The sequence below is a fragment of the Aethalodelphis obliquidens genome, unplaced genomic scaffold (assembly GCF_003676395.1).
Source record: "Aethalodelphis obliquidens isolate GAN/ISIS:26980383/991018 unplaced genomic scaffold, ASM367639v1 scaffold63, whole genome shotgun sequence".
NCBI classification, from domain to species: Eukaryota; Metazoa; Chordata; class Mammalia; order Artiodactyla; family Delphinidae; genus Aethalodelphis; species Aethalodelphis obliquidens.
In genome coordinates this window covers 5,185,143-5,473,500 of record NW_020838007.1, presented here as the reverse complement: position 1 = coordinate 5,473,500, position 288,358 = coordinate 5,185,143, and the positions used below count along the sequence as shown (strand labels likewise).

The 288,358-nt window shown below is 40.0% G+C and overlaps 4 protein-coding genes, 1 long non-coding RNA gene and 2 pseudogenes across 19 annotated transcripts in view; 5 read left to right on the top strand and 2 right to left on the bottom strand.

The window, feature by feature from the left end:
* Positions 1-45,855: 45,855 nt before the first annotated feature.
* LOC113610419 (40S ribosomal protein SA pseudogene) lies at positions 45,856-46,686 on the bottom strand (annotated as a pseudogene).
* A 3,061-nt stretch (positions 46,687-49,747) lies between these two features.
* On the top strand, positions 49,748-51,864 carry LOC113610436 (BCL2/adenovirus E1B 19 kDa protein-interacting protein 3 pseudogene; annotated as a pseudogene).
* Positions 51,865-65,134: 13,270 nt separating this feature from the next.
* On the top strand, positions 65,135-91,278 carry NDUFV2 (NADH:ubiquinone oxidoreductase core subunit V2). Its single transcript, XM_027088812.1, has 8 exons — positions 65,135-65,288; positions 73,508-73,573; positions 75,450-75,512; positions 75,588-75,704; positions 77,984-78,152; positions 79,881-79,990; positions 84,586-84,662; positions 91,125-91,278. The coding sequence occupies exons 1-8, from the start codon at positions 65,235-65,237 to the stop codon at positions 91,216-91,218; spliced, it is 750 nt and encodes a 249-aa protein (XP_026944613.1). The 5' UTR covers positions 65,135-65,234; the 3' UTR covers positions 91,219-91,278.
* Positions 91,279-96,060: 4,782 nt separating this feature from the next.
* ANKRD12 (ankyrin repeat domain 12) lies at positions 96,061-210,624 on the top strand. Of its 10 annotated transcripts, none has more exons than XM_027088601.1 (13): positions 96,078-96,354; positions 127,418-127,555; positions 138,768-138,915; positions 146,454-146,522; positions 150,736-150,882; positions 154,382-154,582; positions 155,928-156,070; positions 164,976-165,123; positions 187,834-192,548; positions 199,731-199,829; positions 205,068-205,211; positions 207,000-207,095; positions 207,748-210,624. In XM_027088601.1, exons 2-13 carry the CDS (start codon positions 127,469-127,471, stop codon positions 207,931-207,933), a joined length of 6,183 nt encoding a protein of 2,060 aa, XP_026944402.1. In that variant the 5' UTR covers positions 96,078-96,354; positions 127,418-127,468; the 3' UTR covers positions 207,934-210,624. The 10 variants fall into 10 exon arrangements, with proteins under 10 accessions (XP_026944405.1, XP_026944404.1, XP_026944402.1 ...); XM_027088602.1 differs by having other exon boundaries at positions 96,080-96,227; XM_027088604.1 differs by lacking the exon at positions 146,454-146,522 and having other exon boundaries at positions 96,061-96,227.
* An 8,150-nt stretch (positions 210,625-218,774) lies between these two features.
* TWSG1 (twisted gastrulation BMP signaling modulator 1) lies at positions 218,775-261,889 on the top strand. 4 transcript variants are annotated; one of them, XM_027088394.1, is made up of 9 exons: positions 218,775-218,930; positions 220,461-220,617; positions 240,214-240,313; positions 248,654-248,920; positions 250,401-252,616; positions 253,087-253,733; positions 254,252-254,418; positions 256,857-257,770; positions 257,868-261,889. In XM_027088394.1, the coding sequence occupies exons 2-5, from the start codon at positions 220,495-220,497 to the stop codon at positions 250,580-250,582; spliced, it is 672 nt and encodes a 223-aa protein (XP_026944195.1). In that variant the 5' UTR covers positions 218,775-218,930; positions 220,461-220,494; the 3' UTR covers positions 250,583-252,616; positions 253,087-253,733; positions 254,252-254,418; positions 256,857-257,770; positions 257,868-261,889. The 4 variants fall into 4 exon arrangements, with proteins under 4 accessions (XP_026944195.1, XP_026944193.1, XP_026944194.1 ...); XM_027088392.1 differs by having other exon boundaries at positions 250,401-253,733; positions 256,857-256,971; positions 257,286-257,770; XM_027088393.1 differs by having other exon boundaries at positions 250,401-253,237.
* LOC113610363 (uncharacterized) lies at positions 244,493-250,394 on the bottom strand. Its single transcript, XR_003429058.1, has 3 exons — positions 249,500-250,394; positions 249,223-249,407; positions 244,493-246,449 (listed from the first exon to the last, which is right to left on the bottom strand). It is a non-coding gene; the product is annotated as an uncharacterized LOC113610363 (long non-coding RNA).
* A 17,804-nt stretch (positions 261,890-279,693) lies between the features above and the next one.
* The window catches only part of RALBP1 (ralA binding protein 1), a 45,652-nt gene continuing 36,987 nt past the window's right edge, over positions 279,694-288,358 (top strand). The window contains exon 1 of one of the 3 annotated variants that reach the window (XM_027088547.1): positions 279,694-279,812. The gene's annotated coding sequence lies outside the window, so the exon portion shown is untranslated. Of the gene's footprint in view, positions 279,813-280,162; positions 280,278-280,652; positions 280,748-288,358 lie in introns of those variants that run through there. The other 2 variants (XM_027088546.1, XM_027088548.1) reach the window with 2 other exon arrangements.

Genomic DNA, 288,358 nt, shown 5'->3' with positions numbered 1-288,358 from the left:
GGTGTGCAGTATTGGTGACAGCTATATTAGATATGATTGAAGGATAAATTTGTCTTGCATAAATGAAAATCCCTAAAATACCTGCTATAGACACTAGATTTTAAAGCACTTCTCTATTAATCATTCAACCGTGTAAGTCCTCAGTGCTCTAAGTACATTGAAATACTTTGGAAAAGTGGAGACTTTGGAGCAATGGACCTGTTATCTTTGTCCCCCACCTTCAGGATAGCGAAAGAGAATTGTCAACTGTGAAGCAGGACAAAAAGTAAGAGTAGGTATGAACTCCTCAGATTAGTGGGAAAAAATAGTAGTGAAAATTTACCTGCTGGTCTTCATGATGAATCACAGGAAACTCGAACTGAAAGAGGCATATCAGGCAAGTAGTAGGGATAGGGAATGATAGGGACCACTTGGCACCTTGGCAGTTGATTCTCATGTACAGATGAGTCTGATGGTGACTGAACCTGAGAAGTGGATGGAGACAGAAGAAGATGGAAGTGTCCAGCTGTATTCCTCATGATAGCCCATCACCAGAGAGTTTGGGCAGAGTTTGGATTACCTGGTGTGAGTCCACAGGTGACCTGGACAGTATTCTTGTGTTCCTCACCTCTATTTCTTTAATAAGCAATAGTCACTGAATTGGAAACCACTTTGAGTTTCCACTCTCACTGAAAGTGAGTTTCCATAGTGAAATTGGAGACCTGACAACTTGACACAAACATGGTACTCTTTGACTCTTCCCTGTAGTTTTGTCATGAATTCTGAGGGAGATAAGCCTTGTCAAAAAGAAGGCATCATAGAGAGGCATCGGGAGTATTTATTTAATCATAATACAGAAAAAGAATGAAGAAACGAGGAGACAAAATATTGACCTCAAATGTATGAAAACAAGTTGATTTTTTAGTGATGTTCTACAGTATACTTTAACAAGATTTATTGGAAGACAATGCACAGTACTATAGACACTGCCATTGGCCAGTACAACACTGGCATTTTAAGTATCCCAAAATTCCAAGAAGTTAAAACAGTTTAATATAGATGTACTTTGAGAAAGAAGTTCAAGAAGACTGTTATGTGGCTATCATCAAAAAGTCGACAAATAACAAATGTCAGTGAGACTGGAGAAAAGGGAACCCTCATCGGTAGTAATGTAAATTGGTGCAGCCACTATGGAAAACAGTATGGAGATTCCTCAAAAAACTAAAAATAGAACTATCATATGACCCAGGATTCCACTCCTGGATATATATCTGAAGAAAATGAAAACACTAATTCAAAAAGATACATGTACCCCAGTGATTGCAGCAGCATTACTTACAATTGCCAAGTTATGGAAGCAGTCTAAGTGCCCATCAACAGATGAATGAATAAAGAAGAATATGGTGGGGCTTCCCTGGTGGCGCAGCGGTTGAGAGTCTGCCTGCCGCTGCAGGGGACACGGGTTTGTGCCTCGGTCCGGGAGGATCCCACATGCCGTGGAGCAGCTGGGCCTGTGAGCCATGGCCGCTGAGCCTGCGTGTCCAGAGCCTGTGCTCCACAATGGGAGAGGCCACAACAGTGAGAGGCCCGCGTACCGCAAAAAAAAAAGATATGGTATATATGTACAATGGAATATTACTCAGCCATAAAAGAGAGTGAAATTTTGCCATTTGCAACAATATCTATGGACCTAGAGGGTATTATATTAAATGAAATAAATCAGAAACAAATACAGTATACTATCACTTATATGTGTAACCTAAAAAAAGACGAATGAATATAACAAAACAGAAATAGACTCACAGATATAGAGAACAAATTAGTGGTTGCCAGTGGGGAGAGGGAAGAGGGGAGGCAATATAGAGGTAGGTGATTAAGAGGTACAAATTACTATGTGTAAAATAAATAGGCTATAAGGATATATTGTATAGAACAAGGAATACAGCCAAAATTTTATACAATAAAACATTTTATCCAATAAAAACTATAAATGGAGTATAATCTCCCATAATTGTAAACCACTGTGTTATACACCTGAAACTTTTGTCAACTATACCTCAATAAAAAGTTTTTTTAAGAAAACCAGAATGTTGATTTACACCAAATGTTGCAATATGATTTACAATGTGCACATTTGGAAATATACACTAAATCATATGCTAAATATACTTGAATATATGGTTACCACTAGAATATTTAAATGGGAATGTGACCAAAAATAAGCAAACTCAAGTTTTTTGGAATTAAGTGCGGGTTATTAAATTAGAGATAAATTTAATTTTTGGAAAAATAAAACTTAACTGGGACCACAAAAAAATGAATTTCCTAATCTAGCTCATAACTCTTTTAACAATCTAATACATCTACATTTTGCTGGGGAAGGGTCTGGGAAATACAGTCCCACCATCATTAAGCAGAGGACTAAGTATTTCAGAGAGGTCTGTTTTTCCCATCTTTGTAACCTAACAGAGACATAAACTCTGGAATTCTGCCTTTGTTTCTCTGGCTTGCTTGGTCTGTTTTCTATTCAGTCTCAAGAAAAGACCCCTAGGTCGGGATACAGGTTTTATTTTACTAAACAAATTTATAGAAATTTATTTTATTAGGAAAATTGTCTTTGGAACACAAAGGCAGCTATGATTCTGTTTTGAGGCATAAGCTGTTATGCCTCGAAAATGTGAGGAATACGGTAAAAACTGAAAGCTTTCTCTCAAAGATTAGGAACAAGGTAAGGATACCTGCTTTTGCGACTTCTATTCAATAGTGTATTGGAAATTTTAGCCAGCATAATTACGCAAAGAAAAAGAAATAAAAGGTATCCAGGGAGAGACCTTCAAGATGGCGGAAGAGTAAGACGTGGAGATCACCTTCCTCCCCACAAATACATCAGAAATATATCTACATGTGGAACAACTCCTGCAGAACACCTGCTGACCATTGGCAGAAGACCTCAGACTTCCCAAAAGGCAAGAAACTCCTCACGTACCTGGGCAAAAACAAAAAGAAAAAGCAGAGACAAAAGAATAGGTACAGAACCTGCACCTCTGGGAGGGAGCTGTGAAGGAGGAAAGGTTTCCACACACTAGGAAGCCCCTTCACTGGCCGAGGCGGGTGGTGGCAGGGGGGAAGCTTCAGAGCCATGGAGGAGACCACAGCAATAGGGGTGCAGAGGGCAAAGCAGAGATATTCCCGCACAGAGGATCAGTGCTGACCAGCACTCACCAGCCTGAGAGGCTTGTCTGCTCACCCACTGAGGCAGGTGGGGGCTTGGAGCTGAGGCTCCGGCTTCGGAGGACAGATCCCAGGGAGAGGACTGGGGTTGGCTGTGTGAACACAGCCTGAAGAGGGCTAGTGCACCACAGCTAGCCGGGAGGGAGTCTGGAGAAAAGTCTGGAACTGCCTAAGAGGCAAGAGACCATTGTTTCGGGGTGCACAAGGAGAGGGGATTCAGAGCACCGCCTAAACGAGCTCCAGAGATGGGCACGAGCCGCAGCTATCAGTGCAGACACCAGAGACGGGCATGAAATGCTAAGGCTGCTGCAGCAGCCACCAAGAAGCCTGTGTGCAAGCACAGGTCACTATCAACACCTCCTCTCCTGAGAGCTTGAGTAGCCGGCCACTGCCAGGGTCCCATGACCCAGGGACAACTTCCCTGGGAGAACACAAGGCGCACCTCAGCCTGTTGCAGTGTCACGTTGGCCTCTGCTGCTGCAGGCTCGCCCCGCATTCCGAACCCCTCCCTCCCCCGGCCTAAGTGAGCCAGAGCACCCTAATCAGCTGCTACTTTAACCCCATCCTATCTGAGCGAAGTACAGATGCCCTCAGGCGACCTACACGCAGAGGCAGGGCCAAATCCAAAGCTGAACCCCAGGAGCTGTGTGAACAAAGAAGAGAAAGGGAAATCTCTCCCAGCAGTCTCAGGAGCAGCGGATTAAATCTCCACAACCCATTTGATGTACCCTGCATCTCTGGAATACCTGAATAGACAACGAATCATCCCAAAATTGAGGTGGTGGACTTTGGGAGCAGCTGTAGATACGGGGTTTGTTTTCTGCATCTAATTTGTTTCTGGTTTTACGTTTATCTTAGTTTAGTAGTTAGAGTTTATTATAATTGGTAGATTTGTTTATTGATCTCGTTGCTCTCTTCCTTTTGTTATATATATAGAATTTTTTCATTTTTCTCTTTTTGTGAGTGTGTATGTGTATGCTTGTTTGTGTGATTTTTGTATAGCTTTGTTTTCACCATTTGTCCTAGGATTGTGTCTGTCCATTTCTTTCTTTTTTTTTTTTTTCAGTATAGTTTTTAGCGCTTGTTATCATTGGTGGATTTGTTTTTTGGTTTGGTTGCTCTCTTTTTTTTCCTTTTTATTTTATTTCTTTTTTATTTAATTTTATTTATTTTTTTCCTATTTATTTTTTTAATTTTTAATAATTTTTTAAATTTTTTATTTTAATAATTTTCTTTTTCTTTTTTTTTTTTCATTCTTCTGTCTCCCTTTTCTTCTGAGCAGTGTAGCTGACAGGGTCTTGGTGCTCCAGCTGGGTGTCAGGCCTGTGCCTCTGAGGTGGGAGAGCCGAGTTCAGAACATTGGTCCACCAGAGACCTGGCTATGCATAATATCAAATGGCGAAAGCTGTCCCAGAGATCTCCATCTCAATGCTAAGACCCAGCTCCACTCAACGACCAGCAAGCTACAGTGGTGGACACCCCATGTCAAACAACTAGCAAGACAGGAACACAACCCCCACCCATAAGCAGAGAGGCTGCCTAAAATCATAATAAGGTCACAGACACCCCAAAACACACCACAAGATGCGGTCCTGCCCACCAGAAAGACAAGATCCAGCCTCATCCACCAGAACACGAGCATCAGTCCCCTCCACCAGTAAGCCTACACAACCCACTGAACCAACCTTAGCTACTGGGGACAGACACCAAAAACAACGGGAACTACGAACCTTCAGCCTGCGAAAAGGAGACCCCAAACACAGTAAGTTAATTAAAATGAGAAGACAAACACACAGCAGATGAAGGAATGAGGTAAAAACGCACCACACCAAACAAATGAAGAGGAAATAGGCAGTCTACCTGAAAAAGAATTCAGAGTAATGATAGTAAAGATGATCCAAAATGTTGGAAATAGAATGGAGAAAATACAAGAAACGTTTAACAAGGACCTAGAAGAACTAAAGAGCAAACAAACAATGATGAACAGCACAATAAATGAAATTAAAAATTTTCTAGAAGGAATCAATAGCAGCATAACTGAGGCAGAAGAACGGATAAGTGACGCAGAAGATAAACTAGCAGAAATAACTACCACAGAGCAGAATAAAGAAAAAAGTATGAAAAGAATTGACGACAGTCTCAGAGACCTCTGGGACAACATTAAATGCAACAATATTCGAATTATAGGGGTCCCAGAAGAAGAGAAAAAGAAAGGGCCTGAGAAAATATTTGAAGAGATGATAGTTGAAAATTTCCCTAATATGGGAAAGGAAATAGTCAAGTCTAGGAAGCATAGAGAGTCCCATATAGGTTAAATCCAAGGAGAAACACGCTAAGACACACTGTTAATCAAACTATCAAAAATTAAATACAAAGAAAAATTATTAAAAGCAGCAAGGGAAAAACAACAAGTACCATACAAGGGAATCCCCATAAGGTTAACAGCTGATCTTTCAGCAGAAACTCTGCAAGCCAGAAGGGAGTGGCAGGACATATTTTAAATGATGAAAGGGAAAAATCTACAACCAGAATTACTCTACCCAGCAAGTATCTCATTCAGATTCGATGGAGAAATTAAAAGCTTTACAGACAAGCAAAAGCTAAGAGAATTGAGCACCACCAAAGCAGCTTTACAACAAATGCTGAAGGAACTTCTCTAGGCAAGAAACACAAGGGAAGGAAAACACCTACAGTAACAAACCCAAAACAATTAAGAAAATGGTAATAAGAACATACATATAGATAACTACCTTAAATGTAAATGGATTAAATGCTCCAAACAAAAGACACAAGCTCACTGAATGGATACAAAAACAAGACCCATATATATGCTGTCTACAAGAGACCCACTTCAGAACTAAGGACACATACAGACTGAAAATGAGGGGATGGAAAAAGATATTCCATGCAAATGGAAATCAAAAAAAAGCTAGAGTAGCAATTCTCACATCAGACAAAGTAGACTTTAAAATAAAGACTATTACAAGTGAGAAAGAAGAACACTACGTAATGACCAAGGGATCGATCCAAGAAGAAGGTATAACAATTGTAAATATTTAAATACAAACAATTGTAAAATGGTTATTTAAAAATAACAATTGTAAATACATAAGGCAAATGCTAACAACCATAAAAGGGGAAGTCGACAGTAACACAATCATAGTAGGAGACTTTAACACCCCACTTTCACCAATGGACAGATCATCCAAAATGGAAATAAATAAGGAAGCACAAGCGTTAAATGATACATTAAACAAGATGGACTTAATTGATATTTATAGGACATTCCATCCCAAAACAACAGAATACACTTTCTTCTCAAGTGCTCATGGGACATTCTCCAGGATAGATCATGTCTTGGGTCACACATCAAGCCTTGGTTAATTTAAGAAAATTGAAATCGTATCAAGTATCTTTTCCGACCACAACACTATGAGACTAGATATCAATTACAGGAAAAAAATTTGTAAAAAATACAAACACATCGAGGCTAAACAGTACACTGCTAAATAACCAAGAGATCATTGAAGAAATCAAAGAGGAAATCAAAAAATACCTAGAAACAAATGACAATGAAAAAATGACTATCCAGAGCCTATGGGATGCAGCAAAAGCAGTTCTAAGAGGGAAGTTTATAGCAATACAATCCTACCTCAAGAAACAAGAATCATCTCAAATAAACAGCCTAACCTTACACCTAAACCAATTAGAGAAAGAACAAAAAACCCCAAAGTTAGCAGAAGGAAAGAAATCATAAAGATCAGATCATAAATAAATGAAAAAGAAATGAAGGAAACAATAGCAAAGATCAATAAAACTGAAAGCTGGTTCTTTGAGAAGATAAACAAAACAGATAAACCATTAGCCAGACTCATCAAGAAAAAAGGGAGAAGACTCAAATCAATAGAATTGGAAATGAGAAAAGAGAAGTAACAACTGACACTGCAGAAATACAAAGGATCATGAGAGATTACGACAAGCAACTATATGCCAATAAAATGGACAACCTGGAAGAACTGGACACATTCTTAGGAAAGCACAACCTTCTGAGACAACCAGGAAGAAATAGGAAATATTAACAGACCAGTCACAAGCACTGAAATTGAAACTGGTTAAAAATCTTCCAACAAACAAAAGCCCAGGACCAGATGGCTTCACAGGTGAATTCTATCAAACGTTTAGAGAAGAGCTAACACCTATCCTTCTCAAACTCTTCCAAAATATAGTAGAGGGAGGAACGCTCCCAAACTCATTTTACGAGGCCACCATCACCCTGATACCAAAACCAAAGGTGCCACAAAAAAAGAAAACTACAGGCCAATATCGCTGATGAACAGAGATGCAAAAGTCCTGAACGAAATACCAGCAAACAGAATCCAACAGCACATTAAAAGGATCATACACCATGATCAAGAGGGGTTTATCCCAGGAATGCAAGGATTCTTCAATATATGCAAATCAATCAGTGTGATAAACCATATTAACAAATTGAAAGAGAAAAACCATATGATCATCTCAATAGATGTAGGAAAAGCTTTTGACAAAATTCAACACCCATTTATGATAGAAACCCTCCAGAAAGTAGGCATAGAGGAAACTTACCTCAACATAATAAAGGCCATATATGACAAACCCACAGCCAACATTGTTCTCAAAGGTGAAAAACTGAAACCATTTCCTCTAAGATCAGGAACAAGACAAGGTTGTGCACTCTCACCACTGCTATTCAACATAGTTTCAGAAGTTTTAGCCACAGCAATCAGAGAAGAAAAATAAAAGGAATCCAAATCGGAAAAGAAGGAGTAAAGCTGTCGCTGTTTGCAGAATGACATGATACTATACATAGAGAATCCTAAAGATGCTACCAGAAAACGCCTAGAGCTAATCAATGAATTGGGTAGAATAGCAAGATACAAAATTAATGCACAGAAATCTCTGGCATTCCTATACACTAATGATGAAAAATCTGAAAGAGAAATTAAGGAAACACTCCCATTTACCATTGCAACAAAAAGAATAAAATACTTAGGAATAAACCTACCTAAGGAGACAAAAGACCTGTATGCAGAAAACTATAAGACACTGATGAAAGAAATTAAAGATGATGCAAACAGGTGAAGAGATATGCCATGTTTCTGGATTGGAAGAATCAACATTGTGAAAATGACTGCACTACCCAAAGCAATTCAGTGCAATCCCTATCAAACTACCAATGGCATTTTTCACAGAACTAGGAACAAAAAATTTCACAATTTGTATGGAAACATAAAAGACCCCGAATAACCAAAGCAATCTTGAGAAAGAAAAATGGAGCTGGAGGAATCAGGCTCCCGGACTTTAGACTATATCACAAAGCTACAGTAATCAGGACAGTTTGGTACAGGCACAAAAACAGAAATATAGATCAATGGAACAAGATAGAAAGCCCAAAGATAAATCCACACACATATGATCACCTTATTTTTGATAAAGGAGGCAAGAATATACAATGGAAAAAAGACAGTTTCTTCTAATAAGTGGTGCTGGGAAAACTGGACAGCTACATGTAAAAGAATGAAATTAGAATACTCCTTAACACCATACACAAAACTAAACTCATAATGAATTGAAGACCTAAAAGTAAGGCCAGACACTATAAAACTCTTAGAGGAAAACATAGGCAGAACACTCTAGGACATAAATCACAGCAAGATCCTTTTTAACCCACCTCCTAGAGAAATGGAAATAAAAGTAAACAAATGGGACCTAATGAAACTTAAAAGCTTTTGTACAGCAAAGGAAAACATCAACAAGATGAAAAGACAACCCTCAGAATGGGAGAAAATATTTGCGAACGAAGCAACCGACAAAGGATTAATCTCCAAGATATACAAGCAGCTCATGCAGCTGAATATCAAAAAAAAAACAAATTCAAAAATGGGCAGAAGACCTAAATAGACATTTCTCCAAAGAAGATATACAGATTGCCAACAAACACATGAAAGGATGTTTAACATCACTAATCATTAGAGAAATGCAAATCAAAACTACAATGAGGCATCACCTCACACCAGTCAGAATGGCCATCATCAAAAAATCTACAAACAAATGCTGGAGCGGGTGTGGAGAAAAGGGAACCCTCTTACACTGTTGGTGGGAATGTAAATTGATACAGGCACTATGGAGAACAGTATGGCGGTTCCTTAAAAAAACTAAAAATAGAACTACCATACGACTCAGCAATCTCACTAGTGGGCATATACCCTGAGAAAACCATAATTCGAAAAGAGTTCTGTACCACAGTGTTCATTGCAGCTCTGTTTACAATAGCCAGTTGGAAGCAACCTAAGTGTCCATCGACAGATGAATGGAGAAAGAAGATATGGCACATATATACAATGGAATATTACTCAGCCATAAAAAGAAACGAAATTGAGTTATTTTTAGTGAGGTGGATAGACCTAGAGTCTGTCATACAGAGTGAAGTAAGTCAGAAAGAGAAAAACAAATACCGTATGCTAACACATATATATGGAATCTAAAAAAAAAAAAAAAGTTCTGATGAACCTAGGGGCAGGACAGGAATAAAGACACAGACGTAGAGAATGGACTTGAGGATATGAGGAGGGGGAAGGGTAAGCTGGGACGAAGTGAGAGTGACATAGACATACATACACTACCAAATGTAAAATCAATAGCTAGTGGGAAGCAGCCACATAGTACAGGGGGATCAGCTTGGTGCTTTGTGACCACCTAGAGGAGTGGGATAGGGAGGGTGGAAGGGAGACCTAAGAGGGAGGAGATATGGGCATAGATGTGTATGTATAGCTGTTTCACTTTGTTATAAAGTAGAAACTAACACACCATTGTAAAGCAGTTATACCCCAATAAAGATGTTTAAAAAAAATCCAGATTAGTAAGAAAGTAAAATTATTTCTATTTGGAGATGACATGATCTTATATAGAGAAAATCCTATAGAGTAAAAAAAAAAAATCACTGTTAGACCTAATAAATTCAGCAAAGTTTAGGATACAATATAAAATTACTAAAATCAGTTGTATTTGTATACAACTAGTAACAAACATTTGCAAAGGAAATTAACAATTCTATTTACAGTGGTATTAAGTAGTCAGGTATAAATTCAACCAAGAGATATAATACTTGTATTCTGAAAACAACAGATATCATTATATTCAACATAAGTATATTGCTTGAAGAAATTAAAGAAGACCTAAGCTAATGTAAAGACATCCTGTGTTTATGAATAAGAAGACTTAATATTATTAAGATGGTAATACTCCATAAGGCAATCTGCATATTCAGTGCAATTCCTATCAAAATTCCTCTTGCCTTTCTTTGCAGAAATGGAAAAGCTGGTTCTAAATTCATATGTAATTACAGGGCATCCAGAACGGGCAAAACAGTCTTGAAAAACAAGGTGAAGTACTCACAGTTCTCAATTTCAAAACTTACTACAAAGCTACAGCAATCAACTCCATTGGTACTGACCCAAGGATAGACATACAGACCAATTAACTGTAATCAAGAGTGCAGAAATAAACCTACATACTTAATGACCAATCTATTTTCAACAAGGGTATCAAGATCACTGAATGTGGAAATAATAGTCATTTGAACACAAGGTTCTAGAACAACTGGATAACCACATGCAAAAGAGTGAAGCTGGACACTTACCTCACACCATCTAGAAAAATTAACTCAGCATGGGTCAAAGGCATAAATACAGGAGCTAAGACTATAAAACTCTTAGAAGAAAACAGGAGCAAATTTTCATGACCTTGAATTTGGCAATGGATTCTTAGATATGACACCAAAATCATGAACAACAAAAGAAAAACTAGATACATTGAATTTCATTGAAATTTAAAACTTTTGTGTATCAAAAGGCACTATCAAGAAAGTGAAAGTATGGCTCACAGAATGGGAGAAAAATTTGCTATTCATATACATGATAAGGATCTAGTATCTAGAATATGTAAAGAACTCCTATAACTTGAGAACAGAAAGACAAGCAATCGAACTATAAGACAAGCAAGGGATGAATAGATGTTTCTGCAAAGAAGATATACAAATGATGAATAAGCACATGAAAAGACGTCATCAGGGAAATGCAAATCAAAACCACAATGAGTTGCCATTTCATACCCACTAGGAAGGCTAGAATCAAAAAAACCCAGAAAACATCAAGTGTTGGTGAGCATATGGAGAAATTGAAACCCTTAGACATTGCTGGTGGGAATGTAAGATGGTGCAGTCACTATGGAAAACAGTTTGTCAGTTCCTCAAGAAATTAAATGTAGAATTACCATATGATCCAGCAATTCCATTTCTAGGTGTATTCCCAAAAGAATTGAAACATAAGTTCGCATAAAATTTTGTACACAAAATGTTCATAGCAGCACTATTCATTATAGTCAAAAAGTGGAAACAGCTCAAATGTCCTTCAGCTGATGAATGGATAAGCAATTTGGTACATCAGCACAATGAAATGAAGCCATGAAAGCAAATGAAGTGCTGTACATGGTACAACAATGAACCTTGAAAACAGTATATTAAATGAAAGAAACCAGACGCAAAAGGTCACATATTGTATGATTCTGTTCGTATGAAATATACAGAAGAGGGCAATCCGTAGAGACAGAAAGCAGCTTAGTGGTTGCCAGAGGCTGGGGGAAAGGGGAGTGGAGAATGACTGCTTAATGGATATGGGGTTTCTTTTGGTGGTGGTGTGAGGGAAATGTTCTGGTGCCAGTTAGTGGTGATGGTTTCACAACACTGTGAATGTACTAAAACGCACTAAATTGTACACTTAAATGGTAAATTTTATGCTATGTGAATCTTACCTTAATTTTTTAAAATGTGAAGAAGCCTGAAAAACTAATTGGGGCGTATACCAAGTTTTAGACCTAATAGTCACAAATAATTCTTCTGATTTTTGGTTTGAGTGGTTTTGTTTCAAAATTGTTCAGTGTTTTTGTTTCTTTTAAAACGGCATGGGCTTCCCTGGTGGCGCAGTGGTTGAGAATCTGCCTGCTAATACAGGGGACACGGGTTCGAGCTCTGGTCTGGGAGGATCCCACATGCTGCAGAGCAACTAGGCCCGTGAGCCACAACTACTGAGCCTGCACGTCTGGAGCCTGTGCTCCGCAACAAGAGAGGCCGCGATAGTGAGAGGCCCATGCACCGCGATGAAGAGTGGCCCCCACTCGCCGCAACTAGAGAAAGCCCTCGCACAGAAACAAAGACCCAACACAGCAAAAATAAATAAAATTAATAAACTTCTACCCCCAACATCATCTTTAAAAAAAAAAAGAAAAAGGCACAACACTGCTACAAGTTATTACTCACATTTTATACCAAGTGGTAAACCCTGAAGTTGTCTCTTTATATTTGTGTAATTAAAAAATTAAAAACATGAACAGTGAAAAGAATTTCTTCTGTTTAAGACAGTGTGAGGCAAACTACAGTTTGCTGCCTGTTTTTGTACAACCGACCAAAAAGAAATGTTTTTTACATTTTTTAATACTGGTAAAAACAGCAGAAGAATAAATAATATTTCTTGACATATAAAAATTACATGAAACTCAGATTTCAGTGTCCATAAGTACAGTTTTATTAGAATATAGTCCGTTCGTTTGGTTATGGGTTGTCGGTGACTGTTTTCCTGCTACGTCAGCACAGTTGAAGAGTTGCAGCAAAGACTATGAAACAGCAAGTAAAACATTGACTAGCTTAAACTGGTTTTGCCTCCTTAAATAGGTTATTGATTAATCAAATTGAAACAGCACTAGCTTAAACTGGTTTTGCTTCATTAAATAGGTTGTTGATTAATCAAACCCTGAATCATTTTACAGAGACAGCACTACACATATGCAAGAGGGAACCCGTGTCTCCAGGATAACCCCAGAACCAACAATCTTCAGTCCACGGAACTTGGAGAATAAAATTGTTACCCCGGAGCCCTTTACAAAACAAGGATTCCTTCAATGAAGAAAATCTGGCTTCCAGCAGCAGGAGTAGTTTCTATGGACTAATTTAAGACTAGCCAGTCAGCTTCCGGGTTTGAAATTCCCCTATCCCCTTAATTTTTGCCTCAAACCCTGGATCTATGAAACAGGTTTGAGAACCTTGCCTCCTGTCTCCTTGCCGGTCAACCTGGCAATAAAGGTCTTTCTCTTCTCAAAAGCAGGTGCCTGAGTTTTGGCTTCTACAAGCATCGGGTAGTGAACTCGGTAACTACCATGCAGGATGTTCTTATCACTTTACACTGCTGCTCAGCACGCTACAAATTGCAGTGACATTTACAGCAACAGCATTTTGAGTGCCATGCGTATTGCAAGACTGACTGTTTTATTACCAGTCTATCCCCATTATGTCAAAACAAGAAAAGAAGAAAAGAACAGACTTTGTTGTCCTTTCAAAGCACAGTGGAATGTGGATTATTTTATTTTGAATTAGATGCAAAGCACTGTTTATTATACAGTGACCCTACAGGCATACCTTGTTTTATTGTGCTTTGAAGATGCTGTGTTTTTTACAGACTGAAGGTTTGTGCCAACCCTGCCCACATAAGACGGCAAACCTAGTCAATAAGTGTTGTGTGTTCTGACTGCCCCACCAACAGGCCGTTCATCTCTCTCCCTCTCCTCGGGCCTTCCTATTCCCTGAGACATATCAGTGTTGAAATTAGGCCAATTACTAACCGACAGTGGCCTCTAAATGTTCAAGTGAAAGGAAGAGACTAAATTCTTCGTTGTCGTGTTTTAAGGAATTGCCATGGCCACCCTACCCTTCAGCAGCCACCACCCTGACCAGCCAACAAGTATCAACATCCAGGCAAGACCCTCCACCAGCAAAAAGATTGCTCTTTTTTGAAGGCTCAGATGATGGTTAACATTTTTCATCAATAAAATATATATATATATATATATATATATATATATATATATATATAATTTTTTTTTTTTTTTTTTTTTTTTGTGGTACGTGGGCCTCTCACTGCCGTGGCCTCTCCCGTCGCGGAGCACAGGCTCCGGACGTGCAGGCTCAGCAGCTATGGCTCACGGGCCCAGCCGTTTCACAGCATGCGGGATCCTCCCGGACCGGGGCACGAACCTGTGTCCCCTGCATCGGCAGGCAGACCCTCAACCACTGCGCCACCAGGGAAGCCCTAAAATATTTTCAAATTAAGGTATGTACATTGTTTTTTTAGACATAATGCTATTGCACACTTAATAGACTATGGTACAGTATAAACATAACTTTTGTATGCACTGAGAAAACAAAAAATTCATGTGACTTGCTTTATTGTGATACTCACTTTATTGCTGTGGTCTGGAACTGAATCCCTGATGTCTCTGAAGTAGGTCTGTATAGCTTTTGCTAAAAAAAAATACAATATACATCAACATTACCAAAGACTCATCATAATAGTCCCACCTCACAGGAGAGCAACAGTCAGAAAAATTACACCACTTAAAGTGGAATATCTCATCACAGATGAATTTTTTCACAAAAAGAAACATAAAAATGAGTCTGTGACCAAAGTAAGTTTCTGAATGGTTCATTTGTTAGTCAGGCAAGGAAAGCCATTTACTGATGGTGAGTTAGTTGAATCATCTTTGATTGTAGCAGCCAACAAAATGAGTACAGAGAAAATAAACTTAAGATTGTAATCCTTTTGATGAGAACATTTGCTTGGAGAGTAGAGGATGTTGGGAGCAACATCAGTGGTCAGTTTTTCTTTTAAAAAGAAAATGATCGGGCTTCCCTGGTGGCGCAGTGGTTGAGAATCTGCCTGCCAATGCAGGGGACACAGGTTTGATCCCTGGTCTGGGAAGATCCCACATGCCGCGGAGCAACTAGGCCCGTGAGCCACAACTACTGAGCCTGCACGCCTGGAGCCTGTGCTCCGCAACAAGAGAGGCCGCAACAGTGAGAGGCCCGCGCACCACGATGAAGAGTGGCCCCCGCCTGCCGCAACTAGAGAAAGCCCTCACACAGAAACGACCCAACACAGCCAAAAATAAATTAATTTTAAAAAAATGATCAAGAGGCTTTCCTTAACTCTTGATGAATTGACAGATGTGACAAATGCTCAGTTTTTGTTATTTGAAGAGTCAATGCCACGTATGAAGTAACTGAAGAATTAGCCTCTGAATAGCCTGCATGAAACAACTACCAGCAAAAATATTTTCAAAGTTGAGAAGACCCTAATTAGTACAACATGAAACAGCAGATGCTAAAATGTGTTGCAACTAAGGCAGTAAAAATATGTCTGCAGCAGAGAGGCTTAGTTGTACAACTTTTAAAAGCTTGTGAAAGTGTAAGGTGTTTAAATCCCATGGTTATTCTATTCATCAGCAGGTATTTTGCAAAAAATATTTTAACCTACCATGTATTATTGAACTAGTAACATCAATAGTGAACTTCATTTGCTCTTATTAATTTAACTATCATCAGTTCGAAAAAAAATTTTTCCAGAAATAGATTAATATCCTGAATTGCACTACTTTACAGCAGTTTGATGACTTAGTGGTAAAAATGTAACTGTGATTTTTTTGAGCTCAGGACACAGATTGAAATTTTTCTAAATACAAAGAACCACTATTGACCACTGAATGGCTTTAGAAAGTAGCTTTGGCTGCAGATTTTTTCACATTGTGGAAATGTGTTTTCTGTTTTGTCATGTAAGTACTACATAATCTCAATTTTTCCTCTTGGCCTGCAAAGTCTAAAATATTTACTATCTAGCCCTTTACAGAAAATCTCCTGATCCCTAGTTTAAGACATTAGAATCAGAGAATTCCATGCATTTTTACTGAGCAGTAATTTTTCACTTAATTACAAGTGTTTCAATGATTTTTTTTTTTTTATGTGACATTCAGGAAAAGGCAAAACTATGGAGACAGTAAAACGATGAGGTTGGTAAGGGCTGCAGTGATGGGGGTTAGGGAAGGAGATGGGTAGGAGGAGCACAGAGGATTTTTAGAGCAGGGAAAATGCCCTATAGTGATGGGTACATGTCATGTATTTGTTCAAACCCATAGAGTGTACAATACCAAGAGTAAATCCTAATGTAAACAAAGAACTTCGGATAATGTGGTGTGTCAGTGTAGGTTCATCAAGTGTAACAAACGTACCACTCTGGTGGAAGATGCTGGAGAGGGGGAAGGTGTGAATTGGGGTGGGGGTACTATGGGAAATCTGCGTACCTAACTCTTAATTTTGCTGTGAACCTAAAACTACTCTAAAAAAAGTATTTCAAAAAATGAATAAAATTTAAGATGTAATAATTTTTTAAAAAAAGAAAACTATGCTCTTGTATAGCAGATCGAGAATTATGCTGTTTATGTCTTCTTTTAGAGGTTGTGTTAGTCTGCTTAGGCTGCCATAACAGAATACCACAGACTGGGTGGCTTAAACCGTGGAAATTCATTTTCTCACAGATTTGGAGGCATGAAGTTCAAGATCAAGGTGTTGTCAGTGTTGGTTTCTGGTGAGGGTCTCTCGGCTTTCAGAAGGCACCTTTTGTGTGTCCTCACGTGGCCCTCCCTTTGAGCGCACGCACAGAGAAAGAGAGTACCAGCAAAGGCACTACATCTGCCAAATTTGCATCTGCAGCATGTGGACTTAACACCTGTCTCGTAAAGTTAACTGGAGAATTATGTATGAAAGTGCTTGGCAAAGTACCTGGGACAGAATAAGTCATCAATAAATGGACATTATAACTATTATCAATGTTATCCCCTACAAGGAAACTCTTAAAAACATCTTTGTATGAATCTGCCTACCCGAACAAGAACTAGATATCAATAGTATTGATTTATAATCATTTCAGTTTCTTCCACTTTGTGATTTGAAATTACTTATTTAAGCAAAATAGTTAACAAAAAAGTCATATATATAAAATTTGCTATGATGGAGAATAAGATGTAACACTTTAGTAAACAAATTAGTTTCTTTTGATTGAAGTGCAAAAAGAAATCCAATTCTACGTTATCTAGGTAGCTAAGGAGCTCTTCAATATTTGTGACACAGTCTTGCTCACCTAATTGTTTGGGCACAGCTACATAAAACCTTTTAAAAATTCTATGCAAATGACAAGTTTAAAAGTATTGGTTTTATCTATGCAGAAAGGATAAAAGAGGAAAAGGACTTTGCTTTACTACATACCAAAACATGCTACCAAACCTGAATATTTTACTTCAAAATACTAAAGAAAAAAAAAGAATGAAAGTCAGAGGAGTGTTTTTTACTTGTAGTCTGCAGTAAAGGGCTACTACTGCTGCCATAGCAACCGGCTTGCTAGGTGGCTTTGCAAAGGAAGCGTCTCTCCAGACCAGCTGCCAACCTCATTTGCATCTTTCTCAGTAAAGTTGCTTCACAAATGTTTCTAGAACATTGATCTCAATGTCATGAAACCTCAGTTATGACCTGCTCTCTGTTCCTCTCTATCCCACAACCAACTCCCTTACTCCACAAAATTCAAACTTAGCTCTCCCCCTCCCCTCCTGCCCTGATAGAAGATAGTGATTTATCATGTGATGATCAAAGACTGCCAATGAACTAGGAGTCACCCCTCTCGCATCTTAAAATAGAATCCTCAGCAGAGACCCATTCAGGATTTTAGTTTCGAGACACTGCTCCCAATTACTGAAACTAAGGCTGGTCCTTAGAGAATGGAAGTAGGAAAGAATAGTGGTTGGGGGCTTAGGCTCTGCAGTTAGATACACCTGATGCCAAAGGTCAGGTTCTCCCTGCCCCACCTCCTCTCACACCCACCCTCCCTCTCCCTACCCCTCATGGAAAAGGCTCTGAGGCAGAGATTTTTATGCAGGAGTTTATTGGAGAGAGAGCACCACCCGTAAAGGAAAGGGAAGCAGGACCGGGCAGAGGGAGAAGTTCAACTGCAATTCATTTGCAATAGAGGCTTGGCTGACCCTGCAGGGTGCTCTGGAGGTGCTACAGCCCTTCAGGGTTGGCCTCCCTTTGCCAGAAATTTGAATTGGCAAAATCAGTCGTCACAGAGACTTGCAGCTCAAGGTCATTAGGACTAGGAGCTCAGAGGTCCCACAGGTCTGCTAGCACCTGTAGAACAAACCTTCACCTGGCGGTGCAGACAGTTCTGGGCTATGTGAGTGTGCAGGGAGGAGGAGAACTGTGCATCTCAGACGAGGCCAGGTGTGCAGTATAACGAGGACACCTGTTCTTGCATGTAGCTCCAGAAATAACTCCAGACTTTTGTTGAGCACTTCAGAGTTTGATGCTGAAGTTGTAAAGAATTACTCAAAGGTGGTGTTCTAGAGAGGGAACCCCTAGGGCCTGGGTCTCTCTCTGCCTACTTCCTGATCAGGAATTCCAATTAATAATTGATAAAGGTGTGATTTTTGTGTGCCATTCACATTGGTCTTTTTAACAGTGCTTTGAGCTTACTGTTGAGCTTATCATATTGGGATTTTTATTTTGCAAAATGAGTGTAATTGTCCCTAAATTCATGTATGTGAAAATAAGGGAAGTTGCTTGTGGGCTGACTCAAATTATTCTACATAAAAATACTGTTAAAGATACAGCAAAGTTATTCTAGTGCCTTAGTTTTATTTTTGGTTTTTGTGGGGGTTTTTTTGTTTGTTTGTTTGTTTTTTGTTTTTTGCGGTACGTGGGCCTCTCACTGCTTTGGCCTCTCCCGTTGCGGAGCACAGGCTCCGGACGTGCAGGCCCAGCGGCCACGGCTCACGGGCCCAGCCGCTCCGCGGCATGTGGGATCTTCCCAGACTGGATCACAAACCCGTGTCCCCTGCATCGGCAGGCGGACTCTCAACCACTGCGCCACCAGGGAAGCCCTTGTGTTTGTTTTTGAAACTTTAGGCCAAGTCCTTTATGAAGAGCATAATAGTGAAAAATGGTATGCTTTTTAAAAAAGAATCACTGTATATAAAATGTTTGAAAATTTTATTTCACATATGCAGACACAAAGGTTGGACAAATACAGCAATGTGAACTAAATTTTGTAAATACTCCACTTCTTTACACTGTTGAGCTGCCAGTGCATATTGTACAAAAGAAAATGGTTTCATAAATTAATTGATTCAAAAGCAGGTGCCAGTGTTTTACATTTTTTATTTAAAAAATTAATTTTCTATAATGAATTTTTTTTAAAGGTTGCTGGGCAGCTTCTGATGCATCAAGTTAGATCAAGCCTCACTTGAAGGCTGCTAATTATTGGGTTAATTTTCCACTGCTGCTGAACAAATTCCCACAAACTCAGGGCTTAAAACAGCATCCATGTATTAGTTCACTGTTCTGCAGATCAGAAGGTTGGACAAGCTTGGCTGGGTCCTCTGCTTGAGTTCACCTCTGAACTCTTATCTGGTTTGCTCAGTTGTAGGCCTGAGGTTCCTGCTTCCTTGCTGGCTGTTGGCCAGGGGTCACTCAGTCCCAGAGGCCAGTCTCCAGTCTCTGTACATTGTCTTCTCCATCTTCAAGGCCAGCAAATGGTGTCGAATCTTCTCCTGCCTCTTCTCTTTCTGATGTCCTCTTCTGCTACCAGCTGATGAAAACCTGTTACTTGTAAAGGGCTCTTGTTAGGTTAGGTCCACCCAGATAATCTCCCTATGTTAAGTTCAGTTGATTGTCAACCTTAATTACATCTGCAGGATCTCCTTTGCCATGTAACATAAGGTAATTGGAGTAAAACCAGGGGTGGGAAGGTCATGGGACCATCTTAGGACTCTGCCCTTCACAGTTCCTGTAAAGGACCCAGCAGAATGCCGAAGTGATATATACTGTCTCCAACCCACTGGCTTCCTTTTTGGTGCCTGGGGACCAAATAGCAACTTTTCCTTGATCCCTGGAGGGACTGATCATCGTGAATCTACCCACAGAGTCCTAAGAAAGATTTCTTGGTGAGCAGACCCCTGCATTTTGTGGGGGTTATCAGATACTCCTGCAGACAGAGGTGTGGTGATATGGCAGTCAGGGCCTTTGAGACTGAGACTCCCCACCTGTCAACCCACAGGACATCATCTGTTGAGTGAACACTTTGGACATCAGTGGGTAGGGGCACTTGTACCAAATGCTGACCCGCTCATTGGTGCCAAGTGGCAGGGAAATTTGCCTCACCAGCACTTCTTCCCCAATGCTCTTCCAGAGCAGGAGGGTCCCCTATGTCACTTATGGGATGGGGAAGTACAAGCATACAGCACATCAATTCCTCCTAGACATTCAAATATAGATGCAACTGTAGTACATTGACTTGGTTCAAACGCCCTGTGGACAAGTTTATGTTAGCTTCTTTTTCCCTGCGAGATCCCTGCCCAAACCCCATCAAGTGAGCTTCTCCCTAAAGGGCCAGGTATGATGGTCATGAGGGCCTGTATTCAAAAGAGCCATAAAAGTTTTGAGGTGCTGCCACCAAAGTTCCCCAGCATACTTAGATGGGTATGTTTGAGGACAGGGAGACCTTTGTCCCACCTGTAATCATTTTTTTTCCTTAAAGCATCTGAGGGCCAGGAGGAGGGATATGGAGGGATCAGAGGAGAGAGCTGCTCTGGGCCAGTAAGCAAGCACATTAACTTTCAGTTTCAAGTGGCTGCCTGTTCAGATTCAACCAAGCTGTTTTTGATTTTGGGTCACCCAAAACTCTGTGTCCTCACTGTTGGCACCATTTATTTTAGCTCTGGGGACCCTTTGACTCAGCAGCCAAGCCACATTGCCTTCTGGCTGGGTTTACAGGGCATGATAACCTCCCTTCCTCCTCCTGCCTGGAGGAACCTCCTTTCCTTCTCCTGCCTGGAGGAGAGTGGGCAATAGCCAGTGCACCATTTGGAAGGCTTCTTCAATTCTTGCCACTCAGCCTCTAAATATTCATTAAGAGCTAAGGCAGTGAGAGACCCTTACTCCCCACCCATCACTACTTGGCAAGAGTATTCACTTCCCAATCCCAGGAAGTCTTCCTGTCCCAGCCCTTGGAACTTTTTGTTCCTCTTCCAGAAAGCCATGACTCTATCAGAATCCTATCCTCTTACCAAAACTGTCAAGAACTGGGGAGTGTCTGAGGTTTTACCCTGATTACAAGCCAACAAGTTAGCCCGTTACTGCTTTGAGAGATCTGCTGTACAACATTGTACTTATAGCTGACACTACTGTATTGTACACTTAAAAATTAAGAGCGTAGATCTCATGTTAAGTGCTCTTGCCACAATAAAATAAAATAAAAATTGTAAAGAACCAAAAGAAAAAGAGGAGGAGAAGAGGAAAAAAAAACCTTTCCCAAGGTCTTTATACTCTTCTTTTTTATCAGGGAAATAGAGGCATGATGGTTATGAAGCTAGGCTCTAAAGGCACACCTCCTAGATTTGAATCCTAGGTTTTCCATCTTGTTAGCTGTGTGACCTTGGACAAATTACATAACAGCTCTTTGACTCCATTTCCCCAGCTGTAAAATGGGGATAATAGTATCTATTATAAGGGTGCTATGAGGATTAAAGATGTCAATCCATGTAAAGACACTTAGGCCCTGGCACTCAATAAATGTTACTACTGCATGAGATGCTAAATAAATATTTTAAACAATGACTCGTACGGAACATATAAACCAATTAAATCTTTGTTCCTAAAGGAACAGAACATTCATATAAGTATAGTTCTGTCATTTATTTTCATCTACTGGCCAAGCAACAATAATGGTGGATGTACATGTATGGTTTCTTAACAGGAAGGAATAGGGCTCAGGTTGATTGAGTGCCTACTGTTTGCTCAGCACAGTGTAGATAGTTTTACCTAGATTGATTGTTTTACTTTATTCTCACAACAAGCCTGCAAATTGGGCATTTTACCCCCATTTTTCCTTAGGATGAAACTTGCCCAAGGTTAGTAATTTGTTCCAAATCACAGCACCTAGCAGGTCTGGATGTGAATTCAGGTCTGACTACAGCATACAGGTGTCCACAGGTGTCCACAGATGCTCTGGATGCTGCCACCTAATTTCCTGGGTCCACCAGAAAGAGGACAAATGGAAATCATTATAGTTGAAGGAGTTCAGTGCCAGTAAGAGCCAAGTTATTCATCGGCTATACCAGACTTCATGGTTTTCTGTTTTCATATTTAAACAGGGTGTTGGTCTAGGTATAATACTCCGGGTGACCAAATCTTTGCTTTGATTGTTAATTTACTATCCTATGAGAAAGTAAATTAGAAAAAAATGTGTTGGGACTTGAAGGATAAATTAATATAGATGCCTCAGAAAAGATGGGATGGGGCGAGTGGGGTGGTCATGCCAGGACATGTAATGACCAAAAATGCACTGTCACTAGGGTCGAATTTTTTTTTTTTTTCTTTTTTTTTTTTTGCGGTACGCGGGCCTCTCACTGCTGTGGCCTCTCCAGTTGCGGAGCACAGGCTCCGGACGCGCAGTTCTCAGCGGCCATGGTTCACGGGCTCATCCGCTCCGCGGCACGTGGGATCTTCCCGGACCGGGGCACAAACCCATGTCCCCTATATCGGCAGGCGGACTCTCAACCACTGTGCCACCAGGGAAGCCCGACTAGGGCCGAATTTTATCTTTATTCAAATGTTGGATAAGCTACCATTTAGTGAAACCTACGTATTCTCTATCTTTTGGGAAGTATCATGGAGTTTTTTTTGGAGGCACTGTTTTAAATGTTCAGAAACAGAAGCAACCATCCAGGGTTAGAAAAGTAAATCAAAGAAACAAATGTCTTCTTTTGCCGTAGAAGCATCTGTATCAAATTACTAATGTTGAACTAAAGGGACTCGAAATATATTTCGTTTATTTGCTTATGTAACTTTTACTCACTATTTTCATTTTGTGGTGAGTAAAGGAAAAACGGAATAAGAACAAGATGACCTTTCCATTTTGTCCTAAAATAGAAAACAGGAAGAATGAGCACCGCCCTCTTTGGGTTACACAATATAATAATCTTAACACTGAACAGCTGGCAGAATTTGTTAGTCATCACCAAATGAGCAGAGACACTTACTTACCTGGCCTGAGTCAAGTTTTAGACTGTGTCCTCATAATATCTTTCTTCTGCAAAGTAATCACAAGGGTTCCAAACTCTTTGTCTTTTAATTGTAGACAGAGAAAGTGTAGGTGGGTTGTTTAGATTCTCTTGCAGATGGCTGACAGTTCTAATCGTATTTAATCATTCTAAAGCATTCAGAGTGGACAAAAACAGAGGAGACATGGAGAACTTTTTGTTTAATCATTACACCCAATTTCACAATTGCCCCAGGGGCCAAGAACTTGAGGGAGAGGCTAGATTCCCTTAGACAAGAAACGCTGTGCAGGGGCTACCGGGTCCACACTGCAGGGTTTCGTCTGCACCAAGTGAGGGAGGAAGAATAGGAGGTCTGGGCTCGGAATCAGCACATTCCAGGAATGTCCTATGCTCTAAGGAAACACTGTGCTGCGTTAGAAGGAAGCCTTGAGAAGTTTTCCTGCGGGGTCCTGCCTGGGGCTGGCCTCTCCTCTGCATTAGCTGCAGGGAAACCATAGTCACTGTTGGGACGTGACACATGTCTCATTAACGGTGGACCTGAAGAAAAGACTCAAGTGTGTAGGTGGAGGGTATATATCTTATTTTTAAATTGAAGTATAGCATAGTTGATTTACAATGTTGTGTTAGTTTCAGGTGTACAGCAAAGTGATTCAGTTATATATGTGTGTGTGTGTGTGTGTGTGTGTGTGTGTGTGTGTGTGTGTGTATATATTTAGATTCTTTTCCGCTATGGTTTATTACAAGATACTGAATAGAGTTCCCTGTGCTATACAGTAGGATCTTGTTGTTTATCTATTTTATATATAGTAGTGTGTATATGTGAGTCCCAAACTCCTAATTTATCCCTCTCCCCTCTTCCCACTTTGGTAACCATAAGTTTGTTTTCTATGTCTGTGAGTCTCTTTCTGTTTTGTAAATAAGTTCATTTGTATCATTTTTTTAGATTCCACATACAAGTGATTTCATATGATATTTTTCTTTGTCTGACTTACTTCACTTAGGTCCATCCATGTAGCTGCAAATGGCATTATTTCATCTTTTTTTATGGCTGAGTAATATTCCATTTTGTGTGTTTGTGTGTGTGTGTATGTATCTATATATAGAGATATATAGATATACACCACATCTTCTTTATCCATTCATCTGTTGATGGGCATTTAGGTTGTTTCCATGTCTTGGCTATTGTAAATAGTGCTGCTGTGAACATTGGGGTGCATGTATCTTTTCAATTTAGAGTTTTCATCTTTTCCAGATATATATCCAGGAGTGGGATGGCAGGATCATATAGTAACTCTGTTTTTAGTTTTTTAAGGAACCTCCGTACTGTTCTCCATAGTGGCTGCATGAATTTCCATTCCCACCAACAGTGTAGGAGTGTTCCCTTTGCTCCACACCCTCTCCAGAATTTGCTATTTGTAGGCTTTTTAATGACGGCCATTCTGACCAGTGTGAGATGATAAGTAGAGGGTATATATCTTTAAGAGGAAACTTGTGAATATGAAGAAGAGAGACATTTAGAAAGGAAATATAATCCCTTCAGATCGTGTGTGGATCCAGAGAGGGAGAAATCAAAGTAAACCTTTTAAAAAGTTCATCCGGGTGGCAGAAGATAGAACATAAAACCCAAATTAGGACTTTAGGATAAAAAGGGACATGGAAACTTCTGTTGATTCACCAACTCTGCTGCAGGAGATCTGAATCAAAGACTACTTGCAATTAATATATTTTTTGTTGTATGACATGATAGCAAGAGGATGGAAAGAATTAGAACCTCATTTGGCTGTCAGTGATCTGGATTTCAGGTTGGGACATCATGCCTATCCTTCAATATAAACACCTGGAACAGTGAATAAAAGGGATAAATAAAAATGTTTGTAAGTTGAAATGCGGTAGGCTGTTGTGTATGGGAGAAAATAAGACATTTTTTTCATTCAGCCGACACGCAATGTAAAACAAAAGTACCCCATTGTGTAGAAGTCAGAGCTTCCTACTTCTTGTCAATGTGGCTGCTGGCATCTCCAAATTTCATCATGTTTCCATTTTCTCATCTATTTGGGATGGCAGCATGGTTCAGAGGTATAAAGATAAGCACTGGATTTAAGTATTTCCTACTTTCTTAGGGGGAAGTAACTCGAGCCCAGAGTACCTAGATCACCATCGACTTATTTATGTTTCATTTGTCACATGCGCCATTCTGGCCCTCTGCTACATCCCTCTAAGAACAGATTTTGACCAGCAGGAAGGGCTGTAGAAATTAGCAGGGGACCCTGGCTAAACCACTGAGGAAATCCCTGTGGGGCAATGACGTTTCACCTCACTCACACACCTGTTGCCGTGATATCGATTCATCCGTGTGCTCTTTGTGTTGACAGTTCCAGAAGTACCATCATGCTTCCCTTCCCTTTTTACCATTGAGATCAACTTAAAAAGATGAGCTCCGATAGGAGGAAGAGGGATTGCACTGCACATAGCATAAAGCTTAGAGTTGCAATTCTGCAGGAATTTAGTGCAGTTTTAAATTGGTACTGTGCATTTTTGGAAGGTTGACACCTACTGAAAGGGTGCCCCTTCCTGTGTTCCCTTAGACAGTCAGTACCTCTGCCAGGGCCCTGTGCTCCCCCAGCACCTGTTGCAGGTGTCTGCTGGCTGGTCCCTCTGAGCAACAGATCCACAGAGGAGGGAGGAGGACTTCTGAGTCAGTGGGGGAAGGTTCAGCACTCCAGCAGCCTAGCCGGTCTTAAATTTCTTAAAAATAAGTGCAAATGGATTTTCTTCGTAAAAATAAAGGTCTAGCATTTTTTGTGGCCTGGCATCCTGTGCATCCCGAGATAAAACTGAACTAGGATTGCCTTGGTTTTCAGCAGCCTTTTTCTGCTACCTTTATGTTGAAAATGATCTTTCCACCTGTCCCATCCTTTACTCAATCCCAAGGGACTGTAGTGAGGCCTCACATTTACACTACAAGGTGAGGAAAGGAGTATAAACAAATTGAACATGAGCCCAAGCCTGTCAGCTCCATGTGATCAGTTTTCTTCATTTTGCCCCGTCAAGTCCTTCATTCAGAAGAAAGGTCCCCACGAGGAATTACAGTCCTTCCCGGCTGGGCTTGAGCATCTGCCCTGATGCCTTTCGTGTTTGACCCCACGCTACCCATCCACCCAGAGCGGGGCTTCTGACAACCCCTCTGAGAGAGATGAGGTCTGTGCACAAGTGTGAAGGGTCTGAAACTTTACCCAACTTAGACTCTGACACGTCCTGTTCCTCTTTCGGGAATGCTGGCAGAAGACACAAGACTCTGAGGTCAGAGACCAAGGACTTTACTACTCACAGCCCAGAAGACAACATCTGCTCTTTGTATTAGTTCCCTTTGCCCCCGCGTAGCACTGAGATCATGTGATGGTCCCAAATGACACCAGCACATGCAGGAGAGGGACCAGGGTCAAGTGCCCAGCACATGATCAGGCAGCAAACAAGCCCTGACCTACTTAAATGTCAGGGGAAGGGTCAGCCTAACCATCAGGCGCTGTCGGCACGAGCTTGCCAGGATGTTCAGGGCCCATGGAGGGCTGCCTCTCCCAGCAGGGCCCACATACAGTTTATCATTCTAGCTTCCCTTCGGAGAGACCTTAGTCCAAAAGCCCACAGCACCGAGTGCTGATAGCCCTGGGCTGGCTGCTGAAGACCCACCGAATGTTGATTTATTGCTGGAGGAAAATGGGGTGGTGGGATGTCCATGTGTCTCCTTATGTTTAAACAAAAACACCCCACACACGGCCCCCCCAACCCTTTCCTGGTTTCAGTTCCTGCTGGATTGTTACATACACTCTCAGTTCCTGTTTGATGGTAGTACTGAAAAAGAAACAGCACCTACTCTCCAACTTGGATAGAAAATTCAACATGAAAAAGGAAGATATGTGTAATAAACTCAAACTCAGTATGTCCAAAACCAGACTTCTGGTTGCGTCCACAGCCACAGAGAAGGCAGCACATCCTCCCTCAGCCTCCTTCTGCGCCGGAGCGCCCGGCGGGCCGTCCACCGCCTGACCCACCGGTTCCTCCTGCTGTAGTCCCATCACCTCTTGGCAGGATGATTCCATCACCCGCTAGATGCTTGGTGGCTTCAGTGTTTACCGTCTCACGCTGGTTCTCAGTCCAGCAGCCGGAGGGGTCCTTTCATCATGAAAAGCCAGATCCTATCACTTTTCTGCTCAGAACCTCCCACTGACTCCCAGTGCATTCCGAAAGAAAGGACCTGCCTGGCCCCACACAATCTGCAACCCAGCCTGCCTCTCTGATCTGACCTCTGAGCCCCCTCCTCACTGCTTCCATTCCCATCACTCCACCTGCTCTGGGACTCACTGGACTCACCAAGCCCACCTGGCTCAGGGCCCTTGCACTGCTGCTGCCTCTGCCTGGTCCTCCCCTGACCCACAGATGCCAAAGGGCCTACCTCTGCTCCCCTTCAGGCCACCCCGACCCCTACATCCCTGCATTATGTTTATCCATGGCACTTACCACCATTTGACACACGGCAGACATTTATTTCCTTGTTATCTGTTTCCTCTCTGGTCCAGGGTTCTGCTCACAGGTACCCTCCCTGCTGTATTCCCAGTGCCGAGAACACTGCCGGCCACACACCGGCTCCCAATGAATGCTTGCTGGAGTTATTAATTCAACAGGTATTTGTCATCTACCTTTTCAGTTTGCAGTCCAAGGGGAAGAGACAAAAATCAAAAAGAACTTGTAATACAGTGGGTTTAGTGCCACATTGGAGAAGTGTAGGGTATCACAGGGCCACACAGGAGGTCTACACTGCGGGGAGCCAGATGGGAGTTTATTTTTAAATGCAGACCCTCGGAGAAGTCCCTGTGACATCCAATTTGGCATTCCCAGCATCCTACCCCACCCAAGGAGTTCTCGAGTTTTTGTTCTAATTGTGATTATAAATATATCAGTCATTGCCTTTATAGGTAATACCAAAATGAGGGAACATTTACCTGTCAAAAGTGATAGCCCATGGGCTTCCCTGGTGGCGCAGTGGTTGAGAGTCCGCCTGCCGATGCAGGGGACACAGGTTCGTGCCCCGGTCCAGGAAAGATCCCACATGCCGTGGAGCGGCTGGGCCCGTGAGCCATGGCCGCTGAGCCTGCGCGTCCGGAGCCTGTGCTCCGCAACGGGAGAGGCCACAACAGTGAGAGGCCCGCGTACAGAAAAAAAAAAAAAAAGTGATAGCCCAGGGCTTCCCTGGTGACACAGTGGTTGAGAATCCGCCTGCCATTGCAGGGGACACGGGTTTGAGCCCTGGTCTGGGAAGATCTCACATGCCGCGGAGCAGCTAAGCCCGTGTGCCACAACTACTGAGCCTGTTCTCTGGAGCCCATGAGCTACAACTGCTGAGCCCACGTGCTGCAACTGCTGAGGCCCATGTGCCTGGAGCCCATGCTCCGAAACAAGAGAAGCCACCACAGTGAGAAGCCTGCGCACCACAACGAAGAGTAGCCCCTGCTCGCCGCAACTAGAGAAAGCCCGCTCACAGCAATGAAGATGCAACGCAGCCAAAAATAAATGGATAAAATAAATAAATTTTTTAAAAAATGATAGCCCAGGAATGAACTAAAACAATGCTAAATCAGCTAAAACTATTTTAAAATAACTTTGAGTTATTTTGCAGTGCTTTGTATACTTTTTATATTGCATTTACGTACCTTTAAAACTTTACTGAATATCTTCTAGTTAACTAAATTCTCTTCTACTTATTATCAATGGGAACATGTTTCACAAAACTGTAGTGGTATGTACCTACATACCTTTTTAAAAACTGTACCTTTTCATGGAATATCACTTCATTTGCACACACTTCTCCTTGCCCCTTCTGCATGACTTTCTCACCCTCCTTTGTTTGCCCTGTTTTTCTGCTCTTTCTGGTGATTTGTCATCCTTCAAACAGCAGTGGTTCAAATAAGCCATCAGATGGACGCTTTCCCTGCAGACTCGGGTTACAACGTCTGCTTTCTCATCATCTTCCCCTCAGTATCGTTTAGGACTCCCTCTGCTCCTCTTGACTTCAGTTCCTAGAGTGTGTTTTTGTTGGGTTTGAGTTTGGGGGTGGGGGGTTGGACAGGGAATATAGGTGACATGGGTGGCTTACGATTCTTTTCTGAAAGGCCACAGAGCTCTGCTCATGTGCCTCTTCCACTGTCACCGTCACTCCGGCCAACCTTCCTCTTCCCCCAGACAATGGGAGGCAGGAATCTTACAACAGAAGTCCCCTCAGGTTTACAGAAAACAAGAGCTAACAGCAGATGTGCATTAAGTACTGACCACGTGGCAAACTTTGTGCACACTCGTGTGGCTTGTCTCAGCCGCACACCACAGGCTTGGCCCCAAGGCCACCTCAGGCCAGGCAGGGTGAGCACCTTGTCTGAGGGACTTGAGTATTGGGTGGAGGAACAATTTTTTTTTCGTTTTGAGAGTAAAAATTTTATTTTTGAGGAACTTCATATGCACATTTTAAAGAGAGTCCCATAAGAAATCAAAAATATTACCTTCCCCTCATCCCAGAAATAAATTGAAAAGGCATAAAATTTCTTTTTAAAATCATGACACTTGGAAGTTTAGCACTACATCCAAAATTTAAGAAAGGGAAGAAAAGCATTTACATACTATATGTTTTAGATTTCTTTGGTTGGGGTTCTCCCCACGGGCTAATGATATTTCATCTTTCAACTCATATTACTAAAACAGGAAAAAAACGGGGAAAAAAATAATACCTAGTGGTTGCTGAAACTGGAGAGGTCCTTCCTGTCCTCCTTTCAGGCATCCCGGGATCTCAGCTTGCTGGAAAGTTGACTGACATTTTCCTTTTGTAGTTGTTCCGTAAAGAATAATCGTAAATGTTCTCATGTCAATGTCTTGGACAGTTAATCTTCCACTTCACTGTTTGGGTGTTTCCTTGACATTGATGAGGTCCCGGTCTGCTCTATGCTTTGTTTTATTTTTTGAACGGTCATTAAATTCTTTAGGTCACCTGCTGATGGTGGAGATGCCCAGGGGCCTGGGGATACTAAACCCAGCTCTAACCACCATGCAAAGCTGACAGGTCAGGGAAGCTGACGGGTGACAGAGCTGCAGGCAAAACGGCAGCTGCCTGAGAAACCCTGTGTAGAAGACTGGCAGTGTTTGGTCCTTGTCTCTGAGGGACGGTGATGGGTTACTCTTAGAATGGCTCCTTTCCTAGTTGCCGTGGATTTGCTCTGGGGTGAGCCCCACCCCATCTGGTTGGGTAGAACGCTGGGAAAGCTCCTCAGGTTTAGTCCTAGGAAGATCAGGTCAGCCTCACTGATGAACCTAGGAGTGAGATTCTCAGCAACTGTAGGACCTGCCTCCCTTCCCCTGCTGGCTCATCCCAGCACCAAGCCTTCTATTGTCTCACCAGCCACCTGGGGACAGCAGACCTACAGGATTCTGCCCTGGTCTCTGGGCTTTCTACCTGAGAAAGGCCCCAAAGGCTCCTCTCCTGGAATTCAAGCTAACCTGGGCCTGAATCAAGGGGGATGTGTCCTCTTTCCCTCAACCAACCCCTCCTGGGAAGGGGCTCCTGGAAATCCAGAAGCTGCCTTGCCTGCTCCCTCTACCCCTTTCAGTTTGTCCAAAATATTCATCACTGGGTCATTCTGTTTGGTTTGCACTTTATTGAGTCTCGGCTTCTCTTTGCCACACTGTTCTGTTAGCATCTGGGGCCATGAGGGCCTGGTGACCGCAGTGGCAGGTGCCACCACTGGGGAACCCACCTGCCTTGCATGGGAGCGCCAACAGCAGCTGCTACATCCTATGTGAAAGCTCGGGTCCCGGGTAGACACACCACCAAGTCAGAGTTTCCAGCCAGGGGACTTTTCTAGTTGTCAGCTCATCTGCACAACAAAGATGACACTAAACCAGGGGTGGGGGGGGGTGCCTGGACCCCTCCTAGCCCAGGTGACAGGCTCTCCTGCCCCGGCTCTCTGTGACGATTCATCTGTGGGTCACACACCGGCCCCACAGGAGGACTGTCCTCCAGAAGAGACTCCACCAGGAGAGTCTCACAGTGTTAGACAGAGTTTCACACCCCAGTCTTTCATACACTGTAGTCACAATTTTGTCAGTGTTGAGCACCTCCTATACTATTAATTGTTTTTCTTTGAATCAAGTCAGCTTTTCACTTTAAATTTAATTTACTTCTCTGTTGTCCTAAACACTATCATTTCCAAGATTAATGATCTGAGGTACTAGTTATGTATTTTCAAAAACACATAATTATGAGAACTGGAGTCTGTGTCAACATAACACAATTCTTCATTCCAGGAAGTTCTTGCCCAAGAAGATAAGGCTGTACACCAATGAAGTACTTTACTGTTTGCTTCAGAAAATTCCTACAAATGACTTTATTCAGGTGAACAGTTTGCTTACCTGAGCAAACTGTCCTCAGACAGCAGTTCAGTCCCCCAGACCCTCACCTCCAATCCTGAACCATCACATCACAAACTGTACCCAACCTGATCCAGTCTCTGCCTTGAAAGACCCACCTTCAACCCCTTGAGCCCAGACCTCAAACCCCTATAGATGTTCTTCCTTGAACTTTTCCTTCTGACACACAACTAAAACTGTCAAAATGGTGGTCTCCCTTTTGGCAGTAAGTCTAAAAACAGCATTGCTTACTCAGCGGCTTCTTCTGATGTTCTTTTGGGAGCTGACAGTCAGCAACTAGGCAAGTTTAAAATGTTCAGCTGTGCACCCCTGAGACCATCACACACTATGTGTAGACAAGACCCACTTCAAGAACAAGCAATGAGAGGACAGGGGTCCTCCCCTTCATCCTTGCATTCTCTTCACGTATCCTCCCCACCAAGGCCCTTTTTGTACCTAACTTCTGCCTGCTTCTACAACTCTGACTGCAGGACACAAGCTAAGGGGGCAGGCAATTACCGGGGGATGAGCAGGTCATATTGTAGTGAGAGTTGTAAAGTAATGAGCAGTCTCTGTGGCTTGAAAAGATTGTAGTTAACAATCTTTTGTTAGAATTGGTCCACAGAATAATGGTCCACAGAATAATGGACCATTCCTGGAGTCATACACTACATTGGCCACTCTGTCGCCAAATTTCAAGCAAATGCTGAAATTCACAGCTCCGATACAGAGCAGTATCATGCCCAGGTAGTTGCTTACATGATATGATTTGAGAGTATCAAGAAGTCTTCTCTGCCCCAAATTTCTTGCTTTTTCTCCCATTTTCCCACAAGGCACAGGTTTTATAGGGTATAAAACTTTAACTTAAGGAAAACATTAACTCCTTAGCTTTTTAAGGACCACCGTTATGGTCCTTTGAAGACACAAAATCTGGGGAGATAACATAATAACAACCATTGTCTTTATTGGTCATTGTCTTAGTCTGTTCCAAATGTTATAACAAAAGTATCACTGGGGGTTGTTGAAGACTGGCGGTTTAAGCAACAAACATTTATTCTCGCAGATCTGGAGGCTAGAATTCCAAGAGCAGGGTGCTGGCAGATCTGTGTCTGGTGAGGGTCCTCTTCCTGGTTTGCAGACGGCCGTCTTCTGCTTGTGTCCCCACATGGGGGGGGGGAGAGAGAGAGAGATCTGTGTCTCTTCTTATTAGGGCACTAATCCCATTCATGGGGGCCCCACCCTCATGACATAGTCAACTATCAAAGGCCCCACCTCCAAATACCATCACACCAGGGATTAGGCTTCAGTTTGTGAATTTTGGGGGGGACATAAACATTCAGTCCATAGTAACCACTTACTGTGGCTGGGATCTGTTTTGACATGTCTACATGCATTATGTGTTTAATTCTTAAAGCTCCCTGTGAATGGGAGATACTACTTTCCACAATTTAGATATGAGGAAACTGAGGCTTCACGTGGTTTGCCAAGGTCGCCCCGCTGGTAAGTGGCAGACCGAGGGAGCCCAGGTTAGCAGACCTTACTGCATTGCTAACATTTCTGAGATGGATTCAGAACGTGAAAACAACACTGGACACTGGTGTGACCCCACTGTTCTTACAGCTTTCTCCTTCTTTTCTCACTTCCTCATCAGGACCCCCCCCCCCACCTCAGGAGGTAAGACAGGTACTATTTTTAGCAACAGTTTGTCTGTTCAGGTTCCCCTGGGGTGAGGCTGAGCCGGTTGGAGGAGCAAAGAGGAGGGAGCAGAGGGGTTGAAGAGAGACCCCGGCTGAAGGAAGAGGATGTAAAATGTGGCTGGATGCACAGATTCAGAGAGCGGCCTCGTGGTGCCCAGAGGCAGGGTGGATGGGCAAAATGGGAGAAGGGCGTTGAAGGCGCAGACTTCCAGTTATAACGTAAATGAGTCCTGAGGATGGAAAGTACAGCATGGTGACCACAGCTAACAATACTGTGCTGTATATTTGAAAGTTACCGAGAGAGTAGATCTTAAAAGTTCTCATCACAAGAAAAAAAATGTGTAACTACCTGTGGTGATGGATGTTAACTAGACTTACTGTGGCCATGTTTCACAATATTTACAACTATGGAATCACCATGGTGCACACCTGAAACTAATGTAATGTTATATTTCAATTACCCCTCAATTTGAAACAAATGGAGCTGGGTCCTCATCTTCTCCCCAGGCCTGCTCTGCTCACAGGAAACGCCCTCGTTCCGTTTGGGTGGTCAGCACCCCCACGATGGTATCCCACTTTAAGAAGAAAAACCACAAGAGACCCCTGCTCTTTGTAAAATAAAGAAGGCACTGCAGAAACAAGGAAAACACTTTCACTGAGATTTATAATAAACGCAGCCATAAACAGAATCAGAGAATGCAGAGTTCAGGCTCTCGCTGGACCACCCTGAAGAACCAATCGTTATAGGGATTCAAGCTTTAAATTCTTTTAGGGATATTTGCAATTTTAAGCTATAGAAATCTAGGGCGATGAGGTAGACAAGAACTACATGAAGTGATGTCAGTGCAACTCTGGCTCCTTGCATATGATGGGCACACCGTCTGTATCATCCACGTGTTTCTCATGACAACTCCACACAGTAATAATGAACAGCTTCATGTTCAGATTAGGACGCTGAGACCAGAGAGGCTGACATACAGTGAGAAGTGTCTGCATCGGAATTCAAAACCAGGATTGTCCTGCTCCAAAGGTTGTGCCCCATCACAGGAGGATTCCAGATCTGTCCGACGTTATCCTCACGTCGAAGGCAAAGAATATACTGGGCCGGGGCTTCCCTGGTGGCGCAGTGGTTAAGGATCTGCCTGCCAATGCAGGGGACATGGGTTCGAGCCCTGGTCCGGGAAGGTCCCACATGCTGCGGAGCAACTAAGCCCGTGCGCCGCAACCACTGAGCCCACGTGCTACAACTACTGAAGTCCACACGCCTAGAGCCCGTGCTCCGCAACACGAGAAGCCACCGCAATGAGAAGCCGCAAGGAAGAGTAGCCCCCGCTCACTGCAACTAGAGAAAGCCTGCACACAGCGACGAAGACCCAATGCAGCCAACAATAAATTAATTGATTTTAAAAATGCTAAGTGCATAATACGGTGTTGTTAGTTACAGACCCAATGTTGTTCAGTTCTCCAGAACTTACCTCGTGTAACTGAAACTTGACCCCCACTTCTCACCCCACCCCCCAGCCCATGGCAACCACCACTCCCCTCCTGTTTCTGGGAGTCTGACTATTTTGGATTACTTCTCATGTAAGTGGGATCGTGCAGTGGAAAACAGTGTGTAGACTCCTCAAAAAATGAAAAATGGATATTTTATTTTTTAATCCTGGACACGCCCCCTATACTGATGTCAGGATCCACTCATGTGACGCTACCACAGTTTGAATTGCATTGCAAGGGGATCTGAATTGTTTTTTGCTTTAGAACAGTCAAGTCGTTGAAGCTGGTATCAAAGACTTGTGAAGTAGGCAGGAAGAGCTAGGGGGGAGGAGGACAAAAAGAGAGATTTAAAAAATTAATTATTAATGGCAACTCAGTGGAAATATTAACACCCTTATGTATTTTTAATTCTTGAAAAGAGGAAGAGATGCTGCTTATAAATGCCGCTTATTTTTTTCCTACAGGCTAATAAAAGATGATGAAATACCAGATTTGCTTCATTAAGCAGACGTTTTAAAGTCCAAACCCAAATTAAAACTCAAAGGGTAATTCATCTTCGGTGTCCCAAACAATATTTATCAGCTCCTTACCTAACTGGGGCGAGCAAGCCTCTCTCTGAAGCCAGTGCACCAGAGCATGGATGCCATTGTCCACTAGGTGGAGATATAGAACAGGAGTAGCCCTTTCTTAATCTTACACATAAGATGCCAAAGAATTTAGAAACCCAGGGTTGTCCAATAATTCACATGAATTCAGCCTGAAAGTTTTCTCAGTGCTCCGGGCATGCTTCTCCCTTTTCTTGGAACATCCCTGGATTTCAGCTCCATTCTTGCTGACAGCCTGGCCTTTAAAATTAGTAATCTCTTGGCTATTTCCTGTGGCAATACAGATGTATCATAATGTCTGTATTTATTAACAATCTGCAAAATTAGCATGTGCCATGAATCTTTATTTCATGCCCCTTCCATATAACATTTAAGAAATACCGTGGGTCCTTGTGTCATTTCCCTGTGCTAACAATTTCTATATCTCTTAGTTGTTCTACATATTGTAAAGTTATTGAAACATCTGGTGGGTATTTTAGTTCTTATTTTTCAATTGAAAAGAATGATCTTCTCAAATACACATGGACAAAAAGAACTAATGGCTGATAAATTAGAGATGTCTCATAAACAACAATATATGCTTTTGCAATGTGGAAACCGTCTTTTGAAATAATCCCATGTATTAGAGATTTTAAAATTCTCATCAAGTGATGCCTGTTTTAAGACATATTTATAATTACTTGCAAGTCTTACTTATTTTTACAGTATTTTTTTGATGTTGGTAAAGAGAAGATATTGATGAATAATTTTCTCTTGCTACTTATTATATTTGTATATCCTTTGAATTTTTATGAATACACATTACTTTTACAAACAGGAAAATAAAGTTGTTTTTGTTATGAAAATAGTGTGTAACTATGAGGAAAAACATTTTACTATGGCATAAACTGAAAGTTATTACTTATAGGTCAGTTGAACGCTCACACAATTTAAGTGCTATGTAGGGTAATCTTAGTCATGAATTACTGCTTTAGGAAGTAATATTTCTAAATTTAGGTCATTTCTACCGTGTTCCTATCTATAATTAAACATCCTCCTTAAAGTGGGAAGAATATCAAGTTGTTCATTATTCTCATGGTAATGTAATTATTGAGACAACTGGTATTAGCATCTTTCATTGTTAAAAACAGCAAAATCAGTATAACATTTCACTATTCTTCAAGCTGCACATAAACTACTTCTATGTGGTGGTCGTAGGTTTATGGTATAAGAAGCACCTTCACTTATATTAGCTCATTTTGTCCTCCTAGTAGCTGTGCGGCATAGGCAGGGCACATGAAGATTCTAAGCCATAAAATCATGCACGGAAGGTCCTAATCGAATGGGCTGCAGAACCAGGGGAGGACCGACCATGTGATTCTGAGTTCAGGCCCTTTGCCTTCGTTTCTGTAAGCTTTTTGCAGACTGTGCCCCAAAGCTCCCTGGGTGCAGATGAGGAGGAGGGAGTCTTCCCAGCAAGTGTTTTAAGTATCAGCTGCTCTTCCTTGCTTTTTCTTCATCTGCATGTAAGCGGGAGTGAGGGGTAAGGGGAGGGACAGGAATGACTCAGAACGGGCTACATGTGCCTGTTGTGCTCACACCCGAGGTGGTAAGGGCTGTGCAGTAGGCTACACGGGTCCTAATGATGCTGAGCCCAGATGCCATGTTGATTTGTGACTTTGTCCCTCACCTTTCAAACTGCATCTCCCTGAGGCATAGTCGAACGTTACTCAACAAGTAAGTGCATAAACTGACCCCCTCCTGCATGCTGGGAACTCCTGTCAGGGGCCGCATCCCTGGACACGGGGTGGATCACAGCAGACCCCCCTCCACAGCAGGCCCACACAGAGTCTGAAGTCTAGCGGGAGAGGCAGACAACTATCATCACTAATTCTACTGTAAGACGAAAGTACAGGCTTTATGAGAGACAGTAACAGTGAGACATAGTTTAGATGGCGGGAGGGGTGTGTCAGGAAGTTTCTCTCAAAAAGCCTTATTTAAGCTCAGACCTAAACAATGAGTAGGGATTTACCAGGAAGGATGGTTGGAAACATTCCAGGAGGGATGCCCCATACACAGGACCTGGGGTAAGAAGATGCTTCTCTTGTTGGAGGAACAGAGACTCATGTGGCCCCAGTAGAGGCAGAAAAGGTAGGCGGCAGGCAGGGGCCCCATCCCGGGGGCCTTGTGGTCCATATTAAGAATGTTGTATTTTGTCCTAACCACAGAGACAAGCCATTGATGAGTTTTGAGTAGAGAAGAGATATGATCAGATTTATGTTTTTAAAAGATGCATTGGCAGCTTGAATTAGACTAGAGTGGGGTGAGTCTCCATGGGAGACAGGCTGGGAGGCGCCTGGTGATCCAGGACAGATGATGGCCATGGTAGGGCGGTGGTGGGGAGGTGACAGAGAAACCCTGGTGGTGGCTGAACAGAGTGTGAAGGGGTGTGCAAGGAGTTCAGATTCAGACTTACAGGGATGGGACTCTGAGAGACGGTCCAGTGGGTGTTAAAGAAGCATCTGGACATAAGAGTCCATTGTTGAAAGGATGCTGAGACCGGAGCTATCACTTTGGGAGATGTCATCCTAGAGATGGTGCTAAAATCCAGGAAAACCGTGGAGAACACCTTGGGGGGAAGAGGGCACGGAAAAGACAGGAAGGCCCAGAACCCAGCCCAAAGAAACCTCTACATTAAAAGTAGGCACAGGAGAAGGAGTCAGTAATGGAGCTTGAGAAGGGCCACCAGAGAGATGGGAGAAAATCCAGGAGAGCGTGGTGTCTCCCAAGGCAGAGAAGAAGATGCTTCCTGCAGATGCAGATACTGTGAAGATGAGGATGGTACCCTGTGTCTTGGGAAAGAACATGACACAAGTTCAAGGGGGAGAGCACTGCATATTAGAAATGCAGTTTCAACCAGAAGCAGCATTGTTCTTCTCTCCTTTCAAGAAGGACCTTTTACCTACATGGCTACAAAACTGGCCTGACTGGAATGTTTTATTTCAGAGCACTCAGATTTCATGGCTTTCCATAGCCGCCAGATTGATACTAGCTGTGAGTACCACTTCTTTCCCTAATATTTAACTATGAAAACTTTCAACCATACAGAAAAGTTGAAGGAATTTTACAATGAACACTCGTGTATCTGTCTCCTAGATTCTACTATTAACATTTTGCTTTACCTGCTTTATCACATGTGTATCCATCTAACAATCCCTCTGTCTACGCACCAATCCATCTTATTTTTCAGATACATTTCAAGGTAAGTTTCAGACACTGAATCAGTAATTTAAAAACTCCCAACAAACAAAAGTCCAGAACCAGATGGCTTCATGGTGAATTCTGCCAAACACTTAGAGAAGAGTTAACACCTATCCTTCTGAAACTATTCAAAAAATTGCAGAGGAAGGAACAATTCTAAACTCACTCTATGAGGCCAGCATCATCTTGACACCAAAACCAGACAAAGATATCACACAAAAAAGAAAATTACAGGCCAATATCACTGATGAACATAGACGCAGAAATCCTCAACAAAATATTATCAAACCCAATCAATCCAACAATACATTAAAAGGAGTATGCACGATGATTAAGTGGGATTTATCCCCAGGATGCAAGAATTTTTCAATATCTGCAAATCAATGTGATACACCACATTAACAAATTGGAGAATAAAAACCATATGTCATCTCAATAGATGCAGAAAAAGCTTCTGACAAAATTCAACACCCATTTATGATAAAAACTCTCCAGAAAGTGGGCATAGAGGGAACCTACCTCAACATAAGAAAGGCCATATATGATAAGCCCACAACTAACATCATACTCAATGGTGAACAGCTGAAAGTATTTCCTCTGAGATCAGGAACAAGGCAAGTATGGCCACTCTCACCACTTTTATTCAACATAGTTTTGGAAGTCCTAGCCACAGCAATTATAAGAAAAAGAAATAAATCCAAATTTGAAAGGAAGAAGTAAAACTGTCACTGTTTGCAGACGACATGATACTATACATAGAAAATCCTAAAGATGCTACCAGAAAACTACTAGAGCTCATCAATGAATTTGGTAAAGTTGTAGGATACAAAATTAAAGCACAAAAATCTCTTACATTCCTATATACTAACAATGAAAGATCAGAAAGAGAAATTAAGGAGACAATCCCATTTACCATCACATCAAAAAGAATAAAATACTCAGGAATTCCCTGGCAGTGCAGTGGTTAGGACTTGGTGCTCTCACTGCCAGAGGCCTGGCTTTGACCCCTGGTCAGGGAACTAAGATCCCACAAGCCACTTGGTGCAGCCAAAAAAAAAAAAAAAAGAATAAAATACTTAGGAATAAACCTACCTAAGGAGGTAAAAGACCTATATTCAGAAAACTACAAGGCACTGATGAAAGAAATCAAAGATGACACAAACAGATGGAAGGATATACCATGTTCTTGGATTGGAAGAATTAATATTGTTAAAATGACCATACTATCCAAGGCAATCTACAGATTCAATGCAGTCCCTATCAAAATACCAATGGCATTTTGCACAGAACTAGAACAAATCATTCAAAAATTTCTATGGAAAACAAAAGATCTCGAACAGCCACAACAATCTTGAGAAAGAAGAACAGAGGTGGAGGAATCACACTTCCTGATTTCAGACTATACTACAAAGCTACAGTAATCAAAACAGTGGTTAGGAATCCACCTGCCAATGCAGGGGACATGGGTTCAAGCCCTGGTCTGGGAAGATCCCACATGCTGCAGAGCAACTAAGCCCGTGTGCCACAACTACTAAGACCACGTGCCACAACTACTGAAGCCCGCGCACCACAACTACTGAAGCCCACACACCTAGAGCCCATGCTCCACAACAAGAGAAGCCAGCACAATGAGAAGCCTGTGCACCCCAGGGAAGAGTAGCCCCCACGTGCAGCAACGAAGACCCAATGCAACCAAAAATAAATAATAAATAAATTTATATTTAAAAATCAAGACAAAACAAAACAGTATGGTATTGGCATAAAAACAGACACACAGATCACTGGGACAGAATAGAGAGCCCAGAAATAAACCCATGCACTTATGGTCCATTAATCTACGACAAAGGAGGCAAGAATATACAATAGATAAAAGACAGTCTCTTCAGTAAGTGGTGCTAGGAAAACTGGAAAGCTATATGTGAAAGAATGAAATTAGAATATTCTGTAACACTGTATACAAAAATAAACTTAAAATGTATTAAAAACCTAAATGTAAGACCAGAAACCATAAAACTCCTAGAGGAAAACATAGGCAGAACACTCTTTGACATAAATCACAGCAATACTTTTTTGGATCTGTCTCCTAAAGCAAAGGAAATAAAAGCAAAAATAAACAAACAACCTAATGAAACTTAAAAGCTTTTGCACAGCAAAGAAAATCATTGACAAAATGAAAAGACAGCCTACAGAATGGGAGAAAATATTTGCAAATGATAAGGGGTTAATATCCAAAATATGTAAACAACTCATACAACTCAACATCAAAAAAGCAAACAACCCAATTAAGAAACGGGCAGATGACCTGAATAGACATTTTCCCAAAGAGATACATGAAAAGACACTCAACATCACTAATCATCAGCAAAATGCAAATCAAAACCACAATGATATATCACCTCATACCTGACAGAATGGCTATCACCAAAAAGAATACAAATAACAAATGTTGGCAAGCATGTGGAGAAAAGGGAACCCTCATACCCTGTTGGTGCGGATGTAAATTGGTGCAGCCACTGTGGAAAACAGTATGGAGGTTCCTCAAAAAAGTAAAAATAGAACTACCGTATGACCCAGCAATTCCACTCCTGGGTATATATCCAAAAGAAACCAAAACACTAATTTGAAAAGATACGTATGCCACAATGTCCATAGTAACATTATTTACAATTGCGAAGGTATGGAAGCAACCTAAGTGTCCATCAACAGATGAATGGATAAAGATGTGGTATACATATATATATGTATGTATATACAATGGAATACTACTCAGCCATAAAAAACAATGAAATTTTGCCATTTGCAGCAACATGGATAGACTTGGAGGGTATTATATTAAGTGAAATAAGTCAGAAAAAGACAAATACTGTATATCACTTATATGTGGAATCTAAAGAAAATACAACAAACTAGTGAATATAAGAAAAAAGAAGCATGCCCACAGATACAGAAAACAAATTAATTAGTGATTACCAGTGAGGAACGGGAAGCAGGGAGGGGCAGTACAGGGGTAGGGGATTAAGAGGTACTAACTATTATGTATAAAATAAGCTACAAGCATATATTGTACAACACAGGGAATATAGCCAATATTCTATAATAACTATAAATGGAGTATAATCTTTAAAACTGTGAATCACTCTGTTGTACATCTGTAACATATAATATTGTACATCAACTATAGTTCAATTTTTTTAATTAAAAAAAAAAACCAAAGTAAGCTTTGGACATAAGAACATTTCACAGCTAAACACTCTAGCATCTATATCATTGACCAGAGTTCAGTATGGTTCTACTTCTTTTGAGGTAAAATTTTGAAAGAATGAAAAGCCCAAATCTTAAATGGACCAGTTGTTGCCTTTTGACAAATGCACAGCCTGTGTGGCCGTCGTATTAAGTTATAGAACATTACATCACCCCAGGAAGTCCGTTGCTGCTGCTTTATCTCTCAGAAAGCGCAGATGATGTAGGTAAGGAACCTAGTCCTGGGCTCTGGTAGGAACACAGCAAGTGTAAATTCCCTTCTCCCTCTGCCAGGGGACTCTGCCACCGCTCATATACATTCACCCACATTCTCACCAAGATAGAAATAGACATTGAACTCTTCCTAAAAGTGCTTTTGTAAACATTTCACAATACACCCTTTGTAGAGAAGGACAATGGTGTCCAGTGAACCAAGCCCACCCCAAGGAATCATAATTCCTCACCCAGAATCCTGCTCTGCTGGTGCTGAGCAAGCTGAAGCCTCAGCCCTCTCATTTGTCAAACAGGAACAGTGACCATCTCTGTCTACAAGTATAAACTCACCTTGCTGTTTTCATATACGAACTAATAGAGCCCTGGGGGGAAAGGTGAAAAGACTCCACCACAAGGCTGTGACCATTTTGACTAAGCTACTGTATTGTCCCAGGTTGCCCCCCGAGCCCCATCCTCGCCTCACTGCTTAGGGTGAGGCCTCTGGGCACAGGTATGAGTCAGGGACGTTCCATGTGGAGGGCTCAGGTTCAGCACCAGGTCAGGACTGGAGCTGCTTAGTAGGTCTTCAAAATCTATTGTTAACAACCCCTGGAAGAGGCTGTGGGCTTAGTTTATTTGTTTATCTTCTTGCTTTTGTCTTCTTTGTCACTCTGGGCCTTAGGAAGAGCCCACATGAGCTGATTTGTTGGAATGAAGAGAGGGTTTCTCAATCCTCACCCTACGCTGGATTTAAGGAACCCAGAGACGTAAGTTGAAGTGCCAGCGACTTCTCAGATTTAATGAAAATTTGTTTGAGCCTCTTCTTCCCAAGTCAGTGAGAGGTCTAACGATTGCCCCAGATTTACTTATTAATTCTTGAGGTTTTATAGACTGGTATTCACTTTCAGTTACGAAATCCTGCTCTGACTGAGCTCACATCTCTCTTGGGGCCCACTTCCACTGTCGGCATCTTTTTTCTGCTTTGGACCAACCCAGACCTGGAATTCAGCCTCTTTTCTTTGCTTTCCCCCCAGACAACTTTCCCAAGCAAAGCGTTGCAGAATCCTACCTCCCTCTTCAACCTCTTTCCCTTCTACTCTCTTGACTCCCAGATTCCTCTAGATGTTTAGATTCAGATTTGTTTAGCTATGACTTTACTTCCTTTCCACCCACAAGTGGATAATCAAGGTATTTTTCTAAGCAAAGATAGTTGTCAAGAGGAACTCTGCTGCAAATTCTTTGAAATATATATACGTATATATATTTGTACACATCTACACATACATACACACATGTATATACACACATACATAATACATATGTGCTTATATATGTCCTACATGTATACATAGTACACAACACATAGAACTATAGAAATAATTACATGAATGTGTGTATAATTACATACATAACACATACTATCTGTACATACACACACACGTACATACCCTATGACACACGTCTACACAGATCTAAACCACCATCGCTAAGGAATTGGTGAACTCCAGCTCCTGCCTCATCTTGTTGGAGTCTTGTTCTCATCTTTTTATTTCTGCATTGCACGGATCCTGCTCTGTAATTGAAACAGATCCCATCCAGCTTGCACTGTTTAGTTTACAAAACAGGGGACTGGAAATATCTGCTCAGTCACTCATTTATTCAATCTCACATTCACTCAACAGACAATAATCCAGCACCTACGACAGCCCCAGGTTGGATCCTATAGAGAAGATATGGAAATGAGGGAGAGACCCACGTCTTTAGAAACTTGAAATCCAGCTGCATGTGCAACCCTTAGCACACCCAAAACAAAACGTCCTCACACGCACAATTCTCATCAGAGGAACAGCAAATTCGAGCAGAAAGTAGAGACTTGCAGTGTACAGCAGCGCTGCTGTTTCAGCAGAATGAGCAGGAGGAAAAAACCACTGTGGTCAAAAGAAACTGCTGGCTGCTGGATTTTTGTTTAATTATAATTTGTGCTCTTCTAACAGCGTTCGTTCTGCTTAGATGGCAGAGTGGCTTTCATGAAAGTATGAGCTCAGCCTTGCCTTACGCCTGTTGAAAAAAAGAGGTCAGGTAAAACGACTGTAGTGACAGCACCAAGCTAGTTGAAAACCACACTTTCAAATGAGACAAAAAAACAAAACAAAAAAAAAAACCCGCACGCTGGAAATTTTTTGCCCACTAAAAACCCCTTGAAGTCATCTCAGAAACACATATAGAGACAATTTTCTCTTTTCTCCTTAGCAGTGTCCTCAAGGAAAACAGCTTTCCAGATCTGAGTGGGTGGACCAGTGATGCAGTCTAGCAGCCTGGGTTCATTCCGAATTCAGCTCCATGGCTACATTCGGGATGAGGGACTTAATCCTTATGTAGCTCTTCCAAATCTCTTCATATAGTTCTGCAATTTTTAACTGAACTCTGCACTGAATATTCTAGTCATTTAAAACGTTTTCACACCACTTTGGCACAGAAATTAGTAACGACCGGATACATTTGCAAATATCCATGCTTTGTATATTGTAAAACGTCTACATAAAGGCTAACTCTCATCCCGCATGCTGATAAACGTGATCTATATATGGGTTTGATAATTTTTTTTTTTTTTTTTTTTTGCGGTACGCGGGCCTCTCACCGATGCGGCCTCTCCCGCTGCGGAGCACAGGCTCTGGACGCGCAGGCTCAGCGGCCATGGCTCACGGGCCCATCCGCTCCGCGGCATGCGGGATCCTCCCGGACCTGGGCACGAATCCGCGTCCCCCGCATCGGCAGGCAGACCCCCAACCACTGCGCCACCAGGGAAGCCCGATAATTTTTTAAATTCAAATATCAAATGTATTTTTAATGTACCCACAGAGGAATTTACATATGAGTTCATGAAGAACAGCAAGTGATATTCGTGTATGCAGAGGAAAGATGATGGCCTGTTTCTTGATGGTAATGAAATTTGATAAATGACTTCTTTCCACAGAATCTCCGAAATAGAGTGATGCAGGTACTCACATTTTATCAAATTAGAGCTTTTCTAGGAACTGGCTCTGTTTTTACTTACGTACTTCTGTGACAAAATTAAAGGTAAGTTATTTGTTAGAGGCACTATCAATTGTCTTAATTGGAAAACATTTAGCAAGATGAACCTAGCATGCTGGATGTGAGACTAGGAGAACTTGTGCTCTGGTTTCAAAAACCGGCAGTTCTTAGTGCTATACTTTCCCAAACCATAGGGAAGTGGCTTTTCCTGGGAAACCCTAACTTCTCACACGATGCTCCTTTTTATTCTTTTTACTTATTTACATTGCTTAATGAAATGAGGCAATCACATGATGTACTCTAACTTGAAAATCCTGTAAGCTGATACTTCAAATTCTATAAATTATATCCAGATCTAGTATTTTTGTTTGTTTTTTGTTTTTAGAAACCGTTTACTTTCCGTCAGCTTATTTCCATTTTAAGAGTTTGTGGTCCAGGGCTTCCCTGGTGGTGCAGTGGTTGAGAGTCCGCCTGCCGATGCAGGGGACACGGGTTCGTGCCCGGTCCGGGAGGATCCCACATGCCGCGGAGCGGCTGGGCCCGTGCGCCATGGCCGCTGAGGCTGCGCGTCGGAGCCTGTGCTCCGCAACGGGAGAGACCACAACAGTGAGAGGCCTGCGTACCGCAAAAAAAAAAAAAAGAGCTTGTGGAAGAACAGCTTAAGACCACCCAGTGGTTGTTCCTACCCACTCAGTGGCCTGAGCAGTGGGAGGTGCAGACCAGCCTTCAGTGGGGCACAGAGGGCACCTGCACACCTTCGGACCAGTCCGCCACCTCAGGCTGAGGAGCAGTGAACTCAGGAGGTGGGGCGGTCCATTCACCCTGAAATTCCTCCTTGGTCACAGCCTTCTCAGCTGCCGCCTGCTGTTCCTTTTCAGTCTCTTCAGGATCTCTGTAGAAGTAGACATCAGGCATGACCGCCCATGGGTGTTCACGGGAGATGGTGCCACGCATGCGCAGAACTTCCCGGGCAAGCATCCACCACATCAGACCCACTGAGTGAGCTCCCTTGTTGTTGCATGGGATGGCAATGTCCACATAATGCAGAGGAGAGTCTGTGTTACACAGAGCAATGGTAGGCAGGTTAACATAAGAGGCCTCTGTGAGAGGCTGGTGGGCAGCCCTGGGATCAGTAACCACCGGAAGTCTTGGCTCTGGACGGCTGCCTGGCTTTGGTTAGTGAAGGTTCCAGGAGTGAAGTGGCCAGCAATAGGAGTGGCTCCAGTGGCAGCAGCGCGCTGGCCAGTATTCCTGGAGGATATGACACTGACATCAGCTGGGTTTTCAATGGCAACAATGGCATGAGCTGCCAACAGAAGCTTCTCCCAGGTTCTCTTCAGATTTACTAGGTAGATGCCATCACCTTTCCTTTTGTAGATGTACTGTTCCATTTGGAAGTCTAGGTTGGTGCCACCTAAGTGGGTTCCTGCTGCAAGAAATTTGAGGACATCCTCCTCCTTCTTTTGCAGGACATAAAGGGCTCCAGACATTGTGAAAGTTTCCTTTTAAGTTATGATGGGAATCCAGAACAATGCCATATGGACCCTTGTCTGACTGACGCAGAAAGAAAGCTAGTATTCTGTTTTTAAAAAAATTTTTTAAATATAATTTTAAAGGTTACATTCCATTTACAGTAAATACAAAATATTGGCTATATTCCCTGTGTTGTACAATACATCCCTGAGCCTATCTTTTTTTTTAAACATCTTTATTGGAGTATAATTGCTTTACAATATTGTGTTAGTTTCTGCTGTATAACAAAGTGAATCAGCTATACATATACATATGTCCCCATATCTCCTCCCTCTTGTGTCTCCCTCCCTATCCCACCCCTCTAGGTGGTCACAAAGCACCGAGCTGATCTCCCTGTGCTATGTGGCTGCTTCCCACTAGCTATCTACCTTACGTTTGGTAGTGTATATATGTCCATGCCACTCTCTGACTTTGTCCCAGTTTACCCTTCCCTCTCCCCGTGTCCTCAAGTCCATTCTCTATGTCTGCGTCTTCATTCCTGTCCTGCCCCTAGGTTCTTCAGAACGCTTTTTTTTTTAGATTCCATATATATGTGTTAGCATACGGTATTTGTTTTTCTCTTTCTGACTTACTTCACTCTGTATGACAGACTCTAGGTCCATCCACCTCACTACAAATAACTCAATTTCGTTTCCTTTTATGGCTGAGTAATATTCCATTGTATATATGTGCCACATCTTCTTTATCCATTCATCTGTTGATGGACACTTAGGTTGCTTTCATGTCCTGGCTATTGTAAATAGTGCTGCAATGAACATTGCAGTACATGACTCTTTTTTTTTTTTGAATTTTATTTTATTTTTTTATACAGCAGGTTCTTATTACTCATCAATTTTATACATATCAGTGTATACATGTCAATCCCAATCTCCCAGTTCATCACACCACCATCCCCACACTCCCGCGGCTTTCCCCCCTTGGTGTCCCTACGTTGGTTCTCTGCATCTGTGTCTCAACTTCTGCCCTGCCAACCAGTTCGTCTGAACCATTTTTCTAGGTTCCACATACATGCGTTAACATACCATACTTGTTTTTCTCTTTCTGACTTACTTCACTCTGTATGACAGTCTCTAGATCCATCCAAGTCTCAACAAATGACCCAATTTCATTCCTTTTTATGGCTGAGTAATATTCCATTGTATATATGTACCACAACTTCTTTATCCATCAGTCTGTTGATGGGCATTTAGGTTGCTTTCATGACATGGCTATTGTGAATAGTGCTGCAATGAACATTGGGGTGCATGCGTCTCTTTGAACTATGGTTTTCTCTGGATATATGCCCAGTAGTGGGATTGCTGGATCATATGGTAATTCTAGTTTTAGTTTTTTAAGGAACCTCCATACTGTTCTCCATAGTGGCTGTATCAATTTACGTTCCCACCAACAGTGCAAGAGGGTTCCCTTTTCTCCACACCCTCTCCAGCATTTGTTGTTTGTAGATTTTCTGATGATACCCATTCTAACTAGTGTGAGGTGATACCTCATTGTAGTTTTGGTTTGCATTTCTCTTGAGCCTATCTTACACCGAACAGTCTGTACCTCCCACTCCCCCACCCTGGTATTGCCCCTCCCCCTCCCCGCTGGTCACCACTAGTTTGTTCTCTGTATCTGTGGGCCTGCTTCTTTTTTGTGATATTCACTAGTTTATTGTATTTTTTAGATTACACATATAAGTGATATTCTACAGTATTTGTCTTTTTCTGTCTGACCTATTTCACTTAGCATAATGCCCTCCAGGTCCATCCAGGTTGCTGCAAATGGCAAAATTTCATTGTTTTTTTATGGCTGAGTAGTATTCCATTTATATGTATTCCATTTATATATATGCCATAACCTCTTTATCCATTCATCTGTTGATGTACACTTAGGTTGTTTCCATATCTTGGCAATTGTAAATAATGCTGCTATGAACACTGGGTACATGTATCTTTTTGAATTAGTGTTTTGGTTTTTTTCAGCTTTATACCCAGGAGTGGAATTGCTGGGTCGTATGGTAGTTTTATTTTTAGTTTTTTGAGAAACCTCCATACTGTTTTCCACAGTAGCTACACCAGAGAGCGTTCTCTTTTCTCCACATTCTCGCCAACATTTGTTATTTGTGGTCTTCCTGTTGATGGTCATTCTGACAGGTGTGAGGTGATATCTCATTGTGGTTTTGATTTGCATTTCCCTGATGAGTAGTGATGCTCTAGTATTAATTCTTTAAGTTTACTTGAATGCTAGAAAAGTCCCCTCCCTGTGTGACAGCTGCAGGATCATAATCAAGGGGGGAAGAGGGGACTATTGACAAATGATATTGAAAATATCAGTGGTGACTCTCTTGGGGCAGTAGGATTTCAGGTGACTTTTAATGTCTTTCTTCGTATGTTAAATGATTAGTTGAATTTTAACAGTGAGCCTGAATTGTTTGCACAATCAGAAAGTTATCTGTAAATAAATAAAATTAGAACCTTATTGAACACTCTTTTCACAGATAAGTTCCAGAAAGAATAAAGACCAAAATATGTGAAGCACAACTTTTATATGATTAGAAGGAAATGTACAGATTATCTTCATGACGTTGAGTTAAGCAGAATTTCTTAAGCCAGAAAGTATGAATCGTAAAGGAAAAGACTTAGAAATTTGCATGTAATTTTTCAGTGATGCCAAAATTAAAGTTTAGCTTAAAGATTTGATTGAAAAAACAAGCCACAAACTAGGAGAAGATATTTGTAACATGTATTGCAAAGTATCTAAGAAACACAAGGAAATAAAAAGCAGCAAAACAAAACCCCCAGTTTTTAAGAATGGACAAAAAATATGAAGAGGAAGGAGAAAAGGCAAACAAAATCACCAAAATTCACAAAATGTCCTCCTCCTCACTAAGAGAAACACAAATTAAATTAGATGCCACATTATATCCTTCTGATTGTCTACAAAACGTCAAACCGGACAATATGAGACGTTGGAAAGGAAGTGGAGAAGAGGAACTTGCATATTCTACTAATGGGAGTGAAAATGAATACAATTGTTTTGATGTCAAATTACCAATATCCAGTAAAGCTGAAAATTTACATCCCTTGTGACCTAGAAAGTCCTCCTCTAGAGAAACTTGCAGGTAAGTGCTAAGAGACAGCTACCAAAAGAACAATCTAAAACCCATCAGAGAGAAATAAAAAATAAAGTTTATATGCCCAAGAACATTAAAATAGCAATTTAAAAAATGAACTAGGTCTCTATGTGTTAACCTTATAAACATAGGTCACTAAAACATACCACTGAGAAGGAAAAAGAAACAGATTGTAGAAAATTTAAACAATATGATACAAATTATTTAAAATTTAAAAACCGCTATATATTGCCAATGGATACATATACGCTTAGAGCGGTGTACTGGAGGACACTCCATGGGGTTGTCTCTGGGGAAAAAAGTGAAAGAAGGCAAAGGAGGAGGGAAGCAAATTGGACTTGAATTTTATTTCAATATTATATTACCTTTATTTTTATTTATTTATTTATTTATTTATTTATTTATTTTTATTTATTTTTTCTGTACGTGGACCTCTCACTGTTGTGGCCTCTCCCGTTGCGGAGCACAGACTCCGGATGCGCGGGCTCAGCGGCCATGGCTCACGGGCCCAGCAGCTCCGCGGCATGTGGGATCTTCCCGGACCGGGGCACAAACCCATGTCCCCTGCATCGGCAGGCGGACTCTCAACTCACTGTGCCACCAGGGAAGCCCTATATTACCTTTATTAAAAATACTTATAAAGTATATTGCAAAAGATAAAAGTAATGAACTCAAAGTCTCATTCCTGCTTGTCACAGAGCCTGACCAGCTCACCAGAGTCTCAGGTATCCCGGGGTTCCAGGAAGAGAACCTGCAGGGCCCTTGGGTGAAGCTGCACCTCAGTAATGGGAACGGAGCACAGCTCCAGCCTCAATTTCTTGTTTTTTTTTAATTTTAGTTTTTAAAGTTTTTTTGGTATTGAAATATAGATGATTTACAGTGTTTCAGGTGCACAGCAAAGTGATTCAGTTATACAAGTATATATATTCTTCTTCATATTCTTTTCTATTATAGGTTATTATAGTTCACTGTGCTATACAGTAGGTCCTTATTGTTTATCTATTTTATGTATAGTACAATAGTTTGTATCTGTTAATCCCAAACTCCTAATTTATCCCTCTCCCCTCTTCCCACTTTGGTAACCATAAGTTTGTTTTCTATGTCTGTGAGTCTCTTTCTGTTTTGTAAATAAGTTCATTTGTATCATTTTTTTAGATTCCACATATAAGTGATATCATGTGATATTTGCCTTTCTCTGTCTGACTTACTTCACTTAGTATGATAATCTCTAGGTCCATCCATGTTGCTGCAAATGGCATTATTTCATTCTTTCTTCTGGCTGAGTAATATTCCATTGTACATATGTACCACATCTTCTTTATCCATTCATCTGTTGATGGACACTTAGGTTGCTTCCATGTCTTGGCTATTGTAAACAGTGCTGCTGTGAACACTGGGGTGCATTTATCTTTTTGAATTAGAGTTTTCACATTTTCTGGGTATATGCCCAGGCAGCCTCAATTTCTGTTTGCACTTATGATGTGGATCAAATTCTACTGGACGCCCAGCATGAACCTAGATGATGTCACCCCCAGTGTCCACTGTGATGACCCACAAGATACTAGTAGTTTCTGAACTAGACACCCACAGTGTTGGAGGAAAAACAGCCCTCAGCCCGAAGATTATATCAAGAGAAGAAATTGAAAGCCTTTTGAAGAAAAACTCAGATTGGACAGTGGATTGGACAAGTCGGTCTGAAAACATCCCCCCCACCCCCGCCTCCAAAAAACTGCCTTTAAACATCTTTAAACACCAAACAAAGCACACAGCCTCTCTCGGCAGGAGGAGCGTGTGTCTTAGGAAGAAAGGGGGCATTTTCTCAGCAGAATTTCTAAGTGTTTTCCTTCCATCTCTGCTGCTCTCACATCACTGGCCAGTGGCTTGGGGATCGTATTGGAAAGCATCTGGCCACCAGTGTCTTTTGATGGAGACTTGGACTCTGGCTGTTGCACACGGTGGAGATTGTCTACTAAAGGCTACACCGAACTCTGCTATTTATTCTTTGCGAAGCAGGAACTAGAAAACCAAGGTACAAATCAAACTCCACAGTAGAGTTTAGATGCCAAAATGTGTTTGCTTTCACAGTGTAATGGCTTCAACTTCCAACGGATGGGCGACAGGGACGTGTCAGCATTCTGTCAGAGACACCTGCTCAATCTGTTTCAGGCCCCTCATCAGTTAACCTCGTCCTTTGTGCTGAGCTTTTGGGGGCTCTGAGAATCAATGTTAATCTAAGCAAATCTGTGTCTACATTTAAAAAACTAGAAATTGAAGAAAATAAATAAATCTTTGCCAAATCCGTCAGAGATTACTGTATTTGCATGTGGTTTAAAATCAAACCTTATAAAAGCTTTTTGATTAAGCCAGAAAAAAGTAATTTATTTAAAAATAAATATTTGTACTCCCGCCGTGTTACTGGGGACCTTTCAGTCTTGGTTTGGGTGATAATGCCTGGAGTCAGCTGCAGCAGTGGAAGTGACCCTATTTGGGGCTTTTGCTGTTGGAGAGCTGGGAGAGCTCAGGAGGTCAAGAGGCCAAAACAAGAGCATACCCACCCCTCCTGGGACCTTGCTTGGGGCACAGGTGGGGCTTGGTTGGGTGACTGAAATCTCCCAGCTTTGCTGAAGGAAACTAGGTTCTGTGTTGATTCATAGGTGTTAGCAACTGTTTTATTTGTCAATATTCTAAAAATTTATTGAGAACTCTAAATCATTTTTAAAAAATCATCTCTCAACTCAAAGATAAGGCAAAGGTGTATGTAAGAAAAATACAGCTTGTATTTTTCCTCTCTAGATGTCTAGGTCAGTTTAAGTATGTTCAAGTCAAGCATCATAAGTGTTGTGATTAAATAGCTACCTTTCTCAGAAGATTCCTCTGGTTTTTGTAACCTCCCCTCCTGTCTAACAGGCTTAATACAAATTTAGCTTGATAAGTGTGTCTTGGAAATGGAACATTCCACAAGTCCTATGTATTAATCATTACCTGAAGCACCCACAGTTATGTACTTACGAAGTCCTTTGACAGATCCCGGGACACAGGGCTGATAATTAGCAGGCACTGACATCCACTCTGCACACTGGCCATGGTCCACCTTGATCATTTAGTACCTGAACCTCACTGTGTACCTGAGTTCAACACTGTGCCTTGAAGGTCATTATGGCCCCTGATCACGGGTCTTGGCAGATTTACTGTCTCAGTGCTGAAATCTGGTAGAGCCCTTCCAAGTCCACTGTTTCTCCAGCCCTCTTCTCCCCATTGCTGGAGCAATCTGGTCCTTGTCGCCAGCCTTGACCTCAGCCAGTCTCCAGGACAAATCCGACTTTAGGCAGGAAGCATCTAGACCTCGATCCTCATCACCCTGCCTTCAGTGCTGAACCTCTAGTGGGGATACACGAGCTGACACCCTGCCAACCTCTGCGGCTCCCCTTCCCCACCGCCTCTCTCTGCCCCACCTGTCTGGTGCATGCACACACGCGCACACCTGTTCTCAGGTGTGCCGGCCTGCTGAACATCCCAGTCATGACTTCAGCCCTGCTGCTTCCTCCCTCCTCTGCCTGGGATGCATCATTTCAGCAGAAGCAGTTGGCTGGTACAAGGAAGCAGCGTGGCTAAGAAAGGATGGGATGGGGTTCCTTGACCATCCATGTTTCTGAGAACACCCTTACCTTCTTTCTGTGTTCAAAGCAAGTTCTGTTTCCAGGGGGGCTGCGTGGCCTCTCCAGGCTGCCCCAGCTTACTCAGGCGGAGAAAGAACACACTTACCTCGTGCTCCCACTTCACATTTTATTGCTAAAACCCTTCCACAACTTCGTGAGGGAGGAACCGTTATCGTCATTCTACTGATGAGGAAACTGAGCTCAGAAAAGCTGAACAAGTCACCCTTCTGGAAAGCTGGGACCTGGCTCCAAACCAGAGAGTCTCTGGTTCCAGAGCCCTTTGTCACTGTCCCCAAGGCCCTGGTCTTAGACTCACTTCTATTTTGTTCTGTAGCCTGAGTTCATGTGTTATTTCATGGTCAGCACCACACTCTCTCTAGGACTGGGGCTGCTTTGTTCCGCAGCTCCTCCTCGGAGAAGGGAAGCCCCCTGCCCTGGACCCTGACTCAATGCCGGAGTCCAGCTCTCCCGACAATGTTCCCCATCACTGCTGGCTGCCTAGACGTCCAAACACCACTTGAACTCACCATCACTGTGCTCTCCTGTCTGATAGGGGACCGGACTCCTGCAGGCAGTCTCTGCAGCCAGCTGCTGACATAAAATGCAGTGTCCTGTTTCCACACCCTTTGGCTACAGCCCTGGAGCCCAATTTTCTCTCAGCACCAGCAGCTGGATCTGAGCCCTCCTGTTCATCCCACCCACCCCATGGAGCAAGTCAGCTTAGAAGTCGTGCACACCCCCACCCAGCATTCTTCACTGGATCCTTCTTCAAGTTATGTCTAGTTCTTGAGCAAGACAGCTTCAGCGGGACTAATGCAACTAGACTCTGACTTTTGTCTCCAGTCTTTATTTGTTTACTAGGGTCTTCAGTTGGGTTTCCCCAGAAGCCAACTTTGAGATGAAAATTTGAGACCAAGTAGTTGATTTGAGGGGTGACCCAAGGAAGTGTTATTGAGTGGTTACCCCTGGGTGGCCCCAGGGTTCAGTGCCGCTGGGGAGCTGTGGATGAGAGTGTAGAACACAGCTCAGAGTCCTCCCACCGAAGGAGGGTGAGGACACTTGGGGATTCCTCCCGGTCACACGGTCATGGGCTGAGGGCTGCACTGCACTTCTGGCTGCAGCCCTCACAGGGAGAGCCGTGGGTGCTTGCACTAAGGTTGTTCTAAAACATACTGTGAGGGGTCTTTCCTGGTGGCGCAGTGGTTAAGAATCCGCCTGCCAATGCAGGGGACACGAGTTCGAGCCCTGGTCCGGGAAGATCCCACATGCCGTGGAGCAACTAAGCCTGCATGCCACAGCTACTGAGCCTGCGCTCTAGAGCCCACGAGCCACGACTACTGAAACCCGTGCGCCTAGAGCCCGTGCTCCTCAACAAGAGAAGCCAACGCAGTGAGAAGCCCATGCACTGCAACGAAGAGTAGCCCCCGCTCGCCGCAACTAGAGAAAGCCCGCGTGCAGCAATGAAGACCCAACACAGCCAAAAATAAATAAATAAAATTTAAAAAGATAAATAATATACTGTGATGGTGCGTACCCAGGGGGTATAAGCAGAACACAGGCGGCATCCACTACAGTCAGTTAAAATAACTCTCAGAGCTGCCGTTTTAGTGATTCTGGAAAGCTTCTGGAGGAAGTATGCAGTGTCACACTAAGTATTACCTGCGGAAGTCTTCCAAGGTTTCTTATGTTTGGCTTATGAACTGTCATCATAGTCCTGTACAGGACTGCTCTGGCAGCTCCCCACCTCCACCCTATCTCCAGTACATGCACCAGGTCATTCAGGGAATTCAAAGGTCTTTCATGTGTTTTTCGCTCTTTTACTAACTATGAATGTCATTCCTATTTTGCGAGCCCTCCCCTCATACAAAACGGCAGGAACTAGATGCTTAAAAGAGCGCTAAGTGTAAAACACTCTTCCTACCTTCAAGGAACACGCCATCAAGTTGGGCAATTCCAATATGTACCATTATTCTTCTTTTCAGGTGGGATACAGGGTAAGAACCAAAGGGATGGGGTTGCTTATGAGCCTTTCCAGCTGAAAAATCTATAAGAACAGAAATCAAGTTAGCCTGAGACTAGAATTGAAATACCAGAATCACAGAATTGAGTCCCTGATTTCATCCTCTGCCAAGTTACTAAAGATGGTACTTCTTTTCACATTGTGCTATGGTTACTGTTCTGTCTGACTCCATGTATCCTACCAACTCTTAAGAACAGGGATAGTTTCCATATTACACATCTATTGCTGCATAACAAATTACGCTAAAACTTACCAGCTTACAAGATGTATGTATTATGTCACAGTTTCTATGAGTCAGGAATCTGGACACAGCCTTCCCAGGTCCTCTTTCTCAGGGTCCTTCACAAGCTGAAATCAAGATGTCATCCAAGGCTTGAGTCTCATCTGAAGGCTTGACTGGGCAAGGATCTGCTTCCAAGTTCACATGGTTGTTGGCAGCATTAAGTTCCTCATGGACTGGTAAACTGAGGGTCTCAGTTCTGAGATGGCTGTTGGCTGGAGGCCACCCTCAGATCCTTGCCAGGTGGGCCTCTCCAATACGGCAGTTTGCATCACCAAAGCATGGAAACCAAAAAGGCAACAGAGAGAGAAGCCATAGTCTTTCCTAACCTAATCGTAGAAGTGACATCCATCACCTTTGCCATATTCTATAGGTTAGGAGCAAGTCACTAGATACAGACCACACTTAAGAGGAGGAGATTATTTAAGGCCATGAATACAAGGAAATGGGGATAATTGGGGGCCTGTCATGGTGTCCTTACCACCTGGTTATACTAGGTGCTCAATAACGTCTGTTGTTTTGCATGTTTATTATTCCTAAAACAACAGGACAAGTTGCAAAACTGCATCACAGCAAAAGAACATTAGATTTTAAAGGGGGCTGACCATGTAGTAGGAGAGTTTGGTGACGTACATTCCATTCTATTCAGTGGACAAATCCACCTAAGAACCCAGTCATGTACTAGTAGCTGGAATGTGAGCTCCCTGAAGGCAGGACTGTGTCCTTAATCTCGACATCGTCAACACCTATCGCCCCTTCCTTGACTCACGAGAGGAAGTTGGCAAACACTGAATGGATTGAGGAATGGTGTAGTGTGGACCAGTACCAGTCTGGGGCCTGTTAGGAACCGGGCCGCACAGCAGGAGGTGAGCGGCGGGTGAGCACGCGAAGCCTCATCTGCAGCTCCCCATCCCTCCCCATCGCTTGCATTACCGCCTGAACCCTCCCCCGCACCCTCCCCACCCCCACTCCCCACCCCGCCTCCTGTCCGAGGAAAGATTGCCTTCCATGAAACCAGTCCCTGGTGCTAAAAATGTTGGGGAACCACTGGTTTACTGAATAACAAATCCTGTCCCTCTTAGGACTTTTTCCACATGGGTTACAGAGTTAACAAAATATTATGCCAATTTAGAAAGTAGTCATGGAAAGAGGAAGTTTATTATTGTAGCAACCTAAACAAATACTTGATTGAATGAATGTCAGCCAGGCGATCCCCACATTGGCTCTGGTGTATTCATTACTCAATACCTTTCAAAATGCTAATCTGAGAAAACCTATAACGTGGACAAACAGAAAGGGTATCCAGTAAAATCTGCACTTGCTGTTACCATCAGCTTGATCTTTATAGCACAGTCATTGGGCAAATAGAATTTAGAATCTAGGTTTATCTAGAGAGGGTCACTGGCATGTACTCTGAGGTGTGGCATGTCACAGAGATTTTGAGTTGGAGTTTAGCGGAAGAATGAATCCATGTGGAAATTATTGCAAACCCTTTTCTACACAATGCAAGCTATACATTTTTGTAAGCCCTTGGAAGTCTAGGGTTGCAGTGGGTTTTAAGAATGTGCCTTTGTTTACCTCAGATGAAATGCTGGTTAGAAAAGAAGGTTCTCTTATTCAGAGAAATTAATCCTTGGCCTGATACACCTTCTCCCATTTCTCTCTGTCTCCCCACCCCCACCCCCCTTTCTCTCTGTCTTCATTTCTATCATTTCCTCTATCTCAGAGAAGAGTGGTTTCCTGACTCTTTCCTGAAGTGGGGATGCGTCTCCTCCAACCTTTTTTATTAGCAGGATCAGTTTAGGAGGTTAGTTATTTGCCACCTGGATCTTTTAGCTGCTCTGTAACAACACTTATCTTTCACCTCTTTCAGGTGAAAACTTGTCCCCAAGAAACCCTATTTAAGGCAAACCCCTACAAATACATCAGAGATTTGTGGAAAGTCACACACATTACTGGACAATTCAGCCCTCTTATTCTGTTTTGGGTGATTTACACCATGCGTAGCGATACTCGCATTCCTAGATGCTGACAGGTGAGGAAGAATCAGACTGTGTGCTTCGTAAGAACGACAGGGGATTCCCAAGAGCTACAAATTCTGCAAAACAAATCCCTTAAGTAAATAATGGAAAATGATAATTCATTTTAAGTTCTTTGAAAAGTTGAAAAGTGATGCAAAAGGAAAGGGCTCATCTGTTCTTAGTCAGCTTTTGACCTTTGACTATATAAACACAAGAATCGCATTGGGCTCCAGCTAGGAAACAGCATTACCACTCTGCTCCCCAGATGAACAAAATGAGTCTTTTCGTTAAGTTTTACAGAGTGTACTAGAGCACCATTTCACAGAACATTACATTTAATAATTTATTCTTAAAGAATAGGGCAGTTGTTAAGAGCTTGGCCATCTCAGTAATTTTTCTTTTTTTAAAGTGAGGAGATTGGACCAGATCTTTTCTAGTCTTTCCCGCTCTGAAATGCTGATGCCAGGACTCATCAAATCAGCTGTCTCCGAATCTGTACTACCATTCCTGTCCTTCCACCGCCCTGGAACCACAGCTCCTTGTCTTGACATTAACACACACAAGTGGCACACAGTGTGCAAGTCGTGCCAAAAGCACCCCCCTTCCATGAAGGACCATGAAGGCCCAGCACGGGGATCAAGTGCCTTTGTTACTGTGCCCTGGTATTACCCAGTAGGAAGTGGGCCCCAGAGGAGGTGGGGATACGTCTCCTCTAACCTTTTTTTTAGCAGAATCAGTTTAGGAGGTTAGTTATTTGCCACCTGGACCTTTTAGCTGCTCTCTAACAACAATTACCTTTCACCTCTTTCAGGTGAAAACTTGTCCCCAAGAAACCCTATTTAAGGCAAACCCCTACAAAGCCTTCAAGTGTCGGTGGACATGAACTCCCCCAGGTAAGACTTGGCACCCTCCCTCTAAGTTCCCATTCATCCTGCACATACACTTTATTTTATAATCATTTCCCTGCAGTGTGTAAGGTCTTCCCAAGAAGGGACTACGATCTTCCGCATCTCCATCTTCAGGGCCCTGGAGCCTAGCCCATTAATAGGGGCTGAAAATACATTTGTACAGCACATGAATGAATGAAAGCCTTTCCTGACCCATTTCACTCTGCTCTGACCACTCTTTCACTATGCAGCTTAGGCTATTTATACCAACCACACAAGAATATGAAGCAAATGAAGTAAAGAGATGCAAGATCATTTTTCTTAGTCAAGGAATATTTTATATAAGCAAGGAGCATTGGCTGTTTAAACAGATTTTCTATGAATACTTTTGTAACTGGTCAAGGAAGACATGAATTCAGATACGCACAGCGATTTTAAGGAGTCTAGAGCTGCTGCTTCTGCCTAGAATTAAAACTCCCCAAAGAGCCTAAGAAATGGTCCATCTCCCTCTTCTCAGCCCTAAATGAAGACCTGAACAAAAATCAGTAACAGGTAAAGAAGAAGTTCTGAAGGTTTTCATCCACTAAAAAGAAGTGAGTATAAAAGAAAACTATTTTAAAAAAAAAGAAAATTATTCATTTTTAACTTTTTTTCTTAATTAGACTGTTTCTCAAAATGAACACAGCTTTATTTTTCATGTAATGAAAATAACACGTTAATTGAAATAAATTCAGACAGTACAAAAGGTATAAAGAAAAAAATGAAAATTATCTTTAATCCCATCACCCAGAGAGATTTAACATTTTGATATGTACCTTTCTGCATTTTTTTCCATGCACATACAAAAAGTGTGATCATGTTATACATAACACTCTGTGAAATTTTTAAAATTAAACTTAATCTATCATGGGCATTTTTCCTTTATGATAAATACCGATCTTTATTATTATTTTTAAATCTGTAGCCATTGTATGGCTGCACTGTAATTTGTTTAATCAGTTCTCTATTGATGACGATCATTTACATGGCTGCTAGGATTTCAGTATTATGAATAATACTGTGAGGTACATACAACTTCATAGACTTTTCCAGTTATTTCCTTAGAATAAATTAACAGAGGTAAAATTGCTGGGTAAAAGATTTGCATATTAAGAAACTGAGTACAGTGGACTTCCCTGACAGTCCAGTGGTTGGGACTTTGCCTTCCAATGCGGCCGGCGGGGATCAGGGGTGTGGTTGGGGGTTGGTGCGGGTTCGATCCCTGGTCGGGGAGCTGGGGTCCCGCGTGCCTCGCGGCCAAAAGGCCAAGATGTAGAACAGAGGCAATACTGTAACAAATTCAATGAAGTCTTTAAAAATGTCCACGTCAAAAAAATCTTTTAAAATAAAAAGAAACTGAGTACATATTGCCAAATTACTCTCTGGAGAGGCTGGTCTTATTTACATTGCTACCACCGCAGGATGAGAGGTTGTTGCTCCACACATTACCCATACCAGCAATTAGCAGTCTTAAAGTTTTGCCAATCTGTTAGGCAAATATTGTATTCATTGTTTTTATTTTTCTTTTTTTTTTTTTGCAGTACGCGGGCCTCTCACTGTTGTGGCCTCTCCCGTTGCGAAGCACAGGTTCCGGACGCGCAGGCTCAGCGGCCATGGCTCACGGGCCCAGCCGCTCCGCGGCATGTGGGATCTTCCTGGACCGGGGCACGAACCCGTGTCCGCTGCATCGGCAGGCGGACTCTCAACCACTGCGCCACCAGGGAAGCCCTGTATTCATTGTTGTTTAATTACTTTGATTACTTGACCAGGAAGCACTGATCAAATTCTGAGAAAAAATTTCACTTAAGCAATGGAAGCCACTAGGTTCAGTCTCACATTAGGGAAGTAACAAGTCACCTGAATATGTTAATGGCTTAGGTGACATTCTGCTTACTATTTTTTCTATTTCTATTTTTATTTTTAATTAATTAATTTTATTCTTGGCTGCACTGGGTCTTAGGTGCGGCACGTGGGATCTTAATCGTGGCATCCGGGAACTTTCATTGCTGCCCGCGGGCTTCTCTCTAGTTGTGGCATACACGTTTTCTCTCTCTAGTTGTGGTGCGCAGGCCCCAGGGCACGTGGGCTCTGTAATCTGCGGCACGTGGGATCTTCCCAGACCAGGGCTCGAACCCGCATCCCCTGCGTTGGAAGGCGGATTCTTTACCCCTGGACCACCAGGGAAGTCCCGGCTTATTATTTTTTTTAAACAGTCTGCTCTTGAAGTCCTTGTCTTTAAGTTACTGGCTGTTCTGATTTTCATTCCTGTTTGGTCCTACACATCCACAGTTAACTCGAGGAGAAGTTGGAAGGACCATGAAGAAATGATTCACTGCCCTTATCCCCCCTCACCCAGGTGTAAAACAGCATGAAACAGCTGAGCACTTCAGTGTACCACTGTGACCAGTGACTCTTCTTTGCATCTTCAAATTTCCTGCTTGAAGAACCCCCCCAACCCTGCCTCCTAAAACTCTCTTACTCACCCAGCAGTAACCTCATCCCTTTTTTTCCTTCCTTTGAGTTTTGACTTCATAACAACTGGCTGTCAGTTGCTCCTCTTCCCTTAAAGCGGGACTGGGCCTGCATTTCACATTATTCATTAGAAAACCAGGCGAGGCAGGCCGGTTGGCATTATTAGCTGGCAGCGTACACAGTGATCTGCCAGAGGCTGCCTTAGTAAGTAGGATGTGACCTAGGAGATCTTTGCAATTTAGAATTTCTGACTAAAAAGTTCCATGGATGAGGCGAACCACCTGTTAGATACTAGAAAGAACTTTTTGCCAGGAACCACCTTAATCATTTTCCATAAACTGAATGGTTTAATGTTCCAATTATACTTTCAGAAATTGAGGACAAAACCTTCACAGAATCTAGTAAGTGATGAGGTCAGAATTCAAATCCAAGTCCCTCTGATGACAAAGCTCATGGTTTCCATGATCCATGTCCTCAGTAGCCCCAATTTGTGATGCTTCAAATGGAGAAGTCATAGGGTTTGCAGAGCCAAAGTGCCCACATTTGGTCATTCCCCCCAACTTTATTCTAGCTCCCCTGGTGCCCAATGCCCCATCTCCCACCCCCCAAATACATGCATTCTTTTTTTTTTAATGTTTTATTTATTTATTTATTTATTTATTTAGGCTGTGCCGGGTCTTAGTTGCAGCACGCAGAATCTTTTAGTTGCAGCACGTGGACTTCTTAGTTGCGGCATGCGGGATCTAGTTCCCCGACCAGGGATCAAACCCAGGCCCCCTGCTTTGGGAGCGCAGAGTCTTACCCATTGGACAACCAGGGAAGTCCCAAACACATGCATTCTTTAATGAAAGGGTTGGCCACTATAGTTAGGGCCAACTTCCCTGGGCTTATGGCAATAGCACTAACTTAGAATAGTGGAATATAGCCTAACCAGGCAGCCATAATGTCCATTACATGTATGTAATCAAGCCAGCTTCAATCAAGCCTACAGGGTTAGGTCACTAACATTTGAAATCACTGATGTCCGTGTGGGTCTGTGCTCAGAACCAATGACTTTGAAAGTGGGAGGGGGACACCCTTGGTGGTCCAGTGGTTAAGACTTTGCCTTCCAATGCAGGAGGTATGGGTTCGATCCCTGGTTGGGGAGCTAAGATCCCACATGCCTCCCGGCCCAAAAACCAAAACATAAAACAGAAGCAACATTGTAACAAATTCAATAAAGACTTTAAAAATGGTCCACATCAAAAAAAAAAAAAAAAAGAAAGAAAAAAAGCGGGAGGAAGAGCAGGGATTTTTCAAAGAGTCTCCACAATTCTAAACTAAGGACTTTGGGAAGAATAGTTGATTGTGCAGTGGGATGGCTCTAGAAATGAACTCACATTACTGGGTGTAAGAGATATTAATCCTGACATTTGCACTTGAGAATTATTTGGGTTAACGATAAGTCAGAGTCACCCTGGGCATTAACAAATCTTTTGGACTGCTGAACAGAGTGGTGTCACACTTACTGGCAGTTGAATGTTGAACTAAAAGCATTTTACTTTCTGTATCATTGTTGAAAAAGTTTTAACAGGCTAGACAGTCCCTTAACCCTGATCCTTAATATTTTAAGCATGACTCTTTGCACTCTTTGGTTTTACTCCTAAGTAACAGAAATTAGGGACACCTGCTAAATCCTTGCTTACTGTTAGACACCAATGAAATATACACGTTCTCTACAGATTGTCACCTCCAAAGAGACTGCTCTACCGTGGAAGACCCCATGCTAACACCTATTCTAAGCTAGGTACTTTTTTTTTTTTTTTTTTTGCGGTACGCGGGTCTCTCACTGCTGGGGCCCCTCCCGCTGCAGAGCACAGGCTCTGGACGCGCAGGCCCAGGGGCCACGGCTCACGGGCCCAGCCGCTCCGCGACATGTGGGATCCTCCCGGACCAGGGCACGAACCCGTGTCCTCTGCACCGGCAGGTGGACTCTCAACCACTGCGCCACCAGGGAAGCCCCTAAGCTAGGTACTTTTAAAAGCATTTCATAGGTACTTCATGTCATTTTTACAGGTGTTTCATAATGTCTGCTGGAGGAACATCTGGGACCCTTCCTTAAAAGGTAAGACCTTTTTCTCCTAGGAGTGTTGTCATCTGCATACAGTCCTTGGAACTGCTGCAGCCATCTTGTAACAATCATAGGAGTCCTAGCTGAGGATGGAGGAGTAAAAGATGGAAGGCACTCAAGTTTTTAAGGACATCCTTGAGTAACTGAATTATCTAATATTGGAACTTCTCTACCTCTGGAATTCTTTTCATGGGAGATCATGAACCCAGTACTGTTTAATCTACTTCAGTTAGGTTTCCTGTTACTTGTATGGAAAAGCACTCTCACTGATACACATGCATGTAAGTCTAAATCCATGCGGACATACGGCCCTTTCAGAGAGGTCAAATATATTTGCACTGTGGTTAAGATTTTCATGGTCAAGAAATATTGAATTCCTCCCACATGCCAGGCACAGTACAGGTTGTTGAACCAAATGGGTTGGGGAGGGCAGGATTCTGCACCTTTGGTGGAGAATGTGGTAAATGTGGTAATGAAAGTGGAGCCAGGTGTACTTAGGGAAGGTATCATGAAGACTAGGCCTGGAGGCTAGAGAAGGCCCTAACAGAGTCCAGTAAAAGCATGCGTTCCAGATTTAAAGACCCATGCCATATCAATCAACATTTCTAAGTTTCTATGTATTTGTGATATGTTTTGGTTTTAGTTATGTAAGAACTGTAAGAATAGTGTTAGGTGTATCTATATTTGTGTATAGTGTTATGTGTATCTATATATGTGTATCTATAATATGTGTTAGGTGTGTCTATATTTAGGTAATGTTATAATAAAATAGCTTAAATCAACACTGAGGCCCAGAATGTTTTTCCCTTTTAAAAGGAACTACTGAAGCCAATTTAGAGGAAGCACACTAATTCAAAAGATGAAGCAAAGGAATGGGAACCAAGGCATTTGGTGTCTATTCCTAGCTACTGGCTGGCAGCCCTCTGTGACTCCAATTCCCTAATTTGTAAAATATGACTCATAAGGAGTTGCAACTGAATATTTTAGAGTTTTTAAATTAATGAGGGATAAGTTTTTAAAAACTCCCTGTACTGATATGAAAGTTCCAGAAATCATTCACAAGTTTATTATAGCAAAGAAAATGGGCCTAAAAGGAAGTGAGTGAGTTCAGGACGTACAAGGAAAGGCAGTCAAGGGAGAAATCAAGAGGGAAGTGCGTGGTCAACTCCCCACAACAGGAAGTGGCGCTCTGCAGATCAGAGCTATTACCGAATAAATACTTGCTGGAATTTCCAGAGATTACCAAACAAACATCAAGAAGGAAGTGGCTTTTTTCTCTTTGGAAAGTTTTATTATGGAAAATTTCTAACACGAAGAGCCGAGAATAGTAACGAGCACTACCCCGCAGCTTCAGGCAGTCGTCACTCACGGCCCGTTACTCTGGAGCAAATTCCAGACATCATGTTATTTCGTCCCTAAATACGTAGGCACGCACCTCTAAAGCAAAACAACGGGAACCAAGGCATTTGGTGTCTATGCCCAGCTCACTGGGGGGCAGCCCCTGCCTGTATCTTCAATACTGCAATTCGTAACATACGATTTATAGGGGAACGGAACGGAAATTTTTTTTAGGCAACCACAATCAAAAAGGAGGCGGTTAAATGCTCCTAAGGCTCCAGGAGGGAGGCTCACCCCAAAAACCTGGGTCGGCAGAGCTCAAGGCGCTGCCCGCGGACACCTCCTTTCAAGGCGAGGCCCCGGGCGCAGCCCGCGGAACCCGCCTTCTAGGGCGCCGGCAGGCCCTGGCACCGCCCCTGCCCCGGAAGTCTCTGCCCATTGGCCCCAGCCGCCCCCGCACGCCCCTGCCGCCCTGGGCGCGCGGGGTGGGCTCGGGGGCGCGCACGCTCTGCGTGCCGGGCGCTCGGGACTGTACCTGGCGCGGCCCAAAGGCCCGCAGTTAGGCCTGCCATGTTCCTCTCCGCGGCGCTTCGGGCCCGTGCGGCCGGCTTCGCCGCCCAGTGGGTAAGGAGGCTCGAATGAGCGCGGGCGCCGCCGCCGCCCTCCCCCTCTCTCCGCGCCTCCTGTTGCAGCGGGCACGCGGGAGCCCAGGGCCCCGGACGGGACCCCGGGCGGCGGCAAGGACACCGCGGCCTTCGCACTCCTCAGGGAGGCCGCGTCGCCGTGGAGCGAGGGGGTCGGCGGTGCGGCTGCGGCGGGCGCGAGGCCTCCTTCCGGACGGGAGGCGGGAGGGCGGTGCCGGGACCCCCGCCCGCCTAGCAGGCCGAGTCTCTGCGCGGGGCGGCCCCAGGGTCCCCTAGCAGCACTGCCCTTGGCAGGTGGGGAAGTTGGCCGAGTGATGGCGTCACCGCGTCCAGCACCCGGAGGACGTCGGGGCCGCTCGCGCTCCTGACATCCAAGCCCGTCTCTAGAAAGGACGTTTACAATCGGGGTGAAACACCCGTTCGCACTAACTTAACAGAGCGTGTTCCAGAAATGACGAGGATGACGGCGGGGCATTTACCGGAAGGAAAGCAGCCTTTCCCCCAGCAGTAACATAGAAAGGTTGAATCAGTTCTCGGTAGAAGGGAGGGCGGTGGCGCGCAGTAGCGGAGGATGAGCTCAGGGCCTTGCAGGGAGACCTGAGTTTGGATGGTGGGTGCACCGTCTTTCCACTTTTGGGCTCTTATTGTTCTCACCTGGTGTCCTCGGCTGTCAAGTGGGAGTATTCCAATTTGCAGAGTTTGGTCTTCAATAAACGCTTGAGGTTCTACTGTTACCTGCTGGGCTCCAGGTAACAATGTGGATAATAATAATGACAGGTGACATTCCGTGACTGCCCTTCTAACCAGGCCCTTCTAGCCTTTTACAAATAGTGGGATATCAGAATGATCTAGCAAAAGTCAGGAAAGATGTGAGTAAAGTGGTCTCACCAATAAAGTTCCTTTCCTAAAAGAGAAACCTTTGAGGAAATCATTTACATTTTCAAAGAAATTGCTTATTTTGTTATAATTGCTGCTTTATTAGCCAGCTGCCAGTTTCTTCAGCCACAGGATTTTATTCAGCTCGTCATTGCTTTAAAAATATCCAGAATTTAGTACTGTGTCTAGGGGAAGACACTAATTGTGTGACCTTGAGCCATATTTCTTAATCTCCTTGAGCTCTATTTTTTTTCCTGTAAAGTGCAGTAATACCTTATTGACCGATTGTCAAGAATTGCCTAAAAATTATGAAATATGGAGCAATAGCTACTCAAAATAAGTTTATTTCCATCTTTCCTTTAGTAATTGCCCAAAGTTTTCTGTAATGTTGACACCATTTTACAACTCATCATGCCTCTCTCCCAAGCCACTAATTAGTTTCGTAGGGGTGAGAGAGTTGTGGTGGCATTTTCAAGGGTTGTGTTTTCAGTTTTAGAATTTTAATTTGGTTCCTTTTTTATAGTTTCTATTTCTATCTTTTCACTTATTGAAGATTTTTTTCTTTCTGTCCTTAAGCACTGTTGTAGCAGTTTTGAAATTATTGTTTGGTAATCTCCATTGTCTTTTTTCTTGAAAATGGGTTGTTTTCCTTTTTTATTGTTTTATGTTGAGTGATTCTGGATTGTATCCTGGACATTGTGAATGATGTCATAGAGGCTCTAGATTTTTTAAATTCCTCCAAAGAGTATTTTGTTGTAGTTGTTGCAGGCAGGCAATTAACTTGAACTGCAGTCTGGCTCCGTTGTGGACAGCGGCTCAAATATTGGTTCAGTTCTTTTAGCTGGGCTGTTTGGAGTCTGCCCTGTGTGCATGCATGTTTGGAGTTAGCCACAGAATTGGGGGCTTCTCCACTCTGGCTTTTCCTTTTCTGGGATTTCGCACTTGCCTATGCCTCTCCTGTGGTACTTCAAGACATTAGGGCTGCAGGTTTTCTCTTGGAGTTTTAGCTGCCCAGCATGGGATAGACTGGGGCCTGCCTTCACAGTAAAAGATGTAAAGAAAAAAAAAAAACCCTTATTGGCTTCTTCTAAGTCTAGACTCCCTTCATATGTCTGCCTGCATTTGGTTGTTCTTCAGTGCCTTCAGAAAGATTTTTGGTTTTTAATTTTTTAAAAAATATTTTGTCCAGAGTTTATAGTTGTTACCCAGTGGTTTGGCCTGATAATAATCTACTCAGCCGTACTAGAAGTAGAATGTTCTTTGGTGGCATTTTTCTTCCTAAATTTTAAGGTTTGTAGAATGAAATGTTTTCCCATTCCATTAGAGATTCCATTTATTTTGCAGTATCTACATTTTGGCTCTAGGACATTAACCCAGTTCTTTAGAAAGAAAGGGAGGAAGGAAGGGAGGGAGGGAGGAGGAAAAGTGAGATTAGAGGGCATTTATATTAGTTTTTTATTGCTCCTGTAACAAGTTACCACAAATTTGGTGACATACACCAATTTATTATCTTATGATTGTGTAGGTTAAAAGTCTGACATGGGTCTTACTCGGCTAAAACCAGGGTGTTGGTAGAGCTACCTTCCTTTCTGGAGATTCTAGGGGAGAACCTGTTTCCTTGGCTTTTCTAGCTTCTAGAAGGTGCCCTTCTTTGTTGGTCCATAGCCCCCTTCCATCTTCAAAGCCAGCAAGGGCAGGTCAAGCTCTCACATACCATTCTGACCCTGCTCTAACTTTGCTCACTCCTCTGCTGTTTTAAGAGCCCTTGGGCCCACCCTGATAATCCAGAAAATCTCCCTATTTTTGGATCAACTGATTAGCAACGTTAATTCCATCTGCAACTGTAGTCCTCTTTTGCTGTGTATACTAACATATTCACAGCTTCCCAGGATCAGGATGTGGGTATCTTTGGGGCACCATTATTCTTGCCTGCCACAGCCGTAAACAGTTTAGGGGAAAGAGAAAATGAACACATTTTAAGTTTAAACACGGAGGTTCAGTAGGTCACTATTGCACACTACAAACTCAGATCTTTATATTGGAGATGTGAACTCAGTCTCCAGTGTAAGGATAAAAATAGTATGCTAGGGCTTCCCTGGTGGCGCAGTGGTTGAGAGTCCGCCTGCCGATGCAGGGGACACGGGTTCGTGCCCCGGTCCGGGAAGATCCCACATGCCGTGGAGCGGCTGGGCCCGTGAGCCATGGCCGCTGGGCCTGCGCGCCGGAGCCTGTGCTCCGCAACAGGAGAGGCCACAACAGTGAGAGGTGCTGAGAAGCAGAGCAGCCTCCCTAAGGTTATAGTAATTGGTGAAGGTGAGACTGACTGAAATGATGTTTGGACATTTCATTTCTATGAAGTATTCTTCTTAGGACGTTGGAGAGTTATTGGTATCCATACTGGATTTTAGATATGTAAAGAATGCTTTGTTTAATTTATGGGCAAGATGGCTGAAAGTAATCACGAATATTGTGACCATTAATATGGTTATCTTAATCTGTAATGCTCCTTTAATACCTGAGTTGTTCATTTTAGCTTTTCTATAATATAAAATTTGGCCAAATTTTACTTGATAATTCTCTCACAATGCTAGTAAAATCACTTATATTTCTTTAATCCAAATTAACATTTTTAGTTAAACTATTGATGCAAGTTTATTTGGAGAACATTTGTAAAATTCTCCTATGTATATTTGAAAATATTACAAAACTTAGGTTTAGTGGTTTAGTGGTTTAGTTTAGACGGCATGTCCTCAAGTCAGAAAAACCTGTGTTTGACTTTTCATGGATTTAGCTGTGTGATCTAGTGATAGTTCTTTTCTTTCCTTCTTTGAGCCTTAGTTTCCATATCTGTAAAACAAGGGATGATGATAATACCTATGTGGGGATTTTGTGAGCCAAGGGAGGCAGGCCTTTTCATTTCTAATCTGTCTCCCTATATATGCTATGTGTTTTTTTTTTAAAAACAGTAAATGCAGCTCTTCTGTTCTTACGGAAAACCTAAATATATATACATTAACACAGAATTTTAGCAACTTAATGTCAAAGGTGATTTCTTCAAAATAGTAGAGAAAGGGCTCAATTTGTTTATAAAACAAAAGCAAGCAAAATAATGAAGGTAAACTGATAAATATTAGCCCTCATTTGTTTTTCAACTGGGCATACACTATTATTCATAGCAAGTTATCACGTGGCCGTTTTCAAAGCTGCCCTGTTTTTTGATATCTTTAGGAACTTCACCTATTTTACTACATTCATTATAATATCCACATCAGGCATTTTCAATAAAGGAATAAATAAGATATTAAAAGTTTGAATTATAGAGGGGAGGGGCAAGATGGAGGTAGGGGATTAAGAGTTACAACTACTATATATAAAATAAATAGGCTGCAAGGATATATTATTGTACAGCATAGGGAATATAGCCAATATTTTATAACTTTAAAAATATAGGGATTCCCTGGTGGCGCAGTGATTGAGAGTCCGCCTGCCGATGCAGGGGACACGGGTTCGTGCCCTGGTCCGGAGGATCCCCCGTGAGCCATGGCCGCTGAGCCTGCACGTCCGGAGCCTGTGCTTCGCAACGGGAGAAGCCACAACAGTGAGAGGCCCGCGTACCACACCACACACACACACACACACACACACACACACACTACATTTATATATATATATATATATATATATATATATGGCTTCCCTGGTGGCGCAGTGGTTGAGAGTCCGCCTGCCGATGTATGGGACACGGGTTTGTGCCCCGGTCCAGGAAGATCCCACATGCCGCGGAGCGGCTAGGCCTGTGAACCATGGCCGCTGAGCCTGCACATCCGGAGCCTGTGCATCCGGAGCCTGTGCTCCGCAACGGGAGACGCCACGACAGTGAGAGGCCCGCGTACCGAAAAAAATATATATATATGTGTGTGTACATATATATATATAGTGAATCACTATGTTGTGCACCTGAAACATAATATTGTAAATCAACTAGACTTAAATTTTAAAAACATTTGAATTATAAGTAGTCTTTTCCCTACTTAATGGGCCATTTGAATTCAGTTTCACTTTTAGAAGAAAGAAGCATTCTAGGACGAAATCGTCTTAGAACTGGAAAAGAACAACTTAATTAGGCGGGACTGATTTGAAGAGTAAGCTGAATTTTCCCCCCTCCTTAGACTAGAGTCTAGGCTTTTCACTAGACTGGAGTCTATAGTTTCTCATTAGACTCTAAAAATGTCTATACTTCAGTGAATTCCAGTTGAATTCACTGAACTCCAAATGAAAATTCAAGAAACTTTTTTTTCATAAACAAGAATATAATTTGATAGTGAAGAATTAATAGTGGGTTTCAATTCTAGCTTTTTCAGGGTTTAAGAAGGAAGGGAGAAGACTTACAGCAGGCAAGTAGTGACAGTGACTCAGTTAGCTAACACAGCACAGTTCTCAAAATGCAGTTTAAATCGTCCATTGTTCAGCTATTAAATGTTTTATCCCCATATCAGCTAGGCAGATGTAGTAACGCTTTAACAGGTTTATAGTATCTTCAGAGATAAGGTTATATAGTACCTGACTATTTGAACCTCAAAATACTTGAATAAGTATATATCCCTGTTTTTACAGATACAGAAATTGACACAAAAAAATTAAGTGGTGCTTCCCTGGTGGCGCAGTGATTGAGAATCTGCCTGCTAATGCAGGGGACACGGGTTCGAGCCCTGGTGTGGGAGGATCCCACATGCCGCTGAGCAACTAGGCCCGTGAGCCACAACTACTGAGCCTGCGTGTCTGGAGCCTGTGCTCCACAACAGGAGAGGCCGCGATAGTGAGAGGCCTGCGCACCGCGATGAAGAGTGGCCCCCGGTTGCCACAACTAGAGAAAGCCCTCGCACAGAAGCGAAGACCCAACACAGCAAAAATAAATTAATTAATTAATGAACTCCTACCCCCAACATCTTTTTAAAATTTAAGTGACTTGTGGAAGGTTACACGTTAGCAAGTGGCAGCATGGTGATCTAAACCCAAATCTTCCATTAAAAAAAATCGTCATCATCATCTGAAACTCCAGCTTTTCTTTCTGTAACTTAACTACTTGTTCCTGACTGTTCTCAATCAGTATGTAGTCTGTCTTCAAGGATTTGGACTTTAAAACACTCTATTTTGGGGAGAGAGAGAGAATATGTGTGTGTGTAAATTCACGTGCATATGCAGAGTTACAGGTCAGCCAGAGAGTGCCTCAAAATAGATTTTCCAGTATGCAGCTACATAGGCCTCAAGACCAATTTTCAAGATTATCTGTATATTTTTAAGTAAGGTATGTGACATATCCTGGAATAATGAGGAAAGGATCAAAACTGAAGCTGTTCTAACTTAGAGATTGGTGGTGTTTATTTTGATATACTGGGAAATTGGAAAGAGATTTAACAGTAGATGTTTCATTTTGTACTTGATGAACGTTTTGTTTTAAATAAGAATTTTTTTTTCAATTTGTCAATTCATGCTAAAAGAAACCTAGAATATAGAGAAAAATATAAGAAAAAATATAAAATAAGAATCCCTTGTAATCTTGTTATCATAATAACAGATAAGCACTTTTAATTGTTAAGGCCATCTAGTATTTTCATTAATGTCTATATTGAATATATTGGGATGGTAGTTTATGCTTTTCTGTTTGTTTTGTTTAACCTTGATATTTTCCAGTTATGATTGTGCCACAAACACCTCTTTCTATGTCTTTTTTTTTTTTTTTTTTTTTTTTTGCGGTACACGGGCCTCTCACTGTTGTGGCCTCTCCCGTTGCGGAACACAGGCTCTGGACGCGCAGGCTCAGCAGCCATGGCTCACGGGCCTAGCCACTCCGCGGCATGTGGGATCTTCCTGGACTGGGGCACGAACCCGTGTCCTCTGCATCGGCAGGCGGACTTTCAACCACTGCGCCACCAGGGAAGCCCTATGTCATTATTTTTAAGAAATATTTTTCTTATCTACATAATATGTATAATATGTATGTGTTGTGTGTGTTGCATTTATTGTAAAGGAAATTTTTATCATATATCTCAGACACCAAAAAGCAAAAAGAATATAATAAACATTGTGCATCCATCCACTTGCTGCCTAAGAAAGAAAGCAAAGCCAACACAGTTGAAGCCCCTTTGTGTACCACAGCTGATCAGATTCTCCCCTCCTCCCCCCATTATCCTGAATATATTTATCACTCCCATATTTTATACCTATGTTTCACATTCTGTACCTGGGTCTTTTCTTGTTAATTAAAGCAAGTGTTCTGTGTAAACTTATTTCTTGAACTGAAATATTATTTGGATCTAGGGAAGAGTTAAATCTGTGATTGTGTTATGTCACTGCTTTTGCTTCCTTGTCTGTTATGTTTGCCTTTGAATTGTCCAGCTCTTTGCCGGTTCCATGCTTTGTTTAATCCAGTGTTCTACCAACTGTGGTTAGTAGAACTCAGAAGTTGGAGGATTTCTGAACAACTGTAGAATTGCTTTTCAGGGAGAGGGTAGAGAAGGTAGAAGTGGGGGAGAAGCAATAAGGCAAAGAGAAATGAAATGCAACATAGAGAGTAATCAAATGGATTCCTTCCAAAGCAATTGAGTATGGTCAATCTGCATAGCGTTATAAGAAGCTTTCTGAAACTACTTTTATGGCTGGAGTTTCTAAACTAATGTAGTAAAGAATTGAAAAGGGGGTGTACATTCAACTCATTTTTACAGAATGAAAACATGTTTATGAAATGAAAGCTATCCAACTTGATTCAGACAAAAGTGAAAGGCAGTAAGTTAATGGTACATTAACTCTGCAATTGCATGCCAAAAGAATGTAGGAGAAAGGATATGCGACTCAGGAGATTAGGTTGTCATTCTGGTTCTTCCACTGACTCGCGTGTTACCTCAGGCAAGTTAGTAACCTTATAGTTTTTTTTGTTTTGTTTTGTTTTTGCGGTACGCGGGCCTCTCACTGCTGCGGCCCCTTCCGTTGCGGAGCCCAGGCTCCGGACGCGCAGACTCAGCGGCCACGGCCCACGGGCCCAGCCGCTCTGCGGCACGTGGGATCCTCCCGGACCGGGGCACGAACCCGTATCCCCTGCATCGGCAGGCGGACGCTCAACCACTGCACCACCAGGGAAGCCCAGTAACCTTACCTTTGAATCTCCATTTCCTTATATCTCTCCTGAAATAGAGGTGGGCATGGTGTAGTGTGGTAGGCCATATCTCTTAAGATATTCTACTTCTATCAGTTGATTCTATTATTTTAAATTATGGCTCTTAAAATTTCATAAGGCTTTTGATTTACTAAACTCTCTTAAAATTTTAGGGAAGACATGTAAGGAATTTGCATAAGACAGCTGTGCAGAATGGAGCTGGAGGAGCCTTATTTGTGGTAAGTAATTACTTAGATTTCTTCAGAATGGAAGGAGTTGGAAATTTGGGTGGATACAACACAACGTATCTTTGGTATTTGCTGGCCATTGTGGGAATTTAAACATAGCTAATTGAATTCACTACATTTCAAGAGGTGTAGTTCCAGCCAAACCTCTCAAATTTAAATTGATACCAGCGCAACTCTGGGAATAAGAATTTAGATTATTCCTTGGTGAAATAACTGTGAACCTAACCTGATTTCTTGTCACACTTTAGGTTCTTAAAAATCATTCATGTTGGCTAGTGAAGATTCTGAGGCTGCAACTTGGGGAATCCCAAAATGGCACTAGCTTGAAACTCATAGATTTTAGTAATACGGCGAACACATTGGCAGTTGGCCTTTATGTTTTTCATGTCCAGGGTTTCACTACAGGTAGAGGTCGATGAATTCCCTAGCTTGGTTGCACAATTCAGAAAGGCTAAGATATGTATCCCCTTTCTGTGACAAGGTACATTTTTTAGGAATCAATCTAGTGTTTAAAGGCAATTTAGTGGACTTGTATGTTGATTTAGAGTTAGTGGTATCATTTTGGAAAATGAATTATTTTTAGGCTGACTCTTAATAAATGAGTTAGCTATACTATTAATAAGTAGAGTCCTGCTTTGTATTTTGTCATCTTTGTCTAAAAACATTAGAGATCATTGTCCAAAGTTTCCGCTTTTTTTCTCTTCTATGTCCTTGAAAAAACAGAACTCTGAGAGTTAACTTACTAAGGGATTCAGTTCTGTGTTCACCATACATACAAAACATTAATTGATGTAAGTGTTAATCTCAGTGTGACTCATTTGATTTCCTGTTGACATGCCATTTCTTGTCAGTGTTTGAAGAGGGCCTGCTCTTTTGGAGAAGAAATAAAGCTTGCTGTTGGCTAGTTTCTGTTACAGAAAACTAGCTGTTGGCTAGTTTCTGTTACAGAAAACTAACTGTTGGCTAGTTTCTGTTGTGTGGGGAAGAAATGGTGCTTTTGTTGTAGGAGGTAGGTCCCTTTGACAATCTGGTACACTCTCTTTTGGAAAAATGCACATATTTTCACACTCAGTATTTTGTGTCTTAGGGACTTCCGTTGTGGTCCAGTGGCTAAGACTCTGCACTCCCAGTGCAGGGGGCCCGGGTTCCATCCCTGGTCTGGGAACTAGATCCCACATGCTGCAAGTAAGAGTTTGCATGCTGCAACTAAAGATCCCACATGCCGGGACTTCCCTGGTGGCTCAGTGGTTAAGCCTCCACACTCCCAGTACAGGGGGCCCAGGTTCGATCCCTGGTCCAGGCACTAGATCCCACGTGCATGCCACAACTAAGGAGCCCACCTGCTGCAACTAAGGAGCCCGCCTTTCTCAATGGACCCGATGCAACCAAATAAATAAATAAATAATAATTAAAAAAAAAAAAAGTCCCACATGCCACAACGAAGATCCCACATGCACAGCCAAATAAATAAATTAAAAAAAAATTTTTATGTCTTAATTTCATTAGGCTTCCAATAATTGGTAATTTTTTGTAATTAGATTACATTAGAAGATCCTGTTCTCTAATCAAGTTGGATAATGCTTTTTTTGGGTTTTGATCCTAAAGCTACTTCTCATAACCTATAAAGGATGATTTTGAAAACTTCTAAATTTTTGAATTCTGCTAATATTTTGGTAATCATACTCATCAGATCTATATTTCATAATTAGTTTAGCCATTCTTCTTGATGCAAGGATAGGTTGATGTATAGATCATGTTCGAATTAAAGCAAAGAGGTTACATGAACAGTAGTAGTAAAGTACAGAGTTATTCACACTTTTGAGGCAATTTTGATAATTTTGGAAAACATTTTTTTTCCTTTGTGTAGCACAGAGATACTCCTGAGAATAACCCAGATACTCCATTTGATTTCACACCGGAAAACTATAAGGTATGACTTAATTAATTTACAAATTATTTAGTATCTTCCAGATGTATAAAAACAAGTGCTTTTTCTTTGATACAGAGGATAGAGGCAATTGTAAAAAACTACCCAGAAGGGCATAAAGCAGCAGCTGTGCTTCCAGTCCTGGATTTAGCCCAAAGACAGAATGGATGGCTGCCCATCTCTGCTATGAACAAGGTACTTCATTTTTGTGTTAGTTCAAAAAGAGGAGAGATTGTATATAGTAACTTCCTTATGTAGAAATTTCTCTGACATTCATTGATATTAGTCCAGGAGTTGGAAGCCCTTTAATCATTTATATGTTTCATAACTCAAATTACATTTATGTTTTTGTTGGTTCCCTTAATAATGCAGAGAACTGAAAGGGTAGAGCTTTTTATCCTTGCAAGAAGTAGTAAAGGCATTATAGTGAAAGAGGCTTTCTTTTTTTCTGTCTTTGAGAGAAATGGCAATAATAATAAAAGATCCCAAATGTGTATAATTTGCTGTCAAGATATTCTGAAAATGAATATACTGCTTAAACACTAGAATTGCAGAGAAAAGGATCTGCTCACAGCTAATGTGAATCTTTTTAATATTTTGCATCTTTGGCTATAGGCGTTAACAAAAATACATATAATACATGGTATCTACGACACTTGATTATGGCACCTTGGAATCCACAACCTACAGAAATCTTATAGGTGACCCATTTAAATATGGTTAATATATTCATGCATGTTTTAGGATTCATTTTTTCCTAATAGTGTTTTCAGCAGTAATCCAGATTTCAAGTTTATTCATATCCTATTAATACAACTACATTTGTATGGTATTATGTTACAGTAAAGTGCCATATAAAACCTTACATTATTATTTGATTCTTGTGAGAATCACATGACTAATAAGCCAATGTGATATAATGGAAAACATATTTTACTTTGAACTAAGAGATCTGATTTTTCTCTGGATTTCCTCATCTGCAGTGATGATTTTGAACTAGGTAGAGCTCTTCCAATTATTATATTATGATTTCTAAGTGATAGAGCTGGGACTGAATCATTTATAATTCTATGCCTTTTTTACTTGGCTGAATATTGCAGAGATTCTCCTATACTTCATTCTCCTTTTCACTTTCTAAGGTCTAACTATTAGGTTAGACTATTATCGTCTTTCTTGGAGTATAGGAATGTCCTCAGTTTATCTAATGGAATCCCGGATGCAAATTTTAGATATAGCTCATTGATCTCTTATTTACTTTGTACAGTACTCTAACACTGTTGTGGACCTTTAGTTTTTTGTTTTCTTACTATGAAAAATGTTATAAAGCAAGTTTGGTTGGTACTATACTTAGTAAACATAAGTGCTTATTTTTCTTTTTTTTCCAGTAAATCACATATATGTTTGGGGGTTTTCTAAATTCCTTACATTATTTTTATAATAGCCAACTTCCTCAATAATGATTTAGATACGTTTCTAATCATAAATACTTTTTTTTTTAATTTATGTTTTTAATAATGGTAAGCTTGTTGGAAGTCTTGCTGAGTGTCAAGCTTAGCAGAGCAAAATAAAATAAATGAGAGGGCTTCCCTGGTGGCGCAGTGGTTGAGAGTCCACCTAACGATGCAGGGGACACGGGTTCGTGCCCCGGTCCAGGAGGATCCCACATGCCGCAGAGCGGCTAGGCCCGTGAGCCATGGCCGCTGAGCCTGCGCGTCCGGAGCCTGTGCTCCGCAACGGGAGAGGCCGCAACAGTGAGAGGCCCGCGTACCGTAAAAAAAAAAAAAAAAAAAAGAGAAACTAATGTGAGAACATTTCAAAAATATTGTCCTGTTCTATTTAGAATTGGTTGTATATGTGTGAGAGGCAAGAAATAGCATATAGAGAATAGAATCAAGATTCTTTCCACTTGGAGATTTTTAATGTTACTGTCCCCCTCCCCCCCCAAAGAAAGCCCAACCTTACAACAAAAACAAAATCCAGAAGCACATGCATCATTTCCTTAACCATCACTAAGGCGTAGGGAGGTGCACAGCAGCAACTTGGGGGAGCTTTTTCAATTAAACACCAGGGCCTTACAATTCCATTGGTCAGGCCCCAGTGTGTGTATTTTGAGAGAAATATTCAGACGTATAAGCCTGGTTTAGTATCACTAAATTAAATTTAGCATGCCTACTTTAATCTTGCACAAGTGAGCCGGGATTAGACGTCTTTTGAGAATAAATTTCTTTTAGAATCCCTGATAAGAGAAAGTTTAATATATTTGTCATTTGAAATACCATTTAATGAGTTCCTTTTTCACGTCAAAACCTGGATATATGTATAATTTTTAAGTGTCAAAATTGAAGGACTTAGCCTCGCAGATATCAGATACAGATATAGTTTCTGCTTTTGAAGAACTTTTTTGGTTTTTACCAAATTGAAGTAATATGCTCAATTAATAAATATTGTAATCATATTATTTTTAAATATTTTAGGTTGCAGAAGTTTTACAAGTACCTCCAATGAGGGTATATGAAGTAGCAACTTTTTATACAATGTATAATCGAAAGCCAGTTGGAAAGTATCATGTTCAAGTCTGCACTACTACGCCTTGCATGCTTCGTAACTCCGACAGCATACTGGAGGCCATTCAGAAAAAGCTTGGTATGGGACACAGTATATTTATAAATTTTATGAAAAAATAGAGTTGTATTTCGAGATTTGACCTATTTCTTACCTTTATTTTCAAACTTTTACCATCTTACTGGATCTGTACTTCACGAGTAAATTTTTGTCTTACTGTGTTTGCCCACCATTATTGCTTCCTATTTTGTATTCTTTAGTTCTCCTCCTCAAAGCTGAGTTTTCATGTTTTCTTCCTTAACCATTGAGTATGTTTTAAAAGCTGCTCAAAGTTTTAAAGTTTTCATTGTTTAGAAAATTAAGTTTCACTTGTTGTGTGATAGCATGTGGCACATAAAGAAGTGACTATATCATCCTTGTATCCTTCCAAACAAGACTTGGAACAAATAAGATATGAGAATAGGACTTCCCTGGTGGCGCATTGGTTAAGAATCTGCCTGCCAGCGCAGGGGACAAGGTTCGAGTCCTGGTCTGGGAAGATCCCACATGCCGCAGAGCAACTAAGGCCATGCACCACAACTACTGAGCCTGTGCTTAAGAGCCTGTAAGCCACAACTGCTGAAGCCTGAGTGCCACAACTACTGGAGCCCGCGTGCCTAGAGCCTGTGCTCCACAGCAAGAGAAGCCACCGCAATGAGAAGCCTGAGCACCACAACGAAGAGTAGCCCCGACTCACGGCAACTAGAGAAAGCCCGCATGCAGCAACGAAGACCAATGCAGCCAAAAATAAATAAATAAATTTATTTTAAAAACAAAAATGATACTAGAATAGGAAGAATGCTCCAGGAAGGGAAATTTGGAATAAGATGTTATTACAATTATACTCCAATAAAGATGTTTAAAAAAGAAAGATGTTATTACAGTAGCATTCACAGAATTAAAAGGGCATTTTACTATAAAAAACTGCCATTGCTGCATTTGTCACTCTACATATCAAATGAAGTAAAAGGAGGTGTCTCTTAATTTTGTTGTTACTTGTATGTTGTAAAAATAGTTGGAGGGTATAGAAGTATGTAAGACAGAAGTGTGAAGTCTGCTCAAAATCCTACCCACCCCCATCTCCGAGGTACAAATTCTGATAACAGGTATATTAGTTTTAGATTTTAATTGTTGTTTTAATTATTTTCATTATTAAATACATAAATGTAATATGTCTGTTTGCTTTTTGCACTTGATTTTGGCTATAATAATATGTGTGCCTCATTTTTCTATTATAAGTTAAATTATTCTGCAGTTACTTTCATGTGTACAACATGTCTTTGCATACTTGTCCAATTATACACGAAGGTTGTTTACAAGAAGTAGAATTGCTGGGTCAGATTTTACTATATTTTGCTAAAATGCCTTCCCTAAAGATATGAGAGTACCTATATTCCTTACATTCTTAATCTTTGACATTAGCTGTTTTCTGAGTCTTTACCCGTCTTATAGTATGACTGATTTTAGTAGGTTAATTATCATGATCAAAATGAAGATAATAGGGTCTGATGCACTGTTATGTAACAACAAACACTGGAGATGAGTCCTCTGAAATTTGTTTTTAAAGGAACAAGTCCACTTAAATCCTTTAATGTTCTATAATAACTATACAGAGTTTAATTTAAGAAATTTAATGCTCTTGAATACTTTTTATATGCCTCTGTAAATACTTCATATATATATGCTTTTTATGTTGGTTTTTTTTGGTTCTTAAACTATATTGCAATTAAAATATAACCTGGTCCTTACCAGTGCTTATTTATATTTTAGGAATAAAGGTTGGAGAGACTACACCTGACAAACTTTTCACTCTTATAGAAGTGGAATGTTTAGGGGCCTGTGTAAATGCACCAATGGTTCAAATAAATGACAACTACTATGTGAGTATTTACTTAATATAAAGTTGTATGATGTTATATTTAAAATATTTTAAACATTTGGTTTCTTGTCATGTGGATGTTGGTTTCTGAATTATTCATTTAGAAGAAACTGTTGGCATAAATATCTAGAAGGTTTCTTTTTTCCTGGTTTCCAAACTTTATTAAAAATCAAAGAATAGAAAAACTTTACATAAAATATGTCAGTTTTAGCTTCCACATTGTTGTCCACCAGAATGTTTTAAAAAAATTATTATCATTAGGGCTTCCCTGGTGGAGCAGTGGTTAAGAATCTGCCTGCCAGTGCAGGGGACACAGGTTCAAGCCCTGGTCTGGGAAGATCCCACGTGTCATGGAGCAACTAAGCCTGTGCACCACAACTGCTGAGGCTGTGAGCCACAACTACTGAAGCCCGCGCGCCTAGAGCCCGTGCTTCACAACAAGAGAGGCCACTGCAGTGAGAAGCCCGCGCATCGCGACGAAGAGTAGACCCTGCTCACCACAACTAGAGAAAGCCTGCACACAGCAAGAAAGACCCAACATGGCCAAAAGTAAATAAATAAATTTTTTTAAATCTTTTAAATAATGAAAAATTTAATAATTTACATATAAATACAAAAAATAACCACCAAGGCTTAATAGATAATAATATTTTGCCACACTTGCTTTAGGTATTATAGTTTTTATCATTATTATACGCAGAAATCAACTATAGGTGAGGGTAAACCTCCCCCACCCCCATTCAAAATCCTGTTCTTTTCCTTTCATTCCCAGAGATAACCACTATCATAAATTTAGTGTGTTTTTCCTGTACATGTTTTTTAAACTTTCAAAATATATGTATCTAGGCTTGCTAATAATACTATATTGTGTTTTAAAAATTTGACAGAGATTGTATCATACCTCTAAGAACTGCTTTAGCCAGATCTCAGAAGTTTTTTTTTTTTAAAGGAAGTTATTTTGTTTGTTTATTTATTTATGGGTACGTTGGGTCTTCGTTGCTGTGCGGGCTTTCTCTAGTTTTGTTGAGTAGGGGCTACTCTTTGTTGCGGTGTGTGGGCTTCTCATTGCGGTGGTTTCTCTTGTCGTGGAGCACGGGCTCTATGTGCACGGGCTCAGTAGTTGTGGCTCGTGGGCTCTAGAGCACAGGCTCATAGTTGTGGCGCATGGGCCTAGTTGCTCCGCGGCATGTGGGATCTTCCCAGACCAGGGCTCGAACCTGTGTCTCTTGCATTGGCAGGCGGCTTCTTAACCACTGAGCCACCAGGGAAGCCCCTCACAAGTTCTTTTTTTTTTTTTTTAAATATTTATTTATTTGTTTATTTTTGGCTGTGTTGGGTCTTGGTTATGGCCTGTGGGATCTTTTGTTGTGTGTGGGCTTCTCTCTAGTTGTGGCGCACAGGCTCCAGAGCTAGTGGGCTCAGTAGTTGCAGCGCATGGGCTCTCTAGTGGCATGGGCTCCAGAGCGTGTGGGCTCTGTAGTTGTGGCGCACAGGCTTAGTTGCCTTGCACCATGTGAGATCTTAGTTCCCCAACCAGGGATCGAACCTGTGTCCCCCACATTGGAAGGTGTATTCTTAACCACTGGACCACCAGGGAAGTCCCATTACAAGTTTTGGTAAGTAATATTTTTATCATTTAGTTCTAAATATTTTTAAATTTGCATTTTGATTTCTTCTTTGACCTGTGTTTTTGAGAAGTGTTCTTAATATCCAAGTGTATGGAGTTTTCTAGTTATCTTTTTTTAATTGCTTGCTACCCTAATTATATCATGGCTGTCATTCATAATATCTTGTTAGTTCATAATTCTTAGAAGTTTGTTTATGGAAATTCTTTTAAGACCTGTGTCGAAGGTCGATACTTCAAGAAGGGATTGACTTTGCTTCTCTCTTGCTCTTGGAAATACTGCTGGCCCAAAAGAAATCCCCTCTTCTTAAATCCTCCTCTCTTCTTCCCCTAAAGTGTAAGGTTCCAGAGTAGCAGGGTTGTTTTGGGGGACAGTTTTAATTTCTAGTTTTCCCTTATATTGAGGGTAGAGTTTTTGGGGGGGTCTCAGCTTTATGTGGTTTGGATGATCTCCTGTGTCCTGGAGATTTGTCCCTTGCCCCTCTAGGCTATGAAACTCTGAAGCCACGGTTTTTTGCTGTTCCACTGTCTCCCTAAGTTTTCATTGAGTTTTTGGCCTCTGGGTATTTTTTTCTTGTCAGTGCCTTGATATTGATAAAATTTTAAAGTTTTAAAAAAAATTTTATCCAGCATTGTTAGTTGTTACAATAGGACATTCAGTCAGGACGGCTGGACTGCCGTAATGGAAATCTACAATTTTTTTTTTTTTAATGAAGATGAAATTGGACTTCTTTGGCATTTTACATTTCTAGGATGTTTTTATTACCTATAGGGGTTTTCTTCATTTTAATGATGGTGATTCAAATTTCTTACCTTCTCTTTCTCATACTTAAAAAAAAAAATTCCTTTAAAAATATGGCAATAACTTACCCTTTTTCCACACTTCTGCAATTTACTCATAATCATGAGGATCTTAATTTAATCAGGAAGTAGACAGTCAAGGCTTTATATGAAGCACTGTAAGTCTAAATATAGTAGACTGTGGATTTATGCAAGAGATTCAGTGAGTAGTGGTATGGTCTTTGGTGAGGCAGTTAACTGTTTTATTATTATTTATTTATTTTTGGCTGCATTGGGTCTTCGTTGCTGCACGCGGGCTTTCCTTAGTTGCATCGAGTGGGGACTACTCTTCGTTGCGGTGTGTGGGCTTCTCACTGCGGTAGCTTCTCTTGTGGAGCATGGGCTCTAGGCGTGTGGGCTTCGGTAGTTGTGGCACATGGGCTCTAGAGCACGGGCTCAGTAGTTGTGGCCCACGGGGTTAGTTGCTCTGTGGCATGTGGCATGTTCCCGGACCAGGGCTCGAACTGGTGTTCCCTGCCAATCTTGGCAGGCGGATTCTTAACCACTGCGCCACCTGGGAAGCCTGAGGCAGTTAACTTCTATGGATCTCAGCTGACCAGTGGATAAAATGAAATAGTCACATAAACTGTGATTGGATACCGATTAGAGAGAAATATTAAATACATTTTGAGGATGGTTGGGTAGCTTTGAATATGGTCTTGACATTTGATTTTATTAAGGAATTATTGTTAGTTAATTGGGTGTGGTAATGACATTGTGTTACTTAAGAACATTTAAAAATGTTCTGGGAGTTCCCTGGCGGTCCAGTGGTCAGGACTCTGGGCTTTTACTGCTGTGGCCTGGGTACAGTCCCTGGTCAGGGAACTAAGATCCCACAAGCTGTGCAGTGAGGCCAAAAAAAAAAAAAGTTCTTAGGAGATGCCCGCCCGCTGTGGTTATTAGGGGTGAAGTGTCATGATGTCTGCAACTTGCTTTTAAATGTACAGCCAAAAAAAACACACAAACAAAACAAAACCAAAAGGCATATGTGTACATAATTCAGATATGGTAAGGAATATGGTTATTCATGTATACTTTTCAAATTTTCATAATAAAGAGTTGGGGGAGATAAAATCATTAGGTGAGTTTAAAGATTCCTTCTAGTTTTGAGGTTCTGAGCATCTGTTGCACCCTAAGCAGTTCTTATTTTTATAAATGTTTATTCTATATTAAAGGGCTTCTATGAGGCCAGGCATTGAATATACAGTACTGAATCATGATTTCTCTAGCATAGTACCAGGGTCCTAAAAACATTTTCTTAAGTACGTAACAGTTTGGGAGGGGTAGAGGGGATATAATGTAGATTAGGCACTTTTATTAGTTTAATCTTGCCCCATTCTGTTTTGACTGTCTTTTGACTAAACCTAGGGTGCAGCCAGGGGTAGGAGTGTGTCTATGTGTTTTAATTGTATTTGTTATTTTAAATAACAGAACCCTTGAGGTAAGAATTTTACACAGGTGCATAGTGTACAAAATACAAAGCTGTTCTGGTTGAAACGGGGATTGGAGGGTCAGGATTTATTAAAATAAATGTGTCCAAAATAAGTTTTTTACTTTTCCCTTTGAAAATTAAGTGAAGTTTGCAACAGGATGAATTTCACCTGGGAAATAAAGAAGATCTCACTAGGGTACTAGATCATTAGCTTAGGGACAGATATTAGGCATCTACTTTTTATGACTGCTGGTGCTAATTACTATTTGCATCTCACTGATTCTTCAAGGACATAGCATTTGTTGAGCATCTGCATGGCAGTGTTCTATTTTATTTATTTTCTCTTTTAATCCTCAAAACGCTCTGAAGTCAGTTTATGAATGAAGAAACAAATTTGGGGAAGCCGAGTAATTTCTCTCAGATTGCTGGCTAGTAAGTGTTGGGACTTCAGCTCAAATGCAGAACTATCTCCCTTCAAAGCGCTGCTCTGTGCTGCCTCTTCAGCTGCAGCTCCTATTGCTATTGCATTTAGCAGGACAGACTATGTATAGGAGTTACTCAGTTGTTGCTGCCTTGGTAACTAACTTGTGAGCTGAGACAGACAGTAAACTGTTATTAGGGATTTACACTGATTTTGAGGTAGGATGTAATTTTAATATTTGACTATTTTACTTTTTTTTTTTTTTACTTTTTTTTCTAGGAGGATCTGACACCTAAGGATATTGAAGAAATTATTGATGAACTCAAGGCTGGCAAAATCCCAAAACCTGGGCCAAGGTATCCTTTTATTTCTTTTTAATAAATTTTAATGGCTTAACCTACATTAGTCTTTCATGTAGACTTAATTTAAAAATTTTAAACCCTAAGTCCACAGGAGTTTTCAGGAGCCTTGAATACTATCTAAATCAACTTGTCATTTAAAGCAATGATTTTTCCCCCATCTAAAACCCTATACCCTATCAGATAATCATCTAAAACCCTATCAGATAATCATCCATCTACTTGGATGTTATAAAGAAGGGAAATGTACTGCAAATAGAAATCTATTTCATTGTTTAAAAGTTCATACTGCCAGGATTTGACCCAAAGTCTGTCTTCCCTCTGATTTCCACCTAAAGGTCCAAAGGTTCTGTCCTTTGAACAAACACAAGATAATTTTTATATCTCTTCCAAATGCCAGCTCTTTAGTTACTTGAAATAGCTATCTCATCTTCCCCATATCTTTTCTCAGATTTAATATTCACAGTTGTTTCATTGTTTTTCCTTATATGACATAGTTTTGGTCTCCCTCCTTGGCAGGTCTTCTGGTTGGAAATGAGTTTCTTAATGTGACACTTAAACTAATCACAGTATTTGAGATATGTACTTAGCATGTGGGGCATTGTGGGACTGTCTTCTTTATTCCAGACATCATGCTTATAATAATGCAGCCTAATTACATCAATTCTTACTTCAGATACATTACACCATTAAATTGTACTTACAGTCAGTTAGAATGCCTAGATCTTTTTTCAACTTAAACATTGTTTTATCCAGGCTACTCCGATCCTGCAGTTGTTACTAACTGCAGTAATTAATAACTACTAATTACTCCTCATTCAGTTATGAACCTGAACTTTTGCTGCTAAACAAACCCCTATTCCTTATCTAAGTGTTCACATTACTTAAAATTCTCTCTTAATACTAGCAATGTTTGCATGGTTTTATACAGTTATAGTCCCTTTGTATTTTTTCTGCTTATGTTATATAAAATTTTCCTTGTCTCAATATATATATAGGTTTTAAAGGCCATATAGTATTCTAATGTATTGTGAGAACTATGATGTGCTCTTTATTACCCTGTTTTAAAATATATTTTCCTTCTTTTTGTTACAAACGATTCCCTGAGGTTGAATTACTAGGTCAAGAGGGTATGCACGGTTCTGTAGTCTGCAAGAAGTACTGAGAATTACTCCCTCATTGTTCTGGCCGACTAATAACCCTACCTAATAAGAAAAAGAGGTCAGTTCAGGATAACTTAAGTTTAGTAAAGGCAAGTTGGTCCCTAAAAAACATACAATTCTTTCAACACTTGAATTTGCTTAAAGAGGTTTGGCATTCTCTTCCTAGTTCCTCACTTACTTGGGCTACACTGAAAACATTTTTTAGGAATAAAACACTTCCACTGTGAAGAATTAGTCTCCTTTATGGAGGCTACGGAAGTGAAACCTTTTGTCATTTAACATTACAATATTTCTCTTAGCCACTGGTCCTGTCCCTTACTTATCCTTGCTTCAACTGTAGCCGCCCCTTGCCCAGAAACAAAAGTTCATAATATTTTTCACAAACTTTAGCTTGTTTTTAGGACTCAGATGTTTTAAAATAAGTTCGTGCTACTCTTTTGTTTGTACTTAAACCCATAATACTTCTTTCAACTTTGGGGTACTTTGTTTTAATATCTCAGGTGCCCATTTCCTTGTGAAATCCACTTGGTTTCTTTAAATGTCTCCTTTTTTTCTCATTAGGTATTGTTTGTAATTCTGTAGTCATACTTTTGGAGCTTTAGACCCTCCTCCGTCCTTTCTTGTGAACTTTGTGATCTATCGATGACAACATTAATCCAGCATTAAATCTCCTGCCACACAGACAGACAGATAGTTGCTTTGTCTACTTTATTGTATTCCCTCAGCATTCATTTGTTTCACAAATGTTTCTGGATGTGTGCTGTGTGCCAGTCACTGTTTTAGGTTGTGCATACAAATTATGAACAAGGTAAAGTCGTCATATATTTTATATTCTAGTGATGGAGAGAGACAACTAGTGTAATACCTGTATAATAAATGCTAGGAGGAAAATAAACAGGTTAGGGGATGGAGGATGACTGGAGGTAAATTTAGTCAGGTGAGGCCTTTCTGAGGTGGTGAATTAATGACCTGAATGATAAGCCCAAAGGAACCATGTAAAGAGCTGGAGGAACAGTGTTGCAGAGGGAGAGGAAAGAGGAGGTATTAAGTTCCTGGAGGAAAAGTAAGATGACAGTATGGTTGAAGTGAGTGATCAAGGAGGAAAGTGGTGAAGAGGTCGGAGAGGTAGGTAGAGGCCCAGGTAAGCAATTTGGGTTGAATCCTAAGTATAAAAAGCTGTTGGAGTGTTTTCAGTAGGGAATGATATGCGTGATCTTGTTAAAATTATTGTCATAGTTGCTGTGGAAAGAATAGTTTAAAATTTAGTGGATGTTGTAGGACAGAGGAATTACGAATGATTTCTAGCTTTTTAGTCTGAGCACGTCAGTGATTCCTTTAACTAAAATGAAGAAGATTTGGGGTAGGGCAAGTTTGGGGAAGAAAAGTCACTTTGTTTTGGACATGCTACTTAGCATGTTTGAGATGCCTACTTAGACATCCATGGTAGAGTGCTGGAAGTTTAGATACGAGCTTGGGATTTAGGGAATACATTAGGGCTGGAAATATGAATTGGGGATTCATTAGTTATTATAGATGGTATTTAAAGCCATGTCTGGATGAGATTACCAGGGGTGAAATTAAGAGTTTGTTGTTGTTTTCAGTACAGGAGATACTATAACATTGTATTTTAACATTAATAAACAGGAACTAAGTACCACAGTAAAGCACTTTCGACATCTAATAATAATAGGGATGGTGCTTTATCAGTAACTGTAAATAGTTCTTCAATGTGATTTTTTTGACGGTGTTCTAGATTTGAGCCAAAGACTTTAAGAATTACTGGTTTCTCGGGGCTTCCCTGGTGGTGCAGTGGTTGAGAGTCCGCCTGCCGATGCAGGGGACACGGGTTCGTGCCCCGGTGCAGGAAGAGCCCACGTGCCTTGGAGTGGCTGGGCCCGTGAGCCATGGCTGCTGAGCCTGCGCGTGCTGAGCATGCGCGTCCGGAGCCTGTGCTCCGCAACGGGAGAGGCCCCAACAGTGAGAGGCCCGCGTACCGCAAAAAAAAAAAAAAAAAAGAATTACTGGTTTCTCAACCTATTTTTATTTCCTACGTATCACCTCTTACTTAAAAAGCTAATATAGGGAATTCCCTGGTAGTTCAGTGGTTAGGACTCTGCGCTTCCACTGCATGGGGCACAGGTGGTCAGGGGACTAAGATCCTGCTTGCCATGCGGTGCAGCCAAAAAGAAATTTTTTTTAATAAATAAATAGCCGAGATAAATCTATTTAGTTTTCAGTAATTGCAGAGCATCCATCAGTGGTATATGTAAAGAGTGTATCTGGACATGGTAATTCAGAATGTCTTCCCAGCATATGAAAATAAGAACTTCCCCAAGTTAATTTCTTGGCTATTGAGAGATACTGTGATGACAGCAGTAACCAAAATAGTTGTAGCTGTTCTTTAAATTAACCAAAGCTGGCTACTGCTTTTTTATTAGTATTTTTATAATAAAGCCCTCTGCTTATTTGAAAGAGGTGCTAGTTGTGAGTCTTTGAGTAATTAGAGAAATTAAACTGGTTCAGTGGTAACTGATTTGAGTACCACTATCAGGTGTACTCTGGCCAAAATTGGTAAAGATTTCTCTTTGTGGTTCAAAACTGCTTTATTATTTTGGTAAATGATGGCTAGAAAGAAAAAAACAGATGGTAAGACAACATTCTTTCTTTTGACATTTATAAATATTTGTGTGCTAGAGATTCTTTTTTTTTTTAAATTTATTTTTGGCTGCGTGGGGTCTTCGTTGCTATGTGTGGGCTTTCTCTAGTTGCGCAAGCTGGGGCTGCTCTTCGTAGCTGGGGCTGCTCTTCATTGCGGCGCACGGGCTTCTCATTGCCGTGGCTTCTCTTGTTGCAGAGCACGGGCTCTAGGGCACGTGGGCTCTAGAGCGCAGGCTCAGTAGGTGTGGCTCACGGACCTAGTTGCTCCGCGGCATGTGGGATCTTCCCAGACCAGGGCTCGAACCCATGTCCCCTGCATTGGCAGGCAGATTCTCAACTACTGCGCCACCAGGGAAGTCCAAGAAGTACTTTTTTTTTTTTTTTTTTTCTTCAGTACGCGGGCCTCTCACTGTTGTGGCCTCTCCGGTTGTGGAGCACAGGCTCCGGCTGCGCAGGCTCAGCGGCCATGGCTCACGGGCCCAGCCGCTCCGCGGCATGTGGGATCTTCCCGGACCGGGGCACGAAGGCATGTCCCCTGCATCGGCAGGCGGACTGTTAACCACTGCGCCACCAGGGAAGCCCAGAAGTACTTTTTTTAAGCCATAAAAAATGTACAGAAAGGCCAAGTTTTCTAGAATGCAAATGAGTTAAAATGATTACTGTGCAAGTAGTGTTGGAATGGCTAAAAAACCAGATTTACCTTTTGAATTGTAATGAAGAGAACAAAGTAATTAATAGATGGTATTTTAAGCATATCGGGGAAATCATTTTTTGTTTTTTATTACGAGAAAATCTGGGTGTAAATTGTGGCTGTCGGGTGAATGGGTGGGGCTAGATCATGGCCTCTCTAGGGTTCTGAAGCATGTTTATAGATAAAGTGAGGGGGAAAGTTACATGATTAGTAGATTAAACCAAGTTTGTAGGCTTTACTGGAGTATTTTACAGCCTTTGTAGTATTTTAATGTGCATTTTGTGAATGGTGGGGGCAGGGGAAAGTTTGCAGGCAGGCATAACAGAGGACTGGAACCCCTTTTTTTCCCCTAAAGTATGTTATGGGATGGTAATTTCGTGGAACAAACTTTAGGAAACCGGACCAGATTATTCTTAAAGTTCCTTTCTCATATGAAATTCCATAATCTGCATGTGAAGAGCTCATGCAGTATACATGATTAATTCTATTTACTGTTCCAGAAACTTCAGTTTTTTAATCTTCCTAAGTTGATCCTTTGTGTTGATAAAGAGGGTAGCTGAGCTTAAACCACAAGAGTAAAGGAGAAGAAAGAAAGGTCCTCCAAAATTGATCAATTTCATTATTTCAGTGGTAGTCAAAGAGCAGCAAGGGTACCTGTGCTGCCAGTTGACATAAAAAAAAATTACAAAGCGAAATACTGTTTATTAAAGCTAAATATCATTTTGCTACTTACCCTAAAACTTTAATTTTAGGCTGTAACAGTACAGTAACTGCTTTTTTACCTGGTTTTCATAGTGAACCTATAATGCAAATATATTAACTAATTTCTGACTTTGTAGGTATTCTTTATTATAATACACTACTTAGTTACTTGGATTTTGTAATGTAATAGCTTAAAAGATCTTACAACTGACTATGTGGTGTCATTTTCCTGTCCCCTCAACGAATGATTTTCTAGGGCTCTAAAAATAGACTTATAAGATTGATGACAGAATGTGAAGGGCAAAGCCAGAGGGAATAAAATGATTTAATTGAATAAATTCTTCAGCTGAAATCTGTGGCAGGAACAAGGTAAATGAGCAAAGCCAGGGAATAGAAGGGTGAAACAGGAGTAGGTGCTGAGCTAGGTTCTAGCAACAGAGGTCAGACAGGGCAGAGGTTGAGCCTGAACGATTACCTGGGAAGTATGTGTGGTGGTGAAAAGACAGGTTCATTTACCTCTGCACTGCCTCCCTTCATAGAACTATAGGAGGACCTGTTCATGTTTTCTCTGTGGCTATGGTAGCCACCCTGATCTGGAACCTGTTTTTGAAAAATTAATATGAATAATTTAGCCTTTAAAAACAAAAATACAAACGGATTTTGTCTTTACTGCTTCTAAGGGACATCCTCCCAAATCTTCAGATCTCTCAAGGAATCCAGTTTTTGTTTCCAAATACAGTGTGTAACTGTGTATTCCCTGCGACAGTGGATCTCAGTCAAAATAAAATTCAAATATAAAAAGAATAAATGTAGTGCTCTAGTTTATTAAAACATGCTTTTTAAAAATGTCCTCTGGGGCTAGGTTATTTTGCTGTAGTTCTTAGCTATGATCTTTGGGCAGATGCTGCATCATCCCAAGCCTTGGTTTCTGTATCTGTAAAATATTTTGGCCAGTGTCCCTTGTCTCATGGTATTGTTGTAAAGATTTAATGAGCCAGTGATGTATGTACACTGCTCAGTAAGTGGGAACTAGTATTAGTATTATATTTATATTTTTCATATTTCATATTTTGTCAGTTTTTATATTTAAACTTAGGAAGAGAAAATCTTGCGGCAGTTGTAATGTTTGGATTAAATAATCCATGCTAGTTTTCTGAGGAGAAATAGTTACTTAACTGAGCTCTTGTGAGGTAAGTTATAAATGGTAATCATTAGCAGTCAATTTAATGTTACTTTTCCTTTCAGGAGTGGACGCTTCTCATGTGAGCCAGCTGGAGGTCTTACCTCTTTGACTGAACCACCTAACGGACCTGGCTTTGGTGTGCAAGCAGGCCTTTAATTTATATTCAACTGTAAATATGTCACTGGAGAAATAAAATATGAATCTCCTGTCTATCTACATAGACTTTTTATATTATTTGTTCATTTCCATCTGTGTACACCTTGCTTGTAACCTAGCAACTTGCAGCAGTAAGTGCCATGTCAGAACTTAAGAGCACCATTTTGGTCATCTGCTGTCTTTGGCTAACTATGAACACATTATTCCATAAGCTAATTAACAGTTATTTCAACATTACCCATTTTCAACTGCCCCTTCACTTTTATCAGTAATATTAGGTTATTGTGAAGTAAAAATTCTGTCAAATTTCAAATACATTTTGCTCTCCCATCTTTAACCATAGCCAAGTCTTAAGTTAATATGATCTTTCTATAAACTTTGTCAGTATTCTCTTTAAACATTTTTATATTTACAGCACACCATTGTTACTGTAATTTCAACTGGTAAGTGACATATCAAGCGACTGTAGGTGTAACGAGGACAGGGTCGTTGTCTCTAGAAGTACTATTTATCATTTTTAAAAAAGGAAAGTACAAAACACTTTGATATTATGCTGGGCTATTCTGACCCTGCAAGTATACAAAAACTAAGTGGGGGAAGAAACTGGAAGTGTAACTTGAGTTGGAAGGTTCAGTGGATATGGGAAGTATACTCCTCAGCTGAATGCATATTACAACTTGGAAGAAAGAATAAAACCCTTTGTATATAATATCCAGTTCAAGAAACTAGCTATGAGTTTTGCAAGCTGGAATAAAAAATTAATAGCCAGCTTTAAATTCAGGGATAGATCTAAACTAATCCAGTTTCAGGATTTCTCAAAGTCACTGTTTGGCCTTGATCTTATGACAGACTAATAACTATGATGCTTATAAATATGATTATTTTTAAGACTGTCTTTAAAAACGAGTTTTTTGAGAAATGAAATTGAGTTACTTTTACTGAGGTGGATGGACCTAGAGTCATACAGAGTGAAGCAAGTCGAGTTACTTTTTCTGAGGTGGATGGACCTAGAGTCTGTCATACAGAGTGAAGCAAGTCAGAAAAACAAATACCGTATGTTAACACACATATATGGAATCTTAAAGAAAAATGGTTCTGATGAACCTAGGACAGGAATAAAGACACAGACGTAGAGATGTAGAGAATGGACTTGAGGACATGGGGAGGGGGAAGGGTAAGCTGGGACGAAGTGAGAGAGTGGTATTGACATATATACACTACCAGATGTAAAAGATAGTTAGTGGGAAGCAGCTGCATGGCACAGGGAGATCAGCCCAGTGCTTTGTGACCACCTAGAGGGATGGGATAAGGAGGGTGGGAGGGAGATGCAAGAGGGAGGGGATATGGGGATATATGTATACATATAGCTGATTCACTTTGTTATACAGCAAAAACTAACACAACACTGTAAAGCAATTATACTCCAATAAAGATGTTAAAAAAACAAACTAGTTTTTGTTTTTTACCTAGGAAGGTAACAAAAACAGTAATTTTTCAAGTGGCACAAAAAGGTAACACAATGAAAATGCTCCCTTCTACCCTAGAGCCCTCAGACCTTCTTCCCACAGGCAACTACTTTTACTATTATTTTTACCTCTTAAAAAAAAAAAATAGTCTATCTTCTGTTAGCTGTTAAGCTTTTTATTTAAAATTATGAAAAATTACAGGTATTCCTTTAAATTAAAGTTACTATTGTAAAAAATGCCTTACACTTGACATAATTCTTTTTTTTTTCCCACTAGATGAAATGTTAGGAGTGGGAAGGTTTCAGATACTGGGTGAAAAAACAAGTCATGTATTAAGGATGTGCACTGATTAACTTATGTACTACTTTAGAAGCAGAATATTGATTTTAGGTCGTTATAATTATAGGCATACTGTTATATCATTATCAAAACATATTCTATAGTTCTTAGATCATCACTTATATTGTATTGCAGTAGTACATACTAGGATTTTGAGTTGAATCTTGCTTAATCTTTTTGTCCATTTTTCTTGAAAATCCTATCAATTTTTAACACAAGAGCACTGGTTTTAATAACTACAGATAGGCTTTTAAAAACACCTGGCAAGTAAAATTTCATTACAGTAATCCAAGATGGTTCCAAATGTATATGAACACACTGATTAAAATTTTCTTGCCAGTTTTCGGTTGCCTGAGATGAAGCTATATCCCAGCCTATTTTTGAAACCCGTAAGGAGAAGTTGGCAGTGTTGATGTGTCTAACACCACTTGCTCCCTCATTTCCTCTTCTCAGTTCCTAGCTCTGTGCTGTTTTTTACAAAAAAAGATATTTAGGGAGGAAATGTTCTTATTGCTATTTAAATTTTTTTATTACAAAAATGAACCAACAAATCAACTTGTCATTTTTCCTACTGGGCAAAGAATCTAATGTCTGGCTTTTTTGGTGGTTTTTGGAGCGGCTACTGAGTGTAGCTAGGGAAAGCTACCAATTCCTCAGAATTACTTGCTGTGACTGGATGGAGCCATTGCCCTAATAAGTCCTACAACATGATGATAGTCATAAGAGTATTAAAGCATTACATCTGTATAGACTGTCATATGATAAGCCATGATTGAGATTGTATTTTTATTTTATTATATTCACCTTCCTGAAATATGGCAGGATTTTTTGAATGATCTAACTGTACATCATGTAGCAAAACGTAACAGTAGTTGATTCTAAAGGTAAGAAGTTGGAAAGAAATTTTGCAGATGGCTTCTAGATATCAAATACACACATTTTAAGTGTCTGCTAGTAATAACCCTAAATAAATGTAGTAAAACTTAACCTTGGCTAAGAGTGATGTTTAATGCTTGGGTTCCTTGATCTCCTGGTACTATTAAGAAAACATATTTTGCCCACTTGCTGAAGATGGATTCCAGGATTTGAGCCAATGAAAGACAGGGCTCTATAATTAACAGCCTTAGCAACTTACTAATCTACTAGCTCCAGCTTCTTTTGAGGTCTCTATCCATAATAAGAATTAACTTCTTGATTTATACTTTTAGTTTCACACTGAAAAGGAAAATTAGCTCCTCTTCCCTTGATTTTGAAACTTTCCAATAACAAACTGTGGCTGACTTATAATTTGTCGCGTATAATCTTAATAGGAGCTTCAATAAAATTTTTTTTGCAACTTGACTGATTCTACAATGAACTTTTCTTTTACAGATAGTGTCCTATTCAAGTGTAGTCAGTACAGTGCCTTGGATCACAATTGCCTTGAGTCTTTCATGTATTCAGTGACTTTTAAGTAATAAGATTGTGCAGATAATTATGGCATGAATTATGGTTAATTGATTTCAGCAAATTCAAGATTAGCTACCTTTCAGTTTTGAACTGAGGCTCGTACTGCTGTAGAAATAGCTATTGCCACTGCCATCCATTCTCCCTATGACAGCGAGCTAAATGAGAACCAACTCAACGACTTGAAGTCAGACAAGAGTTGGTTAAATTTTTAGTGGATTTTTCTTTGTATTTCACGCCATAAATATCCAAATTATACGTAACACTGATCCACTTCTAGCCACAAGGTACTCTCTTACAATTCATATTGAACCTAATATTTTTAAAGGTAGGAGAAATCAGGAACCTAGGAAAGTAAAAAATAGTGATGTTTAATGCAAGTTTATGCTTTGTATGGTTAAATGCTGGGATTTAGCTTTCTCTGTGAAGTCTGAAATATATCATCTGATTAATGACATAAATTCGTAACTTCACTCATTAAGTCACAAATGCGTGCTGTAGTTTGGAGGACACAACGATGAGGAGGAAGATGGTTTCCCTCCAATTACGCAAGCTCTTTTATGGTTAAATAAAGGCATGCACAAATTGTCGCGGATTAACCTTAATGTAAATAAAAAGCGTCCAAAAGGAACTCAATAAAATGGTTTCCCTCCGATTATGTAATCCCTTTGGTGGTTAAATAAGGGCAAGTACAAACTGTCGCGGATAACCCTCCAGAGGAAGTCAGAGTGCCAGCAGCTGGACAGCCGAGGCGGTAAATTTCCCTCCTGCACGGTCCTCCAGCTGGCAGTGCCCTGAGAAGTACTATCTCGGATGGGGGAAAATTCACTTAAATTTGTCTGAAAAGGTCATCCGAAGGTGTGGCTGTGAGAGGGCGTATTGCAGAGTCCGTGCAGTCCCCGCGACAGGTGCACGCGAACGTGCTTTAGGGATGGGCCCGGGGCCCACATGGCTCAGGTCAGGGGCGCGTTGCGGCCTCGCCAGCCCCGTGCTTCCGCAGGTGCGGCCGTCGGCGCGCAGGCGCAGTGCGCGGACCCGGCCGCACCGCCTTTCCCAACGCCCCTGGCCCGCAGTCCACCGCGAGCCGGGGCGGACACCCGCCTCCGCCGCCAGCCGGGGCAGCAGCGTTGTTCTCCCGGGTCCCAGCTCGCAAACTCGTCCGCCCGCCTCCGCAAAAATAACATGTGAATACCCAACGTAGACAGAGCCTCCTCTTCCTCGCTGCCGCCATTTCCAGAAGTTTCCAGTCACTGCCACGGCCATGGTCGCCGCAGAGCGCGAAGCGGCACCCGCCGGCCCGGCACGTCGGCGGCGCCTGCGCGACTCCCTCGCTCCCCTAGGCCCCTCCCTTCTGGGGCTGGTGCCGGCGGAGGGGAGGCGGCGAGGCGGGTGGGGTCCGCACCCCCGCGTCCACTTGGTACGCCCCGACCCCCGCCCCCGGCTCGGGAAGCTTCTCCCGGCCCAGGCAGAGCGGCGGGCCGCGGCGCGGGGAGGCGGGCGGAAGGGGCGGCGGGGCCGGGGGCGGAGCGCTCACGCCGCCCGTCCCGTGCCCGGCGCGTCACGTGCCCGCGCCGCGGCCAATCGCCGGACGGCGCCGTCCTGGGAGCGAGCAGGCTGTGGTGAGGGGCGGCGGAGACCGGAGATGTTTTCGAGCCCGGCCTTGGCGGCGTTCGCGGCGGCGGCGAAGACCTCGACAGCAACGGCGGCGCCGAGGCCCTCGTTCCGGGGATAGACCCTCCCGCGCCGGCCGTGCCTCGGGTCCGTGCGGGCGAGGGGGGCGTGGCGACAGGCGAGGAGGAAGGAGGGGCGCGGTTTCAAGCCCCGGCCCCGGAGCCCGGGAGGAGCCCCTCAGTCGCGCCGGCTCCCGTCCCCTCCCCCGAGCGAGGTAGGGACTCGCCCCGCCCTGCGGCGCCGCGCTGACAGTACGGCTGCCCCGCCGGGAGCGCAGTGGTCGCGGCGCGGCGGGAGCTGCCCGAGCGGGGGGCGGGGGCTCCGCGGGCGGCCGCGCCGCTCCCGGAACATGGCGGGGCCGCGGCGCGTGTGCGTGCGAGGGAATGAGGGAGCGAGTGTGCGCGGCTGGGGGGGCGCCGCCGGGAGCCGGGCGGGGTGGGGGCGGGGCGCCCCCAGCCCGGGGCCGCGGGTAGGTAGCTTCGCGGCGCGGACGAGCCGGGCCCCGGCGTTCTCGGACCCTCGGGCCGCCGGGTTCTTGGAGCTAGTTCGAGGGTAACACGGTGTGACGCAGCCTCGAGGTTCCCAAAGCGTTGAATAAACGGTTGTACAAAGAGGTCACCGAAGCCCAGCTGACAGCTGTTTTAATAATAACAGTAAGAAACAGTTTAGGACGGGAAGTTGACACTCTTGCACCCGTAGAAACCGTAGGAAACAGTTTAAGCGGTGTTAGCGGTCGAGAGTGTAATTTCCACCCTGCGGACGCAGTGAAAAGGGTCGCAGACCCAGAGATCCTTAACACTTCGGAATCGGCTCTAATCCTGAAGTTGAAGTGAAGCTGAGTTCTCAGTCATGTGTCCTTTTTTATTTTAAAACGGTTTATGTAAATTATAAAAGAAGGCGAACTGGTGAAATAGCTATTTTAAAATAAATTGACTGTTGATTAAAAACATATGCTTATATAGGCTCTTAAAAATCTTGGGCACTGATCTGTTTCAGTTTCTTCAGTCGTTATACAAAGGCTTTCCTGGAGATTAGCTCAGAACTGGCAGAACATGTGCTATATTGGTGCCAAGTGGCTTAAAAAACAAAATGAGATAGTGTCGACTGTGTAAGATCAAGTCGTTATATTAGCTAAGCTTGTTGGGAAAAGTCTTTAATTTGGGCTAAACGCAAAAACATGTAAACATTCGAAATGTTTGATAGGCAAGGGGGGGAAGGCTTTACTAAAAGATCTTTTATAGTCGACACAAGCAGTAACCAAATTTCTAAAGGTCTGCAGACGGTTGACTGAGTAAGGTCAAGCCTAACTATTCGGGGTATGTGTTCTATTTTAGGGACAGGCAAGGTGTTAAAATGAAGTAAAACTTAAGTAGTATTCATGGAAGGAAAAGAGCAGGATGCCTGTAATGTTCTTAATCTCTCTGGTTTCCATAGTTGTTAGGATGGTTTTATGAACAAGCAGAGCTGGGAAAGTGGAAATCTCTGGGTGTGTATTCCATGAAGACTATTTGAGGCAGAGTAAAGAAAATAAAGTATTCAGATGAGGAAAGAACTTAGTAGGTGGAAATACATTGTGCGGTCTTTGATTTTAGTTCTTTAATACCAGGAAGGGGGAAAAAAGCTTGAATTTTGTTTGGAGACGAGCGCCCAACTGGTGGAATGAATTTAAAAGGAAGATGTTTTTATCAAATTGTTTATGTTACTTTTTTTTTTTTTTTTGCTATAGAAGTTGCTGTAAAAGGTAACTGATAATCTTCAAGGTAGACTGGAGAAATAGGGATATTTGGAAAACTCATCATTGGAAAAGACGTTTTTATTCTATAGAATAAAAATAATAGTAAAAATGTTCAGTTTCTTGGTATGAGTTGATGAGTAGTTAAATTTTCTGTAAGCCATTCTTATGTTTTAAGAGCATTGTTTCAGGCTAAAAGGAGAATGAATAGTGAGATTAATCATGTCCATCGTAGTCCATAAAAGGTTTAGACAGCTTTCTGTATATAAACTTGATGCTACTGAAGCAACATCTATCAGATAGACATGAAGAATTTATCCAGTAATTGCAGTAGGTTGCTTAATAGCTAATGACACCACTTTCTGACTTGGAACTTGTTGCGGAAGCTGACATCAACATGTATTTGTAAAATGCTTGCACTCTGTAAAGGTTGTAGTTTAGAGATTTATCCTTAGAACTGGAAGAGACCTCAGATTTTCTAATCCGTTTCTCTCATTTTACAGATGAGAAAATAAAGGCCTGGTAAGGGGGAATGACTTACCCGAGTCAGCACAGCTAATTAAAACAGTCTGTGGTTTGGCCTAGAGAATTTTTTTTCTGAAGATGCTAATTTGCTTCTTTCTTTAAGAAGTAGCTTTATGGAATAGTGGAAAGAACAGGCAAATAAAAGTGAGAAGGCCAGGGTTTACATTCTTGATTTGTCACTTCCTAACTGTGGTTTTTGACAAATCATACTTTCAGAACCTTGCCTTTGTAATCTGCAAAAAATAATTTTCCTACACAATTTACAGGATTGTTTGATGGAACAAATGTGATTACATATGGAAAGCACATTATATACTATAAGCTTTTATCTATGTAAAAAGTGGTGACATTATTTTTAAAATAAATACAGTTTTCTACTGTATTATCTAAGGTGTCTAGATCCCTAGGTTTTTGTTTAGCCTTAGCTTCATTGTTTTGAGCACCTGCTGTTTTATAGATTATAACTCCCTGTAGATACATTTTCTGATCCCTACTTAGTTCTAATCTTAGTAAAGCCTCTTATGAACATTTTAAATATTGCGGTTGTTAGAGCCTGACTTCCTCTGGAGAATATGAAGTTTCTTCGTATAGCATTTGAAAACATTCTCATATACACTCATGCATGCATAATCTGTTTCTTTAACAGGCAGTGGCTTTTTAAAAGTAATAGTGAAAGTATCTTAGTAAAAATGTTAATTTGTTGCTAGTTTCTAGATAATGGCAATAACAGGAGGTAATTTCCTTTATAAACTCAGCTTTTGAGTAGTTCATGTTAAGGTTATCTTGTAGATCTAAAATATAAGTGCAGAAATGTTAAGACACTGTTGACTTTTGCTGTTAGGTTTAAAGACCTTTTTCTTTTAGCGCTTTAAATGGATAATACTGGGAACATCATTGTAGTATTGTAGTGTTACATACATGGATTATTTGTAACCTTGAAGCTAAAGGTTATGATAAGCATTTGTTGAGCATGTAGAATCTGCACGTATCTGTGTTCAAAGTTTTAAGTGAAATATTTCAGATAATTTTCATAATAACCCTGTAAAACAGATACTGTGGCTGAGGAGAATGAGGCTTTGAACTGTTACGTGGTGTACAGATATTCACAGACCTAAAAAAGTGACACTCTGCCGTCCCCATTCTTAACCATTTCTCTGTATTCTACCTCTAAGAGTGTTCAGCTGATTTTGAGAAGTTTTAGGGCAGTTTTTAAGTTTCTGACTTTGTGAAAAATTTGGTGGGGTGGGGGGCAGCATTCTACCTTCTACTATGTTGGTTAAAAAACAAAAAGAAGAGAAAATACCTTATGAGAATTGTGGAAAACAGTCCAGCAAGCCTTTTAATGAGATGCTGATGTAGTTGGGTTTTTTTATGTTGTCAGAAGCAAATTAGTCTCGCCAGCAACAGAAGGACTACAGTTGTTAGTACTAAGAGGCTATTCTAACAGACTCCACCTTGATATTGATGTTCATTGTTCTAAGGAAACATACTTTAAACAGAGCGACTGAAGGAAAAAGATAACTAACCAAATTCATTTGGGACTTTTATAAAGGAATAGATCCAGCAAGAGTAAATATGAGTTTGTCCAGGTTAGAAAATAGCAACCAAAACTAGGTTTTCTGATTAGTGGAACCTTCCACAATTCTAAGAAATTCAAATTCAAATTTAAGTTCTTAGAGAATTAGGTTTAAATACAGAAATGCTTCCAAATTGAGGTAAATAGAAGAGGTAAATTATGAAGCTGCAAGTTGCAAAATCATTTTTCTTCGGCTTTTAAAAATTGTATCTTTTTTTGGCCAGTCCCTTAATATTTGTTTATTGCACTAAAATTGTTTCAAAATATGTAGTAGTTTACATTTCTGTTTATCAGTTTGTATTTGGGCCACAGTTGGGGGAGATACCACAAATACTTGTGATAAATGCTACGTTGTTAAACTACCTTATTGCTTGAAAGAGTTGGGAGAGTCCTGTAGCTTCTTACATTTCAGATTGTTGTTCTTCCTACATAGGAGTTTTTTTGGCATTCTGACTTCTAATAGAGAACAAAAACCATGTGTGTGTGGCTCTCTCTTTCTAGAAATAGCTGTAGTAACTCACGATAAAAGATAATAGTATGTAAAAAATTACGATGTTCTGTAGTTCATGAAGTACATTTTATATCCGATCTCTGGAATTTCACAACTACTCTGAGATCAGCAAAAAATCCGCTAATCTAATGATATTGAACCATGGATAGGATCCAGGTTAAAATTCTCTGGAGTAATGCTAGACTCCTTTGAAATGCACTCGTGAAAGAGAAGCATTAGCAAATCTGAAGGAAGAGGAAAGAAACACCTACTTTTATTCTCTCTTCCACCAAAGCCGCATTGTACACAGCTTTCTTCCATTCTGTTCTACCACTTCTGAAACTTTAACAAGCAGGGTAGGAGTAAATACTAAAAACATTCTTTATACCACCTTACTAATTAGTGCTGGTGGTTAATGATGTCACTTAGATGAGAAAATTTAAAATTTACAGAATGTTTCCTACCATAATTTGCACAAAAATATTGTAACTAGGAATAAAGCCTTGGCTTATATTTTAATATTATGTACTAAAGTCTTGCAACCTCTGAGTTAAAATAAGTTCTTTTTACCAGAGTTTAATTTTAACTATTTGGAAGTTACTTGGTGATCAAAGAAAAGACCTTTTATTGAGCATTACTATTCTAGGTACTGTTAGATACTTACATATGTGTTATTTTAATATATGATGAGAATAGGTATTTTACATATCTAGTTAGGAAGAAACTTCAAAAAGTTGTTACTGGAATGTCTCCAACTCTAGGTGCTATTACTCAAGAACTAACTTAAAATTTGTAAGTGTTATATAAATGTAATTTTATTACTTTGAGAAAAATTTTTTCTTAAGATCAACCAACTTCGTTTGTAGATTGATAGCTGAGGTGATCACCCAGTGGTGGTTCTTCAACCTTCAGAAATTATCCCTGTCTTCCAGAATTCATAAAAACATCCCAAGAATGAAGATGAGTGTTCTCTTTAAGCTGCAGTCCAACAGAACAAAAAAATATCTCTTTACCTTCTATTTGTGCTCATGCTGTTGAAAGTAAACAATTGTTGGTCACCAATTAAAATCTGTGTCATTACATTTAAGTTATATTACCGCTGTCATTTTACATCCAAGGCTTTCATCTTTAATTGCGGTATGAAGGGTTTGATTTTAGCTACAGGAATTTGGATCATTAGCTAATACATGGAGAATAATCATTTGCATTTTCTCTTCTGTGAATTGATACTTCATATCCTTTGGTCAGAGGCATAATTACAAATGTTCTGTGATTGATAATGGATTCTCCACATAACTTTTCGTTCACTCTTTACCATTACCTTGTGAAGTTTATCTTGTTGCCATTATACAGATGAGTTTAAATCAGTGTCTGTATTGCTCCTTTACAAAACTGCACATTCAAAGAAGCTGATATTATTAAGAGAAAAAAAGGTAAAATGATAGATAAAATATGAGCCTTTATGGGGAAAATAATTGTTTTGTATTATGGATTTTTACAAGGAGTGAAAGTTCTTGAATGATCCAGTCTGACAGTGTGACAGATTATCTCTGGATATTGAATATGAAAGTAACCAGAATTTCTTTTATTTTTCTGTATTTTCAAGTTTTGCCACAGTGAGCTAGTATTATGGATATAATCAAGAAGGTTTTAAACACTGCATGTTTAGTTAACAAATTTTAAATGTTTCTATGAACGCTATTGCATTTAGCGTTGAGACAGGAGTTTAGAAAAATATAAGCGAAGACAATATCAGAGGTTGTTTTTTTTTAAAGGATTTACACTCAATGAACAAAACAGACATGTGGAATAGGCGGACAGTATTACTGTTCAGTCATTCAAATTGCTTTCTAGTTGGTGTAGAAAGGAACATGGTGAGCCCTCGAGGACATGGATCATGTCTGTCTTGTTCATTGTTGTACCGTAGATTCCATCACACTGTAAAGGATCACCCCGATGCTAATGACAGGAGGATGGTCTGACTGGCAGAAGAGATGAACTGGGACTAAAGGAGAAAAGATGGGTAGCAGATGAAAAAGGCCATGATTGCTAGGAAGAAGAGCTTAATAAAAATTAATTTCCAATATGGGGAGTAATGTAATACAGATTTTCTTAGAAAAGAATTCGAGGTTGTATAGAATTCATATAGGAGACAAAGAGATCATTGAAAAGGTGCTTAGGTTTTAGGTGCCAATGCTAAGCACATATCTGAAGAAGACTTCTTGTATGGAGCTTAAAATCTAGCTGCAAGAGATAATTACTTAAAACAAGGATCCATAATTAGAGAGGTTCTGTAAACATTTGGAAGTTACACTGCAAATTTTTTAGTGAAAGAACCTATGGCTTTCAGGCCCTGAGATGGGTCTGTGCAAAAAAGACTAAGAATCACTGACTTGGAAATTTAAGCTGAATTTTTGATGTAGAACTGTTACATTCTTAAATAGTCCTAATTTGTGTTTTTAAGCATTTATTTTTTATAGTATATTTCTTTTCATAGATAAAGTTGTTTAATATCAGCATCATAAGTGAGATTTGCCTTTTTTATCCACAGTTCATAAAATTTACATGATTATATTTCAGGAAATGTTTTATTTTAAAAATCAAATACATATTGTTTGTCACTGGGGTTGGAGTTTCCATAGTACCACACTTTTCTTGTTACTTATACAGCTGTTAAAATACAGTGAATTTACTATGCTTTGGTCCCTCGGTACCATATTTCTTATTATTCTCCTCAGCATACTTTGGCAGGGAAACAGTTTATAATCCTAAATTGCCCTGACTAAAAGAGCAACCAATAATACTACTACCCTAAGTCAGTTTAGAGCATGTTTTCTTTTAAATGCCCTATATGCAGTTATCCTGAATTCTTTTTTTTATTGAGGTCTGGTTGATTTACAATATCAATCATATTAGTTTCAGGTGTACAGCATAGTGATTCAGTATCTTTGTAGATTATACTTCATTTAAATTTGGCAGTTGTCCTGAATTCTTGTGTGGAGTATAGCAAGTGGGTTTATGTTGGAGAGTGTGCAGAAGACAGAGGTAGCAGGTCAGGACTAAAGGCCCAGACAGTTCAGCCCTGGTGTGAAGTTGTATGGAAGCTACAACTTTGGCTATAGTTAAAGTAGTGCTAATAACCCACCTTACTGTTGGGTCAGGGTGGGAATGATGTGGTATGTGGATTAGAAATAACTTAATACTTCCATAAGTTTTGCTCTCTTGGGCGGGGTACTGATTTTAGTACCTCTAACTGCATAGAGAGTTTGGGTGTAGATAAAGATGATTTTCAGGATCTCAGACTTACATTGCAGAAGCCATGATTATCATAAACGATTCTGGTTTTTTATGCCATATCATTTATCTCAAATCTCTCTTTTTTTAATGTGCCACTATTCAAACTGCACCCAATTATCTAAGCAATTAGAAGTCTTTTCCTTTCATTTAAGGCTGAAGTATGTACCTGTCATTTATAAAGAAAGCCGTTGGGACTTTCCTGGTGGCGCAGTGGTTAAGAATCTGCCTGCCAATGCAGGGGACACAGGTTTGAGCCCTGGTCCAGGAAGATCCCACACGCCGCGGATCAGCTAAGCCGTGCGCCACAATTACTGAGCCTGTGCTCTAGAGACCGCGAGCCTAGAGCCCGTGCTCCACAGCAAGAGAAGCCACCGCAATGAGAAGCCTGCGCACCACAACAAAGAGTAACCCCCGCTCGCCACAACTAGAGAAAGCCTGTGCACAGCAACGAAGACCCAGTGCAGCCAAAAATAAATAAATAAATATTTTAAAAAATAGAAAGCCGTAAAAATGAGGGCATTATTTGGGATTAAAGTGTGAGTAGTACTGAGAATGCCACCAGGCGTATGATCTGTTGAGTAGATGGGCTGCTTGTCTTTTGAGGGGCAAAGTAAAATACCAAAAACTTTTTTAAATTTTGAAATAGTTCAAATAATTTAAAAGGTACAGAAGATAGCATAGTGAGAACCTTCTACCTATCACCAACCTTAAGAATTACAATTCAGTTGAACCCCTCTGTATACCTTTCCTTGAGCCATTTCCTCACTTCCCCAGGCAAATTCCTATCTCCCTCTTTGCACAAACTTTTCCCAACAGTGGATCTGCCCTTTCCCTAGACTTATGTAGATTTGTTTCTTTATGGAAAGTTCACCACAGTGACCTTTTCCGTTTCAATTCTATTACATATTTTTTCATTCCCTGCCCATTTTTATTTATGTACTTATTTATGTATTCATTAATTTATATTTTTGGCTGAGTCGGGTCTTAGTTGCGGCACACGGGATCTTTTGTTGCGGCGCTCAGGCTTCTCTCTAGTTGTGGCGTGCGGGCTCCAGAGCGTGTGGGCTGTGTAGTTCGCGGCACGCAGGCTCTCTAGTTCAGGCGCGTGGGCTCAGTAGTTGTGGTGCGAGGGCTCAGTTGCCCCACGGCATGTGGAGTCTTAGTTCCTCGACCAGGGATCAAACCCGCATCCCCTGCATTGGAAGGGGACCACTGGACCACCAGGACCACCAGGGAAGTCTCTCTGTTGCATATTGTGTATAACAAATAAGATTTGTATACATGAGGTAGAAATGTACCTTAAAATCTAGGCAAAGCAAAGACTTCACTGCACTATATACAGAACAGATTGGCAAAGTAGATGTGTGAGTAACCTAATGAAATTATCATTTTAGGAAGATTAGTCTGGTAGCAGCGGTGTGGAGCAGTGGTCTGAAAGGAAGTGTGAGTTGCTAACTCATTTTATCTGGCTTTTTTTCCCTTCTAATTACCCTATGTTAGTGAGATTTTGTTCTGCTTCCAAACACTGCTATTTTGCAGGAAGAGAAAGGAGCTGGTGGCAAAATGCTTAATTATGAGTGCTTCTAGTTTTCAGGCTTTGGGGGATTGCTCTTGCCCCCTTTAAGAATCTGTTGACAGTGAAGTGAATACGTAGTGGTTGTTAGTTCTCTACTTTCAGTATTGTAATTTTTCCACCGCCCAGTGCCAGAGATGCAAGTCAAGCTGCCTCACCATTTTCTCTGGGCTGTTGCAGCCCTCTGCTGGTCTACGGAAGTTGCACATTTAGAGCCCTGTAGGGCTAGAAAGAGGTCAGTAAACCCAGCAACTCATTTTTAGAATCTTAGAACCTTAGAAGTCATTTATGTCAACTCCCCATTGCAGATGAGTATTTTATATGTCGACCTTTACATCTGGAAATGAATGTATATATAAATATACGTACATACCGAGGGCAAATAGATCATTGTAAACCCAGCTGCCTGTATTACTTTCTTTAAAAATTCTAAATACATTGTTAGAACGTGATCCTTTATGGTCCACTGTTTGACAGTGCCAAAAAAATCTTTTTACCACTAATCTCTTTTGTAAATATTATCTAATGAAGTAATGAGAATTTTATTTTTAAAAAATTTGAGGTATTGTTTAGTCATTACTATTGGAAGATAAATATAACAGATAAATGCTAATTGTTTCTTTTAAATTATTTTCAAAGCATTTTTACTTCTTGTTGCTGATGTCATTCTAGCCTCCTTGCTCTTGCTGACTATTCCTTCCCACCTCACAATCTGGTTGTTACAATTGAAGTGGTCTCCGTGTCTCTCCTGTAATTCCTCTTTAGTGTGTCTTCCAGAGTTTCACCAATGGCACTTTTTCCCCCCCCATGGCACCTTTTTAAACATGCTGCTTGAATTGTGTCACTGCCTTTTTTTAAAGCCTTAAATTGCTTTTGTCATCATAAAGATCAAACAACACAATGACGAGGTGCTTCATGTTGCTTCCTTCCTCCTCTTTAGCCTCATTTTCCACCCTATCGTGTTTCAGTTTTTGCTGTCCCTTCAGTGTGGTCTGCTGTCTTGCGTGGGCGTGTGTAATTTCTTGGTCTGGAATACAATCATCATTTTCTTGTGGGAAAATGTTATGGAATAGCTGCCAGAAAACATTGTGCTAAAAATCAACCATGGCTTACTTTGGGAAGGTATGATATAGCAAGCATGAACCCTTGGTTGTTTACATTTCAAGCAGTTTGGCTGCCTAAATGTTACTCTATTTTATACTGTTGGTTTACCTTTGTGGAATTTTGAAGGTAATACACACATAGAGCTAAACCAAATAGACTATTTACAGTGCATTTACTTGGTATAGTCTTCTAAATTAACTGCCATGCTCAGCTTTCCGAAGGAGATAATATATAGCAACACCAACCCAAAGTGCAGCCTATATTTACTGGATTGAGCTTCTGTCCTGAATCTTTTGCTTCCTTTCCTATTCTGATGGCTGGGTTAGAAAACATAAAACACATGAAAGTACCTTTTACCTCTTTCCCTCTTCTTCTCTCTAAAGTAGTTCTCTCACCTGCCATCTCATTATTTTTTCCCCTTGGGTTCTAACCAGAACACTGTAGTTCTCCAGAGCAAACCAAGTGTAAGTCGACCTATTTTATTATTTTTAAAATTTTTATTTGTAGATTATACAAGGAGTACATGCTCATTATAAAAGTTAATATAGAACTGTATAGGGCTTCCCTGGTGATGCAGTGGTTAAGAATCCGCCTGCCAATGCAGGGGACACGGGTTCAAGCCCTGGTCCGGGAAGATCCCACATGCCACGGAGCAACTAAGCCCGTGGGCCACAACTGCTGAGCCTGCGCTCTAGAGCCCGCAAGCCACAGCTACTGAGCCTGCGTGCTGCAACTACTGAAGCCCGCCCGCCTAGAGCCTATGCTCCGCAACAAGAGAAGGCACCCCAGTGAAAAGCTTGCGCAACAAAACGAAGAGTAGCCCCCGCTCGCCACAACTAGAGAAAGCTTGCGCGCAGCAACGAAGACCCAACACAACCAAAAATAAAAATTAAAAAATTTATTTTTAAAAAATTTAATATAGAACTGTATAAAATAGACCATAAACATTCCTTAAGGACTTTAAAAAATATTGTCTTAAGGGCAGTGTTGAGGACAGTTTATTTTAAAGGATGTGGATGTTTTCATCTTTTTCATGCTGTTGGTTAAATTTGTGATTTTGATGATACTAATTTCTTGGTCTGGAATACAGCCATATTATTCTTGTGGGAAAAATGTTATGGAATAGCTGCCAGAAAACATCGTGGTGAAAATCAACCATGCCTTACTTTGGGAAGGTATGATAAAGCAAGCACAAACCCTTTTCATAGACTGAATTCTCACTTGAATTGTTTAAGTAGTTGAGGTGTTAGGGAGGTACAGTTAATATCCCAGAAGCATGACCATTTACCATGAGGCCTTTTCCATTCTTTTTTAAGACCACTTTTTAAGTGTGAGGGAATTAAGCTTTTGGTCTTTGTGCAAGTAGGAAATGTTTAGTATTTATGTCTAATGGTTTACTTTTTTTGCATGGGGGAACACAACAATAAGGATGTCATTGTTTAGTACTTTCAGCTATCATTTTTGTATTCATAGAAAAATAGAATGGAGTGAAATTGTTCTAAACATCTTATTCTGGAATCAGAATTTTGGAAAAATAGGAGATCTTCAATGTTATCTAGCCTAACTTTCAAGAAGAAACAAATACTGAGAAGTGATGAAGGTCAACCAAAAAGTCAGTGGTAGATCTCAGCATAGAATCTTGGACTTCAGGCTCCCAGATCAAATCAGAGAAAATAATAGTCACTTTCCTAACTGAATGACTCTTTTTTTTTTTCTTTTTTAAAGGATGAGCTCCATGACCTTTATTTATTTATTGTTTTTTAAAGTAACCATTTTATTTTGGCTGCACTGTGCTGCATGCGGGATCGTAGTTCCTCAGCGAGGGATCGAACCCATGACCCCTGCTGTGGAAGTGCGGAGTCTTAACCACTGGACCACCAGGGAAGTCCCTACTGAATGACTCTTAAGGGTCATTGAATTCTGTTGCTGGTCCTTTACTGGTTACCTTTTTTTCTCAAAAAAATTTTGGAGGAAGCATTTTTACCCTCAGCATAGCTGCAGCCCAGTGGAAGCTGGAGCAGGAAAAAAGTTAGCAATTTCCATTCCATGCTTATGGTTCTAGCTTTACTTTCTTTAGGTAGGATGTAAAATTGCTGGTAAATTTAGAGGGCAGCATTTGAATATTTTATATGCACCAAGGACTATGTATGCTAAGATATTTTATTTACTTCTCATAGCCTTATTATTTGAGTATTACCATTTCATAATATAGATGAAGAAATTAAGATTAAAAATTTAAAAGTAAAAATAAAAAGATTAAGAAATTAAGTGCATCTTCTGGGGACTTCTGGACTATGAGGCAGACTGGGGATGCTCCCTTCCATTTTAGTAATGTATATGGAAAGCTAGATAAAAATAAAATATTTAAAAAACACAGCTGAGCTTGAAAGCAAGAAAGAGGAATCTGCAGGTACCTGAAATGGAAAAAAAACTCAAAGTCATAATAGGAAGCAGAAATTGAAGCCCTGTCCTATAAAGAAAATAGACAGATACCTTTTTAGTGTGTGAGCTTTAATGCAACCCTGGAACCCACAGGCCCAGGAGTGGCAGGGAGCTGCGCCCAGACCAGGAAGGGTCTGAATTATTTATGAATGGGGCCTAAAGAAAAGTCTACCAGCCTAGGGTTATATTTCCTGGTGTGTCTTCTTATCATTTTATCGTCAACCATTTTAGTATCCTTTTTTGGTCTCTTTTACAAAGTATGTTGCTGAATCTTATTTTTATCCAATCTCAGAGACTCGTATCTTTTTTTTTTTTTTTTTTTTTTTTTTTTGCGGTACGCGGGCTTCTCACTGCTGTGGCCTCTCCCGTTGCGGAGCGCAGGCTCAGCGGCCATGGCTCAAGGGCCCAGCCACTCCGCGGCATGTGGGATCCTCCTGAACCGGAGCACGAACCTGTGTCCCCTGCAACGGCAGGCGGACTCTCAGCCGCTGCGCCACCAGGGAAGCCCAGAGACTCATCATTTAATTAATGAGTTTAATCCATTTTCATTTATTGTAATAAATGTAATAAATTTATTGTAATAACACAAATATTGGAAATTATTTACATTCTATTGACTATCTTTATTCATCTTCCACAGTTTCTTAATCTTATAAATATATTTTAAAATATATTTTTAAATATATATGTTTTCTTTCCTCCAGACGAGAAGTACTGTAACCACTTTCTCACTTCCTCTAGTCTCCTCCACCCCACCTCCTACCCCACAACGTCCCAGCAGCCATGTTGACGTTTTGTAGAATTTTATTTCTGGATTGTTAGGGGTATTCTTCAAGCATCCATCCGTCTGTCATTTTTGTTTTTGTATGAAATATTAGGTTTATTAGGTTATTTACTCTAATTCCCATACATCACACAGTAGTTCTCATAGATTTATTTCAGTTATTTTTTGAGTGCCTACTTAAAAGCAATTTTCAAGCAGGGTGTTTGTATATATACATTATAAGGCCTTTTTATGCCTGAAAATATCATTCATTAACCTCACTTTTATTTTTTTTAATTTTTATTATTTTTTTAACATCTTTATTGAACTCTCACTTTTAAATGATAGCTTAGTGTGATTAAAGATTTTTGGTTTGAAATTTTTTCCCTTAACATTTTGAAATGTTACTGCATTGTTGTCTTGCCTCTGATGTTGCTTTTCGTAACTTCTGATTTCAGTTTGATTTCCTGGGTGTGTGACCTGCAGTTCCCCTCTAGAAGATTTTGAAATTTTTGTTTATCTTTTTTAGTTTATAGTGTGTCTGAGTGTAGTTCCTTTCGTGTCTTGTTTGGCCCTTGAATTCATATTCACTGATTCATTCTTTCATTCAGCAAATATTTATTGGAAGTCTACTGTGTGCCAGGTTGTATTCCACACACTTTAATCTGAGATCTTTGATCTTTCCTCAGTTCTGGAAAATTATTGGTAATTTTTTCAAATATCTTTTCTTCATTTTTTTTTTCTTCTGGGAATTCTATTATATGGATTCTGTTACTTCTAACGTCTCTTCTTTAATATTTTCCTTTAAAAAAAAAATCCCTCTCTGATGCCTTCTGCAACTATCCTCTGCCTGATCTTCTAGCTCACTTACTCATTCTTCGGGTTTTTCTATTATTTATGTAACCTGTAGAGTTGTTTATCTCAATCATTGTACTTTCATACTCTGTATTTCTTCTTGGTTCTGTTTAGTCTTTCTGCATATTATCAGTCTTCTCTTATTTCTTTGAGGATTTTAAATGGTTTAAAAATTTCTTCAGACGTCTGTTCCATTAATTCAGCTTCATATAGTATAGATGGTTTAGTTTGAGTTGAGATTTTTTTCAGTGGGAAACCAACAAAAAAATTAAGCAGGTCAGTGGTAGCATCTGGTTTTTAGTTTTAAGAGATCTGATCACTGCTTGTAGAAGGTGTGTGTGTGTGTGTGTGTATGTGTGTGTGTGTGTGTGTGTGTGTTTAAGAGAAGGAGGAAGGGAGGAGTAGGGTAAGAATGGAAGCAGGGAGATAATTTGCAGAGTTTCTGCCCGAGCCTATTCAAGTGACCTTGGTGGCTTGGGGTGGGTAGCAATTGATGTGGAAAGACATGGATTTAATTTGAGATATGCTTTAGAGATGGAGTCAACATTTCTGAATTTTTGGCTTAAGTGATGGATGGAGGGTGGTGCCATTTGAAATGGAGAAGATGGGTAGGTGAGGAAGTTTGACAGAAAATTAAGAATTCTCTATAGTATTATTTTGGTTTGGTATGCCTATTAGACATCCATGTGAAGATGTCAAGTAGGCAGTTGGATATACAAATACAGAGTTTTAAATGAGGACGAGAGTTATGGATTTGGAAGTGAGTAGCACTTCAATGGTATTTAAAACCATGGGATTAGGTTATTTAGGGAGTGTGTTAGAGAGTAGAAAGGGATCCAGGATAAAGTCCTGATACTCGCAACATTTAGAGTTTCTGCAGAAGAGGAGAGGTCAAGAAAAAAGGATTTTTGCATAACTTTTACTGTAAAAAGGTACTATACTTTGTTTAGCCACATTTTTACAAATGAATATTTAGATTTTTTCTCCAGTGTTTTGGATACACGTAACGTTTTAGTGGATGCCTTTGTATATTATCTTTGCATATTTGTATAGTACACCTGTAGGGCAAATACTAAAATTGAATTATCAGGACAAAAGTCTGTGCATTTGTATTTTAATAGTTTTGCCAGATTCTTCTCCAAAGAGGTTATCCCAGTTTCATCGCCATCAATAATGTATGAGGGCTTCCCTGGTGGCGCACTGGTTGAGAGTCCGCCTGCCGATTCAGGGGACACAGGTTCGTGCCCCAGTCCTGGAAGATCCCACATGCCACGGAGCGGCTGGGCCCGTGAGCCATGGCCACTGAGCCTGCGCGTCCGGAGCCTGTGCTCCGCAACGAGAGAGGCCACAACAGTGAGAGGCCCGCGTACCGGAAAAAAAATAATAATAATAATTATGTATGAGTATTCTGATTTTCCTTAATCCTTGCCAACACAGCCTTAATCCTTGTCAGTCTTCTAAATGAAAAGTCATCCATTATTTTACAGTTTTAAAATTATGAGTGAATTTGAATACTTCTATATGTTTAATCAACGTTTGTATTTCTTGTTCTTTGAACTGCCTCCTCAAGTCATCTTCTGATTTTTTTATTGATTTGTTTTTAACTCTTTGACTGCTAGTTCTTTTTCATATGTGTTGCAGATGTTTTCACTTGTCATCTGATTCCTGTTTATGACACTTGCATTTCTAGTCTAAAATTTTTATTTAGGACTTCTAAAAAATGACTTTTGGCTTTTATATCACGTTTTAGGAAGATTTACCCTATTTTAAAGATTTTTTTTTAGTATTCCGGTAATTTGATTTTTATGTTTATTTCTTTGACCCAGATGCCAACATTTTTAACTTGTCAAATCTAAAATTTGTTTGGTGAGAACTGGCAAGATAATATTGAAAAAGAAAAATGAAAGAGTAGTGAAACAGACTAGAAAGCACAGAAACAGATTTGGGTATATAAAGGAGTAAGATTGTTATTAAAAACTAGCATTACAGGGACTTCCCTGGTGGTCCAGTGGCTAAGACTCCACGCTCTCAATGTAGGGGGCCTGAGGTCGATCACTGATCAGGGAACTAGATCCTTCATGCTGCAACTGAAGATCCTGCCTTGCTGCAGCTAGGATCCCGTGTGCTGCAACTAAGACCCAGCACAGCCAAAATAAATTAACAACAACAACAAAAAAAGAACCTGTATAGCACAGGGAACTCTACTCAATGCTCTGTAATGGCCTATATGGGAAAATAATCTAAAAAAAAAAAAAATAGATTGGATATATGTATATGTATAACTGATTCACTCTGCTGTACACCTGAAACTAACACAACATTGTAAATCAACTACAATAAAAATTAAAAAAACAAACACTAGCATTACAGATAGATAGGAAGAGTTAAATGTTAAAAAAGGAATTAAAGGGGGCTTCCCTGGTGGCACAGTGGTTGAAGAGTCCGCCTGCCGATGCAGGGGACACGGGTTCGTGCCCCGGTCCGGGAAGATCCCACATGGTGTGGAGCGGCTGGGCCTGCGCAGGCCCACGTACCGCAAAAAAAAAAAAAAAAAGGAATTAAAGGGATTAAAAGTGAATATATTTTCTGATATTGGAGTTCAGATGGTGTAAGCCTAAAAGAAGAAAGGATTCATAAAGAAAATACAGGCATAAAATGTATACTTGATTGTACATTGTACATTTTATTTTTTAAAATTAACTACTTATTATTTATTTTTGGCTGCATGGGGTTTTTGTTGCTGTGCACGGCCTTTCTCTAGTTTCGGTGAGCGGGGGCTACTCTTCGTTGTGGTGCACAGACTTATTGTGGTGGTTTCTCGTTGCAGAGCATGGGCTCTAGGCGCATGGGCTTCAGTAGTTGTGGCACGTGGGCTCTGTATTTGTGGCTCGCGGTCTCAAGTGCAGGCTTGGTAGTTGCGGCACATGGCATTCGTTGCTGTGTGGCATGTAGGATCTTCCCAGACCAGGGATTGAACCCGTGTCCCCTGCATTGGCAGGCAGATTCTTAACCACTGCGCCATCAGGGAAGTCCCTGTACATTTTAAAAAGTGGTGTTTATCTCCCCTCTGAGGTATTGTGATTCAGTAGCTCTAAAGATGAAGCTAGAGTCTGTATCTTTTTTTTTTTTTTTTTTTTTGTGGTACGTAGCCTCTCACTGTTGTGGCCTCTCCCGTTGCGGAGCGCAGGCTCAGGGGCCATGGCTCACGGGCCCAGCCACTCCGCGGCATGTGGGATCTTCCCGGACTGGGGCACAAACCCATGTTCCCTGCATCGGCGGGCGGACTCTCAACCACTGCGCCACCAGGGAAGCCCTAGAGTCTGTATCTTTAAAAGAGTGTTCTGCTTTGCTTCTGATAATCAAGCAAGTTTGAATTACCAAGTGGCATGAGCCTAAAAGAACAGCATATTTTGAGTAAATTGAAATGTTGTAGAAGGAGTAATGTCAATCAAGGAGCACCTCATCAAAGGTACAAATAATGCCAACACAGATTGATCATCTTTAATTTAAAAGCCAACTTGGGGTTGAAGTGAGGGAAAGAAAGCATTTTATAAACTGTCAGTTTGTTGCATCTGTGTTATATTTCAGGTAAATTTTAATGTGTTTTTAATCTGTATAGTCTGTATTTATCCATTACCAAGTTTTGGTGTCAGTGACTTTGTTCTGCTTGTTTTCTCTTGGGGGTTTTGTTTTGCTTTGTTTTCTGATTTTTTTTTTTAACTTCTGCTTGTTTTAGCTCAGTCGTAGGAAAGTTATCTCTTTTCCTGCCCCCACTACTGTGGTAAAAATTCATTCTTAAAGGAGGAGTACTCATTGCCAAGTAACTCCGGAGCTGTGGTAAAGCCGAGTATATCTGATCGCTTAGTTGGGAAAGACTTGTTGGCACACTTGGAGTTTGATCCCTTCTTGTTTTGTAGATGGAAGCGAAAGACAAAAACTTAGTGGATTGTGATCCCCCTATGAAGAATTTTCAAGTCAGACTTATAGTTGGAAGATAGAGTGACTAGAGCTAACAGAATAAAGTAGTGTTTAAAGCATTGATCCTGAGGGTCTAGTGCTCACTGAAGGCTGAAAGGCTATGAAGTGATCTGAAAATACAGACTTTTCTTTAATTCTTAGAGGAACATTTCTATAGATTTTTACCATAGCATACAGCTTCTTAAATTGTTACCTGTTTCTGTTCTCCGAAGTTCTCCTCCAGCTGTACTGCCAACTAGAGGTGTTTTTTTCTCTCATTCCTGTCTCCTCTCTCTTCCTTTTTTCCCTTAACCTTCCCTCCTTTTGACATGTTGGGTAGTTTTTCTCCACAGACATGGTCCCAAGGTTTATTTCGAGTAGCTTTTCAAAGTATCTTAACAAAGTTTGGCCTCTTCCTATGGGTGATTTCGTACTCTATGCTAAGAAGAAAAAATTTTCTACAAATCGTTAGCCTTAGAATAACGGGCAATTCATAAATAAAAAAGAGCAACTTATTAATGTTTACTGAAGAGTCAAATTAGTTGCTATACTAAGAAGTCTGACCTGCAAGCAAAACTTGGCATCATTGCAGTTACCTCAGCTTTCAAGAAGGATGCTTATCTGTTTGTATCACCATTCTTATCTTGAGTTAGTTGTGTTTGAGTCTGATGTTTTTGGTTAAATTTGTTATACTTGTTTGGTTAAACTTTATGTTGTGATGTACATTTTTATCAACAGTAGTATTTGGCAGATTTCCAATAACTGGACTTACTGGGCATGCATGCATTGTGTCCCCCCAAAATGAATGGTCCATTGTTCCTCAGAAGTGAATTGGTCAGACTTCTTTTGCTAAAGCAAATGCATGTATAATCCAAGAGAATTTGCTTGTAGAACGATTTTTTTTTCATACTAGAAAGAAGAATTTGATAAGGTAAATGGATGGTGAGATCTTTTTCACCGCCTTACACAGGTCAAGAGATTTGAGATACAGTAGTTTTCTTCCAGTTGTATGTTTACCCCTTGCCCCAGCATCAAAAGCAGTTTCTAGAGGTCTCAGTGAAGGAGGCTTTGAAAAATCAGTTTAGAAAATACTGTTTAAAGTTGTATTTAAATGTAAAGAATTGGGTAAAACTTAAATCATTTTCTACTTATCTAAAAGAGGGACAGAGGAAAAAAAAAAAAAGGGCTTCCCTGGTGGCGCAGTGGTTGAGAGTCCGCCTGCCAATGCAGGGGACACGGGTTCGTGCCCTGGTCCGGGAAGATCCCACATGCCGTGGAGCGGCTGGGCCCATGAGCCATGGCTGCTGAGCCTGCGCAGTGAGAGGCCCGTGTATCGCAAAAAAAAAAAAAAAAAAAGAGGGACAGATATTAACTACAGTTTCTAAGCTTCTGTTGAGACTATTTCAAACTTAAAAACATACAGAAGGCAATAACTAAGAAAAAAATTTTCTGTCTAGATTAGAGGAGAAAATAGACTTCCAGGGAAGCCAGTATTAAATGTTATAATTCATAGGCAGTGACAAGAAACTAATAGTTGCTCTATAAACTTGCCATAAAAAATGGAAACAGGTAAATCTAGGAGAAGAAAGCTATGGAGTGTTTATGGCATAACTAACAGTCAGTAGAGGAACAAACTAAATAGGTATAACGGTGTTTGAATGCTCTTTAGAATCCATTTCATTGTAAGTTAAGATAGTCTCCCAAAGAGTTATCCTATGAAAAAAGGAAATGGTAGTAAAATGTTTTTTGTTTTTAATGAGACTGTCAGGCTGCCTAATGTGCTTATTTTTTAAATGAGATGGTACCCCACACACCCACATACATGCACATTGTGTTTAATATGGTAGGGAAATCCCCTATTTTAAATTAGCCTAAGCAAAATTTTTGAGATCTTTTATATCATTAAAAATGCTCCCTCGGGCTTCCTTGGTGGCGCAGTGGTTGAGAGTCTGCCTGCCGATGCAGGGGACACGGGTTTGCGCCCCGGTCTGGGAAGATCCCACATGCCGCGGAGCCTGCGCGTCCGGAGCCTGTGCTCCGCAACGGGAGAGGCCACAGCAGTGGGCGGCCCGCCTGCCGGAAAAAAAAAAAAAAAAATTGCTCCCTCATTTAATTTGTTTTTCAAGCTTTTCTAATGATATAGACCACTGGGCTATTTATTGAAAGTACAGATTCTTGAGTCTGTTTCAGGCCTACTAAATGTGTAGCACTGTGGGAAAATTTTTATCATCGAGGACTTCTTGGGCCACTAGCGTTTATTTGCTTGATAAGTTTAAGGTGTTATGGGTTCGATTTTTTTGACTAATAATCAAATGATGTGAGTTAACTGGTATTAAATACAGATACTGTGACCATTAGAGAGCTGTGAAATTTCTAAGTGTGTTTTTGAGAGTAGCATGCACGTAGGAACAATGGAAAACGACACTGAATATATAGATGGTTTAAGATAATGATATTAACCAGCCAGAAGTATTCACCCATCCGTTACTCCCCACTGTGAAAGAAATTTAGTAAGTTTTTGGTGTAATTTTGACTGAGTTTAAAAAGACATCTTGGGCTTCCCTGGTGGCACAGTGGTTGAGAATCTGCCTGCTGATGCAGGGGACACGGATTCGAGCCCTGGTCTGGGAAGATCCCACATGCTGTGGAGCAACTAGGCCCGTGAGCCACAACTACTGAGCCTGCGCGTCTGGAGCCTGTGCTCCGCAACAAGTGAGGCCACGATAGTGAGAGGCCTGTGCACCGCGATGAAGAGTGGCCCCCGCTCGCCGCAACTGGAGAAAGCCCTCGCACAGAAACGAAGACCCAACATAACCAAAAATAAATAAACCAATGAACTGACATTTAAAAAAAAAAAGACACCTTGGTTCTTAATTCTTAACGTGCTTATACTAAAAATATAAATGGCATATATGCAACTTCTTTATCCAGATGATGTTCAGTTTACACTAGAGTTTTTTTTTTAACATCTTTATTGGAGTATAATTGCTTGTTAGTTTCTGTTGTATAACAAAGTGAATCAGCTATATATATACATATATCCCCATATCTCCTGCCTCTTGCGTCTCCCTCCCACCCTCCCTATCCCACCCCTCTAGGTGGACACAAAGCACCGAGCTGATCTCCCTGTGCTATAGAGCTGCTTCCCCTTAGCTATCTACTTTACATGTGGTATACACTAGAGTTTTTGATGTACCTGTGTATGCTAACTTGGTACCTCTGAATAGCAACTAGAATATTTTACCTTCATTACAAACAAAATTATTCAGATAGCAATACTATTAAAAATATTTTTTTTTAGTATCCCTTGAATGGTCACAAACAGGAATGCCATTTAAAACAAAAAAACCAAGAGATTGCTGGGTTACTTCGTTTTAGAAGAAGATATATTTTACTGCTGTGGCTAAATAAGAGTGAAGAACCCTTGAATGTAATAGCATACATTCATGGACTGTCAAACCTGGAAGTGAGCTGCTGTTAGATGAATACACAGAGTCCTTGATTTGTAAGGAGCAAGAATATTTATTGTAAAGGAAGAAACACCTTTGAAAAGGCAGAATCAAAGCTTTTAACTGTTTCCTTTAGCTGTTAGATAGCAAAGTCTGTCATAGAGCTTGCAGATGGTTGGCCCTTAACAAGTATTGGTGCCTCTGTGCAGTCTTAGGGCAAGGAGGTTGAAAAACAAGCAGTGTAGTAGTCACCAAGACTATCATACAAAGGATGGAAGAAAAGAATAATTCTTCTTAGCCATGGGAAGATACCACCAACTATTCTCACTTGTAAAGCGGCTGTGCTACTTTGTCTTTCCTCCTAACCCTTGGCGATATATGAGAGTTCCAGTTCCTCTACACCTTCAACAACACTTGGTCTTCCTTCTCTTTAATTTTAGCCATTCTCATGGATGTATAGTGGCATCTCATTATTTTCCTGATGACTAAGGAGGTTGAGCATCTTTCTCTGTGCTTATTTGCCATTAATTAAATATTCTTTGATGAACTGTTTAAATCTTTTGTTCCTTTTATAATTGGATTATCCTTTTACTGATTTGTAAGATTTATTTATATATTCTGGATATAAGTCCTTTATAAAGCCATAATTTGCAAGTATTTTCTCCCTGTATGACTTGATTTTCATTTGCTTAACAATGTCATTTAAAGAGCAAGAGTTTGCATTGTGAAGTCCCACTTATCCATATTTTTCCTTTATAGTTTCTGTTTTTCATAGCCTATTTAAGAAATCTTTGTCTAACCCAAGATCACTAAAATATTCTCCCATGTTTTCTGCTAGAAAACATATAACTTCACTTTATACATTCAGGTATATGATGCATTTTGAGGTAATATTTCTCTATGGAGTGAGGTAAGAGTCAAAGTTTTGGTTTTTTGTTTTTTTCTGCATACGGAGATACGGTTGTTCCAACACCATTTGTTGAAAGGAATTTCCTCAGTGAACTGCATGGGCAGCACTTTTGAAACTTAGTTGGACACATGTACAAGTCTATTTCTAGACTAGACTTTGCATTCTGTCCCATTAATCTGTAAATCTATCTTTATACCAGTAAACACTGTCTTGCTTACTGTATCTTTATAGTGAAATCAAGTAATGTAAGTCCATGAATTTGTTTTTTTCCCAAAATTATTTGGACTTTTTTAGGTCCTTAGCATTTTCATATACATTCTAGAAACAGTTTGTCAGTTTCTATTAAAAAATCATCCTGAGGGGCTTCCTTAGTGGCGCAGTGGTTGAGAGTCCGCCTGCTGATGCAGGGGACACGGGTTTGTGCACTGGTCCGGGAGGATCCCACATGCCGCGGAGCAGCTGGGCCCGTAGGCCATGGCCGCTGAGCCTGCACATGCGGAGCCTGTGCTCCGCAACGGGAGAGGCCACAACAGTGAGAGGCCCGCGTACCATAAAAAAAAAAAAAAAGCATACTGAGATTTTGACTAGGATCGCATTGAATTTATAAATCGATTTGGGGAGAACTGATCTCTTATTGAGTCTTCTGATCCATATAAACATAGTATATCCATTTATTTAGGTCTTTAATTTCTTTCAGCAGTGTTTTTTGTCACTATGTAGTCTTAAATTTTGTTATATTTATCCCTAAAAATTTATTATTTTTGATACTATTGTGAGTTATATTTTAATTTCAGTATCCAACTTTTTTTTTTTTTTTTTTTTGCGGTACGCGGGCCTCTCACTGTTGTGGCTTCTCCCATTGCGGAGCACAGGCTCCGGACGCGCAGGCTCAGTGGCCATGGCTCACGGGCCCAGCCGCTCTGCGGCATGTGGGATCTTCCTGGATCGCGGCACGAACGCGTGTCCCCTGTATCGGCAGGCGGACTCTCAACCACTGCGCCACCAGGGAAGCCCAGTATCCGACTTTTTGTTGCTAGTATATAGAAACAAAATTTTCATGTATCAACTGTGTATCCTTTGTCCTTTCTATACTTACTTATACGTTTTAGTAGCTTCTTTATAGATACCTTGCGTTTGTCTCCATTGATGATCATGTCATCCAGAAATAAAACCTGCTCTACTTCTTCCTTTCTAAGCTACATACCTTTTATTTCTTGCCTTATTGAACTAGTTAGGGCCATCAGTAAGTACAGTTTTGAGTAGAAGTGGTGCAGTCACCTCAATAGATGCAGAAAAGGTTTTTGACAAAGTTCAACATCCTTTCATGATAAAAACTCCTAACAAGTTAGGGTATAGAAGGAATGTAATATAATAAAGGCCATATATAACAGACCCACAGGTAACATCACAGTCAACAGTGAGAAACTTAGCTTTTCCTCTAAAATCAGGAACAATACAAGCTTGTCCACTCTCACCACTGCTATTCAGTATATAGTACTGTAAGTCCTAGCCAGAGCAGTTAGGCGAGAAAACGAAAAGACATCCAAATCAAAATGGAAGAAGTTAAATTGTCTCTGTAAATAACATGATAAAAAGCCATGAAGACTCCACCAAAAAAATTATTGAGCTAATAATAAATTCAGCAAAGTTGCCAGATATAAAATCAACATATGAAAAGCAATTGCATTTATATACACTAACAGTGAACTTTATGAAAAAGAAATTAAGGGAAAAATCCCATTTATAATAGCATCAAAAAGAATAAAATACCTAGGAATAAATTTAACCAAGGAGGTAGAAGATTTGTACACTGAAAAGTATGAGATGTTGATGAAAGAAATTAAAGACATGAATAAATAGAAATCCAATGTGTTCATTGATCGGGAAGGGTTAATATTATTAAATGTCCATACTACAGTCTACAGATTCAATGCAATCTCTATCAAAATTCTCATGGTATTTTTCACAGAAGTAGGAAAAATAATCCTAAAATTCATGTGGAACCACAAAAGACTTTTTTTTTTTTTTTTTTTGCGGTACGCAGGCCTCTCACTGTTGTGGCCTCTCCCGTTGTGGAGCACAGGCTCCGGACGCGCAGGCTCAGCGGCCATGGCTCACGGGCCCAGCCGCTCCGCGGCATGTGGGATCTTCCCGGACCGGGGCACGAACCCATGTCCCCTGCATCGGCAGGCGGACTCTCAACCACTGCGCCACCAGGGAAGCCCCACAAAAGACTTTGAATAGCCAAAGCAGTCTTGAGAAAGAATAGCAAAGCTAGAGGCATCACACTTCCAGGTTTCAAACTACAAAGCAATGGTAATCAAAACAGTATGGTACTGGCATAAAAACATCAGTGGAACAGAATAAAGAACCCAGAAATAAACCCATGCGTAATACAGTCAACTAATCTTTGACAAGAACTCAAAATGGGGAAAGGATAGTTTTTTCAGTAATTGGTGCTGGGAAAAGTGTATATCCACATGCAAAAGAATGAAATTGGACTCGTATCATACACAAAAGTTGACTTGAAATAGATTAAAAACTTAAATGCAAGGCTTGAAACGATAAAATTCCTACCAAAAAAATCGGGAAAAGCTCCTTGACATTGGTCTTAACAGTGATTTTATGGATATGACACCAAAAGCACAGGCAACAAAAATAAACAAGTGGGACTGCTTCAAATAAAAAATATTTTGCACAGCAAAGGAAACAAAATGAAAAGCAACCTGTGGAATGGGAGAAAAATATTTGCAAAACATACATCTGGTAAGGGGGTAATATCCAAAAAATATATGGAGCCCATACATGTCAATGGCAAAAAAAAAAGAAAAAAGGACTAAAAAATGGGCAAAAGACCTGAACGTTTTTCCAAAGAAGACATACAGAGGGCTAAGTATATTAAAAGGTTGTACAACATCACTAATCACAAGGGAAATGCAAGTCAAAACCACAGTGAGATATGCCTCATGCCTCTTAAGATGGCTGTTACCAAAAGGACAGGCGAGGGCTTCCCTGGTGGCGCAGTGGTCGAGAGTCCGCCTGCCGATGCCGGGGACGCGGGTTCGTGCCCCGGTCCGGGAAGATCCCACATGCCGCGGAGCGGCTGGGCCCGTGAGCCATGGCCGCTGAGATTTTGCGTCTGGAGTCTGTGCTCCGCAACGGGAAGAGGCCACAGCAGTGAGAGGCCCGCATACTGCAAAAAAAAAAAAAAAAAAAAAAAGCGATAGTAAGAGTTGGTAAGGGTGTGGCAGAAAGGGTCCCTTGCACACTGTTGGTAAGAATGTAAATTGGTGCAGCCACTATGGAAAACAGTATGGAGGTTCCTCAGAAAATTAAAAGAACTGCCATCTGACCCAACAATCCCACTTTCAGGTATATCTCCAAAGGAAATAAAATTATAATTAGCTGTACTCCCATGTTCATTGCACCATTGTTTGCAATAGCCAATGTATAGTATCGACCTCAGTGTCTGTTGATGGATGAATGATTAAAGAAAATGTTGACCCTTGAACAATATGGGTGTTAGGGACGCCAATCCTGTGTGCAATCAAAAATCTGTGTATAACTTTACATTTGGCCTGCTGTGTCTGCAGTTCCACGTCCTCGGATTCAACCAACTACAGATCATGTAGTAATGTAGTATGTATTTATTGAAAAAAAAAGAAAAATCCTTGGGAAGTCCCTGGCAGTCCAGTGGTTAGGACTCGGGCGCTTTCACTGTAGGGCGCTTGGGTTGAATCCCTGTTCGGGGAACTAAGATCCCACAAGCCCCACAGTGTGGCCAAAAAATAAATTTAAAAAGAAAAAAAAATCCACATACAAATGGACCCTCACAGTTCAAACCTGTGTTGTTCAATGGTCAACTGTATATGCATTTACAGTGGGATATTAACCATTAAAAAAAAAGAATATCCTGCCATTTGTCACAACAGGGTTGAACCTGGAGGACATGCTAAATAAGTGAAATAAGCCAGACGGAAAGATAAATACTGTGTGATCTCACTAAGATGTGAAATCTAAAAATGTTGAATTCACAGAAGCAGGGAGTAGAGTGGTGGTTGCCAGAGCCTTGGGAGTAGAGGAAATGCGGAGACACTGTAAAAGCGTATGAACTTTCAGTTATAAGACGAGTAAGTTCTGGGGACCTAGTGTACGGCATGGTGACTGTGGTTAATAATACTGTATTATATACTTTAAATTTGCTGAGAGTAGATTTTAAGCGGTCTCAACACACACAAATTGCTAACTATGTGAGGAGATGGTACTTAACTTGATTGTACTAATAACCCTTTCACAATGTATCCATTTATCAAATTGGCATATTGTACACCTTAACTATATACAATTTTTGTTTGTCAGTTATACCTCAGTAAAGCTGGGGGCGGGGAGTGATGAGAGCGAACATCCTTGCCTCATTGTTGACCTTAGGAGAGAAAGAAAGCATTCACATTCTGTTCTAGTACTAGTTTGCTGAGGGTTTTGTCATTAACGGGTATTAAATTTTATCAAATGCTTTTTCTATATCTGTTGAAATGGTTATGTCTCTTAGTCTGTTAATACAGTGAATTACATAGATTGATTTTCAAACATTACACTGACCTCAAGTTTCTGGTATAAATCCCACTTGGTCATGATGTATTATCCTTTTTTATAAAGATGGATTTGATTTACTAATATTTTGTTGACGATTTTGTTATGATTATGAGGTATATTGGTCTGTAGTTTTCTTGTAAAAGACTATTCTGTTTTGCTATCAGGGTATTGATGGCCTCATAAAATATGTTCTCTTTCCTTTTCAGGAGAGTTTGTGTAGAATTGGTAATATTTCTTCCGCATATGTGTTTCGTAGAATTCACCATTGATGCCATCTGGGTTTTCTTGGTTTCTAAATATGAAATCAAGTTCTTTAATAAGTATTGAGTTATTGAGATTGTTTTCTTCAGTGAGCTTTGGTAGTGTGTGCCTTTCAAGGAATTTGTTTCATTTAATTCGTTGAATTTATTTGTATAAAGTTTGTAATGTGTTCTGTCTTATTTCTAATAGGTGTGGCTAAGAGGTTTATAAATTTTATTGATTTTTTTTTTTAGAAAACCAGTTTTTAGCCTCATTGATTTTTCTTTGTTTTTTTTTTTTTTTTTTTTTGCAGTACGCGAGCCCCTCACTGCTGTGGCCTCTCCCGCTGCGGAGCACAGGCTCCGGACGCGCAGGCTCAGCGGCCATGGCTCACGGGCCCGGCCGCTCCACGGCATGTGGGACCTTCCCAGACCGGGGCACGAACCCGTGTCCCCTGCATCGGCAGGCAGACTCCCAACCACTGCGCCACCAGGGAAGCCCTTTCTTTGTTTTTTAATTTGGATATATTATTATCTTTCTATAATTGATTCTGTTTTGGTTTTTTTTTTTTGCGGTACGCGGGCCTCTCACCGCCGCGGCCTCTCCCGCTGCGGAGCACAGGCTCCGGACGTGCAGGCTCAGCGTCCATGGCTCACGGGCGCAGCCGCTCCGCGGCATGTGGGATCCTCCCGGACCGGGGCACAAACCCGCGTCCCCTGCATTGGCAGGCGGACTCTCAACCACTGCGCCACCAGGGAAGCCCTGATTCTGGTTTAATTTCTTTGTTGTGTGAGAACAAACTTTGTATGATTTTAATTTTAAATTTATTAATGTTTGTTTATGATCCATGATGTGGCCTAGCCTGGTGAATATTATGTGTGTCCTTGAAAAGAATGAGTATTCTGTTTGTTGTGCAGATTTTCCTGTAAATGTCAATTAGATCCAGTCAATTCAAATTGATGGCATTTTTTTAGTTCTTTTATATCCTTGTTGATTTTCTGTCTTACTGAGAGAGTAGTTGAAGTCTCCAGCTGTAACTATCAATTTGTTTATTTCTTCTGTCAGTTTTGTTGGTTTCTGCTTCCTGTACTTTGAAACTCTGTTGCTAGTTACATACCTGTTTAGTGAACTGGACCTTTTATCAGTATATAAATATGTAATGTCCCTCTTTGCTTTGAGATCTGTTTTGTCTGATATTAATACAGTTACTCCAGCTTTCCTTTGATTATGCTTGCATGGCATATCTTTTTCCATTCTTTTACTTTTAACCTACTCATACCATTATATTTGAAGTGAATTTCTTGTTAGTGTATAGTTTGGTCATTTTTTTTCTCTCCTCTGACAATTTGTCTTTTAATTGGTGTGTTTAACATTTGCATTTTATATAATTATTGCTATGTTTGGATTAGGTCTATCATTTTATTATTGTTTTGTTTGTTCCTTCTGTTTTTCATTCCTCAGTATCTCTTTTCTGCCTTCTGTTGGGTTATTTGTACAATTTTAAATATTCAAGTTTAATTTAACCAATGTGATTTTGATCATCTCTTTGTGCATTGATTGTTCTAAGGATTACAGTATATATCTTGGGCCCAGAACCGAATTATTTATTAAGTACGTTGTTGAATGAAGTGATATTTTAAAAATCCATTTGTGAGTTTTGTTAGTGCTAAAATTTTCCAAGTACAGTTATTATTTTTTTTAATTAATTAATTAATTTATTTATGGCTGCGTTGGGTCTTTGTTGCTGCATGTAGGCTTTCTTTAGTTGCTGCGAGCCAGGGCTACTCTTTCTTGCGGTGCACAGGCTTCCCACTGCAGTGGCTTCTCTTGTTGCGGAGCACAGTCTCTAGACACGCAGGCTCAGTAGTTGTGGCTCGTGGTCTCTAGAGCGTAGGCTCAGTAGTTGTGGCCCACAGGCTTAGCTGCTCCACAGCATGTGGGATCTTCCCAGACCAGGGCTCAAACCCGTGTCCCCTGCATTGGCAGGCGGATTCTAAACCACTGCACCACCAGGGAAGCCCCAAGTACAGTTATTGAAAAATAATACAAGCTTTTTAAACATACAGTCTATTAATATAATATTATTGCCACGTTTAATTTTCTCCAAAAATATTCATGACAGTTCTTCATTCACCAGTGACTTGTTTTGCTTGGTCTACAAAAGGAGATAACGGCTTCATCTTCATAGTGTCACCTAGGTTAATGCCTGTAGATATTATGCACCTCGGTTTTGCTTCTGAGTCAGAATTTTTCTCTTTATATATGACTTGTAACTCTAACTCTGTAAGCTTTGCATAGGGCTGGCTTTGAGGACAGTACTAAGTTTAAATGAATCCGTTTATATGGTAATAGTAGAAACAGTTAAATGACCCCAAGGGAAACTTTGCCTCTTCTGTGTAGTGTCAAAATTTTTCCTTTGTTTCTTCAAGTTTGTTTCCTCCTCTATAAAATGAAAGATTTGAACTATTTGAACTGTGGCAGTTTTTTTTGTGTTGCAGTATACTCTAATTTGGCTACATTCAGATTAATATAAACTAGTTTTAATAATTTATCAATTATCTCAGTTCATTTAAGGGTTTTTTGGTTTTGTTTCTATTGAAACCAAACAGATTTTAAAGCACCAGTAGAACAATTTGAAGAATATAGATTTTACTGATTTTCTGTTCAGGATGTCTGAGTTTTAATAATTCATATAGGTCCTAGAATGTAGCTTACTTATATCTATGATACCCATTTATAGGAAATTCATAGCATGAAGTAGTTAAAATTAGGCTTGTCAGTCATTGTGCTTCTTGTTGTGGCCCTGGTCCTGTTCCTGTTGGCCAGCAGCCTGTCTAGCCCAGTGCTGTGCAGTAGAGCTTCCTGTGGTCATAGAGTAGATAATAGTGCAGACTACACAGATGCACTATGTAGTGTGGTACCAACTTTAATTAATTTAACTTTCAACAACCATGTGTGACTAATAGGTCATCAGACAGCAACACAGGTCTAGCCTCATGGCTACCCCTTTTATATATAAAACCCACATTTTGGAATTTTTTCTGGATCTCTCAAGCAAAAACTTCTAAGAGAAAAAAAAGAGCTTGTAAGAGGCTCTTTGACCTATTAAATCAGCTTGTAGAGGAGGAGACAGAAGGCTAAACAAGTTGGAAAGAAAAAGATATGTAAAGTGGTAATTACAGTATAGTATGATAAGGATTAAATCAGTGAATAGGTTGATAAAGTGACGGAATACCTGGGGATGTCTGGGGGTTCAGTGAATGAAAATAAACCACTCTGGGGATTTTAAGTAGTAAGGGCTTAATTTAACTTAAAATAGAATTCGTTGTAAAATTACTGATCACACCTATCAAGTTCTTGGTTGAGTCTTTAGGAATAATTTCCAGACCAATGCAGAACTACCAGAGAATCTGTTAGGAGCTCCTGCCACTGGAGCCGTGCTGGGTGGGGTGACAAACACTTTGCCTCCACTTGGACTGCTGCTGGTTACCCAGAAAGCTGGAGGTTAGGTACTAGTCTAGAGAAGATGGGAAGAAATATAAAAGCAGTTCTCTTTTCAGTGACAAACTGAATGGACTTGAGCAAGAGAACTTTAATTAGAAGCTCAAATTGTTAAATGAAAACTTACTTTAGGCTAGGATAGCCTCTCTGAGAAAATAAATTATCTTATAGAGACATGGAAACCAAATTGCACTAATTGTGGTGCATAAACTTTAAGTAGATTTTATTGCATACGTATACAAATAATCCTTATATATCCATTCTTTGCAGATCCAGGATGAGAAGACTGATAAAAGAAGAAGCTAGTTGAACAGCTATAAGATGCCCAAATCTGGGTTCACAAAACCAGTGCAGAGTGAAAATTCTGACAGTGACAGCAATATGGTAGAAAAACCATATGGAAGAAAGGTATATGATTATGCTAAAGATTTGTTGACTCTTTGGAAATTGTGAAAAAGACTCCTGAGTTAGTATTTTTATTTATTTATTAAAAACTTTTCTAATTGTGACTTTTATTTATTTTGTTTTACTTTATTTTATTTTATTTTATCAACACCCAGTGGCTGTGGGATCTTAGTTCCCTGACCAGGGATTGAACCTGGCCCTCGGCAGTGAACATTCAGAGTCCTAACCACTAGACCACCAGGGAATTCCCATGATTTCATATTTTTAGTAACTGCTCATAAAATAAAAAGCCATATCGATGCCAGATCCTGGGAGTGAGATTGTTTTTCATTCCCTAAAATAACAAAATTACCAAGATCACACAGTTACTTGAGAAATGATCATGAGGCTGGGAATCCAAGACCTCACAATCATTTGTCATTTCTTCCCCCTGACCCCTGGTACTGAAACACACATACACAGTAGCCGTTCACTTTTCCATGTCTATAACTTTGGATAAATTTACATAACTTTTCCAAACTCAGTATATCTCTCTGTAATAGAGGACAACAGTACTTTATAGAATTGTGACAGTGAAATGACTTAAGTATTATACTTAATACAATGCTTGGTATATAGTAAGTGCTCAATAAATGTTAGCCATTTTTGTTGTTTATTATTAGTCATTGCCAATGACCCATGATTCTGCCCTTTTACATCTATCCTTCTTCATTACTATTTAATTTAGACCCTCAAAACCTTTATTTAGACTTCTGTAGTTGTCTCCTAAGTGGTTTCACTATCCCTAGTCTCTGCTTTATCTAGTTAGTTTTACGCATTATCTTTGAATTTTTCTTTCTTTGGATTTTTCTTTTTTTTCTTTTAAGTTCTTTTCTTCCTATAAGCCATTTTCTTGTTGAAGGACATCTGAAATGTTTCCTGCTTTTGGCTAATATGAATAAAGAGTCTGAACATTCATGTAGGATCTTTTTTGAACAGCTTTATTGAGGTGCAATTTGTATACCATAAAATTCACCCACTTAGTGTAGAATTCAGGGATTTTTAGTAAGTTTATAGAGTTGTGCAACCATCATCACAATACAGTTTAGATAGACCATTTCCATCATTGTTAAAAGATCCTTATGCCCATTTGCAGTGTGTCCCTGTTCCCACCCCAAAGTCCCAGCAACCCCAAATCTGCTTTCAAAATCAACATGTAAGTTTTTAACTTTGTTCTTTTCAAAAATTCTTTTGGCTATTAAGGGTCGTTTGCATTTCCATATAAATGTTGGGATTAGCTTGTCAGTTTCCACAAAAAAAAAGCCTGCTGAAATTTTTATAGGGATTTTATTGAATCCGTAGATCACTTTGAATAGTATGTTATCTTAACATGTCTTCCAGTCCATCACCACAGAATATCTCTCCATTTATTTAGATTTTCAATTTCCCTGACCAATGCTTTGTAGTTTTCAGTGTACAAATCTTGTACTTTTATTGTTAAATTATTAATATTTTATTCTTTCTGATGCTATTATAGATAATTTCATTTAGGATTTTTCACTGCTGGTATATAGAAATGCAGATATTTTTGTATACTGATCTTATATCCTGTGACCTTACAGAACTCATTTATTCTAAAAGTTTGTGGATTCCTTAGGATTTTCTACATATGGGATTATGTCATCTGCTTATAGACATAATTTAACTTCTTTTCCAGTATGAATACTTTTATTTCCTTTTCTTGCCTGATTGCACTGGCAGTCTTTGCTTTTGATTGCAGTGTTTAATCCACTCACATTTCATGTAATTATTGATAAGGTTAGATTTATATCTGCCATTTTGCACTTTGTTCTTATGTTTCAGGTCTTTTTTTCTCTCCCGTCTTTGCTGCCTTTTTTTAAAAACTATTTTTCAGTGTACTATTTAAATTTCTATGATTTTTTAAAACTATGTTTCTTAAATTATATTCTTAAAATGTTGATCTAGGGATTATAATGTGCATGCTAATTACTACAGGTTAATATTGACTTAAATCCAGTATAATACAGCAACTTTGCTCCAGTATAGCTCCGTTACCTTCCCTTCCTTTGTGTTCTCTGTGTAGTATAGATTATATCTACATTTGTTATTAACTCAACAACAGAATGTTACAATTATCGTTTTATACAGTCTTATTTTTAAAGAAATAAGAGAATTAAAGAGAAATATATATTTATACAGTTCTTTGTTTTTACCTAGAAATTTACCAATTTTGGCACTCTTAATTTCTTCCTGTGAATTCAGGTTACTGTCTAGTGTCATTTCCTTACAGTCTATAAGAATTTTCCTTAGTATTTACTGTAAGACGGGTCTTCAGCTGTGATTTCTCTGTGTTCATTGATCTAAGAATATCTTGATTTTGCCATTTTTAAAAAACAGGTTTTTTGAGATATAATTCACATACCATACAATTTACTCATTTAAAATGTAAAATTCAGTAGTTTTTAGTATATTTACAGAGTTGTGCAATCACTACCTCTGTCAATTTTAGGACATTTTCACATGAAAAAGAAGCACTATGTACCCATTAGCAGTTACTCCCCATTCTGTCCCCAAACCCCACAGCCCTAGATAGCAAATAAATCTACTTTTTGTCTCTATAGATTTTCCTATTCTGGATATTTCATATAAATGAAATTCTACAGTATGTGGTCGTTCATGACTGTTTGCCTTTATTTTGTTGGGTATAGAATTCTTATTTGACTTTTCCTTTTAGTAGATTGTCATCCCACTTCTTTCTTGCTTTAAGTGTTTCTGATGAGAAGTCAGCCGTTAATTGTGATTAATTTTTTTTTTCGTTGCTGTTTTCTCTTTTGTTTGTAATGTGTTTAGGATCCCTTTGCAATTATTCTACCTGGGGTTTTTTGAGTTGCTTGGATCTGTAGATTAATGGTTTTCATGAAATTTGGGGTGTTGAATTTACTGATTTTTTTGTTTGTTTTTGCCATCTCACATCTGCTGTTGAACATACCTAATACATTTTCAGTCACTTTACTTTTCAAATTCAGTATTTTTTTTAATTGTTCTTTATTCATATTCTCTGTTTAAGTCATTGTTGTCATACTTTAATTCTTTAAACACTGTTTTCTTCCTCCCTCTCTCCCCTCCCTTCCTTCCTCTTTATAGACTTTGCCAAACCTATCTTGGCCCACTCAGAGAAGTTTCTCTTGAATACTTTTTTCCTTGCTTTCCCAGCTGCCGTAATTTTTATTGAAAACTGGACAGTTTAGGTCATATATTATAGCAGCTCTGGATTCTCATTATTTCCCACCTAACAGTTGTAACTGTTGCTAGTTTTTTGTTTGCTTTTAGTAAAATGTCAGGTTTTGCAGTGTTTGTTACTTTGTCACAACCACTGGTGTCTAGGTTTTTGGGGGGTTTGTTTGTTTGTTTAGTCTTGCTTTTCTAGGGGTTGCCCCATACGTACGTGGATTAGTTAGCAACCATTGGTTGGTCAGGCGTTGTGCTCAAACGTGAGCCAGTAGGGCTTCCACCTTCCACTGATAGATATACATGTGTGTTGGGGAGTGTGCTCAATGTTAAGGCATTTTTCAGGTAAGCCCTAGCAGTTACTTTCTGTCGGGCTCACCCAGGAGTTCCCTCATGTGTGCAGGCTCCTTGTTGACTAAGGATGGTGTAGAGAGCTTGGACCCTTGTAGACCTCCCCAGTGTGTGCACACAGTCTCCCTGAGTGAGTGAGGGGTCTGTGCAGAGCTTAGCCCTTCTCAGGTCTTCCCCACATACTTACCCTGTCTGCCAGGGATGAGTGCCAGGGATGAGTGGCTGTCTTATCTAGTGCCCCCATGGCTCTCTGATTTCTGCAATCTCCCTGTTAAATTTCTGGCTTGTCTACTGGCTGCTGCTCCCCCACAGTGGGACCACAGCCGTAGGCTAATAGAACTATGGGGTTTTTTTCCACTCCATTCCTTTCCTACCCTGCTTGCTATTTTTATCAACAGAGTGACTGGGTGGTGGGGTTTTGGCCTTCTGTGTCAATTCAAGTTGACTCTTTGGCAGCAAAGATGCTGGTTTTCATTGCCAGCCCCACCCTGGAACTACTTCATGCAAACTAAGCATTAGCCAGGAAATGAGAACAACCCCAGGCAAGAATGCCGAAGACAATCACTCATCTTATCCGTAGTTCAGCAGTTTTTCTTATTGAAAATGCTTCTCAATTTGTTGTTTTTGTTCAATTTCTAGAGCCTTGAAATGGTGGTTTTCGACAGTTTGTCCAGGTTTATAGTTATTCCTTGGAGAGATAAGTTGCCAGTATCTTCATTCTACTATAGACAAAAGTTTCCCAAAATATATTTTAATGTGCCAAATCTTAAGGAGCGTGAGTTCACTAATTTATTCATTTTATTCAACAAACCTTACATGGGATGCTTATTGTGTTGTGTGCCTCTCCTATGACCCTTGAAATAAAACAGTGATTGGTGGGACTTCCCTGGTGGTCCAGTGGTTAAGACTCTGCGCTTCCACTTCAGGGGGCATGTGTATAATCCCTGGTTGGGGAACTAAGATCCCGCATGCTGCGCTGTGCGGTGAAAAAAAAAAAAAAAACAGTGGTTAAGGCTTGGTCTAAATCTTTATGAAGACTCTTAAGTAATTGCTCTATCTCTGTGTCTGAAGTGTTTTGCTCTCAGGACCCCTTGATACTTTTTAGCATAACTGAGGAGGCTAAAGGGCTTTTCTGTATGTGGGTATGTCTGTTGACATTTACACAATCAGAAATTAAAACTGAGAAAAAATTTAAATTTATTAATTGGTTTAAAAAAACAGAATAACTGTTACATGTTAATAATATATTTTTACGAAACACAACTGTTTATTCCAAGACAGTATCGGTGAGAAGAGTGTCATTGGTTTTGCAAATATCTTTAATGTGTGGCTTAACAGGAAGATAGCCAGATGCTCATCTGCTTCTGCAATCCGGATGTTCAGATATCTCTTGTCACATAATCTCAAGGCTCAAATACACATTCTTTAGAGAATGAGAGAGAAAGATACACTAACATCTTAGTGTTATTGTGAGCATATTTCTGACTTCGCATTTCCCCTGAAATGGTCTCAGGGACCATACTTTGTTCACACTAATGGAAGTATTTGAGTGTACAATGATGGGGCAAAGGAGAGAAGCAGTCAGTTCTAGGGTGTTCAGGGGTGGTCTCACAGTGGAAAAGATACCTAATCTGGATTCTCAGGCATGTGACTAGCAGGAAAATGAGAGTAAAGAGTAGACTTAAGCAGGAGATGTAAAAAAGACAAGAATCTGTTAAAGTAATGCATACAGAGTTAGGATGTAGCCTGTGAAGGGTGGAGGGTAGGAGATAAGCATTAGACAGGGGCCAGTTCATTATGGCCTTGTGTTCCTTGCTAAAGATCTTGAAATTTATCCTGTAGCCAGTGAGCCAGAAGGGAAGGGCCATGGCAGAAACCAGTTAGAGTATTATTTAAAAATCCAAGCAGAAGGCAGTGTGGGCAGTGGCTGTGGGGATAGAAGTGGCAGATCTAAAAGATATTGAATTACTGAAACTTGTGTATGTATAGAAAAAGTTGTCTGGGTCCACTCTGAAGTTGATTGGACTATTCCCTGAGAGGGCACTCAGGAAAAGGGACAGGTTGTTTGAAGAAGAATGTTTGGTTTGTACTTGTTGAATTTAGTTCATCATCGGAGCATCCAATAGAAGTATCAGTTAGATAGTATTAGTTAGATATGCGTCTAGAGGTAAGAACAGCTAGACTGGAAATAAATGTATGAGGATTTGTGGAAAAGTGATCTATAGGTATCGAGATGTCACCTAAAGAGAGTGGGGCAAGAATGGAGGAGAGCATACCCTGAGGAATTCAGATATTTTAGGAGTCAGGAGAGGGGGAGCAAGGAGGACAGAGAGAGAAGCAGAAGTTACACGGCAAAGAGTGGCGAGGGGGTCTGTATGACAAATGCCACAACAGTTAATAGGAAAGACCAGGCCATTGTCAGTAGAGATACCTTACAGTGACCTGGGTAAAGGTGACCTCAGTAGAGTTGTGGGGACAGAGTACAATGTGAGATTTGAGGAAAGAATTATAACTTTTATTTCTAAATGCTTAAATATAGTGAAGGTTGCATTTGTGAAATTACATGTGAGCTACTTGGTTTTTGGATTTGAATTTATAAGGCTAAAGTTGTTGAAGCTTTTATTCTTCTAGGTACTTCGTATTATTTTTTGAAGATTGCCACTAAATATGCAGTAGTCCTGACCATTGCCTTCATAACAGTGTGATTTCTTAAAACTATAGAGGCAAGCAAAAATCAAACACTTTTTACTAATGTATTTCTATTAAAAATATTGCTTAGGTAAGTTAAGAATACTTATTAATCATTAGATTTATAAGATAAATAGGAAGAATAAACACAAACTATTAAATTCCTTAATTATTAACAGTTGGCTTACCTAAAGGGCTATATTTAACTGTTCTCAGTCTCAGTTGAATCATTCAGTGTTTTTTTTCAAGACCACACGTGTGTTTGGGTAATGGTCAAAAGCCCTTCTGAGGCAGTATGCGAGGTGCTTACTGCCATGCTTTGGGATTTCTGAGCAGCTTGACATCCAAAGCTGTTGTTAGAAGTAGTTTTCTTTAGTTTTAAATAGATATTTGAACTGTTTATTTGCACCTTAAGAGAGGAAGGGCCATAACTTCCATTCCAAATTTCTTGCTTATAGACCATGTTACTACTGCTTCTTAGGACAAAATAAAGTTAGAAGAGAGGGAAGGAGAGAAGGCGGCATGACCATCTTATTCACTTATTTATTTGTAAAGCGTATTCTTAGGATTGTCTTTTCTTGGTGAGTGATTGGCCTTGAAACCAGCCTCTAGCTTCTGCTGAGTTTTTCCTTCCATAAAATTTTTAGAAATGAATATTATATAGCTGTTCTCTTATGTAAATAAATATAGACCGTATTTACAGCTTAATATGACACAGACATTGCTGTTATAAGATTCTAAATTTAAAAATAACCTGAACCAAAGTTTAATTTTTAAATGCATTTAAATAGACAATAATTTTAAATAATCCCATTCTATAGCAATATGCTTTTTATATAAAGTGCTTTTATTACCATGTTAAATATTACAATATTCAGGGGTTCATCAAAAATGTCTCCTCAAAATTCTTCAAATATTTTATCCTTTCACTGCTAATCTGTGGGATTTTTTTCCCCATTGGTTTTAGCTTAAAATTTTTTCCACTGACATTTTTAGCTATAAATTAGCTATAATTTGCAAAACAAAATCTTTCATCAATCCTTTTCTGATAAGCTAAAACCCGGGTTAAATTCATAAAGTGTGAGAGAGTGGATGTTAATCGTCTGCCTTTCTAAATAGCTCTGCCCTATCCTTTTCATCATCAGTATAGTTCAGACCTTCATTATCTCCTATCCCCATGATAACTGAGAACTTTTCTTTTATTATTCAAGTAATGTAATAATGTTCATTACAGAGGAATTAGAAAATGTATATAAGAATAATGAAAATAGAAATTGCCTTGTCTGAGATGAAGCATCTGAGGTTTTACCCTACTTGCAAGCTAATTAGTTTCATGGATTATGGCAGAAGACATGAGACTCCTGGGTCAGATAGAGAGGCAAGCATTTTTTCTCATAGCAATCGCTGTAGCCATATATCACCATTTGTGCCTGTTCTCTGAGCCCTGTTTCTCACAAAGGGATGCAAAGAAGGCCAGGTGACAACTACATATACAGTGGATTGTATTATAGGAGAGGAATCGCAAATCTTTTTAATGGGCAATAAATCTACCTGACCTTTGCTCTAAAGGGAGAAATTATTTATTATACTGAACAGTGAACAGGTCTGATCTACCCTTTGCTCCAGAGGGAGAAACTTTCTCTGTCTTCCAAGACTATTCTCTATACAGATATCCTTGGAAAGATAGAATAAAGGGATTTAGTGCTTCTGCTTGCAAGATATGCAGAAATGCAAGAGAGCTATAGAAAATTGTCTCCCAGCACACCTGTAATGCCATTACCCACAGATAGCCATTAACATTTTGGTTTATATACTTCAAGCGGTTTTTGTTTTTTTTCTTTTTTCCTAGGTAAATTTTTACCTCTTATTTTTTTCTGTCTTGAGTTGGTAAAGGCTACCAGCACATTGTTTAATATCAGCAGTGATAGAGGATCATTCTTGTCTTGCCATTAATACTTTCACTGCTATGTATGATAGCTGTTGTAGGTTATTGAAAGAAAATCATTAATATAAATGAAAAAGACTTAAATTATTTTAAAATAAAAAAAGTCTGACTCTTAGTTTTATTAGGTCATGGATATGAAAGAAGAATGTGCCAGTGATTCTCTCCTGAATTGACAAGAGTATTTATACCATTTGATGATATAGAAATTTTAAGACAATCAGAAGTAGTTATTTCTTTTTTTTTTCCCCCTTTTCCATAGCTATTTCTTTTGAAAGTTACTTTCCCCATATCTGAAAATAATTTTTATTGTTAAGATTCTCACAAAAACACTTTGTTCAAGTAACACTTTTAAGGACAATTTTATTTTACAGAGAACAGAATAAGTTGGTAGCAGGAATGAATATTCACACTAATCACCATATTGCTCAGGAGAGTATGATTGATAAATTGTTGTGAACATTTTTCATTTAACATATTAAATTGGTTTCTCTTGTTTTATGGCACAGAACAGTATCTTTACTCACACAAGTGCAAGGGAGAAGGGACATTCTAATGTTTTTCTTAATTCTTTTTTTAATAACAAAGATTTGTGTTTCTAAGGAAAATCTCTAGAACTTTGTTGGCTAACCATTTTACTAATCATGCCTTTTTGTTTCTGATTCTTTGACATCCGGGACCTCAGTGACCCTGGGGAGACTGCTCTTCCCAGGGCTACTCAGTTCCCAGAGATAGTAAACAATTTATGTGTGACCACACCTTTCATATGCAAACAAACCAATCCAGAGTCTATCCCCAACCACCAACTATATCCATCTCTCACACTCTGGGCCACTATCCCCCTGCCCTAATAACAGTCACCCCAGAACCAGGTACCAGACAGCTAGAGAAACAACACCTATACCCTAGAGTCTGCTGAAATTATGCAAACTAGCCAACCCTAAACCTGCTTGCTCTGCCTTGCCTTTTTCTTCCTGTGGAAACCGCAATAAAAGCTTTGACTCACATTTCCTTCCCCTCTCTCTGCTTCCTGAACCTCCTAGGTGCTTCCCCCGGTGGCACCTCAGGGTGCGGCATGCCTCCTCTTCTTGGGAGCTGTGAGTAACAAACTCTCTTTTCAGTGGCAGCGATCTCTTGATCTGTTGGCCTCACTATACCAGAATAATAATAAAATCGACGTTTTAAAACAACCTTATAAGCAAAAGGCATGCCTGTGAAGCTCCATTTCATTAGCAGAAGTAAGAAAACAGCTTAAGAGGATTTTCCTTTACACCTGGGAAATAAATACTTTTATTCTTCACTAATCTTTACCAGTTAAGATATAAGGAAGTCACATTCTCTTCCTAACTTGCTAATAGGTTTATCAAGAATGAATGTAGGGTCTATTTAGATGTTCTTGTCACCTATTAACATCATAATAAGATTTTTCCCTTTGATATAATGAATTGTCTTGAGGTTTTCTAATAATGAACTATTCTTATATTCTTTGGGTGAATCCTGCTTGATTATGATATATTATCTTTCTAAGGCACTAACTTTGATTGGACAGTTTATTTAGGATAGTTTATTGTTTCATTTATTTCATAAGCAATTTAGGTATAATTTCTATCTTGAACCCTTCTTAGGTATTAGTTTTATTTCACACTTGTAAAATGGATTGGGTATCTTCTAATCTTATTTCTGTGTTGTAGTATTGTTTATATGAAGTGGGAAATATATTTTCCCTGAATTTTTAATTTAAAACCTCTCATAAAATCTTCTGGAATAGGTACCCTTTTTAGACGTAAAATCTTTGGCTATAGATTTATTGTTTTCTATGATCATTGGTCTATTCAGGTTTTCTGTTTCTTTCATGAGCCAGTGTTTGGTAATACATGTTTTCCAAGAAAATAATCCATTTTTCCAGTCCTTAAGATTATAATTGTATAAAAATGAATACAGTATTCTTTTGTAACTTTTTAATATCCCCTCTGGAATTGTATTTTAGGTCTCAATCCCAGTCTTTTTTTTTTTTCCTGTTTTTTTTTTCCCTCTTCATATTTTCATGATTAGACTCACTAAAAGCTTTATTATATTGCTCTTTTTTGTGTGTGTGGTACACGGGCCTCTCACTGTTGTGACCTCTCCCGTTGCGGAGCACAGGCTCCAAACGCGTAGGCTCAGCGGCCATGGCTCACAGGCCCAGCCGCTCCGCGGCATGTGGGATCCTCCCAGACCGGGGCACGAATCCATGTCCACTGCATCGGCAGGTGGACTCTCAACCACTGCGCCACCAGCGAAGCCCTATTTTGCTCTTTTTGAATCATCTTTTCGTTGATAAATTCTACTTTTTAAAAAAATTCAGTATTTTTTTTTATGCCCCTTCTTCCCACTCTTCCTTCCTTTATTTTCTGGCTTGGGTCAAAAGCTCGTGTCTTCTGCAGTCTGAGTCTACTCATTTTCTTCTGAAAATCTCTATGCTTATGATATCTGTCATTTATTATCATAGTTTTATGCTCACCTGCTAGGTGATGTGGCTTAGTTCTTAGTATCTAGCATGTTTTTCCAAAGGAGTTTTCATAGCCCAGTTAGATGTGCTGTATGTACCAATTCAGATGTTGGATCATAAGAGTGAACTTGGTAATTGCTGTAGGCATGAGGGTAGGATACTTTATCTAAATGAGTGGACACATGGAATTAATAAAATACAATCTGCTTAATTCAATCTAGACTGCTTTTTCTGATTTATATATTTGTTTATTGGTGATGATGTCTATCTTAGACATAGAGTTCCATTATATTCAAGATATTTCGTTTTATTGTTATTTTAAAATTATATTACTAAGTAAAAGGGAATATGAAATAAGTTAGAAAACACATTATGATTGTTGAAAGTGGGCCTTAAGGACATTGAGGACAACGATGGTTTGTAGTAATACTCTTTCTACTTTATATAAAGTATTTTTTTAATACTGTATTGCTCAGCTAATATTGTTATAAGTTTATTCATATTTAATTTTTTAATAGAGTAAAGACAAGATTGCATCCTATAGCAAAACTCCAAAAATTGATCGGAGTGATGTGGGCAAGGAGATGAAAGAGAAATCGTCCATGAAACGTAAACTTCCTTTTACCATCAGCCCATCAAGAAATGAAGAACGAGATTCAGACACAGGTAGGAAATTTTGTTGTTTTCTGGTAAAATCATAATCCTTCTTTTACTGTGATTTTCTTTCTCATTCCTTGTTCACTGCATTTTAGAGAGAAATATTTGTATTTCAGAATTTCAGGTTTATCATTGGGGCAGAAATTCATATATTCCTCACCCAAATTTGATTTCTATCATAGATAAAAGCAATTAGCTTTTTTTCTCAGTCTCAGTGTTTATTACAAATTTCTTACCACTTTAAGAACTTAATTTCTTGAGGAGCATTTCAGTGATGAAAATTTACTTAGTAATATGGAGCATTGATACGGTAGATTTGAGAAAAAGCTGTTGAGTTTTTGTGAACAAATTATTGAACCCACCAAAGAAAAAAAGTTAGGCATTTTAGATTCAGAAATGAATCAGAAATATGTCCCTTTCAAAAAAAAAGAAGAAAAATATTGAGGCTTCCTAAGCCCAGTTCATAGTACTTTTTTCCTCAAAACTTTTGCTATGTCAGGAATGATACTTGACATCAGTAAATCCCAGTTATTTGTAATAGATTAAAACCTTATTACCACTATCTGATAAATTACTAGGTTGTATTTTAGCCCTGAACTAATCGTTTCTTGAAACTAATATAAACTTGAATGTTCGTTATTTATCATAATTGTTTTAGCCCCTGAATGAAGTATTGGTAATGAACTGTTCTTAAGAATGTTTTAGTTTCACTCAAAGAAAATCAGTGTTACATGCTAAATTTATGTACAGAGATCATATCCTACTTTTATCTTTCTAGCCATCTTAATCATCAGTATGGGAATGATCTTGACTCCAGAATCTGTGAAAATAGACTTTTTGAAAGACTATTTTCAAAAGACTAGACTTTTGAAACTCCTTGTGCTAATCTTTAGAAAATATTTAATTTTAGTATACACTGTTAGTAAGTAGATTTCCTTTTGTATGTTTGGCTGTTTCTCTTAGCTTGAACTAAAAATTTTTCTTAAACGCTTATGACAGTTTTAAACTTTGAAAATTGCTCTTTTATTGAGTGATTAAGAAATTATGTGCTTTGTTCATTTTAAGTTACACTGTCTTCTTCTAGAGGTTCAGAATTTTTTTTTTTTTTTGAAGCTTGACTCTCCTCTTTTTTTTTTTTTTTTTTTTTTGTGGTACGCGGGCCTCTCACTGTTGTGGCCTCTCCTGTTGCGGAGCACAGGCTCAGCGGCCACAGCTCACAAGCCTCCCAGACCGGGGCACGAACCCATGTCCCCTGCATCGGCAGGCGGACTCTCAACCACTGCGCCAGCAGGGAAGCCCTTGACTCTCCTTATTTTTACAAATTGTTCTCAAGGTATTACTAGGTCACTTAGCTGAGAAGAAGGTGCTTCTGTGCCTTCGAATATACAAGATTTAACTTGTCTCATACTCTCTCCTTAGAAACCCTTTTGCTAGTCATTTTTAAAGTACTTACATTAACCAGGTTCTGTTTTCCAGTGACAGTGATAATCCTACTAGTAGTTTGAAGAAGGGACTTAGAAATAAGGTTTCAAAATAATACACTTCCCATGAGAACCTTTGTTATTAGATCCAGTGGGTTATTTGTCTTTTATTCAGTGTAAAATAAAAGAAAGACTTAGGAAGACATGAACTTTAGGCACTGAATAAACATAATCTAATTCATATTTTATTGATTGGATTGTATGCTTATCCCCTGCTACAGTCTTTCCACTATTTGAATTTAGTGGGACATTGCAGCTCTCTCTAAGACTGTTTCATAAAACAGACTCTTACTTTATTTTTTTTTTTGAAAAGGTTACCTGGCTAACATTAAATGAGATTTTGATGGACTTAAACATGTATATCTATATTTTTGGTAGGCTGAATTTATAAATTTTAGTAAATAACAGATGAAGGCTTTAGTTTTGCACGCACACACATACACACACATCCAAAGCATTAAGAAGAATTTCCCCAGGCCCAAGGCAAAACGTCTTATTTTCATAATTTTGAAAGAAGAGTTCAGAGTACCATTAACTGGTATTTTCCATATGAAAGATAGTTATAGCACCAAACCCCGTATTTGACATTGATCTTTTTAAAATTTTAAATCATTAGCAGAAACTATACAGAATAAACTATAAAAGGGAGAAATATTTATAACATATATGACAACCCTTATCTTAATATAATTAGTAATTAAAGTTCTCTTAAATGTGAAGAGAAAAATACAGAAATGGGAGAATGGACAAAAGATAGAAGCAAGTAGTTCAGAACAACAGAATTACGGTTGGTGAAGAAATATATGAAATGTATTAATAGTACTCAGAGAAATAGAGTTTACAATGATTGGCAAAACTGTTATTGGCTTAAATCATACAAACTGGTCACTGGTTTGAAATAGGAACTTGCTTTAGTTTGTCTGAATTATGGAACTACCTTGTTGAAGGTAGATATAACAGCATATGTTAAAAACTAAAAGTTTGTTAACATTTGATTTATTCTTTCTTTCGTCATTTATTCTATATAAATAATTATTGAGAGTAAAAATTATCTTCAAGTATATTTCTCTCAGCTTTCTTTATAATAGAAAAAACAAAACAGGAAAAGATTGTCAAGAAATATAGGATTTGGTAAATTATGGTAAATCCAATGAAGAAATATGATCTTTTACCCTTAAAAATAACAATTGTAGAGGAATAAACTGTATGGAAATATGTTCACAGTATACAAAGTAAAAATGTAGGTTATGAAATAATATGTACTGTTTGCATTATGTCATATTCTTTATATTTGTATGCATATGCACACAGGACATACATTAACACACATACAGAAAGATAAGATTGTTTAAATATAGAGACTGTTTCATTGTAGAACTAAGCCTAAACCTAGTGGGTTTATTAAAGGTCCTGAACAAAAATGTAAATATTATAAGCCCTGACTTAGGTGAAAAATAAAAGAATAGGGAGTGGGGAATAAGGAGAAAATGCTAAGAGTGCTACTCAACTCATCATCTCTCATAGCAAGGGATTAACTGAAATTGTCTGAAACTGAAATATGTTTTTAATCTTTAAAACTTTTAATCTTTCATTTAAAATTTTACCTATATGTTTATATATGTATGTGTTTATACTTTAGTATATGGTATCTCTTATAGAGAAGAGCAATTCCTTGAGTTTATTTTCTTTTTATGTTGGGTTAAACTAAAGTTAATCTTTCAGATTTTTATTTAAATATAGCACATATGTATGATATTTTTTTATTCTTACATAAGTTGATTTCTCTCTCTCTCTCTCTCTCTCTCTCTCTCTCTCCTAGTTCCTCTGTCATTATATACATTTAGAAGGATGCTTGGCATCATGCTCGTGAGATGCTAACATTTTGTTTCCAGGATTTGGAATGATTTGTTACTTTCTTCTTTGTATTCTTTATATGCCTTGAATTTTTAAAATAATAAACATACATTATTTTTATAAAACACGGTCATTATTTTTTTTTAAGACATTCATATTGTCCAAGGAAGATTCAGTGGTCCTCAAAATCAGCAGTAATGCCATCAACCGGCTGAGTCATTCCTAGTCTTCGTTTTGAGATACCCTAGTGTGTCTTAAACTTTCCAAATTCTCAATTATTTAATGTTTATTAATTTTTTAAAAGATAACACTTTCTAGAAAAGAAATTCAGATAAAGTTTTGAGGAAAATTACAGCATAATTCAAAGTCATGCCAGTGAGTTCTTATAGCTGTATCATAATACTGTTCATTTCAGCAAATCTCCAGTATATCTACTTATATCATTCCAGTATCAATCCCACATTGTCCTGTCCTATTAGAGAATTCCTATAAATTTTGTCCCATGAAATGTTGAGGCCAATCTGTACAATGACTCATTGAACCTATGGAAGCAACTACTTCTTATCTAGAAGACAAATTATTTCTTACAGCTACTGCATCAGCTTGCTTTATCACCTACTTTTAGCTTTTACTTTTAATCTTTCGTAGTCTAGAATCCTGACCAGATAAGTTATTGTAGTTATAACAGAGGGAAATCATAGCATAGTGTTTATCATCAGAAGCTTTGGAGTCTGACAGACCATTGTTGAGTCCTTGCTCAGCCACCTACTAGCCCTGGCCAAATTAGTTGAGTTCCTTGTAAGTCCCAATTTTCTCATCTATAAAAGTGCATATAATAGCAACTTCAGAAAATTGTGACCTCTAAGTGACATATCATGTAAAATCAGTTTACGATACATTAATTAAAACAGAAAACTAATACTGGCTTAAATGGAGATTTTTTTCATCTAATGCGGTAAGACCAGGCATAGGCAGTCCAGAGTTGGTATAGCAGTTCAGTAACACCGTCAGGGACTGAGCTGTTTTCATCTTTCTGCTCTGCTACCCTTAGCTCATACGTAGCCTTTGTCCTTAAGCATTTTGCCTTATAGTCACAGGATATATCCTTCCTGGGCAGAAAAGAGGAGAGGAAGGACCAAAGACAGAGGTATCTTTCTCCCAGAGAGACTTTTGCCTTTTTACTCATGAAACAACCTCCCTAGAAACTTTTGCCTGCACCTCAACTGGTTTAGGCTCCCCTAGTTGCTGGGGAGTCTGAAAAGTCAAATATTTTTGAGCTGGACATATTGTCACCCTGATCAAAATTGAAGTATGCCTAGTAAGGGGAGAATGAATATTGAGTAGGCACCTTATAATACTGTTACTGTATATAAAATTTTTGACATAGTAATTAATAACTGATAACTGCTATTATCTTTAAGTTATTAATGTTTCTACCTAAGGGAACTTTTTTCCTACACTATCCGTCATAAAATCGTACTTACTTTCTTTCCAAGACTAATGGCATCCAAAGGATGCCATGACAATCCCTTAACTTGAAAGTACTGAGCAGTTATCTTGAGGCTACACATGAGTGAATCTCTTCTTAGCCTTCAAAGTAAATTTGCAATTATTTTGTTGTGAGTAATGCCATAGAGCGTCTTTGCAGATTGTATTTTTATTATACTCTGAATTTTTTCTGTCTTATTCATTCCCAAGAGTAGGTTTACAGGGTTAAAAGGGTAAAACATTTCTATAACGTTTCTTCAAAATAGTTATACATACTTATAAAGGCTCCAGCAGTATATTTATGTTCTTTAATCTCAAATAACATCATGGCACTTGTTTTTCTTTAGGTTTGATAGCTCTAAGTATCTATAGGGATAAACCAGTAGTACTTCATTTTAGTTTGCATGTTTAGATAAGTAAAAATATACAACATTCTTTACTTTTTAAAAAATACTTGTTTCTTCTTAATAGGCATTATTTATTTCCTTAGTGATTTTTTTTTCTTGTGGCATTAAGTAATGCGTAAATAAATGTGGTAGGAGAAAATGTAAAGAGACACAATATGATCTGTTCCCAAAGTCCGTGGTCGCAGTTGTAGAGTATGTTCAAATGTTTTGAACTAAATCTCTGCCAGCCAGCCGTAGAAGGCCTACTTTCCCGAGGCTTTGGATGCCATTAAAGGATTTACCCTATTTAATGACACAAGCAAATTTGGAGAGGAAAACTTTTTAAAAAAAAGAAAACACATGTAATTTTTCTGGTAACTGTGTTAAAGTAGCAGATAAAATTAGTGCTTTGCTTAATAAGGATAGTCCTCTTTTGGTGCTCTTCGTGGTGATTATTTATTATAGATTTACTCCGTCCCTTTCCCTGATATTTTATTATAAAAATTTTCAGACGTAGTGCACACTCTTAAAATCATACGTGATATTTTTCTTATTCTCTTGCAATCCAGAACAGAATATTAACTTAAAAAGATGGCTTGTACAACAAGGATTTACTTTATAGTACAGGAACTATATTCAATATCTTATAATAACCTATAATGGAAATAGTCTGAAAAATACATATATATATAATGAATCACTTTGCTGTACACCTGAAACCAACACAGTATTGTAAATCAACTATACTTCAATTGAAAACAAAAAAGATGGCTTTTAAAATATAGGTATTGCTTGTCTTGCCTTGCTGCAAAGAACATATCAGGGAGAGAGAATTGCTCTGCTTAGCAGTCAGTGTTTTACAAAAACCTCATAGGTAACAATAGTCTCATTATGGTCTAGTCTCAGTATAGCACTGAAGGAAGAAGTAGTTGAGTAAAAGGACAGGATATGGAAGCTTTTAATTTTCTAGCTCCTTAATTAAATCTTTATAAGAATATACATGCAAACGCCCCCAAAATAAACATACTTATTTGAGTAAAAGCCAAAAGGGTGTGTGGAGTCTGGATGGATTAATTACTTCCAAAGGAAGGTTTGGAGAAACTACTTCCTTATATTAATGAATGTAATTGAAAGTTTATTTTATCCACTATTCTTTCATCTGTCACAATCATATGATCTGCTTTCAATAATCCATTTAATTCGATTTGTTGGTGCAACTTATTAGTTGCCCCTTTTTCTTTGCTTTGCAACCTATGGAGGCCTTTTAAAATTTTTGCTTATCTTTAAATGAAATGACAAATATTCTTCATAGAATTCTTCTAGTTGCTAACTTAATGGGTTAAATTTTGAAATACAAGTGTTTATTATTGAAAGGCTTGTAATTCAGTCCATTTACCCACTTGCTCTAGAACTGGTCTAAATATTATTTTATTAATGATTTCCCCTTTGATTGAGTAAGCCTTCTCATCACTAAACTTTTAGGCTTATCTCTAAATTTTTCAAATACTGTGTTTAGGAGTTACTTGTTCTCTAAATTGGTTTTTTTCCCAACACTTTTGTTTCCTTACACCTAACAACTCATGAATAATGTCTATAATGATCATCCTGGAAAGAAGACCATAAGCCAATAAATTGAGAATGTGAAGATCAGAATAACATTATGTTGAGTTAAAACAGCATATTGTTTGTAAGTAAAATTATTTGCTCTGGCCATACTGCCAGAAGTCAGTTCTCTAATTTATTGAGTTGTTAGGCAGCATTCCGTATTCTTAGCTGATAAACTTTGTTTTGATTTAGGCTACTTTCTTTCTAAGATGTCTTTTGTAGTGGTCAGTAATAATTCATGTTATTTGAAATGTTTATAAATTATAGAAAGGTCCGTGGTCTAGAATGATACTGTAGTCCGAAATGTTCTATTGTCTTCTGAATAGTTTTGGCACTCATAGAACAAAAAGAATGATGCAAGTCCACTATTCAGGTTTTCTAAAGACAAATTCTAAACAGAAAAACGTGATAAGAGTACTGCCTCTTTTATCATTATTCAGAGATTGAAAAAATATATCCTCAAAAGAGATGATATGTTTTAATAAGCAGCCTCAGTAATAACTATTATTGCAAACTATGTGGTTGACTTTTTCAACTTTAAGATCAAAGAAACTGAAATCTTAGGCATTGGCCAAATCTGTGTTTGAAATGTACTTTTGGCTTTACCTTAAAAATTATCTTTTGGAAAAACAATGATACATCATTGTGGTCTTTTGAAAAATGTTGGTTTGTTGAATTCTGCATTTCCCTTCGTATGCTTTTTTCTTTTCTCCTGTCTCTTCTTATTCTGTAGATTCAGATCCAGGACATACAAGTGAAAATTGGGGGGAGAGACTTATGTCTTCTTACAGGACATACTCAGGTAATTAGATTATCAGGGGCTCCTGTTTAGCCAGTGGTTTCTGTCACATTTATAATTAACTATTGTACTATAAGTAACTTATTTTCAAACCAATATATAGGTATCTGTGGTTGAATAAGTGAACTATATGAGTGACACAAGATTTTCCAGTCTTCATTTGAGATCTCCAGTGCATCATGTCCAAGACATACTCTGTGTGAACGTTACAAGCAGGACTCCTGCACACAGCCACTCAGGTGTGCAACGCAACCTGGGGGCACCATTCATGTAGAAAAGTGTGAAAGTCACCGCCTTGGAGTTGTGCGGTGCAGCAACGCCTGTGGGAAGGTGCCCAGGGCCCTTAGTGTCTTAGCTGTATGCCCGTCACACAGTATTACCATGTGTAGTGATTTTGATAGACAGTGTCGTCTTACTCTTCAAACATGCAGTGTTTTTTTAAAAACACATCTAAAAATTTTCAGTTGACCTCTTTAGTGTATTGACTTTGCTGCCCCTGTTGAATTTAAAAGTAGATTAAAACACCAGGTTTCCTGGAGAAATGCCATTAAAGAGTAAATGTATCCCCTAGTATGTGAAAACTAAATTAGTTAAGTGTTTTGATTATCTTTTTTTTTAGTTTTTAATGAGCTTACATTCTTATGTCTGAACTTTTTAAATGTAAAATATTGTTCAGTCCCTGAATGTCCAGTTTTTACCATATGACATTTAACTCTAAAAGCTGAAATAAAATTTCTGTTTCTGATATACCTTGTATTCATTTAAAAAATTTGTGGGGTTGGTATAGAACCAAATAATTATTCTTAAAATTATGCTGAAAGCTGTTAATTGAGCTGATGAGTCAGTAATACTTAGTTATCAAAATTTTGGGGTGGGAGGCAAGTTTACAATCTGCCTTAAATTGAACAGACTTACACTTTCTGTGGAGTTAGGTGTACTTTTCTAAAGTGGGGCTCCTAAGTACCAAGGTGCACCTAAAAGAGCTGTATGTAATGAAGCCATCCATGGTCTGAGGATCTCTGCTGGAAATCAGAAGATATAAGCACCCCCCTGTCAAAGATTGTGTAGATACTTCACAACCAGAGAGTAATTGGCAACGTTTTTCCTCAGAATTGAAGTATATATACATTCTAAATCTGATTGATTTAATTATGTTCATCTGTATTTGAATCGTAGGTTCCATTCTTTCATGCCTTGTACAGTGACTGCTTTGTGGGAGAATGTCGTATTTAGTTTTTGAGACACTAATAGGCTTATGAGCTAGTTCCCCAAGAAAAACAGTTTTGTCTCTTCTCCTTAATATACTTAATTGGGATGTGACAATGTTGAGCTTTCTGTTTATTCTGACAAGACCTGGAAAGAAAGCACTGATTTTCAGGATTATAAGACTGAGACATCTCTATAATTCTAAAGATCCTCTGAACCGTGAAATAAAGAATTTTGGATTGTTGAAAAGTCCATATCTGTTTTTCTTTAGTCTTAAGTGAATCACCTGGATTTTTCTTTAAAAATCTCTTAAGGTGGCTGAGTGGAATTTCAAATCTATTAGTATAGATTGAGTATATGTGTCAGTATTCCTGTGTTTAAATTTTAAAATTCTGATCTGTCATTCAAACAAATAAGTACGTATTTCAGATACTGAAATTTGAAAAAGTACCTAACTTTTTCTAATATTATCGTATATGATCGTTTTTTACTTATGACAGGTCAGAGGAGACAAGTTCTTCACAGGATAGATCCCAGATAGTCAGATTTGAATGCTTTCAACTCACACTTTGGGACATACTAATCTAAGATTTATGATTTTGAAGAATGGTGTATAGTTATCTCTAACCTAGCTATCTTGCACCAGCTCCTGTTCAGTTACCTTCTTTTCCAGTCTCATGTAAAGCATGAACTCAGACAAATGGCTAAGGTAACTCAGAAAAAATAGAGTTCATATTGAATGCTAGTATCTAATTTGAATTTTTGCTTGAATATTTGGAGTATATCCAATTTGTTTGTTCTTTTCCAAAATGTAGTAATTATATGTTTGCTCATTTGGCAGCATGGAATTTTAATAATGAATTCATAAGTGTCTCACTTTCTTCTGTAAACTGAGTGTATATCACTTTAGAGCATATTCTTTTTTTTAGGAGATCATTACAGGTGTAGAGGAACACAACTGATTTTTGCTTTTAATCTTAATCTCACTGAATTTCCTTTTTTTTTTTTTTTTTTTTTTTTTTTTTTTTTTTGTTCTTGCGCAGCATGCAGGATCTTAGTTCTCTGACCAGGTATCCAACCTGCACCCCCTGCAGTGGAAGTGCAGAGTCTTAACCACTGGACCGCCAGGGAAGTCCTAGAGCATATTCTTCTTAAAAGATTGTATTAAAATCCAGTTAATATCAAAAATCAATAGTTTTGCAAATGAGAAAATAAAAGACAAAATTTTTCCCAAATTTTAGGAAGTATTTTAAGGATAGATACTGTGTATTTTTAATTTTACTTCTTCCAGTTACTGAACTACTTTTTTTCCTTAAAACAACTTTTCTACTTTCATTAAAATTTTCACACTGTTAAATATTTTAATTTTGGATGAGAAGTACATTCATTATATTTAAAGATTTGTTATTCAGTTGGAAAACTATTAAAATAACAATTGTGGTTTCTCATTAAATCAGAGAACCAAAGCATACAGAATGTTATTAGGAGAAAGTATATGTTTCAGAAAAAAACAGCCTTCTCCAAAAGACATATTTAGGGCTTTATAATACATTTAGTACGTTGGGTGAAACACTGTGCTGAAACTGGCTTTATACTAATTGGATCATTAATGACAATGAAATGAGAAATAAGAAAATAATCTATTAGAACTATTAATAAAAGCTGACATTAAAAATCTTGAAATTCTTTGTTTCTGTTATGTAAAATTTTGCAAATATCAACAAAACGGACATTTTAGGAGCTGTTGAATTTTGAGTGATTTGTGGGCAGCAGAGTTTAAACATTAGGACCTCTATAATTTTTCTAGGTCATTAGGATGCCAGTTTATCCTAATTAACTAAGTGGTACACTGCAAGTTTTATGTCTTAAATTATAGTACGGTAATATTTAAATAATATCAAATTTTATTAGTTTCTTGAAAATTTTACCAGATCAATAAATGCTTATCTCCTGGAGTAGTCTAGCTGCTGGCCACATCTGCCTGAGAAAAACCACAATATTGACTACTAAGCCTTCTCTTCTTCCACTCAGTTTTGCTGTTTTACATTTACTTAAAATTTTTACTAATTTATTTAATTTTGTAGCCCCTCTTTATACCACAAACCTGGATCAGTAAATCCCAGATATTGGTACAGGGTTTCCCAAGAAATAAATGCCTAGACAGTTAATAGTCAGCTCATCTCACAGGGCCACTTGAATTAATTCCCAGAAAAGTCCTAAAGGAAGGAAGGAAGGAACAGACACCTGTATTTCTTTGACCTATGGAATCCAGTTCCATCTGAATTTTCTGTCACTTAATGGGGAATGCTGGCTCCATTGCCAGAGATTTGCCAAATAGCTAAATCTGAGAGCTGACTTTATGATGGATCAAATCTCTTTGAAAAATCTTAGACATTTTTGAATCTTTTCAGGATCTCTATTAACCATCCCCGGCCCCTTACCGCACACATATGGAATCTTTAATTTGCTCAGTTTTAGCTTTGATTAATACTGTTCCATGTTCAGCTGTCCTATGACTGAAATAAAGTGATTTGGCGTTTTTTTTCAATAATTACTCCGTGTGATGTGCTTTGTGTTAAACACCTCCTTAGAAGATTGTACAGATTATTAGTGGAATTAGGGAGGTAATATGAAGGAACGTTGCTATATAAACTTATCAATAATAGAATAAAATTATAATGAATGAAAGAGGCATTTCAAAGATGTAAAACTAAGGAATGTTTGAAGTGTTATTTAATAGAACAAATCATTAAAAATTTTACTAGTACTAAATTTCCGAATGTTATTAATTTTCTGAAAATTACACAAGACTATTTTTTTTCAAAGCATTCAGGAAGAAAATTGCTTATATAATAAAGGCCTAGTGCCCTTTTGTCTGCCTATTGCAAGTTCCTCTGTGACCCTTGTTTCTCATAAACATGTATCATCTATTTTTAAGAAGTCTCCTTATGTTTTACTTTTGAGTGCTTACATTTGTTTCAGATTCTTACATATTTATTAATAATTCCAGAGAAAGAAGGTCCAGAAAAGAAGAAAACAAAAAAGGAAGCTGGAAATAAGAAGTCCACTCCAGTTAGCATTCTTTTTGGTTATCCACTCTCAGAGCGAAAGCAGATGGCACTTCTTATGCAGATGACAGCAAGAGACAACAGTCCAGGTGACACTTACCATCATCGAGTTCTTGTGTGTTCATAGTTTTCCTCACACTGTAGCTTTGTCTTGACAATTTTTTTTTTATAATGACTGTCTTTGGACTTATTTTTACTTTATTTATTTATTTATTTTTGGCTGTGTTGGGTCTTCATTGCTGTGTGCAGGCTTTCTCTAGTTGCAGCGAGTGGAGGCTGCTCTTTGTTGTGATGTGCGGCCTTCTCATTGTGGTGGCTTATCTTGCTGCAGAGCACGGGCTCTACGCACGCGGGCTTCAGTAGTTGTGGCTCACGGGTCTAGAGTGCAGGCTCAGTAGTTGTGGCACATGGGCTTAGTTGCTCCACGGCATGTGGGGTCTTCCCCAACCAGGGATCGAACCCATGTCCCCTGCATTGGCAGGCGGATTCTTAACCACTGTGCCACCAGGGAAGTCCTTGACAATAATTTTTAACTACTTTAAATGTTTATCCTTTCTTGGATTTAATCAGTTTCTTATAACATAAGTTTGCAATTTTACATTTATTTGTGTGACAATTGCTTATGCCTGTATCATCCACTAGATGAAAAGCTATACACGGGCAGGGACCTTTGCACTTAGTGGACATTCAGTGAATATTTGTCAACTAAAATGAGTACAGTTGACACCTGAACAACAGAGGTTTGAACTGAGTGGGTCCACATATATGCAGATTTTTTTCAATAGTAAATACTGTACTACTGCACAATCCGTGGTTGGTTGAATTTGCACATGCAGAACCGTGGATATGGAGGGCCCAACTGTAGGTTGCACACGGATTTTCAAATGTGAGGAGGGTGGGTGCCCCTAATCCCCGAGTTGTTCTGGGGTCAGCTGTAATTTAGAATTGGGTCAGTCAACATGAGAAATCTGTTGCAGAACTGTGTGTGCTTTTACCTTACTGCAGACATTTTTACCCCAGTTTCTGTAAAGCTGCTTCTGGGTTTATAGCTTACTTTTCAGTTCATTAGCACACTGCTGTAAGCTGGTAATCTTATCACATACTTTTAGAAGAGTGTAATTCATGTTTTAGTGTTTAAGATCTGCTAAAATTTATTTTAAAAGGAAGAATATCTGCAGTATACTATGTAAATTTATTTCATATTTCATTTCACACTTCCAGTTAAGGTGTTGTGCTACTTGTGTGTGTGTGTTTATTCAAGTAGTTTACCCTCCAGAAATGATTAAAGATGGCTCACCAGCAGGATGAAAACGAAGAAGGAACAAACCAACTTGCTAACTTATTAAAAGGGGTTTAAAAAGTAGATAAAGCCCAGACAGCTGGACTGAGATAGTTATTACTACTGAGCATTGAATTTAGCTCTGCATTCTGGTAGCTCACAACACAAAAATTTTAAGTTGTATAGTTCTCATTGACCAATACAAGAAGAAAGTAAATCACTTTTCTCTAGAGAAAAAAAATTTGTTTTGGCTCTGACTTCAAGGCGTCTTTTTATATAAGACTTCGGGTAACATAACAGCCTGTTGAAATGCATTGAAAAAGACACAGTTTTTCTAGTGAACTTTTCCAGTGTTAGCTCTTTTTTTAAAAAGTGGAACAACTTGGTAAAATTCTTAGAGTTTCTATATATCATAGTTTCATTAAACATGAGTGTATCTATATCTTTCACTAATAAAAACACGTTAGGGCTTTCTGCTTTTTTAAGTAGGGCATATTGTTTTGGTTATTCTTCTGCCTTTCCACCCACAACTGGGGAAAGAGTGTGGCCAAATTAAAGTTGTTTACAGTGTTAAACTTTAAATGTTTCTGTAAAATGTTGACTTTGAGTCGGACTTAATAGTTAGATGGGAAGACTTATTTTTTAAAACTGTTTTTTTAATACTATGAACCTCTATCCATAGAGTAAATTAAAGAATTAATACAGTAAGGCAAAAAAGCCTAAGCCTCCCTCATTTCCAATGATCTCCCCCCTTGAGAGGCGAGCAATATTAACAGTTTATTTTCTAGAAAATTTCTAGATATAAACATGCAAACATATATCTTTTGTTGCTGTTCATTTTTAAATATAAATAAGATTAATACTATAATACTGTTCTGCAGTTGGTTCTTTTCATTTAAAGGGTACATCAGTCATCTTTATTAATATATGTAGAACTAGAGTGGAGAGCTTTTGAAATAACCTGTTTGCCATCTTATAGATATGCTTGGAATTTAGGGTTCATTGTTTTATCCATTACATAATTCGTTTTCCATGTTTTTGTTTATTCTGATTGCCATTATGGATAGTACTACTGTTATTTTGTCTGTGTGTATATTATTTTGGAATGGCTAAGAAAATTTTATATGAATTAATTCCTTTCAAGTTGTTTGAATTTAAAAATGTCCTTTTGTTTTTAAGAAGTTCAACCACTAATTTTCTAAATAAATAACTTGACTATAAATATTATAATAAGAATCATGTATTCATTCAACAAATATTGCATGAGTACACTGTGTACCAAGAAGTCTTCTAAGCAGCCGAGATACAGTGATGATTAGACAAGGTTCATGCTCTTCTGGAGTATACATTATAGAAATCCATAGATAGGAAACTGTTACTAACTGAATGTACTTTAAAATCCAAAAGGTAAATTTTAAACTTTTTCTTATTGAGAAAAGGATGATAATGCTTCAGTGCTCTAATCATGTCAGTTTGCAGGGAAATCATTATATGATATCAGAAAATGATTTTCCATAGACTTTTTTTCTCTTAGAGCTTTCTCTTACAACTTTTAAATAGTTGTAAATTTTCAGAGTTAATTATTAACACTGTACATATGTCTTGAATCCTTAATTGATTAAGAAACTAGTTTTTTGTTTTGTTTTTTTCCCAGTTCTGAAATGGGGAGTAGAGGACTTTGGGTGTCATCCAGTTTAACTTTCTTGTTTTTGAGAAAGAAACTGGAACAAAAATCAAAAGATAGGAATCAAAGCAAAGCACTTTTTTTCCCCTCTTTTATCACCCACTTTTTAAAGGCCTTTTTCTAGACTGTCCTTATTTCTCATAGATATTAAGCTTCATTTCATACTAAAATCATCTATGACCTTGATTTGCACCTAATAACAGAATAGAACTCCAGTAGTTTGAGTCAAAGGTGTAAACTCTAGCCTTCAATGTCATTTCATCTAGTTCTTGAAATAGTATCATAACATGCCATGAAGAACATGTTTTTTTGCAGTTTATCAAATTATTCATTAAGCAAACACTTTCAGGGTGCATACTTGATATTTTATTATCATTTTAAACCAATTCTATAAATTGACAGAATGAAACATTTTTTTCTTAATTGGCTCCTGCAATATTTGATAACCCTAAAGGAAGATCTACTACATGTAATTGGGTCAAATTATTAGTGTATCATCCAAGTCAAGTTTCAGGTTGTTTGGGTGAGAAGATATTCCCCGTTAGCACGTTACCTATAAAAACCTTTAAATGAATATACAAAATATTTAGTCTAGAACTTTTGTTAACTTTTCTCTTTCTTATAGATTCCACACCAAATCATCCATCACAAACAACACCAGCCCAAAAGAAAACTCCCAGTTCTTCATCTCGACAGAAAGATAAAGTTAATAAAAGAAATGAACGTGGTGAAACTCCTTTACACATGGCAGCTATTCGAGGAGATGTAAAACAGGTCAAAGAATTAATAAGTTTAGGGGCAAATGTGAATGTGAAAGATTTTGCAGGTAAGACTTGTAGTTAAAGACGAATACTCAGGAACTAAAATTCTGAGTTTATCATCTAAACAGATGCTGGTTACAATTTAATCTATACTCTTCATTCCTCTTTCTGAAATGAAAGCGTTCTAAAAGTATAATTTAATATAAAACTATTTTGGAGTGTATACCTAAAACCCTGATCTCTGCTACAATTCATTGTCAGTAATTACTCAAATACTTAAATATTAAATGTGCATTTTATTTGGCATATTACCATGTAATTTTTTATCCAATTTAGGTTCTAGGTGAACCACAGTTAAATAATGTTTAGACCGTTTATTAGCTTGAGCACAAGGACTGTAGGAGAGTGGCAGTGTTGTTTCACACAGTAAAAGTATTGGGGAACAATGTAGAAATTCCCTTTAGTTTCACATACTACAGTACCCTACCCTCCCATCCCCCAGGTTCTTTCTTTTTCACAGAAATGTGGTTAACAATTTGGAGGCTGTCCTTTCTGTGCACTTGCAGGATCATATATACAATGAACATTTAGTTATATAGAGACTTTTTTTAAAAAATCAGATCACTCTATCTGTGTCAGCCTGTAGTTCTGCAATCTCTCCTTTTTACTAGTGTCGTACAGATATTTCTGTCGGTACATGTAGGTGGTTCTACTTCATTCATTTCAACAGCCACATAATAGTGTATAGAATAGATTCCGTGGACAGTACTTCAGTAACCCTCTTGTAGAAATATATTTGTGTATAGTTATGGAAGGACGATATTTCAGTAGAAAGGAAACTGCTAAATCAGAGGAGACGCATATTTAAAATTTTTTGAAAATCAGGCAAATGACCCTCCAGAAAATCTTTTATCAATTTACACTCCCATCAAGAGTATATGAAAGAGCCTTGGGTGGGGGGAAGAGATAAATTAGGAGTTTGGGATTAACATATACACATTACTATATATAAAATAGGTAAACAACAAGGACCTACTGTATAGCACAGGAAACTATATTCAATATCTTGCAATATTGAAAGACCCTAACAAGCTTATTTTGCCTTTTTCTACTTTTTCCATAGTTGAGATGATTGTTCTAAATTATAGCAAGTTATTGGATAAGCTTAAATGTTTAGTACTTTTGTCAAATAATTTAGTCCCAATGGAAATAATATGATTGTGGATGAACCTTCTGTAAAATTGGCGGTTTTCTTAGGTACTGATTTTCAGTAACTTGTTCATCACTCCTTTTTCCTTCTGTACTGTGTGCATGTAGAATCAGTATGTCACACATGGTTATGTATCTAAAAAGCATATGTGTTGAATTAGTAGAAGTGAACCATATGTTCAATTAATATTGTAACTTTAGGTTGGACACCACTGCATGAAGCTTGCAATGTTGGATATTATGATGTTGCTAAGATACTTATAGCAGCTGGAGCAGATGTTAACACACAAGGATTGGATGACGACACTCCACTCCATGATTCTGCTAGTAGTGGGCATAGAGATGTGAGTATGATGGAAGGAGCAGTAATATACGTCTTCAAAATATAAATTTAATCCAGTCATTTAATTCGTTTCTTAGTCATACGATCTTATGTCATATTTCACTCATTGCATGATCAGCTCATCTATATTGTATTTTTTCTACCTTCTAATTGCTAATTCCTATCATAGATTTAGCATTTTCTTTTCATAAAACCTATTTAACTTGGTAATTAAACAACTTGGCAAATATTTAGTTAAAAGGCCATTCTACTGTCAGATAATTAGATGCAGCGGTTAAAGCAGATTGTACTTAAAATAAAATTTTACATTGTCATGATGCCTTTTTTTAAGACTTATTAATGATTCCTCTATATATAACATCTGTTGCTGAATTTTAGCTGACATTATTATTCAGATGCTTATGTATATAAGAAGACATGATTTAAACAAACATGATTATATATGCTTGCAAATTTAATGGCATGTTTAATTTGCTTTGATGTAATATTATGAACCATGCTGGGTTTTAAATTCCATTTTCATTTTCAGTCTCTGGCATGCTGACGTCAAAGCCTAACCAGTCTTTGTTGTAATGTAGCTTATGTTTTAATTGTGCTTAATGCTTAGCTCCATTACTATAACCTGCTTATAGCCAGAGCAGATCAACCTGGGGCACTATTAGCAATGGTTCTAAAGTAGGATTTTGTTTATCACATAAGTAGTTTTTCTCTTTCACTTAATTTTAACTTCTATCAAAGAATACTTGTACATAGTTTAGAAAGTTGAAAAGTACTACTTAGCTTATAAAGATAACTACCTGCTCCCTCCCATCCCTCCGCACTTCCCAGTACCTTTAGCCAAAAGCAGCTCTTGTAGGTGTTTCTTCTAGTAGTTATCTCTTTATTTCTAACAAGATGGAAGCTATTTTGCTTTTTATTTTTTTTAGTCACTAGTTATTGACCCCCTGCAAAGGGTTTTAATATATATTGCTGCTCAGAGACGCACAAATTTAATATAATTGTATTTTCTCTTGGATTTTTGTTTATTACCTTGGTTACTACACTGCCTTGTTCTGATTTTTCTTATTTAGTTTTCCATGTATCTATTTCTGTACTTCCTTACTCTCTCTGACATAACTCTAAAATGCCCCTGAATAAGGTCAAACACATTGATCAGTTTATTATGTTTGAGAATATCCTTGTATACAAGATATCTTGTATCCTGCTTTAATTGGGACTAGCTTCTCTCTAGATCTGTTGCATAGATGCTGTCTAGGGATTTGTTTTTGCCATTAATTTCATGTGAGATTCTCAGTCTCTTCATGAGATTTCCAGTCTCTGGCAGGAGTGGTTGTGAACCACATTACATTAACTTCTCACAGCAATATTTGTGTGTTTTCATTATGGGATAAGAAGTGTTGTAAATGCTTTCTTTATACGTATTAATTTAAAAAAAATATTTATTTATTTATGTTGGCTGTGCTGGGTCTTAGTTGCGGCAGGCAGGATCTTTGTTGCAGCATGGGAGATCTTCGTTGTGGCATGTGGACTTCTTAGTTGTGACATGCAGACTCTTAGTTGCAGCATGCGGGCTTCTTAGTTGTGGCATGAGAACTCATATTAGTTGTGGCATGCATGCAGGATCTAGTTCCCCCACCAGGGATCGAACCCAGGCCCCCTACACTGGGAGCACAGAGTCTTACCCACTGGACCACCAGGGAAGTCCCAGTATTATTTTAATCATCGCAGTAAATGAATAACCTTCTGGTGTTTCTTGTTGAAACTGTATGACCCATTGCATTCCAGTACCCTCAGCTTCTCCCAGAACATGGAGAAACAAAGACACAGGAGACACAAAGACAAAGACGCACTGGTCTAAGATACTCCCAAGTTTATTAAACTGATATGAGTTCAAATTAAGGGACTAAAAAGGATAAATATCAGTGTTTTTTTAAGACAAAGTGAGGTAATAATTCATTAATCTGGAAGAGTTGTTATTCAGTACACTGTCTCTCCTCTCTAGTGAATAACGTAAAAGGATTTTGGTCATCTCATACCTTTGTGCTGGAAAAGTCCCTTTTTTTTCTCTTGTTAGCAGCAAACATTCTCTGCCTTATTTTCTTTTTTGACACAAAAATTTCAGTGTCGTGGTGCCTGTTTTTTAAAAGCCACTTTAGTTGAGAAAAAAAATGGAATTTGGAGTGAAGATAGATACGAATTCAATTCTGGCCTGGCCAGTTTCCCAAATGAGTGATCTCAAACAAGTTACTTTTTTCCTCTCAACTTCCATTTTCTCATCTTTAAATCACATAATAAATAATACCTGTCTAAAAGGGATATTTTGAAGGAAAAAAACGACACTGTGCACATAAACATACCTTGAAATCTAAAATGTTATAGAAATGTCAGAGGTCAAAGATTAAAAGGCAACTTTTATATTGCTATTTTTCAAATATACTCAGATATTTCGGAAATTAAAGATGCCATTTTTCTCATTTAAATCTTTCTATAAGGTATTTTTCATAATTCTCAAGTTATAATTTTGAAGAAAAATGTAGCCTGTAACATTATTTTTCCTAAACTGATCCTTGCTTACCATCATTCCAGTCTTTTTTGCTCCCTTGACAATTCATACATACCTATGTGATAGCACTTACTATATTATTTTTTACTCATGTGCATGTCTGTTTTCTTCATTGAATTTTGAGTCCCATGCATACCTGATTTATGTTCTGGCTGTGCTATTTTAAATACTGTACTTACTGCCCTTTTTTTAAAAGCATTATTGATAGTTTATCAAGCATGAATAGTTTTTCTTTAAATGTTGCATAAAAAGATTTCCTGATTTCTAAATGTAATGTTAAAGAACTGTGCCTTATGAGTAAGACATGTTTCTATGAATACAAGTTTCTAAATATGCACATTGCTGCAAAATATTTCCAGAAGCTGACCTTTGAGCTCATGTACTTACAAAGACTCAAACACTATTTCCAGTCTCCTTCCAGAAGGAGACTGACATGCTATTTTCAAGAGATCTTTGCTTTTCCTCCTACCAACATGCCTAGGATAGTAGGAGTCACAATTCAGAGCTGTTGAGGGTTATTTTCTCCTTGTTCTTTTACTTGTCCCCAAGGAGGAGGAGGGAAATGAGATATACCAAAACCCATTGGTATATATTTGTACCATATATTATGAGTCTCCTCCAAAGAATTAGATTTCTTTCACTCAGTAACACTCATGACAACTTCAACCATCCATAAAACATTTCTAAGGTAGGAGAAAAAGTTCTGTTCTAAATTGTTTCGAGTAAGAGAGGATTAACATAGCTTACTAAGAACCTAATCTTTGGCCTACCTTTCACAAATGTGTATTACTTCATAATATACATTCTTATAATAGTCCTATTCTTAGTTCTATTTTAGATACTACCTATGTTTATTTTCTTCTTGTCTCATCATTTTTACTTACTTCTAATTTACTATGTTTTGGGGTTTTTTTTTTAAATTTTTTTATTTATTTTGACTGTGCTGGGTCTTAGTTGAGGCACGCAGGATCTTCATTGCGGCATGTTTAGTTGCGTCATGTGGGATCTTTAGTTGTGGCATGAGGACTTAGTTGAGGCATACGAACTCGTAGTTGTGGCATGCATGTGGGGTCTAGTTCCCTGACCAGGGATTGAACCCAGACCCCCTGCACTGGGAGCACGGAGTCTTACCCACTGGACCACCAGGGAAGTCCTCCTGCCTGCTCGTTTTAAGCAACTTTAAGTTACTTTAAATTCTTTCTAGAATAAATAATTTTTTGCATATGAGAATGATCTGTAAAGTATTGGTTATTTAGGTTAGGGTTATTGTAGCATGTTTGAATGAACGAACTGTCTAATCATAGTCAGGAATAAATTTTTTTTAATATTTATTTATTTATTTTTGGCTGCATCGGGTCTTAGTTGCAGCACATAGGATCTTTCATTGTGGCGCGTGGGCTTCTCTCTAGTTGTGGCATGTGGGCTCAGTAGTTGCGGCACACGGGCTCTCTAGTTGTGGCGTGTGGGCTCCAGAGCATATGGGCTCTGTTGCAGCATGCAGGCTTAGTTGCCCTGTGGCATATGGGATCTTAGTTCCCCGACCAGGGATTGAACCCTCGCCCCCTGCATTGGAAGGCGGATTCTTAACCTTCTTAACTGGACCACCAGGGAAGTCCCAGGAATAATTTTTTTTTTTATTATTTCCTGACAGGTATAGAAAGCATTCAGTAGTATCAAGATCCTTCTGTTTTCTCATTCTAAGACTCTAACCGAAGGAAATAAGCCTAAAAATGGGGGAAAAATTTTCAACTTATAAAGGTGTTCACTATAGCATTATTTATAATAACTAAAAGTTTTTAACTTCAGTTACCTTCTCAAACCCCTAAAAGGGGAGATTTTAAAGGACACAGTCCCACAAGGATAAAGAACAGAAGAAACAAGAAAACCAGTATTTTGGGAGATAGAAATTTGAGGAATGAGTGGTGACTACATAGAACAGGATTTGGCAAACTTTCTGTAGAGGGCCAGATAGTAAATATTGTGGGCTTTGCAACCACATGCCACCTCCACTGACCCTCCTCCCTTCTCCCTCTCTCTCTGCTTCTGTTTCCTCCTCTGTATTTCTCCTTTATCAATTCTTTTTAAAGTATTTTGTAAGAATATAAAAACTATTCTTAGTCAGCAGGCCAGATCTGGCCTACAGACCAAATTTACCAGCTCCTGATTTTAAAAATCCAAGAAAATTGAAACCAAAGCCATTTCAACACAGAATCCCAGAAAAACTGAAGCTCAGCAATTGATGGCTGGGTTCATCTGGAGGTGCCCATTGAATAAGACTGAAAATAAGAGGATTGAATCAAACTGGTTTTTTACCCTCATATTCCCTTCCTAACCCTTCACAACTAGATGACGGCACATTTCTCTGGCAGATGATTGGAGGTTTATTTCCTGACAAGTATAAACCATACTGTCTGGACTGACATACCACAAGAATAGTTGGGAGTAAGGATTAAATGTAAGCTAATTAAGTAAAACATACTGAACATTAAGACCTCAGTCAACCAAAATGCTGACAGTAAGACTTATGGTTCTAGGGCAGGAATGGAAAGATTTCTCAATAGAAAAGTGAACTAGCCAAGAGGGGGTTCTGATGAAATGGCCTAGTCATATCACACTAGCACAAGGTCCATCTGTCAATAGATCCTACCTATGCCTAAAAAACTTTCAGCAAGTCTTTTAGTGCCTTACTCTTTTTTTTTTTTTTAATTTATTTTTTGGCTGTGTTGGGTCTTCATTGCTGCGCATGGGCTTTCTCTAGTTGCGGCGAGTGGGGACTACTCTTCATTGCGGTGAGTGGGCTTCTCATTGCGGTGGCTTCTTTGTTGTGGAGCACGGGCTCTAGGCGCACGGGCTCAGTACTTGTGGCTCATGTGTTCTAGAGCGCAGTCTCAGTACTTGTGGCACACAGGCTTAGCTGTTTCGCGGCATGTCGGATCTTCCCGGACCAGGGCTCGAACCCGTGTCCCCTGCATTGGCAGGCAAACTCCCAACCACTGTGCCACCAGGGAAGTCCCTAGTACCTTACTCTTAAATATGGACAGCCAGTGATCACCTGACCTTTGAGAAAGGTCTCTAATATGGAAGGCAAAGAGCAGAACAAGCAAATAGAAAAGTAGAAACGTGGAGGACATGATATGGCCAAGAGAAACTTCAAGAAAAAAAAAATTAAAGAAACACATTACCTTCCCCAAAGAGATGAGAGTTTCTTGTAGCCATGAAACAAAAACTGAAGGATTGCTAAATAAGGAACAGTTAACAAATTTAAAAATAAAAACAAAAAAAGCTCTTGGAAATTAATAATATGGTAGCAGAAATGAAAAGTGGAGTATGGAGGGTTAAAGATAAAGTTGAGGAAATCTCCCAGAGACTAGGAAACAAAAGACGAAGGTGGAGGAGGGGAAATGAGAAAAAAGAAGATTAATTCAGGAGATCCAGTATTATCTTAACAAGAGTTCTTAGAAGACAGAACAGTGAAAACATAGGACATTATCAAATAAATAAATCCAGGAATTTTCTCAGAACTGAAGGAACGTGGATCTTCAGATTGAAAGAGCAGTTGAATGCTCATCAGCACAATGGATGTTAAAAGACCAAGATCAAAATTCATTATCCTGGGATTTCAGAACAATAGAGGCAAAGAATGTCCTCAAGCTTACAGAGAGAAAAAGCAAGTTCCATATAAAGGTAAAAAATTAGAATGGCATCAGACTTCAATAACAACACTAGAATCTAGAAGATAATGATGATGCCTTCAAAACTGGGGGGAACATTATTCTATATCAAGAGTAAATATTAATCAAGTGAGGATAGAATAAAGGTGTTTTCTGACATGGAAAAATCTCAGAATATTTACTGTTTCTTAGAAATCTCCTGGAGGTGGTGTTTCAACAAAATGAGGGAGTGAACCAAAAAAGAAGATAAAAGGTCTAAAGAATCCACAGAATTGAGGGAAGGCCATTTCTAGGATGATAGGATAAACGGATATGTCAAGATGACAACTGGGAAGCAAATCTAGACAGCAACCAGTCCATTTTAGAGCAAGTTAGAAGGCTTGGAGAAAGTTTAACAAAAAAATGGTGGTATATTGAATTGAAGAGATCTGTACTTGTAGCAGAACGGGGGATGAATTAAAGATGAGTATGTAGAAAACCGAGTAAGTGAAAAGTCAAGATAATTAAATCTCTGGGATAAAATAAACTTGTGTAAGAATGGAAATTTTGTCATGGTGTACTACTTGGTTCAACATTTACATTAATCATAATGACACAAAAAATAATATGTCTATCTTGGAAAGTTAGGAGGAGGGGGAAGTGGATGTGTATGGGAGAGGGATGGAGTTGGTAAAAGAGAGCTGAATTGTGTTTTCCATTGTAAGACAATAGGCAGTGCCTAAACCCAAAAAATACGGAAGCAGCACGCTATGTTACTTAAGTACATGGACATAAATGTCAGGGATGATTTTGTTCTTCACCAGCAGCCTTGAAAAGCCGTTTGATCTTTTAAAATCATAAACATGTAATTTGATAAAAATTAATAAACAAAAAGGGAAATTAAATATTAACAGTTGAGATCATGCATAATTTGTTTTCTTTATACATTCTTACATTTCAAGTATTCTGTGTTGATGGTTTATTCTTTGATAGTCTAGAAAAGATTTTTCATTATTTAATTCACTGTGAATCTTTATTATTCTTAAATACTTTCATTTGTTAGAAGTTCCTAATTTATAGCATACTGTTTAATATTGCTTCTTTAAAAAGACATGATACATTTCCTCAGTACCAGAAAACACCATAGTTATGTGTTAGGAATACAGAGACGAATAAAGATCTCACATGAAGTTTATGGTCTAGGACAAGGGGAGAAATGTGTTAATAAATTATAGTATAGATTTACCTATGATAGAACACACTCATGTCACTGGAAGTAGAATCTCAAAACAAGAGGAGATGTTAGGGAAGCAGAATTAATAATACTTGGCCACCTACTTGACGGTAGAGTATGAGTGAAAAACGAGAATGTGATGACTCCCCACTTTCTGGTTTCAGTGACTGGGTATACTTTGGTGCCAGTCACTGAGAATGGAAACAAAAGATAAGGGTGCACGTTTAATGAACTCTGGGACCTATTGGTTTCAGCTTTTGTATTGAAATACAGTATATCCAAAGAATATTTGGGTATTTGATTTTGAAGGTCAAGAAGAAGGCTGAGAAAGAGCAAGCGCGAGAATGAAAATGAATGAGTGGATTGCATAATCGTCATCGCATTCAGAGTGGGTGAGCCCTCCAGGGAGATGATGTAGACCAGAGCATGAATCAAGTGAATCAAGGACAGAGCCCTAGGGAAACAATGTATGGCTCAGATATTTACAGATCTTAGGAGGCATTTCATTGGACTGATGGTAACATAATTTTAGGTAGAAGAGTAAAGGGCCAATAAGAATAAAGTAATCAAGGCCCCAAGGGTATACATCTTTTCAGGAACTTGACTGTAAAGGAAAGAAGAGAGATTTAGCTAGAGGAGGAGAGTATAGGTTTGAGCAGTTGCTTTTTTTTAACCTGTGTTTCATTTCCTTATTGCCATTATTGTTCTAAGGCAAAAGAGACATGAACTGGAAAGATTGGCTTCTAGAAAGGAGCCAATCGAAAAAGAGGTAAGAAATATAGAAAAGAAGAGGAATAAGGAGCAACAAACAAATGAAATGACTAACCAGTCGCATCTTGGTTTGTGGAGCCCAAAGCTTTTGAAATTTGTGAGGGCAGGGTTCTTTAAGAAATGAATAAAAAATTAGATATAGGGCCATGTAAGGGGACCATGAAAATGAGATGCCTTGAAGTTTAAGCTTTAGTAGTTTTAAGTAAACCCATGTCAGTTAGCGATAGTTTAAATCCCAGAGTGATGGGGAACAGGTGATTAAGAGCCTTGGTAGCGATGGTAGCCTTAAACAGGGGAGATACTTCTTTTGAGACTTCCTGTAGCCTGTACATTCCAGGAGGCCAGGGAGCTTTATACTCTTGTTCACTGATTTATCTGAAGGACTTGGAGCAGTGCTTGTCAATAGGTACTCAGTAAATATTTGTCAAGTGTATGATGAAACAGGAAGAAAAATAATGAGATTCAGTGCTAAAATAGCCCAGGAGCAAATTTCTTTGTAGTAGATACGATCAGAAGGGGGATGGCGATGAAAATGGAACTTGAGAGTAATTATGATTTAGTATAAACACTGAGGAATGGAGGCAGAGGAGATGAAGCAGGAGGATATTATGAGTGTGATCAAGAGGAAAATGGTTGAAATAATGCAGTCTATGAAAGGACTGAGTCTTCCTACTGTTTAATGTTGCAGATAGTGAAACTGCTACTTCGTCATGGTGGAAATCCATTTCAAGCTAATAAACATGGGGAGCGTCCAGTGGATGTAGCAGAAACAGAGGAGTTGGAATTGCTGCTAAAAAGAGAGGTGCCTTTATCTGATGATGATGAGAGTTACACAGGTTTGTTCCACATAATCTGCATTCACCTGTTTGACACGATATTTAGTAGAATATTCTACTTCTGCTTTATAATACCTAAAATGTTGAGTACCTTAGGTAATGCTATCTAGCTATTAAGAATGGTGAATTTAGTAACTTAAATTTAGGTGTTTGCTACATGTCCTCTGTGTAAATGGAGTCATAATGCTCTCACCCTATTTCTGTGATTTCTTTTCCCCACAGATTGCTGATGTTACATTCAAGCCTATTGCAGCCTCTCTCCCCATTAATAGCTACCACCACTGCTATACACTACCACTAGCTATCCCACATCTTGAGTTCTTTTAATTCTTCTATAAATTAGAGCACCACTAACCGAACTCTTCCTGGCATTAATGAGTCATCTTTGCATTTTTATTTTTGCAATTTAGGTTGTTGAACTCTGGTCATTGTTATAAAATATAGGCACAATTTTACAGTCACAGTTTTAAAAAGGAAAGACCCGAAAAGAATATTTCATAAAACTTTTGGCATACTCAGAGTTTAAAAAAATAAACATAAACAATTAAAAAAATATAACAGAGAAAAACTTTCCTGTATTGAAGAAAGTCTTCTGTGTACAGATTGGAAGGTTTCACCATGTTTCAGGCAAAAATCAATGGAAAACAATTCAATAAGTCTCATAACTGGCCATATCTTTACAAAATTATAAACAATTCCTATAAGCAATTAGGTAATAATACTAGTTTTATATTATTTATAAATAAAATGAAACCATACTCATTTAATCTCAGCCATTGCCAGAGGGCAATAGGACAACATCTGTACTTTTAAAAGAGAAAGGTCTACCATTTACTTTTTTTTTTATTGAGGTATAATTGACATATTGTATTAGTTTCACATGTACAGCATAATGATTTGTATACACTGAAACATGGTCACTACAGTAATTCTAGTTAGTAATGGTCACCATACGTAGTTACAAAGTTTTTTCTTTCTTTCTTGTAATGAGGACTTTTAAGATCTACTCTCTTAGCAGCTTTCAAATGTGCAATGCGGTATTAAGTACAGTCACATGTACAGTACATCCTCATGACTTATTTATTTTATAACTGGAAGTTTGTACCTTGTGACCCCCTTCACCCATTTAACCCACCCCCTCATCTCTGACAACCACCTGTATTGATGAGCTTGGTTTTTGTTTGTTTTTTAGACTACACACGTGAGATCATAGAGTATTTGTCTTTCCCTGTCTGACTTATTTCACTTAGCATAATGCCCTCAAGGTCCATCCATATTGTCTCAAATGACAATATTGTGTTCTTTTTTATGGCTGAATAATATTTCATTGTGTATATGTACCACATCTTCTTTATCCATTTATCCATTGATGGACACTTAGGTTGTTTCCATATCTTGGCTATTGGAAATAATGCTGCAGTGATCGTGGAAGTGCATATAGTTTTTCGAATTGGTGTTTTCATTTTCTTTGGATAAATAACCAGAGGTGGAATTGGTGGATTACATGGCAGTTCTATTTTTCATTTTTTGAGGAACCTCCATCCTATTTTTTTATAGTGGCTACACCAATTTACATTCCCACCAATGGTGCACAAGGGTTCCTTTTTCTCCACATCCTCAAGCCAACACTTAAAATTTCTTGTCTTTCTGATAATAGGTGTTCTGACAGGTATGAGGTGATATTGCATTGTGGTTTTGATTTCCATTTCCCTGATGATTAGTGATGTTGAGCATCTTTTCATGTGTTTGTTGGCCATCTATACGTCTTCTTTGGGAAAATGTTTATTCAGATCCTCTGCCCAGTTTTTAAATTGGATTGTTTGTTTGCTATTGAGTTGTATGATACCAGTTTTTTATGTAGTTTGAATATTAACCCCTTATCAGATACATGATTTGCAAAGATTTCCTCCCATTCAGTAGGTTGCCTACTGAATTTTCATTTTGTTGATGATTTTCTTTGCTGTGCAGAAGTTAAAATCTCAGTATTTTATTATGAAAATATTCAAACACACAGCAAAATTTGGAGAATTGTACAGTGAACCCCCTGTACCCACTAGCTATGTTTTGCAGTTGTTAACTGTTTATTACATTATCACATATCTATTGATCTACCCATCAATTCTTATTTTTTGTTGCATTTCAGAATAAGTGGTGGACATCTCTAAATAATTTAACATGCATTTCATTATAACTAGAGCTCAGTTCTTGTATATGATTTTTAGGTAATATTTACATTTGTGAAATTAATAATTCTTTAATAAAACATTCTGTGAGCTTTTAAGATATGCATAGACCTTGTATAATCCAACCTTATCAAGATACAGCATATCTCCAATACTCCAGGAAGTTCCTTATGCCCCTTCCTAGTCAGTGCCCACCCCTACCTGATCATTTACAACCCTCATGGTAAATCTAGGGAGAATTCTTTTTTTATAAAAGCAGATATTTACATGACCTTTTCACATTACAAGAGAGGAGGAAAAAAGAACAATGATTATATGGTAGAGAAATCCAGCACCACCTGGACTGAGTGATCAAAATTAACATCATCAAAGGAGAGACAGATGCATATCATGTGCCTCCACATGTGGTACCCTGAGAAGGATAGAACATCACTTACAGCATTCTGGCTGAGAATGTATAATCATGAGGAATGTTCTGCTTTTTAAAAGCCACTGCCACCAAAGATTAAGAAATGTCAGTGTCATGAACCAGTAAAGGCAATAGAAATGTTCCAGGCTATCCAAAGAGGTAATAATTAAAGGCAATACCTGCTCCACGACTGTTTTCTGTCCTGGAGGGGGGGAAAGATTATAAAAGATATTAGATCATTTAGCAAGGAATATGGACAGTAGGTTAGTGTTGTATCAGTGTAAGTCTATGAAGTCGACAGCTGTGCTGTGGTAACAGAATATCTGTATGTCTTGGGAAATACTAAAGTATATAGGGATAAAGAGCCATGATATTTGTAATTTACCCTCATATAGTTCAGGGAAACAAATGTATTTATACACATGTGTATATATAGAGAGAAAGTAAATTATAACACAAGAGAGCAAAACGTTAACAGGAGGAAAGCCTGGGTAAAGGATATATAGTGTTCATTATTTTTTATTTTTCTAACTTTTTGTGAGTTTGAAATTATTTCCAAATAAAATCTAAAATATACAAATACATAAAGTTTTTTTGCTTTGTCCATTGAAAAGATCTAAAACTGACGAAGACAGTAACAGTAATCTTTCTTGGTACCCAGATTATAATCAGGAAATAATTTCTCCTAAAAGAAAACCAAGGTTTCTTGGAAAAAATGGGTGATGCTAAGTCTAGGGCAGGAAATATGTAAGATGAGCTTGGAACATCTTGTCATTTTAGATTTCAGGTCTTGTCAGAGGCCTTAGGAGATAACTTGAACAGTTCCCCACTGGCCAAAAATGCAATAGTTTGAGTTTCATTAAGGGTGTTAATTGCAAAGATTTGAAACCCATCAAATATGTTTAAACCCATGAGTCTATGATGATAAATTTTTAAATTTACCATGGTCATCAGAGAACCAATTTGTTATCTTAAAAATTAGGCAAAAAAGGGGCTTCCCTGGTGGCGCAGTGGTTGAGAGTCCGCCTGCCGATTCAGGGGACACGGGTTCGTGCCCCGGTCCGGGAAGATCCCACATGCTGTGGAGCGGCTGGACCCGTGAGCCATGGCCGCTGAGCCTGCGCATCCGGAGCCTGTGCTCCGCAACGGGAGAGGCCACAACAGTGAGAGGCCTGCGTACCACAAAAAAAAAAAAAGAGGGAAAATAATCAGTCATTTATTTCACCTGCATATTCATATATGAACTCTTGTCACTGGGTAACCTCATTATGGGTGAGGAGAAATGTTTTTTATTAGATTAATCCAGCTAAAAGAGTGAAAAGAAAGACTGACCATTTTGCAACCCCCTGTTAGTTAATGTATGGAAGCATTGAGGATCAACAGTTGCTAACATTAAATTAAAAAGAGAAAGAAAGAAGGCATTGCCTGCCCTTGCTGGAATGCCCCTGTCCTCCACTCCCCAGTCCTCAGGATCCAGCTGCCATTTGCAGGAAATACCCAGACAGAGGAGCATGCTGAGCTGCACCAAGCAACATTCAGACCATAGGAAACCCCAACAGCAGCATCATTTCCCAACAGATAAATTGTACGAAAATAAGAAGAACCTGTAGAAAATAATAAAAATTACGTAAGTGGCATATTTCAAAAATGGGCAAGACTAAAATATTAAGCATGTATTTAACAGGTAATTTATACTTCAGGGGAATTTTGTATAAAACTCAGTTAAGGGCTTGCCTGATGGCGCAGTGGTTAAGAATCTGCCTGCCAGTGCAGGGCACACGGGTTCGAGCCCTGGTCCAGGAAGATCCCTCATGCCGCAGAGCAACTAAGCCCGTATGCCACAACTACTGAGCCTGCGCTCTAGAGCCCGCGAGCCACAATTACTGAATCGGCGTGTCCCAACTACTGAAGCCTGCACGCCTAGAGCCAGTACTCTGGGGGGAGAGGGGAATAAAGAGAGAAAAATGTAATGTTGGTTAAAGGGTTGATAAGCAGTATATTGTAGTAGGAATGGTAATGATGGAGCTATAGGCAAAATTGTAAAGGTGGCAGCTTTCCTTTTAGTATGTATTTTCACTCCTTCAGCCTCCAATAAATGTAAACTAAAGTGTTTGGTACGTAGACATTGCTTAATAAATATTTGTTGAATTGTGGGGGAGAGGTAACTGGCCCTAAGGGATTATGCTAGAATCCTCCATCCCCCACAGATCCAAGGAGTAGCTGGGCTCAGTTTGTCCATTACTGAGACTGGGGAAGTTGGGAAAGACCTAGTCCAGCAACAGGGAGGTGTCCTCCTGGTGCTTCAGTGCTGACTGGCAGTCCTGGGGGAGCCCACTTTCCCTTCCACTGCTTGCAAAGAACTGGCTCTTGGACTACTTCAACAGCGACAACAAAAGGAGTACTTAAGAAAATTCAAGGACAGCGCAAAGGCTTTTTGGAGCTAATAAAAAACATGATTATATAATCAGACAACACAGTAGATGAGCTGAAGTGGGACTTAAATGATTAGGCTATAAAATGAAGTAAAACAAATCCTCACAACACAGCAAAAATACAAAGAGAAAGAATCCTGAAAGAAGAGATAAGATAAAAGACTTAGGGAATAGATCTAGGAGCTCTAGCAGATCTTTTTTTTTCTTAATTGGAATATAGTTGTTTTACAATGTTGTATTAGTTCTGCTGTGCAGCAAAGTGAATCAGTCATATGTATACATACCCACTCTTCTTTAGATTTCCTTCCCATTTAGGTCACCATAGAGCACTGAGTAAGTTCCCTGTGCTATATAGTAGGTTCTCGTTAGTTATCTATTTTATACATAGTAGTGTATATATGCCAATCCTAATCTCCCAATTCATCCTACCCCCGCTTCCCTGCTTGGTAACTGTAAGTTTGTTCTCTACACCTGTGACTCTATTTCTGCTTTGCAGATAAGTTCATCTGTACCATTTTTCTAGATTCCACATGCAAGCAATATTATACATTTGTTGTTTTCTTTCTGACTTACTTCACTTTGTATGACAATCTGTAGGTCCATCCACATCTCTGCAAATGGCACTATTTCATTATTTTTTATGGTTGAGTAATATTCCATTGTGTATATGTACCACATCTTTATCCATTCCTCTGTCGATGGACATTTAGGTTGCTTCCATGTCCTGGCTATAGTAGGAGCTCTAACAGATTTAGCATATGAATAATAGCTAGTTATGGGAATTTAAAAGGGAAAAAAAGAAACAGGTGGAGAATAGTCCATAATTATACAAATAGAAAAAAATGTTCCTGAGCTGAAGCAAGCCCAAGTCTATCAATTATAAAGCTCCAGGTGGATATAATATATAATTTATCAATTATAAAGCTCCAGGTGGATTGATGGAAGAAGCATGTACACATACCCCTAGACATATTTTGATCAAATTCCTTGTGAATTCTGAGTGTAGCAAGTTACAAGGAAATACAGTCGCATTGGCATTGGACTTCTAACTTACAACAGTGGAAGATAGACTACTGAGAGAAAAGAACTGCAGCATAAGAATTATGTACCTGGCCAAGGTATTGTTCACCTGTTAGGGTAAAGGAAAGATAATTTAGGGGTTTAAAAGCTATATCAGTGTATTTTCTTACTTTTGAAAAAAAGAAGTTATGGAAGAATAAACCAACAACCTATAAAAGTGGTTACCTAATAGGAGAAGGGATTAAAAGAAAGGCATGTGAATTGTTAGTCTTTTTGAAAAACAGCCTGGCAACAGCTAACAAAATACAAGGGCTCTTACCTTTTAGAGAAATATACTGAAATATTTCTGGATGAAATGATACCATGAATGGGATGTGCTTCAAAATGATACAGGGGTAGGATGAATAGAGGTATGGGTTGGCCAGAGATTGATGGCTATTGGAGCTGAGTGATGAATACATGGGGGATCAGTATAACATTCTGTCTACTTTTGTGTAAAGTCAAATTTTACCATTATAAACAGTTTTAAAAATACTTATGCTCCTTAATATAGTAGTCATACTTCTGGGAATATCCCATGTTTATTACAGCAGTGTTTTCAGTGGCAAAAGAAAAAGTGTGTAGTCATACGGGGATCAGTTGCATAAATCAAGTTGTACAGCCACACCACAGACTATTGTACAGCCATGAAAAGGTGTATCTTAACACTGTACCAGTCACTTGGAGACATTTTCATAAGATATTGTTGAGTCAGAACAGTCAAGATGAAGGCTCATAATATCTCATTTTTGTAAAATGAACAATGTTTTAAAAATCTATATGTATATGCACATATATTTGTGTAAAATTTTATAAACATGGAGTAAAATCTGGAAGGATGTATCTTAGGTTGCTAATGAGGCATGTGTTGGGGGTCAGGTGGCAGAGGAAGGGATAACTTGGGTGGAGGGAAAGGAGGTAGAGCTGGACACAGTCATGTGATAATATTTTTGTACACATAAAATATACAGGACTCTACAAAATCTCTTGCCCTGCACCACTGTTTATTTAATCCCAATTCAGTTCCCTTCACAACTAAATTTCTTAAAGTGCATTGTGGTGCACTTGAAGTACCTTCCATCCAATCTATGTTTACTAACATCGCACATGATCTTCCAACAACAGACCCCTTAGCTGTCTTTTTGGTCTCTCTGTGGGATTTGACATTGTTGACTGTGTTCTTCCCAAAATTCTCTGGTCCTGGTTTCAGAGAGGCAGTTCTCTCCTGGCTTTTTCTCCTGGAAGATAATTCTCTTCCAGCTTCTCAGACTGTTCCTTCTCAGGTTCCTTCCAGATCTCATCTCTTCGTTTCTTCCTCATTCTCTTTCCGTACACCCCTGTGTTTATTTTTCCAAAGATTTACTTTCTGGAACCCTCTTCTCATACCAGATAATCTCCCAAATAAAGTTCACCCACACTTACAGCTTTAACTACCATCTATGTTGTGAAGCCTTTTAAATATCTCTTCATTCCATACCTTTCGCTTACGCTTCATGTGTATATATTTAACTGCTCTCCGGATGTTACCACTTAGAATTACCACAGAAATCAGTGTACCTGGAATGAACTACTTTTTTCCCATTTACACTCCTCTTCTTGTTTTTCCTGTCTCATCATTCAGCTATATGTATGTCCTAAACTTGATAGTCATCCTAAATTCGTCTTCTTCCTTTTTCTTCAGGTCAATTAGTCTACAACTGTGTTTGTGCACCCATGATGTGTTAGGCATTGTTTAAGCACTGGAGATCTAGCTGATTAAGAAAGTGGAGATACTAACATAATCATCCCCTAACCCTTGTCACTTCTTATTTTCAAAATATTTGTAAATCAATCTACCAGTTGCAAGCTGAAAGTCATTTGAACATCTTTGTGCTATGTGAAATCAGGATTATAATAGCTGAATTACATAGGCTTTCTCAAGAAAGTAAGAAAATAAGATTTGAAAAATAGGAACATTTCATATGGTACGTTAATACTCCCATTTATTATGGCTACAAACTCTGCAATCTTGGTCTCTTCACAAAACAGTAGCTGTGAAAAGCAGCTTTGGTTAAAAATCTTTCTATGAGAAAGCAGCACTGCAGTAAGTTTTTCCCATGGAAGAAGTTAGGTATCTTATTTGAACTTACATGTTTCATTAGAGTGAAACACATCTTTTAGAATCTTTTTTGATTATCACTGATATTGTTTCATGTGTTCATCAGCTATGTATTGATTTTTCAGCATACTTATTTTCCTCATGGTGAATGTGCCTGAATTATTGCTTGATCAAAATCCCTCAAGGAATGATTCAAAAATCATCAGTAAAAATCATCCGTAAGTATCATACAAAGATTTTGAAGTTGCTGAAAAAGACTGATAAAAATACCCAAATTTATTGCTTAATTTACATGAGGTCCTTGTTAGACTTAACGTCATCTAATCTAAATTCAGAATGTGTTAATATTTAATCAGGTATTCATTTTACTGCCCATAGACATTTGTACATATAAAGCCTGATAGCATTGTTACCCATCTTGTATGTTATGTCATCCATGTGACAGATACACTTTAAGTGTTGCAAAGTTAGAGAATATAACTGACTGTGGATTTCAGAACTTAATAAATTTGGAGTAGATAAAAAGGTACTATACATGTAACATTTTGAAATACGGTTTATTCCATTAGTCATTGTGCTTTGTGACAGTGCTACTGAGAGTAGCTGTTCTACAAACTGTTACTATTCCTCAGGATACAGAGCTTGTGCCAGAATGTACATCAGTGCACTGCTTCCTTCATCATAGAGGAAAAAGTGCTGTGACAAAGATGTCAGCTGAACTAAGTGTGCTCGTGACATAACTGATTTCCGTCTCTGGCACAAGCCCGTTATTTCATCGTTTCATCACAGATTTGTAATAAACAATTGGCAGAGTGGCCTTAAGTTCATGGACCACAACTGAATAGCCATTTTATGTTGTGCATATCAGACGTTTATGATATTGTTGCAGGAAATACATGTCCTGGTTACTACAGCTTATTTGTATACAAATGTGTGGCACTTTTAAATTTGCATAATTCTTTAGTTGTTTTCCCCCAACCTCTGCCCTTATTCCACATTACCTTCCTGACAGAATTCTATCTAATAACAGTGTTTGCTACAAATAATTGCTTCTTGCTACCCTTCTGAAAACTCAGTCATATTCAGAGAGCCAGACCATGCTTATACACCATAATTATGGTAACAGAGGTGTCACACAGTGCCTACCCCGATGCTTTCTGACACTCCTTAATTGCCAAAGTAGAGATTCTGCTGCAAGTTTGCAGACCCTGGTTTTATTACTTAAACACAGTGCCCAGTGGGCAAAGTTGAAAATGCCAGGCATTGTTAAAATAATTATTCATCCTTTTCTTATCTTACTTTGACTGCCAATAATCTGGCCATGTTTATTAAGCAGCTGCTATACACTTTCCTCACTTGTATGCTTCAGCTTAAGCAAGGAAATGCTCCATCATAATAAATAGACAAGCTACATTTAGAGTCTACCATAAGACAGATTAGGAAACTTTTTTAAAGACCGTGATATGTTGTTACCCTCTAGTGTTTACTGAGTGCATTTCTGTGTCATAAAATACACAAAATGACCAGTATTTTGAAGTCTTACTTTCTTAATGTTAAAACAGTAGATTGTAACTATTCTAAATATATTGTCATATTTGGTAAACTCATATCCTCAGTTTTATATTTCAGGAGCTATGAAAATATGACTGTTGATACATGCACATATGGAATTATAACAGTTAATAAATCAAGAGGTACGAAAAACAATTATTTAAGTCAAAATATACCAGAAATTTTTATTAAATGGATTATGTGATGTTAACAGTTCAACTATAAGTAGGAAGAAGCATCACCTTTGGAAGTTTTAAAGCAAACTTTTTAACCTTGGAAGCATAAACACTACAGGTAGAAATTACATAGCGTAAGCACCATATTTGGTGTCAGCACCCTTTATTTTGCACATGTATGTCACTGTAGTATTGTTGCTTACAAGAAATGAAAAGGCACTTAAATATCCATGATGTGCAGAGGGCTGAGCATATAGCATGATAAGCAATGAGATATTCTTTAATTTAATGATCAATTAAAAGAAATTCTGGGACTTCCCTGGTGGCGCAGTGGTTAAGACTCCACACTCCCAATGCAAGGGGCCCAGGTTCGATCCCTGGTCAGGGAACTAGATCCCACATTCATGCCACAACTAAGAGTTCACATGCCACAACTAAGGAGCCTGCGAGCTGCAACTAAGACCCAGTACAACCAAATGAATAAGTTTAAAAAAAAAAAAAAGAAATTCTATCACTGTGTTTTGCATACTCTGCTTTTTCTCCTCTGCTTTGTGACATATATGGTGCACTTTATACACAGAGTTCTGATTTTACTTTTTCAAACTTTTTTCTAAATATCACCAGCTACTCCTACCTGAAACTTAAACAACCAAAACCCCTACAGTTCTCTTATTTGAAAATCAGTGCTTTAAAATCAATACAGATTTTATCATGTGTTTTATGTGGATTCATTATATCAACCTAATTCTAAAGCTTAAGAATTTTAAATTCAAAGTTGAGTGTTTTTTTTAAGAAAATTTTATATGTCAAATTTTGTTAAGTAGAGAAAAAGGGAAAGAAATTATGAATACCTAAATTACCGTACTATAAGCATTTATTCTTTAGTAGTGTCTATAAAAATTACATAGTTCTATATTTTTTCCTTGTTCATGTATCAGAAAAATAAATGGGAAATTGTGACTGCAGCTGGGATGCTCTTTGGATGCAAATGAATATGTCTTTAAATTTTTATGTTACACAAAATAATAGTCTTCTAAATATCTCTCTTTGAATTTTATGTAAATATAGTAGTCAAGAAATTTTTAGTGTGTTTGCCCAAAATATGTAAAATCGGCTTATTGCAAATACCAAAACTAATAGATTTTTTGTTAAAAATATTTTAGCTTGATGGTTTTCCTTAAAAACTGAATTTGTACCAGTGCCTAGCAACTTAAAGTGAGTCTGTCACATAATTATGGTCCTTGAGATATTGCTGAATATTTAAGACTTAAAGCTCTGTGAAGGGTACATTTGGGCAGAACCCTTAAAAAAAGACCTTTGACTTTAAAATATATACGCATACAGTTAAATGAGTTTAGCCTTAGTTATATCATCCTGTTTTATCTAGTCATGGTTTGAAGGACCTCCATGTAATATATATATATGTATGTATGTGTGTGTGTATATATATATATATATACAGAGAGAGAGAGAGAGAGATAAATATCTATCTATTTATCTATCTGTCTGTCTGTCTATATATATATATATAGATGGAATAGCTGAGACTGGGTGATTTTTGTCAGTTTCCTATAGTGACATCAAAATTTTTGTAGTGATACCAATCATATTTTTCAGAGGGGGAAAATCTTGATTAACTTATACTTTATAGAATTCGTTTCTGTGTTACTGACATGTTGGTAGAAAGGCCATGCCTAACTAATAGAGGGAGTGTAAAGAATGGTGTGATACTTGATTTTACTTTTTATGTAAATTTTGCTTTTAGACATAGTATTTTCAATTATTGATTATATTCTCTTCCCTCTCCAGCTCACCCCTAAATTCTTAGCTATAACTCTCTTATCTATATCTGTTACTTTAGAAATACAGTGAAAATATGTTCTCATATGGCATACTTACTTCCAAATAAATGTATGACTACTTTTCTCCTGTATAGTAGAATTAAAATATCTAACCTTTACTTAGGAAAATTGAGGTTTAGAAATGGAAATTTAGAAGAAACTGTATACAGTTACCCAATATTTTATTTTCCTGTTTCTTAAGCTGCATTTCTCAGTCAATTTAGGGATATAAAAGCTGTAAAGATTTGTTTCCTAAAATGCAGGTGTTTTTTTCTAATGTTACTTCCTTAGCTAGGTAACATAAATAAGTTATATAATCAATTCTTAAATATATTAGTTGTGGTTAGTGGACTATTGCAAAGCAGAGGAACAACCCAAATAGGCATAAGAGAAGCCTGCCTCAGTTGTGAACTACCCCTGTCAGTGGAGCCCCGGAGACTCTGAAACTCAGAGAAGACTGCAGTTAGAGAGGACCATGGACCACTCCTGCAGGGGTACACCTGCTGTAGAGGTCCTCCACAAAACTGCTGAAGAAACAAGTTTTCCCCTTTATCAGTATGAAAAGAAATCCAGAGATTTGAGGAAAATCAACTGAATGAAAACAAGAAGGGCCAAAATGAACAAGCACAACAGCTGATTTGGAGAATGTAAATTACATAGGAAGCAGAAGGGTAAGTTCTTCTCAGTATGCGTGGAGACACTGGGGGTGGGGGGCAGTCGATCCACTAACCATAACAAAAGTCCACCCTGAAAAAGTCGACAAGGGAAGTCCTTGAAATTCAAAATGTTTATCGTTACTGAAAGTAAATATTCCATATAGGACTAAAGAATAGACTGGACATCGCTGCAGATTTAATTTGAGATCTATGAGAAGGACAACATATAAAACATTAAAAAAATACATTGGAAATATGAGAAAAATGGTACAAACATACCCAGGATAGGTAGTATTCATTTTACAAAAAAGTGCAAATGTTGGGAGAAAGTAATTTTTTAATGGAAGAAGATGTCCCTTAACTGAAGAAAGAGGGTAATTTTACTTAAAAACAAAAGCAAAACAAAAAGCAAGGAAAGGATACATTTACATGTATCTAGATGTATCCACATCTAGATACATCATGACTTCAAGGATAAAGATTATTTAAAATCTTATAAACACCTGGACTCAGAGGTAAACATGTTACCTACAGAAGGAGAGGGAATCCGATTTCTTGTTCTTAAAGATGTTGTGAGAAGACTGTGTAGCTACAGTCACAACGTTCTGTGAAAATTATTTTGAACCTAGAATTCTATTCCCAACCTGTCACTCAAGTGCAAGGGCTAAAGAAAAACATCATTAGACATACTTTCTATTCTCTTTCTGAAAAAATTATTCAAATATATTACTTTTCAGTGACACAGAATACAAGTCTAAGAGGAAAATATGAAGACTAACTACGGATTTTGATGAAAAATTTGCAAGTGACAGCAATGAGCAACTGGCATATTTTAGGACAAAATGTCAGAGAGCTTTGTGAAAAATGTTATCAAGAAAAGAGTAGATTACAATATACATAGTGTGTTAATTAGATTCTGAGAATTCACTGTGTCATGATATTGATAATATGAAGATGAACAAGACAGAAGGCAAAACCTCAAGGGAAAATAAACTATATATACAAGTCACAGGCTAAATATTGACAGAAAGCAAGCTAAAATGTGGTCTGAGTTGGAGGTGCTCATGGAGTATAAGCGTGCTTTCTGAAATGACAATAGTAAACCGCCTTGGTCAGGGAATTTAGAAGAGCCAAGAGGACAGACTTGAGGTTCAGAAATTCTGTTCACTTTATTATTTCTAAGTTAGTTAAATTCAAATAAAATCAAATGTAATACTTTAAGTTATGAAGGATGATTCTCTTGAGTGATGGGGCTATATTATGGTTGGCTTTTCTTTACCCATCTCTATATTCTCCTGGTTTTCTAACATTAACTGTTTTTTACTTTTGTAATAAAAGAATAATAAATACTATTTGAAAATGAAACAAAAACAATGTTAATAAATGAAGATCACTAAAGAAGTTTATGTTAGGACTTTTTTATGCATTAGTGCATCTCTGAATAAAAATGATATATATAAACACAATTCCAATTTTTTTTTAAAGTACTATTCCTGTTAAAAGAATTCATCATTCTGATTGAGTACGTTACACCAAAAAAAAAAAAAGAAGGCTTTCAACATTGTAGACTTTTTGGCAATGGAAATCAAGCCAAAACCATCATTTTTTCCCCACTGTTTGGAGTGCTGTATTAATTTAATCGTAAGAGCTTGTGTTTTAGTGCTCCTATACTATTATCTAGGTTTCAGCCCTGGATCTCAAGTTGTGGGCAAGTTAGTTAACCTGTACATGCTTACGTTCCACATCTGTAAAATAGGAATTATAGTACATACAGTTCCTGAGTACATACAGTACTTATGGTGGTGTGGTAAATAAAGGTTAAATGAGTTAATATACAAAGACACATAGACTGTTGACTGGCACAGAGTAAGCACTTGATAAATGTTTCCTTTAAAAACAGTGAAAACCTGAAATAAAGTTATCATATTAGTCATGTCCAGTTGTTTAAAATGAAACATTCAGGACCATCCTTTATATGATATTGCAGTCTTATAATCTTTAAAATGTCATTTTTATTTACCATCGTAAAGATGAAAACTCTAATCAAGTTCACTGGTTTATATAATCATTTAAAGTAGTCAAGATGGCTTTTTTCCTTTATTTTTTTTTCTAGCTTTATTGAGATAATTGACATATAACATTGTATAAGTTTAAGGTGTAAGTGTAATTATTTGATATATGTATATATTGCAAAGTGATTACCACAGTAAGGTTAGTTGACACATCCACCACCTAACCTGATTACAATTTTGTGTGTGTGTGTGTGTGTGTGTGTGTGTGTGTTGTAAGAACGTTTAAAATCTACCCTTAGCAACTTTCAGGTATACAATGCAGTATTGTTAACTGTAGTCACCTTGCTGGTATGATTTTTTTGTTTTTTGCCATAGAGCCTACAGTTACCTAATTTACTGTCTTTTTTTTTTTTTTGTCTTTTTTTTTTAATTTACTGTCTTTAATGAAAGAGTATCTTTTCATATGTATTCCTGAAAATGTGCTTACATATTACCTGATTTTATACTCAGAAAATTATTTATTTTAGAACTCCCTAAGTATAGTATATATGTTATGGTGGGGGGGTTAATTCTGTACATTGCATGATATATTCATTGTTGATAACATTTTAAAATAGATTAATTGTATGCAAATTAATGATTTTTGTTTCAATATAGAATTTTTTTTTTTTTTTTTTTTTTGCGGTACGCAGGCCTCTCACTGTTGTGGCCTCTCGCGTTGCGGAGCACAGGCTCCGGACGCGCAGGCTCAGCGGCCGTGGCTCACGGGCCTAGCTGCTCCGCGGCACGTGGGGTCTTCCCAGACCGGGACACGAACCCATGTCCCCTGCATTGGCAGGCGGACTCTCAACCACTGCGCCACCAGGGAAGCCCAATATAGAAATTTTTAATTTTTAATCTCTATAGTGAAAGTACAGAGCAGAAAGAGGAGTAGTATTACGAACCCATGTATACTTATTACCCACTTTTAATCATTACCACCTTATGGCCAATCTTATTTTGTTCTATCCATTCTTCCCTATCCCATCTTTGAAGTCATTTTATCAGAAAATGTTTTAGTAGGTACCTCTTAAAAGATAGGAATTAAAAAAAAACATAATATCAGTATCATACCTAAGCTAACTAAACTGGATTCCTAGTAAATATTTGGTTATTGTTCCAAGTTCTCATTGCCTCATAAAATCATAAGTTTTTTTCAACTTTTTCAAAGTCTGAATCCAAATGAAGTCCATATATTGCAGTTGGGTGAGACGTTTGAGTATCTTTTAATCTGTAAATATTCCCTTCCATTCTTACGTTCTTGTATTCTTCTGTTGTTGAAAAAATCATGTGCCTGGCAGTTTTTCCCAAAGTCTGGATTTTGCCCATTGCATCTCCATGATTTTAGTTAAGGAAAACTATTTTCCAAGTATTTTTCTTATCTCAATTTCACATTTTCTTTGTTAACCTACAATGAGTTTAGTGGTAAACTGACTTTAATACTGGAAAGGAAGAGTTGCTTGTGGTGATTACAAAGGGATTTAGCCACAGGTTGAGCAGGAGATTATTTTAATGGTTCTGATCAATTTTCTTAATTTTTGTCAAGACAGAGGTGAACATTAGGCTCCTTTTGAAACTAATTTCTAGCACTTAGTATTGGCATAAACTCTGTATACATTATCTAAATATTTTACATGCTGATATTGCCTGTAATTTTAAACCTTATTTTTCATCACTGCTTTTCAAAATGTGACACACTCTAATATATATCTAGTATTTATATGGGTTCTCTAATTTTCCTTTTCTTCACAATTGAACAGTCTTTATTTCAGCTTCTGAAGGGGGCTAATTTTTCCATTTTCATAAAATACAAAATACATATGTACTCAAATAATTGTACAGACACCACACTATATAAAGATGGTGCCATTGTTTAAAAGTAAATTTCTGGCTGACTCAAAAAGGTTCAGCAGCTGATGTATAAAAGCATGCGCTCAGTATAGGAAGAATATTGGAAGTGTTAGTGCATAAGGTGTGAAAGTGCAGGCTATACAAAATCTAAGGGTGGCTGAAAGCCGTTCAAGTGACAGACCTAATCTCCACGTGACCAGTGCTGTGGGAACTGATACCGTGTGGGTGAAGTGGTTGCCACCTCTTCAAAGTGCTGACTTTAAGAAGACGTCAGCAATGAATGAGTCAGACAGTAGTAGTAGTCAATGGCACTTGGACGTTAAACAAAATTGTAAAGTGGATAAATTTGTGTTACATGGCTTTTTTTTTAACGTCTTCAGTGGAGCATAATTGCTTTACAGTAGTGTGTTAGTTTCTACTTGTGTTACATGTTTCTGTTCCTTTCTACAGTCCTCCTGTCTGTCCAGTATAAGCACCCCGACTTGATTTCTTGACGTCTTAATCCAGTTCTGAAATCCTCTAGTTGTATACTCATTCTACATTTATTAAGTATCTGCACATGTGAGGTATTACAAAAGTCCCTAAGTATAAGTCACAGACTTGTATTTGAAGTATCTGTTGGGTAAGTGAAAAACAGAACAGTAGAGTTACCTCACTGGAGGTTATCTTCCCACAAAGAACTCCCAAATTCCATCAACAGGCCTTTTTATTCTCAGTAAATGCACTACTATCCCTACCATCATCCGTCCCACAAATAGATAATACCTAATTTTTTCATTCTCCAGGTGTTATAATTTACACAGGTGCTTATTAATAAAGTAGTATACTTTTATAAGTTTACAAGAAGCTGAAGTGTGCGCGCATGCGCGTGCATGTATTTAAGCACGTATTCATCTAGAATAGGTGGAATGCATAGGGGATATTGTAGAACAGATAGTCTTCTCTTTGCCCCTTGACTTTCCTGGGAAACGATCTTTGACCTCCCAAATCCCAGTGATCAGAATAGCAGCAATAAAATATACACATCTTTTGGAATGGTTTCAAACCAGTGATGTTCCCAGGGGTAAATGAGAAGTTAACTTTACCTCCTTCCAGATCAATCCAAATAAACATATAAGTAAATACCAATGCAAACGTAGCCTCAAGACAAGTCCCCTACCCAGCTTCCTCCCCACAACAGATTCCTACCCCTATGCCCTTCCTAAAATATAAATTCTTGAACTGCACCTCTCCTTGACCAATAATCTAAAATATCTTCTAGTTAAGTAGTTGGAAAATAATAAAGAGTAACTGAGTAAAGACAAATATATGATATTTAATCTTTGGAATCTAAAATAAATGATACAAATGAGCTTATTTACAACACAGAAATGGACTCACAGACATAGAACACAAATTTATGGTTACCAAAGGGGAAAGTGGGGGTGGGGTAGATTAGAGGTTGAGATTAACAGATACACACTACTATATTCAAAATAGATAACAAGGATTTATACACAGAACTATATTCAATATCTTATAACTACCTATAATGGAAAAGATGGAAAAAAATATATACATATGTATATAAAACTGAGTCACCTGAAACTAACACAGTATTGTAAATCAACTATACTTCAGTTTTTTTAAAAAAGTAACTGATGAGAATCTACATAAATGTGCATAGAAGTTTGGGGAATAGGAAGTAATACACTGGTATGGCAAATGTGTATAGCAAGAAGGAATGAAAGATGGGAGATTATGTGTAGAACACACTCTGAAGGCGGATGAAGACACCCCAGGATATAGCCCTTCATGGTGAGGTGACCTTGGACAAGCTACTTATTAGCTCTTACTCTGTTTACATGTCTCTTAAATGGGGATAATAATTGATGGTATTAATAGTTGATGGTAGTAGTAGTAGAGATAGTGCTTCAGATTTGGGGAAGTCTTTTATCCTAGAGGCAGGAACCCTCAGATGAGAAGAAACATGATATGATCTGTAATGCTGGCCACATTGTGATTTCAGGTGATAACTGATCTAGGCAAGCACTGGTGAGGACCTGAGCTGGGACAGTGGCCATGGGGATCGAGAGAAGATGGATGTAAGAGATAGTCCAGAGAGTGACACTTGAATGGTTGAATTTGGAAGCTGAGGAATTGAGAGAGTTGCAAAAGACTCTGAGGTTTTTATTTTGCATAAGTGGGTTGTTGTCATGCCAGAGGTGGGAAAACATTGGCTTTTAGCAGCAAGAGGAAGCAGTTGTGGGAGAGAAAGTAATGAGTTTAATGTGTTCAGTCTTGAATTAGGGTGGTTGAAAGGAGTCCAAGAAGTTCCAGGTTAGGCAGTTGAATCTCAGAGGAAAAGTAGAGACTTGGACTTGCCTATAAGTTCTTTAAGTTTAGGGTCATGGTATATTTAGTTTTGTTTTGTCATCACCCACTCCCGAAGTATATGTGACTTTAGTAGAATATAGTTATGTTTCCTGAAGATGTGTAATCATTAATATAATCAGACTATTTTAAAAGCCCAGAATCTGTTGATTTTCTTATTAGGCATGTGAAATATAATTGCTTCGTCAAATGCATGCTGGTTATTTTGGAGAGATTTTGAAGGAGGAGGGATTTACTTTATATACTGTCATCTTCCTGCATTGGTCACATCTGTTCCTTTTGGATTCCATACAAGATAAGATGGAAATTTATGGTAGCCTCAGTAGGGGAAAAGTCAAGCCTAAGGATAATTGTGATCTCAAGTAACATTTAGCTATTCTTTAAATGTCACTAGTGTTAGTTGCAAATATCTTAGAGTGCCTTGAGAGGTACAGAGCAACTTCCAAATGTGTTTGTTTTTTAACAATTAAGTTTCATTTTGTTATTTAGCATTTTTGCATGGAGAAGAAAAATGTTTTAATGAAAAATTTAATGTTTTAATGATTGCTTATTTCTCACTTTTCTTCCTAGTTTCCCAAATAAAATTGTTGAGATGCTAAACATAAACATTTTTTAAAGGAGCTTTTTATCAGAAATAATTTGGTAAAATGTTTTAAATACGAGTTCAAATTTAGTGACTAAATAGATATTAAAGACTAAAAAGATTGCAACAGATTAGAAAATAATGCAGTATAATGATAACCATGGCCATTTTGAGAACAAGGATTTGAGGATTTGGATTCTAGGTGAATTTCTTACTCTAAGCAATCATCTCCTAAGGGAGGCAGAGCAAACATTTTTTTTAAGCTACTACTGCACTAGAATTCCAAGACCAGCTTGATCTATAGTCCTGGGTAAAGTAAATCAAAAAGGTTTGGACTGCTTAGGGAAGAAAAGGGTTTCAGCCTGGTCTGACAGTGAAATGGCATCACAGAATTGTAGTATCTTTGCTGGGGTCACAGACTAGCCAGCTTCATGAGAACCATGCAGGGTCGTTGCTGCTGGTGCTGAGAATCACGTGCAGAGAGGAGTGTGCCTGTTGGGCAGGTGCAACTCAGTGACCAGAGCCAGGCTGCTATCCTTCCCTGGGGTAATTCCACACTCTTCATCACGGACATATCATGTACCATGAGGCTAACTTATTCACTTTAGAACTTATGTTTTTCCCTTTTAAAAAAGTAGGAGTCTCTTTAAAAGAACCATGGGGGAAAAAACATATCTGTGTTGAAGAGCATTGCTTAATTACCTTCAGTTGATGAATCAGGAGCACAGATGACAACCTTACATCTCTCAGGTACACGTATGTGTGTAACTCAGAGAATGTGCATTTGACCTTTAATATGTATATTCAGAATGGTAAGCACTATGATATAGTGATTGAAACATACACAGGAGTATGTGTGTAGTATAATTTAAGTAATATATTAATATGCATAGGCAAAGAAGACCAGAAGAAAATAGGATGAAGAAATTATAAAGTGATGTTAACACAGGAGAAATACAAACACATGGAAAAATGAGCCACACCTGTAATCAAAAAATCGAACAAATAGTGGTACCATTTTATACCTATTAGTGTAGTTTTTAAAAATATTTTTTCTGATGTTAAAACTAATACATGTGTTAGGCCAGGAATTTGGAAAATACAGCAAAACTTGAAAAAAAATAAAAAGGCATAATTCCTCTGGCCAGAGTTTAATATGGATACTATTTTGATGTATTTCTCTCATTTCTTTTTCCCTACATACACACACACAGACAAATTTATATACTGCTATTTTCAACTGATAAGCTATACAAAAGTTTTTTCTAAATTATTAAGTATAATATCAAATAATTAGGACAACCTGAATGTCCCCTCAGGAGGATCCGTTTAAATGATTACACATTAACTCCATGTAATATACAGCCCTTAAAAACAGTAATAAAGAAAATGCAACTTCAAAAGAAAATATCTACGACTGTTCAATGAAAAAAAGCCATATATTAAATGGGACATACTGTGGTTTGAGCTCCTTATTTTCATAATAGTTGTTTTCATGCCGTTAAAGCCTACCTGAACTTCCTATACATCCTTCCTGCCTCGGTTCAGTGCTGTTGCTTTGAGAAGCCTGCTTCCCTTCACTTCTCCCAGTATACTGACTCTTTCCCAAGTGCACCCTTTGGACCTAGTGCCCACTGCCATTTTAGCAATTTTCAGGTTGTGTAACTGTTACAGCGCAGGACCGTGTTCTTTTCATCATGTCACCTGTAGCACCTAGCACTCTGTGCCTGGAGGAGCATAATAAATATTTACTTAAGATTGATTCTAAGTGTCGAATTAAGGTTTTGTGGGATATACAAAGGAAAAAACCATTCCCAATTTCCAGTAAAACTTACCTAATGAGAAATAATATAAATAGAATACTTACATATAAACCCTAAAAAGTCAAGTTCCTAAAAACGGCAAGGGGAGAACAGTCCTCAAGAACAAATTGTAAACAAGGCACCAATAAGACAAAATAATACCTGTCATATCAGTACATATTCTTGTATTTATTTAATCAAGGAGCAGAATAAATACTACTTCCAAAACAGCTGTTCCTTTTTTGCAGCAAAAAGTTCTATGGCTTGATACTCTGTATTGCAGTATTGGTAACTGGGAGTGGAGTTATGCTTACAAGCAGTTGTAATTCCAAAAATGTTCTTTTTTTATACCTCATGTGAATATAACCGTGTCACTCATTGGCACTTAATAATAGTATTGTCTTAGAATATTACCACATCCTCTGCGAAAATAAGATTGTGATCTCTCCATAGCTCCTATCCAGTGCTCAAAACCTTATAGACACTCTACAATGCTTCTGGAATTTGAATTTCCATGTAAAGAGAATATTTGGGAGTTAGATCACTTTAGAGGAAGCTTGATGTATTAAAATAAATTTATAACTTTAATATTATTAAATACTCAGCCAAAAAAGTGTTTAGTTACTTTTTATAATGAGTTTGGTTTTTTCCTCTTTTGGTCAGAGGCCTCAGTTTTCTTTTAATTAGAGTTCTGGGTTTTCTTTTCAGCTGGAGGCCCCATGTATGCAATGTACATTTCAGCTAAGAAAAGATGCCCAACTAGGAAGAAAATAAACTATAAATAAAAAAACTAAAGAATAAAATAGCTTTTTTCTAATTATGTATCTATTCAATTTATCTGTTATAATCTTGACTGTGTAATTGGGGGATATATTTCTTCTTTTTTTTTTCTAACGGATAGTAAAGCAGATAGTCATGTATCTTGTATAGTTAAAACCATTCACCTTTATTCAAGTTCTATCCTTTATGGGAATCATTTGCTCTTTTATGCTTTTACTAATAAAATTCTGAAGCATATAAAACGATCTGTGATGTTTACTTAATTATAAACCCTTTAAGTTAGTGATTGTTAGTCTTTTTTGCATCAAAGAATTCTACTTAAATATTCTCTCTCCAGGAAAAAAGAAAATGTACATATATGTAAAATTTTATAGGGGACTTCCGTGGTGGTCCAGTGATTAAGACTCCGTGCTTCCACTTCAGGGGATGCGGGCAGGTTCCATCCCTGGTCAGGGAACTAAGATCCCACATGCCGCATGGCACAGCCAAAAAAAAAATTTTTTTTTACATAACATTAGTAGCCAGTGTTTTCCTGAATCCAGTCCCCTGAGTTATGAACCTCTTCATTATATTATACATACATTTTAATATTGGATACGTCTTTTTGGTATCTGTTGTAAATCCAGTGTATTGTGTGCTTTTAGAAGTGTCACGGGGTGTCATCCTGAAGCAGATTCTCTGTCAGGCTTTTCCACAAAACTGTAGCAGAGTTCTTACATATTGCTGTTGTATTATTTACATATAAATATGATTTTTTTCTCTGAATTGTTCGAAATATTTGATGTATATGCTATATTTTTCTCTCAGTCTTACTTTTCTGACAGTTGTCTCTTGACTAACAGCAGATTTTCCTTTCTTATTCTAGATTCTGAAGAGGCTCGGTCTGTAAATCCTTCCAGTGTTGATGAAAATATTGACTCTGAGACAGAGAAAGACTCTCTCATCTGTGAAAGTAAACAAATAGTTCCCAGTAAAGCAGCTCTTCCATGTGCCCTTGATGAGTATGAGTTCAAAGATGACGAGGAGGAAGCAGTAAACAAGATGATCGATGGCAGGCGCATTCTTAGGAAAGAGCTGAGAAGAGAGAACGAGACTCAAGTAGAAAAGAGTAGCTTATTTGCAAAACAGGAGAAAGCTTTCTATCCTAAATCATTTAAAAGTAAAAAACAAAAGCCATCTAGGGTTTTGTATTCAAGTTCTGAAAGTTCAGATGAAGAAATTCTTCAGAACAAAAAGTGTTCTGCTCCATGTTCTGTCCCTGAAACATCGAATTCTGATATACAGACCAGAAAGGAATATGGAGTTTCAAATGAACACAAACAGAAAGGCAAAGTTAAAAGAAAATTAAAGAACCAGAACAAAAATAAAGAGAACCAAGAGCTGAAGCAAGAAAAAGAGGGGAAAGAAAATACCAGAGTAACAAACTTGACAGTTAATACTGCACTAGATTGTTCAGAAAAGACCAGAGAGGAGGGGAATTTTAGGAAATCTTTTAGCCCAAAAGATGATACTTCATTACATTTATTTCATATTTCCACTGGTAAATCTCCCAAACATTCTTGTGGACTCAGTGAAAAGCAGTCAACACCACTAAAACAAGAACATTCTAAGACATGTTTATCACCAGGAAGTTCTGAAATGTCATTACAGCCTGATCTTGTTCGGTATGATAATATAGAATCTGAATTCTTGCCAGAAAGTTCAAGTGTAAAATCTTGTAAGCATAAGGAAAAAAACAAACATCAGAAAGATTTCCACTTAGAATTTGGTGAAAAGTCAAATGCCAAAATAAAGGATGAAGATCACAGTCCAACATTTGAAAACTCAGATTGCACGCTGAAAAAAATGGATAAAGAGGGTAAAACATTAAAAAAGCATAAATTAAAACATAAAGAAAGGGAAAAAGAAAAGCATAAAAAAGAAATTGAAGGTGAAAAGGAAAAATACAAAAATAGGGATGGTGCTAAAGAGCTGCAGCGGAGTGTGGAATTTGATAGAGAATTTTGGAAAGAGAATTTTTTTAAAAGTGATGAAACTGAAGATCTATTTTTAAGTATGGAACATGAGTCCCTAACATTAGAAAAAAAATCAAAGTTGGAGAAAAACATAAAAGATGATAAATCAACCAAGGAAAAGCATGTCTCCAAAGAGAGGAACTTTAAAGAAGAACGAGAAAAGATTAAAAAGGAAAGCGAGAAATCTTTTAGGGAGGAAAAAATAAGAGATTTGAAAGATGAGAGAGAGAATGTACCAACTGATAAAGAAGCAGAATTCAGTTCTTTAGGTATAAGTGCCAGTGAAGAGTCTATAGGGTTACATTCAGTGGAAAAGGAAATAGAAATTGAAAAACAAGAAAAGCATATGAAAGAAAGTAAGGAAAAATCTGAGAAACGGTTTCAGAGTAAAGAAAAGGACGTTGAGAAGGCTGAAAGAAAAAATTCTGAAAAAGAGAAGAAGATAAAACATGAGCATAAGTCAGAGAAAGACAGGTTAGATCCTAGTGAATGTGTTGACAGAATAAAAGAAAAAGACAAGCTATATTCACATCACACAGAAAAATGCCATAAAGAAGGTGAGAAGATAAAAAACATTACTACCGTTAAAAAAACTGATGACAGAGAGAAAAGTAGAGAAAAGATAGATAGGAAACATGACAAAGAAAAACTTGAAAAAGAGAGACATCCTGCAGAGAGCAAAGAGAAGCACTTGATGGAAAAAAAAAAACAATCAGATAATACTGAGTATACTAAATCAGAAAAAAGCAAAAATAAAGAAAAAGATAGGGAGGTAGATAAAAAGGAAAAATCTAGAGATAATGTAAATATAACTAACTCCAAACAGTTCCAGGAAGAGAGGAGGTCAAGTATAGCAGATAGCAATAAAGCACAACATGAAAAAACTTTCTCTCTTAAAGAAAAAACAAAAGATGAGCCTTTGAGAACTCCTGATGGAAAAGAAAAAGACAAAAAAGATAAAGATATAGACAGATACAAAGAACGAGACAAGCACAAGGATAAAGTTCAACTAAGTAGTTCACTCAAAGTAAAACCCGAAGCAGATAAGCCTAAACCTAAGTCATCACCAGCATCAAAAGATACTCGACCCAAAGAAAAGAGGCTAGTGAATGATGACTTAATGCAGACCAGCTTTGAGCGGATGCTAAGCCTTAAAGACCTAGAAATAGAGCAGTGGCACAGAAAACACAAGGAAAAGATTAAGCAAAAAGAAAAGGAACGGTTGAGAAATCGTAATTGTTTAGAACTTAAAGTAAAAGATAAAGAAAAAGCAAAGCATGTACCAGCTGAGTCCAAAAATAAAGAACTTACTAGGTCGAAGAGTTCAGAGTTGACTGATGCTTATACCAAGGAGAAACGTTGCAAAGATGCTGTAAGTAACAGGTCACAATCTGTCGACACCAAAAATACAGTGAATTTAGGCAAGTCATCCTTTGTTTCAGATAATAGCTTAAACAGATCTCCTAGATCAGAAAGTGAAAAGCCAGGTCTCAGCTCCAGGTCCGTATCCATGATTTCGGTGGCTAGCTCAGAAGATTCTTGCCATACTACAGTGACAACCCCAAGGCTTCCAGTGGAGTATGACTCAGACTTTATGTTAGAGGGTTCAGATTCCCAAATGTCCTTTTCCCAGTCACCGTTTTTGTCAATTGCCAAATCTCCTGCCCTTCATGAAAGGGAGTCGGATAGCCTGACTGAACTGCCAGAGCGGATTAAAGCATCGTATACGAGCAGACTTCCAACAGCCCATCTCCGGTCCTCCTCGGTAGAAGATGCTAAACTAGTTATAAATGAGGGGAGACCAACTGCAGAAGTTCGAAGATGTAGCATGCCATCTGTCATTTGTGAACATACAAAACACTTCCAAACAATATCAGAAGAAAGCGGTCAAGATGGCTTAGTTGTGCCAAGAGATGCTTGTCCTTCTCCCAAACCTGAGGTACCCTCGGATGTGCCTGAAAGAGAACTTTCAAGTGCATCTAACACACATTCCAGTTTTGCAGCCTCTCCAACTAGATCTGTAAACAGCAAATACACTTCTGCTGATACAAATGGTATCAAGAGCACTGCTGCAGTGGGCACTTTGATGGACAGTCCTGTGTATCTAGAGCCGTCTAATCAGGTTGGTGTGATCCAAAGTAAATCATGGGAAATACCTGTTGATAGACGGGAGTCATTAAGCGCCAGTGACTTCATCTGCCCAAATTCTACTACATCTGATCAAGATTCCTCTGTTCAGGGTTTTTGTAACTCTGAACACAAAATATTGAAAGAACAGAATATTGATTTTGTATCCTTGCACCAGACTGAATTGCCAGGAAACACTTGTGCTCAGGATCCAGCATCCTTTCTCCCTTCACAGCAACCTTGCTCTTTTCACAGCCAATCACTTTCAGATGCTGAATCTATTTCTAAGCATAGATCTTTGTCATATGTTGCCAATCAAGAGCCAGGTATTTTACAACAGAAAAATGCAATTCAAATTATCAATTCTGTTTTAGATACTGATAATGAATCTACAAAAGATATGGAGAATACTTTTATCCTAACAGATGTTCAGAAGACAGATGCCTTTGTCCCAGTGTTCTCTGAAAGCACTGTTCAAGAAACAGCACCGAATTTTGAGAAAGCTAATACTTTGCCTGTATTACCATCAGAAAAGGACTTTAATGGAAGTGATGCCTCTTCCCAGCCAAATACACATTATGCATTTAGCAAACTGATGTATAAGTCTTCCAGTGGCCATGAGGCTGAAAATAGCACTTCTGATATTCAGGTTATTTCACATGAAAAAGAAAACAAACTGGAGAGTTTGGTTTTGACTCATTTGAATGATAAGTGTGATTCTGATTTATGTGAAATGAATGCAGGGATGCCAAAAGGAAACCTGAATGAACAGGATAATCCAAAACATTGTCCTGAAAGTGAAAAGTGTTTGCTTTCCATAGAAGATGAAGAATCACAACAGAGTACTTTATCGAGTCTGGAAAACCATTCACAACAACCAGGTCAACCAGAAATGCACAGATATGGACACTTAGTTAAAGTAGAATTAGAAGAAAGTGCTGAAGATGATAAAACTGAAAACCAAATTCCTCAAAGGATGACTAGAAACAAAGCAAATACAATAGCAAATCAAAGCAAACAGATTCTTGCCACCTGTACACTATTAGCAGACAAAGATACTGAGTCTTCATCTCCTCGAGGAAGAATAAGATTAACTGAGGAGGATGATCCTCAGATTCACCACCCACGGAAAAGGAAAGTGTCACGTGTGCCTCAGCCTGTGCAAGCAAGTCCCTCTTTACTGCAAGCAAAAGAGAAAACTCAGCAGTCTCTGGCAGCCATCGTGGACTCTCTGAAACTAGACGAGATCCAGCCGTACAGTTCAGAGAGAGCAAATCCATATTTTGAATACTTGCACATAAGGAAAAAAATCGAAGAAAAACGCAAATTGTTGTGTAGTGTTATCCCTCAAGCACCTCAGTATTACGATGAATATGTGACATTTAATGGATCGTATCTCCTGGATGGGAACCCTTTAAGCAAGATCTGCATCCCCACAGTAAGTAACCTCACTTGATACACACCTGCAACCCGTTCACTAGGAATGTGACGAAAGTCATGTATAGTCTTAAATTTTCTAGTAGCCACATTTTAAAAAGTAAAAGGGAACGGGCAAAATTAGTTTTACTATTTCAGTGTCAAAATAGAATCAATATAGAAAAGTTATGGAGATAGTCTGTAATCTTTTTTTTTTTTTTTTTTCGGTGCTGAGTATTTGGAATCCGGTGGGCTAGCAGTATGTCTCAGTTCAGACCAACCACGTGTCAGTCTGTGCTCAGTAGCCGTGTGTAGGCTGTGCTACCTTACTGAACAGCACTGGTCCATGGTATTTTGTTCCTTACCTGCTTTTTCTTTCAACCCTAAGGAGTTATACTTTTATTTCTCTGAAGGGTAATTCCTTTCCATGTGCTTTTGATCCCATTCCCTCCAGTCTTCTCTGGAACCTTCCTCTATGAAAACACTTCTTGCTAATATATTTTAAAATTTTCTCTCTCCACTGGCCTTTATCCACCCACTGTGAACATATTTGGTTCTCCTTCATCCCAGGGAGAAAAAAGTTGCCCCTTGCCTGTCACAGTTTGTCTAGCTCAGCCTCTCTCACTGCCACAGCTTGGAGAGTGGTGTGTGCCTGACGTCTCCTCTCTGTCACTTCCTGTTCCTCCCATCACCGTTATGTGCACTGACAAAGCTCACCAGTGAGCTTGTAATTGCCTGATTGTTTGGCCTCTCCCTTTTTCTTTCTACTTGATCTCTGTCATATTTGATATCGTGACCATCTTGTTCATAAAATTCCCCCCACTCCCAGGTCTTTCATGATGGTGCACTCTTCTGGTCCTCTTGCCTCACTAATCTTTTTCTATCTTTTTATGGCTCCTCTGCCCACTCCTTAAACATCAGAGTTCTCCAGGAATTAAATTTTCAGTCACCTTTCATTCAGTGAGGTCCTGTCTCTTTCTGTGGTTTCAGCAGCCTTCCACACACCAGTTAGTCCCAAAAAATTCTGTTGAGCCATATCATCTCTGTTGATCTCTAGACTCAAATATAGGTGTGTCCTGGGCATCATCACCTAAACGACCTGAGGCACCTGTAATGGGCTTGCTTCCCCAGGAAGCTGACTCTGAGACGGTGAGCAATCCCTGTCTGTGTGTGAGGGAATCGGAAGCAGATAGAGCAAGCTGGTGAACTGAAATAAATGCAGGTGCAACAGTGACTCAGGGCACCTGCGGGAGCTGCTAATGGGGAGTCTGCCCTCAGGGAAGGAATGTGACCTTGGGCTCCCCGTGTTCTTTGGGGGAGGGTCGAACCACGCGCCCACTCCCACTTCAGACCTCACACAGACCAAAAGGGAATGAGTTACCACCCCCTCCCTTAAAAACAAATTTGTATTTATTAGTGAGGACACCCACAGTAGAAACCAAATTCTGACCATTCTACCTTCCAGAATCTGTACCTTCTACCACTGCCTTCGTTTAGGGCCCTCGTCATTTTATCTCACTCTCAACGTCGCAGCAAGTTTTTCACTTCTTTTTTCTCCTAGTTTCTTTCTATTGGAGCATTCTCTCTTGTTGTTAAATTTATTTCCCTTCAAAAGCAATAAAAAGCTGTTTCCTTATTGAAGTATCTCAGCTGTGATTAGTTGGCTTCCCATTGCCCACAACATAAAACCCATATCTAAGCCCAGCGTAATCATTCATTCACAGTCTGACCCCAGTCTACCCCTCCTGCTTCATCTTCTCACCACTCATCCAAATCACCTAGTGTTTCAGCCAAACTGAACTCACTCTTCTTTGGAATCTCTTGTTTCACTACTTGGGTTCTTTGGCAGTGCTCTTCCCTCTATGCGAAATGTCGTTTTCGCCGGGCCTGCTTTTCTCTCCTCTTCCATCGGTTGTACCCACTGTGATATCACCTCTGTGCAAGGTCTTGTCAAAGCAGAATTGCTTGTGTCTTCCTTATATCTTCCCTGTTATGTTGCAGTTAACTGTTTACATGTCTGCTTCTCCCTCTGAGCTATAATCCGATTAAGGGTTACGACACTTTTGATCTCTTGTAGAATGAGTCTTACATCTATCTTCAGCCCCGAATACACTACTGATTTCCATAACCATGTGTCTAGCTGCTTCTGGACGTCTCCTGAATGTCCCACAATATCCTTAAAATCATTATGTCCGATACCAAACACGCTTATCTTATCTCAGAAGTGCTCTTTTTGCTCCATCTGCTTCAGTTACCATCATTATCTGTTATCTCACTTCCCAGGCTGGGAACCCAAAACTCAACTCTCCCCTCTTCCTCCCTGTCACATCAGTCACTAAGTCCTATTGATTCATCTCACTTCCTTTCCCCTCTTATTTCTTACCACTGTCATGCAGGGACCTCATGACCTCCTTAGACTACTGCATTATCACACATGTGAATATAGCGTAATCAGATATTCAAAAATTGCATATGCATGTAATTCATAACTGTGCTAAGCATAGTGCTAACTGGATATCAGAAATGAGCAAAACAGACGTTCTGAGCAGCTGCCATAGGTTCTAGTCCAGTCTCTTCTAGGCTTGTCAGTCTACTTATTGTCTGGATTCCTTATTTGAAACTCAGATCTGATTCATGACTACCTGGTTAAACATCTTCTAAAGAAGACTCAGTTTTCTATAAGCTAAGTCCCCACTCCTGCATACATGGTCCTCCCATGCAGGCTTGGCTGTGGCTACTACCCTGCTGTACTCGGTGGTCCCCAGGCCATTCCCTGCCGGTTCACAGCCTGCCTTTGCACATGTTCCGTCTTTCCAAGCCCAGCTCAGAGGAGGTCAGACAGAGGAATGGTGATTCTTTATTCCCGCTTTCACAGAATGTACCTGATGCTAGTGCCTTTTAAATCTTGGACAGAGATTTTGATATTACTCTACTAATAGTAAACAGTAGTAGATTTAAAAGAATAGAGTTGTAAATAAATTTGTCATTCTTTCAAATTGTCAGCAAGATAATTTGTTAATGATTCAAAAAATATAAAGCTAATAATTTCCTTTTTTCCTTTATTTCTTCTTAAAGGATAAGAACTTTGAACTAAACTATGTTTGTATCATAGGGTTGAAATACAGATAAAGCTATAAAGAACACATTTAAATTAGAAATTTTTACAAACTGTTTCACTAAAAACAATTTCTAATAAACCGTGTTAGGTTGCCCTTTTAGTACTGTCTGCCTGCTGATACGTATATGTATGTATACACGTGTATATAGCGTGATGCATATCTGTGTATATGTTATGCATGCCTGTGTTTACTATCAGCTTTGCTTATTCCTGCAAAGGTGATGTGATACAAGGTTAATCCCCTTGCAGCAGTTCTGGGGATATAACTTTAATTTAATTAGAATTTAGTCATAATCAAGTGTTGTTTCAAAAGGGGTTATAAACAGAACTTAGAATTGTTTCTGGATGTAGTAGGGAATTTTTTCTTTGTTTTTAGTGAGAATTACTGAAGTAGAGAAACACAGTACAATGTAGTAGAAAAACTAGTAGATTTTCAAGTAGCATGCATGAGTTTGTCTAGATTTTGCTGCAAACCACCTGTGTGATCTTGAAGAATTCACTTCACTTCTCTGATCCTTAGTTTTGATATCTGTAAAACAATAATGTCTACCCCACCTCAAAGCAGGTTGAAATAGTATATGCCACAACCCATTGAAAACTTTAAAACATTATGCAGATTTAAGAGGTTGCCATTATTTTACCCAGCTCAAAATTACTTTAAGGGTCACATTTACTAGAGCTAATATGCGAACCCTCCACCTTTTGCTCATAAAAAGCTGTACTTTTGAGTTTATTGGACTAAAACTAGTTTATTTGAAACTTAGTTTTTGAAAAATAATAAAGGCCAGAATAACAAAAATTGTTTTTTTACATTACTTTCCGTATTTACCAATATTTTATCCATTTGTTTCCTTTCAGTCTGCTAATTGCCTTTTAGTCAAAGTGGTTTCTTCACTTTGTCTATGTAATCTGATTATAGAACCTGTTAATAAACGTGGTACGTTGTCTCCAGAGTCCACTTACATGTTCATTCTTCTATCACATGCTTTTCTTAAAATTTAGCCAGAATGCTGCTGTTTTTCCAGAGGAAATAAAGGGAAGAAAAATAAAACTTTAGGTCAGGTTCCCAAAACTCAAATGAACAGGGGGAGGAAAAAAAGAAGAAGACTTGTCACAAGCTGGTATACACAGAAACCCTACAGAGGGGTGGAGGTGTGGGGGATGAGGAGAAAGGGTATCCCGAGGAAGCTGTCAAGAGAGCTTCTGTTCTAGAGACTCCTGGTACTCACAGATGCTAAAAAAGACAAAATCTCCTTGCCTGATTTACTTACAGGTAGATGAGGAAAACAGCAAAAGGAAAGTTTCCTCAAAAGTCTCCATATAGAGACTTCTCTATAGATTGATATATGTTGAGAATTCCCAAATTTATATATTTTGCCCAAACCTCTCTCCTCGGCTTCTTTTTTGCTAACTGGATAGCTCCACAGACTCAACATTTCAGCACTGAACTTGCCCCCAAACCTGCTTCTCTTTCCTTGTGCCCCCTCCTGTGGTCTCTATTACTAGCCATCCAGTCCTCGTGCTAAGGACCTACAGGTCCTCAGCTGCTCCCTTTTTTTGTGTGTGTGGTACGCGGGCCTCTCACTGTTGTGGCCTCTCCTGTTGCGGAGCACAGGCTCCGGACGTGCAGGCTCAGCGACCATGGCTCACGGGCCCAGCCGCTCCGCAGCATGTGGGATCTTCCTGGACCGGGGCATGAACCCGTGTCCCCTGCATCGGCAGGCGGACTCTCAACCACTGCGCCACCAGGGAAGCCCTGCTCCCTCTTTTTTATCCTAAATCAGTCAGTTACCCGCAGTTTTAGACCCCCATCTCTTCCACTCCCTCCTCATCTAACACCAGTGTAACAGTGATGTGTTTCCTTAATTCCTTGCCTACAGTGTTGTCCCCCTAATATCTTTTCTCCAAATATAGCAGTGAGCTATTAAGACCTTCCACTGGTTCCCCATTACATACAAAATTTACCCTAATGTGTTACAAATAATATGTGTTCCACAGTATGTTAATTAAATACCTTCTCCAGTAGGGAGAGAGGGGTGTTTTCCATGATCAAATAAGTTTGGGAAACACCATTTATCTAAAAATAAATAGATTTCTTCACTGTAGGACTTCTGAGAACTATTAAAATTTAATTTGCTAATTACAAGATACCTAAATAAGTACATATATACAGTGTTTCCCAAACTTACTTGTTCTTGGAACCGTTTCCAGTAAATCGTCTCTATGCACCCAGTGTTCTGTGGGTCATGCTTGAAGAAACGCTGTTTCCAGAACAGACTACAAGCTTTATTACTGGGTCCTGCTGCCCTTTCCACCCTTGTATCCCACCCTTCCTGCCCTCACATTGATGTTCCAGGAACTCAGGACAGCCTGCAGTTGCCTCCTGATACCAGAGTGTTCTCATGCAGGTGATTGTACTGTCCTCTCGTGTGTGAATTATCTCCCTCCCTTCTTTCCCTTTCTTTCTTCCCCACAACTCATTTCTCTTTAACTCTTTGCTCTGGCTCTTCCTTTAAGATAGAGCTCAGGCATAACCCTCTCAAAGAAGCTTTCTCTTGACACTCCGGTCTCAAAGGAGTAGATATTTGTGCTCTGAGCTGCTTGAAGGATGCCCGTAGGACTTCGCAAAACTAAAATAATAGCACCAAGCTCTACTCTTGCCTCTTATGAAATTTAAAGAAGTTTACAGACACAAATCAAATGCATTACTGCAGTTAGAGAACTGAAAAATGATCAGCCCCAGTAAGTTATTGGTATTGTAGAATTTTCTGCATTGATTCAACTGATTGTTATTTGACATGTTTTTAATTCCCCATGATTCCTATAAACCGTTTACTATTTATAAATAGAGTCTTGATTGGATCCAGGTTTGTGTCTTTGGCAAGAGTATTTCCTGTATAGTACTGCATAATCCCTGTAGCACCACACCAGGAAGCACACAGTATCTGCTTGTTCCCCCTTCAGAAGAGTCCCCAGAGTTATTAAACTGTGCCAAATGTGCTGAGATAACCTTTGTTACTTCACTCTAATATGCTGACAGTAATTAAAACCTTGGCGGGGGGGATATAGATACTCCAAGAGGTAAAGGGAGAATATTCAGGGATCACAGACAGTTACTGCCATACTTGGATGTCTCTTTATATTAACGCTTGAGTGTATGCATAGACTGAGTCAGCTTTCTTTTGTTTTGTTTTTTTGGTTTTGGTTGCATTGAGTTTCAGTTGCAGCACGCAGGATCTTTGCAGAGGCATGCGGGATCTTTCGTTGCGGTGCACGGGCTTCTAGTTGTGGCACGCGGGTTCCAGAGCGCGTGGGCTCTGTAGTTTGCGGTGCACGGGCTTAGTTGCCCCATGGCATGTGGGATCTTAGTTCCCCGACCAGGGATCGAACCCACATTGGAAGGCGGATTCTTTACCACTAGACCACCAGAGGAGTCCCTGAGTCAGCTTTCTTAACCTCCAGCATCTACCAGAAAGCACAGTTCACTATAATGATCAATTTAGAGATGAACTAAACATAAGCTTTTTGGAGCATGGATAGACAAAGTGAGTTACCACATATAATAAAGTTTGAAAACGACAACTGTATTAAAGACAATTTCATGTATTTTTATAAAAGAGTTAATTCACTAAATGTAAAATTCAGCACTTTAGTGTTTGGAGTTTATCATGTCTACAGAGAGATTTCACTTACTATACCCTCAGACTGCTGTCATCTTTAGGACTGTTTGCTTGGTGTTTTGTGTGTTTTTGTTACTCCTTCCTCCCTGTCTTTGAACTATCGCTTACTGATGCTCTAAAATGTGTCTCTGTATGGCAAATAACTGCCTTAGTCCTAATGTGCTCTTTGGAATTTGCTGTGGCCTCAGAATTAAAACATCTGAGTTTTCTGGAATGCTCTGCTTTGTTTCAAAGAGTTGAAATTGAGAAGTCACAACCAGTTGTGTAATTGTTACTATATTATTTAATTCAAAGAACAATCGAATTTGTTTTCATTAAGTTATACACTAAAAAGTTTTAATTTTATAGGAATAGCTGATTAGTGTAAATAAAATCTAATGTTTTCAACTTTTTTTTTTTTAATTAGATTACACCACCACCTTCCCTGTCAGATCCGCTTAAAGAGCTTTTTCGACAACAGGAAGTTGTAAGGATGAAACTTCGTTTGCAACACAGTATTGAAAGGGTAAGAAATATTTAAATTTACATTTATGTCAAAGATAACTGTATTTTAACAATAGATTATAATTGCCTACAGTTTTTTATTAGTGACTCTTCCTTATTTAAAGCCATTTTGGGAAATGGTTTGATTTTATCTTGTGCTCATGCAATAAGATGGAGAATTTTTAAGCCTGATTTAAGATGGCTGCTCCCCTGTTACAATTCATGTTCAGTATATATTTGATACATTGATATAAGAATCTCTAATAATTCCTTATCATTTGCCAAATTTGCAGAACTGTAGCAGTGAATTCCTATTTCCAAAGCTTTGGAATTGTTGCTTGGTACCAGTTACTATAGTACAGACTCTTACCAAGGTTGTGCTCATTGGTCCTTTTAGGTTCTGCTTTAGTATTCCAGTTTCTGGTGGTTAGTTTTGGCATGAAATGACAGGGGGAAAAACCTATCTAATTATTTATAGAAATCATCAAAGTAACTTGGATTGACAAAAATAATAACACCTTAATTTTTTGTGGGAGAGTCAGGGACTTTCTGCAAATGTGATGTAAGCTATGATCTTTCTTTACAGACATACACACATATTCGTATACAAGCAAAACCTTGTATGCAATTCCTTCATACATGATTGATTTCCTAGGGTAGAGGTTCTTAACCTTTTTTGTGGATTCCTGTAACAATCTGGTAAATATAAAACCTTTCCTCAGGATAATGTTTTTAAATGAAGAAAATTAATTTATAGCATTACAGAGAGAAAAGCAATAAAAAAATGAAGCACTGAAACAGAGCTTACAACATTGTGCCTGACCCACGTCAGTGCGATGTGTTAGCAGTAAGAAGTTAGGTCATATAACCCACATCAATAGCTGTTTCAGCCATCAGGCATGTGTGAAGTCGCCTGGTATATATTTATCTATGCATCTAACCATGTTTCAAAAGCTGTGCTGCCTTACAGACAGTTTAGAATTCTCGTTTGAACTGTGTAATTTGCAGAACTTTAATAGTGAAAATGACTCACATCCTTCCACTTATCCACCAGCAAACAATTTAGAATTACAGAAAACTAGAAAGCAACTTAGAAGTCTGACCAGTGTGAGAACAAACAACTCTGCCATTTGGTTCTACAGTGGGAAGAACTAGTTGGTAGTTGGCCAGCTGTGTAGTGTAGCACAGGTGTCTCTACATGGAAGAGCTGCCATCACATGTCATACCATAGCAGGTCTAATAACTATTGGAATTTTAAAGAAGAAATTAGTATAAAAACTTGGGGGCAGTACTTGCAACAACTATAACAGGAATTGAAAATAGTTGTGATTTCTATGGATGACAAAGTTGCAAATACTTCTGGCATCACTGTGGTTTGTGGCCTACATTGATAATTGAAAGAAATGCCAGTTGGAGGTGAGCAAAAATAAAGACGTAGTTTTTCCCATTCAGGTTCACAGATGACCTTCCCCTCATTCTGTCCAGAGGCTTCTTAGGAGTATGAGGACCGAAGGCTAGGAACCTCTGTTCTGAGGGCATTTTTCCCATAGAATATGATAACATTTGAATACTGTGCTAAATGAATGAACACATCTTGCAGCCAGAGCCCCTGGCCCCTTACCTGCCTCCCCAAGAGCCCCTGACTTCAGAGCCACCTCGCATCCTACCTGCCTCCCCAGGAACTAAGAGGAAGGCAGTACTTTGGGAGAGGCATAGCCCATTCTCAGAAGACATTGTTTGAGAGGCTCTGCTCTAGAAGTTCAAAGACACAGCATTAAGAATGATGATCTAAAGTGGAATATGTAGGCTATCAGTTAAGCCACATATCTCTGTTAATTATCTTAGGGGAGGGGGTCTGACTTAACAAATGTATATCTGGGACTTCCCTGGTGGCGCAGTGGTTAAGAATCCACCTGGTAATGCAGGGGACACGGGTTTGATCCCTGGTCTGGGAAGATCCCACATGCCTCAGAGCAGCTAAGCCCATGTGCCACAACTACTGAGCCTGCACTCTGGAGCCTGCGAGCCACAACTGCTGAGCCCGTGTGCCACAACTACTGAAACCCGTGCTCCTAGAGCCTGTGCTGCTCAACAAGAGAAGCCACCGCAGTGAGAAGCCCACGCAATGCAACGAAGAGTAGCCCCCACTCACCGCAACTAGAGAAACCCCGCGCACAGCAACAAAGACCCAGCGCAGCCAAAAATAAATAAACTAAATGGATTTTTTTTTAATGTATTTCTTTCTTGTATGGTGAAAAAGATTTTTGGTTATTGCTCTTTATCGCTGCAGGACTACAACCAACTTTTTTTTTTTTTCTTTTTTTTTTTTTTGGGCTGTGTTGGGTCTTTGTTGCTGCGCGCAGGCTTTCTCTAGTTGCAGCGAGCAGGGGCTACTCTTCCTTGCGGTGTACGGGCTTCTCATTACGGTGGCTTCTCTTATTGTGGAGCACGGGCTCTAGGCACGCAGGCGTGCGGGCTTCAGTAATTGTGGCACGTGGGCTCAGTAGTTGTGGCATGCAGGCTCAGTAGTTGTGGCACCCGGGCTTAGTTGGTCCACGGCATGTGGGATATTCCTGGACCAGGGCTCGAACCTGTGTCCCCTGCATTGGCAGGTGATTCTTAACCACTGTGCCACCAGGGAAGTCCGCAGCCAACTTTTTAGGAAGTATTTTTTCTTCTAGCTATTTTTTCTTAGTATCTGACCACGTGTTTGGATATTTATCACTTAAAGTCCCACCTTAAACTTGCACTTAAATTCATAAATTACAAGTATTGGACTTAACTCTTCTCTTTTGAGTGTCATTTATCACATAACAATTTATAGCAGATTAAATAGGACTGTCAGGGCTTCCCTGGTGGCACAGTGGTTGGGAGTCTGCCTGCCGATGCAGGGGACATGGATTCGTGCCCTGGTCCGGGAAGATCCCACATGCCATAGAGCGGCTGGGCCCAGGAGCCATGGCCGCTGAGCCTGCGCGTCCGGAGCCTGTGCTCCGCAGCGGGAGAGGCCACAACGGTGAGAGGCCCGCATAACGCAAAAAAAAAAAAAAAAAAAAAATAGGACTGTCTATTTAGCTTTTCACTAAATTATAAATACAGAAAAACTCTACAGTAATGCATATTTGGATATAACGTGGCCTGCATTCTCCAATGGGGGAAGGATAAATTTCTTGTCAGTTGAGGGGTGAATAGGCAACATGGTGGGGACAAGACCAGCCACATGTTTAGGCTTCTCCCAGCCCAGCCTTCCAGACAGGCTAAGGTCTGCAGCTGGACCTCAGGAATTCCCATCTGCTAAATGCAGAGAATTGCCTATATTGGCATTAACCTTACAAAAGAGTGACTGTGTATTACATAAGTGGAAGTTTTGGATCCCACTTAACACATTAAGGCAGGATTGTACTGTGATTGTCAGAGGTTTACAAGTACAGTTGACTCTTGCACAACATGAGGGTTAGGGGCACCAACCCCTCGCATAGTCAAAAATTAACTTACAACTTTAGAGTCAGCCCTCCGTATCCACATTTCTGCATCCATGGATTGTGTAGGACTGTCGTACGTATTTATTGAAAAATACCCATGTATAAGTGGACCTGCTCGGTTCAAACCCATGTTGTTCAAGGGTCAACTGTAGTTAGCATTAGGGTACAGTGTGTTTGTTGCTATGAAATATTCATTCTAAAAGAGAAGCTGCCACCACAATGGTGTATCACGTCAGAACAGTTAGAATGGATATAATAAAAAAGACAGACAAAAACATATATGGGCAAGGGTGTGAAAACACTGGAACCCTATACATTGCTGGGGAGAACATAAAATGATACAATTGCTGTCGAAAACATTTTGGCAGTTTGTCAGCAAGTTAAGCATAAAACTACCATTATAACCCAGCAGTCCCACTCCTAGTTATTTACCCAGGAGAAATAAACATATACATTCAAACAAAAATGGAGCGTGAGTGTTCGTAGCAGCTTCATTCATGATAGCCCAAAGGAAGAAACAGCCCAAAAGACCATCAACTGATGAATGGATAAAAAAAATGTGGTAAAAAGGAATGAGGGGGGGGGAAAAAAAGGAATGAGGTACTGATACATGCTACAACACAGATGAACCTTGAAAACATGTGATGTGAAAGAAGCCAGTCACAAAAGACCAGGTTACCATGTGATTCCATCTGTGTGAAGTGTTCATAAGTAAATCCATAGAAACAGAAGGTAGAGTCGCTGTTGTCAGGGGAAGTAGGGGAACGCAGAGTGACTGCTGATGGGCATGGGGTTTCTTCTTGGGGTGATGAAAAAGTTCTGGAATTAGTGGTGATGGTTAAACATCTTGGTGAATTCAGTTGGCTCTCCATATCTGCAGGTTCTGCATCCATGGTTTCAACTAACCACAGATCAGAGTACTCAAGAAAAAATATTCCAGAAAGTTCCAAAAAGCGAAACTTGAATTTGCCACACACTGGCAAATTTACACAGCATTTACCTTGTATTAGGTATCATAAGTAATCTAGAGATGATTTAAAGTATACGGGAGCATGTGTGTAGGTTATATGCATATATTATGCCATTTTATATAAGGAACTTGAGCATCCATGGATTTTTGGTATCTGGGGGGGTCCTGGAACCAATCCCCCGCAGATACCAAGGGATAACTGCATACTAAAAGCCATCCTTGTACATTTTAAGATGATTTTTAAAAAGAGACTGCTGATTTTGGAAAGGAAATTTGCTTATACTTTTGGAACCCTTGGAGTTCTCAAATTTCTCAAGCTTACTGTGAAAGAAAAACTGCTCTGAGATTGAAGTTCTTTAGCACTTTAAGTGATTTTATTTTATTTATTTTCTTAAATTTATTTATTTTTATTTTTGGCTGTGTTGGGCCTTTGTTGCTGTGCGCGGGCTTCTCTCTAGTTGCGGTGAGCGGGGACTACTCTTCGTTGCGGTATGCGGGCTTCTCATTGGGTGGCCTCTCTTGCTGCAGAGCACGGGCTCCAGGCGCGTGGGCTTCAGTAGTTGTGGCACTCGGGCTCAGCATTTGTGGCTCGCAGGCTCCAGAGCACAGGCTCAGCAGTTGTGGCGCATGGGCTTGGTTGCTCCACGGCATGTGGGATCCTCCGGAGCAGGGCTCGAACCTGTGTCCCCTGCGTTGGCAGGCGGATTCCTAACCACTGCACCACCAGGGAAGCCCTAAGTGATTTTATTTTTATTTGAAGAACAAGTGGTTGAAGAATTGTTGTTTTTTTAATTCTTTGTTCAACTAGGAAAAACTCATTGTATCCAATGAACAGGAAGTTCTTCGGGTTCATTACAGAGCTGCAAGAACACTGGCAAATCAGACACTGCCGTTCAGCGCATGCACTGTTCTCCTGGATGCAGAAGTGTACAGCGTGCCCCTGGACGCCCAGGTAAAGGACTAGCCATGGCCTTTAGTGCTCTTAGGATAGCAGGCACCTTTGGTAATCTGGGTCCTCAGAAGAAACATGAATTCAACAATCAGTAAAGCTCAAAGGAGAAAACAACTCTTGCACACTAAAGTGCTTTTTATAGATAACTTGTAAGTTGCTTCTAAAGTGGAAGCTGCTGGAAGCTAGAAAGGGCAACGGGTGGAGCTCAGGTCGTGCTAGTGCTGAGAGAGGGCCAGGCTTTGTTTGGATCTTGGATGTTGTTGGGACAAATTAACACAACTGTGGAAAACTAGCTACGGCTTGAAAAGAGTTTACTGCCACATGTAAATTACGTGAATTCAGAACTAGACATCAGTTGTTCAGAATTTTTTTGTGCTTCATAAACCAGAATGAAATTCTTTGGTCATAAGACAGAATATAAAAGTATAAACACAGACAGTGAAGGATTATCACCAAAAAAGACTAGAAAATACTGTTTTAAATCAGACAAACTATAGAGATACAAAGTATATGCAGTATATTACAGAGAAAGTTACTTAGTTCTCTCTGGACTTTATTTTTCTCACCTGAAAAAAAAAAAAAAAAAAAAACAGGAGTCCCAGATGGGTTATAAAGAGAATTTCTGAAAAGAAGTGAATTTTCCCAGTAATCCCTCAGAATGATCCCCAAATCAGAGACTAAAAAGGATCAGGCCACAAGCCACCTAATAGTTGAAGGGCAGAAGAACTTAGTCATCGTCTTGAGGATGACTGTGGGCCTGTTACCCACCCTTGTACGGCTGGCTTTACAGTTGGTAGACGGTCTCTCCACTGAGGAGCAGGCTTGTTCAGGTGAGCATAGCTGCTGAGGGACTAAGGAACAAGTCCGCTTCCTTGGGTAGGGGCTTGGGCCATCCTTTAGCCATTCTCGTATCAGACCTCTTCCTTTTCAAAATAAACTTGTAATAATAAAAAAGGTTCAATAATAAAATTTAAAACAGTCAAAAGGTCTTACCTGAAGACCAAGGAGGAAGTGGTAACAGCCAAGAATGTGAGTAGTGTGATTGTGTTGCCTGGATGCCACCTCGATGGTGCTGGTTGGTGGTCAGAGCTTTGGCGGCAGTAACGGCAGCAGTTGTTTGTCAGACCCAGTGCTTCCCATTGCCCAAGCGTTAGAACAAGGGCTTAGTGACTCTCAATTCTCAAACAAGATTAAAAGAGGTGTTTTTACCCAATTTCACTGAATAGAAAATTGAAAGAATATGTAATTAGTTTGAGATTACACAGTAAGATACAAAGCTGACGTTTGAATATAGCCTATCTTAAAAGAATACCAAAACTGGTATTCTTAAGAGTTGGTATAGAATTTCTTTGTGAGCACTCCAAAGGACTGGTCCTGGAAGAAATGTCAGCCCCAAAGGCCTGTCTCCCACCTTAACATTTTTTTCTCCCTACATGTGGTAAACGATAACATTAAAATTAATTTCTTAATCAATTGTGCTTTAATAAGAAGTCACAGGCATGTCACTTCATATGACATGCCTTTCTGAGACATTTTTGACACACAGATCGGTAGGATTCTATTTAATTAATAACTAAACGCAGCATCCTAATAATTCTAATAACTAATCTCAGTATGGAAATACTTTATCAGATTTTTAAAATTCAGATTATGTTATCTTTCTTTGAAGTATACTTTTCATCATTCCTTTAAAAGTAGAATATACCATAAAAAGATAAAATGGCATATAGATTTTAAAGTAGGTTATTTTATTTTATAATATCCAACAATTTTAATGTTTTCTTTCAGTCTGATGACAGTAAAACTTCTGTGAGGGATCGTTTTAATGCAAGACAATTCATGTCTTGGTTACAAGATGTGGACGATAAATTTGACAAATTAAAGGTATGTATGTTTAGAAGTTCACTTTAACTGGATACTTCCCCTTCATAAACAGAAACTGTAGCTGTGTTAGAGAGGAGTGGTTAGGAAAGGAAAGACCAGTTAGTGGTGAATCCTCATGAGGTCGCACTTTGGAAGATAAAGGAAGATAAACACACACACACACACCCCCCGTTTTTCGGGTCCAATTTCATATACATGGTGCAGCTACCAGAGAAAAAGCAGTTTCTAATGGAGATCTTCATATTTGTTATCCAGTGTATGAGTCTGGTTATAGTTCCAGCATGTGAAAGAGGGGAGAACAAGAAGAGAAGAAATGTATTTTGCAAGTAATCTGTAATGAAAATTATTTGGTTCGAATCATTTCAAAAATCACTTTTCCTTAGATTTTCTTGATTCTTCTGATAATTTGAAATTTTATTGCTTGAAAGAGCAGTTTCAAATTAAAGTCTGTTAGATGAGTGTGAAGTTGTGGGTCCATAAGTATTTGGTGTATGGATACAGACAGGGTAAACCAGAAATGGACGTGTAACTCAGAAGCTTCACATACCCTAGTATATCCATCTTACACCCTAAAGAAACGATGCATGAGATTAATTTTTAAACAAAGCAATTGTAATAAATAATCACTGAATTCTTCTTTTCTTTTAAATAGACCTGTCTTTTAATGAGGCAACAACATGAAGCTGCAGCTTTAAATGCCGTCCAGAGGTTAGAATGGCAGCTCAAACTCCAGGAACTCGATCCTGCCACCTATAAATCTATCAGCATTTATGAAATCCAGGAGTTTTACGTGCCCCTTGTTGATGTGAATGATGACTTTGAATTGACTCCTATATAGCAGCCGTGACTTCCTGGTGATGGTGTTTTAAATGAGTGAGGCTTAAGAGTATTATACTATGGAATACTGCCTTTTGACAAAAATATGATATTATGCCTTCACAGCTATTAGTAAAGTTCAACTAAAGTTGGTGATGTAGTAAACACTGTCATTTTATTAAAAATGAAAAGAATTATTTTGGATCTTAGATCCAAGCAGTTTCTAACTGAAAACTATTATTTATATTGGTGAAAGGTGACTATCGCGTTGGAGCACGTTGGCAGACGAGGTAGATGTTTAGGGAGCTGAGGATCTGCTAATGGCGCTGGAAGCTGTTAGTGCTCTACGTACGAGGTGACCACGGGTGTTGAGGTTCTGTCAAGTTCTACTAAAACAGATCAGCAAACTAAAAGGCTCAATTCCTACCAAATAGTTTCTAATGTGGAAGGAAAACTTGGCACAAAATTTCTTCAGTTTATTATATCTGTAAGTTAATTGTACAGCTTTCTTTTTGAAAGTTTTAATATTGTCTTCCTTTTTAATAACTTATTTTATACATATTGTGCAGATGTAAATCTTGTAATTAATGGTCAAAATGTATACAAAGGGATTGGTAGTCAAAACATATACAAAGAAATAATTGTAAAACTGTTTTGTCTGATGTTTAAGGACCAAAGTTGTAGTTTGTATGGTATGGAGTGTAGTGATAGTGTGTTGAGGTAGCAGGACTTTTAAATAAGGCATGCGTGTCTGAGTTAGCTTGTTTCCATCACAGAACTGTAGAGACTGTGACTTAGCCATACTGCATGCTTCCTATAATTTAATTCTCTCCATAGCGATGCCTGACGGTAGTGTAAGGTGTTTCATACCAGTCTCCCAGGATAGTACCTATGACTTACTATGTTGGACATTTTATTTAGAATTAGTCATGCAAAGAAACAGCTCTTTTTTCATCTCACGATAGAGCCTATTCTCCTCTTCCCCCAAAAAATGCCTTTGAATGAAAATTCTGAAATTGTAAATGTCTATTTTAATACTCAAATATGAAAGAATCTGTGAATATATGTAAATATGTTTAATAAATTTTATTGGTCATGTTAAATCATTGTAAAACTTTTTTACATTGCTTAAATATAATGTTCTAAGCTTAATAACCTTTGCACTTTTAAAATAACAACTGAGTACTCAAAAAAGAGATATTTGGTAGTCAAAATAGGTAAAAGAAATGGGCATATTCTGATCGATCTCTGCAATGTTTATGAAATATTGATTAATATGTTGTATTTCTTCCTTGTGTCAAGATGCAAAACATATAATTTTCAAAATTTTATAATTAAAATAAGATTTAGTATGCTGTTTTTAATAAAATAATTAGCAGTATACTTAGAAAAAGTCCAGTTTCTCCTGTAACATGATGTTAAATTAAATATTCAGGAATATTTCAGATCTGAAACCTGCTGTTAAACTTACTAAACATTTTTGGAAAGAAGATAGGTTATGTGTAAAATTGATCATAAGTACATGAGATAAGATTTACAGAACTTTCCACAGTACTTTCTTGAATTATAAAATAATAGGTGTTTTTTATTCTGATTGAGAAAAGTGAAAAGAATCTATGAGGAATAAAGTTATTTAAATTCAGCTTGCAAGTTGGAAATCCCAGCTAGTGGGAAAGAATGTAAAATTGAAGTTTTTGAGTGCAAAGATATATATTAAGCTTAGGGATTTTTGAATTTTTACATCAGTTTATATTTTAATTGATACTGTACTTGGCATGCGCAATAAAGCAGCACGTGTGAAAAATACACAGTGCAAGGACTTTATTATAAAGATTGGATGTAGTAGTCTTTAGAAATTTAGATGAAAGATTTTGGCCTTTTTTATTGGATAAATGGGGCCAAGAAAGGCAGGGTAGATTTTGAAGCACTGGTTTTGTTGAAGTTAAGTTTATTAAGGCTGGGAACATTAAAAACTAATTTATAAAAGCAATACTTTTTAATATGAAAAACTTAATGCAAATTTTGTTTATACTTTTGCCTAAAAATAAAAAAACAGATTATTGAGCATTGAAATCATAGAAAATATGAGAAGGGTAAGTTTATACAGCAGTTTGTTCTGATGGTTCAACCAGAGAAGGGGGTGCGGAAAAAAAATCACTGTTTGGCCAAACAGAACAAGCTGCAGAAGAGAAAAACCAAGCAAGCAGAAATCTGGCATATTTTAGTCATCCCAGCTTTTTAGTACTAACCACAGTTCTCACCCTGTTCAGTGGTACCTCAAGTTGCTGGAGCCTGTCTGCCATGATGCTGCTTCTGCAGATTCCCTTTGTAAAGTGACTCATTCAAAGCTAATCGGTATAGCTTAAAAAAAAAAAAAAAGTGAATGCCTTCTCCATGGGAATTTATACTTAAGTAAGTAAGTTAAGGGCTCTTGATATTAAAGATTATTCTGAAGCTCTAAAATGCTAGAAAAAAAACTTGGAATGGGGTATATGCCTAAAAAGATATAGGATTCTGAAAGAGAAATAAAGGATGGTTAGTTTAATCAGTGATTTTTTTTTTAACTATTCAAATATCATGAACAAGATACTAAATTGTACCTGAGGATTTGTATTTCTTTAAATCTTGTTCTAAATCATATCTGTTTAATAAATGACTAGATATTTGTGCATGTTATTTAATAAAGAGTTATATTTTTATAGAAAAAATAAGAGTGAAATGTGTTAAGTGTTTGTTTTTTTTTTTATTTTCCACTCCCACGTGACTCCAAGCCCAACACCAGTGTTTACTTGGGCAGCAGGCAAAATTGCAAAATACTCATTTTGGGGAAACAACCTCTGAAGAATTAGCCTTTTGAGCTCAAGTCTATTCAGGAAATGAGGTCTCAAAAATGAATTTTAAGTATTAGACATGCTGCAGACTTAACTATAAAAATCTCAAGCAGGGCTTCCCTGGTGGTGCAGTGGTTGAGAGTCTGCCTGCCGATGCAGGGGACACGGGTTCGTGCCCCGGTCCGGGAAGATCCCACATGCTGTGGAGCGGCTGGGCCCGTGAGGCATGGCCGCTGGGCCTGCGCGTCCGGAGCCCGTGCTCCACAACGGGAGACGCCACAACAGTGAGAGGCCCGCTTACCGCAAAAAAAAAAAAATCTCAAGCAAAGATCCCCTGAAGCTCATTTTAACAGACTGAGGAATTATAGAGTTATTCTAGAAATTGAGCAATGCTAAATATGTGTTTTTCTTAGTTATCCAAAAAGTTAGCAATATTTTTTATTCTATCTCTGATATTCTGACACATAAAACCCAAAAATTTTATGTAGGGGAAATTGACTTTTTAAAACTCATGAGGTAGCCATGTCTTGTATTTTAAATGAAGCATTTCCACAATTTTTTTTAATCCTTTTTCAAGCCTTAAAGTTTAAATAATTCCTAATTAATCAAATGGCTCAAAAGGTTAGAATTATAAGTATTATAATTTAAACAGTGAAAAGTACATGTGGAAAGATTGACCTCTTTTTTTTTTTTGGCCATGCTGCGAGGCATGCAGGAACTTAGTTCCCCCAACCAGGAATTGATCCTGTGCTCCCTGCAGTGGAAGCTTGGAGCCTTAACCACTGGACCGCCAGGGAAGTCCCCGGAAAGATTGACGTTTAAAGAAAATTTTTCTGTTGATATAGAGAATGAGGCATATATAGCGTATGTCTATAGAGTAAAAAACACCACCTGTGTGCCCATCACTCAGCTTAAGAGCGGTACCTTTTTCCTCAGTTTTTTTTAATTGTGTAATTTGTATCCAATAAAAATACCCACATCTTAATTAGGCAGTTTGATAAGTCCTGACAGATGCATACAAAACATTTCCATTCCCCCCGCAGTTCCCTCCTGCCCCCTTGCAGAGTACTTCACCCCGGGGGCCACCGCTTGATGACTGCCGGCGCCATGATTACCTGTACTTGTTCTCGAGCTTCATGTATATGGAATCAAACAGTATACACTTGTTTTGCGTCTGCCTTCTTTCAACATAAGGTTTTGAAATTCATGTTGCATGTGTCAGTCATCTGTTCCTTTTTCTTAACTGAGTGGAAGTATATTGTACAAGCCTGTTTATTCACTCTTGTTGGTAGATATTTGGATTGTTCCCAGTTGGGGGCTGAATAAAACTGCTCTAAACATGCTAATCTTTTTTTGTGAACACGTTCTTTCATTGCTTGGGCCCATACCTTGGAGTACAGTCACCAGGTCATAGGGCATAGATGTATGTCTAACTTCATCAGAAACTGACAGTTCTTCAAAGGGGTTGTACCGTTTTATCCTCCTACTGCCAACTATCAGAGGCCCAGTTGCTCTGAATCCTCATCAATCTTTGGTGTTGTCAGTCTTCAATTTTAGCAGTTTTGGTGGATATGTAGTGGTATCTTACTGTGCTTTTAACTTGCATTTCTCTGATGACTCAAGAGGTTGAACATATCTTTTAATATGTTTAACAGCCATTTGTACATTTTATTTTGTGAACTGTCCTCAAGTGTTTTGCTCATTTTTCATTGTGTTGGTCTTTTTATTATTGATTTGTAGGAAGTCCTTATTCTGCACACAAGCCCTTTGTCAGGTATGTCTTTATTAACGTCCATAAGAATTTAAGGAATGTATGCATATCCATGCATTTAGGTTTTAGTGGCAAGGATTCGAGGCAAAAAATTCTGTCATTGCAAACATTCTTAATGTAAGCAGTGTTTGCTAAAATCATAGTACTATATTATCAACCGTCTATCTCAGAATGCTTTTTTCTTTTTAAATTTTATTTATTAGTTTTGGCTGCGTTGGGCCTTCGTTGTTGCGCGCAGGCGTTCTCTAGTTGAGGTGAGTGGGCTTCTCATTGCGGTGGCTTCTCTTGTTGCAGAGCACCGGCTCTAGGCGCACGGACTTCAGTAGTTGTGGCTCACGGGCTCTAGAGCGCAGGCTCAGTATTTGTGGCGCATAGGCTTTGTTGCTCCGCGGCGTGTGGGATCTTTCCAGACCAGGGCTCGAACCTGTGTTCCCTGCATTGGCAGGCGGATTCTTAGCCACTGCGCCGCCAGGGAAGTCCCTCAGAATGCTTTAATTAAACTACTTGTGTAACTGTCCCAATTGGAATATTTGGAGAATACAAAAATTCTGTTTTCCTAAAAGGGAAAGAGAATCACAGCAACATGCTTTGTGAAATGGGAGTGGTACTTAAAAATGAAAAAGATGGGGCTTCCCTGGTGGCGCAGTGGTTGAGTCCGCCTGCCGATGCAGGAGACGCGGGTTCGTGCCCCGGTCCGGGAGGATCCCACATGCCGCAGAGCGGCTGGGCCCGTGAGCCATGGCCACTGAGCCTGAGCGTCCAGAGCCTGTGCTCCGCAACGGGAGAGGCCACAACAGTGAGAGGCCTGCGTACCGCAAAAAAAAAAAAAAAATGAAAAAGATGAATGTCACATCCATATTTTAAAAAGCATGAAGGGAAGAAAGAAAAACCTCGACTTGTAAGTCTGACCGGCTTAAAGGCAAAAAGCTGAAGTCACTGATTAAGGGAAAAAGAATAGAAAACCTGGACAGGTACAGTCTAATCAGGAATACTACAGATGGAAGCCCTGTTGAAGCCATCTGAGTCCCTGAATTAATGACAATGAAGGCTGGAGGTGGTGAGAAGGAGCAGTTTGTCCTTTAGAGGCATCTAGAAGCTCTGGCTTTCTGACATAAGTTAGCACTATGGTGGAAGTTTCACGAGGAAACATTCACTGAGCAAAAGTGTATGCTCAACATGGAGGCAGACAAAAATCCAGTCCAAAGACATCACTAATTCAGAGGGAGTGAACAGGCCGATGCTGGCAAGCAGGTGAAGAGCAGGAGACCAGCTGCCTTCTTGTGGGGGTTTGGTGTGTGGGTTTCTTTGTCTTTCCGTTTGCTTGTTGTTTTGTTATGTTTAACCCTCCCCAACACAATCCTGAAAGAACTCTTGCCTCAGAATTGCTCTGTCTCCGTGGGATAAAACTGCACAGCTGTGACGCAGTCCCGTGTCCCCTCTTACCTGCCCTGGAGCCTCTCACCTCAGTGCACCCCCATGAGTTTCAGAGTGGAAACAAGGTTTCCAGCCACTGAAGACTGCTCATACTAAGTGAGGTAAGTCAGAAAAAAAAATACCATAAGATATCATAAGATATCATTTATATGTGGAATCTAAAATACGACACAAATGAACTGATCTACTAAACAGACACACAGACGTAAGAAGTAAAGAACAGACTTGTGGTTGCCAAGGGGTGGAGGAGGGAGGGATTGGGAGTCTGGGATTAGCAAATGCAAACCTAGTATGTGTAGGATGGATAATCAACAAGGTCCTACTGTATAGCACAGGGAACTATATTCAATATCTTGTAATAACCTATAATAGAAAATCTGAAAAAGTATATATATACACACATATATATATATATATAAACTGATTCACTTTGCTGTACACCTGAAAATAACACAACATTGTAAATCAACTATACTTCAATAAAATAAAATTTTTTAAAAAAGAGTGGATAGGGTTTATGTAGCCAGGAAAAAGAAAAAAGAATCATGTCCCAAGCAAAAAAAAATGCAGAATACGGGAGTGGGGAAGTATGAAGCATGCAAATAGACCACCTTGGGTCTATGGAGAGGATTTGTGTAACATCAAAAAAGATCCACATTTACTAGCATGAAAAGACGTTCTGGATATGCCAAATGGGAAAAAGCAAGTTGCAGTGAAGTATTCTTAGCATAATTTCATTTTTTGCAAACATATGTTAATACATGTGACTTAAAAAAGACTGAAGGAATATATAGGAAGCTAGGTGCAATCTCCAGGGACTAAAATGGCCAGGGTCGCACATGAAGTCCCAAAATATTTAAATTCTCTGTAATCAGAAAAAAAGGAAAAAGTTGAAATGAATATAAATTAAGAAATATTCTAAATCAGTAAGCTACAAAGTTGGGACCTAATTTGGTAGGCAAGAGTGAGCCATGAGTAAATAGTGGATTTTGAGAAGCCTTAAGAGCTTTTGAGAGTTGTAAATCTCTCAATAGCCCTTGATAGCCCTTTGCAAACATCTGCCAAAACAGCATTTTCTCCTAGCAGGCGGGGTCGGCAGTTTCCCCAGAGGTTTGCTAGGCCTCCTGTAGCCCTAGGGACCTGAGCCTCGGAAAAGCTTGCTTGGGCGTTCCTTTTGCCTGGTGGATTCACAACCGTTCATTGCAGAAGGAATTATAAGTATTTTATGAACCCAGAATGGAACAAAACAAAACAAAAATAGCCTCAAGATTTTCTACATTTCTTCTTGTTTAAAACAGGAAGAGTTGAGAGGCCTTTGGAAGTAAGCGTTTTCCTTTCCCCATTCTTTTGAGAGCTTTGCGGTAATTCCCACAACAAAGCAGGGAGGGAAGAGGTGGGGGAAAGGGTGGAGGAAGGAGGTTTCTTCCCAAAGGGCCTTCCATCCCTAGATCTTTCCTTCCACACCACAGGCTGCCAGGCTGTTAGATGTGGCTCCTTTGGTTCAAATCTGTAAATCAAATCAGCTAATTCAGCTGAGTCTCTCGGATGGAAAGCATTAAGAATGGGACAGTGGATTCCAAACCATAATCCCCAGCCTGCCGCAGTCAGCCGGTTCCTTGGGACACAGAATAGTCTTCCTGTCTCCACCAGCTGAAAGGCGCACAGGCTGGACGCCTCCTCCAGGCAGGCCCGAGCAATCCCCCCCTTCGCCCCCCCCCCATCCAGTCCCACCTCCGGCAGGGCCAGGGGCTCTGCCCGTACTCCTGTAAGGAAGCTCAGAAGTGGAGAATCAGACCAAACTGGAGTGCTTAGCAGGGGCACCCAACACTTGTGTCTCGGGCTCCCATTTTGCTCCCTGTCTTCTGGGGTGAATTGGCTGGGGTGAGGGGAGGCCCAGAGGTGAGAGTGTAGAAGTACCACCTACAAGAGTGAGTTCACAAACTACAATTGTCCTTCTTATCTCTCTATGCTGGGCAGGATAACACCCCCTCCCCTAGCTTCACTCCCTCTACCCCAGCGGTCCCCAAGCTTTTTGGCACCAGGAACCAGTTTTGTGGAAGACAGTTTTTCCACAGATGGGGCGCGGGAGGAGGGGAGGATGGTTTCGGGATGATTCAAGTGCATTACACTGAATCAGTGTGAGCCCTGAGCTTGTTTTCACTTGCCACTTACTGATAGGGTTTTGATATAAGTCTGCAAGCAATTGATTTATTATGGTCAAATCTTTCTGCTAATGATAATCTATATTTGCAGCCGCTCCCCAGACCTAGCATCACTGCCTCAGCTCTACCTCAGATCATCAGGCATTAGATTCTCATAAGGAGCCGCACCCTAGATCCCTCACATGTGCAGTTCATGGTAGGGTTCACGCTCCTATGAGAATCTAATGCCACCGCTGATCTGACAGGAGGAGGAGCTCAGGAGGTAAGAAAATTAATTGTTGTTTTATGGCAGTAAATTTACAGTAATTTGTTAGCAGCAATAGGAAACGAGTCACCTCTACACTGTAGTTGGCTGACGGTCAACCACTGATGCGTCTGTATCAGGTGATTGAATCTTACGTGAATCAGTGACATTTGACCCTTTCATCAAACCCTACTAAGAGGCTTTATCGCATTGATCATAAAGGCTTCTGGTAAAATAAAATAGCCACTACAATAACCCCTGCAGCTCTCAAATTCCCAAACCCATTCAGAAAAACTTGATAGCCACCTGGAGGCTCAACTGACATTTGATCTTCTAGAGCTTATTAAAGAGGATCTTTAAAAATAACTATTTTTTATCTTATTACCAACGTAATACAGGCAAAGATATGAGAAAATGCAGACAAGCACAAAGAAAAAACATCAACACAAATCGCTCATAATCTTCATTCTAAAAATACACACACTGCTTTAAAAGTTGATATATCATGAATATCTTTCCATGCCAATGGTATTTCTCTGCAACACCAGTTCTCCAAGTGTGATCTGGAGACCCTGGGGGTCCCAGGACATTTTCAGGTAGTTCATGAGCTCAAAACTATTCTTATTTTAATTCTAATGCATTATTTGCCTTTTCAGTCTCCTCTCACACTGTAGTTTTTTTAGAGGATATAATATATATTACAACAGTTTGAATGCAAAAGCAGATATGAAAATCCAGCTGCCTTCTATTAAGTTTGACATTAAATAGCACAAATGTAAGACAATGCCACTCTTCTCACTATTTTTTTTTTTTTTTTTTGTCTTGGAATATATACTTTTTTTTTTTTTTTTCTGCGGTACGCGGGCCTCTCACTGTTGTGGCCTCTCCCGTTGCGGAGCACAGGCTCCGGACGCGCAGGCTCAGCGGCCATGGCTCACGGGCCCAGCCGCTCCGCGGCATGTGGGATCTTCCCGGACCGGGGCACGAACCCGTGTCCCCTGTCGGCAGGCGGACTCTCAACCACTGCACCACCAGGAAAGCCCTATATACTTATTTTTCATAAAATATGTATTCATGTTACCATATAACAGAGTCTATTATTTTTAAATGAGATAATAAATTATTTCTTAAATTTCCGTTTTAACTTCAAAAGTTTTGATAGATGTAGCACACATAAACAAAACCTCTTTGGAGCCCTCAATAATTTTCAACAGTGTAAAGGGGTCCTGAGACTACAAAGTTTGAGAACCTCTGATATACAATATTAGTTTTTAATATCTGATTTAGCCCATTGCAGTGTATCATAGTTCATTTAACCAGTAAGTAATGCTAAGAATAAGATCCTTAAAGTTAAATTTGTGTACACTCAATTATTTCTTTCGGATAATTTTCAGGGATCGTTTTTGAAATGTATACTTAACTTACTGTACAAAAATGGACTAACAGCAATAATGCAGTCCACCCCGTCAGCCAATCAACTCTTTCCATTCTTTCTGTTTTCTTCATCAACCAAGGGGAATGTGGGCATTTAAGATCCTACCAGCTTAAGACTTTAGTACTAGGTCTAAAATGGTCTAGTACCATTTCCAAAGGAAAAGTACAATGGGCTCCAACTTAATAACTCTGGAAACTTTTAAAAAAGCAAATTCCCAGGGTTGTGGGAAAGAACTGGGTGCCATTCTCAGTCGCCTTTATCTACAAGCTAACTGTTGGTCACACATGCTTGGGCAGGCGTCTCCTGCCATCTGTCCAGGTGTCCATCCGTCCTCTCCCCTGGTCTGCGACCTTCTGGACCAGCACCCACGGCGCCCCTGCCCTCTTCTAGCGCTGAGCACAAAGCCGGGCGCCCACGAAGGGTTCGGCATATAAGTGCACTGCGGGACGAAGGCTCTACTGTTGGAGACCCTTATTCAGTAGGTCTGAGGCAGACCCCGGAAGCCTGCGTTTTTAATAAATCCTGTCTCCGACGTCAGTGACGGGATTCAGGTATGAGCTGCACTGGGTACCAGCGGGGTGCATCAGTCAGTCCGGCATCCCCATAACGGGGCCGAAACCAGCTCCTAGGGTGGCTGTGAGAAGACGAGGAGCTCCTGCACATCACGTCCCAGCTCCGGGACCAGGGCAGGGTGAGCCCGGAGAAGGGGCCGGGCGGCAAGGCGCCGAAGACGGGGACGGTGAAGAGGAAGGGGGACAGCGCGCGTGGGTCGGGTGGGCGCGGCCGCGGTCGCGGTCGGGGCGGGGCCGGGTAGGGGGTGGGACCCTGGGCGCGCTGGGCCCGCGGGGAGCGTGGCCTGGGCGGGGCCGGGTCGCGAGCGGACAGGAGCGCCGGGGGGAGTGAGAGACGCCTCCTGGCGGGAGCTGGCGGCGGCGGCGGGAGCCGAGGGGGGCGGAGGGAAGCGGGGGGCGGGGGCGACTCGGCGACGGGCTGGTCTCTCCCTGTGTTACGGCCGAGGCTCGCGGGCGCTGCGCGGAGGACTGAGTGGAGGCGCGGCCTGCCTCCCTCCATAGAGTGGCGCGCCCGCTCGGCCGACCCGCGGGGAACGAGAGCCAGGCTGCTTCGCGGCGCCGCGGCGCACGGTGAGCGGGCGGGGGTGGCTGGTGCCGCTCTGGGACTGGAGGCCGCGGCCGGGCGGGAGGAGCGGGAGGACCGGGCCCGCGCGGCCTGGGCGGCCTCCGCGGCTACGAGGCGGGGCGGGCGTGGGGCGTGGCTCCTCCGTCGGCGGCCGGGGCCGCTGTCAGCGCCTCCCGCTCGGCTGCTGCGCTTTGTTCCCAAGGCCCCGGAGGGAGCCGCTCCCCTAGGAGGAGCTCGGTTACCTGCCTCTGCGTGCCTCGTTCACCTGGACGCCTGTTCTGGGGAGGTTCGGGGAGCGGGACGCAGACGGCCATGAGGTGGGGGAAAATATCCCATTTTCAGTTGCTGTGGGGAGAAAACTAGCTCTGGAAGAATCCGTTTTCCGATGCCTTCTTTGGCCTCCACGAATACGTGCCGGTGGCTCCGGAGTCACCGGACTTGGGCGTGAGGTTCAGTAAAGCGGGCGGTGGGTCCTGACGGTCCCAGGAGGGTACCCCCGGCCTCGGCCCCTGGGGCTTTCTCCTACAGAACCGAGCCACACGGGCACAGAGCCCGGTACTCTTCACCTTCTTCTTGCCTTTGCTTTATTGTTCTTGCTAACACTTAGAATACAGGTTTACAGCAATCATAAAGGCCCATAAACGCACCTTTTATCCGTCTTACATCACTAGTAGTTTATTTAATTGATTCTGTTTGGGGTGTGTGTTTTAAACCCCAAGAAGTTTTATCTTCTCATTTTTAAAAGTTTAATGACTGTTGGTTGTTCAGCCACTGTCAAAATTTGTGCTGGTCTTTCTTTCCTTTTTCTTTTTGGACTGTAATATTTTCTTCAATATCTTTGAAGAATCACTGGTACCTAAGGTAGAGAATTAAAAGAATATCTTCACATTTTGGTAAGTTAGAGTTCTTAATGCAGTTAATAATTTACTATTCCCTTTGTTATTCGCTAAATTATTTAAGGAGCAACTGTCCACTCCTTCCGCTGAGCTGCTTCATTTTGGCTAATTATGTTAAGAGACAAAATGAGATAGTAACAAGTAGACACTAGAATAATTTGCATTTTTAAAATTTGTCTTAATTCTAAGAATTAAAATATTGATAAATGTTTTTTAAATTATAATACAATATTAATAGGTTTTTTTGTTTTGCAAAGCAGTGCAGCATTGAAACTACTTATTTGCTTCATATATTGATACTTTCAGGTTACTGATGGTATGTATACACACACACACACACACACACACATATGCACTTTAATTTTCACAGTCACCATTTCTGGGTACTCTGAGGAATTTCAGAATTCTATATCTCTGAAGATGGCTAACAAGATATTACTGTATATTGTAGCTTTTTTTTGAGTGTTTAAGTAATCTTTCATTGAGAATAATCTTTAAACAGTCACTCAAAAGTCTTTTAACACAATGAGTCTTGGTTTATTTATTTGATTTTCATTTTTGTATTTGTTTTTACCCTAGCATTTGCCTTTGAATTAAAGTTTTTGTTGTTTTTTTTTTTCTTTTTGTTTGTTTGTTTAGCTTCCTGGGAGTTGGTGATTGTCTTTGAAGAAACATGAAGTCACACTCTGTTGTTATGCTTACTGTAGCCATCCTGGTGTTCCTGACATGGGTCCCCATGTCACTGAGTTGTAACAAAGCACTCTGTGCTAGTGATGTGAGCAAATGCCTCATTCAGGTAGGACTAAGAGTACTTTTTTACTATTAAAATATACTGTAGAGCAGACACAGAGCACATATATACAGATAGAGAGTGTAAGGTCTGAGGTAATGAACCATGACACTGGTCTGGGGTTTTGCCCCCATACTTCTCTTGCATATAAGCAATGTCAGACTCAAGGAGTTCAGTACGGAAAATGATATCCAGCTTTGTAAACGTGCTGTTACAAGGTGATGAGTAGCCTATCCAGATGAATTAAAGGATTCCCTTGTATAATCTAGTTTACATAGCAAAAAGACTCACTATATTTAGAAAAAAAATTTAGCTAGTCAAATCATAGACAAACTGTTCCCTAAATATAATACACTAATTGTCTGTTCTAAGTAACAAGTTACCCCAAACAGCAACTTAATGCAGTAAACATTTATTATTTATGCAGTTGCTGAGGGTTGGGAACCTAGGAGCAGCTGAGCTGGAGTATTCAGGGTCAGGGTTTCTCAAGGTTGCAGATGTTGGAGAATGTGCTTCCAAGATGATTGACAGTGATCTCTCTCTCAGCCATCAAGGCAAGCCTTTCTGAAGAGAAAAGTGAGGTTAAGTAATGGCTTAGTTTACAGAGCTATTAAGTGGCTGTGGAAGGTGGCCTGTGTTTGAACCCGAAGCCTGTGGCCTTTCTATACACATACTGGTTATTACTGTTCTTAAAGTTGCATTAATTAGTGGTGAACTTCATGTCTTACACAGCTGTTCTCTCTTTTCTCATCCTGTTAGACCGTCAGCAGTCTTGGGTCTGTATTTATTAGCCTCTCTTCCAGCTGTTGGCTAAGAAATTCAGTAACCACACATATTAGAATTCTGTATAAAGTACGACTCAGCTACCTCTTAGCTGTGATCCTGACATGAGAGCATTTGTAGGTACTAGAAGTGGTAATGATTTTTATAGATGAGAGGCATTATGTGGTGATTTGTGACATTTTGGTCCTCATTAATAGTTAAAATTTTGGGAAGCCTGGCCTTTATGTGAGTGTGGTGGTCACCATCTCATACTCTGTACCCTCACTTTGCATTTTAACCAAAACATTTAACTAGAGAGGTTGGTTGGTTAGGGTTAGGGTTTTCACTATGGATGTTTTTAAGCATAAATAGAAGAGGGAAGAGTATAATGAACAGCAGTAATAATCAGCAGTTACAGCCATCATTCACTCGGGGCTACCCTTGCTTCATCTCTGTTCCCCTGCACTGTTCACCCTATAGCTCTGTTTAGTGTCAGACCCCCGATATTATTTTATCATAAATGTATTGTCTATCTCTGAAGATAAGAACTCTTGAAAACATAGCTATTAGCACTTTAAAAATTAACAATAATTCTTTAATATCACGTAGTTTTATACCTGGAAGTTTTTTTTTATTTAATTTTTTTTTGGCTGCATTGGGTCTTCATTGCTGCGTGCAGTCTTTCTCTAGTTGTGGCAGACGGGGGCTAGTCTTCGTTGCGGTGCGCAGGCTCCTCGTGGTGGCCTCTCTTGTTGCGGAGCTCGGGCTCTAGGCGCGCGGGCTCAGTAGTTGTGGCGCACGGGCTTAGTTGCTCCACGGCATGTGGGGTCTTCCCGGACCAGGGCTCAAACCCATGTCCCCTGCACTGGCAGGCGGATTCCTAACCACTGCGCCACCAGGGAAGTCCCTACGTGGAAGTTTTGATATGGCACGTCTGCTTAGGCTTGTGCTGGCTGAAAATTTGGTAGTTTTCTCATGAAGTCCAGCTTTGTGCTGTGGTCAGAAGTGAATCTGTGCCACTTCCCACGTTGTTTCAATGTATCTTCATTATTCATTATTGGAAATAAAGTCTCATAACAATTGCTATATTCATGTTTAGGTAGAAATTTACTTAAATCTCAAATTATTTTTTGACTCTCCAAGTCTGTAATTTCCATTATTCAAATAATTAAAAATTGGATTTTATTTGAAAGACCTTGCTTGGTAAGGCAGTATTTAAAGAAGAAAGCGTTTGGTTGCTATCGATAAAAACTCTCAAAAGTTTTTGTTTGTTTTGCTTTTCAGTTTAAAATTCTGTAATACTTACAAAATGCTTCAAAAAGTAGAGTAAAAATTACGTGTAAAAACTGGAAAGTCAGGTGAAGCTTCACCTGCTTGTTAAATGGTGATTTTAGTAAACTCATTGGAAAGAAGATAGGACTCTTTTTTTTTTTTTTTTAAACCACTAATTCACTGATGCAAACATTTCTGATTCCTGTTCCTTCAAAACTAGGAATCATCAAATCTTTTTCTGGTAGTAGAGACAGTGCTTCTGGTGCATAGTGGCAGGGTGCTTGGGGTTAAAATGATAGAGGCCTTGAGTGCTGAGGGTTTTCTTGTTCATTTTTTCCTAAGCACTTATGACATTGTGCTAAGCACTTACTGGACACTGCAGTGAAATGTGATTGGTTCTACCATTTACCTGGTTTTATGGACTCCGCTGATTATTTCACATCCTGCCCTTTACTCTCCTTGCATTCCCTCCCTGTGGCTGTGTGACAAACCACCCCAAAGGTCAGTGGCTGGAAGCAACAACAACATGTATTTTGAGCATGAATTTGCATCCTGTGTGCTGCTTGGCAGGATAGTTCATCTGCACCACACAGCATTATTAGCTGGGGCGGCCTGAAGGCTGGCAGCTGAAATTACCTGAGGCAGCGCTGTCCACTAGAACTTTCTATGATGATAGAAGTGGTCTACATCAGCCCTGTCAGGTACAGTAGAAACTAGTCACGTGGTTGTTAAGCACTTGAAATATGACTAGTGTGGCTGAAAAGCAGATTTTTAAATTTAATCATTTTAATTAATTTAAATTTAAACAGCTGCATGTGGCTAGTGACTGCTGTATTGGATATCACAAAGCTGGCTAGGAAGATTCTTCGTTCTCTCTCTCTCTCACCCCCCTGGCCCCCTTTCTGTCTCCCCTCCTTTCCTCCCTCCCTGTCAGTAGTCTCTTTGTATGACTTCTCCAGCATGCTGGCTTAAGACTAGCCAGATTCCTTATATGTTGGCTCAGGGCTTCCAAGACCATGTGTCTCACGAAACACAGCAGGGGAAGCTGTATTGCCTTTTATGGCCACACCATTGAGGTTATGTTGTTACTTCCATCATGGTGGTAGGCCCACCGGGATTTAAGAGGAGGGTACATAGGCCCCGCCTCTGATGGAGGAGCATGAGTGTAACACTAAGGAGAGCTTAGTGGATGGGGTGAATGACGTGGCCATGTTTGGAAAATACAATCTGTCACATCTTCACTGTGACTTGACCGGCTGGGTGATCTCAGAGTTTCCTTCTAATTCTACATATTTCTAGAGAAAGCAACCAACTATTATTATGTGTTAAATATATATTTTTTTAATCAGAGTATCTCTATATGCCTATTCTGGACATTTAATATGAATGGAATCATACAATATGTTGTCTTTTATGCCTGTCTTCTTTTATTGAGCATAATGCTTTCACAATTCATCTATATTACAGTATGTATCAGTACTTTGTTGTTTTATGGTCAAATAATATTGTACTGTATGGATATGCCACATTTAATTTATCCATTCATCAGTTGATGAATGTTTAGATTGTTTCCACCTTTTGGCTGTGCAAGTAATGGAGCTGTGGATATTTGTGTATAAGTTTTTATGTGGGTATCTGTTTTCATTTCTTTTGGGTATATACCTAGGAGTAGAGTTGCTGGGTCATATTTTCTATGTTTAACATTTTGAGGAACCACTAAAGTATTTTCCAAAGTGGCTGTATACATTTCCACCACTGTGTATGCAGGTTCCAATTTTTCTACATCCTCACCAGCACTTGTTATAGGCATCTTAGTGGGTGTTAAGTGGTTTTGATTTGCATTTCTCTAACGACTAATGATATTGAGCATCTTTTCATGTGCTTATTGGCATTCATATATCTTCCTTGGAGAAGTGTCTATTCAGAACCAATGCCCATTTTTTAATTGGCTTATTGTCCTTTTATTGTTAGGTTATAAGAGTTATTTATATATTCTGGGTACAAGTCCATTATCAGATATATGACTTGCAAATAATTTCTCCCATTTTGTGGGTTGTCTTTTCACTTTCTTGATGGTATTATTTGCAACACAAAAGTTTTAAATTTTGATGCAGTCTTTTTTATTTATTTATTGTTGCTTTTGCATTTGGTGTTGTAACTAAGAAACCATTGCCTAACTCAGGGTTATAAATATACTTGTCTATTTTCTTCTAAGAATTTTGTAGTTTTAGCTCTTATATTTAGGTCTGCAATTTATTTTGAGTTGATTTTTGTATATGGTGTTAGGTAGGGGTCCAAATTTATCCTTTTGTGTATGGATATCTAGTTGTCTCAGCATCATTTGTTGAAAATATTATTTTTTTCTCTGTTGAATTATCTTGACACTCTTGTTGAGAATTATTTGACCATAAATGTAAGAGTTTATTTTTGGACTCTCAGTTGTATTCCATTGATTTATATATCTATCTTTTTGCCAGTACCACACTGTCTTGATTACTGTAGCTTTGTGGTATGTTTTACAATCACAAAGTATGAATTTTCTAATTTTGTTGTTTTTCAAGATTTGTTTTTAATACTTTGGGCCCTTGCATTACCATATAAATTTTAGGGTCAGCTTGTTGATTTCTGTAATAAAGCCAGCTAGGATTTTTATATATAAATATATTTGACTTTATTAATTGGAGTAGTTTTTGGTTTACAGCAAAATTGAGCAGAAAGTGCAGAAGGATCCCATATACTCCTTTCCCCTACACATACCCACTGTTTCCCCTACTATTAACATCTTGCATTAGTTTGTACATTTGTTACAATTGATGGACCAATATTGACATACTATTATTAACTAAGGTCCACGTTACATTACATTAGGGTTCATGCTTTGTGTTCGACAGTTCTATGGATTTGACAAATGTATAATGTCATATATCTGCCATTACAGTGTGACACAGAATTGTTTTGTTGCCCTAAAAATCCCCTGTGCTTCCACATGGCCTCTGCATCCCCCACCGCATTTTACTGTCTATATAATTCTGCTGTTTCAATATGTTATACAGTTGGAGTTATACAGTATGTAGCCCTTCCAGGCTGGCTTCTTTCATTTAGCAGTATGCATTTATGGTTCCTGAATGTTTTTCTGTGGCTTGATAGCTTATTTATTTATATTCCATTTTATGGGTGTATCACAGTTTGTTTTCTGTTCACTCATTGAGGGACATCTTGATTACTTCCAAGTTTTGCAATTAAGAATAAAGCTGCTACAAACATCCATGTGCAGGTTTTTGTGTGGACATAAAATTTCAACTCATTTGAGTAAATACCAAGGAGCACAATAGCTGGATCATATGCTGAGAGTATGTTTACTTTTGTAAGAAACTGCCAGACTGTCTTCTAAAGTGGCTATACGGTTTTGCATTCCCACCAGCAGTGAGTGAGAGTTCCTGTTGCTCCACATCCGCACCAGCATTTGCTGCTGTCAGTGTTTTGAATATTAGCTGTTCTAATTGGTGTATATTGGTATCTCGTTGTTTTAATTTGCAATTTCCTAATGACATGTTGAGCTTTTTTTATATGCTTTATTTGCCATCTGTATATCCTCTTTGGTGAGGTGTCTTTATGTCTTTTGCCCATTTTTAAATTGAGTTGTTCATTTTCTTCCTGTTGAGTTTTTAGAGTTCTTTGTATCTTTTGGATTAACAGTCCTTTATCGGATGTGTCTCTTGCAAATATTTTCTCCCTGTCTGTGGCTTGTCTTCTTGTTTTCTTTTTCTTAAGATTTTTTTTTGATGTGGACCATTTTTAAAGTCTTTATTGAATTTGTTACAGTATTGCTTCTGTATTTTTATGTTAATGTTTTTTTGGCTGCAAGGCACGTGGGATCTTAGCTCCCCAACCAGGGATCAAACTTCACACCCCCTGCACTGGAAGACGAAGTCTTAACCACTGGACCTCCCAGCAAGTCCCCTGGCTTGTCTTCTTAATCTCTTGACAGTGTCTTTTGCAGAGCAGAAGTTTTAAATTTTAAAAGTCCAAATTACCCATTTTTTCCTTTCATGGATTGTGCCTTTGGTATTGCCAGCTATGATTTTGATTGGGTTTACGTTGACTCTGTAGATCAATTTGGGAATTATTGCCATGTTAACAGTATTAAGTCTTCTGATTCATGAGCAAGGAGTGTCTTTCCTTTTGTTTAAATTTTTCTTTCATTTCTTTCAACAGTATTTTGTAGTTTTCAGCGTACAGGTCTTATACTTCTTTTGTTAGGTTTATTCATAGGTATTTTATTCTTTTTGATGTTGTTGTAAATGGAACTGTTTTCTTAATTTCATTTTCAGGTTGTTCGTTGCTTGTTTGTAGTGTCGTAAATCTTAAATCTGTTTTCACCTTATTCTGCTTTTTGGGAGAGTTCCTTGACTTTACCTTTGAACCCTTTCTATTGAATTTTTAAATTTTAGCAATAACTTTAAAATTTTACTTCTTATTTTCTGCTTGTTAATTTTTCTTTTAACACTTTTACTTGTATTTGAATGCACTGTTTTCTCAGATATCCTGAGAATACTTACTGGAAGTTTTATTGATGGAGATGGAGGTGTGTCTCCACCCCTCACCTCCCCATTCTGTTACGTGGATTTCTCTTTCTTCCAAGATTATTTTTTTCTTTCAATTTATATCTCTTTCATGCAGGAGGCTTTCCTCAAATGTATAGTGTTCCTTAGTTGTCCATTATAGTTAGGAATGAAGCATAAAAGCTTGATTGGGGGCCTCCCTGGTGACGCAGTGGTTGAGAATCCGCCTGCCAATGCAGGGGACACGGGTTCGTGCCCCGGTCCGGGAAGATCCCACGTGCCGCGGAGCGGCTGGGCCCGTGAGCCATGGCTGCTGAGCTTGCGTGTCCAGAGCCCGTGCTCCGCAATGGGAGAGGCCACAACAGTGAGAGGCCCGCGTACTGCAAAAAAAAAAAAAGCCTGATTGGGAGACTGTGTTTGTGGGGAGGGCTGACATACACAGACTGGAGGGTATCGCCTGAGGGACAGGGAAGCCCTCGATGCTGGAGTGTGTTTTCTGCTCTGAGGCTGATCATTTTCCTGCAGAGAAGTTTTTGGTTGGTTTGTTTTGAATGGCTGGTGTTCTTGCTGTGGTCTGGGTGGTGGTTGGTTGGTAGATGCTTGGTTCTTGTCTTTGTGCCCTAGTGTTGGGGGTTGCCTCTGTGGTCTGATAGAAACTTGAACTTTAGTGCCCTCTTTTATTCCTGTTCTCTTCAGTTGAGGAATAGATTGGCTATTGGCGTTTCATGTGCCAAGAACTGTAAGCTGGTGTCCTTAGGCCTCTTTAGTGCTTCTCTTAAAGGGGATCCCCAGAATTATATTCAAATTTGCAAATGTACTGTTTTCTAGGAGAAAAGTCCATAGCTTTCAGGAGGTTCTTAAAGTGGTTGATTGCCCTGAAAAGGTGAAGAATTGCTGGGGCTTTGTTTGCCATCACACTACTAAGTTATTAAAATTCCACTTTCACATTCAACAAAGTACAAGGCACGTTGACATTTTAGATGGCAATGATAGCTTTTCTCCTTAAACTTAGAGAAAAACATGCACAGAAATGAAGGTGGGAGATAAGAACTTTAAGAAAGTCCATGCTATAGAAGTGTAAAGAAACTTCCCTCCTAAGAGGGAGTTTAGCTTTTCTTTTAGTTATTTGGTTTGAACAACATCTGTAGTGTTGAAATGCTGTACTGTGAGGATAAGTTAGAACATTTGTTTATGTTGAGCCCTCCACAACTCATGAAGTAACTAAATATAAAACATTTTCCCTGGAAGCTCAGGCTTGTGTAAATGTTTTTTACCAGCACAGTCATTCCTGCCTCTCCTACAAGTTGCTACGCAGAAGGGTGGTCCCTACGTAAATATTTATTTTGTGCTTCTGACAGGAAGGAAGTGTAATTTTAACATCAGGAAAGTAATATTGTCATCTTGGTGTGTTCCTTTGCTCATATAATGAGTGGTTGAGCTGTCTTCTTTCAGGGGAGAAATGGTAAAACAGGATTTTGCTTTTAATAAGATCTTTACTTGTTTTTTCTTCTGCTTTTGTGAAAAGAGCATTTAAAATTTGAATCAATATTATGCTTCTACACCAGAAATCTCAAGACCCATTTTGTATTAAGAACTGAAAAACCAGGGCTTCCCTGGTGGCACAGTGGTTAAGAATCCACCTGCCAATGCAGGGGACATGGGTTCAAGCCCTGGTCCAGGAAGATCCCACATTCTGCGGAGCAGCTAAGCCCGTGCGCCACAACTACTGAGCCTGTACTCTAGAGCCCACGAGCCACAACTACTGAGCCCCGTGTGCCACAACTACTGAAGCCCGCACACCTAGGGCCCATGCTCTGCACGCAACAAGAGAAGCCACCACAATGAGAAGCCCGTGCACTGCAACGAAGAGTAGCCCCCACTCACCACAACTAGAGAAAGCCCGCGCACAGCAAGGAAGACCCAATGCAGCCAAAAATAAATAAATTTAAAAAAATTATTAAAAAACAAAAACTGAAAAACTCCTTACTGATTCGTGAGTACTTTTAGCTAATATTTATGGTCATATTTAGGATGATGTAAACTTTATATTTCATGAAGATATTCAAACTTAGGTTCAGAGATCCCTGATGCATTCTTTTAGCACTTTACTGGGTTTCTGAATATTTATTTAGCGCTTTTATATACTAAATCAACAGTCTGCTTTTTTTCTATTCTAAAAATTGATTTAACTACTAAAGAAATCTTAGATTATCTGAAATAAGTTGGGATTTCAAAGTACTTTCTCATTAATAATTCTAGTTTTTTTTAATGTATTTTGTTTTAAGTTAAAAATATAAATAGTTCAGGTAACATCAGGAATTTCTTAATCACAGCAAACTAAAAAATTAACTTTCTCTTCCTTTTTCCTTAATGAGTGCTAATTAAATTCCATATTAGTTTTTTTGCTACAGTTATCTTTTTTTTTTTTTTTTTGTGGTACGTGGGCCTCTTGCTGTTGTGGCCTCTCCCATTGCAGAGCACAGGCTTCCGGACGCGCAGGCTCAGCGGCCATGGCTCACGGGCCCAGCTGCTCCGCAGCATGAGGGATCTTCTCAGACCGGGGCACGAACCCGTGTCCCCTGCATTGGCAGGTGGACTGTCAACCACTGGGCCACCAGGGAAGCCCATACAGTTATCTTGATTTGTTACTCTACTAGTAATATTTTGGCATATAGTATACAATGTTCCCTCTTTCCTTTTATAAACACTACCTTATTTTCCTATAGTGTATCCTCTCTTTTTTCTGCTTCCCTGCTCTTAAAAGTTGTGACTCTAACTTATTTTTGTCCTGTTTTGCTTCAGTTAATACCTCATGAAAATCTCTGAAATTAATATGCCAAAGTAATGAGTTAGGGACATCCCTGGTGGTCCAGTGGGTAAGACTCCACGCTCCCAATGCAGGGGGCTGGGGTTTGATCCCTGGTCAGGGAACTGTATTCGGCATTCATGCTGCAACTAAGAAGGCTGCATGCTGCAACTAAGAGCCCACATGCTGCAACAAAGATCCTGCGTGCTGCAGCTAAGACCTGGTGTAGCCGAAATAAGTAAATAAATAAACCTTAAAAAAAAAAAAGTAATGAGTTAGACCTGATGTAATTTAAGGGAGGAGTAAGTTTTGTTTCCCTTCAAATGTTAGCAGTCAGAATAGCTGATAAAGTTTATAAGTGGAGACTAAAATTTATTTTCACTGGCTGTTTCACCTGTTGAATTATTACATTAAAACAAAGATGAAGGGGACGTCCCTGGTGGTACAGTGGTTAAGAATCCACCTGCCAAGGCAGGGGACATGGGCTCAAGCCCTGGTCTGGGAAGATCCCACATGCCGCAGAGCAACTAAGCCAATAGGCCACAACTACTGAGCCTGCGCTCTAGAGCCCTCGAGCCACAACTACTGAGCCTGCATGCCACAACTACTGAAGCCTGCATGCCTAGAGCCTGTGCTCTGCAACAAGAGAAGGCACCGCATTGAGAAGCCCGCACACCGCAACTAGAGAAAGCCCGCGCAGCAACAAAACCCAGCGCAGCCAAAAATAAATAAATAAAGTTAACAGGAAAAAAAAAAAGAAAGAAAACAAAGATGAGGGCTTCCCTGGTGGTGCAGTGGTTAAAAATCCGCCTGCCATTGCAGGGGACACGGGTTTGAGCCCTAGTCCGGGAAGATCCCACATGCCACAGAGCAACTAAGCCTGTGCACCGCAACTACTGAGCCTGTGCTCTAGACCCTGCGAGCCCGTGCTCCTCAACAAGAGAAGTCACCACAATGAGAAGCCCGTGCAACACAAGGAAGAGTAGTCCCCGCTCACCACAACTAGAGAAAGCCCGCGCGCAGCAACAAAGACCCAACACAGCCAAAAATAAAAACAAACAAATAAATAAATTTATTTTAAAAAGCCAGAGATGAGGGGGACTTCCCTAGCAGTCCAGTGGTGAAGACTCTGTGCTTCCACCGCAGGGGGCACTGGTTCGATCCCTGGTTGGGGAACTAAGATCCCACAAGTCATGTGCCATGCCCTTCCCCCCAAAAAAAAGAAGACCAAAGATGAGGATTTCATTGGGACACTTGGAAGTTTTCAAATACAATTTTAATAGGGAGAATAGTAAAGTCCCTATTTACCCGTCACTTAGCTTCACCGGTGGTCAGCATATGGCTGGTCCAGTCTCATCTGTACCTGCCCCTATTTCACCTCACCTGGATGATTTTAAAGAAATGCTTTGGGGTACTTTTGTAGTAAGTAGGATTAAATTTTGTTACAAGATTTATATAAGAAATGGGTGTCGTTTGATATATTTTGGTAGATCATGTATGTACAAAAGGATAAATTCTGTTTTCTGTATTTCACTTGTTTATATTATTTTCAAGGCAAACGTTTGAATTTATAAAGAACATGGTGATAAGATTTGGTTTAGATACTTCTGTTCCGAGTTTGAAAGTCTGTCTGATGGCCTCCTTAAAGAGTATTAATTTGTCAAAACAGATCTGTTGTAACGTAATTATAATTATGTTTATTGTTTTGAATAAAGGCTAATTGTTCGAGGGTGTGTTGTTTATATATTGGTTTTTAAATACCCATTTGACCTATGTAAGGGTTGTGAAAATAGTATCAGCACAGGTACAGTCTTGTCGGTTACCGATGCTTATACGGTGTTCATTTTCATAATTACCTTTGTTCTTACATTCCTGGGGGTTTTAGGTCAAGATATTATAAACACTTATAGTTTGTTTGATTTAATATTTAAGAACATTAATTTGTGTTTTTGAGTGTGTTTTTTTTATTGTATGAAATTAAACTGGATCTTCAGAAGTCCTACTACTTAAATTTGAAATGTTTACTTGCCATTATAAAAATATTTTGTTCTCAAAGGAATCCACAAAATACATAGAAGTAGAAAAAGGAAACTAAATCATTTATAGTCCTGTTTTCTAAACACAGACTACTCTTAATATTTGATATAGTCCTTTTTAGGTTTTTATTCTATGTTTAGGTGATTTTTAACACCTAAACATAGAAAAAAGGTTGTATATTATATATACAGCTTTCACATTTTGCATTTTTCACCAGCATTGTTTTATGTTTCTTTGTTTTTAAAAAAACGTATGTTAGTTTAGAGAAGTTTAGTTTTAGCTTGAAAGTAAAATAGAGAAATATATTTTCTGAACTATCTTCTGCACTGCTTTCTTTAATAACAGTTAACATTTATATAATGCTTTATGTTTTTCAGTTCAGATTTGTTAAAATAATATATTTATGGACCACAGTGTACCATACTGGTCCTTCAGAGATGAGATGAGGTATTCCCTAATCTCCCAAAGCATTTTTGGGGTCAGATTTATTGCGGTATAATTCACATACAGTATATTTCACTCTTTTTAGATGTACATTTCTATGATTTTTGATAAATGTATGCTCATGTAACCACTACCACAATCAAGATAGGGAATATTTTCATCACCCTTAAACGTCCCTTCGTGCACCTAGGGAGTCAAGACTAGCTTCCTCCCCAGCCTCAGTACTTCACCACTGATTGATTTTTGTCCCTATAATTTCATCTTGTCCAGAATGTCTTAGAATCGTACGTTGTGTAACCTTTTGTGCCTGGCTGACTTCTTTCAGTTATAATGCTTTTGAGATTGACCCATGTGGCTGCGTGTCTCAGGGTCTCCTTTCCTTGGTCTTGCTGAGTAGTAGTCTGTTGTGTAGATGTACCCCATTTCTTCATCCATTCACTAGCTGATGGATGTGGCTTGTTTCCAGTTTTTGGTGATTATGAATGAAGTTATTTACTTCCATGTATAGGTCTTTGTGTGGATGTATGTTTTCGTTTCTCTTGATTAAATACCTAGGAGTAGGATTGCTGGATCACAAAGCATCTGAAAAACTGAGATTTGGTGTTACATACTGCAGTTTACGGGCCAGGACTTGAATCCAGATTCTGTAAATCCAAGTCATTTGCTGTCTGCTAGACTATAATGTTGTTTTCAGTGGTGATATTTCCCTGTTTTAACAACATTGCTAACAAATCTCTCAGATTTTGGCAACAGTTAAAGAATGGAGATATTTATCAGCAACTTTACATCAGAATATAAATAAAAATTTCCCTCAAGTTATTAGTTTCCATCTCTGACCTGGAGATTTGGAAGTTTATAAAATAAATTTTAACTCTTAAAATCTAGGCTTAGTCTTAGATGAATAATTACCCCCCCCCATTTATTTTGCATGGATTAAGATCTCACCAGAACCTTAGATGTATAGAGAACAAGATTTTCCATTAAAGTTGATTTAATAATTATATAAAATCTGTCTTCTGGCATAAAAAAATTGAAATTCTTTGTCATATTCAAGATTTTCAATAATACAAATGTAAAATACTTTTTTTAAAATTTATTTTTGGCTGTGTATTGTGTCTTTGCTGCGCGTGGGCTTTCTCTAGTTGCAGCAAGCAGGGGCTACTCTTTGTTGCGGTGCGCGGGCTTCTCATCGCGGTGGCTTTTCTTGTTGTGGAGCGTGGGCTTTAGGCGCACAGGCTTCAGTAGTTGTGCCACTCGGGCTCAGTAGTTGTGGCTCGCAGTCTCTAGAGCACAGGCTCAGTAGTTGTGGCGCACGGGCTTAGTTGCTCCGCGACATGTGGGATCTTCCTGGAGCAGGGTTCGAACCCGTGTCCCCTGCATTGGCAGGCGGATTCTTAACCACTGTGCCACCAGGGAAGTCCCTTCATATAAGTTTTTAAAGCAAATTGCCAAATTATCTCTAAATACTCATTCTGGTCAACTTAGGATAGCTCAAATGTATAAATTTCTGTTTTCTATTTAGTATAATATTATAATTTTTTCCACCATAAATGTATTGAACGGTGTGATTACACTTTAAGAACATCTAGCGTGGTACTTCACGATCCACATCACTCTGGCTCTGACACGCGGAAGCAGTGGTGGCAGGAGCAGCCCTGTGGCAGAAGATCTGATGTCGGAGCCCAGTTGGGCTGGATCACTGACCCATCCCTTCCAGCCTTTCATCTGTACCAGGAGCAGCGCCCATACTTTCCCTGGGACTTCCAGACCAGGGAGGCAGATGATGCGATCATTAACTGGCCCAAGCAAAAAAAAGAATTAAGTATTAAATCCCAACACACTGGTTTTGCAACTCTTGCCATTGATACTTATTTTACCTTTACAAACAATGATTAAACTTTGGCAATAGCACTTGTAATTGTATTCAGGTACTGAGAGTGAAAGATATAATAGTGCCTTTGATTAAACAACCTGAAGGGTTAGCTAAGTTTAATTATGGGCTCATTCTCTCTAAGAAAGTAATAACTATAATTATTGAGATGCTAAATTAATAAGAAATAAGCCTTATATTTCTCATCTCATTGTTTAAAAAGCAGCAATAGCTATCCAAAACTGGGGTCAAATCTCAGCCACTTACTAATTGAATGATGTACAAATTCATCACCTTATATGAAAATGAAGGTGAATAATACCTTGATAAAGGCTTTATGAGCTCCAAGATAATGCATATAAAACACTTAGCACAGTGCCTGTTAATGTTACATAAAACCCACTTAGGAACTTTGGGGGAGGCTGTGGCAGCAAATAAGTGGAGACACTGGATCCACCTTTCTTCTGTGAACGCTGTGTTTGCTTGGGATCCCACGTTCAGCCGACTGAGCAGTGCTCAAGGTTAATCATAGGAAGGTTAGTGAATTACGTAAATAGCCAGTCCACACAGGAATCCCACATCTCAGCACAACCCTCTTTCTAGTTAATACGGAAGACTTTGAAGTAATGGTGACATGGAATATAATAATGACGTTTCTGAAGGCGGTGATGCAGAATGAGAACATGGACAAGCTGTGAAAGAGATGAAGTATTTAAGGCCTGCTCCTGAACTTTGGTACATAATATGTTCCATCATGGAGCCGTTATGTTGACAGATTTTTATTGATACAATAGGGAAATACTTTTTAAATCAGGAGAGTGCGTCATCATTATTTTGTTAGAAACGCATAGGAATTTACCGAAGTGGGAGGGACTTGGGTGCTTTTTCCTTCTACTCTGGTAGATTTTTTTCAAAGTCTTTTATGATTTAAAAAAAAAACTCTTAAAAATTTAAAGCATTCCTTTTATCTTGACTCTAGCCTCTTTAGCAAAGCCTTTCTAGTTATAGAAGATTCATTTATGTTCTCATAAATAAAACAACTGAAGTAAAGATTTCTTTTTAAGTGTCCTGAAGAAAAGATTCTACTTAATTTAAATGGAGTAATTTTTTATGTTTTTCTGTGATCCTTGATTCTTCATAGTTACGTTTTGGTGTGTTTTTTTTCTTTTGTATTTCCAGTATGTGACTTCAAAGCACCTTAAAATTTTTTTTTTATATTTAGAAACATTCTTCCCAACCATAGTTTGCTAGCTGTCAAAAAAATTAAAATGTATTTCCAAATGTGTTTATGACCAAACTTATTTAATAGTGTGATTCTGAAGTACACATAAAGTGAATAGAAAATAATGGATTTCTTGATGAGCTACACGTTTGTTATTCATAATTATTTACACATAGAAATTCATTGTTTCCTTTCCTTTTTTGACTTGAGAACATAGAAACAAAACAAATCATTTCCACAAATTTTTTCTCTTTAGATTTGCAGTGAGGTTTTTGAGATCCCAAATGCCATATGTTAACTTTGCCTGTGTATTATTTTTCTCCTGGAAATTGAGAAGTTAAATGTGTAATACTGGCTAAAAAGTTTGTTTGAGGAGCTCGTTTTCATTATTTTCCAATCTCCTGGAAAGAATGCTTGCGTGAGTTTTGAAGAATACAGATTGTTCGGTAGATTTTTTTTTTTTTTTTTGTGGTACGCGGGCCTCTCACTGCTGTGGCCTCTCCCGCCGCGGAGCACAAGCTCCGGACGCGCAGACTCAGCGGCCATGGCTCACGGACCCAGCCGCTCCGTGGCACGTGGGATCCTCCCGCACCGGGGCACGAACCCGTGTCCCCCTCATCGGCAAGCGGACTCTTAACCACTGCGCCACCAGGGAAGCCCTGTTTGGTACTTTTTGAAGCTTATTTACTCTCTGAAATCTCATAATTTATGAAATCAAATTGACTTTATTAAGACAGATTTTTTCATTCTATTTTGTAGTAAGATGGAAAGAAAATATTAGTTGGCATCCAACCAGTTTTAGCAGTAATTTTTACCAATGAAGTCTTAACCTGGATTTTTGTCTGTTTAATGGTATAGTAATAAAGCCTGTGTTTCAGTCATTTCTCCCATGTCTCGGCTTCCTAGAGCTTCTCACTTTGTATTCTATCAGTAAATTAAAAGTCATTAAGCATGTTACTTCAGTGCATTGTTCTGTCACACTGACATGTAAAAGTACAGGATAGGCATCTATTAAGAGGGTGTGAAATACATTTAATCTTAAGGGGTAGATAAGGCAAGTTCAAGTACCTTTTAATAGTCTGAGTTTTAACCTTCCATTAGTTAGCAGTCATCTGATGTTATCGTCCACCCTTTCATTCCAGTTTAAAACACCTCACAAAAACCTGACACTAAAGGTAGAATGAATGCTTTAAAGACTCAGATTTCTCTAATGTCCATTAAATCGACATTCATTTTAAAATTATTTAGCATAATATACAGTAATTCATTTAACAGGCTACCATTTGAAAGCTGTGATAGGAAAAAGGAGAGACTTATTCTTTGAATAAGTTTGTTACTTTCCTAATATGTTTCTCCTGAGCTATGTAGATAATGTAAATTTACACAAGATAGTAAAGGAATATTTTCTATGGATAATGTAAACTAAAATTTTAAAAAAACTTTATTTCTTGTGACTAAGTTGCAACCTTTTTAAAACTTAAGAACAGGGCTTCCCTGGTGGCGCAGTGGTTGAGAGTCCGCCTGCCGATGCAGGGGACACGGGTTCGTGCCCCGGTCCGGGAAGATCCCACATGCTGCGGAGCGGCTGGGCCGGTGAGCCATGGCCGCTGAGCCTGCGCGTCCGGAGCCTGTGCTCCGCAACGGGAGAAGCCACAACAGTGAGAGGCCCGTATACCACAAAAAAAAAACAAAACAAAACTTAAGAACAGAAAGTATCAATATCCTTAACTCTGATGGTATTTTTTTAAAAATGTGTACTAAGAAAATGTTCTCTCACTCCAAAGACGACAGACAGGTTTTTATGGAGCAACAAGTCACAACATACAGCTTTGGCAGCTCTGTTTTTCTAAATTTCCAAGTAAGTTTGAGTTGGTGTGAATCAGGCATCACCAGTTTTATGATGAAGCACCTGTACTTCTCAGGAAGGCCGTGCCCTTTTAGTCCCTCTCTTTCCATCAGGCCTAGCAAGGTTACTCAAGGTGTACATTACATGCATGTGGCCCGAGTATAGAATTCCATGGTACTAAAATATTATAATTTACATATATTAGGTCACAGCTATATACTGACATCAAACTAATGAATTAGAGCATAGCACAAGTGTTTTTTTTTTTTTTTTTTTGGCCATGCCACACAGCTTGCGGGATTTTAGTTCCCTGACCAGTGATCAAACCTGGGCCCCCTGCAGTGGATTGTGGCGTCTTAACCACTGGACCACCAGGGAATTCCCAGCAAGTGTTGATTCTTGAAAGTGCTGTGTAATTGTGTAATAGCTAGGGGACTTTTTGAGAAAAGAAATTAAATGTCAGTGTTGCTATATCTGATAAGGGGTTAATATCCAAAATATATAAAGAACTCATACAACTCAATAGCAAAAAAAAATAGAATCCAATTTAAAAATGGGCAAAGGACCTAAATAGACATTTTTTCAAAGAAGATATATGAATGGCTAACAGGTACATGAAAAGATGCTCAATATCGTTAATCATCAGGAAAGTGCAAATCAAAACTACAGTGTGCTATCACATCACACCTGTTGGAACGGCCATGATGGTCATCATTAAAAAGATAAGAGATAGCAAGTGTGGTAGGGGTGTAGAGAGAAGGGAACCCTTGTGCACTGTTGATGGGAATGTAATTTGGTGTAGCCACTGTGGAAGACATTTTGGAGGTTCCTCAAAAAATCAAAAATAGAACCATCACATGATCTGGCAATTCCACTTCTGGGGATATATTCAAAGGAAGCAAAAACCTAACTCCAAAAGGTATCTGCACCCCCATGATCATAGCAGCATTACTTACAATAGCCAAAATATGGAAACAACCTAAGTTTCCATTGGTGGATAAATGGATAAAGAAGTTGTGGTATATGTATATAATGGAATACTCTTCAGCCATAAAAAATGAGGAAATCCTACCATTTGCAACAACATGGATGGACCTTGAAGGAACTATGCTAAGTGAAATAAGAGCAAAAAATCCCCAACAAACTCATGGAAAAGGAAATCATACTTAAGGTTACCAGAAATGGGGTCGTGGGGAGGGGGAATTGGAGGAAGGCGGTCAGCAGCTACAAACTTGCAGTTATAAGATAAGTACTAGGGCTGTAATGTACCACATGATGACTGCAGTTACTACTGCTATATGATGTATAGGAACGTTGTTAAGAGAGTAGATCCTAAGAGTTCTCATCACAAGGAGAAATATTTTTTCTTTTCTTTTTATTTTATCTATATGAGATGATGGATGTTAACTAAACCTATTGTAATCATTTCACAATAAATGTAAATCAAACCATCATGCTGTACACCTTAGACAGTGATGTATGTCAACTATTTCTCACTAAAACTGGAAAAATATCAGTTTGCAAAAAATTATGTCATATTAGAATGATTGATTATCTCCAGTCGTCTAGAAACATAATAAGATGAATTTAATAGGGATAAATATTATGTGCATGTTTAACTTTTTAAAAAAATATATAATATCTCATCAACCAGGGAAAGCCAACTGAGCCGTGTGGCCACGGAATTTCCCTTTAGGTTGGGTTTGTTTAGCAGTGACTCTCTGGTGGCCAGGGGAGGGGCAGAGGGAAGGCTAAAGGAATTACCTTGAAGCTTCATGTACAAAGCAAGCCATGTTAATTAGTTTTCGTGCAGTAACAAACCATCCCAAAGCTTCCTGACTTGAAACAATAACTGCTTATTTTGCTCTTGTTTCTGTGGGTCAGCAATTTGGCCTCTATCAGCTGGGTGGGTTTTCTGGGCTCATTCTTGTGTCTGTTGTCAGCTGCTGAGTTGGTTGGAGGCTGGCCGAACTGGGATGGCTTCAAGATGGACGGACTTATCCATGTGGCCCTCTCCCTAGCTTCACATGGCAGCTGGGCAAAGTTCTAAGAGAACAAGTGGAAACACTCCAGACCTCTTGAGGCCCAGACTCAGAACTGACACTAAACCACTTCCACCAAATTCTGTTGGTCAGAGCAAGTTTCATGATCCCTTCCATTCAAGGGGTCTGGAAATAGACCCTGTCTCTTGATCAGAGGAGCTGCAAAGAGGGTGACATGGGGAGGGGAAGAATCACTGCCTTCTTTGTAAACAGACTGCCACGCCAAGCACACTGTTTCAATATATTGTAGATCAATGAAAATAGTTTTTAAAACATGCTTTTATTCACACTTTACATATTGAGAAACCACAACTCCCACTACAGGTCGGCTGGCCATGCATTTAGATTAATTTGGACAGTGAATCTAATAGCTGGAAAGTAAGTTTTGTTCTTATGCTGAATTATTTGTTGAGGTAGTATGGGGGGTAAAGTTATGGGTTATAAAGTAAAATGTTTTCATTTTGTTTCAAAATAAGATAAAAGGATCCAAAATGTGTTTTCTGAATGTGTCCAAAAGAAAATCTAAATCTACTTAGATCTAGTAGTACTTAAATGTAAATCTATCTACCTTGTAGATATTTATGTTCCTACAAATAGTTAATGATGTTGAATAAAAAAATTGTGCCAAGAGTAAATTACTATAAACGTAAATATTATGGAGTTTTTATGCTGCAGAAAATTAACAATTTTAAATATAGTTATTTGGAATTTAAAATTTGAACATCTGTCTCATTTCTAGGAGCTCTGCCAGTGCCGACCTGGAGAAGGAAATTGTTCCTGCTGTAAGGAGTGTATGCTGTGTCTTGGGACGCTTTGGGATGAGTGCTGTGACTGTGTTGGTAAGTTGACATACAGTAAAATTTCTTAATATTTCACATCACAGAATCCTTTACTTTAACAGACTTTAAATAATATAAATGTATTTTTTGTGCCTAGACTAGGTTTTTTATAAGATACTGTAGGTGTATAGAACAATATATTATTGCATTTGCTTGTATTTAATAGTATTTACATATATATGTATTTTTATAGAAAAGGTCTGGGAGGAAATTAAAAGCTCTTATTCTTGGGAAGTAGGAGTGGAGGAACAAACAGGATTTTTTTACTTTTTCATTTTTATACTGTTGATATATGTATGTTTTTAAAAGCCATGCAAATTAAATTAGATTAATTTATTTTTTTTAATGAGAGGGGTCAGGGCGGGGGTGGTTTCGGGGGGAGTCGGGCTTGGCAGAGAGCAGAGTTGTTTGTTTGTTTGTTTGTTTGTTTGTTTTTCTTTTGTCTGCACATGTGGGATCTTAGTCCCCAACCAGGGGTTGAACCTTTGCCCCCTGCAGTGGAAGCGTGGAGTCTTAACCACTGGACTGCCAGGGAAACCCCCTGTTGATATTTTTTTATAAAAAGTATGTGGTATTGTCACAAGTAAAAATAGGTACTTAGCATAATAAAACTAGACTATCTTCATTTATATACGACTTCATTACAAAGATCCTTGAGAAACCAAAAGCTGTTTTAAGGGCTTTCTGAGGAACAGTCTCTAAGATGTATTACGTAAAAAAAAAAGCAAGGTGCAAGAGTATGTTTATAGAATGCTATCGTTTGCGTTTTGGAAAGAAAATTTACGTGGACAGACTGTTGCTGGGAGAAACACTCATCCTCTCTCTGACCAGTTAACTCTTTGACCCTTTAAAACTGCAGTTCAGCTGTCCCCTTTTCTCAGAATCCTTCCTCATTTGACTGAGATAGGATCCTCTGTGCTATAAAGAGAATCTGTTTCTCTTTTCTGATTTTCTCTTAAGAGTAACAGCCATAGCTCATTCATCTTTGCTGTCCAGCATATTCCTCACATCCTGTGGTTTTTAGATCTAGATCTCTACCCTCAGGCTTTGTTTTGGGTATGTGTGTGTTTGTTTTGTTTTTACTTTTCCAGATGTACACACAAATAGAGAGCACAGTGAACTACTGTGTACCTGCGCCCCAGCATCAAGGCCATACCTGTTCCACCCGTCATCTATGTGTCTGTCCCTGCCTTTTTTGGTTGGATGACTATAAAGTAAATAAATAGTTTTACTACAACTCCAAACTGCTTTAGTTATTCATCTCAAAAAAAGAGTAAATTTCCTTACATAACACAATGTCAGTACCACATGATTAACATGATTAACAATACTTCCTCAGCATCTAATACCCGGTCCTACTCAGATTGCCCTAGCTGCCTAAAGGTTGTTTATAGTTGTTTTAGTCAAAGGAAGATCCAACAGAGTCCACTTAGTATATTTAATTGTTAGATTTCTTTTATTGTTCCTCCTCCCCTCGTCACCTTTTAAAATTCCATTGACTTGTTGTAGGAACTAGTGAGTTGTGATGGAAAACGTGCCACTTTCTGGATTTGCCTGATTGCTTCCTGTGGTTATTTAACTTGTTACCCTGTCCTCTCTATCTCCTGTAGATCTAAAGGCTGATCGGACTCAGGTTTAGTTTTGGGAGGTGGGGTGCAGTGTACTGTGTCCCCATTAATATCTTGTCATCCCGCTTTCAGTGTTGCTAAAATTGGTGGGTGGGTTCAGATGGCGAAGGTTTGACGACTTCATGGTGAGTCCCCACCAGTCTTTCACCCAGTGGTTCCACCCATGGCTTTTTTATATATATTTGGCGTTTTAATCAGTTGTTGTCATTATTATTATTTTTTGCTCAAATTGTCCCATCTTTGGTTAGTAGGAGCCTCTTCAACTTGGCTCTTGAGTCTTTTTGACATGACTTCTGTCATCTTTGTTGGTTTCAGACAGGCTGTCCCGGGCTCATCTTATAAATATACATCATATACATCTTATACATTTCTTTCTGTTGTACAAAACATTCACTTGTTACATAAAACATTAATGCGTCTTGTTTTTTCTTTTTTCTTAATTGAATGTTCTGGAATTTCTTCCACATTAATATCATTTTTTGGTAGCTACCTAAAGCCCTGTTGTCGGCAGTAACACTTTATATACTCATTCATCCCTAGGTGGACATGTAGTTGCTTCCAGTCTTGTACCATTACAAATAATAGTATGATGAATAACCTCGTATAGATAGTCAGTTCTGTTTAATATTGCTAGATGTTGTCAAATTCTCCTTCCAAAGGGGTTTATCGTTTGCATTCCCACCAATGAGGCACATCTCTTCATCTCCACCGGTATCACCCTAGACCAATTCTCCAACAGATTTTGACTGGACTTGGAAACACTGTATTTTGATGGATTTTGAACTTCTTCCACTCTCCTTCAGAAACTCCAACTCCTTTAAAACACATTTTATTGGATTTTTCCATCTCTTATCCCTCCCTTTGCCTGTTATCTTTGTATCCTCAGTCACTTCCCCCTCATTTATTAATAGCTTCAGTACCTGAATCAACATCTCACTTCCACCACTAGACCCACTTGCCCCTTTCGACGGTTCCAATGTGCGCATTGAAGATCCACCCTGGCCTTTTGTTCCTAGGCCTCCTTAGTGATGATGGTTTTTAAATCCACCCCACTGTCATTTACCCAACCCATAGGTTGGTGCTTAATTCCCCTCTTTCCTCACATCCAACATCCAGTTCAAACCAAACGATCCTCTGTTGCACTTTTAAAATATGACGTGTGAGAGGCACATTTTAAAGATGTAATAGGGGATTGATCAAACAAGATAGGGCAGAAGACCAAGAAAGAGGAAAACATGGGTTGAAGGAAACAATAGCTTTAACCAGGAGTTAAGGATGGTTGTAGAATGATAACTGTTCTTTCATATGATGGTCAGTCAGGTGCAGCCATAGAGGAGACACAGGAGAAGCTGAGGAAACAAGCTTTCATCATGCTCCCAGGTCTCAGGGAGGGGTCACTGCATGCCACGCAGGGTCCCAGGGGAAGCGCCAGGTTTTGGTCAAGTGGGAAAGACAGGAGCAGAGGAAAGTGTTGGCAGTCTTCTTTTGGGGTTTCTGCAGGAAAGGCAGGATGGGGCAGGGCAAGCAGTGTAGAAGTGGCTAGTCTGAATAATTTTGGTGGACTCTAAGCTGTAGGGGTGGTCCCTAGTTGTCTGGTACATGGCCCCAGGATGGTGAAGGCAGAGGAATACATTGCCTCCCGGGGTGTACTGGCCAGAGAGAGGAGGTCTGGCTCTGCATTGGTTAGTTTGCTGGATCCAAGAATTGCCTACCCCAGGAGGGGCAGGCTCTCTCCCACCAGAAAGGCTTTTTCTGTATTATACAGAAGATTTAAAGCATCAATGATACAGAGACCTAGGAGACAACTAGCCTGACCAAAGCAAGAAGTGAGGGTTCTGAGGGGCTTATTTCTGAGAAGGAACTGAGTTCCACAGGATATCAAGCATGTACTTGAGAAGCAGAATGATTTTTCAAGATATGCTGAAAGTTTATGTATGGTCCTCAAGAAAAGAAACTTCCAAGCATAGAAATTCCAAGAAAAAACAAAAGTTCAACAAGAAAATATTAGTCCATAAAGGAATTAAATATAGCAGTTCGTTTTCTATTATGAAAATTTTCACACATACACAGAAGTGGAGAGAATAGCATGATGATTCCTATATACCTGTCACCTACTTCAGCAGTTGTCAAGAATATGCCACCTTTGTTTCATCTATCCTTTTTCATTCCTTTCTCTTTCTTTGTGTGAAAGTGTTTAAAAAGCAAGTAACATTGTGGTAACCTAAATGGGAGGAGAGTCCAAAAGGAAGGGGATATCCACATGTGTATGGCTGATTCATTTTGTTGTGCAATGGAGGCTAACACAACATTGTAAAACAACCATACTCCAATAAAAATTAATTTAACAAAAAAAGCAAGTTAGGGGCTTCCCTGGTGGCGCAGTGGATGGGAGTCCGCCTGCCGATGCAGGGGACGCGGGTTCGTGCCCCGGGCCGGGAAGATCCCACATGCCGCGGAGCGGCTGAGCCCGTGAGCCATGGCCGCTGGGCCTGCGCGTCCGGAGCCTGTGCTCCGCAACAGGAGAGGCCACAGCAGTGAGAGGCCCGCGTACCACAAAAAAAAAAGCGCAAGTTAGAAACAGTAAATAATTTTTACTCCTGCATTTTTCAATATCAATCTCTAAAGTAAATACAGACACTTGCCTTTTTAATCATAATGCCTTATGACACCTAACAAGATTAACAATAATTTCTTTGTTTAATCTAAAATTCAGTTCATGATCACATTTCTCCTGATTTCTCAAAAGTGTGTGTATAATTAATTTGTTCAAGTGGATCCAGACAAGGTCCTTGTGTTATATCTGGTTGCTGCGTCTGAGTCCTCCTTTAATCCAGACTGGCCCCCTCTTTTTTTTCTCATGCCATTTGACATACTGAAGAAATAGTATCAGTTTTCCTGTAGAATATCCCACATTCAGGATTTGACTGTTTGCTTCCTTGAGATACCATTTAACCATATTTCCAGTAATTTGGAGCTAATTATGAAAGTTTGGTTAGATTCAGGTTTAATCATTTTTTGCCAAGAAGACCTCATAGGTAATGGTTTTCAATATTTTATGGAGTTCAAAGAAAAGTTCATTTCATCTTGAAATTAGAAATATTTTCCTTTGGTTGTGTGACATTGGACAAGGAAATTCTATCACAGCATCTGCTCTGCAGTCAGCAGTGTTCATGGGGCCATGTGAAGGTAGCTGCTGTTTGCTGGTTTTCAACGTTCAGAATCAGTGTTTAATAAGACAAGAAGATTTCATTATGCATAGGCAACAGAATGTGTAATAGTTATAAAATTTGTTGATGTCACAGGAGAAGTTGGGTAGGGAACGTGGAAAGGGCAACAGTATCCTTATCTGCAAATGAGGGAATGAAGCAACGTGGAATAAAAGTGAGAAGTTTAAGTGTATTTAAGATTACAAAAGAAACAAATAATAGTATTAGAATAATATAATTATTAGAAATATGGGAGAGAGATGGGGTTAGTATAAATGAACTTAATCTTCATTTTTCATGTAAGAAGATTAATAGGCAATGTCTATGGTTGTTTTTTACTGCTAGTTATACATTAATCATTTTTACTTAAATTCTTGTAGCAGTAACCACCAGAGAAACTTAGAACAGACTTTAAAAGTAGCTGTGTATGGGGAGTGCAGTTTCGGGTGGGAGAAGGGGAAAGGAATGCTCTTTTCATTGTAAGCTCCTCTGGACTCTGTTGTTGCTGTCTAACCAGCACACTAAAAGAAAGGAATAACTCTTTTTCCCCTTAGTCTTAATTTCTACCCTTAAAATGTGGTTTCATTGAGTAAATTCTAACTTGACATATCCTTAGTTTTCAAATGTATGATGAAACAGGTCAGATTTATAAAAGAATTAAGCACAGATTTTAAAACCCCTTCGTATTTAGTTGTTGTAGACCAAGAACACAATAGTCATGAATTCTGGCTCACTGAAAGAAGTCGCATCGGGATTCTGGGCACTTAAAGGATTTGAGATGCTTGCCTTTTCAGTTGTTGCCATTTGTTTCCTGGTTTTTGGCCTCCCAGGCTGTCATCTGCAGAGCCAATTTCTTGAAAACTTTTAGTATAATTAGTATGTAAATTTTGGTAGTGAAACAATGCCACAAAGGAACAAACTTTCTCAAGAAAATGATAATGAAGAGAAGTGAGAGCTTCCAAAATAAACTTTATAGTCAACTAAACAAAAGCTCCCTAACAATAATAAGCTTCAGGGCAGTGGTGAGATGCTTCCCAGAAAGGTTTAAATTATGGGTGGTTAGTAACTCCAACCAGAAAGTGATCCATTTTACATAGTGAAAATGGACAACTAAAGAATTTCCACAAAATTGAAAAGGTTACTTTTACTGAGCAGGATAACTTCCACACTTCATTCGAAGAGCAGATTCCATGGTTCACCACCCTTGAAAGAATGCAGAACCTGAAGAGTGCTTCAGTATGGAAATAGAAACAGAATCCGCTTGCCTAGGAGAACCTCTAGTGATGACCTCTGGACAAGAGCCTAATTAAAAAGAGAAGATAGATAAAAATTTTATGATGATACCATGGAAACATATTACCTAGCAACTGTTTACTTCAGGCTTCCTGGTTTTAATGCAGTGTATTGAGATTTAAATGAAAAATGCTTTTGGCCTAAGTTTGTTAAATGCACAAAACTCCAAAAAAGTTTGTTGTTTTGTTTTTTTTTATGTAATGGAATCCCAGGATATGAGCACTGAAGTTTTTTCAAAGCCTCAGTAGATGTTGAGTTTAGCTCTTCTAACAGTTGGACTCGTTTCTTCGCCCTTTCCTCTCTAATTACTAGTTTTTATTCATTAATGAGTCTGGCAGAAGAATATATTATGTGTGTTTGCATAAAATAAGTATTCTAAGTATTATTTGCTTTTCAGTGGCACTTAAAGATTATTTCTAGAATGTGATTATTGGAGCAGTGGACACAAAATCAGGCTGAATCATAATCTTGTCTCTAATCCTAGATTATATAACATTGGACAGATTATTTAACTTATCTGGGCCTTTTTCCTCTTATATGAGTAAAGGAGTCCGATTTGACCATTGAATCTGTGATTCTGTCACACAATCTAAATCATAAAAGTTGAGGTATATTGAAAGATATTACAAATGGTATGCACAACCTGTTATCCTCAGCTCTTGCCTTGTTCCTTAAACTAACAAAATGTGGAACACACATGAGAGAGTTTTTCCTTTTCCCTAAATTTATAAAGTACAGGAATTTATAAATTTGGTATAACTTTTCAAACTCTTAATGTGAGGAAAAGGAAAAACTTCATATTAGACCTAGTAGTTGCTAAACAAAAATGAAACATAATTTAGCTTTTAAAAGTGAAACGTTCACAAAAGGAAATCCAGAGGGTTCTGTTTCAGTTATTATTGCTAGTAAACAACCTACCCCAAAACATAGTGGTTTAACACAGTAGCAATCATTTAGTTAGCTCACAGAACTGCATTTTGGGCGAGGTTCTTTGGGGTCGCTCCTTTCTGCTCCCCGCAGTGTCAACCGGGACAGCTCAAAGGCTGGGGCTCATTAAACATTTCCACAGCTCTCTCCTTTATAGAAAAACTCCTTGGAAAAGTTTTCTGTAGTGACTAATTCTCTTCTGCTATTTTCTCTTTTAAAAATAATTTTTTTTAATAATTCATTTTGAAACAACTTCAAATGTAGAGAAAATTTGCCAAAAGGGTAAAAAGACTCCCCAGTTATTAACATTTTATTGCATTTGCTCCGTTGCTTGGTACCTCTGGCTCTCGCCCTCTCCCTCCCCCCTGCCCAACACACACACACACACTCGCACACTCATGGGCACACAGTCCCATGAGACTCTTTTTTTGAAACTTTAGAATAAAAGCAAGCTTTACACACAATGTCCCATCACTGCTAAACAACCTTGATCTGGGCACATTGGTGTCTGCCAGATTTTTCCATATTAAAGTCACCATTAACCCCTTTGTAATTGATTAGTATTTTGTAGAGTTTTCCAAGAGTACATCAGTATGCTCCTCATCCAACCTCTACCCACCAGCCTTAGCGTCCATTGACAGCTCCCATCTGATCAAACACCTCTATGATGATTGCCAAATGGTGCTTTACGCTTTCCTTCATTTCGTCTACATTTATCCTTTGGCACTCTGCTAAAAGGAAGAGCTTTCCCTTCTCTTCCATTTTTTTATTCTTTTATTTATAATATAAGGACTCATCAATCCCTATTTTATTCATAGGGTGGTAATCCATTACTATCACTATTTATTTTAATGTTAAAATTGTCAGTTTGGCCAGTGGGAGCCCCTTCAGGTTGCCTCCTGTGTTGTTTTGACGTGTTCCATCATTCATTGATCACTTCCTTACTTTCTGGCACTGAAAGGTGTTCCAGGGTCATTTCGGACGTTCCCTAACCCAGCCCTGGAGTCAGTCTTTCCCCCAAGGAGCTCTGTTCCTCTTAGCCAAGGATAGGTATTTAGAAAACAAGATCTGGGCACTTGGTGTGCTCAGTGCTACTAGGGTGTCAGTGCCTCTAGGCCCTCTCAGCAAAAAACCTAGGAAGGTATCTATGTACAGTGTTAGAAGGCACCTGATTTTAATATGTTGGATCTTGGATTGCAAGGCAGTACCTAAGAATATCTCATGACAGTCAGTGAGAAAAAGAAATTTTATTCTCTTTGCCTTCCTCGCCACCCCCCCACCCCCAGGTATGTGTAATCCTCGAAACTACAGTGACACGCCTCCAACTTCAAAGAGCACAGTGGAGGAGCTTCATGAACCCATCCCTTCTCTCTTCCGGGCACTCACAGAAGGAGACACTCAGTTGAACTGGAACATTGTTTCCTTCCCTGTTGCAGAAGAACTTTCACATCATGAGAATCTTGTTTCATTTTTAGAAACTGTGAACCAGCCACACCACCAAAATGTGTCTGTTCCCAGCAATAATGTTCATGCACCTTATTCCAGTGACAAAGGTAACTGCCAAAGTTGGCTTTTTCTCTCTTGCCCCCCTCACTTTCTCTGTGGTCTGTGAAGCCTATATTAACATTGTCTTTTAGAGTAGCTTTTTGGTTTTGAGTGTGTATGGTCTTAAGTAAGTTCTGGACTTTAATAACCCCAATCCCTGAGTAAACAAGGAGGAGTTGTTCTCACAACTCCTTCAGACTTCTGGTGATAGAAGTTCTGTTGGAAAATAGATAACCAGGTTCTAATTTTGATATTTATTTGCATTATGCTTTCATTGTTCTTTTCATGAGATAGCAACAAGGCTGCTTACCTTATGCAGAGTTGTTCGTCGTCAGGTAACATCCAGAGTGTCCTAGGAGGTAAGGTTTCTATAATAGCATTAGTGCCACGAATGCTGCCAGGTCATCAGCTGAATTTGTTAATGAGCAAGTTGGTATTACATTCACCTCATTTCCAAGTGTAGCCTTACCCCAGGCAGTGCTCTGCAAATGAGTGCTGTTGGTCAGAAGGGACACTGAATGAGAGAGTGACGTGTACAACTTGGAGAAGCATGTTAAGGAACATTTATTAGTGAACACAGGTCATACCTTAACTTTGGAATGTAAAAGGCATGTAATTTTCATAATGTCTGTGATGTTTTCAAATTAAAGGCTCCACACAATTTCACTGTGGAAGAATAAGACAATTATGAATATTGCAGTTATTTCTTAAAATATGAGATGAGTTATATATAAACAGTATAATTTGTGCTTTTTTATTTGGCTTTTTTGTTGTGCCCTCCATTACAACCCTGTCTATAAAGTCGTATGAACTTTGGCCAACAATGTAAAAGCAAAACAGCTTTTGTTGATAAAGAATAAGAATCCTTATTTCCTCTCAGGTTAAAGTACTTTATAAGACAAATTATAAATCTTGGGAAACATCAGAAATGTACCGAAATGTGTTTGCTACCACTTTCCCATTATTAAAATGTAAATAATCAACATGCTAGATATTAAATAATTCATAAATTTTTCTCAAAGGTTATTCAAATTCATGATCCAATAAGCAGGAAGCTAATTCCTGGAAACACCACCCAGGATAATTTCTAATAGCTAATGCTGAATTGTGCCACATTGCTAATCACACTGCATCATTTGAATTATTTTATTGTAAATTCTCAGTATAAAGTTAGAACAGTGTTTTTCAAACTTGTTTTAGCTGGAGAATTCTCTCCTTATGGAAATCTTATCAGAAATGCCCAGATCCAAGTCTGACATCTGAGGAAGTGGTGAAGGAAGCCCTTTGTGTCCGAGCTGGAGGGGGAAACTCCCTTCTCAATGTGATTAACAGATGTGATCTTTTTTCCCCACACCTCACCTGTTGTCCTGGGCAGACTAGCAGCAAGAGAGCTAAGATAAATAACTGTTAATAATATTCAGCTAAGTGTTAAAGCCTTTCCTGCTTTTCCTATTTATTGTGCTAAAATCTTAATCTTTTATTTTTCAGAACACATGTGTACTGTGGTTTATTTTGATGACTGCATGTCCATACATCAGTGTAAAATATCCTGCGAGTCCATGGGGGCATCCAAATATCGCTGGTTCCATAACGCCTGCTGTGAGTGCATTGGTCCAGAGTGTATCGACTATGGTAGTAAAACTGTCAAATGTATGAACTGCATGTTTTAGAGAAGGAAATGGTATGCACGCCAAAGCAATTTAGTCAAGGGTATGAAAAGCTATTCAGTGATGTTACTGGTTGCACCCAAATGCCAGCAGGTTGGGAAGATGTGAAGAGTTTGGATTGAGTTACTTCTAAAGTATGACAAATCCGGGATTGTGTTAAATTATGTTTATAACTGCTCTTATTGATCTTACTGCCCGCTGGTAGCGATAAACCCTTTCTTCTAAACACATGTACAGCTTTGATCACGTGAGAAGCAAGTGCGTAGAGAACACCTTGAGAGAGGAGAGGTTTCTAACACAAAGCCTGGTGTCATTTTCTTGTCACATTCCAGAAGCCTTTTGTGTCGAAGGTTTACAGCATGTTAACATAGGTTATGATTTCTTCATTGCACTACTCCTAGGACACTGGGTTTTTAGAGTTGTTTGCCATTTTTCACTGTGCCTGGTATTATTTACCTGTTCTATAAGTAGGGTAGATATCCAAATATATCACCCTGTGTTCTCACCAAAAAATCACCATAAAAAGCTTAATTTCAGACCTCTTTATGTTGGTTTTAGAAGGTAAATGCTTACAGTATTTTACAATTTAAAACACTTCCATAGCCGAATCCACCCTACGCTACACATACCGACAAAGCTGTAGGGAAAGTTTCTCCTCCTCCTCCATCCCCGGCCCAAAGTACTGCTGTAGGTAGTGATGAAGCATCTTTACCAAGAATTGCAGGGCACACCTATGAGGCTCTGTGAAATACACTGCTAGGGTATATAAGAAGGGAGAGCTTTCCTCTGACTTAAGGTACCAGCTTAAATAGCTCCAGGAAAGGGAAACCACTGCCAACCGGACTCCAGGGAAATTTTATGGAAATGGCAGGGCTGTGGCTAGCTGGACAGTAGGGACGAGGCTGCTCAGGCTTCGCGCCACGTTCTCCAGTGGACAGGTGGTTGGAGGGGATAAAGCAGAGAGTTCCAGGAATGAACGGGGAGGGTTGAAAATACCCGGTATTCTAGTGGAAGCAAACTTAAAACTACTTACATTCATTACGTTGTTATTTTGTAATCTTTCCTTTAGGTTTGTATATAGATCAGGTGTTCTTGTTAAACAAGGGTTATCACACAGTAGGAGGTTAAGACTGTGAACTGCCGCCCACCCCCGCAAAATTCCCTGTTCAAGATGACATTAACTCTAAACACACTTCAGAACATTTGGGCAGCTTTTTATATAATGTTTCAATGAAGATAAGTTTAAATAGTATGTGCCTTCGTGGTAATAAAATCTCCATCTTCAAGCATGAACCTGAAACGTACATATTTATATTCAGAGACTCTTAGCTTTACAGAATTACTAATTTCTCAAATAGTATGTATTTGAACTCTAAGTAACTTTTAGGAATACCTCTTTGTATATCTAAATACTGTAGTATATAAAAATGAATAATGCTCTTTGTATTCATTATCTGGACAATGGTTAGTTACAAGATCATATGTAATATTATGATTATCATAAAATGTAAAGACTTGACACCTTTTCTGCTCTTTCAGATAACTCTAATGAACACTCAAGGTACTTTAGCATTTTAAAAAGTTGAAATTTAGCTCATGGATGTATTTTTTGGATGGGAAAACATTGGGATGTCCTTTTCTTTTACCTAGAATGCCTTTTTTTATGAGTGCCTTGAAAACAAACATTAGCTCCCTTTCTTCATTAATACCTATAAAACTGAAGGTTTTCTTGAACTTACGAAATAATTTTAAGAAGTCTGCAGCCAGCTGCTTCATTTCAACTTTGCTGTTTTTCAGACTCATTTATACTTAGGAATAGAGGAATGCTTTTGTGTTTATTGACAACATACTTAATGTTTCCATAAATATGTCAACAGACTTTTTTAAACTGCATTTATCTTCCTTTTTAGGTATTCATTATTAAATTTTAAAATGTAGTATCTCTTGTTGGGAGAATAATTTCTTGAACCATGTTATGTTTTAACTGATTTTTCTTTCCTCTATTTCTCCAAATAGAAATTATCCCTAAATATAATGGTAAGTTGTATATTCAAATTTTACTTAATTTTTTGTCTTATGAAGGGGTTAAAAGAAAGTGTTCGCCTAAACGATTCCATTTCCAGTTCTATAATGTACTTCAGGTTTTGAATAACAATATTTTTACAAATTAAAAGTATAACATTTGGGAAACTGATAGCCGCACTAAAATTTAGACCTTCTATTACCATTCCAAGCACAATTCACTTCTATACTGAAGCTCTGATTTAAAAAAAAAAAAAATTAATCAAAAGTTAGGTTACCTTTCTTATAACTGGATCCAAAACATTAAATCTTAAGTCTGTAGGTATTATAAAAACCATATACAAAAGGTTCTTTCCTCTAGTAAGACATGTCCTTGCTTGTTGGTTTTCCTGTTTCCCCCATAACATCTAATTATTACTGAAACTGTACTCATAACAGTGGCACCAAATCAAATGATAATTCAAATGCAATGTCTTTGTTTACAGAGATGCATAAAAGAGAGGCCTTCATTTAGAAATATGATTTCTAAAGTTTCAGAAAACAAAATTGATAAAATGTTAGAATATTTGAATAACTATTTATAAATCAGAATAACATCAAAACGGAGAAAAGGAACTAAGACTTCTGAAAAATGAGGTAAATATAAATAAGCCACATATTTAAAGTTTGTTTTTAATAAAATCTTCGTTGAAGATTTTTTAATCTATTCTGCATTCCCAAGACTTTATGTTTATTGTATTTTACATGATCTACAATATATAAAATTATGTATTTTTTTCTTTGGTTGTTCCTATAAACAAAAAAGTATTTTAATAAAAAATTAAAATGAGTGTGCCATGTTTTTGTTAACTTCGGCATAACAAACCAAAATAAGTTTGCCATTTCTGTCTAGTGAGGTTATTGTTCAAGGGATCAGCCCAGGCATGCCTCCTCTCTGGATGTCCCTACAGAGTCTGCTGAAACAAACGATCTTTCACAGTTTGCTCTCTGTTTTTTCGTGGGCTTTATTCCAATATGGGGAAACCTTTGAAATGAAATACGTACCTTCTCCTTGCTTGCTCTGTGGGCCTTGTGATGCCAGCCAGCCTCACGAGAACTTCCTGGTGGTGGAAGGAGTCACTGAGAGAACAAGGTGGGAAGAGACTCCCGGCCGTTCCGCACTGACTCTCAAAGGGCAGTGTTACTGGAATTGAAAGCCCTCAGCTGTACACTCGTGAAATCAGTGTTATTTCACAGAATGTTTTGACATCCTAGTGGAGGGGGGATCTGGAGAGGGGAAAGTTCAAGAGGACAGGTTCCCCGCCTGAGTGACTTCAGGGATGATGGACCTGAGGGGTAGATTAGTTTCAAGAACGATAGTTCACTTGAGTTGGAAAGATGTTCTTTCCGAATGGTGGGCAGTCGTGTGGAGCCGAGGGGAGAGAGGGTCAGAGTTGGGGGTGGAGGGTGTCTCTGAGCTTGAGGAGTGAGCAGGGGCCAGACCATGGGCAGGCTGGTGCCCATGCCCGTCAGCTCCGCCCCCGGCGTTTTAGTCCATGGAGCCGGTGGGCACGCCTGCAGCCTGTGGTTTAGGAGTTACGGCTTTGAGCCCTTAGAGATTTTTCCTAACCAACAGAAAATAAATTCATTTTACATCTTTTTATTTTGAAGTCTGTGCTGGAAGGATGGAGGCAGCAACAGCTGCAAGGTCTGGCTTGTGAGATGAGAACCCTCAGTGCAGAAGCAAAGACAGAAGAGACCTCTGCCCTCCCCCGGGCGTGCTGTGACTCGCAGAAGGAAGCTGGGAAAAATGCAGAAATGCCCTCATTTGACTGAAGGTAGCACAAAAGTTAGACACAGTCACCACTGCAGTATCTTTACAGCAGAAAGGATTATATTTCCTGCCCTCTCCGCTTACTGCTTCACACTGAAGTCGGGGTGGTCCTGTCCCAGGCGGATAGCAAGGCCTCTGTGCTCCTTTGCCCCAGAGGGTTGAGTTGCCCAGTAGGAGGTAGGCACACAGACAACCTGCTTTTGTTTTCCAGAAGCCTTACCTGCTCCCAGGGATTCTGCTGGGGGAAGGGGAGAGAGTGAGCGCCTTGGCAGCCTGAGAGTGAAGAGAGGGCCTCGGAAGAGGCCTGGACCTCCCTGGCCGCGGGGCTGTGCCAGCCTCCACTCTCCCTGGACGAGGCTGGAGCCCTGGGCGGGCCCGCAGCTCACACAGGGGGCCGGGCTCCTGAGCCTGCAGGTGCCTCTTTCTCGAGGTTTCAGCTTAGGGATGTGAGCAGCCCAGCCCTGGTTGTCCAGGGCACCCACACTGGCCCCTAGGGCTCTGTGAGATGCAGGACAGGTGACCGCCTCTCAGGCAAACGTTGGATGCTCTGGGGCTCAGAGTCAGACTTTGATTTAAAGAAGTAAGGAGATGTGACACGTTGTGCCCCGGGTTTATGGCCTTTCAGCCGCAGCCCTGGCAGCCTCGCTGCTCACACTACCTTCTCTCCTTCCTCCAACCGCCCACCCCCACCGCTGGCCCTGCCCCCTCAGCAGCACAACAGGTTCACTCCACCCTTGGGTTTTGCAGGAGCTGTTTCCTCTGCTGCACCAGCTCTTTGTGCAGATTTCGGTTCCTTGTTCTGACTCAGGTCTCAGCTCAGATACCATCTCCACCACCATTTCTAAAGCAGCAGCCCCTGCCTGTGACCCCCACCCTGTTCCAGTTTTTTAATAGGCGGTGACCCCCCAAAGTGTCTACCAGCCTCTTGTTAATCATCTCTTCTCCTCAACTAGCGTTGGAAGCCCATGAGGGAGGGGCCTTATTTCTCTGTTCATTGCCGCCCTAAACACAGTCCCCTGCACCCTGGAGGGCAGCACAGACTGTGTTATGCATGAATGAACTCAGCAGATCCTATCAGATTTCTGCTTGAAACGGTGGCTCCCCGTTGGACTCAGATAAAGGCCCAGCTCCTCAGCAGGCTCTCAGGCCCGCAGTCTGGTCCTGCTCACCCCACCAGGCCCGCCTCAGGCCTCCTCATCTCACCCTGAAACAACAGAAAATCTGCACGCTAAAACATTTAAGTACCTGCAATTTTTCATTCGAGGTCAGGCAGTTAATATTCTGTACTTGCCTGACATGGGAAAAGTTCTTACTAATGTAATTTAGTAAATCAGTCAAGAAATAGTCCTTTAGCCAAAGTATGAAAAGAACTTTTCTGAAAGCCGATTTGACTCTCAAGCACGTGATATATCTTCTGAGGATAAAAAGATGTGCTTTGAGTTTTAATAAAGGGCATTATAAACATTCATCAACAAGGACTTATTCCTCAATTGCTGTATGTTGTACTGTCTGTTATTTTAAGCTTATTCATAATTCACAAAAGGGTAATGCAGTAATAATTTGTTATAATTTTTAATTTCCTGTATCCAGATAGATAGTAGGTGCTAAATGTGGGCAGCCAAAAAATTTAAGAACTTTGTTAGATCCAATACTTTGGCTGCAGGGAACTCAGGAAAACAGGTTATTTATTTTTAAGTCCTTGGTGTCAAGTACAAGCACCTATGTTGAATGTTCCTTCTGAGTCTGATCTTGTATTCCCTGCCTTTGGACAAAGTTCAGGATCGTGTTCTATATTTCTCTTAACGATTTTGGTTTTGCCTCTTGTTTAAGTGGCCTTTCCCCCTGGATTGTATCTGGAGATCTTCTTCCAGATACTGCTAGTAGATTCTTCAGGTTTGGGGTTTTTTTAAGAAAATAAATTGGAGTATTGGTAATTAAACTTTTGAAACTCATGCCTATGGGTATTTGGGGAATAAAGCACGTACTGGTAGAATTGATGGCTGAGCTGGTCTGGGGCACAGACCCTCGCTGACAGGAAGCAGCAGCGTTTCTGAGTGTTTTCGCCAAGGACTTTATTCTGAGGGCCCCTCAGTGTGTGTATGAGTCGGACGGTCAAGGACATCGGCGGTCAGTAAGGCAGCGGTGATACCACAGGTGGTTGTAGTAGCCAGAGATTTTGCCGGAGGAGCGTTCCAATGCGTTTAATTCCAGCGGTTGAACTTTTTATGTCTGGTTCACTCGTGGTGGCCCATTTCCACCTATGTTTTGTCCTTTTGGAGGAAAAGCTTGTGTGCATTCCCAGGAGACTTGGGTTGCTGGGGAGATTTTCGTTTGCTTCTGCAGCTGCTCCAGGGGGCTACCAACCGAGAAACCCTAGAACTATGTATGATATTCTACAATGTGCTTAAAACAGTAAAAGTTTATGTTCACATTTGCTTGTAGACAAATACAATATCTGGAGGGATTCACAGGAAGGTGGAAACCTTGGCCGCCTCTGGGCGGGCAAACGAGAGGCTGAAGGACAGCGTGGGAAGGAGACCGTGTCATCACCTGAACTGTGAGCCATGAGCATGAGTTTACCTTTTCAAAAAATACATAACTAAAACTTCAGTTTCAAAAAAGACACGAACAGAAGTATTTTTCCTTAAAAAGTCAATTTTGTAGCACCCCAAAGCTGGGTCCCTCTCAGTGACTAGCTACCCAGTCTCTGGTAAACATGCTAACTAACATATGACGGAGACAAAATTGTGTGCCACGGAGAGTCTTGATAGTAACTGAAAACCCCCAAACTGTTGATCTAGTCACATTTTTTGATGGACGGACAATGACATATATTCAGTTCTCAAATTCTAATAAATTTCTTCCAAACAGGATCTAAGATTTGAGCGATAAGATTTTAGGACAGATAGTCCTGCGACTCTGTGTCTTTTCCTACCTGGGATTTACTTCTTCGTCCTTGTAAAGGACTTGAAGAGTGTAAAGTGAGGCCACAGTATTCATTTAAACAGCCACGTCTCAACTTCCTTAAACTAATCAGAACCAACAAAAACATCAGCAAGAAACTCCAAACCTCGACTTTAAAATCCCATGAGAATGCTCTTGAAGAAGAATGTATTTGTGATTGAGTAAAGCACACTGACCTAGGACTGGCCTCCGCTGCCACGTTTACCGTCTGTGAAACTACTGCCTTCGGGGCTTTTCTCCATTCCCTGTTCCTCCTGCCCTGATGGTGGGGCCTCCATGACATTCTTGAGTTGGAATGTCTTTGCTCGTGCCAGTTTATAAAGAGTTCAGTACACTTGGCAGGACCCGGTGACCCGGGGGAGGAGGAAGCACCAGAGTATGATCGTTCTAAGGTAATTGTTAATTTATTAAAGCAAACCGTGCCTCTCAGAGTGTCTACAGCCCTCCTTTTGTGAGTTGTCTGAGTCGACCTACCCAATTTCCTCCCAGGGACCTTCTGACACGAGTGCAGACCTCGGAACATAGAGCTCGTTCCAGAAGGCCCTGGAGCACAGACTCTCAAGGGATTCCTGGGCCCTGGCAGGAGGCCAGGCAGGCTCCTGCTCCAGGCTCCAGAAATGGATCAGACCCCTTGAAGGAACACATTCTCTTATTGATCAGGAATCTTGAATGAAGTTGAAGAGGTGCAGGTGTTCGGCAACTCTGGAGACGAAATTCAAACTGCAGAGCCCCTGCCTTCCCCTCCGCTGCCCAGGGATGTGGGCTGCTGGGGGCCCCGTCCGCCATGCAGGTCACCTACAGCCCTGTCTTTGTGCCCAAGGCTCTCCCATTCTTTTTCTCTCTTTGATTTCTAGATGAAAAGAAAAACAAACATCCACTGAAAATAGGGGAAAGGAGAAAACTATTATGCATTTACTGCTTGATTTTCCTGATAATAATGGATTCGCAAAATGGATGGGGAAAAAAAAACCCATGATTCGATCATTTCTCAAATTCATATATTTCTCTTGAGAAATGGGTGCACTGAGTAGACAGGCCTGGCAGTCAGGGCTGGGGCTCTTCTGGATGCTTTCAAGGCCAAGCTAAATGCAGAGCAAGGCAGCGGCAGGAAGCTGGCCTCACAGCACGCTCTGCTGGCCTCTCTGGTGCGTGAGGGGGCATCTACCTGCCAGGTCCGGAGCCTGCGGGTGATGACTGCCCTCCGGGGGTGGTGCCACGGCACCATGCGGAGTTGCACCCCCCCCATCATCCATGTTATAGTTAGGTTAACGTGTGTGCATTATCTGAGCACACCTGGAATTGCCCCACCGGTCACAGCGCTCAGAGGCCAAGTCACAGTAACCTCGGGACCTGGGTCCCTTGCTGGCTGGACCAGGGAGCACGGGTGTCCCAAAGCAGCCTGCTTCCCAGCAGCCGGTCTGATGGTGAGGTGGACCTCATGATGTGGACCTCGGCTCTTCTCTCCCGGGTGTGGGGACCAGGAGCTGCTCAAAGAACGGTGGCTCGCGGTGGGGCCTGACCGACAGAATGACGTCAGGAGGACCAGCATGGCCCGATGGGTCCTGTGCACGCCAGAATTGTGAAGGGACAGAAAAGGGTGTAGCAGGCTGGCCAGTCCAAAGGCATAGCAAAGCCTCCATGGCACAGGCTCTGGGCCTGCCTGAATCCAGAATGATCTCAGCCCCATGTTTTTGGCTTTTCCTGTATCCTTGTGTGGGTGTTTCCTTGCAACGAACCAATTTTCTTGAGAAATTTCAGTGAGTCTCTGTTCTTCACAGCCCCAAATCCCAAGCAATCCAGTGTTCTCTTAGTATTTTTTCTCTACCCAGATGTACCTGTGTACTTTTTCTTACAAAACCGGATCAGTGAAATGCTGTCTCTTTAAACTTGACAATATATTGTGAGAATTCTCATAAATATCACTAAAACTTCGTAGAATTTCCTCACCAGGTACCCAGACTTCTGAATAGCTGTCATCACACAGCGAAGTCCGGTCCGCTGCCCTCCTACTGGAAAGCGTCTGCCACAGAAACCCAGCACCCAGTTGGGTGAAGTTGGCCCCCCCGAGCCCATCCAGCCCCGGTCCTGGCCACGCCTGGCCCGCCTTCCCCGGGCCTCCGAGACTTCTAGCAACAGTTCTCACTGTCTCTGGCCAAAACCAATTTTTCAAGAGCAGAAACATATTGGAACTGTCAAAAGAACATGAAATGAAAAAAAAAAAAAAAAAAAAAACATGAAATGAGCCACAGAAAAGCATGAAGCATAACTTAAACAGTTCTACTTGTTCTGTGACATTTTAAAAAGAGCAAATCTGTCATCAAGGTAAAAAACTGAAACGGAAGCCGAGCACTTTGGTATCAGGTGCTTCACATGGTGAAGATGGCCCTAAAGCCAAACCATCTCAGTGGGCTGTCAAGTGACATGGGTCTTTCAAACAACAGGCGGTCACCCTCTGCCCATGCCTCTCCTGCCCCAGGGCCTTTGAACATCTGCTTCTGTAGCACCTTTGGTGGCAGCTGCACCTCCCAGGTGCCTTGGTGTCCCTGAAGCCTGGGACCCAAGAACCCTAATGCAGGGCGCCCCAGGGCCCCCTCAGACTCCGCCTGGCGGCCCTGTCTGTCCCGCGAGCCCTCGGCACAAGCTGTGTGGTGGCCTCTTCCCCGGCCACCATTGACGTGGGCCGAGCTCCGTCCTGATCCCTGCACTTGTGGGTTGCGGCCAGCATCGCTAAATGCCAAGATGCTGTCACCACCGGCACACTAAATGCCAAGATACCGTCACCACCGGCACTGGTGCTCATCCGTGTTTGTTCCTGACCCTTGTCCCTCTGGGATCTCTCTAGGGTCATCCAGAAGATTGGAGAAAACAAAGAAACCTCAAGGCTGTTGTGCTGGCTTTGTCCTCGGCTGTGTGTTTTAGGGACACGGCAGGAGAAAAAGAAGAGTTGCTCACTCCCCACTGTCTGCATCTGCACAGCATCCTGGTGCTCACACGGGTCACACAACTGTCAAAACTCACCCCAAAAAAACAACAACAAAAAACAAACCAAAAAAAACTCATCCTGCTGAACACTGAACGCCTGTGCGTGTGGCTGTGTTCTTTATACCTTAAATTTTTTCAATAAAAAAGTGAAACCAGAGAGTAGCGCCACATAATATCCTGCCTAATAATATGAGGAGAGGATGCAAATAAATCAGCCTTTCCCCTGGGCTCCCTGAGTCGGCCGTTGGGCCCTGTGTCCCATCCCGCCTCTCCCATCTCTCACTTGGCTGACGTGCAGCCCGCCGGCTGCTCCTTCCGCCTCTGCTCCTCACACCTTCAACCCATCCTCCTCATGGCACACCCCAGGACCTTGGTACAATGGAAATATTTCCAAACTTCTCCTGGCTTAAAATCCACAGTCACGTCTCGTCTGCTCCCTAGAGGATAACATCCAAGCTCCTAACGGTGCACCACCCACCTCCGTGAGTGGCCCTTGCCCACCTTGCTAGCCTCTGCTCTCACCCCTGCCTGGCTCCCATTTTGTGCTCCAGAAACTAAACTGCTTCCAATTCCCCACATGCCCTGCTTGCCTCCTGCCGGAAATGCCCTTTCCAAAACCACCAAATTAGAACTGGTGCCAGGAGAAACACACACTGTGCTTATGGACTTCCAAAACAGCGGTCAGGTTTTATATTTTCACCTTGAATCAGGACAGGTACCCAGTTTCACCTGTGAGCCAGATGTGATGTGAAGATGGTGCCCCAGGCGGGGGTCTCAGGCCGTCGTTTAAGCCCCAGCTTTGCCCTTGACCGAATGCACGTCCTGCCCGGGTCACTGAGCAGGTCTGAATCTCATTCCCTTTTATGTAAAACCAGGGTTACAAGCACCCGCTGTAAAGGAGGAGGAACCCATGAACTGTTGGATGCAGCGAACTCTATAAACTTTTCAGAGACGCACAAATGGCAGCTTAAGGCGAGCTGCCTGCCGTGAGCACGGGGCAGGAGCAGAGCCCACAGTGGGGCCTTAGTGACGTTTTGTCAGATGGGTTCTGTTCGAGAATCCTGGGAAGAATTGTCTGTGGCTGGCTCTGGCATGTGAAACACTCTACTGGCTGCTCCATCAAACGCCGTAAGGATTCCTTCTCCAAGGGCATATTTCAGAACCTGGAGCGTCTGCCCCCAGTTATGGGTCATGGTAATGCCCATCACACAGACACAGTGTGCTCCAGCATAGACAGGCTGTGGGAAAAATTTAGGGCACACGGTGGACAGAGCGCTGGACACAAGAGAACCAGATTCTGAGCCCTCCTCTGTCACCAGCTTGACCTCCTGGTCTCAATTCCCTCACCTCCCAGGGCTCCACAAAACTAGTGCTAAGGGCCTTTCTAGTTCTTACATTCTGTGTGTGGCCGAGGTAAAGGTGCAAAATGGGTGCTTTAGAACTGAGTTTTGATTAGCATCTGTCTTTAGGTGACTCCAGGATCAATCGAGCCACAAATATTAACTGATCTACAATTATAGTCCAATCTGGCCATTCTCACCATCAATGAAATATACTGAGCTCAGTCTACCAGTTCGTATGCTGATTTCTTAGGTGAAATCTCCTTTTCGTAGGACTAAGAGGTCCTCCGTTTAAAAGGAATTAGTTAGAAACAGTTACAGTCATTGCCTCTGGGGAATGGGGCTTGACTGGAGGGGGACAGGGAAGCATCACGTCAGATCTTCCGGACTTTGCTTTCTACCTTCTGAATTTTGTGTTTTCTGTTTATACCAGTGGTTCTTTAAAATAGTCACATAAGTAGTTACTGATGAAGTGACTGTATTCGGGACTTGCAGGGTGGGGGGATGAAATGGGACCAGCCATGTATGGAGAACTATTGGATGGGTGATGGCTACTCGGGGAGTTCCTTATACTGTTCTCTCTACCTTTGGGTATGTTTGAAATGTCCCGTAATGAAAATTTTAAATAGTAAACATTTCAATTTGTTGAAAAGCACACTAATGTCATAAACTGCAAGATTTTGCATTATTCCACCTTTTCCTTGAAAATTTTGTTATTGTAATAAAAACACACAAAAAATTCCTTGTAATTAATCAGCTAAATTATTCCATGAGGAATTAGAGTGAGAAACCAGGGATGAGACTAGAGTCAGAAGCCAGCCCCCACTGTAGATGAAATTTTGCATCCCCCCCAAATATATATGTTGAAATCCTAACCCCCGACTTGATGGTGCTGGAGGGGGTGCTTTGGGAGCTGATTAGGTCATGAGGGTGGGGCCCTCATGAACGGGGTTAGTGCCCTTGTAAAAGAGGCCCCAGAGAGCTCCCCCACCCTGACCACCATGTGGGGGACACAGCGAGAAGACAGCCATCTGTGAGCCAGGAGGCACCAAATCTGCAGTCACCTGAATCTTGGACTTCCAGCCTCCAGAACCATGAGAAATGAGTCTGTCGTTTATAGCCGTCTGCTCCGTGTACTTTGTTGCAGCAGCCCCTAATCCCTGCTGAGTGGCAGAGCAGGTTAGACGGTCACTCTGGGACACGAGCTACCCTCCCGCAACCTGGTCTGTGCCAAGGTAGACACTGTGTCAGTCTGAGCACGTCCTCAGACACCAGGACCCCTGTGTTACTGACTGAGCAAAGCACCTTCATTTGGGGGCACTTTTCCTGTCTCACTGACTCTTCCTTTAGGGAAACGTGGAAGAGGTCGGGCCACTGACCACACAAGGACAGTAAAGAGGGGTCAGACAAACACCATGAAGGGTATTCTCCTCTCTGAATTGAGAAAATGGCTTTTATAACCACACACCTGAGCAAAAGCTGCTGTTTTCTGATTATCTGACAGTGAGTGAAGGAGTGAACATATAAACAAGGGTTTCTGGCATTGGGGGAACCACTGGAAAACCTGGGCTTCGATACCACTTGGAGCAGTTCCCCACTGCTGTTGTTAAAAATTACACCACAAACTCAGGGCTTAAAACGGCATAAATTTGTTCTTTTCCAGTTCTGAAGGTCAGAAGTTCAAAATCCATGTCAACGGGCCAAGGTCAAAGTACCAGCAGGGGAGGTTCCTTCTGGAGTCTGAGAATCCCTTTTTTTGCCTTTTTCAGTTTTCAGGGTCCGCCTGTGTTCCTGGGGGCTCACAGCCCCTTCCTCACCTTCAGTGTGCCTCACTCCAGCCTCACAAGCTCAGATGGCTTATTTGAAGACGGTGGGTTTGACTCTAATATTGGTTTTCCTTTGGAAGACCATGTCCTTCAGGATTTGACATGTTTGAGAAAGAAGGAAATCCACATCCTGGGACTCCTCGTCCTTCTCTTTTCCCTCTCCTCTCCAGAAGCTTCAGCATCCCTTTGCTTCTCCCTGAAGCAGTGATCCTCAACCAGGGGAACGAGAGTTTCTTTCTGGAATGAGATCTGTCAGATTTATTTAGGAGAGAAATATGTAAAAATGCAGATCAGGCTGTGACAGTATAAATCACAAATGGACACAAGCCTAGGCCAGTGGGGGCCACTCCCTACAGTGCACGATTGCCTGGGTGCATTTATTGTTTGCTGGTTATTTTTAATCTAACATGACTAATACCAATGTGTTGTGGATGACAGAATCGAGCAGGGATGAGCTGCTTCCGTCCAGGTGGGTGGTCAAGGCTGAGTTTGCCTATCACACTCAGGTGTTTCTGTGGCCCACACACAGTTGCGTGGTTTGGAATGCCAAGGCTTCCTTTGAATTCAATGAGTCTGAATTCAGTGCTTTGGGAAAATTTTACTCCCTCAAAAGGACTCCACATGTCTCCAGGCAGGACCTGTACTTTTTGTGTGTCAAATAAAAGACACACACAGAACAGTGACTCTGGTTATCATGGTACCAAAATATGGGAGGGTGGGAGGCAAATTGTTATGATCCAACACCACTCTCCAACCAGGGCAATGCTCTTGGGTCAAGCATCCTTTCAAACTGCGTATTTGTGGGGCAAAAAAAGGAAGCTCCATTCAACAGCTGGAAAATTACTGAAAACTTGGACATTGGCACATGGCAAACAAAAAAAAAGAGAGAAAGAAGAACTGTTTGAAGTAAGAGGACAAAACAAATTTTGACCAGCTTCCTTGTTGAACAGCATGCGCCACCTCAGAATTTATGAGGCCCCCAAAACTAGGTTTGCATAATGAACAATCAGAGCATCTGTAAAGCAGCAAACACATGGAAATCAAGCAAAACCACATCTGCATAGCAAATGCTGGAATATTGCTCTAAGCAAAGGCTGGTCCCTGACACTTGATGAAAACCCAAGAATGCAGAACAGTGTGGCTGCTTAAAGCAAATGGGGTCAATGGCAAGATGGTGAACAACCCCAAGGAAGCAAGTCTTCCTTTTTAAATGCTTCCACCCCTAAATATGTTGTGCACATGTTGCATTCTTAGCCCAGGGAACTTGGCCATCCCTATGACAACCCCATGGACCACTGTGAGAAGCGTGAAGCCAGGGCTGTACGGTTGATATATCTTTTTTTTTGCGGTACGCGGGCCTCTCACTGTTGTGGCCTCTCCCGTTGCGGAGCACAGGCTCCGGACGCGCAGGCTCAGCGGCCATGGCTCACGGGCCCAGCCGCTCCACGGCATGCGGGATCCTCCCGGACCAGGGGTGAACCCATGTACCCTGCATCGGTAGGCGGACTCCCAACCACTGCGCCGCCAGGGAAGCCCCTGATACACCTTTAAAATGGCACATCGTGTCAGGTCTCTTTACTCTTAAATCTCTCCATGTAAGTGGCATATAATCAGACAGTCCTTTTTTTTTTTTTTTTTTTTGCAACATCTGAACATCTGATACAATTCATGACAATATTAAACTGGCTACATTTGTAAATCACTGATTCAGGCTCTTTTTTTTTTTCTTTTACTAAATTTATTTTATTCACCGAGTGGGTTGTGGGCCCTTGCCACTGACCCTGAGTGGCTGGGTCTCCTAGACCGAATTTGCCTAGAGGGTGGGCTGTTGGATTCCTGCTTCCCCACCACGGTGCTCCAGTCTCCTCAGAGCTTCTTGCACTTTTGAGAAGAAACAGCTCCTATATCAGATGTCTTCAGGGTGAGTAACCTTGTGAAAATGCACCTGTGCCTAAATTGTCTAATAACCTTGTCAGGCTTGTGGAGTCCCACCCTGGAGAGATAATATAATAGGTCACAGCCACTGAGGTACTCAGAGGATCTGGTTAGAGTCCTGAATCCTGGGTCAGAGTCCCAGGGTTTTGGGTTTGTCTGACTGTTTTATTGCTCGGATTGTCCAATAGGGGTTGGCTCTTGGATGACTTTAGCAAAACTTTATTAAACCTGATAGTAATGAGTCCCCTGACTCAGGAGATAAGACATTGCTCCTGTCTAGAAACATTGCCCTATGGAGGTGTCGGGTTTTCACCTGTGCCTAATATGATTGTCTGGTGGTATTGATACAGGTGTGTATTATTGATGGAACCAGACCTGATTACCTTGTTGGGGTGAGAAGGTAAAGGAGAAATGGGAGCTAGGAGAAATCGTCTCTTTCTGAATGGGTGGTCAGCATGGATTAAAAAGCATAGCTGTGTGTCTTTAGTGCCTTAATGAAAGGCAGAGATGAAAGAGAAACAAAACAGGTGGGGCAATGTTATTAGACATTTAAGGAAGGTTGAGATTGTAAAGGCAGTAACAAAACAAACAAGGATTTTATATAATTACTTTCAGTTTCAATAAAAAATACAGTAGTCATACTTGGCCTACATTTAGCCAAGTGTAAAACAAACAAGCAAAAAAATCTTCCAAACACAAACAAAACTTGTTAAGAAAAATTTTAGAGGGGTTGTTGAAAATAGCTTCTAAATGGTAAAGAGGTCTAGAGGGTGGCCTGAGAAGGCTGAAGTATCTTGAAGCTGGAGACAATGTTTCTAATGCAGGTAATGTCTAAGAAGCATGTGTGTATGGAACTCTATCAGCAAGTTCAGTGCTTTGCTCTGTTTGTACCTGTCCTTTCTGGTAACAATACGGTTCTTTTTGCTATGTGCTTTTATTCTGTAAATTTTAACATACTATGTTCTTGTTCTGTATGACTTCCTACTGTAGATGGTATACTGGAGTTTTGAAAAAGAAAATTATTTTCTTTTGTAGTATTGCCTGGTCCCAATATCAGCTGGAGTCGGGGGAAAAAATGGCCCAAGAATGTGTCTTTGAATTATAATACTATTTTACAATTACACTTGTTTTGCAAAAGAGAGGAGAAATCAGGTGAAATCAGCTTTATCCCCATTTCTTACAAGGGAAGAGCCTTTATACAATTGGACACATTTTGGGTTTTCCTGACTGAAAATTTTTTTTTAAATTTTATTAAAGTATAGTTGATTTACAATGTTGTTAATTTCTGCTGTACCGCAAAATGACAGGTATATTATATATATATATTCTTTTTCATGTTCTTTTCCATTATGGTTCATCACAGGACACTGAATATAGTTCCGTGTGCTGTACAGTAGGACCTTGTTTCTTATCTTCACTGACAATTTTAACACTCTTTTGTATGAGCCAAACTCATACAAAATTGAGGGAGTTAAAATTGAACTGCTTAAGTGTGTATATATATGTGTATGTTTAAAAGGAAAGTTTGCTGGGAGGAACAAACATTGGCAATGGTACCAGAGGCCAAGGGCTCAATGGAGACCTTGGGCTGAGTGTATTCTACCTGGAAATTGCCCAGATGTCTAGATTATCTTGTCTGTGATCTCTGCTGGGGAGGTAAACTATTTTGGTCATCTACCAGGAAGATTATACCCGTACATGCTCAGAAAGGAAGTGAGGGCTTGAGTATTTTACCCTGTATCTTCCTGAGTTCCTCTCTCAAGTTCAACTTTGGGTCTAAGAGAGCCCCTCACTTTCTTCAGGGTGATACCGTCACCTCTCCCGCCCTCCTCACTGTCCAAGGTGGTGAGTGACGTGGAGCCTGGACTCCCCGAGGCTCCTCTGCAACAGGCAAGCCTGCACTCAGCACACGGGGGAACTATTAGGCTGTGACCGCATCGGCTGCAGTCCTGGAGCTGCCGGACAGACAGACCTCTAGGCCACAGCTCTGGACACTCTCCTCTAGGGGAAAGCTTTCCACTGTCCCCTCGGTGAGCCTCGTCAGAGCTGCTCATCGTTGGGACGACCGTTCCCCAGTCTCTTGTCCCGGGAATTCTCATGGCCAAGCTGTGGATAGATACCACCACATTTGCCTGCTTCTTTCCAGAAACCAAAGTAGGAGACAGAATTGGTTCCTAAATCCTAAGGTTCTTGTTTCCCCTCTGCTTTTGTGGGGAGTGAGGGAAGGCCATTTTCCAGAGATTTGCAGTCCACAGACTGTTTGAAACCGGGGTATCGATGAAGCCTTAACCTAGGGGCTGCTTGCTTGCTCGCTCTCTCTCTCTCGCTCTCCCTCTCTCTCTCTCTCTCTCTCTCTCTAAATGGCCATCCTTGGAGGGGCTCGCTCAGCCCTCAGAACCAGTGCTGAGGGTAGAGGGGTGGAGGGGCAGGCCCGGGTGTGCCCAGGTGCTCCCCCACAAGGAGCAAAGCGTGCTCTGAGCCGCGGATGGGCAAACCTGGTGCTTCCCTCCGTCTCCCATGAACACAAGGGTTTCCCAGGTGCAGCCAATGCTGCAGCATCACGCAGACCTGGAGTTTCTGATGAGACTCTGGTCAACGTCAGGCGCAATCCACAGAGGCCAGGCAGAGGCGGCAGGTGTTTGTTAAAGACGGTTGTTCCAGGCTCTTCTGTGGTTTTGCTGCCCAGAAGTAAATTGTATCGAGCACCACAGTGGAGGAACCCAGTGGGCCTTCAGAGGATGGACTCCCCGGTGGAGACCACGGGGCTATCCTACCATCGATGGTCAACTCCCCTCGGATCAAGTGTAACAGGTACAAGTCCTGGGCTCCTGACATTTGACCTCAACTGGTTTTTCTAGGTTATTTTGTACATTTTTCATCAGCGGCGGAGGGAAGACCCTCAGAAAAAGCCTGTCTTGCCTGAGCCAGAGCCTAATGACCTCGACTTACTACATCTGGCTCCTCTTCTTGCGCCTCCTGCAGCCCCCACACTGTGAGAAGGGGGATCCCTGCCCGTGGAGTCCAGGCTTCCACCAAAAGTCCTCCGGGGGTCTCAGGTCCTGCCCCAGCCCTGCACCTTCCTTACCAGACAGTCAAGGGGATCGGTCTCCCCTCCCTGAACCCACCAGGGTATTCAATTCGACCCAGGGGTCCTCTGCTTCAGGCAGGGCCATATCCGTGGAGACGAGTTCCTGCAGGTCCAGAGGATCAAGGTCAACCAGGGGTTTTGTATGTGTGCACCCTCCCCCCTTCCTACCTCTGATCTATATAATTGGGGAAAACGTATTTAAAGCACAGCTTTCTGTATATGCCTCAATGCCCTAGTTCCTTCTGGGAGTAGGATCTTCTTCTGGGAGATCCCTTCTGGGATCTACTAACAAAATTAAATGATTTCCTCACCAGAAAAAATAGACATTAAAGTATTCTCAGATCAGGCTTCCCCCCTTCAAGCTGCACTATTACTCCGGGGAAACAAGCCACACCCAGGAGCCCCTGAAGAAATTCTACAAAAGGTAAGAGCATATGTTTGGGATGGTAGGAGGCCGGGAAGAGCCTGGATGTCTGACCCAACAGTAGTAAAACTCCATCCAGGTGCCCAGGCTCCAAATTTAAAGCAACACCCTTTAAAGAGGGATGCAAAGGAAGGGATAAAGCCTCTGATAAGCAGCTTTCTTAAATGCCAATTAATCGGACCTTGTCAATCCCATATAACACTCCCATCCTGCTGGTACAAGAACCTGGGACCAGAGATGACTGGTTTATACAGGTTTTAAGGGCCGTTAATGTGTAGAGGATACACATGCGGTGGTGCCAAATCCTTATACTTTGCTTACAACTTTATCTGGAGACTTTTATCTGGACTTCTGCTGGACTTAACAGATGCCTTTTACTACAGACCCCTAAGTCCCGAATTCCTGTAACTATTTGCCTTTGAATGGGACGATACAGACACTAATATAAAAGAACAAAATTGTTGAATGGGCCTCCCACAAGGATGGAAGCAGGCCCCCACCATCTTCAGGGAAGCCTTAGCCCAGGACTTAAGGGATCTCCAATTATATGAGGGAGTCTTATTCTAATATGTGGATGATATACTCATTGCTAGTAAAACTAAGGCAGTTTCAGACCAAATACAATCCTTACTTTAAACTTTCTGGCAGACTGGAGATGGAAAGTCTCCAAGGGACAAGCACAAGTGTCTCCACCAACTGTAAAATATCTAGGATTTGAGTTATCAAGAGGACAAAGAGACTTATTGCCAGACCGAAGGGAAGCATGGGCTAGGGTGGCTGTACCCACCACCAGAAGGCAACCAGGAGGATGCTGGGAATGGCTGGGTTTTGTCATACTTGGATTCCTAACTTTGGACTCATGGCCAAATCCCTATATGAAGCTCTTAAAGGAAATGACAGTGAGTCATTAAGCTGGACTGAGGAAAGCTCTAAGGCATTCCCTACCATACAGATAATTGAAGTGTGTTCTAACAGAGCTGACCTGACTGATCAGATTAGAAAATTCAGATGTGGAAACGGTTACAGACGGAGCAGCTTCATGGACGGGGCTGTGCAATCGTAGCTCATCAGGAAGGCCTAGGAGCAGAACCCCCTCCAGGTACATCTGCCCAGAAGGCTGAGCTCAGAGGCCCCCACAGAGCCCTGCAGCTTGGAGCAAAGAAAAAGGTTTTTATACTGATTCTAAGTTTGCATTCTCTGTCGTGCATGCACATGGGGCCAGATGGAAAGAGAGGTCTACTAACATCAGGAAGGAAAGAAACTAAACACACAGAGGGGATCCTGGCCTTACTAGACTCTGTTACAGTGTGGGAAGAATAGCCACAGGACATTGCCTGGGCCACCAAAAGACTGAACAGCCAAATTATTTCCTTTACTATGTAACTATCAGGCCGCAAAACAGGCGGCCAGAACCCAAAACCCAGATCCTCAGGCCCTAGCACTCATCTCAGGTGTGGACCTCTCCCTGTTTAAGGCTTAGCATCCAGAGAGAGCGGACGCAGGGGGATTTCATGCTGACTCTAACTTCATGAGATTTAGATGGTCATCAGTACCGAACAACCACAGAGGCCCAAGCATTTAAGGGAAAGAATTACTAGGGGTCTGCATCAAGGAACCCAACATGGGAGGAATGCAACCGCTCATGAGCTGTGCAAGTTTATTATTGCTCCACAAATGCAAAGGACCATCCAAAAGGTAACACAAAATTGCCTAATCTGCACCAGAAACAATCTTAAAACCGGGCCACCCCCGATGATAAAAGAGGTGCAAACCTGAGAGACAGAACCAGGAGACGATTGGTAAATAGACTTCACTGTTATACCAGGGGCCGGGGGACATTGTAGATATTTGCTGGTGTTTGTGATACCTTCACAGGATGGGGTGAAGCTTCTCCACGCAGGACAGAGAAACCTTCCTAGGGAACAAAGGCCTTACTCAAAGAAATGACCCCTTGTTTTGGGTTGCCTCTTTCAATTCAAAGTGACAGCAGAGGAGCTTTCAAAGCCAAGGTGACTCAAGGCGTGTCTCGGGCCCTCGGAAATCAGTGGAAGCTCATGCTTCCTGGAGACCTCAGTCTACGGGAAAGACTGCAGCAATGGATCATACCTTGAAAAAGATAGTCACCAAAGTGGACCAAGAAACCAACATAACTTGGGATACGGGCTGACCAGCTGCTCTGCTGAGGGTCAGATCAGCCCCTTAAAAGCAAGCTCCGATTGAGCCCTTGTTTGATGTTCTATGGTAAACCCTTCCTTAAGACCAAGTATCACTGCAGTCTTGAAAATGCTCAAGTGGTGACAGAATTAGATTTGATAAAATGTGTACAGTCTCTCGGTGCTACCTAAAACTTAAAAGTTTTTCCTCAAACTTGGAAAAATCAATGCCTGAGGATCAGCAGGGCACACTCTCGAGGACAGGCTTAACCTCTGTTTCATCTTTTTTTTTTTTTTTTCTGGTATGCAGGCCTCTCACTGTTGTGGCCTCTTCCATTGCGGAGCACAGGCTCCGGACGCGCAGGCTCAGCGGCCATGGCTCACGGGCCCAGCCGCTCCGCGGCATGTGGGATCTTCCCGGACCGGGGCACGAACCCGTATCCCTTGCATCGGCAGGTGGACTCTCAACCACTGCGCCACCAGGGAAGCCCCTCTGTTTCATCTTTGTAATTACGCAAGTGAAACATGAATTCATGTTCGTTGTTTAAAAAAAAAAGCAACAATATGGAAACACACGGAGTGAAAAGTTAAAGCCCTTCGCACGCTCTTACCCCCTCCCACTCCCTCCCTTACATCCCGAGTCTCTCAGAGTATTTGTACATTTGACAGACAGGACCCCCCAGTACCCCCTCCACTCCTAGGAAGACTGGTCCTGCCTTCCCCCTCCTCACTCACCAAGATCACAAAACCCAAAAGAATTTGATTCTGGAGCACTTCCCAGAGTGGAGAAGGAGGTGCGATTTTACAAAGGAAAGGGGTCTGGTAGACCCTCAGGAAGAGAAGGGGGACCTCAGCCCTGCTGAGCAGTGGAGGGGCAGTTCAGAGAAGGCAGGCAGTGGGGTTGCGGTTCTAGTGGAGGGGCCGGAAGATGGAAACTTTGGGGCAGGTGAGGAGCATCTGAGGGGTGTCCCCGTAGACGAAGTTGGGGGCACCTATGGTCCTCCCAGAGAACAGCCCCCTCATTGGGATCAGCCTTTTCAAATTCAGGGGAATTTGTGTCTAACTTCCTCCTCTGATCGTGTCCATCCTACACCCCCCATGGGTGGTGGGCTGGGGAGATCCCCAGGGGCCCCCCTCACTGGGCCTGCAGGGGGCTCCATGGCAGCCCCAGGGCAGCCTTGGGGGCTCAGGGAGGACCTCACAGAGTGGAGGGCAGCATGGGGCCTGAGCTCCCCTGGATGGAGGGAGGGAGGAAGGCACCCTCCACGAAGTCCTCTGTGGATCTGGTTAAAAACCAAAGTGCATCTGAGTAAATTTGAAAGATCTGTTGGCTTTATTCAACGATTCCTGAATCTAGCAGATACAAAGGAGTTCCGAGGAGCTGTAAAAAATGAGAGACTTTTCGAGGCAGAAGGGAGCAGGACAAGGAGGTTATCCATGGTGCGAAAGTGGGTTGATCACTTTCCCTTAGGTGACAGATGGCAGGGGTCTACAAGGCAGGTCACCCACCTACCTAAGCCATTCCTGATTTTTTTAAAAATAAATTTATTTATTTATTTTTATTTTTATTGGAGTATAGTTGATTAATAATGTTGTGTTAGTTTCAGGTGTACAGCAAAGTGAATCAGTTATACATATACATATATCCACTCTTTTTCAGATTCTTTTCCCATATAGGTCATTATTATTATTATTTTTTTAACATCTACATTGGAGCACAGTTGCCCTACAATGGTGTGTTAGTCTCTGCTCCACAACAAAGTGAATCAGCCATACATATACATACGCTCCCATATCTCTTCCCTCTTGCGTCTCCCTCCCTCCCACCCTCCCTATCCCACCCCTCTAGGTGGTCACAAAGCACCGAGCTGATCTCCCTGTGCTATGCGGCTGCTTCCCACTAGCTATCTATTTATTTATTTATTTTTGGCTGTGTTGGGTCTTTGTTGCTGCGCGCGGGCTTTCTCTAGCTGCAGCGAGCAGGGGCTACTCTTCGTTGCAGTGCACTGCCTTCTCATTGTGGTGGCTTCTAGTTGCGGAGCACGGGCTCTAGAGCGCAGGCTAAGTAGTTGTGACGCACGGGCTTAGTTGCTCCATGGCTTGTGGGATCTTCCTGGACCAGGGCTCGAACCTGTGTCCACTGCATTGGCAGGCGGATTCTTAACCACTGCGCCACCAGGGAAGTCCCCTGATTTTTTTTTTTTTTGCGGTACGTGGGCCTCTCACTGTTGTGGCCTCTCCCGTTGCGGAGCACAGGCTCCGGACGCGCAGGCTCAGCGGCCATGGCTCACGGGCCCAGCCGCTCCGCGGCATGTGGGATCTTCCCGGACCGGGGCATGAACCCGTATCCCCTGCATCGGCAGGCGGACTCTCAACCACTGCGCCACCAGGGAAGCCCCCCTGATTTTTTTAAATCATTTTTATTCACTTTTTCTTTTTGAAAATAGGAGTAAACATGCAATGTATAGTGTCTATTTATATATTAAGATTCCATTCCTGGGAGAGTCAATCCTTTAATTAAGTTATGTCTTGGTTTGGTGACATGGGGCTTAGCATAAGTGACTCCATTTGGGGCCTGTTGTTTTTATCAGCTGACATTTGTGTGTGTGAGATTCCATTTATTTTTTTTAAACCATGCATATACACACACATCTTTTTTAAAAAAAGAATGGACTCATATTGAATTTACTTCTCTGTGGCTTGCTTTTTGCACTGAATACATTACAGTATTCCATGACAGCATATGTAGAGCCGTCTCACTCTTTTTAACAAACATACTTTTATTTATTTATTTTTATAAATTTATTTTATTTATTTATTTTTGGCTGAGTTGGGTCTTCATTGCTGCGTGCGGGCTTTCTCTAGTTGCAGTGAATGGGGGCTACTCTCGTGTTGCGTGGGATTCTCGTGGTGGCTTCTCTTGTTGCGGAGCATGGGCTCTAGGCGCATGGGCTTCAGTAGTTGTGGCACGCAGGCTCAGTAGTTGTGGCTCATGGGTTCTACAGCGCAGTCTCCATAGTCGTAGCTCACGGGCTTAGTTGCTCCACGGCATGTGGGATCTTCCCGGACCAGGGATCAAACCAATGTCCACTGCATTGGCAGGTGGATTCTCAACCACTGTGCCACCAGGGAAGCCCAACAAACATACTTTTAAAATTAGAAGGTGGCTGTTTGTGCTCTTTCTGTTGCTGCTGCTGCTGCTGATTTAGATGATGGTGATGATCTAAATGGTGATGATTTAGAATTAGGAGGCAGGTGATGAAAATGATCTGCAGAGAGACTGGTGGGGCCTCCTACCTGGACTGGATGTGTGGTGACCTGTCCAGAAGGAGCATTGCTATTAACCAGGCTGTGTCCTGGGGGTGGACGGGGTCCCCTAATATCACTTGGCCTCAGCTTCTACATCTCTGCAAAGGAGGTGGGGAAAGTTGTGGAAAATCCCCAAATTCATCCTTTTGAAACTACTTCCGTTTTGTTTTAGGTTTCCATAGCACAAGGCTGTCAAACCTTTGACGACGTTTTAATGATGTTAAATGGCCTTCCCTTCCCTTTTATTCCTTATTCTCTTTTCTGAAAGAATCAAAGACAGACTTAGAATGTTTAGAATGTCAGTTTTACCCAGTTCAATGCTTTTACAAGTGTTGCCAAGAAAGAAATTCCCAGATGCAAACATGTCAAAATGATCTTTGTGAAAGGGGGAGCAAAAGCATGTTTCAAATGTTGGTGATCAGCAATATTCTTGAAATATAATTATAGCCTTTGAAATCACGTGTCTTAAAATTAATTGTCCCAAGATCACGGTTGGGCTTTTCTTTCACAGAACTTTCAAACAACCTCAAATGTAATGCTAACTGGTGGTTTGTTTTTCATAAGAACGGCACAGAATCTCCTTCCTAGTTAGCTGGTGTAAGTTACTAAAATGGACAACACGACAAATGTGGGTGGGGTCAGGCAGGGCCGGAGCGGATGTGCATCTGAGGTCCTGCCTCTGGCTTGGAGCTTCTCCAGGGCAGCTCTGCCCGCTCCCCCTATCCCTCCATCCCCCCACCCCCGCACCTCAGCTTTCATCGCTCTAACAACTGCTGAGACACCAGGGGAGACCCATGAGCCGGAAATGCGGACTCGAGGTCTGATTCTTCCTCAAGTTAGTGCAGAAGGGATTTCACCAAGTGTAGTTCGATTGACAAAAAATACCGATGTCATTTTTAAATTGTAAAATTGTATTTCCAGATTCTCACCCACGTGGGGGTAACAAAGGACCCACGTGAATGGCTCAGCCCATGGAGTCTGAGATGGAGGAACTGACTGGGGGAAGAGGGAGACCTGAAAATTCTAGAGCACCTCCCACTCCTGGCTGAGTCCTGGATGACGTCACAGCAGCGACTTAACAAACCAGATTCATTGCCGCAGGGCAGCGCTTCCCAACTGAGGGTTGCAGGGATTCAGTCTGTTAGAAGATAGTTGCAGTGAGCGGGGTCTACTCTTAGTTGCGGTGCTTGAGCTTCTCATTGCGGTGGCTTCTCTTGTTGCGGAGCACAGGCTCTAGGCATGCGGGCTTCAGTAGTTGTGGTGCGCAGGCTCAGTAGTTGTGGCTCGCAGGCTCTAGAGCACAGGCTCAGTAGTTGTGGTACACAAGCTTAGTTGCTCCGTGGCATGTGGGATCTTCCTGGACCAGGGCTTGAATCCGTGTCACCTGCATTGGCAGGCGGATTCTTAACCACTGCGCCACCAGGGAAGTCCCAGTATTTGACCTTCTGATTTACTTAGTATGATAATCTCTAAGTCCATTCATGTAGCTGCAAATGGCATTATTTCATTCTTTTTTATGGCTGAGTAGTATTCCATTGTATATATACACCACATCTTCTTTATCCATTCATCTGTTGATGGACATTTAGGTTGTTTCCATGTCTTGGCTATTGTAAATAGTGCTGCTGTGAAATAGGGGTGCATGTATCTTTTTGAATTATAGTTTTGTCTAGATGTATGCCCAGGAGTGGGATTGGTAGATCATATGGTAACTCTACTTTTAGTTTTTTAAGGAACCTCCATACTGTTTTCTATAGTGGCTGCACCAATTTACATTCCCACCAATGGTGTAGGAGGGTTCCCTTTTCTCCACACCCTCTCCAGCATTTACTGTTTGTAGATTTTTTGATGATGGCCATTCTGACTGGTGTGAGGTGATACCTCATTGTAGTTTTGACTTGCATTTCTCTAATGATTAGTGCTGTTGAGCATCTTTTCATGTGTTTGTTGGCAACCTGTATATCTTCTTTGGAGAAATGTCTGTTTAGGTCTTCTGCCCATTTTTGGATTGGGTTGCTTGTTTCTTTAATATTGAGGCTCAGTAGTTGTGGCACATGGGCTTAGTTGCTCTGCAGCATGTGGGATCTTCCTGGAGCAGGGCTCAAACCTGTGTACCCTGCACTGGCAGGTGGATTCTTAACCCCTGTGCCACCAGGAAAGTCCCTCTCTTTTCTTTTTTTTTAACTCATTGATTTCTATTCTGATCGTCACTATTTCCTTACTTCTACTTAATTTAGGTTTGATTCACTCCTCTTTTGCTACTTTCTTGAGCAAGCTTTTGTGGGAATGTAAGTTGGAAGTTTAGATTGTCTTCCTTCTAGTGTAAGTTTTTAAAATGACATTAATTTCCTTCTAAGCACGGCTTTAGCTGCCTCCCTTAAATCTGACATTTTTCTTTTCATTCAGTTTTAGATATTTTCTAATTTTCCCTGTGATTTCTTCTTTGGCCCATCGGTTATTTAAAAATGTGTTAATTTCCAAATATTTGGGAATTTCTCAGATTTCTTTCTGTCGTTGATGTCTAATTTAATTCCATTGTAGGAGACGTATTTTGTATGTTCTCAATCCTTTTAAAATTTTCAGACACTTGTTTTGTGGCCTACCATATGATCTATTCTGGACAATGTTTCATTTGTGCTTGAAAAGAATGTGTATTCTGATGTTGTTGGATGGTTTTCTATAGTTGTCAAATATTTCAAGTTGGTTGCTAGTGTAATTCAGGTTTTCTATACCCTTGTTGACTTTGTCTTGTTCTATCAATTGCTAAGAGGAATTTTAAATCTCCAACTGCAACTGTCATTTTCTCCTTTCTATTCTCATGATTTGTTTTACATGTGTTAGAAATTCTTTCTTTTAAAAGGCTATATAATATTCCATTGTATGTATATAGTACGTTTTATTTACCCAATCATCCATCAATGGATACTTGGGTTGCTTCCACCTTTAGGCTATTGCAAATAATGCTGCTATAAACATGGATGTACAAATATCTCTGAGTCTCTGATTTCAGTTGAGTATATACTCAGAAGGGGAATTGCTGGAGCAAATGGTAATTCTGTGTTTAATATTTTGAGGAACCACCATGCTGTCTTCCATAGCAGATGCACTATTATAATATTCCCTTCAGCTGTCAAAGCCATGGTGTTTGACCTCCCACCACAAATCAAGTCCACCCCCTCCAGCAGCAAAGCTACTCGTTTTCTTGGCTAGCCCCACCTACACTAGTTAAAACTACACTAGTAAAACTATAGTTCTGGGGCAACAGGGCAGGAAAGAAGCAGCCTCAGGCAAGAAGTTCACAGACATCTACAGTTCCTACTAGAATTTTTAGCAGTTTTCAAGAATAGATGTTTCTCAAATTGTGTTTGACTTCCAATGCCCTGAAACAATCGGTTGTGTTTGACAATTTTGTCCAATTTTATTTATACTATCTTTGTGTGCAGAGGAATTGTTGACTGTGTCATATAACCAGCGCTGAAAGTCTTTTCCACAGTTTCTCTTTAAGTAGGAACCTGTATTAGTCAGGACCTTTCAACATTTAGTAAAAGAAATCCAACTGAATTAGTTATGACTTTTAGAATTTTGAGATACAGAAAACCCCCCAATAAAACTTATTTAAACAATACAGGAAATTTATGGCTCACAATTCTAAACAGTCTATAGGATCGTCTACAGGACAGGTCAGACAGGTGAGGTTTGACAGTGCAGCTCTAATGATGCAACAAACGCAAGGTTCTTCTTCTTAGTGCACATTTGACAGTACTGACTTCGTCTTCAGCCTCTTTTGGTGCCTTTCTCCTAAACCCTGTCCAGGCTTTCTTCTTGTAGGAGCAAAACAGTTGCCACCTTTCCAGACCTCATAAATTTACACCATACCAGAAGAGCAAGGATGCTGCAGTTTACTAGATGGCCCAACCCAAGTCTCGGTGGGTCTCATTGGTTCTGATTGGGTTACAGGACCATCCCGGAAAGGCTCAGCCACCAGAGGGAACGATTATGCTGCATAGCTTAAATGGGATGAATGAACCTCAGGAGGCAACCAACAAATTTGTGTTAGGCAACACAAATTAGCCCTAAATAATAAATAATTGCATTGGCTTACCCAGCTAGGTTCACATCCTCAAAGCACTTTAAAAGAGCTATACAAACCATGGCCTCTGAGGCTGAAGCCAGTCTTCATGCTGCCAACTCCCGGATTCTCTCCCCCTCCTTTCCCCAACCCCACACTCCCGTTTTGGCCTCATTCATTGCTGCTGCAGAAAGCCCTCTTTACGTTGTGAATAACATGGCCATCAGCAGTTACCACAGTAAAACGCTATCTTCTCTCCCTTTTCTGTGTCCATGTAGCAATTTCCAGCAAGGGCTCAATAGTGCCCAACATGGGTCAGTGCCCATCCCTTGGCCCAATCATTGTTGCCAGAGGCAGAGTATTGTACCTGGCAAGGTAACATGCCCATCCCAGTGGTCAGAGGACACCGTTCTGTTGCCAGAGGGGCAATAAGAAAACTTTTCAAAAAGTCAGAAAACAATGGCTACCACACACAGACCATCTTGGTATCTAATTATGGGCTCTTCTTGAATGTCAGGCGGAGGCGGCTGAACTTGACCGAGTAAGAAATGCAGGGTACAAGGGAGAGATCTATTGTCAGACTGGAGGCAGGCTGCTTTGGGAGGAACTGGGCAGGATGGAGTAGAGGTCAGTCTAAACATGTAATGAAGTTGTAAAGAGAGTATCGCACGCAGGAATGGAAGTGATTGGGAAGGCCCATCCATCCCCAGTCTTATCATCCCCCTAATAAAACTGCCAAACTTTATGAGACAAGACACGTAAAAAGATCCCTGATTTCCAGCCATGCATTAGCAGGACAATTCTTGAAGCCTTTGTGAAGGATTTCCGGAGGAAATGCGGTCATTTCCATCTTCCTCTAGATCCAATTCTGTCTGCAAGCTAACCGTGCAGAGGGAGGCTCTGATTCAGGACCTCCTCGGTACATGGTGGGGACCCCGCTGCGCCGCAAGGACCAAGGGAGGTCCTCGTCGACACCCATTTTAGGAACGCTGAGGCCAGTCCCGATACAGAGTTCTAGACAAGTTTCTCCTCGGAAGCCCACGGCGCTTCCTGCATCCAAGCCCCCAGCAAAAGTCCCCACCCCAAGCCAGACTCCCCTCCCAGCCCGGGCCACGGAGAGCCCCACCCAGCGGCGGCTGGGCCGGCCTCCGGGCCGGTTTAACTGGTTAGGGCTGAAGCCCGCGGTGCAGAAGGTCTGCGCCTCCGTAGCTGGGGAACAGGCTGCCCGAAGCGTGGACAGGACTACGTCTGCCCTTCTCCGGACCTCGACCGGCTCTGCCCCCAACGGTCCTCGCGGAGCTCGCGCGAGTAAGCGCGCGTCCTCCCGGCCCCCGACCACCAGAAACTGCGCAGGCGCCAGCGGAGCTCTGGCGCGGCGCGTTCTCTCGCGCGCTCCCGGGTCTCCCCAGTTGGCCCCTCGGCCGGGCAGGCGCCATGCTTCCTGGGTGTTGTAGTGCGGCTCCCGGCGGAGGGCCGCCTGCGGACTGGGCGCTGGGTTTCCGAGGACTACCCATCCCAGCATGCCCCGCGCGGGGGCACAGGGCGCCGGCCCTGGACGGCCCCGGCCGTCAGCGCCGAGAGGAGGACCCGGGAAGCAGGGTGCAGCGGGAGGAGGGAGTGCGCGTGCGCTCTGGGCCGGCTCGCCCGGTTCTGTCCCAATCATTGTAAACAGGCGGAGGCTGGGGCGGGGTGGGAATGGGGCGCCCGAGGCCGGCCGGGGGCGCAGCGCAGAAGGCGGCCGCGGCGGCGGGCGGTCGCGAGGCGGCGGCGCAGGTCAGTGGCGGGCGGCGGGGCGGGTGGGGGTCGCGGCGGGGCCCCGCTGTCCGAAGCCGTCCGCGCGCCTTCTCGTGGCGTCTGTCAGGCGGTTGCGGGGCCGGGCTCTCGCGGGGCGGCTGGGCGGGGGCGTGGCTGCCGGGGGCGGCTGGTTCTGGCGGCTTGTCCGCGGCTCCGGCCCGCCCTGCCCGTTTCTCCCGCTCGCTGGTCGCGGCTCTTGGGTCTGGGCGGGGAGGGTGGGGAGCCGGGCCCTACCCGGGGCCCGGGCCTCGGACGGGGGAGAGGGACTCGGTCTTTTACATAATCGCGGCCGGGATGCTGACGGGTCTCCGGTGCGCGCCCGGTGAGGAGGGAGGGCTCGTGGAAGCGGCGGGGCTCCTGGGTGCTGCGAGGGCATCGGCAGAGCCGAGTTGGGAATTCTTTTCACAACTCCTTGTCAAGCGGGCTGGCGCCCAAAGGCTCTTATGGAGGTCAGCTGGGTGCGTGTGTGTGTGTGTGTTTATCGTTGTGAGAGTGAAACAGGTTTCGCCAGATATCCCACACCTCAACCTTACCTGAAGTCCTTATGCTGCTTCAGGTTTGGGGATTCATGACTCCAGAGCCTCCGTCTTGAGCAAGCAGAGCATCTTTTCTCTAAGGCCTGATCGAATGCTTGAAAATAATTAAAATGTTAACTCGAGTTTTGAACGTGCAGGTGCAAATACCGTCGTTTGGACGCTGAGTTAACACACCGACGAGCCTCATTAGGAGAGCTTTCACTCAACGTTCTGTTGGGTGGAGCGGGCTTGTCCCCGCGCTGCAGTACTTTGGGTGGCAGTCCATCATGCTGGGCGGTAGTTCACAGAATATTCAAGTAGCGATGATGAGGAACAGGCCCACCTGTGGTTTGCTGGCCACGGAGGCAGCGCTTCTAAATGAATAAGTGGGTCTGGGAATGAGAAAGGTAACTTCACTTTCTGCCTTCCGAATTATCTTGGTGACTTGATAATTCCTTTCTGAGTATCTTCCTGAGAATGAGTGATTGCTGTAAACTGTATTGGCAAGTAGTAGAGGTAGGAAGGAAGTTAGTAGAAGGGTTTCCACTTTTCAAAGTGACCCATAGATGTAAGCGAGGTGGGCTAGTTTAACAGTGACCGTTGGGAAATAATTCTTTAAAAGAGTATCTTGAAGCTATGCGACATAATTTACTGTCTCTTTAAAATAGTATTTCTCATTTTAGATCTTCCAGGGACCATTTCTCCCCTACTTTAGAAAAAACAGAAGTGGTATCAGAAAGTGCATATTAACTTTAATTTGTACAGGTGTTTGCTTGGCAAGGAGAGGTTGGGCCCAGAATGTAACGCAAAAGTATGTTCTTTCTTTTTTGAACGAAAATGTCTGATAGGAACTTAGGTTAGTATATGTAGAGGGAAAAAGGGAAAATGCAGGTCATTTAGTGTAATTTCTGTGCAGCAGGTACTGTGGAGACTTACAGATGCATGAGGCAGTGCCCCTGCCTTCAGGGTGGTAAGACTTTCTCACTTACTTGAACTTCCGCAAGTACAATATGTTTTTAAGGTTGCTTTGAGCGGAGGAAGGACGGAGAGTGCAGTGGGTGTTCAAAGGAGGCAGTGGTCTGTGTCTTGAGGGAAGAGGAGGAGAGACTGAGCAAGGGGCAGTGGTCAGGAAAAGCGTATGGGAGAGGATGAGAGCAGTGAGTATACAGGCTTAGAAAGGATGGGCATTTAGGCGGGAGGAGCAGTGTGAGAAGAGCGCGGGAGTCCGAACAGAGTGAGTTGTAGGATCTGCAGGTGCGGCTGATGAGGGCCGAGGGTGGTGGCAAGATGTGAAACTGGGGACGTAGGCAGAGACCAAATTAGGAGTAGTCTTGTAGACAGGTGATGTAAGTCAGCCTAACCTCGAAGCAGACAAGAGTCACTGAGACAGGATGAAGAAGAGGTCTAAGCCTCTCAACCCATTGTAACTCCTTGCTGTGTGTCAAGCATTGTATTAGGTGCTTTATACTTTATGTCCTTGAACCAGAAGAAGGTTTAGGCATGACTGAGGCAGAAATCTTGGGAAAGGAAAGGAAGGCCAAGGGAAAGTTGGACAGGAGGAGAGAGAGCATCGCAAGAACGGGAAGTTGTTCTCTGCAGCTGTAGGATTGGGCTTACAGGGTAAGTAGCATACGATAAGGGTGCACAGATCAGTCCTCAAGTACTTTGTGCTATTCTGAGGATTCTCGAGGGCTTTTCCTTTAGATAATAAGAGAGCTTATGGATTTTAACCAGGAAAGAGTCATGATAAGGTTTTCATTTTAGAAAGACCATGCTGGTTATTGTAGAGTATAGATTTCAGAAGGGATGGAGGGACAACAAGGAGGATGCAGGAAGACTGGTGAGGAGTTTTTGTAATAATTGAGGTGACAGGTAAGGGCCTAAACTAAGGTAGAATCAGTGGAGATGCAGAGGAATAAGTTAATAGCACAAATATTTAGGAGGCCGAATTAATAGGGTTCAGTGACACTTGGATTTGGGGAGTGAGAGAGAAATAGTAGGATAAGATGACTTGGATTTTAACTTAGGTGATTGAATAGACAACAAACGGTAAAGTATGCTGAGACAGGGAATTCAGGAAGAGGAGCAAATCTGGGGAGGAACAGTATTTTAGCTTTTGGATACACTGCATAGGAGTTATCTGTAAAACATCCAGGTAGAAGTGCTTGTGTGTGGGTTTGGAGCACAAGAGAAAGGTCTTGATAGGAGAGTCATCAAGCTATCTTATAGGTGGTTCCTGAAGCCTTTGATTTAGGTAACACGGCATAGGAAGAGTTTACTGATGGAGAATGGTCCTGGAAATAGGCGATGGAGGGCAATAGCATTTGAAGCCAGAGAGAAGAAGAACTGGAAAGGGAAATTCCTATGTGTTGAGAAACGCTGAGAAATCATGAGGAGATGTTGTAGAAGCCCAAATGGGATCATTTCAAAAGGAAGCTATACTTCACAACTGCCTCTCCAGAAAAAATAAGAATAAAGGAAGCTGTATTTCAAATGCTTTGAGAACTCGAGTGAAACATGGATTTTTAGGAGTCTGTTGAATTTGATAACTAAGTGAGAGCAGTTTCTTAGCATCCTACTTAATGCTACCATTTGGGGAGGGAGCTAAGTTTGAGTTGAGTTAATGGGAGGTCAGAGAGTGGAGAAAGCAAATGTAGGTTATTTCAAGAATAAACAAATCTTAGCTGTGAAGGGAAGAAAAGAAAGAAGTGTTAGCAGAGGGTAATAAAGGGTTAAGAAGGGAGTTTTAACTTGGCAAAGACTTGAGCCTGCTTTTCTTATAACAGCTTCATTGAGATATTCATATAACATAAAATTGATCCTTTTAAAGTGCACAACAATTCAGTGGTTTTTCGTGTGTTCAGAGTTGTGCAACCACCTCTACGATCAGTTTTAGAACCTTTTCATTACCCCTCTTCTTCATTGTCAGCCATTCACCATTCCCCCTGCTTCCACTCACTAGCAACCAGTTATCTACTTTCTGTTTCTGTGGTTTTGCCTATTCTGGACATTTCACGTACATGGAATCATGTATGTAATCATTTGTGACCGACTTTCTTTACTCAGCATCATGTTTTCAAGGTCCGTCTATATTGTAGCAGGTGTCAGTACTCCATGCCTTTTTATTGCTGAGTAATATTCCACTGTCTTGGTCATACCACATTTTGTTTATCTGTTCATCCATTGATGAACATTTAAGTTGTTATTTACTTTGTGGCTATTATGAATATTCCTAGTGTGAATGTGCAAGTTTTCGTGTAGAAATATGTTTTCATTGTTCCTGGGTATATACCTAGGAGTAGAATTGCCGGGTCATGTGGTGACTTTTATATTGAACAGTATGAGGAACTGCCAAACTGTTTCCCAAAGCAGCTGCACCATTTCACTGTCCAGAGTAAGGACTCTGATTTCTCCATATCCTCACCAACACTTGTTATTTTCTGGTTTTTAAAATTTTAGCTATACTGGTAGGTGTGAATTGGTATCTCATTGTGGGTTTGATCTGAGTTTCCCTGGTGGCTGATGGTGTTGAATATCTTTTCATGTGCTTATTGGCCATTTGTATATCTTCTTTGGAGAAATAGTTATTCAAGTCCTTTGCCTATTTTAACATTTGTTGTTCATCTTCTTGTTGTTGAGTTGTAAATGTTCCTTTACATATTCTGGATGCTGGACCCTTATCAGTATATATGATATGCAAATACTTTCTTCCATTCTCTGGGTAGTCTTTTTACTTTCTTGTTAATGCCCAAGGCAAAGGTTTTAAATTTTGATGAAGTACAATTTATTTTTTTTGTTACTCATGATTTTGTTATCATATCTAAGAATCCATTGCCAGATCCAAGGGCTTGCAGATTTACACTATGCTTTCTTCTAGGAGTTTTATTCTTATATTTAGTTCTTAGTTCTAAAACCTTAGTTTAGGTTTTAGTTCTTATATTTCGATGTTGATTCATTTTGAGTGAATTTTTGTATATGGTCTGAGATTGGGTCCATTTTTTGTGTGTGGAAATCTAATTATCCCATTCCCATCTGTTGAAGTGACCATTCTTTCCCCATTGAATAGTCTTGACACCCTTGTTGAAAATCAATGGACCGTAGATGTTTGGGTTTATTTCTAGACTCTTCAGATCGACTGTATAGGTCTATATATTTATCCTAATGCCAGTACCACGTTGCTTTGGTTATGCTAGTTTTGTAGTACCTTTTGAAATCAGGAAGTATGAGTCTTCTAACTTTGTTCTCCTTCGTTATTTTTTTGTGGCTATTCAGGGCCTGTTGCAATTCCATATTAAACTGAGGATCAGATTTCCATTTCTGCAAAAAAGGCTGTTGAAATTTTGCCGTGAATCTATAGATCACTTTGAGTTACAGCAATACATTGTTGTCTTAATGATACTGAATCTTTCAATCTGTTAAAAAGGGGTTTATTTAGGTCTACTTTAATTTCTCTCAGCAGTGTTTTGTAGTTAGCAGTGTATGCCTCTTTCACCTCCTTCGTTACATTTATTCCTGTTTTATTCTTTTGGCAGCTAATGACCAGTCATTAGCTGACCAGTAAGCTAACAGAACAGAGGCTTCAGCTAATGATTGGACAGAGATTTCCTTAAACATTTAGTACCAAAAACATCTCCCGATATTTTCAGAGGGGTGCTGTGCATCTCTTGGGGGTGTACCTTCAGTACTCAACCACGTTACAACTCTGTCTTAGCTTTCATTTCCTGTTTGTACAGAGGTCAAGGTCATCCAGAGGTGAGGGTGGAGGGCTTTCTCGGGTAGGATAAACTCAGTGAGATCCACCGGAGACACATCAACTAGTTTAAGGACAAAGACAAGGAGAGAATTTTCAAAGTAGCAAGAGAGAAATGACTCATCACATACAGGGGATTCTCAATATCATTATCAGCTGCCGTCTCATGAGAAACGGTAGAAGCCAGAAGGCAGTGGGATAACATAGTCAAGGTATTGAAAGGAAAAAACTGCTAACCAAGAATTCTTCGTCTGGCAAAACTCCTGAGCATGTACATAGCCCTGCGCGCACACGTTTCTCCTAGATTTCCAGGAATTTGTTGAAGCTGTTCAAGGTCCTTGTTCCCCAAAACACCTCTCAAGGTTTTGGTCCTAGTGTTTGCCCCAGCTGTTACCTGATGCTTCAGGTGGTAGCAGCTAAAACCTCTGCCAGCCCCCTAGTGGCCTTACCCCGGGGGTGGTGGTGGTGGTGGTGGTGGTGGTTCTGAGTTAGCAGCATTTAGGTGAGATAAAGCAAGCCTTTTCAGCAGGTAGGTCTTCCAGGGAGCCTGGAATAATAATTTCAGTTTGTTTGCAAATGAGGTTTGTTCTGCTGAACCAGTGCTGGGAATGTGGGCTGTTAGTTTCAAGGGTGCCACTGATCTGGGAAGCCCAGGATAGGACTAGAGAAAGTTAAATACCACAAAGTTCTATGTTCTTAAGGAAGATTCAGCTGTTTTTCTTGAATAAGTGCTCCCTGGATTGCTGCAAGCTTTTGCTTAGTTTCCAGTGTTGTGAAAAAGTTGATTCTGACCAAGTTTAGGTGCTTTTATGGAGGGGTGAACTTTTGGAGTTCTTAAGCTGTTGTTTTACATCACTCCATCTGTTTATTTAGTACTCCATTTATTTTTAGGCTGCCTCTGTCACTATAGTTCAAGTGAATTTTTTGTAGACAGCATATAGTTGGGTTAGTATTTTCTCTTTCTGTGTTCTTTGCTTTTTTCCTAAGGACTTTGAGGTGCTTGTAGAGATGTAACATAATAAAGGTTTTTTGGCTATCATAATCAGTGCTTTGCTTACTTTTGTGTATTTGGGGGCTAAGGTTTTTTTAAAAAAATTTATTTATTTATTTATTTTTGGCTGTGTTGGGTCTTCGTTTCTGTGTGAGGGCTTTCTTTAGTTGCGGCGAGCGGGGGCCACTCTTCATCGCGGTGCGCTGGCCTCTCACTGTCGCGGCCTCTCTTGTTGTGGAGCACAGGCTCAGTAGTTGTGGCTCACGGGCCCAGTTGCTCTGCAGCGTGTGGCATCCTCCCAGACCAGGACTCGAACCTGTGTCCCCTGCACTGGCAGGCAGACTCTCAACCACTGCGCCACCAGGGAAGGGGAGCTAAGGTTTTAACAGTGAATTGCTAGGTCAGAATATTAATTTTTGGTAGGTGTTGCTAAATTGTCCTTCTAAATGTAACAGTTTACACTTTTACCAGTAGCGTGTGAACGTGTCTCTTTCTTCACACCCTCCCATTGTTGGGTATCAAACTTGTTCATCTTTAGAAAATTGGTGGGTAAAAAAGAGCATCTTTTAAATTCCCTGTTTTTTCATTTTAAAAGTATTTGTGTGCTTCATGTTCAAATCCTCAACCGTTTTTCTTTTTTAAAAATTAATTTTGAAAAGTATTTGTCATGTCTAGTGCCAGTATTTTTTCTCTAAGTTTCTTCTTGGCTTCTTACATTTGTTTATGGTGTTTTTTAAAATGTGCTTACGATTTTGCGAAGGTCTTTTAAAATGGGGGTCAAGGAAGGAAAAAGCAGTAAAACTCTTCCTTTTTCACACTTTTATGGGGTGGGGGAGGATATAGTTTATAAAATCTCAAGTTTTGTCCAGATATTTTTATAATGTTTTGTATAGTTAATAGCAAAGTTAAATATTGATTAATAATTATTATTGCTACTTACTGAGTACCAGGAATACCATTTTGTTTAGTCTTGGCAGTGCCATGCCAGGTAGATGTCAGTATTTACAGATAAGGAAGCCCAGCTTATGAAGGGTGATGGTACTTACTCAAGCCTACGACTGTGCTGTATTACTTCCTGTTTACTGTATTCTCTCTCCATTAGGGTATCTCCCAGTTTCTTTACTGAGGAATGGGGGCCTGGGTGAGATGGAAATAATATGATTGTGTTTTCCTCAGCCATTAAAGATACCACTGAAGAGACCACACCTTAATATTTTCTTGTATATTCTTCCAGAGGTGTTTTATACACATACAGGCAAAGAATGTGTAAACATGTATACATTCTCTTCTAAACAGTCATGATGTAAATTGTGGAACAAGGCATTTATTTGTTGAGTGCTTACTGTCTACCAGGCACTAGGCCTGTTTCTTTACATTTGATCAGTTTGAGTGAAGCCCTTCAAACTTCAAACTGATCACCTTGAAACGTTGTACAGATATTTAAATATGAAGCTTTTGCCTAAAAGGTAACTAAAAACAAAAATGCTAGTAGAACTCATTTGGAATTGCTTCAGAGCTGATACCTTGATGTAATGAAGCATGACCCTTCATTCTCAATTGAAGGTTAAATTAATTCAAAAGCACTACAAATTGAAAGCCAGATATTGTGACAGGTTGAGAATAAAAGTACATGCCATTGCCATTGTTTAAAAATGAGGTATGTTTTTCAGTTATAAAAACAGTGTTTTTGTGTGATTGGGACTTTCTCCTTAATCTTTTTATGAATAAGCTCTTTCGCCAACCTGCCAGTGATAGGTGCCTTTAGATAAATATATTTGGATAAGTAACTACTCTTGAGAAGAAG

Coding starts and splice junctions, on each gene's coding strand:
- TWSG1 (XM_027088394.1), top strand. CDS start 220,495: ATGAAGTCACACTCTGTTGTTATGCTTACTGTAGCCATCCTGGTGTTC. Junction 220,618..240,213: donor TGAGCAAATGCCTCATTCAG/GTAGGACTAAGA, acceptor TCTCATTTCTAG/GAGCTCTGCCAGTGCCGACC. Junction 248,921..250,400: donor ACCTTATTCCAGTGACAAAG/GTAACTGCCAAA, acceptor TTTATTTTTCAG/AACACATGTGTACTGTGGTT.
- ANKRD12 (XM_027088601.1), top strand. CDS start 127,469: ATGCCCAAATCTGGGTTCACAAAACCAGTGCAGAGTGAAAATTCTGAC. Junction 146,523..150,735: donor TTCTTACAGGACATACTCAG/GTAATTAGATTA, acceptor TAATAATTCCAG/AGAAAGAAGGTCCAGAAAAG. Junction 154,583..155,927: donor GAATGTGAAAGATTTTGCAG/GTAAGACTTGTA, acceptor TTGTAACTTTAG/GTTGGACACCACTGCATGAA.
- NDUFV2 (XM_027088812.1), top strand. CDS start 65,235: ATGTTCCTCTCCGCGGCGCTTCGGGCCCGTGCGGCCGGCTTCGCCGCC. Junction 78,153..79,880: donor GGCCATTCAGAAAAAGCTTG/GTATGGGACACA, acceptor TTTATATTTTAG/GAATAAAGGTTGGAGAGACT. Junction 84,663..91,124: donor ATCCCAAAACCTGGGCCAAG/GTATCCTTTTAT, acceptor TTTTCCTTTCAG/GAGTGGACGCTTCTCATGTG.